Here is a 243,793-nt window from a genome sequence, read left to right on the forward strand (position 1 = left end):
CCGAGGTGGCTGCGCTCCTGGTGGAATGCGCTGTGATGTTCCTTGGAACTGAGAGGGAGGCCGACTCATAGGCCTTAGATATAGTCCCTCTGATCCAACGGCCTATTACTGTTGAAGACACTTTGGCCCCCATGACTCTGGGGTGATAGGCTATAAAAAGTGCTTCTGACCTCCGAAAGGGTCCTGTGCGTTGGATATAGATTCTCAGCGCTCTGATGAGATCCAGGGTGTGCCATCTAATTGCCAAGGGATGGTCTCGTTGGAGGCAGAAGGAAGGTAGGACAATATCCTGAGATCTGTGGAACATGGAACTGACCTTGGGTAAGAAGGTGGGGTCCAGTCGCAAGACTACCTTGTCCTGATGGAATTGACAAAGGTCCTGCCTGATTGAGAGGGCAGCCAGCTCCGAAATGCGTCGGGCAGAGGTAATAGCCACCAGGAATGCTACCTTAAAGGATAGGTACCTGAGGGACGCCGATTTTAGGGGTTCGTATGGTGCCTGCGTGAGGGAATGGAGAACCCGTGGCAAATCCCAGGATGGATACCTGTGGACCTTGGAAGGTCTGAGGTTGGCTATGCCCTTGAGGAATTCCTGAACTTCAGGGAAGGATCGGAGAGGCTGTCTGCGGGGACCCCCTAGGACAGATGAAATGGCTGCCAGATGACGCCGGAGGGTGCTGGTGGAAAGACCTTTATGGAAGCCTTGCATAAGGAAGGAAATAATTCTGTGTATGGGGATGCACAGAGGGGAGAGACCTTCCTGTAGACACCACTGGTGAAACTTGGACCACGTGTGGTCGTAGATTCGATTGGTCGAACCCCTTCTGGCCTTTAAAATGACCTCCACTGAATCGGGGTCATGACCACGCAGTTCTAAGTCTCTCCTGATAACAGCCAGGCGGTGAGGTGGAACCACTCCGGGTCTGGATGGAATGAGGCCCCCTGCCGCAGCATATCCCCCGAAACGGGGAGTCGCCAAGGGTCCTGGACGGACAGCTGTTGGAGATCCGCAAACCAGGGCCGGCGGGGCCAATGAGGGGCGATTAAGATTACTCGGGCCCTCTCGGTGAGGACCTTGTGAATCACGTCCGGGAGAATTGGAATTGGAGGAAATGCGTAGAGTAGGCCTGGGGGCCATGGACTCCGGAGGGCATTGATTGCTTCCGCTCCCGGGGATGGAAATCTGGAAAAGAAGCGAGGGAGTTGGGCGTTCGCATTGGTCGCGAAGAGATCCAGGACTGGTAGGCCGAATCTGAGGCTGATTTGATGGAACAGGTCCTGATGGAGGTTCCACTCTCCTGGGTCTATCGTTGCTCGAGATAGCCAGTCCGCCTGGACGTTGAGGCTCCCCGAGATGTGGTCGGCTAGGAGCGACCGAAGATGTTTTTCCGCCCAAAAGCCTAACTTGAGGGCCTCCCTCATGAGAGCCTTGGATCTCGTGCCCCCCTGTCTGCAGATATGGCTTTTTGTGGCAATGTTGTCGGTGAGAATGAGAATGTGCCGGTTGGGAATGCGAGGAGAGAAATGCTTCAGAGCCAGGGAAACGGCTCTTAACTCTAGCCAATTGATTGGCCTGGAAGCTTCCTCCGGGGACCACGTGCCCTGGGCTATCATCCCCTGGGCGTGGGCGCCCCATCCCGATAGACTGGCATCTGTGGTGATGACAAATTGATCCGGGCACCTGAACGGGGATCCTTTGTCCATGGCCGGAGACTTCCACCACTTGAAGGATCTGCGAACACTTGGCGGGATGACAATGCGCCGATTTGAGTTGCTGTGCCCCGATCTCTGAAAGGGTAATAGGAGCCACTGGAGTTCCCTAGCATGAAGGCGAGCCCAGGGAATAATGCCTATGCATGACACCATCTTTCCCAAAAGGAAAGACAGAGTTACTATGGATACTGAAGAATTAAATAAAATGTTAGAAATTAACTCCCCTATACTGAGTTTTCTCTCGGGAGAGAGAAAAACCTGGGAGGATTCTGAATCGATAATGGAACCCAGGTGAGAAATGGATGTGGAAGGTTGGAGGTGGCTTTTTTCAAAGTTGATAGAAAAGCCATGGTCCTGAAGGACTGACATGGTGATAGAAAGGTCTGTTTTCACTTTCTCTAGGGAGTTCCCATGAATCAAAATATCATCAAGATAACATAAAATGTGAATGGGAGACGCCCGGATATAGGCCGCCAGGGACCCCAAGAGCTTTGTAAAGACCCGAGGGGCCGAGGAAAGGCCAAATGGCATCGCCCTATACTGGAAGTGCCTGCCTTGAAAGGAAAAACGTAAAAATTTTCTGTGGCATTTGGCTATAGGAATGTGGAGGTAGGCCTCAGTGAGGTCTAAGGAGACCATGAAATCTCCCGTGTGAATGGCGGCCAGAATAGAAGATAAGGAGTGCATCTTAAACTTCCTATATTTGATGAATAGGTTTAGTTTCTTTAAATCCAAAATAGCTCTCCAACCTCCGGATGACTTTGGAACCATAAATAGGATGGAGTAAAAACCTTGGCCCTTCTGACCGGAAGGAACCGGTTGAATGGCTCTGATGGACAATAGATGAGAAATGGCCTCCTCCATACGGTTACAATCTGAGGAGGACCTGGGAGAAGGGCAGGAAATAAAACGTTTAGGGGGAGGAGAAATAAATTCTAAAAGAAGGCCTGTTTGAACAGTGTCAATGACCCAGGGGTCCTTGGAGGTGAGACGCCAATTAGAGGCGAAATGGGCTAGGCGACCCCCTATGGGAATAGAGGAGAGATTACCATCTAGGTTTTTTTGAAGCCCTGTTAGAGGAAGCTCCCCTTTGGAAGCGAAAACCTCTACCCCTGGAGTTCCTACCTTGGGAACGAAAGCGGGGGGAATACTGACCTGGAGATCTCTGATAGGAAGCCGTTTGATCTTGCTGGCGCCCTGGGCGACGAAAGGACTGCGTTTTGGTAGCCTTTTTTGTGGTTGGACCCAAAACCTTCTTCTTGTCCGTGGTTTCCGTGAGGAGTGGATCCAGAAGATCACCGAAGAGAAGGTCGCGCTTTAAGGGTCCCTGGGATAACTGCCACTTCTGGCGTACTCCCGCTTGCCAAGGGCGAATCCATAGGAGTCTTCTTGCCGTTGTAGAAGCTGCAATAGACTTAGCAGAAAATCTAGTAGATTGCAAGGTGGCATCAGCCACGTACTGGGCAGCTGCAAAGACCTTGTTAAAGTCTTGTTGACCTCTCAAGTCATCGGGAGGAATATGCTGTTGAAGTTGGCGAAGCCACAGCAGCATGGCTCTGGAGAAAAAGGAGGCCGCTGCAGAACTTTTAATGGCCCAGGAATCTGCGGTGAATCCTCTTTTGAGCATTTGTTCAATGCTCTTGTCCTCTGGGCGGAGGACTTCCTCCGCCTCGCCTGGCACAGCCGCTGCCGAGTGAAGGATCTTGACAGGTTCATCCGGTTTGGGAAAGGATAGAAGCTCTTCATAGGAAGAGGAAAGTTTGTACAACTTTCTGTCCTTGGTGGAGGGATTAAGGCCAGAGGCTGGGAAATCCCACTGTTTGAGTAAAGCATCTTTAAACAATTTTGGCATAGGAATTACCTCGTTATCCTCCTGTTCCTCTGTGAAGTAAGGTAAATTCTCCTCCGGGGGATCAGTGGAAGTGGAGGCTTGTTTCTCCTGGGCCGCTAATCCCGTAGAAATCCTAGCTTTGAGGAGGAGAGATTTGAATAATTGAGAAGGAAAAATGGTAATTGGAGAAGGAACCTTTATTTGGGATTCCTCATCATCTGATAGGCCCTGAAAGGGATCCTCATCATCCTCCATATCCTCATATTCGTCCTGAGAGGAATCTGAATCATCCTGAATAGGAGCTCTAACCGCTGGGGAAGAACCCAAGGGGCGGGAGGGACGAGAAGGAGGAGGAGGTAAGGGAAGCTCATTGATGGTGGAGAGTTTGGCATCAATGGCCTTGGACAACACAGCAAAAATAGATTGGAACTCAGGAGGTAAACTGGAAATATCAGCAGGGATGGCAGAAGAATCCCTAAAGGCCTGGGAGGATCCTGGCTGGGGGGAATCTTCAATAATATCTGGTTCCTCTGGACCTATGCCCCATAGGTTAGGTTGGGGTCTGTCTAGGTTAGGCTCATCCAGAGATAACACAGGGACCCCAGAAGGAGGTAGACTAGCAGCCTCTGGGGGGTCTTGACTACTGATTACTTGGGCCTGCACTTTCAAACGTTTAGCTGATTTGTCATGGATTCTTTGTAGGGCTAGGTCCCTTCTCTTCTCGGCCCTGGTGACCTTGGTCGAGGGGCGGGCCCCTGGAGAAGAGGAGGAAGAGGCCTGGGGGATACTAGTAATCTCATCGCCTGTAGGCCTGGCCTCTCTGGGACCTTTAGTTGTGCCTCTCTTGGGAAAGGTAGCCATAGTCTGACAATTAACAGAAGACAAGGCTGAGCCAATAACTGAATAAATAAGGAGAAGAATTTCAAGGACTTCCCAAGAGGAATGGATCCTGCTTCGAGGCCTCGAAGCTGCTGAGACTTGAGGACAATCTGGGCAAACCCAGAGTTCGTGTCCCCAGATCCAGCGGGGCCAGCCTCCCTAAACTTATTAATTAAGTAAACCAAGGCACTCTGGTTGGAGGCTTAGCCGGTGGAGAATTTAGCCTGGGACCCCCAAGGCCCGCTCCGGGATCCACGCGGTGGACTGAGGCCTACGCGGCTGGCAGGAGGCCAACACGAGAGGCCTAGATTTAAAAAGGGCGCGAAGGCCTTCGCGCCGAAAAATCGCTCCGTAAAATTCTCTTAAAGGGGAAGCGATCGACTAAGTCCAGGAGACTATAGAGGCGTCTCACTCCGCAGGAGGTATTCTTAAGCCCTTTAATATTTATATATACAATAAAGAATCAATAAATCAATAGATTAATACTTGCACCAGAACCTCCAGGCCAAAGGATTAAAAGAATCCACAAGCGGCCGCGGGGATCGTACACGGCAAAACCGCCGGGGGAAAACGAAACCGCAACTTCTCCAAAGGAAAAAAGCCGAGCCGCAAACGGCTGGCGCTATAGGTGCAAGTAAATAATAATGATAAAACAATTCTTACTACTTTTGAAGAAAAAGATCGAAGGGAAGGTGTTAGAATGTTGAACGAGCTATCACAATACAACCGCAGGATATGCGAACTGAGCGAATTCTGGGGAAGGGGCGGATCCGGCAAGCTTTTTTAACACTAGGCTCAGTTCCACCGGATTGGACATGAGCAACCCATGTGACTGCTGGACCCGCTCCTTCAGTACGGAGAACCTGCGATTTGATCACATTTCCTCCATATCTTTAAAACAATTTTAGGTCAGGATACATGTTTATGTGTTATATAATGGCAGTAAAAATTACGTCATAAGTGAATAATTTATTGTATTTTGTATCTGTCAGCTACTATGGGAAAAACAAATGAAATAAAAATAAAAATGTATATATAATTATGTATTGAGCTAAGCACTCTTAATATATTGCTGTTCAGTTATGCAACAAAATAGCCTGTAGAACCTTGCAGAGAGAGGTCAATTCTTACAGAACTTCAAACTTATTATTTTATACAATCAAAATTGAGCGCGCTTACATTATGAACCTGTCATTTTAGTCATGTGATCTTCAATATGTCACACAAAGCCTATTGCAATTCTTGAGCCAACATAATTTGAGCACCCATCTTAAATAGACTAACAGATTAACAGAATAACAGAACTGTTAATTCAGTAGATTTTTTAATCTTGATTGTTATTATATGTATATTGTTATTATATGTATTATATAATTTATACCTATACATAGGTATAAATTATATATTATATGTATAAAGAGGTAAGCTACCTAGATTTACATTGGATACTAAATTGTACCAATGCCACATAGAATTTCACTTTCCATCTTTTGAAATATAATATCTTTGGGGAATGACATTCAAAATGTACAAGTAATTCTATTTAGTTGCAATATAATCTAGCTGGCTCAGTCACCCCAGAAAAGTCAGCAGCATATGACAGTTAGTAGGATTATTCCTTCCAAAAACACTATGCAGTTGCTTTTTTTTTCTTGGTGACATTCTTTTTTGTTGTTTGGTTTCTTTGGATAGATGAAATAAAAGAAAAGTGGGTTACTAGTGAGAAATTGTGAAATATCTGGATTCGTCACTACAGAATTCCATAAAGAGATTAATACAGCTTCATCAAAAAGTACCCAACTTCTACAAATTATTTGCACTGATGTTTTCTTTTAATGAAGTAGAATAACATCATATAGGACTATATACTCCATAAACAGTGTAATGCAACAAACCTATTACTTCAAGTTATTAGAAAATGCATTCCAGGAGCAAAGGAACATCCCTTCATTTTACATTACTTTAAATGTAATGAGTGCCATTGAGGATAAACTTTCAAAAGAAAATAGTGCAAGGAAAATACTACTGTATGTCTTCCTTTTGTTGTGGTTCAGCCTGAGTCAGATGAAAGACCAGCTGCGTCTCTGCTGGCTCCATGCCCGGGGGAGGATGAGAGCGAAGAGGAGAGTTCTGGGCAGTCGTACAGGGGAGATTAGTCAGGAACGTGACGAGGAAGAACGGCCTGGGAGCCCTGGGTAGGGGCTCTCTCAAGCCAGTAGCTTGGAGTCTCTGGAGTCATTGGGTGACGAAGCACAAGCTATCATTAGTATGCGACAAAGACGCATAGATCAAAAGAGGAATCAATTGAAGAAATATTATCAGCATTGAATGAGGAACACCAGGGGGTTGGGTGTGGTCCTCATTAGCAGGGAAGGGTTTATAAGGCAGGCAAACTCTTTCGGCAGTGTGGAGTGTTATCAGAGTGGAGTTGCTGTAATCTGCATTGTCTCTCAGCGTTTCTGTTCCTGGCTCGTGGCCCAGCAGTCTTGAAGACCCGTGGGAGGTGTATGTCTGTTATCTACAGCCTCGTCTTGGCATCAAGGATCCTGTGTTTCTGTACGAACAATTGCCTTCATGTATCCATTTGGAGTTCCAGTGTTTTCCTGATTTGTAAGGACATTTTCTGTTGGCTTCTTTTCTCTTTACCATTATAAAACTGTGTTTGGATTCTACCGGTGTGTCTGGCTTATCTTTTGGGGTTGGTCATAGCTTCCGGAGTGACCCAGACAGAACACCTTTCTATAGTATGAATAACTGCCTCTCCATTTCAGTCTCCCTGACATGTACATAGTCCACTTTATCAAATCAATCAAGTGCCGAGCCAGTGACTGCGACAGGAATTGGGATACCGGCTTGTCACTTAAGCCTGATATTATGAGCTAAAAGACAGTGATGGATCCAAAGTCACCAAGTCAGCTAAGGCGTAGGACTAGGTTTCTCTTAGTCTCCTGGTTTCTGGCTTGGTGCCTTAATTACTAGACCGAACGGGCTCTCTAACAGCTCACCCACATACAGTACCTATTTTGTTCACCCTGATGAAAGTGACAAGATGGGAAGGGAGGACAAACCCAGGAGAAGTGTCTAGAAAACATGACTTGCTACTGGGCCTTATTATTATTATTATTATTATTAAAACCGTGCACAGATTCTGATTGCTATCAGGTTTTTATTTTGTTTGTTTGTTTTCAACCTAGAACATTATTTCATACAAAAGTGGGTGAAACACACCCTGGAAAATACCTTGCGGCCAACAGCACGATTGCCAGCCAGAGGTTCAAAGATATTATCTGGTAATAAAAGATATAGGGTGTAGTTTTATTTAATTATTTTAATGCAAAAGAATAAATGTTAATTTATGTGAGTGATTAAAGAAAAATAACTCTGCGCACCTGTATCGCCTCAGGGAAGAACAACTAATGCAATTCAGTCAGTCACACTCCAAAGTTAACAGCAACCAGGTTATTTTCATCTTTGCCCCTCCCGCCCTTTTCTCCTCATGTCCAAATTCTATGCTCAGTAATTCCAGAAATTATTCTAGCTAGAGACAGTGTTTACCAAATTCAAATACAAGCATGGCAATAATTGTCCACATTTCTCACATTAGGATTTTTTTTCTCCTCGCAATGGGAACACACACACACACACGCAGTTTAGCGGTGAGGGAGGGAGGAATATTTTGGCCTAGCTCAGTGGTTCTCCATCTTTCTAATGCTGCGATCCCTTAATACAGTTCCTCATGTTGTGGTGACCCCCAACTATAAGTCTAGCGCCAATTCTCCCAACAGAGCTTTAAGCTGATTGGCAGGAAGGTTAGAGGGATAAACGCCTGATTGGTCAGATTGTCAAAATATGTTCCAAGGCATCAGAATAGAAGCTTTAGTTCCTAATACCATGGGAAATTTGTCTTTTCCCAGGGTCTTAGGCACCCCCTGTGAAACGGTCATTCGACCCCCAAAAGGGTCCTGACCTCCAGGTTGAGAACCACTGGCCTAACTCTTTGCCTAAGTTCTGAGTTCTGAATATTAGTAAAAAACTGGGAGAGCCAGCTCCTTGGCTGTTGGCAAAATAGCCAGTAAACGGGACCCTTGACACATTCAGCATCCCAGGCTGGGGAACATAGCCATGTCTTTAGGATCTTAAGAAAGGCTAACAGGGTTGTGGACATTCTGATCTCTGAAGGAAAAATGTTCCATAAAGCAGGGGACACTGTGGGGGGAAAAAGCTTATCTTCTGGTCCTCACCAGCCAACCTTCTTTGGCAGACAGGATTCACAAGTATGCCCATTCTGCTCGACCTGGTTCGGCGAGTAGAGACTCTTCAAAAAAAGCAATCCCTCAGGTATCTATACAAGTATGCTACATATATAGCGTACTTGGCTTCTCAATAAAACCAGTGTGCCTCATGATAGTCTCTTTTACAAATGATAAAATATAAGCAAGATCAGGGATGGGTTCCAAGCGATCTTGCTGCCTGTTAGCTTCCTCCTGCACCTTGTTTTTTTTTAAAAAGCTGAAACCAAAATAGCGACGCATGCGCAGTGCCAGAGAAATTTAAAAAATCTCCACCACAAATATTGATAATAATCAAAAGAAAAGATGGTGGCGCCCATGAACCGGCACCAACCGATCTGATTCGGTGATGTCATTGTGATATCACCAGTGGGTCGCTACCGGTTCAGATGAACGGGTCCAAACAGGGAGGAACCTACCTCTGAGCTAGATGCTGTTGGATGCACTCAGAGTAGGTTTAGCAAAGGCACACAAATTGTGCTCATTAATGGCTCTACTTCGGGCATAGGGCTCTGTCTTGGGCCCTATGATTTTCAATATTTTAATTACATGGATGAGGGAATATTTACTGGGTTTGCAAATGACACAAAGTTGGGAGGGGTGGCTAATACTTTAAATGAAACACAGAAAATTTAGAAAGATCTAAAGCTTGAGTGGTGGGTTGATATGAATAGGATGGAATTTAGTAGAGAAAAATGTGAAAAATTGCTTCTGGCTGGGGGGAAAGGTACAAGTATAGGATGAAAGAGATTTGGCTTGGCAAAAATACTTTTAGTTCACAAGGACACCTAGCCTTTTTTCACAAGTTAAATGTGAATGAACAACATTAAGCAGCTGCTGAAAAGATAAAGGCTAACCTGAGATGCATTAACAGGACCAGAGAGTTTAAATTACAGAGAAGGAAGTGCTGGTAAATACATCCTTGAGGAAGGGACAATCCTGTCAACATTTATAGAAGTAGTGGTCTGACTCCTCCTGAAAAAGCCATCACTAGACCCCCACTTCCTAGACAATTTTTGTTCTGTCTCTACCTTTCCCATTTTAGGGAAGATTGTTGAATCTTCCCTAAGGAAAGTTGTCACAGTTCTGCTACATAAATAGAATAGAATAGAATAGAATTTTTATTGGCCAAGTGTGATTGGACACACAAGGAATTTGTCTTGGTGCACATGCTCTCAGCGTACATAAAATAAAATATACATTTGTCAAGAATCATGTGGTACAACACTTAATGATTGTCATAGGGGTCAAATAAGCAATGAAGAAGCAATCATTATTAATAAAAATCTTAGGATATAAGCAACAAGTTACAGTCATACAGTCAACATGGGAGGAAATGGGTGATAGGAATGATGAGAAAAACTAGTAGAATAGAAGTGCAGATTTAGTAGAAAGTCTGACAGTGTTGAGGGAATTATTTGTTTAGTAGAGTGACGGCGTTCGGAAAAAAACTGTTCTTGTGTCTAGTTGTCTTGGTTTGCAGTGCTCTGTAGCGAGGTTTTGAGGGTAGGAGTTGAAACAATTTGTGTCCAGGATGTGAGGGGTCAGTAAATATTTTCCTCGCCCTCTTTTTGACTCGTGCAATATACAGGTCCTCAATGGAAGGCAGGTTGACAGCAATTGTTTTTTCTGCAGTTCTGATTATCCTCCGAAGTCTGTGTCGGTCCTGTTGGGTTGCAGCACCAAACCAGACAGTTATAGAGGTGCAGATGACAGACTCAATGATTCCTCTGTAGAACTGAATCAGCAGCTCCTTGGGCAGTTTGAGCTTCCTGAGCTGGCGCAGAAAGAACATTCTTTGTTGTGCTTTTTTGATGATGTTTTTGATGTTAGGTGACCATTTTAGGTCTTGAGATATGATAGAACCTAGAAATTTGAAGTTCTCTACTGTTGATACTGTGTTGTCTAGTATTGTGAGAGATTGAAGGGTGGAAGGGTTTCTCCTAAAGTCTACCACCATTTCTACGGTTTTGAGTGTGTTCAGTTCTAGATTGTTCTGGTCACACCACAAGGATAGTTGTTCAACTTCCCGTCTGTATGCAGACGGGAAGTAAAACCTTGGAGGAAACAGATTATCTGAGCCCTTCACTCAAGTTTCAGACCTACTCATAGTACAGAAATGGTCCTGGTCACACTTGTGGGCGACCTCTAGCAAGAACAAAATAGAAGCAGTGTACCCATCCTTGCTCTTTTTGCCTTTTCAACAGGTTTCAATACCACAGATCATAGTATCCTTCTGGACTGGCTTCAGCAATTAGGTAGATGGAGCACAGTTTTCTGCTAATTCTTCTTCCTCCAGGTAGGTTCTAATCAGTGTTTTTGAAGGGAGAAATGTAACCAACACCTCCCACTTGTGGAATGGTAATAGCAATAGCACTTAGACTTGTATACCACTTCAATGTGCTTTACAGCCCTCTCTAAGCAAACAACAAAAAATCCTCAAAGGGCAGCCTTAATGGATCATCGGGTCATTTTCTGGCATCAATTTTCTGTTTTTCTCTTTCTATATTGTAGTTTAGTAATATAATTACCATATTTTTCAGATAATAAGATGCACCTTTTTCCTCCCCAAGGAGAGGCTAAAAATTTGTGTGCATCTTATACTCTGAATGTAGCTTTTACGAAGCTTTTTTTTCCAGCCTTAACTAGGTGCTAATGATATTCCCGGTTTCCTACTCCCTCCAAAGAAGGTTTTTTCCAGCCCTAAGTCTTTGCAGGCTTGTTTTCATTCCTACTCCTCCTAAAAAAGTTTTTTTTCAGCCCTAACCAGGGGATAAAACAAGTGAACAGACTAAGAATGCTAGAGAAATGAATACTGGGTAGGTAGATATTTTTCCCCTATTCCCTCCCCCCAATGTAAGGTGCATTTTATACTCCAATGCATCTTATACGCTGAAAAATACGGTAAATGGATTTCCATTAAGATGATGAGAAATCATTTCAAAGTTACCAAATAAATAGAGATAACTGTGTTAAAAATATTTTATTTTTAAAATTTAAACAGACAAATGTTTTACACATATTATTTGCACAAGATAGCCAATGAAATATATTTATAGTCCACCATAAATAAGAAAAGTGTACAGATGAGGAGAGTTATTGCAATGTCCATTCACTAACGAAAATGTAAGTGTATTTGTCTTTGATATCACTTAGGGACAAATTTAAAACACTTATTTCTCCTAATTTGTAGTCTTTCTTTTTCATTTATTTAATCAATTGTTACACTGCTCGCTCACCAGGCAACTCTGGGAAGTTAAAAAGGGCTAAAAATATCAAAGAATAGAAAATTGCAAAATAATTAAATGTAATACAGTAAAATATTCTTCAATGAGGACTAGATACATGAGTTGTGCCTTACAGCAAGGTTTCCTGATTCACCTTTGGGGAGAACTAGAGCTTCGGTGCCTTCTTAATGGCTGGCAGGAATGAGGCTCATTGAAATTTAGGAAGCAGATTGCTCCATATGGCCTTTTCTAGTCAAGTCAACATTATTTAATTTTTTTAAGTCTCTCTCAAACAGGAAACGCATTACTTGAAGAAAATCTGTGTTCTGCTGTAACTCAGTTCTATCATGCATGTTATGCTTTGCTTGATTACACTAAGAAAAATTGGAAACAGTTTGTAGAGATATGGAAAGCTGACAGAACTTAATTAATAAAATACATCAGTATTTGAAATAAACATAAGGGTTCACTATTCTAAGATAAATTAAAAATGAAGTATTCATTCTGTGTTCAATATGGTTAAACCATCAGAGAATCTATGAACGTATCATCTTAGCACACTCACTGTGAGATCTGCAACTATAAGATATTTTAATGTGCTAAATTTGTATACTACAAATAAAAACATACAATGGTTTGTTTCAAATGTTTGAAAGGGTACTTGTATAAGTTTACATAATTAATACAATATTCCACTGGCACAAATAAGAGCTATCTTTTTTCAGCTCCTTGGTTTTCCAACAGCATTAGCTCTAGATAAAAGTCTGAGATAATGATGTATGTGACTTGAAATATATTTGGTGTATATAGTTTATACATACATTTTATGGTAGTTGTTCCACTTCAAGTATTTCTCAGATACACAAAGTTTATGGCTGATAGTTTTCAGCCAGCAGAAATTGGTATCTATTTCCAGAATTGTTACTTCCTTGCAAGGGTATTGAGGCTAGGTTGTTGTTGTTTTTTCATTTTAAATCTCAATAAATTTATTATAGTTTTATCTTTCTAGATAATTCACACATCTATTTAATTATATTAAGCTTCTCAAACCATACTTAAATGGAAGGACTTTTAAATGAACAAATTAACTTTTGCATGCCTGATTCTACGTGAATACAAAGAAAAGCAATTTGTTTGCTTGTATACCACCTTTATTATTTTTACAAATACTTCAAGGCAGCTAGCATAACTGATATTCCTTTCTCCCATTTTCCCCAAAACAACCACCCTGTGAGGTGAGTTGGGCTGAGAGTAACTGGTCCAAGTTCAGTCAATTAGTTTTCATGGCTAAGAAATCCTGGTCTCCTACTTTTCAGATTGGTGCCTTAGCTACTAGACCAAATTGCCCCTAAAGTTGAAAGTTTTGTGGAAAACCAACTTTTGGGAATGGTGACAATAATCCCTATGGAAAAGTTAAGCAGCTTCTTACATTTAGCTATTCATATCTGCCTACCAAATAAGAATGCATTCCGTTTTGTAAGTAGCTGAAGAAGATAAGGAACAAGTTAATGAATCATAGAATTATTAAGGAATATTATTTATTTATTTATTGGATTTGTATGCTGCCCCTCTCCGTAGACTCGGGGCGGCTAACAACAAAAATAAAAAAACAGCATGTAAATCCAATACTAAAACAACTAAAAAACCCTTATTGTAAAACCAAACATACATACAAACAAACATACCATGCATAAATTGTAAAGGCCTAGGGGGAAAGAATATCTCAGTTCCCCCATGCCTGACGACAGAGGTGGGTTTTAAGGAGCTTACGAAAGGCAAGGAGGGTGGGGGCAATTCTAATCTCCAGGGGGAGTTGGTTCCAGAGGGCCGGGGCCACCACAGAGAAGGCTCTTCCCCTGGGCCCCACCAAACGACATTGTTTAGTTGACGGGACCCGGAGAAGGCCAACTTTGTGGGACCTAACTGGTCGCTGGGATTCGTGCAGCAGAAGGCGGTCCCTGAGATAATCTGGTCCGGTGCCATGAAGGGCTTTATAGGTCATAACCAACACTTTGAATTGTGACTGGAAACTGATCGGCAACCAATGCAGACTGCGGAGTGTTGGTGTTACATGGGCATTTTTGGGAAAGCCCATGATTGCTCTCTCAGCTGCATTCTGCACGATCTGAAGTTTCCGAACACTTTTCAAAGGTAGCCCCATGTAGAGAGCGTTACAGTAGTCGTGCCTCGAGGTGATGAGCGCATGAGTGACTGTGAGCAGTGACTCCCGGTCCAAATAGGACCGCAACTGGTGCACCAGGCGAACATGGGCAAACGCCCCCCTCGCCACAGCTGAAAGATGTTTCTCTAATGTGAGCTGTGGATCGAGGAGGACGCCCAAGTTGCGGACCCTCTCTGAGGGGGGCAATGACTCCCCCCACCCGGGTGATGGACGGACCGATAGAATTGTCCTTGGGAGGCAAAACCCACAGCCACTCCGTCTTATCAGGGTTGAGTTTGCTCAGAGAAAGGGTATACCCAATAGAAGTAATGTCAGAAAAAGGAAGCCTCCGAGTGAACTAAGGTTGGCAAGGATGTTAAAAACAAAAACAAAAGATCTGCACACAAACAAAATTAAAAGACAAAAAAAGGGATCAATGTAGCTGCTACAATATGATGACAAAATACTAAGAGGTCAACAGAGAAATGGTAAAACAACTCTTAGTTCATCTCAACTAAGGATAAGATTACATAATTATGGGGGAAAGGTTGAAGGGGCAGGAATGCATTTTGAAATTTCTGGAAAATATAACCAGGCCAAATATATTCATTCTGAGTGAGACCAGATATATCCTATGCCAAACATGTATGTATTTTTAAGAAATATTGTTGAATGATTGCAGAAGACCAAACGTTCTTTGTATTCTTCAGAAAAGTGAAAACGGATCTAAGCAACCATAATCCAGTCAGTCTGACATCAGTACCTTAGGTGAGTCTAGGGCAGGAGTTTTCAAATGTTTCCACTCTGGTGGACCTTGTCAGTTTAAAACAGTTTCTAGAGCTTCTGATGAAGGGTAAATTGGTTAGTGAAAGAAAACTGTCTTTGTTCATGTCTCTCTTTATTTGCCCTTAGTAACTTATGGAAGCCATCAAGTTCCCATGGAATTCTAGGAACACAATTTGAAAAGCTCTGTTCAACAATAGCAGATCATAAACTGCCCCCTTTCTCATCTATTTGCCTTTTATGTTACTGTTAATTTTATTTTGATCACAACCAAATAATGATGCTGAAACAGCATAGGTCAAAAATGCCTTGATTTTCATTCTAACCGGATGTTATTTCTAGATCCCAGTAATAGTACTTAAGAATATTAATTAATATTAAGAATATGCTTAATATTCTTATTAATTGCATACTGCACAAATATTTTTCTACACTCTTAATTTTGAGCAGCCGTTATGTCACTATGACCTTTAAAAAATAAAGAGCAGTTCATTTGGCAGGATTATAGCTTATCGGGAACATATTATCACAGTACTTTATTGCTTTTTCTTTGTGCATATTTGCCCTCTCCTTTTCATCTGTGACAATATCAAAGTTTGAGTCCAATCGCCATAGACAGAATATATGACTAATGTTCCAAAAATATGTCCCACCATGACAACTAGAACGCGTTGAATTAATCAGGGTATGAGCCAGTAGAGTAGTTTTGTCTTGGCAGCTAATATCCTTACTGGCAAAGTCAAAGTAATAATCAGGTAATGTAACCTGATTCTCCCATGCCTCCTGGAAGGAGAGTCCAGCATGGGTTTAGCTCAAGTCTTATTGGTAGGACTGAGTTTCAAATTAACATAAATAAATAATAATTAGGTACCGCCCCCTTGCTGCCCCAAGTAACCAGTTTTAAAAAACTCAGTCGAGGTTAAGGACATGAGTTTTTTCCTCTCACCTTTAGGTTGAGTATTTAAAGTAATGTAATGTAATTAAAATTGTTGTTGAACCTTGTAATTTTTCTCCCTTTTGTTTTTGTATAGGTTCGAATTCTTCTGATGGGGTCTCTGCCCTCCGCGGGCACCACCCCCACCTTTTCTCCTTTTGGGGCCTCTTCTCTTCGCGGGTACTGCCCACCGAGGAGCAACTGGGCTGTTTTTATTGTTAAAAATTGTGACTGAAAGTCCAATTAAAGCCCAATCACCCCAGATGGGGGGGGTCCGCCCCTCCCCATTATCGGGGGCGGCGGAAGCTTCAGACGCCGGAGTTGGCAACCGCGGCGGCCATTACGGCCGCCAAACAGCTGAGTGAGCCGGAGGGGGGCTTCTTAAGCCGCAGCGAGCAGACGGCGGCGAAATGAGCATTCCCGGCCGAAACGGAAGCCGCGGCGGCCATTACAGCCGCCGAACAGCTGTTTGGAGGCTTCGCAGCAGGGAGCAATGAAACGAGGCTTGGCGAGCCGCACGGGCTCGGTTACAAGCAAAGCTGCTGTTCCCGCCCTTTTCTAATTGGTGTGGTGCCCTATGAGGCAATTTCCCTGCGAAGCCCTGTAAACCGCCATGTTTGTCTGTTGGCTTTATGCCAGACATAAGGTGCCGTTTGAATTGGCGCGAACTGGGCAGCGGGCCAAGTTGTCAGGCTCTAAGATCTGCCCAGATACAGTTGACAAGGTCACGTGGGCGGCTAACAGCCAATCAAGAACCGTTTAGCTGTTCAGCCTGCCTGTCTGTCTTTTAATGCGAGTGAGAGCCTTTATTACTGTTCAACAGTCTTGATTGCCTTGTGTTTTGAAATTCAATCGTGAGTACGCTGCCCCATATCCAAATAAGATATGGCTGACCAACTTATCAGTGGGGAGGAGCAGGCCCAACCAGCTCAAACACCTGTTAAGGGGAAGGATAAGGCCAGCAAGCCTAGGAGTAAGTCCTCCCAATCAAGCTCCTCTCTTCGTGAGGCTGAGAGGAAGATCAAGGCCCTGGAGCAGCGTTTGGAGGCGGCCTTGTCCCCTCCCATCATAGGTGGACTGTCCATAGGCCCTTTCCAGCCTCTTCCTCCATCGCTTTCTGTGGGATCCCAGGGCACAGCAACCGAGAGGGACTGGTCCCCTGACAGGCAGGCCCCTCTTCCCTTGCCATCAACTGCTGCAAGGCCTGAGAGGCCTTCATCTTCGCATTCCCAGGCACTGCTTCAAGGGGAGCTACAGACACCATGTTATGGGCCTTCAGCTACTTTCACCCCCACAGCAGCCGGGCTTAGAGACAATGCAGATGCCTGGCAGGCCTTTGCCCCTGCTATACAGGACATTGTCGCCAATGCATATACGCAGGGCATAGCTGCAGCAACTCAACGAGCCAATACCTTTCCATCTCAGCCTACCCAGCCCAGGGATATCTGGTCAGTTCCACCGCCCCCTACTGGGTTGGGTTCTATGTCTATTGACCACACCGACTTTGAAGAAGACAGTGACCACGGAGATGGCCTGTCAGATGACGAATTCTCGGTTCCAGAGCAGCCAGCAGTGGCAGGTCTGTTTAAACCCTCTTTGTATAGGGTTTTGTTACGTAAGGCAAAGCAAGCCTTAGATGTACCAGGAGCAACACCACTGGTGGAATCATCAGACGGGCCACGCACTTCAGCTGCTCTATGTAAGGAACCCGCCAGAGAATCGGACAAGGTTCCTGCACTGGAGATCTTCCTCGAGAATGTCAAGCGCCCGTGGCAACATCCGGCGGCGGCGCAAGGGCCTTCAAACCTGGAACGCAGGTTTTATACCTTTGATGACAGCATGGAGACGCTACTCCAGTTTCCTCCTGTGGACAAACCAGTGGCCACATTGGTTTCCCGCACGGTTGTGCCTTCGGAGACGGCGGACAACTTGAAACCGGATGAAAGGAGAGCGGAAAATCTTCTCAAGAAGACCCACCAGATGGCCGCTTGGGCTCTGCGAGCAGCCTCCACCGCCTCCTTCTTCAGTCGGGCATCCATTATGTGGATTCAGGAGGTTCAGGCGAGACTGGCTCCTGAGGAGACTCGACTGCGGCAGGACTTGAATAAGCTCCTCGCGACGGCAGAATTTTCCACGGATGCCACCCTGCATGCCGCAAAATTTGCCTCCAGGGCTATGGCCTCCACCATTTCATCAAGGCGCCTGCTTTGGCTCAGAAATTGGCAGGTGGATGCCAAGTCCAAGTGGACTTTGTCTTCAGCTCCCTTTGAGGGCACTAAATTGTTCGGGGAGGCCCTAGATCCTGTCCTGGTGGAGGATAAGGATAAAAGAAAGGTCCTCCCAAGATCTTTCCGCCGCCAGGACCGCAGGGCTGGTCCGTACTCCCGTAGGCAGTCCTTTCGGTGGGACTCATGGTCCGCCCCTTCACAGCAGGCCAGACCTTACTCGCAGGGGGCCTTTTCCTCATCCTACAGGAATGACCGACAGTATTCCCAGGAACGAGGCAGAGGTTTCTCCCAGACGAGACGCCCATACCGGGGATACCAACAACGTAACGCCAGACGTGCCAAGTGACTGCCCGGACGACATTCCCTTGGGGGGCAGGCTACAAAAGTTCTGCGACAGATGGCGAGCTACCACCTCAGACCCTTGGGTCTTAGCCACTATCTCCCAAGGGCTAAAGATCGAGTTTCTACACGATCCTCCAAACCATTTTACTGCCTGTCCGGTCCCCAGAGATTTCGAAAGGAGGTCTCTGTTGGATCAGGAAATTCTCCACCTTTTACAAATCCAGGCGATCGAACCTGTTCAGGACAATTCCAAGGGTACGGGGTTCTATTCAAGGGTGTTCCTTGTACCCAAGGCCTCCGGGGGTTGCAGGCTCATCTTGAACCTCAAACGTCTCAACCAGTATATTCGGTATCGACGGTTCAAGATGGCCTCCCTCCGCTCCATCCTGGCCTCTGTTCGGGCAGGGGACCTGCTTACTTCAGTAGACCTGAAGGAGGCCTACCTGCACATTCCCATACACCCGTACCATCGACAATTCCTTCGATTCTGTCTACACAACGTCCATTACCAGTACAGGGCCATGCCCTTTGGCCTATCATCAGCCCCACGTACCTTTACGAAGGTACTGGATGCACTACTGGCCGATCTGCGGTCCCGCCCTATACGGATTCTCGCATATCTGGACGACATCTTACTTCTGTCTCCAACCCGCCAGAGGGCGCACAAGGACTTACGAACCACGATGTCTTGTCTACAGCGTCATGGTTTTACCATCAACACGCCAAAAAGCCATTTGACTCCTGCCACCAGACTCATTCATCTGGGTGCGGTGATCGATACGGTCTCTCAAAGAGTGTATCTATCTCCGGACAGACAGCACCGCATCTGTTCCCTCATAGCCGGCCTTCAACAGAGCCGAACGGTGCCGTTGTCTTTCCTGTCAAAGGTACTCGGGACCCTGGTATCCTGCGTGGACATTGTCCCTTGGGCCCGTTACCATTATCGACTTCTCCAGTGGACCTTGCTCCCGTTTCAGCGTCGCAGATTGAGTCATACACACCGTCTCACCGTCGTGGGATGCGAGTTACAACACTCCCTCCGCTGGTGGAGATCTGCAGCACTGCGGCAGGGCACTTCCTTCGGACCATGCCATCACACGATCCTCACCACAGACGCCAGTCTGCTGGGGTGGGGGGCTCACATCCAGTCCCAGGTGGCTCAGGGCTTCTGGAGCCCCCAGGAACTATGTCCAATAAACATCAATTTCTTGGAGTTGAGAGCTGTCCGCTTGGCCTTGCTGGCCTTCGCCACCTTACTGGAAGGTCACCACGTCCTTGTACGCACGGACAACGTAGCGACCAGGGCGCATTTAAATCACCAGGGCGGAACGCGCTCTCTCAGGTTAATGGAAGAGACGGTCCTCCTCTTCAACTGGGCGGAGACTCATCTTTCCTCCCTCCATGCAGAGCACATCGCGGGGGAGGACAACAAGCAGGCGGATTGGCTCAGTCGCCAGGAACTGGACCCGGCGGAGTGGCGGCTCGATCCGGACCTGTTCCAGGAAGTCTCGCGTCGGTTCGGGGAACCGGTGGTGGATCTCTTCGCTACCCCCCAGAATACCCAACTCCGGAGGTTCTACTCCCGTTTTCCAACTCCGGGAGCCGAAGGAGTCAATGCACTACATCTTCAGTGGCCAAAGGTCCTACTGTACGCCTTCCCCCCGATTCCACTCATCCCATCAGTGGTAAGGAAGATCCTGTCGGAGGAGGCGGAGGTGATCTTGCTAGCGCCTCATTGGCCTCGGAGACCGTGGTTTGCGGACCTCAGAGAACTGTCAATTTCTCCACCGTGGAGGATACCGGACGACCGGATATGCCTCAGCCAGGGGTTCGTGCACCACCCGGAACCTCAATGGTTTCACTTAACCGCATGGCATTTGAAGGGGACAGGTTGAGGAGCTGTCTCCTTCCCGAGAATGTTATCACGACTATTCAAGCGGCTCGACGCCCTTCCACAGTCCGTATTTATCAGGCAACATGGGCAGCCTTCCATTCCTTCTGCAGTGACAGGAACCTTCGACCACAGGATTCCACAGTCATCCCTGTCCTGGAATTCTTGCAGAAGGGTTTGGAGAAAGGTTTGGCGCCAAACACGCTAAAACGCCAGGTCGCAGCGCTTGCCACCATTATAACACGGGACGATGGGGGACCTTTAACTAGTCACCCTTGGATTAAGGATTTTCTTAGAGGGGCTACCAACACGCATCCCCCTCCTGTTCGTCGTTTTCCCACATGGGACTTGACCTTGGTCCTTCAGGCCCTCACGGGACCACCGTTTGAACCGTTGAGAACTGTTCCATTGCGTTACCTTTCCTTTAAGACGGCCTTTTTGGTAGCGGTCACCTCGGCTAGGCGGGTTTCCGAACTGTCCGCCCTGTCGGTCAGATCAGACTTGTGTCAATTTTATCCAGACAGAGTTTGTTTACGTCTGGACCCCACCTTTCTTCCAAAGATTAACTCTCACTTTCACAGGGCTCTAGAGCTGGTGTTACCGGATTTCTGTGCTCACGGTACTCACCCTTTAGAGCTTAAATGGCACAAGATAGACGTACGCAGAGCGCTGAAGCTTTACATCAGGCGTACCGGCAGTTCTCGCAAGACTGAGGCTTTGTTTGTTTCGTTTAGTGCTAGCAAACTGGGCCTCAAGGTATCATCGAATACTATCAGCCAGTGGGTGAGACTATGTATAGTTGAGGCATACAAAGCGAGCGCAAGGACTCCACCGAGTGGTATACAGGCTCATTCGACAAGGAGTGCGGCTTCTTCGGCAGCGTGGGCGTCACAAGCCCCCCTTGAAGATATCTGCAGAGCCGCGGCCTGGAGTTCACCCACAACTTTTATTCGCCATTACAAATTGGACACCTTCGCTTCAGCTGAAGCTGCTTTTGGCAGACGGGTACTCCAGAAGGTGTGCGGGGAGGTACCACCCATGGTTCACAATCTCCCTCCCTGAACCTTGGACCTTGGGTATATCCCATGCTGGACTCTCCTTCCAGGAGGCATGGGAGAAGAACCGTTGTACCTACCTGAACGGTCTTCTCGATGCCCTGGAAGGAGAGTCCATACCCTCCCGAAGAACCATGGGAGTTTGGTTTGATGAGACTGTTTCTTATGTTATTATGGTTGTTAATAAAGTTCATTATCTTTACATCTTTTCGTTTTTTAAAACTGGTTACTTGGGGCAGCAAGGGGGCGGTACCTAATTATTATTTATTTATGTTAATTTGAAACTCAGTCCTACCAATAAGACTTGAGCTAAACCCATGCTGGACTCTCCTTCCAGGGCATCGAGAAGACCGTTCAGGTAGGTACAACGGTTCTTTTCTCAGAAAATGAAAACAGTAAATTTAACCGTACATTGTTTGATATCCGTCGTGTGTTTATTTATAGTGTTAAGAGTTTATTTAGTATCTATTGGTTCAATGTGTGGATGTATAATTTTATTACTGCTTTATCCTATATGCTATAGGCTGCCTAGAAGTTACAATCCCATTACCCGAGACTAGTTTCTCTGAATTTAGTGGGATTTATTTGTATGCAAGACAGCTAGTATGGTCTGGTGGTTAAGGCATCAGACTAGAAAGAAGGAAAACATGAATTCTCGTCCCATTTTAGCCACAAAGCCAACTGGATGACCTTAGGTGAATTACTTTCTCTTGGTCCTAAGAATGAGGCAGTTGTAAACCCCATCTGAAAAATCCTGCCAAGGAAACGGCAAGACATGAGAATCTGAAAAAAAAATTGAATGCAAGTGCACTACAGAAAACTAAAAATCGAATTTTTTTGGCATAATAAAAGGTCATCCTGGCTACCATTTTAAGCCATTGGGATTTTTGTACTCTGTTTAAAGTTTTGGAAGCAGAATAGCAGTGTCTGATTTTTTTAAAAAAATCCTTAAAAAAAAGGAAAACATGCATTTAAAATAGCAATGATTTAAACAGTATAATTGTTTGTACTTCAGATTGCTTGCATTAAAATGCATCTTATTATTTCGACAACCATGGGAATCAGTTGAAGCATTCCTTATATACACAGTTTGTCAGAATACATGTAGAAATCAAAATAGTGCAATGCATTTTATCATTTCCTTCTCTTGTTCCAGCCGCTCATATTTTGTTTCAGATGCTCATGTCCACAATAAGAATGCTTAGTATCTTATTTAAGATACTATTTATAATCTAGTTTCTTAACTAGTTTCAGAACAGCTATTGTTTATGTTTATACTACATGTTTACTGTCAGTGCTAATTCGTGGCTAACTGAACCATTTTTCTCTCCAAGAATTCAACTGTCTGCATTCTCTATACAAACCGAACAATAAATTAAGTACACTACTTGTATTTTATACAACAAACAGTTTGGTCCTAGTCCTGCCTTAGGCACGAAACCAGCTGTGTGACTTTGGGCCAGTCATTCTCTCTCAGCCCTAGGAAGGAGGCAATGGCAAACTACTTCCAAAAAATGTTACCAAGAAAGCTGCATGGATTTGTCTATGAAGTCATCAGGAGTTCAGACTAACTTGAAGGGGTGCCTGCACACATACATACACATACATACTGTACATGTCATGCAAAAATATCCAAATACTGTACATGTCATGCAAGATAATATCCAACAGCCAACATGGGTTTTTCAGAAATAAATAATGCCAAACCAATCTCATATCATTTTTCAACACCATAACCAAATCAGTAGACCAATGCAACATAGTTGACCACATACACTTGGACTTCAGCAAAGCTTTTGATAAAGTAGATCACAATCTCCTAATCCGCAAATTAGAAAAAAACGGGGTAGACTACAACACATGCAGATGGATAAACAGTTGGCTGACCACCGCACCCAACGAGTAGTCCTCAACCGCTCCAAATCCACATGGAAGAAGGTAGTCAGTGGGGTAACACAGGATTCTGTCCTGGGCCCTATGCTCTTCAACATTTTCATCAATGACCTAGATGAGGGAATCGAGGGGGAACAATGTTCGATGTCGAGAAGAGTAAAGTCCTTCACCTAGGTAAAAAAAAAAACTAGACACGCATACAGTCTGGGAGGAACCCTACTTAACAGTAGTGACTGTGAAAGGGATCTCGGAATCTTGGTGGATAATCAACTAAATACGAGCCAGCAATGTGCAGCAGCAGCTAAAAAGGCCAACACAATCCTAAGTTGTATCCACAGGGGGATACACTCCAAGGCCAGAGAGATATTAATACCACTCTATAACGCCCTGGTCAAACCACATCTGGAGTACTGCATTCAGTTCTGGTCACCACACTTCAAATGAGACATAGAAACTCTGGAGAAGGTGCAGAAAAGAGCAACCAAAATGATTAGGGGACTAGAAACCAAAACTTATGAAGAGAGATTGCTGGAACTGGGCATGGATAGCCGAGAGAAAAGTAGGGCCAGGGGGGACATGATAGCAGTCTACAGGTACTTGAGGGGTTGCCACAGAGAGGAGGGGGTCACGTTGTTTTCCAGGGCACCAGCGGGCCAGACAAGGAACAACGGTTGGAAGCTGACCAAGGAGAGATTCAACCTCAAAATAAGGAAGAACTTCCTGATGGTCAGTTGGGGAGTTGTGAACTCCCCAACTTTGGACATTTTCAAGAGGAGATTGGCCTGTCATTTGGCTGGGGTGCTGTAGGATTTCCTGCTTAAGCAGGGGGGTGGATTTGATGACCTGCAAGGTCCCTTTCAACTCTAACAACCAAACAAACAAACAAATAAATCAGTATTTCAGAATAACTTGTTTTAGACTACAGCTTTTAAAAAATGCTTATTCTATTCAAGAATGCTGAATAGACCACAGACCAGATCTGGAATAAAAAATGGGAAATTATAACTTCTAAGCATCTCCTTAATAACTTTCAGACATCAGATTACAGAAAGAATGCTTAAGTGTTTTCAGTTGAACCAATACTTTTGGCCTTTTTATATTCATATTTAATATCATAATATAGCAACTGGGGTAAGGCAAACAGTCCAAAAAGAGAAATAGCAATTTGTGCCAATACCATTCTCTGCTTTGCAGGATTTTGTGCAACTCACCATTAATCCCATCATCACAACTATTCAGAGGAGGAGGGGGTCCTTTCCATTGCCTAGCAAAATGAGTTAGCTTGGCATGTCATTCCCTAGATAAAGTTACATTGCATGGTATATGTTGCTGATCTAGGACATGTGTTCTGAGTCTGTACAATCTGGGAGTATTTTACCACTAAGAACAACATGGTCAAACAGAATCTAAATTAAGAACAAAAGCATTTCTCAGTCTTAAACTCCACTGAAAACAAAACTTTTGTGTTTTGAGCTAGCATAGCAAAGACAACACATTGCTTCCTGAAGCTACCAAGCAACCTTGTTTATAGCCATTCTCTCATTTATTTTTGTATCAAACACAGATTGTTTTCATTCATGGCAGCCAGTCAGTAGTATCAAGCATAAGTTAATAGTTGGCATATTACTGATAAGTAAATGTATTATTGCAATGGAATAATTTTTCCCCTTTCCTATTCTAATTACTAATCGGATTCATAGCAGTAAGCTCTGATGTTGACTTTTACTTTGAATATTGTGTCATCTCTTTAAAATTCAGTCTGACTACAAATCTGGCTGGTGTGTTTAACAAATCATAGTTTCAAATCTCCTCAGTTAGTATAATGAATAGTTCAGCCAAAGGTTGGATTCGTAGTAAAGATCACTTAGTCCAATCCCTAACATGCAGATCTGCTGCTATAGTATCCCTGATGTTTGGATTCTAAATATCTTTAATCACCAAAATCTGCTTTAAAACCTAGTAACATACAGTCCGCTCTTTCCTATGGTACAAAAAATAGAACCAGAAAGTTCTAATATTTCCCTGAAATTCTTTTTGATGGTATCAGTTGGCTTTTAAATGTCATCTCTGTAGAACTTACATCCATTTCCTTTAACACTGCTACATAGAATTTGCTTGCCAAACTCAAAGTGTCAATTTTCTCTGAACATTTTCCTAATTGCCAAAAAGCATTGCTCAATTGTGCAGACTACTCCAAGTGAGGCTTGATCAAAGTGAAATAAAATTACAATATCATTTCTCATGATCAGGACATTATACTTTTGTTGATACAGCTAAGAGCTGCATCAGGCTTAACAGTTACTAAAATCCTGAGTTCTTTTTCTTACATGTTAGTAAAAAATATTAGTGTCTATAAGATTCTCAGTCATCCAGGTCATAGATGTCCCAAAGGTTTTTCTTTCAAAATGCAACTGGACTTTTTCTTTAAAGATGTTTCGGTTCCCATCCAAGAAGCTTCTTCAGTTCTGACTGAATGGTGGAGGATGGAAGGATTTATATATTAGATATTAGTGCTTTTCATGTAGCGCTATCATTTTTGCTTCCATTATTCCAGGTTATTATTCAAGATATTTATCTTTTAAGCTGGAATAGGAGATAGTGTCAAGCCCCATTGCATATACAAGAGCTGAACAGAATGACAGTTGAATTATTTTTGATATGGTAACAGAATGGCATTCTTCACTGTACCGATGATGACAGATTATGGGTTTTTGTATATTTTCCTTAGGACTATGAAAGAGCTAAGCAAATTGATTCGCTGAATATATACCACATTTGAAAATAATGGAAAAAATTAAAAGTACTTACGGTAGTTACAATGGTGACTGATTTAGTCTGGATCTAACCCAGTCTTTGGCTTTATGAAAATAATTGTGTAATTTTTTTGCTAACCATGGTTTATTAGATAGCAATGGCACTTATATACTGCTTCACAGCGCTTTTACCGCCCTCTCTAATCTGTTTATAGTGTCAGCATATTGCCCCAACAATCTGGTTCCTCATTTTACCAACCTCAGAAGGATGGAAGGATGGAACTGTACAACATCAGTCTGGTTTCATGGCTGCTATGCCATAAACAATTATTTAAAAATCATAACAATGGCATTCCCGTGACGCATTACAAAAACCGCCAACCCAAATGGGTTTACTGTGCTGCAGGAATCCAGATGGCAGATGTAACTAAATTAGCATATTACTAGTTTTATTTGACTGAGCTAAATAACATGCTAGCCTCATGGTGCGACCGGAACAATCTGAAATTGAACTCACTCAAAGAAATGGTGGTAGACTTTAGGAGAAACCCGCCCATACTTCCACCTGTTACAATACTAGACAACACAGTACCAACAGTAGAGACCTTCAAACTTCTCTATTCTCAAGATCCAAAATGGTCACCAAACATCAAAAATGTCATTCAAAAAGCAAAACAAAGAATGTTCTTTCTGTACCAACTCAGGAAGCTCAAACTGCCCAAGGAGCTGCTGATACAGTTCCACAGAGGAATTACTGAATCTGTTAACTGCACTTCTATAACTGAGCTATAACTATAGAGCAGTGATGGTGAACCTATGGCACGGGGGCCACAGGTGGCATATAGAGCCATATCTGCTGGTACATGATCTATTGCCCTAGCTCAGCTCCAATGTGCATGTGTGTGCAGGCCAGCTGATTTTTGCCTCATAGAGAGGCTCTGGGAAGGTGTTTTTGGCTTCCAGAGAGCCTCCAGGGGGATGTGGGGGGCATTTTTACCCTTCCCCAGCTCCAGGGAAGCCTACTGGAGCCACCATAAGTTGGGAAACAGCCATTTCCAGCCTCCAGAGGGTGGGGGAAGCTGTTTTCACCCTCCCCAGACATTGAATTATGGGTGTGGGCAGTCGTGCACGGGTGATAGCGTGTGCCCATGCTCTTTCGGTACCCGAGGGAAAAAAGATTTGCCATCACTGCTATAGAGCACTGCACACCAAAACTACTAGACACAAGAACAGGGTTTTTTCCCCAAACACCATCACTCTGCTAAACAAATATTCCCTCAACACTGTCAAACTATTTACTAAAGCTGCATTACTATTACTATTAATCTTCTTATCGTTCCTATCACCCATCATCTCCCACTTATGATTTATGACTGCATGACTGTAACTTTGTTGTTTGTATCCTTACAGTTCATATTGATTGTTTCCTAGTAGGATTTGATTCTTATTTGTACCCTATGACTACCATTAAGTGCTTATGCTTCTTGACGAATGTATCTTGTCTTTTTATGTATACTGAGAGCATATGCATCAAAGACAAATTCCTTGTGTGTCCAATCACACTTGGCTGAAAAAGAACTCTATTCTATTCCATTCCGTTCTTAATTACTTAATTATATGAAGATAGGTGGCAAACTAGAAAGGAAGGAAAACATGACCAGAAATCAACATGTATATAGACAGTGCTTCAGGAGCTGGTTTTCAAGTACTATATTAAAAGTCAAAGACTCTATAACTGGCAATGGCAGTAAAACATCAATTCTTCAGCATTTCTGATTTGTAAGAGAGCACAACATCTTTGGCACTGACTAGACCCAAGCTCTATAAAATGCAGAGCTTCTCTGGCAGGGATTCATGTTCTCACATGTCCACAGCTGGCACAAGATGAAAGAAAAAGGATTCTAGTAGAGAGAGGAAGGAAAGGAACTTAACTCAAGAGAGAAAATAATTAAAAGTTTCAAAATTGCTCTATGAAGAGTAAGCCCTCAATTAGAGATGGAATATATAAACGGCTTAACTGAAAAGGCCAAGTTTCATCAAAGGAACCAAAAATTCAAGGCTGAGAAACAGAATCAAACCTGGTGTAGCTAAGAATGTGAACTTTGAGTCAGAAAGTTCCCGGATGAACACGCCAAAAACATTCACAAAGAGGCCACAGGAAAATCATTATGCCTGAACTCTGGCATCTAAAATGTGATTATAATTGAAGATAATCTGTTAACACAGGGTTGAATAATTATCACATTTTCTGGAGTCCTTGGTGCTCTCTGAGTTTGGTACAGTTACCTAATTTATGATGTTATCTAGTCCAGTAATGAAATGTTTGCAAGCAAACAATCAAGCTCAGAGCACCAAAAACTCCAGATAATTATGTTGGCCTAATTTACAGTGCTGTTGTAAATAATACAGGTAGTCCTTGAATTATAGCCACAATTGAGACCAGAATATCCATTGCCAAGCAAGTTGAGTGTTAATTAACTCATGCCCAATTTTATAATTTTTTCCACATGCTCATTAGGTGATTCTCGCCTTCCCCCATCAGAAGCCAGCTGGAAAGGTTGTAAATGGTGTTCACATGCCTCCAAGACACTGCATCTGTTATAAATACATGCTGGTTGCCAAGTGCCCAAATTCTGATCATGTGACTGTGGAAATGCTGCAATGGTTAGAAGTGTGCGGACAAATTATAACTCACATTTTTGTGTTGTTATAACTTCGAACATTCACCAAAAGAATAGGTGTACATCAAATGGATATTCTTATACTTAAATTGTATTTTACAACAGCACAACTGCACCTGTACTTGAATTGCGTTTTACAAAAACTAAGTATATTTTGCAAAAACTGGGCAACATTTTAGAACTTATTTCACCGCCTAGTTTCCATATTGGTAACATCCTTAACTTCAGCAATTAGTTTTGACTCCCTCTTTGGACTACATATCAATACTTCCTGTTTAAATCATTGCAAATGAACTGTGTTCATTTCAAATAAACCTGATATTACTTCTGCAAGGCAGCTGATGGGGCAAGCAGTTCTGTTTGTGGAAACAGCAGCTGGGCAAGAAAGGTTGTTATATTATGCCTTATCAAACAAAGCAACTTGACATTGCAATTTCTGATTACCAATTATTTTTTGAAACATCAACTTCTACAAGTATGTTACATAGAAACATAGAAGACTGACGGCAGAAAAAGACCTCTTGGTCCATCTAGTCTGCCCTTTTACTATTTCCTGTATTTTATCTTAGGATGGATATATGTTTATCCCAGGCATGTTTAAATTCAGTTACTGTGGATTTCCCAACCACGTCTGCTGGAACATAAATGTTGTAAAGAGTAAAGAAAAAATAGGCACAGAAATATGTTTTGTTGTAATTAACTGCCATATAGAAAATATTGTGAGTATGGAATATTTAGTACAACATAGCAGAAGAGATTTTGGAAGCACCCACTTAATTTGCATTACTTTTGTGTGTACATGACAAAGAGTGTTTATAAGGTAGTTTACTCATCCCCAAAAGGAAGCTGAGTTAAGCATCTCTTCAAAGAACACCTGATATGATAGCCCTGGGCAACAAACAGTTTGAATAAGATTAACTTGATTTGGTTTCTCTTGTCACAATTACCTATAGTCTCACAGCCAAATAATACTATTAGCAAGACCTTGAGAAATACAATAAAGCACCTGGAGGAGGGTTGCTATTCTCTTCAAAGAATGCTGCTTGAACAACTGTAAGTCAATGCCAAAAAAGAATCAAAGGTGTTTTTCCAAACGTTGCTTACTTTCACTAGATTCATATTAAACAAAGAATTAACAACTTTTTAAAAGTATCCCCCCTCCAGCCCCCAAAATATAAAGTGCAATATTAACAATACAAGGCACTCTAAATGACATAGAGGCAATTTAATGACTAAGATTTTTCTTTCTCAACAGATTCAACTTTGGCATATTAGATTTTAAGTTCCACGCACAGCAGAAATGTAAGATTAAACTTTTTCTATTTGTTTCTTTTAATATTAGTCAACTGTGTAAGTTTTATAGTTGAAATTATTTGCAGAATATATTAATAAGGTAATCCTTATTTTATCGTTTTCTCACTGTTTACCTCTGAAGACTAAGGTGATATGTCAAATTTTGATTTGGCTTTAACTTTTTGTTGAGGCAGAGAACTCAAAATGATTTTGGTTCACTCAAAAACCCACTACTGTACTAGGTCACTGTTAACCTACAGGCAAAAAAAAAAAACCCCTAGTAAAAGGTATTAGGATGACTAATGGCCCAACCACCTATTTGACTGACAGCTAGATGGCTAGGGTGTAGAAAAAAGTTAGCCATCTTCACCCCAATTTCATTTCTAATGCAATCTCCAAAATTCAAGAAGAGAAGGAAATGGAATAATAATGATAGTGTCTAGCATTTCCTATTTTAACAGCTCCTCTTTAGGTTCACAACTCTATGTCCGAAGGCCAGAAGGGCATCTTAAGCTTGTTTCCATGATACAACCTGACTGCTACATCCTAATTCAGGCAGCATGCATAATTGCTAAGATAATTTTGAAACTTTTGTATATTTCTGAGACAAAATAACTATGGTTCACACAACACAATAATCCAATTAAATAAGTGCAATTACACAGAGTAGACATTAGGAAAGGAAGGTTAAATGAAAACTATAAAAAATTAGTTATTAAACATATATATATCATAGATAGGTAGGTAGGTAGGTAGGTAGATAGGTAGGTAGGTAGGTAGATAGGTAGGTAGGTAGGTAGATAGGTAGATAGATAGTTAGATAGAGGTAGATAGAGATATATCCTAGTCTCCCTTAATTTTCAAATTCAGCAAAAACATGTGACATATATATATATATATATATAAACAATCACTTGTTTAGGCTATTATTGTAACATAGCCTTTCTTTCTTTCTTTCTTTCTTTTCTTTCTTTTCCTTCCTTCCTTTTCTTTCACTGTATCTTTTTTCTCTCTCCTTTTCTCTCTCTCCCTTTTTCTCTCTGTCATTCTTTTTTCTCTCTGTGTCTTTCTTTTATCTCTCTCTCTTTATTTTCTTCCTCTTTCTTTTTTCTCCCCCCCCCCTCTCTCTTTTTCTTCCTCTCTCTGTCTTTCTCTTTTGTGTGCTAACCATCTCATCTAGAAGTGACTCTGGGCAGCTTACCAACATTAAAACCATGAATCATTAAAAGGATAAAGCAATAAATAATGAAAATTTATCATTAAAAGATGGGGAGTGAGAAGGGAGCACAAAATATATTAGGACAAGTGGGGGGGGGGGTCTTCTTTACTCCTATAGCCAAGAGTGATATTATTACAATATAAGTAATTGTTTACTACTTCAAATGATTCTATTCGAAATGGCTACATTGGTAATCATGTACAGTTTCCTCTTCCCAGCACCAATTTAGACCCAAGAGCGAGCAAAGTACTTCCACTGATACCCTTGCTATCAGTCCCGGTCCCCTAAAAAGGATCTGTAGTATCATCACCAAAACCCCAAAACTTTACCCTTTGACTATCCACTGTTGACCTCACTCAATTCCTAAGGGGTGTGCATAAGTGCACCAAAGTGCCTTCCATTCCCTGTCCTAATGTTTCTCTCTTGCTAATATCATGTATATAAACATTGTTATATCTTTGTACAGCGTGTTCCAAAAGTAATGCAATTTTTTAAAAAAGTAATTTATTGAACAGATTTGCACAAACACTTAAAATTCTTCAAAGTACTGTCCTTGGGCCTCTACACATTTTTTTTCAGCGACTCTGCCATGACCGGTACACGCCCTGGAAGGCGTTTTCGGGGACCTCTCGCACGGTCTTCGTCACGGCTGATTGGTTCTCTTCTATGGACAAAAAACACGCCTGGCCACAACGCGCTACGAGTCCGCAAGTTCCTGGCCAAACACCAGGTGCCAATGTTGCCCCCCGCCCCAATAGTCCTGACAATGCCCCAGCAGACTTCTTTTTGTTCCCAGCCCTGAAAGGAACCCGTTTTTCCTCCATAGAAGAGATCCAATCAGCCGTGACAAAGACCTTGCGAGAGGTCCCCAAAGACGCCTTCCAGGACGTGTACCGGTCATGGCAGAGTCGCTGGAAAAAAATGTGTAGAGGCCTAAGGACAGTACTTTGAAGAATTTTAAGTGTTTGTGCAAATCTGTTCAATAAATTACTTTTAAAAAATAATTGCATTACTTTTGGAACGCACCCTGTATACCAGTGTTTCCCAACCTTGGCAACTTGGAGATATCTGGACTTTAACTCCCAGAATTCCCCAGCCAGCATTTGCTGGCTGGGGAATTCTGGGAGTTGAACTCCAAATATCTTCAAGTTGCCAAGGTTGGGAAACACTGCTGTATACTACGTACCATTACGTACTTGACAAAATAAAATAAATAAAAATCAAATCAAATCTCCACCTACGACGAGGGGAGGGCAAGTGACCCCAAGGGATGGCAAGCCGGCAGCCCTAACCCCGCCCTTCCCAAGGCAGCAAACGGCGAGGTCATTGTACTCTGCGACGCGGGGGGAAGCGGCAGGCTCCGTAGTAGGCACATCATCCCGGGCAAGAAAGGACCGAGGGGGCCCAGAATGAATCAATCCTCCCCTCCACCCTCCTCGGGAAGGCAACCTCTTCGCCCCGCGGCGAGAAACGGAGAAGCTACTTGCATCTCCATCTCCTCCCTCCACCCTCCACACCCACCCCACCCGCATTTCTCCTCCTCCTCCTCTTCCCGCCGCGCCCGCTGGAGCCTCACCCAGATACTCGAGCCCTGGCTGAGAGAGGCGGTCCACGCTCAGCATCCTGTCAACCGTCTCCCGCTCTCGGCCGCCGGGCCGTTTCTAGGACACCAGACGCTGCCGCGAAGAAAATGACTTCCGGCCAGAAACAAGATCCCGGCTGTCGGAATCCCGGAGGAAGAAGATCGAGGTTGCACCGGGAATTGACCTCTCCTCCCCTCCCCTCCTCTTATCTATTTGTTTATTTATTTATATTTCATTTCATTTGTCAAGTACGTATTGGTGGTATACAAAGATGTAACGATATTTATGCTGCTCAAAAAAAATAAAAGGAACAGTCAAAGAACACATACTAGATCTGAACGAATGAAATAGTTTTTATTTATTTATTTTATTTATTTATTCATTTGTCCAATACACAATACATATGGAAGAGAATAGACATGAAGTCTCATTGAATACTTTGCTGTGTACAAAGTTGAATGTGCACAACAGCATGTGAAATTGATTGTCAATCAGTGTTGCTTCCTAAGTGGACAGTTTGATTTCACAGAAGTTTGATTTACTTGGAGTTATATTGTGTTGTGCAAGTGTCTCCTATATTATTTTTTTTTGAGCAGTGTATGTACATGATACTAGTAAAAGAGAAATTCCCACCCCAATCTGGGGCCAGCCAGAGATGATATTTCCAATCTACTCAAAATTTACGCTTCTCCAGAACCTGCTGGATTTCACCCTTGGTTCTGCAAGCACAGCCTAAAACTATACATTTTCCATATGGATAGCACCACAACAAGGGTGGGTTCTAACTTACCTCGCCTCCAATGCCATGTGGCCGTGCCTTGTGGGTGCGCGCATGCTTTGCGCACATGTGCATACGCAGTGCCAAAAAATCCAAAATATTTTTTTTAAAAAAACCTGAAAACTAGATGGTGATACATGCGCAGTACCGGGAACTTGGTTTCTGCGCATGCACAAAAGGAAAAAAAACTGGGGGAGAGGGGCGGCATACAAATCCAATAAATAAAATACGGTAAATAATAAAAAGAGATGGTGCCGTTCATGAACCGGCACTGACAAAACCGGTTCTATGATGTCATCATGACATCATCAGCGACTTGCTACTGGTTCGTGCAAACCAGTCTATACCAGGAGGAATTTGCCTCTGCACCACAGGACCAATGGGTGCTAGAACAGTCAATTCCTCTTCTAGATGCAAGAAAGTCAGAAATATAGATCAAGAATGGGGACATTTCCAGATTGTAGAGCAAGGCCTATCAATCGCCACAGCTTTTCACCCTTTAACATAAAAAGATGTTTCCCTTCTTGACTTTTTTAAAACCTTTCCTATATATGCCCCTATTCCCAGGTCCAAACTACAATAATAATGATAATAAATAATGATGATGATAGTAATAATAATAGTAATAATAATAGTAACAACAACAACAGAGCTGGAAGGGACCTTGGAGGTCTTCTAGTCCAACCCCCTGCTTCAGACAGATGGTTATTCAACATCTATTTAAAAACTTCCAGTGTTGGGGGCATTCGCAACTTCTGGATGGAAGCCTTTACACTGATTAATTGTTCTAACTGTCAAGAAATTTCTTAGTTCTATGTTGCTTCTCTCCTTGTTCAGTTTTCATCCATAGCTTCTTGACTCTATTTCCTTAGTCCACCATTTAATCTTCCCCCTACGCTGAGAGGTTTCTCAGCACTTCTCTGCTGTAGATTGGATTTAAGTCTTCCCTGTTGTTTAGACAGCTCAGCGAAGACTTTGTCTCTCAGTGCTGGAGCAGGTAGAGGCATTTTTTTTCCTCATGTGAAGCAAGAGATTGGAAGCAATTTCCCTCCCTGCTGCACATGAAAAAGCAATTCCTTTTTCCTTGTGAACAAAAGGAGTAGGAAATCTTGCTTCCATTCTGTCCCTGCGGGAGAAAAAGATATTTGGAGGATGAATAGAGATTTTTATTCTTAAAGGTATCAGGCCCATTAAGGCAAAAGAAAAGAACAATTTCCAATTAGGTGACTTCCTTCCAGATATTGCTGGAATATTAATACCTCAATATTAATTGAGCAAAGTAGGTCTGGACGAAGTTATAATTCAGTGAGATACAGAAGAATGTGTATTTTCCACCCCCAGAAAATATGACGCATATGAAGAGAAATGATTTTTGCCCCAAACATTTGATACAGGAAACATTTTAGTGGAGGGTACTAGAAGCAGGAAAAACAGAGAAACAGTGCCTAACTTTTCTTGTTCTGATCCTTAAATATAATTAGAGTTGCTAGATACTGTTATCTGGTTGTTTGCTTTTGCCATGAAATGGGCTACCTAGTTATGCTTGCTATGTTAGATCAAGGTTTAATAATTTCATTTTATATTTCACTGTGGATATTTTTTCTCCCCAAAGTTTTCTTTTTCTTTTATGGCAGTCTCCCCCTTCCTCTCTTCTAAGGCCAGCTAAAGGATGAAGTTTTCCTTCAGGGATCGAAGCCCATTTGTGGCTGTAATAATGATAAGTTTCAGCACTAGTGGCGCCTGACTGTTAATGACTCAAAAGCGAACTGAATAAAAACAAGATGTTGCTTCTGGAGTCCTTCATACACGTTTCTCTGCTTATCATCACTTCCCCAGTAGTCTGACAGAGTTGGACATCCTTACAAAATCCACTGCAGATCTCACCTGTTCTTCTTCAAGTGAGATGTTATCAGAGTTCATTTCATTTTCATTTGGTTGTTAGTTTTAGAGCTATGTCTCCCAGATATAGAGAAAACATCCATCCAGATAGATAACCCAAATCATATTTGTTTTGCTTTTGTGGGCATATGTCCTGACATATCAAGGAAAGGGTGGAATTACCTACATTGCCATTTTATATAATGAAGCAAATCAAATATAACACAAGATCACGCAACAGATTCAAACTTAATACGAACCGCTCCAAACTTGACTGTAAAAAATATGATTTCAACAATCGAGTTATCGAAGCGTGGAACTCATTACCGGACTCAACTGTGTCAACCCCTAACCCCCAACATTTCTCCCTTAGACTCTCCACGATTGACCTCTCCAGGTTCCTAAGAGGCCAGTAAGGGGCATACATAAGTGCACTGGTGTGCCTTTCGTCCCCTGTCCAATTGTCTTTCCTTTCTTTCACCTATCATATATATTCTCTTCCTTTCATATATCCTCTCCTCTAAGTTCACTTTTACCCTTATATATATTACCACATGTCTATTTTTCTTCCTATGTATTTGTGTATTGGACAAATGAATAAATAAAATAAAATAAAATAAAAAAACCAAGCTAAGCAATGATAAGTACTGCTTTGGGGTGCTTTGGATCTGATTCCAAAAAGATGCTTGACATTTCCCCTGCATACTCTGAAGCACCTTTTCAGATCAGAGTAAACTCATGAAATTCCTGTATTCGTTGGCTTTCTGCCCGCAACCAATCAATAATACACAGCTGCTGTCACACAGAAAATGAGGGTTTTTTCACACTATGATGCAGTCAGTTTGATACCCTATATCAGTGATGGCAAACCTTTTTTTGGTTCGTGTGCCAAAATGGTGTGTGTGCACACGCCAGTGCATGCACGCGTGCAGTGAAGGGCTACCCAAATTTTTACTACCACACTGTGAGCGTGGCTTATGCAAGACGCCCTGCATTTTCTTTCAACATCTTTCAGTGCAAATTGGGTGCTCTGGGGTGGAGCTCCATTTTTACTACCCCACTGCGTTTCCCCAGGTCATGGTTGTTCCAAAGGCTTTTTATTGATTGATTGATTGATTGATTGATTGTTAGAGTTGAAAGGGACCATGAAGGCCATCGAGTTCAACCCCCTGCTCAAGCAGAAACCCTATAGTACACCAGTCAAGTGGCAGTTCAATCTTCTCTTAAAAATGTCCAGGGTGTTGGAGTTCACAACGTCCACTGGTAGGTTGTTCCATTGGTTGATCGCTCTGACCGTCAGGAAGTTCCTCCTTATCTCCATGTTGAATCTCTCCTTGGTCAGCTTCCAGCTGTTGTTCCTTGTCCGGCCCTCTGGTGCCCTGAAGAATAAAGTGATTCCCTCCTCTCTGTGACATCCCCTCGTATACTTGTAGACTGCTATCATGTCCGTTCTGGCCCTCCTTTTCTCTAGGCTATCCATGTCCAGTTCCCTCAGTCTCTCTTCGTAAGTCTTGGTTTCCAATCCCTTAATCATCTTGGTTGCTCTTTTTTGCAGAGTTTCAATGTCTCTTTTGAAGTGTGGTGACCAGAACTGAATACAGTACTCCAGGTGTGGTCGGACCAGGGCGTAGTAGAATGGTATTAAGACTTCCCTGGTCTTGGAGTGTATTCCCCTGTTGATGCAGCTTAGGATTGTGTTGGCTTTTTTAGCTGCTGCTGCACATTGTTGGCTCATGTTTAGTTGATTGTCCACCAAGACTCCGAGGTCTCTTTCGCAGCTCTGACATTTCATTTCCCACTATCCTGTCAGAATTAAAGAAACTTCTTGGATGACAAGTAAAATGTCTTCAAAAGAAAAAAACAAAAAAATCCAGTTGTCTCCTGAAAAAGCACCTTTGGGACAATTTAACATCATGCAAGGGAAATGTTATTTGGACACCTCATCTGGCTCACAGCGCTTTTCAGAGAATTAAAGCATCTGATCTGCCTAATTATTTAGCAAAAAAAATACTGTATAGTAGCCATAAAAGCATGTTATAGGAAACAAGTCACAAACCACATGCATAAATGCTAAATATTTTTCAAAATCCCACTAAAGCCTTCAAAATTGTAAAAAAAATAGTTCAGAACACCATTTTTTATATATGAAGTGATGACTTGCATGTATTACCTCAAATATCAAAAGTTGTGAGTGGAGAAGACTGCTCTGACAGCTACTCATAACCAATTTTCATATTTGATATAAGTTTATTGGAAAACAAGGGCTATAAAATTTAATAATGCTCATTACATTGAAATTTTGCATAGCATTAAAATCCTAGAGCATAATTGTATACCTTGTGATATCTGTTGCCACAATGTCATATTAACATATCTCTTTTACTGGATAGATTTGTTGACATACTGTCAAAATGCTAAGGATAAAATAAGATGGGAGGTGTAGGGAAATATCAAATCCTGCATTTCAAGGATTGAGAACATAATATTCTCCGTATATTAGGGATACGCCTTTCAGTGTCTCTTGTAATTTTCCATGTTGGAAGCTCAAAACTGATGACAGCCAATATAAAGAGGATTCAGTGAAGCAGGAAAATAATAAATATATAAATGTAAAACTCTGAAACATTTTCAAAAAGGCAACTGAGAATAGGTTGAGAGTCTTTGAAATATAACTTTTAAAGATAACTTTGAGAATCACAGCAAAAAAGAGGAAAGCCTCCTTCGCACCAAGTCTAACCAAGCTCTCTATAACTTCATCAACAACAAACTCAATGACTCCAGACCTATTCCACCACTCGTAGGACCCAATAACAAAGAATACCATGATGACCCATCCAAAGCCAACCTCTTCAACTCTTTTTTTGGCTCTGTTTTTGTTAATAGCAATGGTTCTTCCCCCATCTTCGCAAATCGCACCTCAAACCCACTAAAAAACCTAACCCAAATCATCTTCACTGTAGACCATGTAGAAAAAGCAATCCGTGACCTCAAACCTTCCCTATCTGCCGGACCAGACGGTCTCTGTGCATACTTCCTAAGGAAACTTTCTTCTGCTCTTGCTGAACCCCTAAGTATTATCTTCCAAAAATCCTTCAGGACCAGCACGCTCCCCAAGCTGTGGTCAAAAGCAGTAGTCATCCCCATTTTCAAAAAAGGAGACCCTTCACTAGTGGACAACTACAGACCAATATCTCTCTGTTGCATGTTGTAAAATCATGGAATCAATTATAAATCGATCAATCACCCTCTACTTAGAATCTAATAACCTACTCTCAAACAAACAATTTGGATTCAGAAAGAAATTATCCTGCAACCTACAACTACTCCACTGCAAAAATATTTGGACTACCCACCTCGACCAAGGAAAATCCATTGATGCAATTTATATAGACTCAGTTTATATAGACTTCGACTCAGTGCTCCACCACAAACTACTCCTAAAAAACCTCAAATCCTATGGCATCTCAGGACTTCTCCACAACTGGATTACTGCATTCCTGTCAAACAGGCAACAAATTGTCAAAATTGGTAGCGCCATCTCCACCCCCGCCCCTGTCATAAGCGGCGTTCCCCAGGGAAGCGTACTAGGTCCTACTCTCTTCATTCTCTACATCAATGACCTCTGTGACCATATCGAAAGCAACTGTGTTCTTTATGCCAATGATGTGAAACTTTTCAACACCACTGATAACACACTCACTCTCGAAAAAGACCTGGACTTTGTCTCAGACTGGTCTAACACCTGGCAACTTCAATTCAACCAACAAATGCTCTACCCTCCACATTGGCAAAAAGAATCCAAACCGCACATACGAACTGAATAAACAATCTCTCACTGCTAACCCACACTCAGTAAAAGGCCTTGGAATACTAATATCGAATTACCTAAGTGCTAAAGCTCACTGCAACAATATTGCCAAAAAAGCTTCTAGAGTTGTTAACCTGATCCTACTCAGCTTCTGCTCAGGCAATCTCACACTACTCACAAGAGCCTAGACTTGCTCTTCTGTCTGGAACCCCTACCACATCTCAGACATCAACACCCTTGAAAATGTCCAAAGATATTTCACCAGAAGAGCACTTCACTCCTCCACTCGAAACAGAATATCCTACGAAAATAGACTAAGAATCCTGGGCCTAGAAAGCCTAGAACTATGGCGCCTAAAACATGATTTGAGTATTGCCCACAAGATCATATGCTGCAACGTCCTACCGGTCAATGACTACTTCAGCTTCAACCGCAACAACACAAGAGCACGCAACAGATTCAAACTTAATACAAACCGCTCCAAACTTGACTGTAAAAAATATGATTTCAACAATCGAGTTATCGAAGCATGGAACTCATTACCAGACTCAATTGTGTCAACCCCTAACCCCCAACATTTCTCCCTTGGACTCTCCACGATTGATCTCTCCAGGTTCCTAAGAGGCCAGTAAGGGGCATACGTAAGTGCACTGGTGTGCCTTTGGTCCCCTGTCCAATTGTCTTTCCTTTCTTTCACCTATCATATATATTCTCTTCCTTTCATATATCCTCTCCTCTAAGTTCACCTTCACCCTCTTTTTATATTATCACATGTCTATTTTTCTTCCTATGTATTTGTGTATTGGACAAATGAATAAAATAAATAAATCCTTGGAGTTGCAAAAATAAAATTTTGAAGCTCCTGAGATGTACAGGGGAAACAATAAAACTGGAATATTTGGGTCATGTATTAGAGGAAATTCTGTATCTTGGACCCTGCTAGAAGGGAAAAATGTGACAACAAAAATAACAAAAAATATTTTTTAAAAAGGAATAGTAGTGTGCAAACGGATAATGTTACCTAGTTGGGTAATGAAACATCAGCAAAACATAGCTAAGCTTAGACAGCATGAAGAACTCACTGTTCCACCCGAAGTTAAATTTCAGACATTCTCTTATATTACACTTTATACCAGTGTTTCCCAACCTTGGCCACTTGAAGATATTTGGACTTCAATTCCCAGAATTCCCCAGCCAGCGAATGCTGGCTGGGGAATTCTGGGAATTGAAGTCCAAATATCTTCAAGTGGCCAAGGTTGGGAAACACTGCTTTATACAATTGGGCTTATCTAAATTAGGAAGATTGTAAAGGAATGGCACAAAGGCAGATAGAAACAGAAGCCTCATGAATGAAACCATTGAATGATATTGAATTATTAAAGCAGATCTAGTCTGAATCATTGCTCTCCTTTGCTTTAAATGCAGGAACAATTTCTTCCTTAATCTTAGATTAAGTGGTTTGTAAAGCTTGAATGCATTGTTAGTATTACTGCATGCTCATCATATAAGAGGAAACTTTAAAATATACATAAATCTATACATAGATGATCACATGCCTCACTGCCTATCTATTTATGCTTCTGATAGTGTATTGTTTATTATGAACTTCATATTTTGATTCTGCCACTGATGCAAACTAATAAAATTATCTCATTTTTTATTTAGTTAAGGTAATGTGTCTATTTTGAATCATATTATCTTTGTCAGACTTCTACATAAGAGCTATGCTTTTGTTTTCTGTGTTATAAAGTCTTCTTTCGCTGACTTTTTTCCAGGTCTGTAAGCCAGAAACTGTACCAAGATAAGATACAAGAAAAAAACAAGCACTGGTATCACAATATCACAAACAAACTTAGCAATAATCAGAACCAATTTGCAGCAATGCTGGCCAAAAAAAATTGATCACTACAAAATTTATCATAAAGAAGAGTTTATTTTATTTTATTTTATTTTATTTTATTTTATTATTTTATTTTATTTATTTATTTATTTATTTATTTATTTATTTATTTATTTATTTATTTTATTTTATTTTATTTTATTTTATTTTATTTTATTTTATTTTATTTATTCATTTGTCCAATAGGAAATTGAAAGATAAAAAATAGAAAGTTTCATTTAATGTTATAACAGTCTATCTTGACTTCCATCATCTTTGATTTGCCAGCTTCCCACTAAGGCTTTTGACTGAAAAACCTGGGATATATAGCTTCAAAACATCTGGACAGACCAAATCACCATTTACAGCTTCCAAATCTGCAGTATGTTTGCAGTAAAATGAAACAATATGAAGGTTTCTAAATGCATGCCACCTAGACTGACAATTGCTGGAATTTGGATATTTTACCCTTTTGACCCTGCTCTGTCATGCTGTCTGAGAGTGAAATAATATTTCAGAAGAACCATAATTAAGGTTCTTGTCCCTTGAGCCAATTGAGCCATGGTATACCTAACAATTAATGTTTGTTATACCCATGCTAACCACAGTGATCTAAATTGGTCCTGTTTCTTGTTTTTGTTTTTTTTTAACTTTTGTGGCTCCTTAAGGAAATTTTGGTTAGTACATATTGTAGCCTTAGTGACTCAAAACAGAGAAAGTAAATAATATTGCAAATATATTTGAATACCCTGTAACAAAATAGATGAGGGATAACACGAAAAAGAAATCAGATGAGAAAAAAGCGGTTATGTGTATTTTTAAAATTATGTATTTTTATTGATGTATTCCACAACATCATAACTGCCACCAATCATTAAATCTTTCACCCACAAGTTTGCTACTACATTGCCATGGAGCTCATTGCCTTTTGGAAGGTTTTTTTCCCTTTACCTCTGATCTTCCTTCCTTCACTGCCATCTCTCATAAGGCAGCCATGAAAGGAATTTGAATTCCAAACTGTTAGTCAAATGTAGCGTAAATACATGGCTTGTAGAAGGGGACCAGCAAGTTATTTTTACTTTTGTGGATACATAGTAGGATTAGAGACCAACCCATAGCTACTGGTCAGCTTGGAGGCAGCTGCTGCAAACTATAGACTTGAAAAATATAGACACACCTATGATTATGATCAAGATTACAGTATTATTAATATCCACCAGTGTTTAAATATAGTAAAATAACTTGGAAGCATACTAAATTAATAAAATGTGTGTTAGCATAATCTAACTAGCATGTAACGGGAAACAAAAATGTTTTATATGTTTAAAAAGTGTGTCTTGATTTGAGGGAGAGGGATTAAATCTAGAATCCTTCCCAAAAATGTGTGCAGACAACTTTAAGACCCCAGTCTTTGAATGGCTTCTAAACTTAGCAAAAAAAAATTGTCAGGGGAGGGGAAGAAAAATAAACAGCTGGACTATGTTCACACATTAATCTGTATTCTATCTAAATCTGATGATGTTTGAAAATTACTGTCTTCAAAGATGACAGAATCTTGATTTATTTTCTAGGAACAGCAGCTAAGACAGATGGCTTGACAATTAATTGACTAGAAAACTTCTTGAAGATGTTTTTTGGTCAGATCTTGCCATAATGATCTGAATGAAGAACAATCCATTCTTTTTCTTTCAAAATCAAACAGAAGGTCTACCTTAGCTTATGCTTTTAGGCAACCATCCAATTGAGATTGAAAAATTAGACTCAGGACTGGAGAAACACCTTTATATGTAGAATTATTTGCTTTTACATTGATTCCTACGGAAAAATTGCTTCTAATTAAGAATGTTCCTACTTAAGAACCTGGTCACGGAATGAATTAAGTTCTTAAGTAGAGGTACCACTGTATTTTAATTAATTAACCATCAATTTACTAAAATAAAATCCATAAAATGGAAGGGATGAAAGATATGTTGGAGATTATACTTAGGTGGTTGCAATCTCCAATTAGTGCTACATCTATTTTGTCCACTATTTTAATTCATTCATTGTATTTATCTCTCACAAACACACCTTGCCCACATGATTTTCTATTATGTTTATTATGTTCTTGTAAATTTTCTTTACTTTTTGCTAACAAAATTATATCATCTGCATATCTCATACAGATATTGTTTAATTTCGAATTTTGGTTGTACTTTCATCTCCTCCATCCTATCATTCTTACATGTAATTATTCTGCCAGATATAGGGAGAACATACTGTACATCTTTGTTTCATTCCCCTTCATATTCTGTTCTCTGATTTTAATCCTTACCATAACTTCTTGTTTATCATAAAGATTCCTCAGAAGAATAATCAGGTGTTCTGGCACACCCATTCATTAATCTTAATATATTCCACATTCTGAGATGATCAACAAAATCAAAGGGCTTGTTGCAGTCAATGAAGCAAAAGGAAACTTTTTATGTTCTCTTGCTCTCTATTATCTGGTTCATATTAGTTCTCTGATCTTGTGTCCCTTGCTGTTTTTTTAAACAAGCCCACTCATTTTACATTTTTCTCCACATGTTTGGTTCTGTTCATGAAGCAAAACATTGCTTTTATGAAGAATTAATGGTTTGGTAACCTGCACATTCTTTTGTAATCTCCTCGGGTTTAGTATAAACACCAAATTATCCAATGTTTAGGTCACATTATCTTACCCATGCTTGTTGACATTAGGACTAATAAATACTTTAAAGAATTTTCTCAATTGCACAACTTTTAAAACAACAACTAATTTTTCTCAGGTTCACACAGAAGCTTCTTCTTCTGTATCTTCCATTTATTTTATTTATTTTATTTTATTATTTTATTTTATTTTATTTTATTTTGATTTATTTTATTTTATTTTATTTTATTTATTTTATTTATTTTATTTATTTTATTTATTTTATTTATTTTATTTATTTTATTTATTTTATTTATTTTATTTATTTTATTTATTTTATTTATTTTATTTATTTTATTTATTTTATTTATTTTATTTATTTTATTTATTTTATTTATTTTATTTATTTTATTTATTTTATTTATTTTATTTATTTTATTTATTTTATTTATTTATTTTATTTATTTTATTTATTTTATTTATTTTATTTTATTGTTTTATTTTATATTTTATTTTATATTTTATTTATTTTATTTTATTTTATTTTATTTTACTTTACTTTACTTTACTTTACCTTACCTTACCTTGCCTTACCTTGCTTTACTTTACTTTATTTATTTTATTTTATTTGTATGCTGCCTCTCTCCGAAGACTCAGGGCGGCTCACAACAACAATAATGCAATATACAGAATACAAATCCAATATTAGATAAAAAAGCTAAATTTAAAAGCCATAAATATAAAAAACAATCAGTACTACACAATCACACCATTCTCATGTATTACAGTCAGAAAAAAAGGTGGTGGTGGTGGAAGAGATAGTTAGTCCCCCCCATGCCTGGTGACATAGATAGGTCTTCAACATCTTGCGGAAGGCGGGAGTTGATTCCAGAGGGCTGGGGCTGCCACAGAGAAGGCTCTTCCCCTGGGTCTCACCAAATGGCATTGTTTAGTCGACAGGACTCAGAGAAGGCCAACTCTATGGGACCTGATTGGCCGCTGGGATTCGTGTGGCAGAAGGCGGTCCCGCAGGTATTCTGGTCCGTTGCCAGGTAGGGCTTTATAGGTCATTACCAACACTTTGAATTGTGACCGGAAACTGATTGGCAACCAGTGCAGGTCGCAGAGTGTTTGCGAAATGTGGGCAAATCTAGGAAGCCCCATGATAGCTCTCGCGGCCGCATTCTGCACGACCTGAAGTTTCCATACATGCATGTATCATTCTATCCAGCCAGCCAGCCAGCCAGCCAGTGAGGAACTGAATATACCAGGGGCACCTGTCACAGTGTGTACATGTTCTGGGCCAACAATAGAACATCTAGGTGATCTTTGAAGGTAGCCCAGGTATAATAATAATAATAATAATAATAATAATAATAATAATAATTATTATTATTATTATTATTATTATTATTATTATTTATTAGATTTGAATGAATTAAAGTAATAAAAACAGGAGGTGACCAAGGCACAAATGACCATGAGCAAGGCCCCCTAGCCCACACTATCTAACCTAGATCTGTTTCACTCCTACATGATGACTCTTTAGATGTATGAAATTGTTAATACATCTCCCCTCAAGTCTTCTCCTTTGCAAGCTAAACGTACCTTTTTCCTTTTACTGTTCCTGATACGGCTGTCTTTCCAGTCTCCTTGCTTGGCAGGCTTCCTCTGAAGTTACTTCAGTCTGTTGATGTCATTCTTGGATGTGATGCCCAGCAAGGGATAGGGTATTCCATGTGTCCCTGGCCAAAAAAAGAATAGAATGAGACGATAGCTTCCTATGATCTGGACTTCTTATGATCTGGATATTCCAAAACAGCATTTGCCTTCTTAGCATTACACTATTGGCTAATGTTTGCAACCTACTAGCACAACCCAATATAAACCCAACTTATATACTTTTGTCCTCAACCAAGCAGTGAAATCTACCAATTTAGAAGTGTGTGCTTTGCATATGCCACAATTGCATGTGCTTTTTCACCCTCTGCACATGCACAGAAGGCTTTGTGCATACACACAGGGTTAAAAACATGGAAATGATGATGTTAGGGTGGGCGAGCAGAGCCTTGCACTGTCACCGCTAACAGTTCTCTGAACCAATGGTGGCTGCCACTACCGGTATGTCTGAACTGGGCCAAACTGGTAGCAGTTCACCCCTGCCTCAACCTTTCCTCAATGCATATCTGCCCGTACATTTTGATCAAGCCTTCCAGAGAAAATTCAAAAAAGATTTACTCATGTTCTATTCCAAAGTGTTAACTACTACTTCTGGTTTTAAGTAATATGCATATCATTCTCTCAACCCTTTCATCCATGTTCAACAGCCCAAAGCCTAACAGAGGGCCCCATGATATTCTTTTCAATACTACTTTCCAATGTGAGAGGGAGCCTTTTACGAGTACACGCTGGGTGTGGTCATTCATTAATAGTTGTACCCTCTAACTCATTCATGAGAACATCATAAGAGAAATCATTGAATGCTTTGTTGAGGTCAGGGTATACTCTGTGTCTAATGCATTTTTCCAATTTATTTAGCTTGTAATTATGTTGAAAGAAGAGATCAGCTTAATCTGGTATAATTTGTTGTGAAAAAACTCATGTTGGTTCTTGTTAATTATTGCATTCCTATCCAAATGTTCACAAGCATACTTTTTAATACTCTGCTCCAGGATCATGCTCATATACAGCAGATGTCAAGCTGATAAGTCTATAATTTCCCAGTTATCTCCACCTTCTTTTTTATAGTTTTCAGTTTTCTATGATCTTACCAATTCAACAGACATTCTCAAAAAAATAGTATTTTCTTCTCTGCAAACTCTGCTCCCCTGTTGTAGTTCTTTCTGTATCCAAGGACGTGAGTCATTTGGCCCTGGAGACTTGAATTCATTAAAATCATCTAAGTGTTCTTTTATTCATTCTTTGTCTGCCCTAAGCTGTAGCTCATGCCTTTCTCTGGTGGAACAACAATGGTCAGGTACAGCATTATTAACTTTCCGAGAGAACAAATTAAGATATTTCTATATGATAACCCCTGTTATTGGTTCGGATTTGTCTCCTCCCAACAGATCCAGTTTCTTTTTCTGTACTTTGCTTTCTGGTGTGCCTAAAATGTATTTCTGGCTGTTTGGGGCATTTTTTGCAAGCCTCGGCATATTTTGAGTTTTAGGCTTTTTGATAACAATATCTGCAGTCTCTAGTGATTGCCTTGTATTTTTGTTTGGTTGTAAGCCATTTAAGGTCTCTTTTTTCGTTTCAGAGATTTGGAAGGAGGTATGTTTTACCTGCAGTTTTTCTTGGACGTGTCCCATTTTTCATTCTAATAAGACTTTTTTGCAGTATCATCTCTGGTAGGATTTTTAATCCTTTTACACCCAAGGCAATCATCCGATCTGCCAGCCTTTCCATCTGATTTCAACAGATTCAGCTATTCTGAGACCAAGTACACATGATGAAAGCCATGTTAGCATGGAGAGATGCAGTGAATGCCATTGTATAAACTAGCCTGATTGTAGTTATTTTCCACTTAGGCTACCATTTCAGATTTCATTCTGTTGTTGTTGTTGTTGTTGTTGTTGTTGCTTTAATGTAGTTATTTAATGTAGTTATTAGTGGTGGGCATCCTCAATTATGCAGGAATGGGGATTTAAAATAAACATTGTAGAGTATTTATCTTAGATTATTTATGGTTGACCTATCCAGATTCCTAAGAGGTCAGTAAGGGGCGAGTACAAGTGCACTAGAGTGCCTTCCGTCCCCTGTCCTATTGCTCTCCTATATCTCCTATACCTTTCTTCTATTCCTATATCTCTTCTTCTATTCTTTCATTCATATGTTCTATTACTATACCTTCTTTTCTATTATCTCTTAAATATATTTTACTATGAGTATCTCCTCTATAACCTTCATCATGTATTTTACTATGTGTATATAGATATATACCCACTAAGGGGTAGTGATTTCTGACAGTCTCAAAATGGGTGAGCAGTGTGGTCGGGCAGTAGGAAAAGCAAGTAGGATGCTTGGCTGCATAGCTAGAGGTATAACAAGCAGGAAGAGGGAGATTATGATCCCGCTATATAGAATGCTGGTGAGACCACATTTGGAATACTGTGTTCAGTTCTGGAGACTTCACCTACAAAAAGATATTGACAAAATTGAACGGGTCCAAAGACGGGCTACAAGAATGGTGGAAGGTCTTAAGCATAAAACGTATCAGGAAAGACTTAATGAACTCAATCTGTATAGTCTGGAGGACAGAAGGAAAAGGGGGGACATGATCGAAACATTTAAATATGTTAAAGGGTTAAATAAGGTTCAGGAGGGAAGTGTTTTTAATAGGAAAGTGAACACAAGAACAAGGGGACACAATCTGAAGTTAGTTGGGGGAAAGATCAAAGGCAACATGAGAAAATATTATTTTACTGAAAGAGTAGTAGATCCTTGGAACAAACTTCCAGCAGACGTGGTTGGTAAATCCACAGTAACTGAATTTAAACATGCCTGGGATAAACATATATCCATTGTAAGATAAAATACAGGAAATAGTATAAGGGCAGACTAGATGGACCATGAGGTCTTTTTCTGCCGTCAGTCTTCTATGTTTCTATGTTTCTAAAACCCTCATTGTCTATTGGACAAAATAAAATAAAATAAAATAAAATAAAATAAAATAAAATAAAATAAAATAAAATAAAATAAAATAAAATAAAATAAAATAAAATAAAATAAAATAAAATAAAATAAAATAAAATAAAATAAAATAAAATAAAATAAAATAAAATAAAATAAAATAAAATAAAATAAAATAAAATAAAATAAAATAAAATAAAATAAAATAAAATAAAATAAAATAAAATAAAATAAAATAAAATAAAATAAAATAAAATAAAATAAAATAAAATAAAATAAAATAAAATAAAATAAAATAAAATAAAATAAAATAAAATAAAATAAAATAAAATAAAATAAAATAAAATAAAATAAAATAAAATAAAATAAAATAAAATAAAATAAAATAAAATAAAATAAAATAAAATAAAATAAAATAAAATAAAATAAAATAAAATAAAATAAAATAAAATAAAATAAAATAAAATAAAATAAAATAAAATAAAATAAAATAAAATAAAATAAAATAAAATAAAATAAAATAAAAAGGCATGCAGTAAAAATGGCTGATGGCTATTCCAAGATAGCAGTGGATTGTCAGCTTCATTTCCTTTTTCCGTAGTCAGAGATCAAAGTGTAGTATATATGTACATGTTTTAGGGTGTGGGAGGAAACGCTGAAAAACAAATTATACAGCTTTAGTCTACTTTGATTGATCAGAGTTATAAGAGTTCTATTACTGGAATATATATGACTCAGTAGCACTAAAACAGCACTTATAACTTCATTTGGGGAGTGGGAGGAGGCAATGAATCCTGCCAGAGGAATGTGGGTTGTCTTGGATATTACATAAGTGAGCCAAATCTACAAGTAAGTAGTCTTACTACTCCTCAAAATCTTGGTAATGAGAGTTCCCAACTGCTGTACAGATTACAATAGATCCAGGAAATTATGGAATATCCAGGGAATGACAAAGTTGGAAGGGACCTTAGAGATCTTCTTCTCCAGCCTCCTGCAGGAGATCCTATACCAGTGATGGCAAACCATTTTTTCCTTGGCTGCCGAAAGAGCATGCGTGCAGGCTATTGTGCATGCGCAAGTGTCCACACCCATCATTCAGTGCCTGAGGAGGGCAAAAACAGCTTCCCCCATCCCCTGGAGGCTCTCTGGGGGCCGGAAACAACCTGTTTCCAAACTTCTGGTGGGCTCAGTAGGCTTCTGTTTCGCCCTTTCCAGGCTCCAAAGACTTCCATGGAGCCAGGGTAGGGTAAAAATGCTCTCCCCCCATCCCTCCAGAGGCTCTCTGGAAGTCTAAAACGCCCTCCCAGAGCCTCTGTGCAAGCCCAAAAATCAGCTGGCCAGCACACATATACACATTGGAGCTAAGCTAGGGCAACGGTTCATGTGCCAGTAGATATGGCTCTGCGTGTCATCTGTGGCACCCGTGCCATAGGTTCACAATCACTGTCCTATACCATTTCAGACAAATGGCTATCCAGGCCTCCTCTTAAAAGCCTCCACTGATGGAGCACCCACAACTTCTGAAGGCAAGCCATTCCACTGATTAATTGTTCTCACTACTAGGACATTTCTCCTTAGTTCTAGGTTGCTTCTCTACTTGATTAGTTTCCATCCGTTGTTTATTTATTTATTTTATTTATTTATTGGATTTGTATGCCGCCCCTCTCCATGGACTCGTTTCTTATCTTGCCTTCAGGTCCATCGGAAAATAGATTAACCCCACTTTTCTTTCTGGCAGCCCCTGAAATATTGGAACACTGCTATCATGTTGTTCCAGTCCTTCTTTTCACTAGATTAGACAAACCCAATTCCTGCAACCGTTCTTCATGTGCTTTAGCCTCCAGCCCCTTCGTCTGCTTTTCTCTGCCCTCTTTCCAGAGTCTCTACATCTTTTTATAATATAATGATCAAAACTGGATGCAGTGTTCAAATAGTAGTCTTACTAAGTTTTTATACAGTAATACTAATACTTCACATGACTTCTAGCCCTCTATTCTTTCAGGAATGATGAAAGTCTATTTTGAATTTTATGTTTCACTGATTTTCAGACAAATGCAAACATCTGTAAAACAGAGGAATTTTAAAAAATTTGCCCAAGACCAGTAATATTACAAGGCTCTAAAGTTGACTTTACTGTATTTTTCAATTATGATTAGGTGACTTAATATTACAAGGCTCTAAAGTTGACTTTACTGTATTTTTCAATTATGATTAGGTGACTTAATATATGGGTCCAATCGAGATCGAATCTCAGTAGGCTCAAGGTTGACTCAGCCTTCCAAGGTCAGTAAAATGAGGATCCAGATTGTTGGGGGCAATATGCTTACTCTTGTAAACAGCTTAGCGAGGGCTGTAAACCACTGTGAAACGGTAAGATACATGCTAAGATACTGGGACAAAGTAAAATTAGAAGTACCTTAAACTATGCCTACAGTTTAATAGTTTTGAGACAAGGTGGCGCAGTGGGTAGAGTGCAGTACGGCAGGCCCCTAAAACTGACTGCTAGATCTGCAGGTCAGCGGTTCAAATCTCATCACCAGCTCAAGGTTGACTCAGCCTTCCATCCTTCCGAGGTGGGTAAAATGAGGACCCGGATTGTGGGGGCAACATGCTGGCTCTGTTAAAAAGTGCTATTGCTAACATGTTGTAAGCCTCTCTGAGTCTAAGGAGAAGGGCAGCATTAAAAAATCGAATAAATAAAATAAATAGTAAAATAGAGCTTCAGTTTTAATGTTAAAGTAGTTATATATTGTTCATAGCAGAATTAATAAATAAACTCAATGGTACCAGAATTGTTTTGGTTTTGGGGTATATAGTATATAGTAATTTGAATAGGCATCATTTAGCCTCAGGACTAATGAACTTAGACACAAGTTAATTTTGAACACACTCAGGAATAGCCTAACTGTTCTGTACCAATGTAAATGTAAGTCTACGGAGTGGGGGCAGCATAGAAATCTAACAAATAAACAAATAAACAAATAAACAAATAAACAAATAAACAAATAAACAAATAAACAAATAAACAAATAAACAAATAAACAAATAAACAAATAAACAAATAAACAAATAAACAAATAAACAAATAAACAAATAAACAAATAAACAAATAAACAAATAAACAAATAAACAAATAAACAAATAAACAAATAAACAAATAAACAAATAAACAAACAAATAATGTAAATAAGTTATGTCAATCATTATTTGAAGTTGTACATTTGCATAGAACGGCCGCGATTGGCGGAGCTGTGAGCGGGAAAATACAAACGGCTGTCAAAGCCGCGCCAACAGCAAAGAAGCCCTTTAAAAAGAGAAACCTGAGCCGCAAGCCGCTTGTGTTAACCATGAAGCCAAATAGTTACATTGTTGCAAGCTGCTGATTCCTAATAAAGACGAATCAAGCGAGACAGTGTCATGTACTTTCCTCAGATCTAACAGTGGCAATGAGGAAATAAAGAACCCTAAGAAACCGAAGACATGGAACCATCAGCAGTCGCTCAAGCGCCGGAATTCTTTGACCCAGAACAAGAAACCTGGGACACATACATGGAGAAATTCGAGAAATTCTTGGAAGCGTCCGGCCATGAAGATGCTAGTGACAAAGTTAAGCGTGCAACCTTCCTCAATCGCTGCATCAAGCTCATGTACGAGCTAACGAACACTAACCTTGTAGATATCTCACAAAATAGAACCTACTTGCCACAGTTTTTTTAAATAATCATATTAAAAACAAATACTGTTCTTGTCCCCCAGACCAGATCATAGAACCATCTACTTTTCTGAGCCTATGTAATTCCTACAGAATTGTATTTTCAGAACAATTCTGAGGCGACTGCTGACTGCATTAGCCCTGAGGGAGGTCACGGTGGAGCAACGCGGCGTTCAAAGCAGTGACAAAGTAAAGCTGATTTCTCTCTCTCTCTTTTTTTTTTTTGAGGAAAGGCTAAAAGAAAGTCTTTGGAGAATTTCTGTTCAAATTATCTCTCCAGTTAGGAAAAGGAAACATCTTTAAAAGTACTTAAGTACCAAGTGAGTGACCCTTCACTGTTGGAAGGTTGCCTCACTAATGATGCAGGGAAGAAAAACAGCCGTTTCTGGCAGACTTGTTTCATGCCAGACAAAAAAAGTTCAAAAATGCCTGCTCAAAATAAATATAGCTTGGAAACCTGGCAGAAGAAGGCAATCTGACAGCCAAGACTTAGCGCATCCTGGGGGGCAACCCAGGAAGACTGCGGACTTCTCAGGCCCCATTTCAGACTGCAGAATTGCCTTGGAATTGCTTCTCATCCAGATGTGTGGGCATGGAATGTTTCCTTTCAGGGATGCAAACAAGAAACAGCATGAATCCAAGAGCTGCTGCATCCTTTCGGACTGTATTCCCGAGGGACAAATTTTCAAACAGAAGCACGTTTTCAAAATGCTACATAGGGAGAGTAAAAAAAGAATTGGCAGGTTTAAATTCAGTTGCTGTGGATTTACAAACCTACGTCAAACTTCCAGCAGACGTGGTTGGTAAATCCACGGTAACTGAATTTAAACATGCCTGGGATAAACATATATCCATCCTAAGATAAAATACAGGGAATAGCATAAGGGCAGACGAGATGGACCATGAGGTCTTTTTCTGCCGTCAATCTTCTATGTTTCTAAAGAAATAATAATAATTATTACCGGTATGTCCTCAGTTGGTCTGAGTTGCTGTGGTAATGTCAGAAGGAAACGCAGAATAAAAATAAAGGCATGGGAAATAGGGACATTTGAGAAACAATAAAATTGTTTGTGATGTTGGTGAATTGTGTTGTTCTAGGAAGGCTGCAAAAAGCATTTTGATCACCCTAACAATAGATCAGTATACCACAATTTTAAAATGTCACCGTCACCCGTTTTTGTCAATAAAAAATGCCCAAATTGTTACCACCACTTCATCCCCCCATGAATAATGTAAAATTAAATGATTTTACCCCTCTTGATTTTCTAAATACAGTGTTCCCTCAATTTTCGCGGGGGATGCGTTCCAAGACCGCCCGCGAAAGTCAAATTTCCGCGAAGTAGAGATGTGGAAGTAAATACACTATTTTTGGCTATGAACAGTATCACAAGCCTTCCCTTAACGCTTTAAAACCTAAATTACAATTTCCCATTCCCTTAGCAACCATTTAGATTATTACTCACCATGTTTGTTTATTAAGCTTTATTTAAAAAAATGTTTTTTAAAGGCAGACGAAAGTTTGGCAATGACATATGACGTCATCGGGCGGGAGAAACCGTGGTACTATAGGGAAAAAACCCGCAAAGTATTTTTTTTAATTAATATTTTCGAAAAACCGTGGTACTGTATAGACTTTTTACGAAGTTTGAAGCCACGAAAATCGAGGGAACACTGCAGATTGAAACACAGTTGGGTGTACCTTCAAAAAAGGTTTAGAGCATCATCTGGTCCAAAAAAACCCCAGCCACCACAATTTGAAGCATTATCTGAAAGTAGGAAAAATAAGGTGAGGAACTGAGGGGGAAAGTCAGAATGAAAATGAATTTCCAAGGAGGATAAAGAATGTTAAGACTAAATTGAATTGTGTATTCCACAAAGATTATATACAACAGTCAACATTCCTTCCTCCCTCCCCCTTCGCTGATCAATCCTTTGGTTTTTATAATATTTGAACCTTACATTTCAATATACCAAGCACACAAATTGCATGTGTCTACATGTACTTTACAGTTATTTAGGGATTTAATGATATTTCTGAAACCTGGTGCTCGCCAGTTTTGTCATATTACAGCTCTTCCCATTTCTGCAGTTAACAGAACTATGAAGCTAGGATAAGCTGCATTATGGCCACGAGCTTGGTTGTGGTCACTAAACCTGAATCATGCACATAAAATGAAAAGAAAAAAGCTCCCCAAAACTACATCCAAAAATTAAAAATCTCACAAATACCCCAATATAACAAAGCTATATAAGTATTGTTAATTAAGAGCCCTCAGTTTTGGAAAATGAAATAAAATATTCTAAACATTCTATGGTAACTTGAGATCATACTTATTGTTTGGTAGCTGTGAAATGCTCCTTACAAAATAAAGCAAAAATAATACAGTCTTTTGTTTAAGATCAGATAATCTGCATATTTAAAAGTGCAGCATATGTTGTTCTAGAGATTTATCAACTATCTTCGACTTGACAATAGGTTATTTTAGTCTCACACAATCTAATGTCCATCAGAGATTAATAAAAAATATTCTTTCTTTTTCTATTTTGTTTTATCTTCAGTTCCCTCAAAATTAACTACTAACTAACTACTAAGTTAGAAAAGCTGAAGCATGGTTAAGGGCTCCCCAAATTTGGCTTATTGCAATTATTAAATTTCTTATAGTTTGCAGCTGTTTTGCATTCAATTCTTCTTTCTCCTTTTTTGGTTCATCTGATAAACTTTACCTTAACTATATCAAAGAAGTAGCCATGCTTGAACTAACCCTCTAATGTGATTAACATAAGGAATTTCGTAAGGAACAAAATTCTTGAGCCACTTAAAAATGAACCAATTAATTATGGCGTCTACTTTAATGAACTTTAGTCCACTTCAAGAGCATAAAATATTATCCTGAGAATATTACTTTGTGCACTCTGGTCTGTACAGTTTACGTCACAACTACTCGGTTAGTTCTTAAATTATGATAAAACATTTTTTTGCCTTGATACAAACATCAATTTGTTTTGAAATTATTGCTAGAAAGTACTCAGAGCACTTTAATATTGAAATCACTATTATAAGTTTCCACTTGATGATGTTCGCTATATATTCCCTAAAGATTCGAGTATTTTAAAGCTCTCCACAGATGATCCTATAGGAAATAACTTTTGGTGCCCAGCAACATAAGTAGCACTTCAATTCAAGATCAAATTGGCTAAGCTCAAGATAAATACTGAGTCAAAATAGCCAATATGGATTCTGTAAAACGAGATCATGTTGAGCAAATATCCTAAGCTAGAAGAACTTCCATTAACATAGCACCAAAGTCATTTTGATTAATACCTTCTCAAAGGTTCTTGAAAAATTATGCTCCCAGGACATAAACAAGAAATTATTTTCACTAAGCGGGAGATAGTTAAACAAGATGTCGAAATATAAACAGTCATTTTTATAATGGAAAGAGGTGAAAAGTAATGTGACCTAAAGAATCTGCTCTCTGCAATATATTTAATGATCTGGAAACCAGTCAACAAAAGGCACTTTCACACCACCATCATTTCCATTCCCCAACCTCTCAACCTTTTCATTTCCATTGACCTCAAAAAGCTGAGGGGGAATGAGCAGAAACTTCATTCAGTCAACCACCTCTGAACTAACCAGTGATCCCGAAAGAGCAAAATTTCTCTCAGATCACTCCACAGAAAAATACATGTATAGTATCACTTCCCCTGTTGTGCTCTTAGTTTATACTGTGTGCATATGTTCAGTCATATCCTAAAAATAAAGATATCTCGGTGGTTGCTTGTATGTGGAATTGCACAAACACCAAGACATCTTCCTCTTCAATCACTTCTAGAAACTGCAATGAAACATGATCAGGCAATAGTATCTGTTCTGCATTTTCAGATAACCTGCATACATCTGCGAGGAAAATTGACTTACTCCAATATAGACAAATCAGGAATACAAAGATCCAGAATTGTTCTTGAACTGCTATAAATTTTCTGGAGGTAAAAAGTAGTATTCCAGCTCTCACTCTTCTCGAAAAATAAAAATGGAAGTGTTTTCCCATGATGCATAATTAATTAATGGAAGTCACATCATACATACATATGCAAACACACTGTACATATGTATTCATACTATTCTCTTCTGTAGCAAGCAATGTCATACAAAGTATAGTGTTCCCTCGATTTTCGCGGGTTCAAACTTTGCGAATAGCCTATACCACTGTTTTTCAAAAAATTGAAAAATACTTCGCAATTTTTTTCTATACCATGGTTTTTCCTGCCCAATGACATCATATGTCATCACCAAACTAATAATCTTTGCAAATAAATAAACAAAAAAAATATTATTGTTAATAAATAATTATGTTTATAAATATCAGGATCACTAAGTGTCTTATTCAATGGTGAGTACCAGTAATAATGATGAATAAATGGTAATTTAGGGGTTTAAAGTGTTAAGGGAAGGCTCGTGATACTGTCCACAGCCAAAAATGATGTATTTACTTCCGCATCTCTACTTCGCGGAAATTCGACTTTTGCGGGCGGTCTCGGAACGCATCCCCCGTGAAAATCGAGGGAACACTGTACAGTAAAGTATTACAATGGTACATCTACCTAAGAACTTTTCTAGATAAGAACCGGGTGTTCAAATATTTTTTTGCTTCTTCTCAAGAACCATTTTCCACTTACAAACCCGAGTCTTTGAAACTAACCAGAAAAGGCAGGGAAAAGCCTCCGTGGGGCCTCTCTAGGATTCTCCTGGGAGGAAACAGGGCCAGAAAAGGTGGAGAGAAGCCTCCATGGGGCCTCTCTAGGAATCTCTTAGGGGTTTCCCCAATCGCACCCATTATTTGCTTTTACATTGATTCGTATGGGAAAAATTGCTTCTTCTTACAAACGTTTCTACTTAAGAACCTGGTTACCGAACAAATTAAGTTTGTAAGTAGAGGTACCACTGTACTTTAATAATAATTCCCACTGTATTCAACACTGATTTTTTTTTTCACCTGGCTATACACTTCTCACTTCTGTATAATGAAGTGTGTTCTTAGACACATTTCATTTTCACTTTTGAAATTCATCCATTCCTGCAGCTAGCAGTATAGCTAGAATGTGAGTAGGCTAGATTCCACACCAGTAAATAAAAATAATGTATACAAAGTTGATTAAATAGAGACCTGAGACTTGAAGACAATGGAGGTAGAGGAAAGATAAATGTAATGAATCCTGGAAGTTTTAACACTGCAGAAATACTGGCATTTCCACTTGTACAAATACAAGTGGAATAAAATAGCACCAATAATACATAAAAGCAGCTCAGATCAATGTAAACATTAAAGTAGTGGTTATCCTAATGCTGCGACCCTTTAATACAGTTTCTCATGTCGTGATGACCCTCCAACCATAAAATCATAAAATTATTAGGAAACTTACGGATGGGTACTAACTTACCTTGTACCATTTCTCTTCCTCTTGCACCGCATGAGATAGATCAGTGTTTCCCAACCTTGGCAACTTGAAGAGAACTGGACTTCAACTCCCAGAATTCCCCAGCCAGCTTTCGCTGGCTGGGGAATTCTGGGAGTTGAAGTCCAGATCTCTTCAAGTTGCCAAGACACTGAGAGAGAGAGAGAGAGAGAGAGAGAGAGAGAGAGAGAGAGAGAGAGAGAGAGAGAGAGAGAGAGAGAGAGAGAGAGATAGATAGATAGATAGATAGATAGATAGATAGATAGATAGATAGGCAGGGCAGGCAGGCAGGCAGGCAGAGTGTCGAATATTTTAAAAAATTGCCAAAAAAAAGCTGTAAACAAAATGGCGATGCATGTGCAGTGTCAGGAATTCAGCTTCTGCGCATGCTCAGAAGCTCCTATGGTACAGATATTATTATTTTTATATCGTAGTCTATTTGCAAGTGGATGGACCTGCCTAGAGACAGATAGAGGAGTGATGTCTTGGTCCCTAAGACCATCAAAAATATGTGTTTTCCAATGGTCTTAGGTGACCTCTGTGAAAGGGGTCGTGACCCACAGGTTGAGAACCACTGCATTAAAGCAAAGGAATTTTAAATGTCCCTAGCTTCACATATCCTTACAAGGTGTGCGTGCGTGGGGGTGGGGCTGTCTTTTTCCCACTTATCAGGAGCAACATAGATAAGAGCCTGTCTCCTCTTGGAATGAAGAGCAGAATCAGAAAAGGCTTTTGTGGACCTCTTTTTAAATCTATTGAGAAGGAAAATTTCCTGGTCAATTCTTCAATGTTGGATTTTTCTGGGATTTGGTGGCCTCTATCTGGACTAGAGTCTAGAATGACAGACAGGTTCACATTTTCCCTTAACTTGCTTGGGTCTGAGAGTTTTGGGATTGGGGTTTCTTCTCCTATCCTACAATGTTTTGCGATTATTTCAGTACATTCAGGGTGCATTCCAAAAGTAATGCAATTATTTTTTTTTAAAGTAATTTATTGAACAGATTTGCACAAATACTTAAAATTCTTCAAAGTACAGCGACTCTGCCATGACTGGTACGCGCCCTGGAAGGCGTCTTCAGGGACCTCTCATAAGGTCTTCGTCACGGCTGATTAGATCTCTTCTATGGATGAAAAACGGGTTCCTTTCAGGGCTGCCTTAATCCGAGGGAACAAAAAGAAGTCTGCTGGGGCAACGTCAGCACTATGGGTGGGGCAGCGTTGGCACCTGGTGTTTGGCCAGGAACTCGCAGATTCGTAGCGCATTGTGGCAAGGTGCATTGTCGTGATGGAGTTGCCAGGTAGCGGAGATGTCTTTTCTCGTCCTGATGACCCTTTTTCGGAGTCTTTCCAGCACATCCACATAGTAGGCAGTGTTAACTGTCTGTCCTTGAGAACAAACTCCTTATGGACCACTCCTTTACTGTCGAAAAAGACAATGAGCATTGTTTTTACTTTTGATTTGCTCATTCTTGCCTTTTTGGGCTTGGGGGACTAGTCGGTGTGCCACTGAGAGCTTTGGCGTTTTGTTTCTGGGTTGTATTCAAAAACCCAGGTTTCATCGCCAGTGATGACGTTATCCAAATAATCATGTTCAATTTCTATGTTGCAAAAGTTCACTTGAAATTTCTGATTCCATTTTTTTCGTGACACAGTTGGTGCGCAGAGGTTTACAATAACTGACGCCCTGCCGCTTCCACAGCTTGGAGAGCACTGGGACCGGTTTCGCGGCAAAGCTTAGTGTCCCCCACACCTACTCCAAGTGCTTTGGTCCCACTCCGACCAATAGGAGTGGCGCGGGAAATTCAATTGCATTACTTTTGGAACGCACCCTGTATATTAATCTTTCAAGTATTTGCTCATTAGTTTCATCAACAATCATTCCATCACTTTTATTTTTAGTTTCATACAATCTGATAAACACTCATTTCCAAAACATGCTTTTATTTATTTCTCTCAAAACTGCTCTGCATTTTCTTTCCCTGTTTAAATGTTAACCTTACTACATTCTTTGCAACTCTCTCTCTCTTTCATAAAATTTTCTCATTTTTATTTTCTGAAGCAATCTGTCAACTCTTTGTAGTTGGACAGGTCCAGAAACAGAACCTGCAAAGATTCCAGATTTTTAAAGGGTATAGTAATAGAATCTTGAAAACCTGTCAAAAACATTCATTGCCCCTTTTAAAAAAAAATATAAGGTCAAGACAAAGCTGGTTTGAATTGTTTTCTCACACCTCCAACTTTCCTGAGGTTAACCAATCATTTCATGTTTCCCATTTCCATCGAGAACAAAATTCTTCTTCACAATCATTTCCTTCTTTTGCCTTCAACCAAAACTTCTTTCACTTCATTTTGCTATCAAGCATTATTTTTAAGTGTTCCCATTAGTATAACTTGTCATACTTCTGTGGTATTCTATGACATAGTTCTGTTCACGTTGTTCTAAATAACTTCTCATTCTAATTATTTATGTCTACTTTCTATTAATTTGGGTGGGAAATTGATACCTTCAACTAAGGTATACCTTCAATTAAAGAAAACTAAGGTATTTTCTGTATAGGATTCATTCTTTAGCATCCTGCAGTCATTTTACTTTAATTTTTAAAATTTCTTTTCTTCCATGTCCATTTTTTCTAAGATCCATCCAAACCTGCCAAAATGTTTTGTCTCGTATTTAGAAATTCTCATAAGCTTTGGGTCTTTTATTGATTATTTGTATTTATTTATTTCCCACCTCTATTACTTTTACAAATAACTGAAGCAGTGAACATATCCAATACACCTTTCTCCTCCTGTTTTCCTCACCACAGAACTCTATATAGTGGGTTGAGCTGAGAGAGAGTAACCGTACCGTAAAATCCCCCAGCTGGCTTTCATAGCTACGGCAGAACCAGAACTCCCAGTCTCCTGGTTTTTTAGCCTGGTACCTTAACCATTAGACCAAACTGGCTCTATCTCAGGCTTTCATTACAATCAATCATATCAATCATGCTTTTATATTTATATTCCTTCTTTTACCACAAAGAAAGTGGTTCATACCAATAACTCTCACAAAACAATTATCTTTTTTATTCAATTTTGACCATTTCATGATCTAATCACTTTTTTTTCCTGAATGCTCTCTCTTGTTCTCACCAACTTATTCCCACTGTTATTTAACAGAATAACTTTGCTCCCAAATAATATTCATTTAGAATTTTGCAGATTTTTACCAATCTCCGACTGTATCAATTCTACATCAGCTAAACTCATTTTTTTTACATAGAATCAGGCCTATTGTTTCATAAATAATTTTTTTATCTTTATATAGCAGCGAAACCCATGTATTTTGGTAAAATGTGCTGGCCATGACCCACACCCACACGTGGAACCATATCTGCTGGCACACAAACCATTGCCCTAGCTCAGCTCCAATGTGCATATATGTGCCAGCCAGCTGATTTTTCACTGGCAAGAAGCTCGGGGGGGGGCGTTTTTGGCTTCCAAAGAGCTTCAGGGGGAGGGTGTTTTTACCCTCCCCCGGCTTCGGGGAAGTCTTTGGAACCTGGGGAGGGTGAAAAAAAAGTCTATTGGGAAACAGGCCGTTTCCGGCCTCCAGAGGGCCTCCGGGGGGTGGGGGAAGCTGTTTTCACCCTCCCCAGGCATTGAATTATGGGTGTGGGCACTTGCACATGTGCGACAGAGCACGTACACACTTTTTTTGGCACCTGAGGAAAAAAAGGTTCGCCATCACTGGTATAGGCTGAATTGAATGAGGCCAGCTACAGACATTTACCACCAAAACCAATGTTTTCCTGCAGTCATTATTTATTAGTCCTTCCCCTTTATCAAGCTCCTGATTACTAGGTCACATGTAAGGCAGAAGGGTACATGAAGCATCTAAGCCACATGGCAGATTTAGTGTTCTGCCGTAACAATACCAGATACCAGATACGTAACAATACCAGATACCAGATACAAATTTCAAGAATTTCATTTTTCCTTGAAAAATGCAAGATCCCTAATCAGAAATAGCAATAGGTCACCAGGTCCTGTCACTCAGGAAAAGCCTCCATCCCAGGTAATTGCCTACATTTATCCAAAGTTGTCCCACCCCACGTTAAGGACCATTGGTTTCTTCTCTCCATCAGCAGATGATCTTGGGTAAAAGGAGGGGGGAAATGCAGCCATAAATCACTCTAATTATCACAGTTACTTCAAAATTTTAAGGGCAACACCAATCACCAGCTGGCTCAAGGAAGCAGAATACAGCCCGACTGACACCAGGGTATTTTTCTGCAAACTCAAGGATGGGAGGAATACAGTACATGTTAACAGAGCTGTGAGTAACAGCTTTAAGAATGGAACTGGCCTTTTGTACAGTTTTGAACTTTTGTACATGGGTGGGTGAATATTTTAATTGAGCCAGCCGACTGTGAATGCAAGTTCTCTTCCCATCAATTATTGCCATCTCTAATTCATTAGTGCAAATGTAACATACAATTTCTCTTCGGCCAATGTGCTTAATTCTGCACCTGCTCCTTTTGAATGGCCTTTACCATTTGGAAGGCTTTTTACCAAGTATGGGGAAGAGCCTTTCAGAGCTCTTCGCCATCTCTTTTTGATCTTGCCAAACATGGGATGATTGGTATGATCAGCAAAGTTGGCCACCTCACCACTCACCCAGATTCTAGACCAGTGATGGGCTACCAAAATTTTCACTACCACACTGTGGCCGTGGCTTATGCATTTTGTTTCAACGTCTTTCAGCGCAAATTGGGTGCTCTTGGGTGGAGCTCCATTTTCGCTACCCCTCTGCGTTCCCCCCTGTCCGGGCAGTAACTCACTCTCGATTATCTACTATATAAAGTATGTTAAATCAGAGGCAGAGGCAAGAGGGAAGTGACAACAGCTCTTTATTTGATCAGCAGGAGCATTCAGAGAGCCCAGCTCGCAGGCTGGAAGAGAATCTAGCGAGAGATTGAGAAACCCTGGCAAAAACCCACACTTATATACTTTGTTGCCAGCGCTGGGATTGGTGGCATTGTTTCCAGTCCTCGTGCTGAAGCTCCTGATTGGTCGTCTTTGCAGGCTTCCTATTGGTTAGCCTTCGGGATCCTATTGGCTGTGTCTGATCCAATCAGGGATCTGTGTCTGATCCAATCAGGGATCTGTGTCTGATCCAATCAGGGATCTGTGTCTGATCCAATCAGGGATCTGTGTCTGATCCAATCAGGGATCTGTGTCTGATCCAATCAGGGATCTGTGTCTGATCCAATCAGGGATCTGTGTCTGATCCAATCAGGGATCTGTGTCTGATCCAATCAGGGATCTGTGTCTGATCCAATCAGGGATCTGTGTCTGATCCAATCAGGGATCTCTCTTTCATAACAGCATGCAAACATAACATCCCTCCCCCCATAGTCCTTTTACAACTGTCAGTCATTTAGATAGGCTACGTAGTCCTGTTACCTGATTGGTGGTCTGGTCGCCCGGCCGGACCTGCGCAGTTCAGTTTGCTTTGAGTTGTCTTCCTGGGCGGCTGGCTCTTGTGCTGCTCCGTCCTGGCAAGGGTTGCCTTGGCCCGTGGACGATGGTGCGGTCTCACCTCCGCTGGCCACCAGGGCTCCCGGACAGCCATCGCTGGATGCCAGAAGATGGTGTGGTGAGTAGGATGGTTGTTCTATGCGATTTTCTGTGGGGAAAATGTGATCGTTATTTTGTGGGGACTCACCCGGGTGTCGCTTCCTGATTTGGTCGATGTGTCTTCGCCAGATTTTCCCATTTCGTAGCAGAACCGTGTACGACTTGTGGCCGGTTCTTTGATCTATGGTGCCCTCCCTCCAGCGGAGGTTTGAGTCAAAGTCTTTGGCATACACTGGGGCGCCCGATTCGAAGGTTCTTTCCGGCTCTGCTGTCGGTTTGTCTTTTTCCTTTGTGTATTCTGGGTGCATTCTGTCTAGAGGGGAGCGGAGCTTTCTTCCCATGAGGAGTTCCACCGGGCTTTTCTTGGTGCTGGCTGAAGGGGTGATGTGTTGGGCCAGTAGGAACTCATCTATTTGTTGTTGCCAGTCTCCGGTTGGTGCTCGGTAAAGGGCCTCTTTCGTGAACCTCACCATTCGTTCAACCCGGCCATTAGAGGCCGCGAAGTGGGGCACGGTTAGTGCATGCCGGATCCCTCGCTCGGCTAGGAAGATTTCCATTTGTCTAGATGTCAGCTGGGGGCCATTGTCGGAGACTAGGACATCTGGTAACCCATGTGTGGAGAAAATTCTCCGCAGTGCCTTTATTGTAGCTGCCGTTGTAGTTGAGGTCATTAGAATTACCTCAAGCCATTTTGAGTAGGCGTCTACTACGATTAGAAAGGATTGTCCTGCCACTGGTCCTGCGAAGTCTATGTGAATGCGAGACCAGGGCCCTTTTGGTGTTTCCCACTCCGTTGGCTTGGTTTTGGGTGGATCTGGGCGAGTTTGCTGGCACGGGTTACATGTTGCTACCCAGTTCTCAATGTCCTGATCCAGCCCGGGCCACCATAAATGACTCCGAGCCAGACTCTTCATTCGTACCATGCCCGGATGCCCTTGATGCAGTAATTTTAATGCTTTTTTCTGTAGCTGTTTTGGAACTATTACCCGGTCGCCCCACAATATGCAGTCCCTTAACACGCTCAGTTCCGTTTGTCTGTTTTTAAAAGTTTGAAATGCCTCTCCCTGGTTTTTCTCTGGCCACCCCCTCAGGACCCACTGCTTGACTTGAGACAATACTGAATCTTTATTTGTCTCCCGGGCAATTTCCTCTGCGCTTATTATCGGGTTCTCCTGCATTTCAATTAGCAATATGTCCGTGGCTGGGGCTGGGTCTATTACCAGGTCTGTCTGGGGGCATCTGCTAAGGGCATCTGCGTGGCCGATTTCCTTCTCCCCTCGGTGTATGAGAGTGTAGTTGTAGGCTGCTAGGAAGATTGTCCAGCGGGTCATTCTCGGGGAAAGGAATGCGGGCGTCTGTTCGTTTCCCGCTAAGATTCCTAATAGGGGTTTGTGGTCTGTAATCAAGGTGAATGGGCGGCCGAATAAATACCCGTGGAATTTTTTGATGCCCGCGACTAAAGCTAGCGCTTCCTTGTCCAGTTGAGAGTAGTTCCTTTCTGCCGGGGACAAGGTCTTTGAGTAGAAAGCGATGGGGGCATCCGTGCCATCTGGGAAAGTGTGGCTGAGGACGGCTCCTATGCCAAACGGTGAGGTGTCGCAGGTTAAGGTCACGGGCATAGTTATGTTGTATTGCATGAGGACACTGTCTGATGATAGCATTTCTTTGATGGCTTGGAACGCATCCTCCTCGGCCGGTCCCCATGTCCAGGCTGTTCCTTGCTTAAGTAGGTGATGAAGCGGCTCCGCTGTTGTGGCTTTCTGCTTGAGAAAGATGGAATAGAAGTTTAGTAAACCCAGAAATGATTGTAGTTCCGTTTTGTTCGTTGGGACAGGGGCGTTTTTTATTGCTGAGACTTTTTCTTCTGTTGGATGGATCCCCCTTTTATCTATGGAGAAACCTAGGAATTCGACGCTGGGGACTGCCCAAGAACACTTTTCCGGTTTTATGCGGAGGCCCACTTCCTAAAATTTAATGAGTACTTGTCGAATTCTTTCCCATAGCTGGGGGGCTGATGTTGCGGATATCAAAATATGGCACCACCCCTGGGATTTTGTTTAGCAAGCGTTCCATGAGGCTTTGAAAAATGCCTGGGGAGGTAGCTACCCCAAACTGTAACCTGGAACATTTGAATGCCCCCCGGTGAGTCACGAATGTCTGGACTTCTGCAGTTTCCTCTGAGACTGGTAATTGCTGATATCCTGGGCCAAATCGATCTTTGCAAAGACAGAGCCATTTCCCAGAGTATGTAATAGCTGCTGAACTACTGGAATCGGGTAAGCATTGTGTTGCAAAGCCCTGTTAATCGTTGCTTTGTAGTCAGCGCATATATGAATTGAGCCATCGGGTTTTAGGGGGAGGACAATTGGGGTCTCCCATTTGGCATGGTCAATTGGTATGAGGACTCCCTGGGCGATTAATTTATCTAGTTGCTGATCGACCTTTGGGAGTAATGGCAAAGGTACCCTCCGGGGTTTTAGGCGAATTGGGGGTATCGATGGGTTGAGGTTGAATGATATTGGAGTGCCCTTATATGTGCCCAGCCCTGGTTCAAATACGTCAGCAAAGTCCTTCATTATGTCCTTTGGGGGCATTCTTTGGTCAGTAACGGAGTGAATGCCTGTGATGCCCATGCCTAGCGGCTGGAACCAATCTAGCCCCAACAGGGCGTGTTTAGGGCCATCTACGACAATTAGTGGCAACAGTCCTTTGAAATGATCAGAGCATACAGGCACATCAATAGACCCCAATACCGGAATGGTATTCCCTTGAAAATCTGCCAGCCCAAAAGTCCAGGGGGTTAGTTGGTCTTTTAGTATATGTGGCAAATATAGGTGGAATTTGTGCCACGGCATTATGGAGTAGCGGGAGCCCGTGTCAATTTCCATCTTACAGGGCCGATTGTTAATTAGAAGGGAGGTGAAAAGTTTCCCCTGGGCCGGTGTAGAGTTGTGGTTAATTGAAAAAGGGGAATTACCTTTGCGGGATCCTGAGTGAAAGCCTGTGGACTGCTTGAAGTTCCCGCGGTTATAGGGAGCGTTGGAATTCCCGCCTGTGGCTGGCTGGCGCTGCCAGGGTTGGTTGAAGTCCCCTGGGGCGGGCGCTCGGCAAACTTCGGCGATGTACCCTTTTCTATGGCGGCGGCAGAGGGCATCTTTGAAAGGGCATCGGGATCGGGAATGGGAGCCATTGCAGCCAAAACATGGTGGGAAAGGTCGCCGAGGATTGCCATATTGTGAGGAGCGACGGATCTGAAGGCAGTAGTCTTCGTCAGTTGCTGCTTCGGGCGGTTGTTCGGCGGAGTCTCCCGTGTGTGATGGGGTGATTTCTGTCACCTTGTGCACGGGTGCAGCTGTGCGTTTGAGTTCGGCGGCAGATGCGTCGGAGATCTCAGCGGCTTTGACGGCTTTCATGATGTCTTGTAAAGACGTTTCTTCTTCAATGAGGTACTTTTTTTGTAAGGCTAGGTTGCTCATCCCGAAGATTAAACGGTCCACCAGGTGTTCCTCTGGCTCTTTGTACTTGCATTTCGTTAGCAGGGCGCGCAGTCGGGTGACAAAGTCATTTATGGATTCGCCTTCAGCCTGTTTTAGCAGAGAGAATTGGTGGCGTTGTTTCCAGTCCTCGTGCTGAAGCTCCTGATTGGTCGTCTTTGCAGGCTTCCTATTGGTTAGCCTGCGGGCTCCTATTGGCTGTGTTTGATCCAATCAGGGATCTGTGTCTGATCCAATCAGGGATCTGTGTCTGATCCAATCAGGGATCTCTCTTTCATAACAGCATGCAAACATAACAAAGTATATGTACGCACACGCACGCACAGCTCTTCTAAAATTATACACATTCAGTCTTCTTTACTGTGATAGGAAAAACATACCAGAACCCAGAAGGGAAAAAAAGAAAAAAAATTCAAAGTTTTACTACCGGTACTATGTACCTGACCAAAATTTTGCTACCAGTACGGAGTACCTGACCGTAGCCGTAGGAGCCCATCACTACTCTAGACCACTGATGGTGAACCTATGGCAGGATGCCACAGGTGGCACACAGAGCCATATCTGCTGGCACACGAGCCATTGCCCTAGCTCAGCGCCAACACGTATGTGTGTTCTGGCCAGCTGATTTTTGACTCGCACAGAGGCTCTGAAAGGGTGTTTCTGGCTTCTAGAGAGCTTCCGGGGAGATGGGGAGGATGATTTTATCACCACCCCCAGTTCCAGGGAAGCCTTTGGAGCCTGGGGAGGGTGAAACACGAACCTACTGGGCCCACCAGAAGTTGGTAAACAGGCCATTTCCAGCCTCCAGAGGGCCTCCAGGAAGTGGGGGAAGCTGTTTTTGCCCTCCGCAGACATTGAATTATGGGCGTTGGCACTAGCACATGCACGATAGTGCACACGAACGCTATTTTGGCACTCAAGGGGAAAAAAAGTTTCGCCATCACTGTAGACCAGGGGTCCCCAAACTTGGCAACTTGAAGACTGGTGGACTTCAACTCCCTATGCTGGCTCGAGAATTCTGGGAGTTGAAGTCCACAAGTCTTAAAGTTGCCAAGTTTGAAGATCTCTGCTCTAGACCATAGGTTACTAACTGGTGGTCCTTGGACCACTGGTGGCTCGTGAGAAAATTTGCATGGCCTGCAACACACCTGGAGGGAGGAGCTGCTCCAGGATGACTAATGGTCAGCCCTGTGACAAGAGTTCTGGAATATGAGACTGGCAAGGTAGCTCACAGTGGGGATGGAAATCTCCACTGTAGAGGGAGCTACACGAAACATGCAACTTTGCAGGAGAGACCTCACTGGCCAGAATGGTGCAAATGGGGGGACAATGGCACAAGTGTGTCGAAGCAACAGGTGTCACCAACTTGCGGCTCCTTCTTCCCTCTGCTGCGGCTTCCTGTTGGCTGAGCACACCAGGGGCTGGCCTACATCTTACCCTCCCTTCCCAGTCATTCCTTGCCTGGCTTGAGAAGGGAAGGGCAGGTGTGTGTGTATGGAGATTTGCTCCAAATTCCAAAGCAGGAGCAAAACTTTGTCCCTTGCTGGGTCTTTTGGGGATTTCTGCTGGGCCTTGTTGGTGCTCCACGAACCTTGGTCTCTCAGGGAGATGCTGGAGAATCAGAATGAGAGACAGACAGATGGAGGGGAGAGATGAGTGAGAGAGAGAAAGAGAAGGGTGGAGAGAAAGAGAGATGTCAGAGAGAGAGAGAGAGAGATGACAGATGGGGAGAGAGATGAGAAAGAGGGACAACAGAGGAGAGAGAAAGAGAGGGGAAGAGAGAGAAAGAGAGATGGGGAGAGAATGAAAGGGAGAGGGGGAAGAAAGAGAAAGAGAGAGGGGTAGAGAATGCCTGAAGGATCCCATCCCGTCCCTGGGAGTCCAGGTGCCTTAGCAAGCGGCACATAGGATTCGTATTAGTGGGTCCATGGGATTTAAAATTATGAATGTAATGGTCCCTGAAGTCCAAAAGGTTGGGGACCCCTGCTCTGGACTGTTTATAAACAAACTAAACCAGACAGGAATACTATACACCAGTGTTTCCCAACCTTGGCAACTTGAAGATATTTGGACTTCAACTCCCAGAATTAAAATATAAAAAACCGAATAGAAATGATTTCAAAATGACAAGGCCATTGGAGTTATGAGCTCCTCCATCTGTTTATTGGACCCGTGTCCCTCCTGGCTGGTTTCTACCAGCAGGGAGGTGACACAAGGCTGGATCCAGGCGGTTATCAACGCTTTGTTGATGGAAGGGTCCTTCCCGTCATCGCTGAAGTAGGTGGTGGTGCATCTCCTTCTCTGTGGTGGCTCCTGTCCTTTGGAACCAACTCCCCCTAGAGATTCACACAACCCTCACCTTCCAGGCCTTCCAAAAGGTTTTAGAAACACACCTGGGGATGTTGAACGCTGATACCTTGTTTTGGCCGAATACTATGCCTTGGATGAAATTAATGTTGGTTGAATGGTTTTAAATGCTTTGGGTTCTTAAAGAGTAGGATTTCATTATTTGGATGTTCAAATGTAGCTTGAATAGAATAGAATAGAATAGAATAGAATAGAGGAGAGGAGAGGAGAGAATTCTTTATTGGCCCAGTGTGATTGGACACACAGGGAATTTGTCTGGGTGCATATGCTCTCAGTGTACATAAAAGAAAACATAAATCCATAAGTGTAGGATTTTGTATTCTTTTTATGCTGTAAGCCGCCCTGAGTCCCCTGGAGAAGGGCGGCCTAGAAATCCAAATAAGAAATAAACAATAATAAAGTAACTGATTTCAAAATAACTTTTAAAATGTAGCCTATGCACGCTCCTTCAGAAATAAACTCAGTGAGATTTATTCTCAGGTGAACTTATTACATGGCCCATTATTTTGCGGTAGTGTTAAAACAGGTTATATAACTGGAAATACCGTTCTTTATACCCACACATTGCAAAACTTGCTTTTTTGGTTTCTGAATGCATTTGCGAATGGCTTAAAAAGCAATCGGAATTTGCAGGAAGAGTGAAGGGGTAGCGCGTTTGTGCATCATCCTCATTACATTTACTCTTACTGAATTGAGAAGTTGCAGGGAGGAACCTCTGCACCAAAGGATAAATTAAGATAAAGATGGTAAACTATGCCAAAAAGGGAGTTAGCGAACATTTAACTCTCTGCAGATTTTGCTGCTGACCTTCAAATCCCTGTGTTTCACAAAAGCAAAGTGAACTCCTTAATTAAAGCAACTGAAACTTGGATGGCATTATAAAAAGCTATCACGGAATTGGCTGCATGTTTTTTAACTTTCCATAGAACATAGAATAATAGGGCTGCAAGGGACTTTGGAGGTCTTCTAGTCCAACCTCCTGCCCATGAGAGGAGTTCATATAGCATTCCAGATGTATTTAAATTTGACAATTGAGAGCATTTGATTATTTTAGATCTACTCCATAACTGGAATAAAACTGGGAATTTTTGAGGTGGCATAACATTCTTGCATTCATAGCTGTTTTAAATGTGAACAGCAGTATTCTGGGCTAGCTATAATCCTTATGGCTTATAGAAATGCTAGCATCTCTGCTGATGGCAATCTTATTCTTATGAAAATTCAAAGTTGTCAATTGATCTGCCAATAGGCAGGTTGTAATTAATCCCTCTGGTAGAATCAACCTGGGATCTTCTAGTAAATATCGGACAAATTTCCTTTTGCCAAATAGCATAACAGAATAACCCCCCACCATTCAATTAAGAGACTATATGCCATTTCAAATAAGTTGCTATCCAGTTCTTCTTAAAACTCTCCAGTGATGGACCACCTACAACAGTAATGGGCTACCAAAATTTTTACTACCACACTGTGGGCGTGGCTTATGCATTTTGTTTCAACACATTTCAGTGCAAATTGGGTGCTCTTGGGTCGAGTTCCAAATTTTGCTACCGGTACTACCAGTTTGGCAGATCAAATCTCAGTAGGCTCAAGGTTGACTCAGCCTTCCATCCTACCAAGGTCGGTAAAATGAGGACTGCTTACTCTCTGTAAACTGCTTAGAGAGGGTTGTAAAGCGGCATATAAGTGTACAGTAAATGTTATTGCTATTGAAACAATTATTTATAGAAAATATCTATTTGCTTCAATATTTCAAATTTTATAATTCAGATCAATATTCTTATAAAGATTCCCATGAGTTTATAAATAAGAATGCTGTTCACATTATTTTATCCAGTGTTAATTCCTATTAGGTATTTTCAATAGATTGATAATTTATCGTTTTTTGAGTATGTATGAACTAAAGAAACATAGCAGAGGAGCCTGATGTAGCAAATAATAATTCAAAAAGTATGTGTGAAAAAGAAACTTGGTATTCTTCAATGCTGAATTTATCCACTCTTTCACCAATGTATTCACAGTAGATCAGAGTCTCTCTTCCCATTACACTTACAGCAATTTTGAGGAAGGTTACACTGAACAGGCCCAGAGTCCATAGTTCCCTCTAAGCTGAGCAGTGAGCAATCGCTCACTTAAAAATCATCATCAACTCAGAGTTTTCCAAACCTCCCAGAAGCCGAGAGGGAAAGAGTGAGAGGGAAGGAGAGACAGAGGAAGAGAGGAAGAGAAACAGATAGAAAAAAGAGAGGAAGGAAAAGAGAAAGAAAAAGAATGGGAGTAAGGAAGAGAGAAAGAAAATCAAAATCTAGTTTAAAACTAGCTCAACTATTTAAGTGGCATTTTGATATTGATAGAGTTGCCCTATTATGAGTTCACTGTTATAGACACACAGTACAGTATTTTATTTTGAAATTCTCTGAGGCAAAACAGGGTGGGTGTTTTATTTGTTTGTTTGTTTGTTTATTTATTTATTATTTCTGTGCTGCCCAGTCCCGAAGGGACTGCCGCTCACACACTATACTTTTCCGCCCACCCACCCACCCCAAAAAAATTAGAGGGAACACTGCCAGAGTCATCCATTAACCTTCACTAAAAAGACAATTCACTAAATAACAGGCAGCTAATAGGAGGAGTGCTGCATTTGCTGAGTTTCTGCTGTTTGGCTGATTTCTAAGAAAGTCTCAAACTCCTGAGATATTCTCTGCACGCTGACTTGTAGTAAACTTTTCCCTCCCTATCTTTTTTCCTGCAAGTGTAGAGTCTGTGCTTTTGAGTTTTTATTTTTATTTATTTATTTTGTCTAACACATATTGTAGGTTTCAGAGGATATAATCATAGTAAAATGCATCAATAGAAGAATAGAGGGAAAGATATTAGGAATAATATAGAAGAAATAATCATTGGGAATAATAGAATTCATGTACATGGAGCTAGTAGAAATATAAGAGAGACAATAGTACAGGGGACGGAAGGCACGCTGGTGCACTTATGCACGCCCCTTACTGACCTCTTAGGAATCTGGAGAGGTCAACCATGGATAGTTTAAGGGTAAAGTTTTGGGGGTTAGGGGATGACACTACAGAGCCTGGTAAAGAGTTCCACGTTTCGACAATTCGATTACTAAAGTCGTACTTTTTGCAGTCAAGTTTGGAGCAGTTAATATTAAGTTTGAATCTGTTGTGTGCTCGTGTGTTGTTGTGGCTGAAGCTGAAATAGTTGTTGACAGGGAGGACATTGTAGCAAATGATCTTGTGGGCTATGCTTAGGTCATGTTTGAGGTGTCCTAATTCTAAGCTTTCTAGACCCAGGATTGTAAGTCTAGTTTTGTAGGGTATTCTGTTTCGAGTGGAGGAGTGAAGGGCTCTTCTGGTGAAGTATCTTTGGACTCAAACTCAACCCAGACAAGACGGAGTGGCTGTGGGTCTTGCCTCCCAAGGGCAATTCCATCTGTCCGTCCATCACCCTGGGGTGGGAATTAATGACCCCCTCAGAGAGGGTACGCAACTTGGGCATCCTCCTTGATCCACAGCTGACATTGGAACATCATCTTTCGGCTGTGGCGAGGAGGGCGTTTGCCCAGGTTCGCCTGGTGCACCAGTTGCGGCCCTATTTGGACAGGGAGTCACTGCTCACAGTCACTCATGCCCTCATCACCTTGAGGTTTGATTACTGCAACACTCTCTACATGGGGCTACCTTTGAAAAGTGTTCAGAAACTTCAGATCGTGCAGAACGTGGCTGCGAGAGCTATCGTGGGGCTTCCCAGATTCGCCCATGTTTCTACAACACTCCGCGGCCTGCATTGGTTGCCAATCAGTTTCCGGTCACAATTCAAAGTGTTGGTTATGACCTTTAAAGTCCTACATGGCATTGGACCAGAGTACCTCTGGAACCGCCTGCTACTGCATGAATCCCAATGACCGATAAGGTCCCACAGAGTTGGCCTTCTCCGGGTCCCATTGATTAAACAATGTCGTCTGCCGGGTCCCAGGGGAAGAGCCTTCTCTGTGGCGGCCCCAGAGAGAGGCAGGCAGGCAGGCAAAGCAAGCAATAAGAAGCAGCATAAACTGAGAAATTAGAATTGAAAATGAAATAGGAAGAAACTATTTTCTGTTATAATAACTGGACAGTTTGAATTTTGAAAATTTCATGCTTGAATAAGCACATCAAATACATCTTGTCTGAATCAGACATTTTGCAAGTTAGGCAAATTATTCCTCTTAACTTTTAGCCAACTTCAACCCTCAATAACATGGTAATTCATAATTTAAGACCTCACAGAGGCTTCAAACACTCTTTTCTAAAAATCTGTGGATCAGAGAGCATTTAATATCCAAGTAAATGTATCTTTTAACTCTTCTAATCTCATTTGTTTAGTTCTGGTACATTGTGTTTAGCAAAATCTCCTAGACTGGATGAATTTAATACATAATTTCATATACAGATGATGCCTTGCCTATAGTGTTCATATATGGTAAATAAAAGCTAGTGTCAATATTAAGACCAAAGAAAAATTGTTTTAAAACCACCTAAAAATTCACTCTTACTGGGTTCTTTTGGATTCATCAGTCTCATTAGCCTGGACTAAAACACAATTTCCACACTTCCAAACTATCAGACTGAGTTACTTTATTGCTAAATATAACTAATGTGCCTTTACACACAACAAAAATATTCTGGGAGAAAAGCCATAAATCATATGTTCCATGCAAAGCTTTCCAAAAACCATACAAATGCCTGCAAGTGAGTGAAATCTTAAGTACACGCTAAACTAACTGAATTCTGTGATCTCTGCCATACTGAGTACAATGGGATTTGGAAAGTTTCCATATGTTTTGCAAAATAATGTTAGTTGGTTCATGGACTTTCTTTTATATTGATTATATTACATGGCATTATATATAGCATTCCCATGACAATCAATTCCTCTGGTTTGTAAATAATTCAAAGTTTTGAACTGTATTTTACACTGTTTATTCTAACGTTTATTGTAAATTGTAGCTGGCAGATTGAAAGCTTTAAAGATTATCTTCAGATTCAGAACTACAACATCTAAAATAGAAAGTAATTCCATTCTTTTGGATTGTTGGAGACTGCAATGTATGTTGCAGATTCATTATATACAAAGATTGTTTGTATATGACAGACTGTCTAGTCACAATGCTATTTTGGCATGCGTATGCGTTAGCTAAATGTGATGTGTGTGGACTTTTGGGGAAAGTGCATTTTTGGATTTACAGTATAACTTTAAGCTAAGGTACCTATATTATTCCTTTTCATCCTTAGCATTACAAATAAGAGTGCAGTGTACGTAATATTTAAAGTCAGCATATTCTTACGGTAAAAATTAGAAATTGCGAAGGAGCTGCAACTCATAAAAGCTTATGTCTTTACAGAAAATGTATTAGACAAAAAAGATGCTGCCAGACTATGTTAATAAACACTTGTTATCTTTCACTCTTCCCTTTTAACTATATGTTGCTAGATGCTCTTGCTAGATTTTCCTGCATTTGGTATGTCTCAATATATAGCCAGCTCCAATTAGGCAGCTGCAGTTGTATTTCTAATGCAAGTTAGCCCTGTTACTCTACCAATGCTGATCTCCATTGTGCAAATCCAGCTGTTCCTTTATTTAAGTGTCAAATCATTAATGGCTGTTTTGAGGTGAAGTAGCTCAGCAAGAGACATAGGCAATTGAAGAGAGTCCCCAGTTTGTTGAAAAGGTTCCCAAAAATTAGCTGGCATAAAAAAAATGACAAACAGAAAGAAGCGTTCATAAACATCTACCCTTCACGTACTCCTTTCGTCTTTCTCCTGATATCATTCATACCTCTTCTTTGCCAACCGGCAGATAGTTTGAACTATGTCATATATGTTCCATTACTCTGAGAATACTGCTTTGATGTCTGACTTTGATACATGGTCTATTAAGGGCAGGGAGATATAGCATTATTTACTATCTCCCTTTCCCTCTCTCCTTTAGAAAAAGAAAATAATTGGGCTGCTGTGTTACATGCAGTAATGTTTCATGGTTTTAAAAAAACAGTTCTTGCTCACACACAATGAAAAAGAAGCCAATGCAATGATGTGGCTGCTAAAAACAGCACTTCACCTGCTTTAAATAGCAGCATTGCATCCACATTGTGAAAGGCAGTCGTTCTGCCACATTACTGAACTGTATCTAAAATATGGTTCTTTAAGAAGCATGTTGACAAACAGGTATACAGTGATACCTCGTCTTAGGAACTTAATTGGTTCCAGGACGAAGTTTGTAAGGTGAAAAGTTTGTAAGATGAAACAATGTTTCCCATACTAATCAATGGAAAAGTGATTAATGCATGCAAGCCCAAAACTCACCCTTTTTGCCAGCCGAAGCGCCCGTTTTTGCGCTGCTGGGATTCTCCTGAGACTCCCCTCGCTGGGAAACCCCACCTCCAGACGTGTTTTTGCGATGCTGCAGGGGAATCTCAGCAGCACAAAAATGGACGCTTCGCTGGCAACAGAAGTCCGGAGGTGGGGTTTCCCAGCGAGGGGAGCCTCAGCGAAATTGCAGCATTGCAAAAACACGGAAGTCCTCGAAACCCCACCTCCGGACTTCCGTGTTTTTGCGATGCTGTGATTTTGCTGAGGCTCCCCTCGCTGGGAAACCCCACCTCCGGACTTCCGTTGCCAGCGAAGCGCCCGTTTTTGCGCTACTGAGATTCCCCTGCAGCATCGCAAAAACACGGAAGTCCAAGGTGGGGTTTCCCATGGAGGGGAGCCTCAGGGGAATCCCAGCAGCGCAAAAATGGGTGCTTCGCTGGCAACAGAAGTCTGGAGCCGTGGCATCCCAGTGGCAGCAGCTTGGGTTTGTAAGGTGAAAATAGTTTGGAAGAAGAGGCAAAAAAATTCTTAAACTCCAGGTTTGTATCTTGAAAAGTTTTTATGATGAGGGGTTTGTAAGATGAGGTATCACTGTATATCCTAAATCTTGGGTGGGCAGCATTTGGTGCACGGCTCTTGTAGGTTGTCTGTGCCCAGGTGTGCAGCTCTGGTAGGTCGCAGACTGTGCATGCACACAACTGGTGAGATACCAGCAATTTTTGCCTTTTTTTTGCTTTTGCGCATGCGTGGAAGCAAAGAAATAGGCGAAAATCCCCCAGATCTCATGTGTATCAGCATCCTTACACAACTGAGATTTAGGCAATTTTCACCTTCCCCCCCCCCACCGCGCATGACAAAAAATGCTAAAATTTCATGCGAGGACTCTTTCACCAAAAACTCGGGCAGCCACAATCGGAACCTTTCAGATGAAGATATTGTGGATTGCCTGGGTGATAACATCTAAGCGTTTGTGCTGGAGAGAGGTGAAGAAGTGCTGAAGCTGGGTAAGTGTTTGGCCAATTTAATTACAAAAGAAGAAATTTAAAATTCAAAAGGAGACAAAAGAGAGTTTAAAATAGAGTGAGAGGCTATCTAACAATTGGAAATATCATAGAGAGAATTAAAGGAATATTTATTTATTTATTTATTTATTGGATTTATATGCTGCCCCTCTCCAAGTTTAAAAGCCCAAATTTGATAATGTCTTTATGATTGGACTTGGTGGAAGAGACTGAAAAAGAATAAAAAAGTTGAAGAAAATATAAATGCTAAGTGGATTTAAATTGGAAACTTTTGTAAAACAGTTGTTTTTGTTTTATTGGGAAACTGGCACCGCCACCTGCTGGTTAAAAGAAAATATTGCAACAGACTGTGGAAAGCTTGAATTTGCTGACAGTAGGAGACTGACCTTGCTTATAAGAAGATAACTAGGAACTTGAAAGAACTTAAAAGCAATGTGTATTGTGCAATTGTATTCAATGGTGCACTCTTTTAGTGATAGAAAATAAGAGGATTTTATCTTGAATTGGATTGGACTGAAATATAAAGAGATTATATGAACTTAAACTGCAAGTAAAAAAATCTATTAACTTTGTGAATTGTGAACTTGACAAAATGGATGCGTGTATCTATGAATAATTGATGAGGATGTTAAAATATAGCTATGAAGTCATAAAAACTTACCTTTTGCAAATCAGGGAAACAGAAAATGAAGAAAATGACGAACAATGATGAAAAAGGGACTGAGAATAAAAAACAATGATTACACTGGGATTAACAGTGATAAGAAAAGAGTAAGAGGGGAGCATTGCTATCAGAAGAAGCAATTAAAAATAAGGGGGGATAATAGGGAGAAGAGATGAGCAGACCTTCACAAATAATAGACTTAAAAGGAAAGAAAGGAATGAGGAAAAACAGAAGTTATTGGCATAAAAATAAAAGAAAGAAAAACCTAAGAGAAGAGGTTGGAAGGGGAAAATCCACAAGAAGTGGAATTTTTGAGATCAAAAGAGAATGGATGAAAAGGGGAAGACCAATAGAAAAGAAAAGAGAATTACTATTTTACACTTAATCGTGTCAGCACTATTAGTTATGTATAAGTGTGTATAATAAGCATAATTATCTTGTTAAAAGGATTTTAATATAAATTAATAATTTTATATTAAAAAAGTACATAATGGTTTGAATTAAAATTTGATGATGAAAGGGAAAAAAGAATAAAGAAAAGAACGGAAATAAATTGGACTAGAGTAGATAAATTGTTGTAAGTTATAAAATTATAAAACTTCCAATAGAGAGAGAAAGAGAGAGAGAGAGAGAGAGAAAGAAAGAAAGAGGGAGGGACAAGAAAGACATAAAGGAGAGGAAAGGAAAGGAAAAAGGAAAGGAAAGGAAAAGAGGAAAAAGGAAAAGGAAAGGAAAGGAAAGAAGGAAAGAGAAAGAAAGAAGAAAGAAAGAAAGAAAGAAAGAAGAAAACTTATAACCACAATTGAACCCAAAATTTTGGTTGCTAAGCAAGAGTGTTGTCAAATGAGTTTCACCATATTTTACAAGTTGGCCATGCCCATCCGGTCACCTGACCACCAAGCCATGTCCACCTGAAGCCACACCCACCAAGCCATGCCCACCAAATACGACATCCCCATAGTAACGGTAGTAAAAAAAAAATTAGAATCCATCCCTGCCCTGACTTTCAGGCAGCCAATAGGTGCTGGGCTGATCCCACCCTCTAGAGGTCACCAAATAGTTTGAAAAGTGCTTTAGAACATACTACTGTCAAAACAACCATGGCTTGCTGCCTGATTAAAGTGCAAAACACTGGTATAGCTAAGCATACGCTGTCTCAGGAATAGTCTGGGGACAAGATGAACACAGCATCATGTCAGAAAAATAAATTGCTAGAGCTGTGGATAGGTCAAGTGGAAAAGAATCTTGGTCAATCACTACATAAGTTAAAAGTGGGAAAAAAGCCACAATTAAGGAGGAGGCACAAAGCTAATGTTTCCTAGTTGGTGGTTGAAGAAAATGCTGAATTATTTTTCATTTTCTTTGAGAATATTTTATTGTTTACAATTCATTTTCAATCCTACTTTAGTCTTGTCATATTGCTTACTTTATTCAGCTGATGATATGATTGATTGGAGGTATGTTGAATGAATGAATGAATGAATCTGGTCAATTGTGTTATTTATTTATTTGTTTGTTTATCTAATTAATTAATTAATTAATCAAACATGTACAAGATAGCACATATATCCATAAACATACGCAAAGTAGGAACAGGTGAATTAGGACAATTAGGACAGTAGGACAGGGATGGCAGGCACAATGGTGCACTTATGCACGCCCTGTCAGGCCGGAGCCATCGTTTGAGTTAAAGAATTTGGCCTGCCACAAGTAGAATAGTTCCATGGGAATTGGGAGGGGTGGTTGCATGAGGGGGGAAAGATACTAGCCACAACAAATTCCCTCCAGAAGATTCAAAGTCATCCTTTGTTCAGCATCAGCGGAAGTGTGGAGGACATCCATGGAACCTGACTGGTCCACATGATGAACTAGTGCAGTGATGGGGAACATATGGCACAGGCACCACAGCTGGCACACGGAGCCATATCTGCTGGCATGCGAGCCGTTGTCCCAACGTGCATGTTTGCTGGCCAGCTGATTTTTGGCTTACACAGAGGCTCTGGGAGGGCATTTTTGGCGTCCAGAGAGCCTCTAGGGGGGTGGGGGAGGGTGTTCCCACCTCCAGGGAAGCCTTTGGAACCTGGGAAGGATGAAACATGAGCCTATTGAGCCCACCAGAAGTTAGGAAACAGGCCATTTCTGGCCTCCAGGGGGCGGAGGAAGCTGTTTTCGCCCTCCCCATCCATTGAATTATGGGTGTGGGCACTTGCGCATGCGTAATAGTGCAAGTGAGCGCTCTTTTGGCACCCGAAGGAAAAAAGATTTCCCCCGCCCCCCAGAGGCCCTCTGGAGGCCGGAAATGGCCTTTTCCCCATGTTTTGCCCTCCCCAGGCCCCAAATGATTCCCTGGAGCTGGGGGAGGGTAAAACTCTGGAAGCCAAAAATGCCCTCCCAGAGTCTCTGTGCGAGCCAAAAATCAGCTGGTCGGCACACACATGCACTTTGGAGCGGACCTAGGGCAACGGCTCATGTGCCAGCAAATATGGCTCCACGTGGCACCTGTGGCACCCGTGCCATAGGTTCGCCATCACTTCCTTAGACTCTAATGTTAAAGGTTTGGGGGGGGGGGGTTGGGGAAGAAGCCATGGCGTCAGGTAGTGCATTCCAGACACTGACCTCATATTTTCTGCAATTGAGGGGTCCCTGTTCTCCAGGACAGAAGAAAAACCAAAGGGACCAGAGGCAGGAAGGAGAATACCTTCGGGACCGCCTTCTGCCGCACAAATCCCAGCGACTGATCAGGTCCCACAGAGTTGACCTTCTCCGGATCTTGTCAACAAAACAATGTCGTCTGGCGGGCCCCAGGGGAAGAGCCTTCTTTGTGGCGGCCCCAGCCCTCTGGAATCAACTCCCCATGGAGATTAGGACTGCCCCCCCTCCTTGCCTTTCGCAAATTACTGAAAACCTGCCTATGCCCCCAGGCTTGGGGGACATAACTGACCCTTAGCTGTTTCATGTTATGTATGGTTTAATTGGATGGTGTGACTGTTTTATAATGGTTTTTTATAATTGATTTTAATATTAGATTTGAGCTTTGTATTTTGTTGTGAGCCACTCCAAGTCTTCAGAGAGGGGCGGCATACAAATCTAATAAATTATTATTATTATTATTATTATTATTATTATGTTTAATTTCAGCTAATTGATTCTTAGGGACCAGCATAACTGAGCCGCTCCGAGGGGGTGGCATACAAATCTAAATAATAATAATAATAATAATAATAATAATAATAATAATAATAATAATAATAATAATAATAATAATAATAAGTGCACCGGCTGCCTTCCATCCCGTCCTAATGTTTCTTTTATTTTTTACTAGTACGTTGCCTACAAATATTATTATATCTAATGTTTCTTCTTATTTTTTTCTTGTTACTCCTATCCTGTATAAGAACATTATTATATCCTTACATATCCCCAATATGTACTTGGCAAAATAAATAAATAAATAAATAAAATAAATACGCGGTAGCGCGCCGGAAGCAAACTCGCCTTGAGAGTTTACCCGGAGACCGGCGACGCTGGAAGCGAAGCGGCCCCTTCTAACGAATTTGGGTTTGTTAAGCGGGGCAGGTTGGGGCTCATGGATGGCGAGAGGTTGGCTAGCCAGGGCAGAAGAATCCGGCCGAGGGTAGGAAGGCGAGGCGGGGCGAGGCGGAGGCCCTCGGGTGCCTACCCGCGTTTTTCGCCTCAGGGGAAAAGGTCGGGAAGCGCGCCAAGTTTTGAAGCGGCGGCGGCGGCCGCCGCTGTGGGCGAGAAGCGAGGGCGGAGGTTGCCCCGGCGGGACTCCTCCTCCGGGGGCAGGGCCGGGGGGCGGGCAGCTGGAGCGAGTCCCGATCTCGCCGTCGCTTCTTCGCAACGCGGGGAGGACGGAGCCCGAAAGCAGCGGCTGGAGCCGAGAGCAGCGCCGCCGCCGCCGAGGCTCGGAAAACCGGTCTCTTCGCGCCTAAGTGGCGGCCGGAGCCGAATCGGCGCGGCAGCCGCCACAACCCCTCAGCGCTCAACTTTCTTTCCCCCCCCCCCTCCTGCGGCTGGGAGACGGAGGGGGAAATAAAAGGCTCGCCGGGGCAAAAGGCGAGAGCTGCGGCAAGGGGTCGCTCGCCACCATGAGGCGCCTCGGGAGTCTCCGGTGGCCGCCGCTGTGGCTCCTACTGCCGCTTCTCCTGAGGTGGGGAGTCCCTTTCTACGTGCGAGGTAAGGCGACTCTTGAGAAGGGGGGGGGGGATACCCCTTTTCCCGCGCTCCCAACCGCGGGGGGATCTGCAGAGAATTTTGGGGGGGCGCACGTGTAAATTGGGGGATCGAGATGGAGAGGGGGGGCGATCGCCTGGGACGATCTTCTCTCCCCCCCGCTCCACCCCACACTCCTCTTCCCGGTGCGCGCAGGCGAGGGGAGGTTCCGGGAGTCGGGTCCGGGTTCTACGTTGGGCGTCGTACTATTCGGAGTCGGGAAAAGGGATGCTCGGAGTGTTTGTGTAATTGGGGGGGGGGGGGACGCACTCTGGATCTACCGGCCAGGTTTGGGGGTGAAGTCTGGCGTCCGATCGGTCATCTCCCAACGCGCGGTGCCTCCTTTTCCCCCGCCCCCCGGCCAAAAGGCTCGGTACTTCTTGCAGCTTGCCTTTGATCCGAGCTCAGCTTGCTCCGACTCCCGGATGAATTCGGCTACATAAGAGAGCCTACATGTGATGTACCTTAGAGGCGGAATAGCCGGCTGAGATGGAAAGTGGGAAGTGGAAGGGAGTAAATTGGGCGCGGATGAAATGTTAATAAAACAATACCTGGAATGCGATTCAGTTTATTGCATTTTGGCATGTGCGCGTTAAGCTGTATTGAAGGTATAGGAAGCTGTGCTTTGATTGTGGAGGAAAAAAAAAACTTTAAGGGGGGGGGAGAAATGTGATGTACCTTGTGGTGCTGCTGCTGCAGGGTGCCTGGTTTGATACAATCTTATGCCGCCCTTACGGTACCCTTTTTTCCACTAAGGTTTCGTTCTGAGCGATCTCGCTGAAAAGTAGCCAAGCTACTTGGTACCCCACCCTTCTCCCCCCACCCTCCGGCCACCGTCTGGTTAATCCCTCTATACCAGGGGTCTCCAAACTCCACAAGTTTTAAGACTTGTGGACTTCAACTCCCAGAATACCCCAGCATAGCATAGCTGGCTGGGGAATTCTGGGAGTTGAAGTCAGCAAGTCTTTGAAGTCCACAAGTCTTTGAGGTCCTTCAACTCCCAGAATTCCCCAGCATAGCATAGCTGCCTGGGGAATTCTGGGAGTTGAAGTCCGCAAGTCTCAAAAGTTGCCGAGTTTGGAGACCCCTGCTCTCTCTATACCTTCCTCCTTTTCCATTTCTACCCGTGTCTCGGAATCTACACGTAAAAGCCAGCGGCGAAGTGCTCCGTGGGAGGAGAACTGCGCGCCGTCCCAAAGGAATTGGAAGTTTTCAAGACTTTTGCAGGTGCTCGGATCCTCGGTTCTCTGGTCCAGCCAAGCCGGTTTCAATCAAGACTGGATTATGTACCTTTTCCCACCCGTCCCGTTTCGAAAATTTTGCTTCGTACAAATAGAGAGGGGTGGGCAGGCGCAGGGGAAAGGCAAAGCTTTGATGAACTTTAATATTTTTTTTTTGTACGAAGCATTTTTTTTAAAAAAAAAGTTAAGCCTCCTTCACGTGCGAGAGAGGGTGGAGCGGCGTCGGCGTTGTTAATTTGCAAGCGGTCGGTTGAACGTTTGTGGCGCCAGCGCGCAGGGCATCCCGCCCGCACTAACTACCTGCTGCTGTTGCTGCTGCTTTTCTTCCCTACTTGGCATTGTCTTTGTCCCACCGGCTATACGTGCGCCTCGTTCCTGATGTGTGTGTGGCTCCGCATGCCGGATCTGCTCGGGCCGTGGGTCCATTTCCCTCGCGCAGATCTTTCCAAGCTCCCTTTTTTTCTACAGCCGAGCCGGATTCTGACAAAGCTACAGCAAAGGATGGAAGGAATGGGGCGAGGGACGGGGGGGGGGTTGTTGTCTCTCCCCCCCTTCACGCGTCTTGAAGCCCCTTTTCCTCTCCTAAAAGGCAGCTTGATCCTTTGATGCCTTGGCACCCGCCTCCTTTGCGGATCTAATAAAGTTTTTTTTATTTATTTGTTCAATTTGTACGCCTGACCCCCATCTCCCTAGGGCAGAGATCTTCAAACTTGGCAACTTTAAGACTTGTGGACTTCAACTCCCAGAATTCCCCAGCATAGCATAGCTGGCTGGGGAATTCTGGGAGTTGAAGTTCGCAAGTCTTTGAACTCTGCAAATCTTTGAAATCCTTCAACTCCCAGAATCCCCCAGCATAGAATAGCTGGCTGGGGAATTCTGGGAGTTGAAGCCCGCAAGTCTTAACCCTGCTGTTTTGTTCATAAAAAATCACATTGGTACTCTTCCCGGGTCAATATGACCCGGACCGAAAATGGTTTGTTTTAGGTACTTAAATTTGGGTCCTTTTGAAAACCTTTTTTCACTGGGAAACTAGTTTGAACATTTCTGAACACAATGAAATGAAAATTGAAATGAAAAAAATTATGCTTATATTTTTATTTTGCTCATAAAAGCCGCCCCCCCATTTTTGTGATTTTTTTTTTCAATTTTTAGATAGTTTAGCCTGCAGAATGTATACAATTTTACAGTGCCAAGTTTGGGGACCCTTGCCCTAGGGACTCAAGGCGGCTCACAACCAAAATTAAAATGTAGTTAGTCCCTTCCTATCTCTTCTCTATCTGTCTCTGTCTCTCTTTCTCTCCCTCCCTTGCTTCCTTTCTTCCTTTCCTTTTTTTCTCTTCTGCGGATGAGTGAGAGAGACTGTTGGATTGGATGCTGGAAGGTTGTGTGCGTGCAGGTTATTTCTAGCCTCTGTTGCATGTTAGGACAGCAGCCCCTTCTCAACAGGAATGCAGCTGTTTTCTCTGCTAGATGAACTCCTTAAAGGTACAGCTCTTAATTTGCCAGATTTGGGCTCCCTCTCCTTAAAAAAAAAAAAAAAAAAGATTTTGGAGCACGTTTTATAAAAAAGGATTTACTGTGGAAAATATCTAGATGTTTATAATAATAATAATAATAATAACAACAACAAAACAACAACAACAATAATAATTATTATTATTATTTAGATTTGTATGCCGCCCCTCTCCGAAGACTCAAATAGAAATAGACTAGACTGGACTGGACTGGACTGGACTGGACTGGAATGGAATGGAATAGAATAGAATAGAATAGAATAGAATAGAATAGAATAGAAAAGAATATAATTTTTATTGGCCAAATGTGATTGGATACCCAAGGAATTTATCTTTGGTGCATATGCTCTCAGTGTACATAAAAGAAAAGTTGCATTTGTCAAGAATCATGCGGTACAACACTTAATGATTGTCATAGGATATAAATAAGCAATCAGAAAACAATCAGTATTAATATAAATCGTAAGGATACAAGCAACAGGTTACAGTCAGGCAGTCATAAGTGGGTGGAGAGGGGTGATAGGAACGATGAGAAGACTAATAGTAATAGTAATGCAGCCTTAGTGAATAGTTTGACAGTGGTGAGGGAATTATATATGTTTAGCAGAGTGATTGCATTCAGGAAAAAGAAACTGTCTTTGTGTCTAGTTGCCTTGATGTTTAGTTGTTTATGTTTACTTGGCTGCTCTGATTTTTTTTTTCAGGGCTGTATTGAATAATTAGATATGGGGGTGGGGGAGAGAAGCAATAGTTTATAGATTATTACTGAACATGTTTTTTGCGCTTGGTGCTAAAAGAGTGAATTAATTAATACTAGTGGGAAGCAAAATGTGCTAATTAAGAATAGGCTGACAATTTTCTACAAAGGATTCTCTGAAGAATGGTGCAACAGTCTCTTCTAAGGTTTCTTTTGGCTTCTGTGTAATTTCACCCACCTGTCTTTCCAGATGCTGATTTATAGTTACAGGAAGTTTCTACTTTCAAAAGCTGGGCTCCCACCATTCTCGTGGATTGCACTCCCCTGGAAAAAAAAATGAATTTAGACCGAACCTTTCTTTTCTTATCAGAATGTGAGGAAGATTAATAGTTGGGAAGTATTAATTCAAATGCCTAACTCTAACCTATGACTTTTCCAAAGGAAAAAGAAAAGAAACCTTCACAAGGAGTTTCAGTATTAAGGAAACTGAATCTGGGTGAAAAATTTAAAGGCCGGATCTTTCTCAAGCTAAGAGATTGGGTAGGATTTTGTTTTGGCTCTCATCCCAGGTGCTTCTATTTAATGTGTCCTGGCAGTTAATGACCCATCTGGGGATGTTTGCTATAAAGTAGAGGTCATTTGTCATGCTTGCTTGTAAGTGGCAGCAGGTTGATGTCTGCCAGAACACTCTATGCCAGGGTGACTTGAGACAAGTAACCTTTATGTCACGAGCCGTATTCTAGCATGATTTTTCTGAATCTCTCCTTGCTAGGAAATCTATCTACGGTATCTATCTATCTATCTATCTATCTATCTATCTATCTATCTATCTATCTATCTATCTATCTATCTACCTATCTACCTATCTACCTACCTACCTACCTACCTATCTATCCATCCATCCATTAATCTTATCTATCTATCTATCTATCTATCTATCTACCTACCTATCTACCTACCTACCTACCTATCTATCTATCCATCCATCCATTAATCTTATCTATCTATCTATCTATCTATCTATCTATCTATCTATCTATCTATCTATCTATCTACCTACCTACCTACCTACCTTCCTACCCACCCACCCACCTATCTTATCTTATCTATCTATCTATCTATCTATCTATCTATCTATCTATCTATCTATCTATCTATCTATCTCTATCCGTCTATATCTATCTATCTATCTATCTATCTATCTATCTATCTATCTATCTATCTATCTATCTATCTATCTATCTATCTATCTACCTACCTACCTATCTTTATCTACCTACCTACCTACCTACCCACCCACCCACCCACCTATCTTATCTATCTATCTATCTATCTATCTATCTATCTATCTACCTACCTACCTACCTACCTACCTACCTACCTATTTATCTCTATCTATCTATCTATCTATCTATCTATCTATCTATCTATCTTTATCTATCTACCTACCTACCTACCTTATCTATCTACCTACCTCTCTCTCTCTCTCTCTCTCTCTCTCTCTGTCTGTCCGTCCGTCCGTCCGTCCATCTATCTATCTTTATCTATCTATCTATCTATCTTTATCTATCTATCTATCTATCTATCTATCTATCTATCTATCTATCTATCTATCTATCTATCTTTATCTATCTATCTATCTTTATCTATCTATCTACCTACCTACCTTATCTATCTACCTACCTCTGTCTGTCTGTCTGTCTGTCTGTCTGTCTGTCTGTCTGTCTGTCTATCTATCTACCTACCTACCTACCTACCTACCTACCTATCTATCGGATTTGTATGCCGCCCCTCTCCAAACATAGCAAATCCAATTAACATGACTAAAAAGACTTTAAAAAACTCCAATATAGCTTAAAAACATTCATCACCATTCACTCCACAAAACATACTAAGACAACTCCTTGGTCAGGGGGCTACTGAAATCAAGGCTGAATATAGTTTGGACTACATTCAGACTGTGTATAAACCCCATATACAGTCTCTCACTTCTACCCTAGAGAAATCACCATGCTTTGCAGGTCTCTTAAATTGGGGTTTTTTAGATTACTTTTTAATATTAGATTTGTTACATTGTTTTTTATTGTTGTTAGCCGCCCCGAGTCTTCGGAGAGGGGCGGCATACAAATCTAAATAAACTAAACTAAACTAACTAAATTTGCTCACTTTTTCTAGTCAAGCAACTGCCAGGCACAGAGCGAAGATGATGCACAGTCTATCATTGACTAAGGGACCAGAAGAATCTGTATAAGAAAATTAGAAGGAAAAATAAAAGTTGAGTTTATACACTGCTCAAAAAAATAAAGGAAACACTTAAACAACACAATATAACTCCAAGTAAATCAAACTTCTGTGAAATCAAACTGTCCACTTAGGAAGCAACACTTATTGACAATCAATTTCACATGTTATTGCGCACATTCAACTTTGTACAGAACAAAATATTCAATGAGAATACAGTGGTACCTCTACTTATGAACTTAATTCGTTCCGTGACCAGGTTCTTAAGTAGAAATGTTTGTAAGAAGAGGCAATTTTCCCATAGGAATCAATGTAAAAGCAAATAATGTGTGTGATTGGAAAAACCACAGGGAGGGTGGAGGCCCTGTTTCCTCCCAGGAGATTCCTAGAGGGGCCCCACAGAGGCTTCACCCTGCCTTTTCCAGCACTGTTTCCTCCCAGGAGATTCCTAGAGAGGCTCCACGGAGGCTTCACCCCGCCCTTTCTGGCCCTGTTTCCTCCCAGGAGATTCCTAGAGAGGCCCCACAGAGGCTTCTCCCTGCCTTTTCCGGTTACAGTTTCGGAGGGTCGGGTTTGTAAGTGGAAATGGTTCTTGAGAAGAGGCAAAAAAAATCTTGGAACACCCAGTTCTTATCTAGAAAGGTTCGTAAGTAGAGGCATTTGTCGGTAGAGGTACCACAGTATTTCATTCATTCAGATCTAGGTTGTGTTATTTATTTTATTTTATTTATTTATTGGATTTGTATGCCGCCCCTCTCCGTAGACTCGGGGCGGCTAACAACAATGATAAAAACAGCATGTGACAATCCAATAATAAAACAACTAAAAACCCTTATTATAAAACCAAACATACACACAAACATACCATGCATAACTTTGAATGTTCCCTTTATTTTTTGAGCAGTATATAAAGTCTGGGTCCTTGTAGTGTTAAGCAATGACCCATCACCTCAAGGAGCCTTTTCTCCTGCAGCTTTATTATTATTATTATTTATTATTTATTAGATTTGTATGCCGCCCCTCTCCGAAGATTCGGAGCGGCTCTCTGGCCTAGCCTTATGTCCCTTGCAAGGAGGAAGGGAGGTTGCCAATTGGAATTTATATAATAGGGTACCAGGAAACAATTGTTAGAACCGTGTGGTTGGAAAGGGCTCTTCTAATTCCATGTCTTGCCAGGACAAGGATTTTCAGAGTACCCCACTCAGTCTATCCATCCGTTGTTTGAAAATCTCCAGTCATGGTACACCCATAATTTCAGGAGTCAGGGTGTTTCTAGTGCTCTCACAGTCAAGCAATTACCTCCTTTTTCGATTTCAATCTCTGCCAAGCTTCCATCTGTTGATTCCTGTCCCATTCTTTGTGACAGCACTTCAAGTGTTAGAGGACTACTATTATGTCTTCCTTTTGGCTTTCTCTTCTTTATTCCCAGCTCTTTCATCCGTCCTCCATAGGATTTAGCCTCTAAGCCCCTCGCCATGGTTATTTGCATTCTTTTCATTCCATAGCATCCTCCTTGTATTTTGACAACCAAAAGCTAGATATGGTTCCAGGTGCTATTTGATGTAACATAATGTAGTAGAACGAAACTACCTGTTCCTATTATCTTGACATTTAATTTAATTTATTAGACTTCTAAGCCGCCCAACTCCTTGCGAAATCTGGGCGGGCGTACAGTAATAAAAATAGTTTAATATAATAATAACAATATATACAATGATAAAAGACATAATAAAACAGTTTTAAAAACCCAAAATAAAACAATTATTCAGCAACATTCATTCTTCTTGGCCGGGGCTAGGTTTGCCTTGCTCAAAGGCCCCAGGCCTGCCGGCAGAGCCATGTTTTCACAGCCTTTCAGAAGGCTAGGAGAGTGGGGGGAAGTACGAGTCTCTGGGGTAGTTGATTCCACAGTCGGAGCCACCACAGAGAAGGCCCTGCAACGTGGTCCCACCAATCAGCATTGTTTGGCCAACGAGGCCTGGAGAAGTCCGACTGTGAGTTCTAGTCGGTCGCTGGGAGAATGTGGCAGAAGACGGTCCCATAGATACCTCTAGTGTTGATGCAACCCAAGATTGTATTGGCTTTTTTAGCAGCTACAGGATGGTCTGCATAGGACCCAATGTTCGAATCTATCAGGGACTTTTTGACATCTGTATCTAGAGGTACCAGAAACCTCTCCCCCAACTTTGTGTTGTCTGCAATGTGCTTCTATCCTTTCCTCTCAGTATTTATGAATATTATCAGAATTCTTTGCAAGCACTGATTGCATCATCAGCTGCCTTCCAGTTTTCTTTCTGTTTGCCGTTGTTTGTTTTGGGGCCTAAATTATCTCACTATTTATAATTATGCAACTCTCCTGAATGTTTTTTCCCCCTTCAGAATTTCCATCCATGCAGTACTTCTTATTTTTCCCCTTAGCAATAGCAATAGCATTTAGACTCACAGTGCTTTAAAATCCTCTAAGCCAGTGTTTCCCAACCTTGGCATATTTGGACTTCAACTCCCAGAATTCCCCAGCCAGCGAATGCTGGCTGGGGAATTCTGGGAGTTGAAGTCCAGATATCTTCAAGTTGCCAAGGTTGGGAAACACTGCTCCAAGCGGTTTACAGAGAGTCAGTATATTGCCCCCAACAATCTGGGTCCTCATTTTACTGAACTCAGAAGGATGGAAGGCTGAGTCAACCTTGAGCCTACTGAGATTCGATCTGCCAAACTGCTGGCATCTGGTGATCAGAGAAGTAGCTTGCAGTACTTCACTCTAACCACTCTGCCACCGAGGCCCTTAGCTTAGTTAGGTCAGCTCTTTTGAAATCTAGAACATTAATCTGGCCACCTTCAGTTCACTGTCTGCAGTATGGGAAATTCGAAGATCGCATGATCGCTCTCTCCCAAAGTTCGCACTTCCACTTTTCCAATCTGTTAATATCTTTCTTCCCTGATAGTAAGTATGAAATACCATATAACTGATCTCCTACTTCCTTTATTCATCACTCAGACAGTGAACTTGTCTGCAAAGCAGAGCAAGGACTTGTTGGATTTCCCATTTGTCATAAGACTTGATTCACAGTCGATATTGGAATAGTTGAAATCTCCCATTGGTGATTTCAATGTTGTGTTTCCTCGATATTTCAATCATCTGATTTGTGAAGATTTCATCTATATCATTGGATGTTGAGTTCACAACAATATTCACAACAACCTCTTTATTGTTTGTTTTCTCCTTAATGTCCTTCTAGACCAGTGGTTCTCAACCTTTCTAATGCTGCAACCCCTTAATAGTTCCTGATGTTGTGGTGACCCCCAACCATAAGTCTAGTGCCAATTCTCCCAACAGAGCTTTAAGCTGATTGGCAGGAAGGTCAGAGGGACATCCCCACGGTAAACGCCTGATTGGTCGGATTGTAAAAATATGTTCCAAGCTTTAGTTCCTAACACCAGGGGAAATTTGTCTTTTCCCATGGTCTTAGGCGACCTCTGTGAAATGGTCATTCGACCCCCAAAGGGGTCCTGACCCCCCAGGTTGAGAACCACTGTTCTAGATGCTTTTGACAGAGTTTTCATCCTTGATGTCATTAATTTTACAGAGAAGTACTTTTTCTATTTGTTTAAAAAAATATCACCTTCCAGTACTAAATTGCAGTCTTGAGATCCATCTCATGTATTTATCATGCTAGGGCTTACCTCTTGGTCTCTCTAAATCCACACAGTTTCTCCTCATTCCCTGAGGATGTATCCTCTGCAGAGGCCATGATAGGTAAGAATTGATGCCACTGGGTGAACACAACTGTGAAATCAACTCTATATTACATTGTGATTCCACAACCATCTATTGGGGCAGGTGTGTGTGTTAAAAAATCAATCTTGATTTTTTTTTGACTGAGCCTGCTCTGTGGGATACTGAGCATGCTTGCTTGGGGCTAAGTTACACTTGCATACAAATGGAAAGCTATGCTATGATTTCATGAACTAGGCGTCTAGATAAAAGAGTTGGATTTTAAGCATTTGCACTCTAATTTTCTGCTTTTAAGCATCACACTGAGCCACATTTTGCTTAAGAACAGTTTGTTGGAAAAGCGATGATTGGCTAGCGATGATTCACATAATATATTCAGCCAAAATTTGACATACAATCACACAATATGGATTAACATAACAATCATTTAGGAATTTAATTTGTCTACTATAGCATGCAAGAGTTTCTAGTCTCACTTGACGTTGAGCAATGCGTCTACAGCATTTTACTTCTCATAGGACTTAGCAGTTCATTTAAGGTGCAAGAAAGCAGGGAGATGATTTCGGAAATGTCTGTCCAATTTGTGGCTCCTCCTGGAGGATTTAAAATCTGCAAAATGGCAGGCATAATATTATAATCTAACCCTACTTCCTTGGTACAAGCATTAATGTCCCTGTCACTGTCTCTCTCTCTCTCTAGAGAGAGAGAGAGAGATTAATAATGCTTATTCCAAGGAAATAGGGTTTACCTATAATATTATGAGAGGGAGGGAGAGAGAAAGAGAGAGAGAGAGAGAGAGAGAGAGAGAGAGAAAGAGAGAGAGAGAGAGAATATACCGGTAGGTATGCAATATTTCTCTCGCAGTCTTGCTTTCATTGTGCAAATGTCTCTGAATCCATCACTGGTTTTAAATCTGTTTCCTTTCCAGAAACCAGGCTTGAACAAAAAATAGGGTTATGGCTAGGGCTAGTGTAGGTTTCAGTCTCATGTTGATATTTTGATCAATTGCAGTTTTCTTCGAACCAGACAGCTTTTAAAATGTGTGGACTTTAATTCTTAGAATTCTCGAAGTTGAGGTCCACACATCTTCGATTTAAAGCTCAGTTTGAAAAGCACTGTTCTATTGTATAGCATTCTCATTAATCTTCAACTTGGACAATGACTGGCAATAAGGTTGAGGTCAAAATGGGATCACTATATAACAGGAGGGACGTCCCTGTGTTTCCAAGCAAACTCAGATGTACTGAAATAAAAAAAAACATAAAAGAATTAAATCTACACAGCACCCTTTCCCTAATGAATCCCAAATACATATTGAGTCCAGTTAATCTACAAATTTATTCTTTTGTCAGTTACTCCAGAATGAATAATCTAAATTATTTTAAGGACAGGCAGTAATTGTGGGACTTTCCAGAACCAATTACGGTAATATGATGTACTCAGCTACCTGTTTTGGCTACTTACAAAAATTTATTCTGCATATACTTAGAGTCTATTTTCATATGCACTAGCACTAATGATATTTCACTGGGGAAGCTTAATGCAAATTACACCTTACCATGTTGTGTGAACGCAGCTGTTGTCTTGTTGCCAATTGTGTAATCTTTGAAAGTTTTTAAAAAAAAGAAAATCTGAGTCTCAAATTTCCCATTTATTTTCCTACAGGATTATTTTTATTTATAATACTTTAGACATTGAAGCTGTTGAATAGTTTGTTGGTTTGGGATGAATGTTATGGAAATATTTAGAAATTGCACTTATTATTATTATTATTATTATTATTATTATTATTATTATTATTATTATTTATTAGATTTGTATGCCGCCCCTCTCTGCAGACTTAAATTATAAGTAATTTACTGTGTCTAGGAACTTTATTTGCATTGTGTAAAGGAGCGCTTCGGATAAGTAAACCGTTGAAATCTTTTAAAGCACTTTTAGCCTTTCTCTACGTGGATGGGTTTAGGTCAGCATGATTTCAGTTACAGCTTTAAATGGCAAAATTTAGCAATTTCCAAGTCATATTTTTCTTGTCCTGGAAATTTTAAGGGTTTAAATATCCTGTTTTTGTGGCCAGTAAATCTCACTCAGAGACATCTGTAATACAATCAATACAACAACATTTATAAAACTCTCACATGTTTCTTTGTATTGGAAAATTGTTTGATATCTGGGAAGAAACAACAAGAGAGTTAGTAAATCCAGTGTCAAAAGCAATGCGCCTTTAAGTAGGGTAGTAGATTTAATTGGCTTCAACACATTAAAACTGCAGGTTAATTATATATGTTTTCTTTCTTTACGAAGTTGCATTCTTCCATAATAGTGCAGTTTAACCCCTCTGGAACTTTGTTGGTTTGTGCTGCCTGACTTTGCAGATGTAAGAAAGGGGGCAGAAATGATACAGAACCCAAAATTGCATAATTTGGAACTTTTAAAACATGCTAAGTTACTAAACTCCCAGGATCATCAGCCTATTCAGCTAAATGCCTTGGAGGCAGCAGCCTGATTAAAGCAGCAATGTAATGCATGCTCTGCTGTTTTTTTTTTCTTACAAGCATTGCATGTACTGTACACCCAAAGGGGCCGAACTTGCAATTTGCTGCTGGTGTCATTCTGTCCAAACACGCAAGATCCTGTGGTTGCTACTGTGCTAGGAATAGTGGGAATTAAAATTCGAAGTTATGCAGATTGTTTGAAAGGTTTGTTTGAAAGAACGGATCCAAAGACAGGCTACAAAAATGGTGGAAGGTCTTAAGCATAAAACTTATCAGGAAAGACTTAATGAACTAAATCTGTATAGTCTGGAGGACAGAAGGAAAAGGGGGGAATGTGATCGAAAAATTTAAATATGATAAAGGGTTAAATAAGGTTCAGGAGAGAAGTGTTTTTTTTAATAGGAAAGGGAACACAAGAACAAGGGGGCACAAGGGGGAAAGATCAGAAGTAACGTGAGAAAATATTATTTTATTGAAAGAGTAGTAGATGCTTGGAACAAACTTCCAGCAGACATGGTTGGTAAATCCACAGTAACTGAATTTCAACATGCCTGGGATAAACCTAGATCCATCCTAAGATAAAATACAGGAAATAGTATAAGGGCGGACTAGATGGCCCATGAGGTCTTTTTCTGCCGTCAATCTTCTATGTTTCTAGGTGTTTTGGGTTTTTTAAGCCAAATTGTTCTAGTGGTTAAGGCACCAGGCTAGAAACCAGGAGGCTGTGAGTTCTTCTCCCACCTGAATCATGAAAAACGGATGGGTGATATTATGTAGCGGGCTTCATATTATGTAGTGGGCTTCTGCCCAAGGAGCTGCTGATAGCGTTCTACAGAGGAATCATTGAGTCTGTCATCTGCACCTCTATAATTGTCTGCTTTGGTTCTGCAACCCAACAAGACTGACACAGACTTCAGAGGATAATCAGAACTGCCCACTTAGGACTGTATGACTGTAACTTGTTGCTTGTATCCTAAGATTTTTATTAATATTGATTGTTTCTTCATTGCTTATTTGACCCCTATGACAATCATTAAGTGTTGTAGCACATGATTCTTGACAAATGTATCTTTTTCTTTTATGTACACTGAGAGCATATGCACCAAAGACAAATTCCTTGTATGTCCAATCACACTTGGCCAATAAAGTATTCTATTCTATTCTACTCTGCTCTGCTCTGCTCTAGTCTGTTGGCAAGATTCAACAGCATTGACTAAACAGGAACTGAGGAGCAGCAGGCAATGCCTGTAATTTATACTCTGGGCCCACAGGACTTTAACCCAGTGGTTCCCAAGCTTTCTAATGCCGCGACCCCTTAATACAGTTCCTCGTGTTGTGGTGACCCCCAACCATAAGTCTAGCACCAGCTCTCCCAACAGAGCTTTAAGCTGATTGGCAGGAAGGTCAGAGGGACACTTCTTCTGTAAATGCCTGATTGGTCGCATTGTAAAAATATGTTCCAAGAAACCAGAATAGAAGCTTTAGTTCCTAACACCGTAAGAAATTTGTCTTTTCCCAGGGTCTTAGGCGACCCCTGTGAAACAGTCATTCGACCCACCCTCCCCAAATGGATCCCAACGTCCATTTTGAGAACCACTGCTTTAACAAATCATAATACTTGAAAGAGCCCACCCAAATATGAATGTTCAGAATGTTTCCTTCCCAATGTTTCCCTCCAAACTAGTTGGTGTTAACAGTTAGGGTCATCGAAAGGTTAGTTTCACTTTAACAGGGCTGAAAACAACAGGTGATTTGGCCAGTCTCTCTCAGCCCACAATGGTAGTGGCAAGCTAATCAGTCAATTCCTGTCAGTAACTAATGGATTGACACTTGGTTGATTCCTCCCCCCTAAAAAGCAGATTGTGCACTTGTGGGAAAATAACAGGAAGAAAATAAATAAAATAATGAAAACTTATTGTTAATATATTGTTAGTGATAGATGTGGAAAAGATGATACAGCAATGCAGGAAGTCTTCAACTTACAACAGTCCGTTCAATGACCAAAGTTACAAGGGCAATGAAAAATTGTGACTTGTAACCATTTTTCATAGTTACAACTTTTGCAGCATCCCCATGATCATGTGATCAAAATTCAGATGCTTGGAAACTATGGCCGTTTGCTATGTCCCAGGGTCATGGGATCCCCTTTTGCAAGCTTCTGACAAGCAAAGTCAATGGATAAACCCAATTCACTTAACAACTTGACAACTTCAATGAGTCACTTGTCAACTGTCATCAAATGAGGAAAACCTAGCTTAATAAAAGTCTCACTTAACAGAAATTTTGGGCTCAATTGTGGTCGTAAGTTGAGGCCTACCTGTAGTTTCCAAACTTTGAACATATATACACTGAAAGGTTTACAAATGTTTTAGTAATACAGTGCAATTAATTTAGTATATTTTGTTTATGAGAAAATGAAACCCCATCTGTAACTGGTTAGGGCACTCTTGGTCAACTTGTTCTCCAGATGTGGCTGAGTCCTATTATCCTCATACTCCTATCTGTTTTGTTGTTCTTGATGTGCATTACATATTAAGAGCAGCGGGTTGTGAAAATTATGCTACAGAAAGACAAAGATTATTTGAGTAGATAAGTACATTTGTTTTAATACTTTATGGGTACTGAACTGGGAAAAATACTCCTTAATTGACACAGGACTGAGATATAATCTGATAAGCCTTTCCCCCCTGAAATATAAACTTTAGGAAAACAAACTTACGGTAATGGAAATTATATAGCGGAGCTAAAATTGTGGTATTGTAAACTGGCACATTGTTCTGTTTTCAAAGTGAGTTAAAGTAGATTTTACCAATATATATACAGTTCTCTGAGATCCTATATCATTGTGTTATATTTATTATCATGGTGTTTTTAAAGTTCTTTTTTGTGCCACTGTGCAAATGTTTTATGCAGAGAAGCTTGACTGGTTGATGCTTTTCTTGAGGTTTGGAAGTGGTATTTTGGGTTGGCTGTTTGTTGTTTATAAAGTATAATTTACATTGCTTCAAGTCCCAACAAGCACTAGAAGTTTAAGAAACAGATTTGCAAAATTTATGTTTTATTGGAATTGTCAAAGCACCCAACATATAGTTAGTGTTCATAATAAACAGCACTTCCAGCATCGTGGGCTCAAATAGGGTGGAACTGTTTTAAAAGGCTGATTAATATATTTTTAAAATCTTTATTAAAGAATACACAATACAAAAAAGCAAATACAAATATATACACATGAAAAAATTAGAGAGATACCTTGCTCTCTCTTTCTTTCTTTATTATGTTTTATAAATAAACAATATAATATTCAGTTTGGGTTATTTTTTCTTTTTTTCTTTTTTGTGATGCCCTTTTGTTACAATTCTTGAATTGAAAGGTATATATTTTATATATTTGTATTCTTTTTAGCTCTTAAGAAATATAGAGTTAATTTAGGAGAACATGAAAAACACTGATATGGAAAACCGCAAACTGATTAATATTTTGTTTGGATTTAGTGAAGAAAAGATAGGGATAAATCCATCCTTACGTTTCTCAATCTTTTAGGAATCTCTTGTAGGAGAGAAATTAAGTTGCTTACGATGTTAATAGAATTGCGCTGACTACCAGAAACTGTAGTTAAGAACCCTTCTGTCTTTTTATTGTTTGTATTATAGCTACACAGATAGTTGACAAGGTAAAACAGGTAATTACAATGCTCCAGGTGAGAAAGAAGCTTTTGTAGTTTCAAAGAAATATTATCCAAAAAGAGTTTGATTAAAATATATATATATATTCATTTCTGGAATATGATTCTTTTTTTAACAGAAAGTACTCTCCTGTAAGGTCTCTTTAGAGTGGTATTATTTTGTCTTGACTATATTCACATTGCATTAAATGGTATACTGTATTTAATATCCATCTGTCTGCATTTTACATATATCCTGATGGAGAACACTAATAGTAGCTGTTGCCCATGAAGGTAACACGACTAAAAAGGTTCAGTTTTTAGCACTGGGTTTGTGGTATTTTTGACTCATTGACACAGTTGTTATGTTGGGTTTTGACCTTCAAAGGGTTTTCATTCACTATATTTCTCAAAGACCAAATAGGTAGTAATCATCCCCACATCTTCCTTTAGACCAATGTTTAGTAATATAAAAAGCAGTGTGGTATTTTCCTGTTGGCCTGTTTGAATGTAACTTTCCTATTTTTTTCCAGTGCTTTTGCACAGCATTTGCCATATTATGGTAAGCAAGCAGTCATTTTTGTAATTGCGACTGTGGTGGTGGATTGTATATCATTCTGTGATGATTAAATTGCATGTGACAAATGCAATTTTAGTTCCAGCCAACTGTTTTGAAATGAATGACTTTTGTTCTGTTGGACTGTCATATTTGTGAATTCAGCAAATACAAAAAAGGTGTTTTAGTTTTTCTAGTTTGTGATGGATTTGATTCAATTATCCTCACATATTTTGAGAGGGTACAGTTTAAGGAGGTGTCCTATTGATCCAGTCATATTGGATAACTTTTCTTTTAATCTCTTTCATTTGGAAGAAGACTTTGAAAAAGTCAATGGGTCTCCAGGTGCAGAGAATCCTATTTGAACATACTGCATTTGGTGTTGTTGGCCCTTTCAGAAGCATTTGATATTATCAAACATGATATTTATTTATTTATTTATTTATTCATTCATTCATTCATTCATTCATTCATTCATTCATTCATTCATTCATTGCATTTATATGCCGCGCACTCCGAAATGGACTCTGAGCAGCTAATAATGCTGATATGCTGATGAATTGATTGTAGGGGTTGAGAATAGGAGGCACAATTCTGCAATATTAGTCAGAGGGTGGAGGTAAGAGCAGTTGGCCTGGCTCCATCAATGTGGGGTAGCTCAGGGTTCAGTTCTCTCCCACATTCTCTTTTATATCTCCTTAAAACTTCTGGAAAAGATTATTTGTTGGTTTTGGAATTAGGTATTGTCAAGAGACTGATGACACGTAACTATATATCACCATGGCAGGAAGGGTTAGGAATTCTCCAGTGTCCTGAGGCTGCAAGTAGCTTGTTGGGTCAAACAAACAAACTCAGATAAAATCCTTAAGGATGGAGCTACTATGTGTAGGCAAACAATATAATTTGATCTTGATCCCTAGGTTGACTTTGGGTAAGACTTGCACTTTCTTTAATGAGAATACCAATGATTTGGGACTTCTTCTGTGCAACTACTGTTCAAGCAATAGGTAGAAACCTTGGCCCTGAGTCCTTTGCCCAATTGGGGTGCCAATTGTGGACATTTCGAATCAGATTGTCCACGCAACAGTGACTCACACCTTCCTCACCTTGAAGTAAGACTCTGCAATATAATTTACGTGAGATGACTCCTGAAGCCAGCTCGCAATCTTCAGCAAGTCTAAAATACAGTGACTCAACTGCTGACTAAAGGAGTAGTTTGGCATTTTGCAAAGCTATGGAAACCATTTTATTTTGACTGGCTTTGAGTACACCAAGTTGCTTGCACAGGGTATATGTTTATTTGCGGTTTATTTTCTTTGTAAACCATCATGAGTCATGAGCAGTTAGGGACCATAAGAATTTTATCGTTAAGTAAATACATAAAACCCATTGTTCTGTGAATGATGCTATGACAACAAAGTTTTGTTACCTGACTTGAAATTGAGTGCCCCATTGCAAAATAATTTACAGAGATAGTCATTGCTTTAAAGTGCTAATGAACAATGCCAGATGTCAGTCTTCGGAGAGGGGCGGCATACAAATCCAAATAATAAAATAAATAAATAAATAAATAAATATATTTTTTAAATTGGCAATTCTTTTGCAGCTTTATTTCAGCCTAGTAAAATACAAAATTTTAGGGGGTTTAATTATCTTTAGTTTTAATTTTTTTAAATTATAATTAGACAGATACAAAACAAGAACAAACATAAAACATACAAGGGCTTTTATCCGCCCTGCGGATAAAGTTGTTTAGAGCAGAAGTTGTTAAGAGCAGTGTTTCCCAACCTTGACAACTTGAAGATATCTGGACTTCAACTCCCAGAATTCCCCAGCCAGCAAATGCTGGCTGGGGAATTCTGGGAGTTGAAGTCCAGATATCTTCAAGTTGCCAAGGTTGGGAAACACTGGTTACATACATAAAATTTCTAGAAACAATATATACTCTTATTTACCAACTACTGTACCTCTTTAACAAATGTTCAATTTATTTAGATATTCTCTATAATTATCTACTGATTTACCATTATTTATTTTCCCTTAATCTTTTGTTCTAACCAATCGTAAACCTTGTCCCATACTTTATAATATTCTACTTCTTCTTGATCTTTTAACCTTCTCGTCATCATGTCCATTTTGGTGCATTCTACAATAGGCTTAATGATCTTTCATGCATATTTACTTTTCAGTTCAGAAGTTGTGGCTTTCCTGCTTATGTATCAAACTAGGTTCTTTCTTAGCTCGCTGATCCTGGATGCTAATTCATACTGTGCTAATAGTCCAACTTGTATACGATGCCATTCCAATGCAGTGGCAGTGATCTGTTCTTCCATTCATGCATCTTTTTCTTGCATGTGCAGCTGAAACTCATGTGGCCAAGCTAAAACCTTAGGTTTGTTTGAAACTTAATATTTTAACTTAAAATCATAAGATATATTATTTGGAAAGAAAAGGTGCATCTTTCCAGAAACAGCCATTAACACTTGAAATTGAAAGGTATTGTGAAGTCACTCTGTCTTTTTCCTCCATACATATATTTCCTGGTTATTAAAAAAAAAGTTACCCACAGTAGCAAGGAAACCTGGGAGTTTATAAAAGGAAAATGTTATGAGAACCCAATAATAATCACAATAAGGCAGGATGATTGAAAAACTTCACCCCTGAAGCACTTATTAGGAAGGCAAAAGGTAATGAAATTGTCAAGGATGATCAGCCCATGGATTAAATGCTCCTGGTTTACTCGTGCCTGTGGGTCATCGGAGAATTGGTCATAAAGGGAGCGTGAGACTCCACCCACCCACCCGGACACCACCATTTGGGCATACGTAAAGTGTTCTGTGCATCTACAGAGGGTAAAAGACCCCAAATGGCGGCATTGGGTGGGTGGAGCCTCACGCTCCCTTCACGACCGGCTCTCTGAGGATCCACAGGCAGCAGTGAACCGGAAGCATTTCACCCCTGGATCAGCCTTGTTGGCATTGTGTGACATTGGAGGGAACTACGGTTAATACTGTTGACCAAAGAAGCACTTCCACACATAGATCAAAGTTGAAGATGTAGAACAATCATATCCAAACAGCTCTGTGGGGAAGATATAGTGAGGTGATGGAGATTACACAGGTAGACTTTGATTTAGAACCTCAATTGGGACTGGAACTTGCATTGCTAAACCAATCTCATCTGATTTTACAACCTTTTTTTGAAGTGGCTCATGCAATCATTAATCAATTCCGGCTTTCCCCATTGATTTTCTTTATCTGAGCTGGCTGGGAAAGTCACAAATGGCAACGAGGCAACTTCACAACACTGCAATTGTCGTAAATTCATGCTGGTTTCCAAACACCTGAATTTTGATCAAGTGACACCAGGGCAACACTGCAGTAGCTGTAAGTGCAAAGACTTGTTGTAAATAACTTTCCCCCCAGCATCATTGTAACGTTCAATAGTCACTGAAGAAATGGTCTTAAATTGAGGACTACCTGTAAGATGGCTTCAACAGAGTTTAGTTGTCTCCTAGCATAGGAAATTTGAATTGTAATTGACAATGTAATATATAATATGATTGTGCCCAGCTGGGTGATTCCATTTAGCTGTTCTATTTCATCCTGTGTAAATTTTGATGACATGCATGACAATTTATTTGCACATTTTAATCCAGGAAGTACAGTATACCCCAAAATTGCATTTTGGTGTACACGCTTTTGTAAGAATTGAGAATCATATTGGTTCATAATACCTTTCAAGCCAAGGGAAGTTTTCCAACACGCCTAAAGATCAGGAATGAGGCTACAATCAAAATCCTTCTGTATTAATTATCAGCACACTGCTTTTTATCAAGCAAGGTTACCTTTTTAATCTTTTTTTCCTCCCAGCTTCTTCTTATTTATGATTTTTGCTGCATTTTGGCAGTATTTTTCTAAAAGCCCCATTAATGTTTGAGGCATCAGTGAAGCAGGGATTTGCAACCAATCTTTTTCTTCCTTTAAAAAAAATCCCCGCTCTTTTATGACCTCTGTTACCTCTGTTTCACCCTGTTAAATCTGTGCTGTTAACCATTAGAACAAACTCTATCATTTTCTCCTGTTTAAAGAGAACTCTCAAAATTCTCAAAGTAGCCATCAAAACAACATGCGTCAAAATACTGCACACAGCCATTCCAGTTAGATGTTTGATAGGACCTTTTCAGACTCATAGACACTTCTGAGTTGGAAGAGAGGTTAGTGCAGAAAGATAATAAGTTGGGTTCATAAATGTTCTGATTTGAACCCTTTATCTTTATTCTCTGGGATAGGTGTGAATTAAGCTAGCTGCAGAAAAACACTGGGAGAAATATTTTCTCTCCAACCAGGAGGCAAAGTACTGTTGATTTAGCACCTGACGTATATTTCTATACGCTTTTCCAGGAACATCAAAATAATGTCTTCTTCAACTTTTTGCTCTTTATATGCAGTGAACAAGACAGGGAGTAAAAGTGTGTGTGTGTTGGAGGGAGGGGATTTATGGTTGGGGAGGGAGAATAAACCCTTCATTGCTGAAAGACCCATCTATCTTCCACACTTCTTCTTATGCTTGTGCTCTCTCCTCTACTCCTCTTGAAAGGGCAAAATGCCTTTGGCAGGAAATCTACTTTTGCCCATTGGTCTGCCAAATCGTTCCGTTTCTTTTAAATCTTTGCCTCTTTCTGAGTTCTCCTCTTCAAAGTTAAATTGGCCAATTCCTGTCTGCTTAGTGTGTGTTTGAGGTCATGGGAACTTTGTTCTTCTTGGGGTAGATAAATCTGCTGTAGAGGGATATTTTTTTTAATGGGTGATATGCCCAAAATGTTTAAAAATTACGTGGAAGCAGCAATATTTCTACAAGTTCATCTTGATGTCTATAGCACAGGGCAGGCATTCTATCGGTTTGCAAGTCTTACATATTCAGCTGCTTGTGTCTTTCTGTCCTGGCATCAAAGTGACAAGTTTGAAAATCCATGTAGGAGAAAGGTTCAAAGGCGAAACAGTGCTAAAAAGAAGGTGTGGTTGTATGGATGGGAGGAGGAGGAGGAGGAAGAGGACAGGACCAAAAACCAAACTAGGAAGTGTGGTAATGCAAAGCCTCAAGAAGAAGATGAATATCTTTGGTTTGAATGACATCTGCAAATAGGCATCCTGAAGTGTTGATGTGGAACATAAAGCAGACATTGAGGAGAAAGATGGAGTTATTTTAGTTCTTGTAATGGAATTTTAATTTGGGGGTGTGAAATCTGGAAACTATCAACAGAGAAACTGTACATGCACTATTATTTGTATATTATTAATACTAGTATGATAATATATTATTATACTATCTAGAAAGTTTTCTTGCTTCAACAGGGGGTTGGACTAGAACAAGGGTAGGCAAAGTTGGCTCTTCTATGACATGTGGACTTCAACTCCCCAAATTCCTGAGTTAGCGTGATTGGCTCAGGAATTCTGGGAGTTGAAGTCCACAAGTCAAAGAAGATCCAACTTTGCCTACCCCTGGACTAGAAGATCTAGAAGAAGATCTAGAAGACTAGAAGAGCGCAGTGGTTAGAGTGCAGCACTGCAGGCTACTTCAGATAACTGCTAGCTGTACTTTAGCAGTTCAAATCTCACCACCAGCTCAAGGTTGACTCAGCCTTGCATCCTTCCGAGGTGGGTAAAATGGGGACCCAGATTGTTGGGGGCAATATACTGATGGTTGGGGGCAACCGCTTAGAGAGAGCTGTAAAGCACTGTGAAGCGGTATATAAGTCTAAATGATATTGCAATCTCCAAAGTCCTTTCCAACTCTGCTATTCTGTTACTGTATTATTTGCATGGTAACTGAGTAACAGAGTATTCTTTATAAGGGTTTCTTAATACTGACAGTATCTCTTGTCTTACAGAAAGCTGGGGAAATAGGAGAAAAGAGAAATTACAATGGGTTGCAGGGTACCTGAAGAGAGAAAGGAATTGTCATATTCAGTGTGCAAGAAAAGAATTGTTGCACTAGCTGAGTTGAACTTCCCTATAGGTCTATGGTAATTTTGCATTATGTTTTTCCAGGTATTTAAAATTGTTAGTAACATAAAATGTCACACCTGCCTATTTTAATTAGTGAGGCAGGGCAGGAGAATTACTGTTTCAACCAGATTATGTATTTAATTTTGGATACATGCTCACCTACATTTTCCGTTTGTTTGAAAAAAATATAAAACCACATTTAAGTGTTCTTCTTTTTCCACCAGTTTTCTGCCTGTAGGTAATTGTATTTAGCCTCAGAGAAAAATACATATGGAGAGGGAGAAAAACACCATTGCTCAAGATAGAGAAAAATAAACCTACAGCCAAAAAGTTACAAAGCAAAATGTAAAGGGTTGGAGCAGTTACTGTCAGATATGAAAAAATGTACATTGTGCATGAATTCATTTTATCCCTACTGCATATCTAAATTATTTCCTACAAAATATTAGATGGTATGCTTTAAGCATGTACAGTATATCCTTTGAAAGTAATCTGGAAGCATGCTTGCTTTGCCATTTTTATTTTTCTGGTTTTTCAGCTGAGCCTGAAGAAAGACATAGCTGATTTAATGAGTAGACTAATTAAAGAGGTTCATTAAAGAAGCCCTGTATTTTCAGGCTCAGACATTAGCTTCATAATTGACATGACTGTTTCAAAAAGAGACTGAACTCATGCTTCCTGAAGAAGTAATGCCCTCCTTTCAATAATTTCTAAAGAATGCAGAGCTCATATATATGAATTTGGAAACAATATGCCACACACTTATAGCCATATATTTGAATTAAGTTTGAGCTTTGTGCTAGAATATTATTTTTGTGAGTCTTCTGCTAAGGAATAAAGAGAAGCCACTTCAGGATAATGATCATATGTGAATATGCAATATTTTCACATTCCTAAGAATAGAATATTTGACAAGTATCTTGATCCATGTCTCATTATACTGAGATGTCTACTCATGGAGCTGAATATAAAATGTATGCCGTCTAATCTCAATACCAGCTTTGTAGTGTCAGTGTAAAATTTTTCCAAATACTAATTGGAAATGCATTATTCCAGAGATGTGCAAAATTTGTTGATCTTGGAGAATTTACTTCAGGAAACTACTTAAATAACCGTGCAATGGCATTGTCTGCGGGGGGGGGGGGGGATGATATTCTGATAACTTTGGTTTTTGGCACATAACTCTAGAATATCCCCAATCTGTTTATTTGTTTTATATACACTGCTCAAAAAAAATAAAGGGAACACTTAAACAACACAATATCTGCTGACCCCTGTCTTAAATATTAATAGGCACATTAGGAAAGAAATAATAAATAACATATACAGTACAGTAAGACCTCACCTATCGCGGGTGTTACATTCCAGACCCGGCCGCGATAGGTGAAATCCGCGATGGGGAATTTATCGACTGATAGTACTTATTTAAGTATTTATATTGTAATTGTTTGGTAAGTTTTCATTGTTTTAAGTGTTTATAAACCCTTCCCACACAGTATTTATTTTAGATACAGTATTTAAATACAGTATTTACAATTTTAGATATATTTTTTTTGAAAAACCTGCCGATCGAGTTCCGCGGGCTGTTTAAATCTGCCGATTGACTTCCTCAGAAACCCGCGAACCAGCGAAGATCCGTGAATGATTTTTCTCATTAATATTTCTTGAAAACCCGCGATGAAGTGAAGCCGCAGTAGGTGAAGCGCGATATAGCGAGGGAATACTGTATCTGTAAATAACAAGTATACCCAGACACATCTTCTTTGTACCTTGCTCTGGTATGCTGATATAAATTTTCACAAGCTATTGAGCTCTCTGATTCTCTTTTTGCCATTCAATGGATTGAATGAAAGGTATAAGGATAAGAATGGTAAGTTTGCACTGCCCAAGGATTTCTCTGAATTAATGAAATCAGTCTAAAGCTATAGATGAAATGCCATGCACTTTTGCAACTTGCCCTCCCGTGCATACTAAAACTCTTTTTGCGAATCATTTTCAAAGCATGCTCAGCTACTCCCAAAAGTGCAGTTCTGGAATTTCCAAGGGTACATTTGACATAATTAGCAAGCCATTGACCCAGAGGTATTCCCAAATGGTTTGGTTTTGTCTTAGCTGTGCACTTAAGTCTATTGGAGGGAATGTAGTATCTTGGATGATTGTTTAATTACTTTGTGTACTTGAAATGAAACATTCAACTCCACCCACATCTTACCTGTGGAAACTGCCGCACCAGAATTTCTCATCGTCCCTTACTACTAGACAAAACTTATTGCATGCTTCCTTATCTGCAGACGGTTGAGTTGTGGTTTGATCATGCAAACAGATTACAGTGAGTTAGAGCAACTGGGCTTGTTACATTACAGCACATTAATCATGTAAACAAGTTCCTTAGATAGATGGAAAGTCTGACAAATAGGACCAACTCAGCAAGTAATGGCGATGTTTATTTCAAGCCTGGATGTCCAGAACTCTTAAAGACTTTTTAGGAGCATTATTGTAGATTATTCAGACGTTGAAGTGGATTTCAGTGACCAATGGCTGCCACTCAGCCCGTTGATCTGCCTCACTAAATTGACAAAGAAGCACACTTTCCCCATCCCTTAATTTTTGCTGCCTTTGAGATTGATACTCTCTCTTTTTGTCCTGATTTGGGGTTTGTTGGTAATGGGCAATTGTTGTGAGGTAGTTTCTACGTAAGGAAGGAAACTCTTTGACTTGTCAGGGAACTAGTGGATACTTTTTTGTGACAAAGGGAGGTAGGATTGTACTTGATAGAGAATTCTCTCTGGGATAGAAAGACAGAGCATGAACTAAATGAATGAATAAACAATCTGATTAAGACCAGTCAGTAGGTTCTCAAATTCAAAAAAGCTCTTCCTCTTAGAGGAAAACATGGCAGCCATCTTATTAGAAAGATTGAAAGAGTAAAATTGAAAATTGCATTGAAACAAATTCTACTGAAAGAATTGATGATTGCAAACCTGCTTGAAACCAAGTACAGCAAAACAATACTAGAGCCAACCAGAAAGACATGGAAGTCCTCACAAGACCAGGTTTCATATCCTGAGAAAAAGAACCAGGGTATTCTGTCTTCAGGACTATGGAACATAAAACAAAGCTGTGCAAAAAGGAACTGAAGGAATGAATTGTTGATTCCATGCCTGATCCCTGCAACAGGTTTACATTCTTTCTTTTAGACAGTTGGTTCTTCTGAACTAGATCCTCATATTTCTTTGTGGGTTTATGAAGATAAGCTAGTTTTAGCTTTTAATGATCAAAGTCATATAAATCAGGAAAAGGATAAGAAAAAATATAATTTTTGTTTGTGCACTCGTTCCCTGAATATTATTTTGATGTTTTAATTACCTTTCTCCAATCCTTGCTATCTTCATAACATATATATATTGGTGTTTTTTTCTTCCTATCTACTGTTCTTCACTAACATCACATCACATTTTTAGGGTACACCTATCACTGGTTTATCTCTAGCAGTGAGTAGTTTTACTCACTCACTCAAATATTTTGCAAAGAGCATGACGATTTCCTAGAAAGGAGAGTCTTTCCTTCATAAAATATATTATATACCCAATTGGAGGTAGAGGAAGCAGGCTTCCTCAACATAATTTTGCTGAAATCTTAATGATTTGTCATGTGGGCAAATTCAGTTTAAAGTGAACCAAGCTACACCTGTTAAGATTCAATCTGTTGAACACTTTTGGGAAAAATATTCATAGATTATTAATGAAGAACCTAAGTTAAGAGCATCCGGGACGTTTATTAAAATACTGTAAATGATGGACTAAATGTGGCTGTAATTTTGCTATTCCAATTTTAGGACAGTTTCCCTTTTGTTAATTATCCAAATTTTAGATGACATGTTCCATTTTTTTTAGAATTACATTTATTTATAATTGTAATGAAATTGTGATCTACTGTTTTATGAGGTTATTATCAAGATGACTGAGAGACTAAGGCTAATGTCTATGGTGTGCTTTGATTGGTTGCATCTGTAGTGCTTCTGGAAAACCTATATTTATTCAAGAAAGTTTATGTCTCTTGTGAGCTGCAGAGGCCTTTCCTCTGAATTCCACTGTCTTTTTTCATAGTGACCAACTAACTGTTCAAGGAAACCTACTTACTACTCAATAGCCATTGATCCTCCTATATATTGGGATAGAATCTCCTTTATGTTTGTATAACATTTATAGACTATTCTGTGACACGTTTATGGTGCTTCCCACATGTACTGCAGTTATATGGGGTTAGCAATTTCCATGTCACTGTTAATTTAAAGGAAAGAATCCTGAGATAGCTGTAGCGGATGAAACTATCCAAAATACACTGCTCAAAAAAATAAAGGGAACACTCAAAGAACACATCCTAGAACTGAATGAATGAAATATTCTCATTGAATACTTTGTTCTGTACAAAGTTGAATGTGCTGACAACATATACAATTTATTGTCAAACAATGTTGCTTCCTAAGTGGGCAGTTTGATTTCACAGAAATTTGATTTATTTGGAGTTATATTGTGTTGTTTAAGTGTTCCCTTTATTTTTGTGAGCAGTGTATTTGGTTCAGCATCCTTCATTTCTAGGCCAAGTTGGGCTGCTTGCAGTTCTTGGTTTCTTGGCTTCATTTCATGCAGCCATCAGTTTAATTTCAAAATCCTTGCAAGCATTCTATTTTATACTTCTGGCAAGATTAATTTGTCCTTTCCTAGACAAAGAAGAGAGAAAGAAAGAAAGAAAGAAAGCACACAAAAAGAAAGGTAAATTTACTGATTTTATATATCTGGAATATTTACACCTTCAGTGGTGTTAGTCTTTTGACATTGGGTTCTTTCTTGGCATTTGGTTTTAAAGGTCTGCTTTTAAGGCAATGCTTCCTTAAGAGATTAGAGGAATGTGGGCCAAACATTATAGAATATGCTGTGGTTCATTCAATCTTGGCATTCAGGAAGACACTGAAAATCTTTTTTTGTTAAATGCCACATCTGGTTGGTGGCTTTTGGATAGCCATGATGGATTTAGGTATGGCTCCTGATTGCAGTTGTAACCTTTTTTTAAAAAGTACATTTGGAAGGAATGAAGGCACCAGAGAATGCCTGGTGCCCTGAGTGAAAGATATATATTTTTTGTAAGTCAACAATTTTCAAGTTTGGTGTGAAGGTCTGCAAGAGATAAACCATGTCAGGGTTTCACATTATTCAGAACCCCAATACTGCAAGATCATCTTTCTGGATGGAAGGAGAAGCTGAGAATATTGCCAAAATTCACACTACCTTGCCTGAAGCTCTTGACTCTCAAGATGCTAATTCAGAAATTGGCTTATTCAGCAGAAGGCGCACACACACAAACAGGGCTAGATTAGTTTCTTTACTGCAGACAAAAGTGAAGAAGCTATGTGTACTTGGCTGATCTCTTGTCCCCAAGAGAGGTTTGTCCTGTGTTGACATCATTTGTTCTCTGTTGACATAAACATTTCCTCTAGCCTGGGAATTGGTGCATCCTACCTACATTCAACTTCATTCCTTCCAAATATGGTTGCTCAGTTCTTAGTTTCCCCCGCCCTGGGTTCTCAGTTTTTTCCCTAATCCTTGAAAATCGGTGCCTTTTAATGGTCTGCTATTATTATTATTTTTATTATTATTTATTAATTTGTATGCCGCCCCTCTCCGCAGACTCGGGGCGGCTCACAACAGCGATAAAAACAATACATAATGACAAATCTAATAATTAGAATCTAAAATAACAATTACACATATAAAACTCTAAAAAGAAGAAGTAATAATAATAATAAGTAGTAATAATAAGGCCTTCCGTCCCCTGTCCAATTGTCTCTCCTTTATCTCATGTATCTTTTCTTCCTTTCATATATCTTCTCCCCTATTTTTATATATTTTCTTCTATCCTTTTCTTTATATATATTACTACTTGTCTATTCTCTTTGATGTATATTGTATATTGGACAAAACAAACAAAACAATTAAATAATAATAATAATAGTAATAATAATAATAATAATAATAATAATAATAATAATAATTTATTAGATTTGTATGCCGCCCCTCTCCACAGACTCCGTTATGCAGAAATCATGAATTAGAAGGGACATAGGGTGTTTTTTTCTCCCCGTAGAGAGGAATTTCTCATTTAAAAAGCTTTGTTCCTTTGTATCTGCTTTAAGGTTTTCTCAACTTATAAGTATTCTTTTATTTCCATGCCTTTCCCTGTCCCCCACACTCCCTATAACGAATCTTTCATTTAGAGAAAGAGAGAGCAAAAATAAACGTTTTGTTTACTTTGTGAGGAAAACAAAAATGAGCCCCTATCAACATCTACTCGTAGAGTGAAGATGCTCGTGTTAATAAGGGAGATTTTTTTTTAAATCTCCGTGTTGGCACCCACACAATGGCAAACTGGTGGAGGAATATTACCCTATTCATCTGGTGGTGCACAAAAGCTCCCTCAGCGCAAGCATATGAAAGAAATCCAGCATGGTGCTTTCTTTCTGACAGGGCCACATTAGCTGCAGTGTTGTCTTTTTATACACCACTGTCTCCTTTCTGCCTGATCGGCAAAATAAGCATTTCGGAGAAAAGAAACATTCCAGATTTTTTTTAAAAACTCCCAATTCTGTCTTCCTCTCTTTCTTTTTCTCTCAAAAAAAAGAAACACTTCTCTCCTTGAAGCCCTGTGGGAGAACCGTCCCCTCTGCAGGGGATTGTGGGAACCGTCCTGGCCTCACTTATCACCACTGACAAATCAATGGCAGGCTTCAGAAAACTAGGCCCCAGGCATCCAGCTCAGCCCAGCCTGGGAGCAGTGGGAGGCTTCCCTGGTGGATAAAAGCCCCTTGCCGCTCTGACTTGTTGCCTTAAATCTAATAGAGGAACCCTTTTCACTCTTTTTAAAAGCAACCCTCCCTCCTAGTTCAATTTGTCTTGAGGAGGGTGGTGGGTTGGGTTTTTTTTTTTTTGAGAGAGAGAGAGATGGGGAGGAAGAAGGCCCTAAAGAGGGAGAATGGGGATTGTGCGTGCAGGGGGGGAGACTAAGTTGGTAATGGTATTTCTTTTTCTGTTTCCTTTTCACAATGGCCCGGCCAACGCATGCAGAGCTCGGTTCACAAAGCTTTCCTGAAGGAGCTGGAATCCCGCAGGGTTCCTCACAGAGCATGTTTGCTGTGTATATTCCCATCTAACAATGCACCGAGACGTAGCAACAATCTCTGCTTTGGGCAAATATTTCTACAGCTTTTCCCTAATAGCTCTTTGTGGGGAGCAGGATAGTGATGGTAATTGGACAAGAAGAGTGTGTGTGTTGTGTGTGTGTGTAAAGAAGGCGCTGCACATGAGTTTGAAAAAGGAGCCTGTCACTTCCCTTGCTTCTTAATTTGGGCTTGGGAGCCGCCGTGCTTTACTTCTATCAGGGTAGAAAACTCTGCCCCTAATGTCAGAATTTTATAACTGAATAGATTCAGAAGGAAGAGACAAGAAATTTCACGCCAAGCCTAGAGGGATGCTTCTTTAGTATCCTTATTGGTTTTCTGAACTAAAAATTGATAGTATTTTATTTATTTTTATTTATTATATTTATTTGTTTTGTCAAGTACATACTGGTGGTATACAAAGATATAATAATATTTATGTACATGATACTAGTACAAGAGAAACATTAGGACAGGGGACAGAAGGCACGCTGGTGCACTTATGTACGCCCCTTACTGACCTCTTAGGAATCGGGAGAGGTCAACAGTGGATAGTCTAAGGCAGTGTTTCCCAACCGTGGCAACTTGAAGATATTTGGACTTCAACTCCCAGAATTCCCCAGCCAGTGAATGTTGGCTGGGGAATTCTGGGAGTTGAAGTCCAGATTTCTTCAAATTGCTAAGGTTGGGAAACACTAGTCTAAGGAATTCGAGACCGAGCCATATAGAACAAATTGGAATCCCTCTACATTTTGTAAATATGTTGATGTTCCTGGTTTTAAAATATTCTACTTCTACTTCTACTTAAGAACGTTTCTACTTAAGAACCTGGTCACAGAACGAATTGTGAGCCGCTCCGAGTCTTCGGAGAGGGGCGGCACACAAATCTAATAAATAATGATGATGATGATGGTGATGATGATGATGATAATAATAATCAATCATTTGGTGGAGAGACCGAACAATTGCTATTGGGTGGCAGGAGCACATACCACTGTGCACTGTTTTGTGTTGTGTGTATTTGTTTATATTATTAAAATCAATAAAATTTATTTTAAACAATGGATAGTCTAAGGTAAAGCTTTGGGGGTTAGGTGATGATACTACAGAGTCTGGTAGTGAGTTCCATGCATCAGCTACTCAGTTACTAAAGTCATATTTCCTGCATTTGAGTTTAGAGCGGTTTACTTTAAGTTTGCATCTGTTGTGTGCTCTTGTGTTGTTGTGGTGGAAGCTGAAGTAGTCATTGACAGGAGGGATGTTGTAGCAGATGATTTTATGGGCTTTGCTTAGTTTGTGCAGGTGTCCCTGGATGCAAAAGTTTGACACCAGTGGAGGCAGGGAACTCAAATGTTCATTTCTTTCTGCAGGGCTCTGTAAAGCTGCAGATTTCCAAAAGTCATAGCTGTTGAGCCAAGTACAAAATGAGATGAAAAATGGTCCTCTCTCTGTGAACCATTGAGCTGAATCATCTAGAAGAGAGTTAATATATCACATAAACTCCAAAACCCAGCTGGTTGACTTGCTCAATTAAGCCTGGAATGGATAGCTTTGGCCCCACACATCCTGTTAATTACCTGTGTATCATGCAAGCCACTAAAACCACTTACTGGTGGGGTTAACTGTTCCCCCCACCCCAACCCCTGTGATCAATTGGAGTTGAAGTCTCTCTGCAGCCATTTTAGTATGGACACTCTGAGCTATAAAAAGAGAGACTGGGGCTACGAGAAAGGATACCTTCCCACTCTGTTCAAGGTGGCACTTGATTATGCCACCATGAATTTATATTTTACCCCCTCACTGGAGAGAAAGGGGATGAAAATGAGACTTTTGACCATTTTTCACTCTTATGACCATTGCAACATTCACATGGTCATGTAATCAGGATTCAGATGTTTGGCAGTGTCCCGAGATCGTGCGATAAGCTTTTGGGACTTTATGACAAGCAAAGTGAATGAGGAAGCCAGATTCAATTAAAAACCATGTTACTAAATTAACAATGCAGTGATTCATTTAACAACTGTGGCAAGGACGTAAAATGGAGCAACATACACACTTAGCCACTGACATTTTGGGCTCAATTTGGTCATAATTTGTGGGAGCCAAAAACTGGGCCTAAATGAATTGATCCGACTTTGTATTTAAAATAAACCTTTTGGCATTAATTGGACTTAGTTAATTATGTCTATTGATATTCATCTAAGCAGAATTAATTCTGAATCTGTCTTGTAAATATTTCATTACAATTTTTGTCCAGGAGCTCAAAGTGCTATGTGAAGTTCTCCACTCCATGTTATGTTGATAGTTATTTTAAAAAGTGGATTAGAGGAGACAGGTGGAAGTGAGTTTAAAGTCAGGTGGCAATTTTAATAACTGATTGTAGTGCAGTGCCAAACCATTCTGTCTGTTCAAAACCAGTCTAAGTCAGGACACTATTAAGTGGGTTTAGGTCAGTCATTCTCTCAGTCCACCCTATCCCATGTGAATATTGTGAGGATAAAATTGAGAAGTTCTTTAACTACCTTTTGGTACTGAAAAAAGGCAGGATAGAAACCTATTGTATAAATATAAATATCACCATGTGTTTTGAACCTTGGCCTTCTTTTGACTGCATTATTCTTTGGGATTGACTACTGCTGCTGCTATTTGAACCCTGAGTAGAACTTCTGTTTGCCCAAATATGTTAGCATTGGTCATACTTCTGATCTTGGTTTAATAGATTACTGTATTTTATTTGCTTTCATTCTGACTCTCTGACAAATATTTTGTAATGATCAGAAGGAAGAGAAAGAGAAGGAAGAGCTGCAGCAGAGACAACAATCAGGTAAAAGAAATTTAAGTCCAAATAGAAGTGTAATTTGAGAAAACATTTTCAGACCCTTCCTAATTCTCTTGAAGATAAAGAAGGGGAGAAAGATACATTCAGATTGCAAGATTCTGTTACCATAGCCTTATTATAAAAGTGGCATTGGGCCTAGTGTGGTCTGCCTTAAAGGGTCAACATGTTTCTTGAAAAATATGTATTTATGCACATGCACACACAGAGTTTTTGGTCTTGGATCTTTCAGATTTATTGTTTGTTTGTTTCTTTGACTTCTATGCCGCCCAATCCCGTGGAACTCAGGGCGCCTTACAACAATCTAAAAATACAATACGTTAGTGGAAAAAAAGTCAAATGTTAAATCCTAAAAACAATTAAAAACCCCATTATAAAATCGACTGAGCAATCTAATCAAAACAAACAGGCCTACCAATCTGTCATAATTCAGCCATGAACGATGTTAGCGTTCATGACCCCCAGGCCTGTGCACGTGCTTACTGTCGCGCATGCACAAGTGCCCACACACCTAATACAATTCCCTTCCTGCACATTCTGTCCCCCTGCACATTTGCACGCGATCCACCGTGCATGCAAGCGCAACCACCGCCCCCGTTTTGGCCTCACATCCTAAAACAGCAGTGAGAGAGGGGAAAAGCGTCCCATCCCCAAACAGAGCTGGGGAGGGGAAGCCTTGTGTGCCCAAACGACACTGGGGTGGAATCTCCAGAGATGATGATGATGATGATGATGATGATGATGATGATGATGATAATAATAATAATAATTACTTCTGCCGCACGAATCCCAGCGACTGGTTAGGTCCCACAGAGTTGGCGTTCTCCGGGTCCCTTTGACTAAACAATGTCGTCCGGTGGGACCCAGGGGAAGAGCCTTCTCTGTGGCGGCCCCGACCCTCTGGAACCAACTCCCCCCGGAGATTAGAACTGCCCCCACCCTCTTGCCTTTCGTAAATTCCTTAAAAGCCACCTCTGCCGCCATGCATGGGGGAACTGAGACATTTCCCCATGCCCTATACAGTTTATGCATGGTATGTTTGTGTGTATGTTTCTTTTTAAATAAGGGGTTTATAATGACTTTTAATTATTAGATTTGTTATACATTGTACTATTATCGTTGTGAGCCGCTCCGAGTCTATGGAGAGGGGCAGCATACAAATCTAATTAATAATAATAATAATAATAATAATAATAATAATAATAATAATTTATTAGAGTTGTATGCCAACCCTCTCTGCAGACTCGTGGCGCTCACAATAACAATAGTAACAGTATAACAAATCTAATATTTAAAAAACATCTAAAACCCATTGTTAAAATCATACAACACAAGCATACCATACATAAACTATATAAGCCTGGGGGGGTTATCTCAATTCCCCCATGCCTGGTGATATAGGTGGGTCAATTTATTAAAGACAGGGTTAGGGCAGTTCTAATCTCTGGGGGGAGTTGATTCCAGAGGGTGGGGCCACCACAGAGAAGGCTCTTCCCCTGGGTCCCATCAGACAATATTGTTTAGTCTTGGAAGGCACAGGCTGCAGAAAGTGGGGAGAAAGCATGAGCTTTTCTGACTCGAAAATCAGCTGGCCAGTGGGAGGCACTCGCACATACGCAGTGGAGTTGAACTGGTCAATGGCTCTAGTGCCTGTGCAGAGAGGGCTTCGTTTGCCACTTGTGGCACATGTGCCACAGGTTCGCCGTCACTGATATAGGGTCTGCATGCTTTTCTGTTTATTAGAGTCCTTACTAGTCTGTACTGCAAGAAGCAAGGGCAGTAAAGGAACCAGAATGAGTTTGGCCACGTCTGTTTTGTGATAAAAATAATGATATAATGCTTTCAGCAGCCTCACTGTGTCAGGCTCTTTGTGGTATCTTTGGAGCTTTTAAAGCTTTGTTTGCCAGGTCCGAATATTAAGAAGAGAGAGAACGTTGACTTAGAAACATAGAAACATAGAAGTCTGACAGCAGAAAAAGACCTCATGGTCCATCTAGTCTGCCCTTATACTATTTTCTGTATTTTATCTTAGGATGGATATATGTTTATCCCAGGCATGTTTAAATTCAGTTACTGTGGATTTACCAACCAGGCTTGCTGGAAGTTTGTTCCAAGCATCTACTACGCTTTCAGTAAAATAATATTTTCTCACATTGCTTCTGATCTTTCCTCCAACTAACCTCAGATTATGCCCCCTTGTTCTTGTGTTCACTTTCTTATTAAAAACACTTCCCTCCTGAACCTTATTTAACCCTTTAACATATTTAAATGTTTCGATCATGTTCCCCCTTTTCCTTCAGTCCTGCAGACTATACAGATTGAGTTCACTGAGTCTTTGCTGATACGTTTTATGCTTAAGACCTTCCACCATTTTTGTAGCCCGTCTTTGGACCCGTTCAATTTTATCAATATCTTTTTGTAGGTGAGGTCTCCAGAACTGAACATGGTCTTCCAAATGTGGTCTCACCAGCGGGATCACAATCTCCCTCTTCCTGCTTGTTATATCTCTAGCTATGCAGCCAATCATTCTACTTGCTTTCCATTTAAGGCAGTGGATTCCCTAACACCTTGTCTAAAAGGGATGATAGAATGAATGAGAGCAAGTGAACTGAAACTCATTTTAGTCATGGTTGAGGTGCTGACCATGAATGTGAGAAGTGATTGGTCATCCTTTTTGCAATTAGGATTTTGTTACCAGGCTTCACGTTATAATAACTTGTCAAGTATTATGCATCAGGTTGCCTTAGAAAAAATGTTTTAAAACTACATCTGGTCCAAAACATCCTCTATAAGCCTGTCTATAGATAATTATTTTATTTGCTGTTAAATTAATCCCATGCTTTACTTGTTTTTGTATTGTCTCCTATGTTCCCTTTCATCTCTTAAGAAAGGTAGTACGACTGAAGGAGTTGAAGTCTTTCTTAGATACATTTACCCAGCCCACAATATTCCCTCTGAAGAAATATTTGTACAGTATAATGAAATAATCTCTGGGTTTTAAAAAAGTGGAAGAATATTTCCAATTTCAAAAGACCTTCAATGGTTTTCTGCAACATGCTTGGCTGTTTCTTTTTTCTGTGTTATCTATTTGTGATTACATTAACCATAATTAACATTATCAGAGTGAACCCAGATAAGCCTTTGGGATTCATGTCTTTAGTGAACAAGCTTGGATCTGAAGCTTATTTCAGTACTTTAAGCCAAGCGCATTTTATCTTGCATTAGAGTGACAAACCATGGTTCATTGGAAAAGAAAATTAAAAGAACATTTTGATGTCCTTGTGGCCACATTGCAGGAAGAGAGAATTCATGAATCTCAGGGCGACAGTGTTTTGCTAGCAGTAAGAGATTCTCAGAGGAGGAATGCAGAGAATGTGAATACACAATTAACAATCTGAAGGAGAATGAGTGAAGGAAGGCTAAAGTATCCCTACACAAAGGGGAGAACAGAAATCTGGGCAAAGGAAGTGAAATAGGGGGTTAGATACAATTTCTGTACAATCTCAGAGGTTGTGAACTGGTTATAATGGCTTCCAATTCTGAGTTACAATAAAATTTCGGTCACAATTCAAAGTGTTGATTATGACCTATAAAGCCCTTCATGGCACCAGACCAGATAATCTCAGGGACTGCCTTCTGCTGCACGAATCCCAGCGACCAGTTAGGTCCCACAGAGTGGGCCTTCTCTGGGTCCCGTCAACTAAACAATGTCGTTTGGCGGGACCCAGGGGAAGAGCCTTCTCTGTGGCGGCCCTGGCCCTCTGGAACCAACTCCCCCCAGAGATTAGAATTGCCCCCACCCTCCTCGCCTTTCGTAAGCTTCTTAAAACCCACCTCTGCCCTCAGGCATGGGGGAAGTGAGATATTCTTTCCCCCTAAGCCTTTACAATTTACGCATGGTATGTTTGTATGTATGTTTGGTTTTATAATAAGGGGTTTTTTTTTAGTTGTTTTAGTATTGGATTGTTACATGCTGTTTTTTATCACTGTTGTTAGCTGCCCCGAGTCTATGGAGAGGGGCGGCATACAAATCCAATAAATAGATAGATAGATAGATAGATAGATAGATAGATAGATAGATAGAAAGATAGATAAACAGATAGATAAACAGATAACCAACCAAACAAACAAACAAAAAAACAAACAAACAAATATTTAGTCCATAGTTTTGCTCATCCCAAATCCCTAGGTGTTATTGCTAATTCCTGATCCCCTTAGGGCAGCGGTTCACAGGAGTCGCCTAAGACCATTGGAAAAAACATATTTTCGATGGTCTTAGGAACCATGTACCGTTCCTCTATCGGTCTCCAGGCTGGTCCACCCACATGCAAATAGTCTACTGCCAAAAAAAATCCATACCATGGGAACTTCTGAGCATGTGCAGAAGCCGAAATTCCAGCATTGCCCATGCGTCGTCATCTTGGTTTTGGCTTTTTTTTTTTTTGCAGCACAGGAGGAAGCAAACTAGAAGCATCTATCCCTGAGTTTCCTAATAATTTTATTAGTATTATGGTTGGGGTCACAGCAATTATATTTAGACTTATATACCGCTTCATAGTGCTTTTACAGCCCTGGTTTACAGAATCAGCGTATTGCCCCCAGCAATCTGGGTCCTCATTTTACCCACCTTGGAAGGATGGAAGGCTGAGTCAACCTTGAGCCGATAGTGAGATTTGAACTGTTGAACTATAGCTAGCAGTTAGCTGAAGTAGCCTGCAGTGCTGCACTCTAACCATTGTGCCACCCCGGCTCTTAAAGGGTGAAGCATTAGGAAGGTTGAGAATCACTGCCTTAGGGGAATCTATCACATTTTCATTCCTGTAATACTAAATCAGCATGCTTAACAGTTATGTCTGAACAAAGTTTAAGAGTATATACCTATACCTTCTGCTTTTAAATGTTACATTACTTTTCTACTGAGAATTTGCACAGACAAAAATGTTCTTGGCTTTACAGAATCTTGTGCTGTTTGAGTCAGATGATTAATAATTTGAGGAAAATAAGGAATCGGTGGCAAATATATAAATAGGCCTTGCCACGACTCTTCCATTTTTCCAATTTTTGCTTCTCTTTGATATTCCCCAATGTATTGATTATCATGAGAAATATATACAATGGACAAAACTAGCCCATATGTGATGAGAATTTGTTACTATTAATCATAACTGACTGTATATATATATATATATATTCAATATTATAGAGGTCCACAATGCTAAAAGCCAGAGATGAGCCCAAATTTGATTTTCAGAACTTCCATTGAAAGCATTAGGTGGTGAATGATTCCAAAATTGTCCGCCTGGAACTCTAGGGAATTGTTGACTGTCAAAATAGATCAAAGAAATCGAACCCTGGCCCACAATTTCTCTCACTCCTGACTATTTGCCCTGCTGACTGGGGATGATGGGAATTGGAGTTCATAGGCAAACATAGCCACTAATAATTGTATTATTGAAGTGGGACAGAGCCATTTGTAAACAATCAATCAATCAACATAGAAGTATTTGAAAATTGCAGATGGTACAGGTCACTGCCAACTGGCTAACAAACACTGGCTAATTTGGAATATATTACGTCAGTTTTAAAACAATTAAATTGGTTCCCAGTGAGATTCTGAATTTACTTGCAAGTAATGGAGCTGACTTTTAAAACCCTAAAATGTTTACCCATAGGATGTTTGGATTTGTTTTTCTGATGTAAGCCAATTCATTCCTTAGACTCTTTTCTGGAGGTCTTGTTTCATACGATCCCCTCCTTCTGAAGGACTTTGGCAAACTTTGTGGTATGCAAGTAGTCCTGTTTACTGACTGCCTTGTTTAGAGGTTGTTTGATCATAGTGGTTGGGAAAACAACAGCTTTGTAATCAATCCTCACATTTATGGCCCTTGCAGCATTGGTGTGTGTGGCGGGGGACATGTGATAGCCATTCATGCGCATTGCAACCGATGTGCGTTTTAAGCTCCCATGGTCATGTGATCTTCATTTGCAAGCTTCCCAATAGGCCTCCAACAAGTAAAGTAATGGAGAAGGCACATGTGAAATCTTAAGCCGTGGTCCAGTGATGTCTCGGTTAAGGGCCACACTGATTCACTTAACAATGGAAGTGCAAGTGGTTGCTAAGTCTAGTGCGGTCAAGTGATTTGTCATTTCTTAACCTTAGAGGTGCTTAGAGATGGAATTGCCAGTTCTGGCTGTATCAATAGAGCCCTAACAGAAGGATGCTGCCAAAGTAATGAAGCCTCTTTCCTTGGGGTAGTTTCCTCAGTTCCCATCTCCTCTCTTCAGGTCATTGGCTGATCTGCTTTTATTTTATATTTTAATTTTTATCAAGTCAACGGTTGCCACAATGCCCTGTCCGTAAATTAAGGTGTTGGTTATTACCTATAAATCCCTACATGGCTCAGGGCCAGGCTATTTACGGGACCATCTCTTGCCGCATACCTTCCAGAGACCAATAAAATCACACAGAGTTGGCCTCCTCTGGGTCCCGTCGACTAAACAATGCAGGTTGGCAGGGCCTTCTCTGTTATCGCCCCCGGCTCTATGGAATCAACTCCCCACCCCAATGTCCGTACTGCTCCCACCCTATTGGCTTTCCATAAGGCCACAAAGACCTGGCTTTGCAGCAGGCCTGGGGACCATGAATTAACAACCACCATGCCCAAATTGTATGAATGCTACGCATGCATGTTGACTGTTTAGTTTATTATGGGTTTTAATCTGGGTTTTATAGTTAGAATTGTATATTTCATTTTTTTCCAATTGTTTTTTGTATTTTATATTCTTGTAAGCCGCCCTGAGTCCTTCGGGATTGGGCGGCACAGAAGCATGTATGTACAGTATGTATGCATGTATGTATCTATCTATGTATCTATGTGTGTGTGTGTGTGTGTGTGTATGCATGCATGCAAACACACACACACACACACACACACAAATAAATAAATAAATAGCAGTAGTAATGAACATGATGCAGTCAGAGAAATTTGAGAAGTTTGAGAAATTTGAGAAAAAAATAATAGAATAATATATATAAAAGGAGTGCAAATATCCTGGAGATAATCACCTGGAACACAAGCTGGGTCAATATTTATGGACTATTGAGAAATGTCGATTCTTTAGTTACAAAGCAACTCTTGGATGTTTGTGGTCTTTTTTTAAATGTAATTAGGGGCAAGGACAGCTTTAAATAAATTTGTATCCAAAAATATAGTATGTGTGGGGCTAAGATTATAATAGAAAGGGATCTGGGGAGAGAATTGCTGCTCAGGGTCAAGGAAAAGTATTAAGAAATGACTAAAAAGGACCTTTCTTTCCTCTTTCTTGAACAAGTATCACAAGAACTAATAGCCTTAACAAATTCCTGCAATTAAGTCATATGTCCCAGTTCGCATATCGGTATGATGTATAAAATATATGGAGCGTTTTTTATGGGTGCCCTAATTCTGACTGGGAAAACTTGATTTTCAACATCAGGTTAATCTTCTCTATATGCACATCCTATATTCTCTTTTTAGTTCTTGCTCATGTTTTTGCTGAATTTTTAAAATTAAGGGAGACTAGGATAGTGCTATTTCTGCCTTGTTTTGGCCTCATCAGCTAGCCATGGGGTTTGATCCTGGGGCTTCTGCCTTGTAAGGCAGAGAATTACATATATACATATACGTATACGTATACATATACATATGTACAGTATTCCTTTGCTTCTCTACTTAAAAAGGAAATACTGTACATACTGCTTTCTTGGCAACACCATGAAAGTGATTGACATTGTCTTCTTCTGGGGTGCTGTTTTGGCTTATCAGATTAGTATTCATCCTGCAAATACTAATGAGATCCACCTATGTTTGGCTAGATGCTGACACTTTCAGAGTGAAAGAACCATTACATTTGTACAAATTCTCATGCAGTATTCACATTCTAGAAAGGGGTATTCAACCCTCCATCTCTTTCTTGAGACAGCTAGCACAGTTCCCTAATGCAGTGATTTTCAACCTTTTTTGAGCCGCGGCACATTTTTTACATTTACAAAATCCTGGGGCACACCATCAACCAAAATGACACTCTAAGACAGTAACATCCCCTTATAAATACAGACCGGCCGGGCGGGGTGCTGTAGGTGCTTGAAAAAGTTGGAAGGCGCAAAGAAGGAAGCTCAGCTTCCGGTCTCGCAACTTTTTGCTCTTCATGCCCTCAGCAAAAAGTTGCGAGATCGGAAGCTGAGCTTCCTTCTTCGCGGCACACCTGACCATGTCTCGCAGCACACTAGTGTGCCACGGCACACTGGTCGAAAAACACTGCCTTAATGGGCAAGTCCATGCATCATGCTGAACTGTAAGGTGTTGTTTCTGGTTCAGTAGAAAGTATTGAACAGCTATCATGGTTTACAGCCTCAGAGGAATCCAACCCATGGGGATTTAGTAAACCATAGTTACACAAAAAAAAGTGATTTGGCATGATCTGTCAATTCAGCAAATGCTGTAACCAACCTAAAAAGCTTGTTTTGTTACTGCTATTCAACCTTGTAGTCTGCTGTTCTATTCGCATTTACTATACATTTGTACTGTTTCAGGTGTAACGACATGTAACAATCAGTGTGTAGCAAAAAAGGAAACAAAATGAAAAAAAAAACCCACACTCATAGTAAGAACCCCTCAAATGAGGAAAAGTCAATTCATCACAAGTTTCAGATCCACATGACAAATAATCTACAGGTCTCAAATTTCATTTCGGGTCATATTGATCCCAGCAGAACATCAGGGTTAAGTTGATTTTGCTAGGGGAAAGAATGGCGTTGGGTGACTAGAGAAACCTAAGAAGGGAGATAGTTTTTGACCTGGAAATTGTCAGTGTCCCTGAGCTAGGAAAATGCAGTTCTGGCTAAACAGTAACAAGACCCGATGCCTCCCATTCTTACGGCTCTTTGCAGAGGGTCAAGTTAGACTGTTTTTCCTCCAGCGGGTCCTGTTGGAATGCCCCTCCTGTTTAGTTTTGTGTTGTAGCAACCGCCTTTTCATTTGAGCCACTTGGTAGGGGTGGAGTGCCATTGAACTGTGGATGGCACGGTCCTTAGGTCCTGCTTCCCTCTCCATGATCTAAAATGAATGAGGAGGAGAGGATGAAAGGGCCACTCGCCGGCACTCGGAACAAAGCCGGAGCTATTCCCCATGTTGATTTCCACCAGGAAACTGCCTCTTAGTAATTATAGCCCCCCACTTCCTGAAGGAGAAGAAAAGTTTTGTTCTCCCATGACCCCCATTCTCCCGCAAACTCCGCGCTCCCTGGAAGAGACGGACCGGTGGTGGAATGGAACAGGTCAATTTGGGGCCTGAGAACTTTAGCAAGGCTCTGTCTTCCCTCTGCCATGCAGTGCTCATCTCCTAATCTTGCCTCCCTGCTAATAATAATAAAAACAAATGATGATACACTTTCCTTAAAAAAATATGTACTTCTTGCACTGCAGCCAAAACGGTTGGGCTCCTAAAGCCCCTCCCCGTAAGGTGAAAGGGTACCAGAAATAACAAAGCAGCTTGGCAGCAGAAGGAGATGAATGACACTGGCAGAGACAATGGTTCACTTTTAATGCTGCAGGGGGCTGTTCACACGCCATTTTGGGGCATCCTGCTGAGCAAGCAAGGAAAAGGGGCACCCCAGCTGGTCATGAGATTTGGCTAGCCAGATTGAGCTGCGCTGAATAGATTTTTCTCTCCGTTTAGCTCATTATTAGGGTATTATTTGATAGCAGCCCATTGATTAATTGCAACTTCGCTCGATCAAAGGAACGATCTGAAACTCCCCGTAGATTATTGCAGGCACAAAACTGGGAGAGTTACGGGCGCGCTACTGGTCTTACTTAACCCTTTGTAAGGAGTTGCGTTTATTATTTTTACATTTGCAAATCAAATGTGTATGGCCAATGAACGTCTGCGTGGTGAGTAGAGAAACAGGTAGGCTAATGTCATAGTTTGTTACAGTTTGTGAGTTATAATAGTTTGTTTAGTGACTGTTCGAAGTTATAACGGAACTGGAAAATGTGGCTTTTGACCTTTTTTCACACCTATGATTGTTGCTGCATCCGCATAGTCACATGAAATTCAAATACTTGGCAACTGGCCTATGTTTAGTTATAGCTTCAGTGGTGCAGTGGTTAGAGTGCAGAACCGCAAGCTACTTCTGATGACCACCAGCTGCCAGAAGTTTGGCAGATCGAATCTCAGTAGGCTCAAGGTTGATTCAGCCTTCCATTCTTCCAAGGTCGGTAAAATGAGGACCCAGATTGTTGGGGACAATATGCTTACTCTCTGTAAACAGTTTAGAGAGAGCTGTAAAGCAGTGTTTCCCAACCTTGGCAACCTGAAGATATCTGGACTTCAACTCCCAGAATTCCCCAGCCAGCGAATTCTGGCTGGGGAATTCTGGGAGTTGAAGTCCAGATATCTTCAAGTTGCCAAGGTTGGGAAATACTGCTGTAAAGCACTGTGAAGCGGTATATAAGTCTAAATGCTATTACTATTGCTATAGTCAGGGATGGGTTCTAACTTACCTTGCTGCTGGTTCGCTTTCTCCTGCACCGCATGGCCATGCCACATGGGCACATGAATGCTTTCCATGCGCATGCGCAATGTGAAAAAAGCCTCCCAAAAGCCAAAAACAAGATGGTGACGCATATGCAGTTCCATAAACCCGGTTTCTGCACATGTGTAGAAGAAAAATAAACTGGAACCCACCCACCCCCAATTCCATTTTTTTAAAAAGATGGTGGCACCCACCGACTGGTACCAATTGAACCGATTCTGTGATGTCATCATGATGTCATCAGCGGTTTGCTACCGGTTCTAGCAAACCAATCCGAAATGGGAGGACCCTACCTCTGGTTGTAGTGTCCTAGAGTCAGGCAATCACCTTTTGCGACCTTCTGACGTGCAGAGTCAATGGGGAAGCCAGATTCGCTTAACAACTGGGTTACTTATTTAACAACTACATGATTCACTTAACAACTACAGCAAGAAAGGTGGAAAAATGGGGCAAAACCCATTTGATAAACATCTCACTTAGCAACAAAAATGTTGCTCAGTACAAGTACGATTAGGGTTCAATTGTGGTCGTAACCCAAGGACTACCCGTAGGCTGTTTCATGGGGTGGGCACCCTGACAAAGAAGGCACCTTTTTAAAGACGCATGCTGCTGCTTCACCAAGAGAATGCTAGATCGAATGGGACAAATGGAAGCCCTTGTGTTGGTGGTCCTACAGCTAACCTGGCTCCATAACACATGAGTGACAGCCAGTGCCTTGAATTGTATCCGGAAGCCTGCTGAGAGTCCAAACCAGCAATGTTACATGAGCACACTGTGGTCACCCAATACGGCACATGCCTCTGCATTCTGGACCAGCTGGCCAGCAACTGTAGGAGTTGTGACTGTACTGTCATATGCTGTCATACCAGCACATGATGTGGGAGTGTCCAGGCAGATTTAAGATAGCCAGGAACAAAAGTATATTTAGAATAGGATGGCCCACTGGTCAGCTAACAGAATTTACATTTGTGGAATGTGTAGTCTCTACCAGATGATTTAGGAATATAATAGTGTAATTAGTGTAGTGATTCACAACCTGTGGTTTGCAAATCCCCGGGGAGGAAGGCACAAGGGGATTTATTTATTTTCATTCATTCATTCATTCGTACGCTTTGTTTCTATATTTATTCTGTGAGCCGCCCCGAGTTTTTGGAGAAGGGTGGCATACAAATCTAATAAATAATAATAATAAAAAACATTTATATTTATATGCCTCCCCACTCCCGGAGGTTTCTGGGCAGCTTACACCAAATACACATAAAATATAGTATAAAACCCCCCAAAACAGTACAAAACATTATAAACCCAACAATTTTCAGAGTAGAATAGAATAGAATTCTTTATTGGCCAAGTGTGATTGGACACACAAGGAATTTGTCTTGGGTGCATACGCTCTCAGTGTACATAAAAGAAAAAGATACATTTGTCAAGAATCATGAGGTACAACACTTAATGGTTGTCATAGGGGTCAAATAAGCAATGAGGAAACAATATTAATAAAAATCTTATGGATACAAGCAACAAGTTATGGTCATACAGTCATAAGTGGGAGGAAATGGGTGATACGAATGATGAGGGAAAAAAAACTAGTAGTAATTGTAGCGCAGACTTAGTATATATACTGCTCCAAAAAATAAAAGGAACACTTAAACAACAGAATATAACTCCAAGTAAATCAAACTTCTGTGAAATCAAACTGTCCACTTAGGAAGGAACACTGATTGACAATTTCATTTTGTTGTCAGCATGTTCAACTTTGTACAGAGCAAAGTATTCAGTGAGAATGTTTCATTCATTCGGATCTAGGATGTGTTCTTTGAGTGTTCCCTTTATTTTTTTGAGCAGTGTAGTTGACAGTGTCGAGAGAATTATTTGTTACAATTTACAATTTAAAACAGCTAAAAAACAGCCCTGCATATCCGTGGCCATAGCCTGTGGTCACAAAAGATATATGAAGGGGGAGTCCATGGCAAACAAAAAGGTTGAGAACCATTGTAATAATGTAATATTTTCACTTGTGCCCAGTGTGAAACATCGTGGAGGCTTTTCTATCAGCTTCTTCCTTCTATTGAGGTATCTAAGAAGGCAACAATGGACATGTCTATGAAGATTTTTAGTCATCCAGGTCATGGTTGTCCCAAAGGTGTTTTTTTTCAAGAGACAGCTGGACACCAAAAACTGGTGCAGGCTGTGGATTTTAAGAGAGAGCAATGGCTGGTTTGCATCAACAGCTGTTGGTCTTGGCAGCTGAATGGAAACTATATACACAGGAGGAATATATACATGGAATATACCTCCGTGCACGAAGTGTTAAAAGGAGGCATTAGTGGTCATGCCCTGCTGTAAGCACTTGTGAAGATACCTGATCGATCACTGTTTGGAATAGGATGGTGGATCAGTTAAACCTTGACCTCCTCCAGGAAGGGTTTTGCGATTATACGTAATACGAATTGCAGGGTTTCAGGATCTTGGCCTATTCCTGACAACTAAAAAATGCCATTATTACTCCCCTCTGCATAGGGAAAAATAGGAAGAGTTCAGTGCAGAAATGGGGGAGGGAGTAGAGTGGCACCTCTACTTACGAACTTAATTTGTTCCGCAACCGGGTTCTTAAGTAGAAAAGTTTGTAAGTAGAAGCAATTTTTCCCATAGGAATCAATGTAAAAGCAAATAATGCATGTAATTAGGGAAACCACAGGGAGGGTGGAGGCCTTGTTTCCTTCCAGGAGATTCCTAGAGAGGCCCCATGGAGGCTTCTCCCCACCTTTTCCAGCCCTGTTTCCTTCCAGGAGATTCCTAGAGAGGCCCCGCGGAGGCTTCTCCCCACCTTTTCCGGCCCTGTTTCCTTCCAGGAGATTTCTAGAGAGGCCCCGCGGAGGCTTCTCCCCCACATTTTCTGGCCCTGTTTCCTCCTAGAGAGGCCCCACAGAGATTTCTCCACACCTTTTCCATCTTTGTTTCCTCCCAAGAAATTCCTAGAGAGGCCCCATGGAGGCTTCTCCCTGCCTTTTCCGGTTACAGTTTCGGAGGCTCGGGTTTGTAAGTGGAAAATGGTTCTTGAGAAGAGGCAAAAAAATCTTGAACACCCGGTTCTTATCTAGAAAACTTCGTAAGTAGAGGCGTTTGTAGGTAGAGGTACCACTGTAATTTGTTAAGGTAGCCTACAAAAGGTTTGAGCTGATATTACACAAGAGGTAACAATGAACAGCTTCTGAGAAGTAGAGTGTATCCTTACGCTGCACGTGTTTTTGCTCTGAAATGTTTTAATTTTATTTAATAAGGAAGTACTGTATACTTATGCAGCTAGTCTTATATAAACACCTTAAATGAAAAGCCATGAGGCAACTCCTCCAACAAATGTTTGCTCTTGTCATGAAAGCATCTAAAACAGCCAGCTTGTATACATGCACGCAAACAGTAATATATACCCATCGTGCTCTTCCCTTTCAGGATAAACAATGTGTTTGGGGAAAAGAATAAGCCAAATAAGTGTATTTATTTATTTGAAGGAATTGAACTGCATTCAAATGGATTCACTTGGCACCCCTATAGTCTCCATTCTCTCTCTTGTTTCAGCACAGTTTTTATTTTAAGTACCCCAAACCCACTGAGTTCGATCTTTATTTTTGCTGTTGACACATTTAACTCTTTCACAGAACAAACTGGACAAACGTGTACTCTTATCACACACACTTTATCATCTTTCATCCGATTTTTCACAGCAGACCATAGCCTATCCAGCAACGTGCCTTAAAATTCCTCTCTCCTCGCCTCTGCTTTTAGGAAACATGAAAGTGCAAATTAATCTACTGTACCCGTTCTAGCTTTTCACCCAAAGGGATGTTTGCATGTTTATTTGCCAATCCTCAAAAAACGTGGGCTCGTAAAATGTTGCTTTCTTTTTTTCCCTTTTTAAAAAAAATAGTTTTTATTGAATTATTTACATTAAAAACAGAACATAGAAAAAAAACGCAGACAAAACAACAAACAAACGAACAAAAATCTAATGATTAATTATTTTCTACATATCCATCAAACACATTTTAGAGTAAGTCAATTCGACGGCTGATGCAAGCAATAATGTAAGAAAATTGGTTTTGGTTATTCACTTAATTTACGATTTTGTTGTGCTTTTGACCGCTTAGAATCCATCATAGGTATAATAATACATTTCTTATACTGTATATCAAATTATTCATAATTTGTCTCAAAGAGTTTAACGTTTATGTAAATTCATTCCTTTAAAAAAAATATGTATATAGTTTAGTCTACGGAGAGGGTGGCATACAAATCTAATAAATAATAATAATAATAATAGTAATAATAATAATAATAATAATAATAATAATAATAATAATAATAAGTGTTGGTTATGACCTATAAAGCCCTTCATGGCATCGGACCAGAATATCTCCGGGACCGCCTTCTGCCGCACGAATCCTAGCGACCGGTTAGGTCCCACAGAGTTGGCCTTCTCCGGGTCCCGTTGACTAAACAATGTCATTTGGTGGGACCCAGGGGAAGAGCCTTCTCTGTGGCGGCCCCGGCCCTCTGGAACCAACTCCCTCCAGAGATCAGAATTGCCCCCACCCTCCTTGCCTTTCATAAACTTCTCAAATCCCACCTCTGCCGTCAGGCATGGGGGAATTGAAATATCTTCCCCAGGCCTATATAATTTATGTATGGTGTGTTGTGTGCATGTATTTTAAATTATGGGTTTTTAACTTCGTATTATTAGATTTGTATTGTACAGTACATAGTTTCCATCACTGCTGTGAGCTGCCCCGAGTCTACGGAGAGGGGAGGCATACAAATTTAATAAATAAAATAAATAAATAATAATAATAATAATAATAATAATAATAATAATAATAATAATATATCTATTTCATATAAATATCTCATTTTTATTTATTTCTTATTTTTAACCATTCATAAAAATTGTTCCATGTTTTATAATATTCGGAGTCTTCTTTATTGTTTATTTTGAGTGTCATCCTGTCTGCTTCGGCACAGTCCATCATTTTTCTTAGTCATCTGGAGTCATCTGGTAGATCTTTCTGTTTCCAGAATTGTGCGATTGAAACTCTGGCCGCTGTCAAAATATGTAATACAGTATTAAATAATGTTGCTTTCTACTGTAAGTAAAAAAATAATAATAATGGGGGCATTTACAAATTCTTGGGCCCAGCAGGGTAGTTCTGCTTGAGAAGTCCACATTGTTTCCGTCTTCACCTGAATGAGAAAAGTGACAGCTAGAATAGGAATGAGAAGCTCTCTTGTCTATGTCTCTCCCCCGTTGCTCATTTTATTTGTCTTTCTGTTATGTCTGAGTAGTTTGTTAGAGAACTGCCAATGTGTCTGGAGGCTGCCTGATCTGATCTGCCCTCTTGCTCTGTCGCTTGTTTAATGTGTTAAAGCCACTAGAGAGCATTGTGAAAAGGGGGAGGGTGTGTGTATGTACTGTGAAGAAGGTTTGGGGAGAAGCCATGCTTGTCTTTCTCCCTTCCTCCCTCTTGGGAGTGTCCAGTTTTCAAAATGAAAATACAGATGGAGGTGAGCATGCTTTTCAATGGGTGGAAACATTTCTCCATCCTTTGACATTTCCTTAGGCCTTGCAAAGGACCGCTTCACACTTATATGGTGAGTGACCACTGGCTTGGAAATATTTCTGTAAGACACAATTGGGAGGAGGACAAAGGTCCTTTATATGTCTTCAGGAATATTCTTACTGGGTTTGCACATTGTCCAATGCACAGTGGAGAAGGATGGGAATTTATAGCTACAGGCAGCATGCTTTTCAGATAGGAGGTGTTGCATATTTCTATCAGGGAGAAGTTGGCTGCTGATTGCTATTCCCTGAGGTCATATAAATCAGTGTTTCCCAACCTTGGCAACTTAAAGATATTTGGACTTCAACTCCCAGAATTCCCCAGCCAGCGAACGCTGGCTGGGGAATTCTGGGAGTTGAAGTCCAAATATCTTCAAGTTGCCAAGGTTGGGAAACACTGAATAACAGGCCATTAATGATTCTTGGTTTCAAGAGTGAATGTTTAAGGGATGTTTTCATCACCAATAGGAGGTATATTTGGCTATTTAACATGGAATTTCAAATAAGAAGTAACATAGCAAGTGGACTAATGGTCCACGAACTCTGAATATTAATTTAAGAATAGAAATTTCTACCTCCGGTTTAGGTAAAAATTGTCCCTCCTAAAATGAGAAACCTTTTCACCCTGTGGGGGGAAAAATAAGACTACCGTAATCCCTCGCTACTTCGCGGTTCATCTTTTGCGGATTTGCTACTTCATGGGTTTTCAAAGGGGGCTTAAATCCATTAAATCCATTGAAAATTTTAAATCCATTAAAAATTCATAAAATTCTTCTACAGTACTACTGTATTCTATTAAAGAAGCTGGTAGGGTAACACATATAGTTCCAGCTGAGAAACATTATAGAATGACTGTTTAATACAAAGGGTGGGTTTTAAAAGTCCAAATACTCGTTAAATACATTAAAAAATATCTTTCCTCTATTTCACGGAAATTTGTTTTTCACGGGTGGTCTTGGAACCCATCGCCAGCGAAAAATGAGGGATTACTTTATTGCCTGTCATAATTCTGGGTGCCATTTGAAATCATGGTAATTGCCCTTAAAGTACTTCACGGCTTGAGTTACTCATGGGATCTCTTGTTGTTTCCATCCATCCCACCTGGTCTAGCCTTTTCGGTTGTGGCATCTGCTCTCTAGAACAGGGGTCTCCAACGTTGGCAACTTTAAGACTTGTGGACTTCAACTCCCAGAGTTCCTCAGCCAGCAAAGCTCTAGGTGTGAGACAGAGGCTGTTGCGTGGTTGAGTTTTTCAGTTGTGGTTTTTTAATTTTTTTTACAAATGCTATGGGATTTATTTAGTTCTGCATCTGTTTTTATCCTTTTAATGCCATTATCCACACATAGCCATGTATATTTTATGGGTGGCCATGTAAATCTACTAAATAAAGAACCAGGATTGTGGGGGCAATAGCCTAGCTCTGTTAAAAAAGCTAACATGTTGTAAGCCGCCCTGAGTCTAAGGAGAAGGGCGGCATAAAAATTGAGTAAATAAATAAATAAGTAAGAAACATAGAAACATAGAAGTCTGACGGCAGAAAAAGACCTCATGGTCCATGTAGTCTGCCCTTATACTATTTTCTGTATTTTATCTTAGGATGGATATATGTTTATCCCAGGCATGTTTAAATTCAGTTACTGTGGATTTATCTACCACGTCTGCTGGAAGTTTGTTCCAAGGATCTAAGTCCTCCAAATAATGCTATTATAGGAGGGTTCTAGCATGCAAGTTAAGAGGAGCTAAAAGTCTTCCAGATCTTTAATCTTTGCCATCATTTTATGATCAGGATACTCTACCTTCATGATTTTTTTGAGATTACTGTATGTAAAGGACTTTGAGCAATTTTGGAAGAATTCAATAAATAATGGTACTGTACTTCTTGGAAATATCAACATGCATTGCTATGATATTTCTGTGGGCTAGGTTTTTAAAAAAACTTTATTGAATATTTACATTTAAAAACAGAAACTAAAACAGAAAAACATACAAGCAAAAGAAAAAACATACAAAAACATATAGATTTATAATATATAGATTACTTTGGTATCAGAACTTAAGCATCTAACAGTTCAAATACATGCCAGTTCTCCTGGTCCTTATTCCTTACAGCCTATTTATATTTGTTCTATTTCATTTTCAAACTTTCTTAGAGTATACATTTCATAATTTACATAATTTACTTCTTATTGTATTTCTTTTTCTGGATTATAATGTTTCCAGTGACTGTGAATTGGTATTTCAGTAATTATCTTTTAACAGTGGGATCTGATAGTTCATATTCATTTTTATTTCCTAGAATCTTAGTTTATTCCATCTTTCTTCAACAGTACCTAGAGTTCCCAATTAGCATAGTTGTTGCTGACAATTCTGCCATACATCTGACTACTGTAATGCTCTCTACATGGGGCTACCTTTGAAAAGTGTTCGGAAACTTCAGATCGTGCAGAATGCAGCTGCGAGAGCAGTCATGGGCTTACCTAGGTATGCCCATGTTTCACCATCACTCCGCAGTCTGCATTGGCTGCCGATCAGTTTCCGGTCACAATTCAAAGTGTTGGTTATGACCTTTAAAGCCCTTCATGGCATCGGACCAGAATATCTCCGAGACCGCCTCCTGCCGCACGAATCCCAGCGACCGATTAGGTCCCACAGAGTGGGCCTTCTCCGGGTCCCGTCAACTAAACAATGCCGGTTGGCGGGTCCCAGGGGAAGAGCCTTCTCTGTGGCGGCACCGGCTCTCTGGAACCAACTCCCCCCGGAGATTAGAACTGCCCCTACTCTTCCTGCCTTCCGAAAACTCCTTAAGACCCACCTTTGCCGTCAGGCATGGGGAAACTAAACATCTCCCCTGGGCACGTTAATTTATATATGGTATGCTTGTGTGTGTGTTTGCTATTACATGGGGTTCTTCTTAAATCGTTAAATATTTTAATTAATTGGATTGTTGTGACTGTTTTCCTTGTTGTGAGCTGCCCCGAGTCTTCGGAGAGGGGCGGCATACAAGTCCAACTAATAAATAAATAATAAATAATAAACATGGGTGAAATTCAAAATTTTTCCCTGCCGGTTCTGTGTGTGTGGCTTGGTGGGCGTGGCAAAGGTGGAATACGGTGGTACCTCTATCTAAGAATGCCTCTACTTAGTAACTTTTCTAGATAAGAACCAGGTGTTCAATATTTTTTTGCCTCAAGAACCATTTTCTACTTACAAACCTGAGCCTCCGAAACTGTAACCGGAAAAGGCAGGGAAAAGCTTCCGTGGGGGCCTCTCTTGGAATCTCCTGGAAGGAAACAGGGCTGGAAAAGGTAGGGAGAAGCCTCTGTGGGGCCTCTCTAGGAATCTCCTGGGAGGAAACAGGGCTGCAAAAGGTGGGGAGAAGCTTCCGTGGGGGCCTCTCTAGGAATCTCCTGGGAGGAAACAGGGCCAGAAAAGATGGGGAGAAGCCTCTGTGGGGCCTCTCTAGGAATCTCCTGGGAGGAAACAGGGCCAGAAAAGGTGGGGAGAAGCCTCTGTGGGGCCTCTCTAGGAATCACCTGGGAGGAAACAGGGCGGGAAAAAGTGGGGAGAAGCCTCTGTGGGGCCTCTTTAGGAATCTCCTGGGAGGAAACAGGGCTGGAAAAGGTGGGGAGAAGCCTATGGGGAAAATTGCTTCTTCTTACAAACATTTCTACTTAAGAACCTGGTGACGGAACAAATTAAGTTTGCAAGTAGAGGTACCACTGTACTGCAAAATTCCCAGTCCCTCCCTACTCCTGGGGGAAGGATATTGCAAAATCTCCATTCCCACCCCATTCTGGGGCCAGCCAGAGGTGGTATTTGCCGGTTCTCCAAACTACTCAAAATTTCAGCTACCGGTTCTCCAGAACCGGTCAGAACCTGCTGAATTTCACCCCTGATCTAAAGAGTTCCCAGATTGGCTGAGACTGATTTTTACTGGAATGAATCTTTTTGCTCCAGTTTTGCCTATTAAAGCCAAATAGCTTGTGCTGAACATATACAAAAAAATAGAACCCTGGCTTTAAACTGCAGTAGGCTGAATCATAAATTATTTGCTCACCAGCTGGCATTAAAGCTTTGAAACTGCTATCATCCAACCATCATGCTATTGTACTCTTTCTCTCATTATTCTTGTTACCCAATTGCCACTGTAGCTTTTTCTTCCTAGATTTCACCAGTTGCAAAATTAGATTGCTGCAGGACTCCAGGAACAATGAAGTACAGAAAATCTCTACGTATTTCATAGATCTCCTGTGAAGATGTTTCATGTTTCTTTCTGTTCATTGTTTTCTCCAGCTAAGCAATGTATGTAGCTGCAGATGAGCATATTGAAAGATCAGCTGAATGTTGTACAATCGTATGTGCATAGAGATGTGGCAACTTGGCCTACGTACATCAGTGTGTGTCCATTTAATGGCCACTAATTCTTTGCTGGAAGTTAGAGTTTGTATCTTGGTGCTTTCATTAAATTAGTTCAAAGATGAGGGGGTTCTTTGGAGTCTAAGTCAATCCATCTAGTTAAAAATAATAATATCCGTACTGGGTATAATCTCTCTTTGAATACACAAACATTATTATGTAACCAAATGTTTTGACATCTGGTCAAAAAAATCTTGAATTCTTTATCTTCTACATATTCTCTTTATCTGGAATAAGCATTGTACAATTTTCTGCATATTTCCCACGCACACTTTTTAAAATGATATATTCTGCACAGAGAACCATATTCTAGCGCTGACTGCTGCAATGAGGTTGATATAGCATTCTGAGCTGTATCTGGTACTTTTTTTAATGAATCAAAAGCCATTTTCTCCCAAGTTCTCAGATGACACATGTGCATATTTGAATGAGGTTCAGTTGTCCCAGCCAACCTTTCCTAAATTGATACCTCGCAGGCAGGTTAGTTTGCAGCTAACTAGCATGGTCAATTACAGATAGACATAACTTCAGATTGGATAAAGTTGGCCTGGTGGGCCTTCCAAAATTGTCTCGTATGAAAGTGAAGTTTTCCTAAAGTTCTCTCTCTTCTGTTGTGCGTATTTTAAACTTCTTTGTATTTCTTGGTAGCATCCCTGAATTTTTCCTCCTATGGCTTTATCAACATTTGACAAATTTCTCTCCAGCCTTCTTGTTACCTTTGGCTGTTGATCAACACAAACTCCCCACATCCAAAGCTAATTCAAAACTCTGAATAACAGTAGCATTTAAGTTTTGGGATTCTGCTAGGAGACTGGCAATCTCATTCCAGTGTCAATAGTTGCTTTGGAGTTGCCTCTTCCTACTTGAGATTAGAATTTTTAGACAATCTTAAAAGTAGTACAGTACCTACATCAATGTCCCAAGAGTCTGACTGAGCTTTGTTTTTCAATAACACGGAATACCAATTGCCTTTCACTCAGGGAAGAGGTGGACGGGGTGGGGGAGAGTGAGAGAGAAGGACTGCCCTTTGATTGCTGAAGTGGAGCAGAAGGCTTCATTTTTACTTCCTAAGTTGAAGAACAGAAATCTTGGCACATAAGCGTAACACTAAATTGGCTTCTGCAGAGTTTGTTTAATGGTGTGTCTAATGCAGCCTTCCCCAACTTGGTGCCATGGACTGCGTTTGGGATACGGATTCCAGATGTCACATCTTGATCAGCCTGGTCAGTGGCCATCCTTTTTGGAAATTCTGGGAATTGTAATTTCCACACATTCGGTCAGTAGTTTGCTGGCGAAAGCTGGAAAAGAGACAGATGAGAATGGAGATAAGAAAAATTACATTTTCACATTTGGAACCAGCTGAACAAATGTCTTGTTTTAGAATAGAATAGAATAGAATTTTATTGGTCAAGTGTGATTGGACACACAAGGAATTTGACTGAGAGCATATGCCCCAAGACAAATTCCTTGTGTGTCCAATCACACTTGGCCAATAAAACTCTATTCTATTCTGTTCCACTCCACTCCATTCTGTTCCATTACATGCTAATTCTCTTCTCTTCTGTTCTGTTCTATTCTGTTCTCTTCTCTTCTATTCTCCAGTCATTGTTGTAGTCCACAGTCAGTGGGTTGACCTCCGTCCATCAACCAATCAGGACTACAACAAACACTGAGAATCACCGTTCAGGTAAAGGAACTCAACGGTTGATTCTATTCTATTCTGTTCTGTTCTGTTCTGTTCTGTTCCACTCCATTCCATTCCATTCCATTCCATTCCATGCTAATTCTGTTCTGTTCTATTCTATTCTATGTCTTGTTTTAATATCTAGCTCTATTCTGGAGTCAAGACTACATCAACAAGTGAAATGTATGCATTAGAGTTAAGCAATGAGTATTTAATACTCACTGATGTGTATCTGCCAGTTGGTGATTTATTGCCTCAGAAGTAATAAAACACAAAATAAACCTGAATAATTTCTGGTAGAGAGTTCCTAAAGTAATTTGTTTTCTCCCTGGTCTCTTATTTTGGCTTTCAGTTAAGATCATAGTCTTGTTAACTCCTACTTACAGATAAAATCTTAGTACTAAATATGGGAATTGATTACAAGCAGGGGAATTAATAGATCCAAAAAAACAGAATTAGGGCTGGTCTCTGTTCTTAAGAAACGGAGGAAATTCCTTTTCAGTAGAGAAGACTTGAAGCATAAGAGCAGCAAGACCGAAAACACAAGTTCATGAACCCCTCTGGAAATACCCAAGATGCGGGTGGGCTGTGCAGGGTCAAACTTCCCTGCTTGGATTGCTGCGCTCTTGTAACTTCACCGCTGAATGTCTTGTTCTGCTTCTGGCAACACTACTGGAAATGTCTAGCCCCATATGAACCCATAAAAAGTATTTACCCAACGGTTTCCCCTCATCCCGTAAAATAATGGGCAAGGCTCTTTTGACTTTCAAGTCTGGATTTCTTTCAGTTTCCTGGTAAGCAGAGGGGGTTGTGTGATGACATTGTGGTTGTGTGGTGCTCCTTACTTGATGAGTTTGGTTTGGGCTCTGACATAGTCAGTTCAGTCTGGCAGTTAATACATTTTCCTATTTTGCTCTTTCTTTGAGAGAAACTTAATATTATGTTTTGTTACATGTTTTTTTTTTAAACTGTCTTTCTCCCAAGATAGCTGCATTTATCTTGTGGTTTTGCTTCTGAAGCTTTTCTGTTTGGACATTTGCAGCATAGAGGTTTCTACCTCATTTTGCCACAAAGCCACATTTACCATCCTCGCTTTCTCCAGAAACCTTCTTTTGCAAAAAAAACATAAAAACATAGAAGACTGACGGCAGAAAAAGACCTCATGGTCTATCTAGTCTGCCCTTATACTATTTCCTGTATTTTATCTTAGGATGGATATATGTTTATCCCAGGCATGTTTAAATTCAGTTACTGTGGATTTACCAACCACGTCTGCTGGAACTTTGTTCCAAGGATCTACTACTCTTTCAGTGAAATAATATTTCCTCACGTTGCTTTTGATCTTTCCCGCAACTAACTTCAGATTGTGTCCCCTTGTTCTTGTGTTCACTTTCCTATTAAAAACACTTCCCTCCTGAACCTTATTTAACCCTTTAACATATTTTAATGTTTTGATCATGTCCCCCCTTTTCCTTCTGTCCTCCAGACTATACAGATTGAGTTCATTAAGTCTTTCCTGATATGTTTTATACTTAAGACCTTCCACCATTCTTGTAGCCCGTCTTTGGACCCGTTCAATTTTGTCAATATCTTTTTGTAGGTGAGGTCTCCAGAACTGAACACAGTATTCCAAATGTGGTCTCACCAGCGCTCTATATAAGGGGATCACAATCTCCCTCTTCCTGCTCTTCCTTAAAAAAGGTTAAGCTGCTGTGGCTTGCTTTTCCAGCCTCTGGTGGAGCATCAAATAGTGACCAGGAAGCTGTGTTGCATAGATGTTCCACTATTAACAAGGAAAAGATTACGCCAAAACAACTCATTTTGCTGACCCTTTCACAAAATGTTTCTTTTATTGGTGGCATTCTAATATGTTGGGCCACAACTGCTTCCCTCCTGAGTCATTAGCTGAGGAAGCTGGAGATGATGGGGTTGTGGTCCACAACATCTGGAATGTGTCACTTTGGGGAAATCTGCTTTAACAGAAGAGTTGTGGTTCTGCAAATCACAGTCCTGAAAAGAGTCGGATTGCAGCCCTCAAAAATCTGATATAGAAACAAGATCTTATTTCCTTCCCATGCTCTAGGGCTGGAAAATTATATCCCTATTAATGAATTGAATTCTTAGCCTAGTAACACAAAAAGGGGGTTGGTATAAATATATATATATAACAGGGAGCAGATCCTTTAGTATGAATTAATTCTAGACAGAGCTAATCAGATCTTAAGGAAACTGGTTACTAATGGTGAGAGACAGAAGGCTAAAATTTATAGAATGTTACCAAGCACAGGTGAGTGAATGAGATCAGTCATGAATTGCTTGGTTTAGACTCCCAGGAAAATGATAACGGTTTTCAAATCTTCAGCTTTTGAAGGGTCTTTGAATTGCCCAGATTTTGAAAAATACCATATTTTTTGGAGTATAAGATGCACCTTAGTTTTTAGGGAGGAAGATAGGGAAAAGAATCTGGTTACCAGGTATTCATCTGGCTAGCATCCTTAGTCTGGTCAGTTTCAGCACATTATTTTATCCCTTGGTTAGGGTTTTTTTTTTTTTTTAAACTTATTTGGAGAGAGTAACAATGAAAGAGCTTGCAAACCAGTAAGAGCTGGGAACATTGTTAGAACCTGGTTAGGGCTGGAAAGAAAAAAATCTGAGCAAGTAGAGCAATGAAAAAAAACTGCAAAGACTTAGGGCTTGGAAAACATTCTTAGGAGAGAGTAACAATGAAAGATCTTGCAAGCTGGTAAGATCTGGGAACATTGTTAGCACCTGGTTAGGGCTGGAAAGAAACATTTGAAGCAAGTAGAACAATAAAAAAATCTACAAAGAAAGGATTTGGAAAACATTATTCACAGAGAGTAACAATGAAAGAGCTTGCAAGCGGGTAAGAGCTGGGAATATCATTAGCACCTAGTTAGGGCTGGAAAGAAACTTACTTGGAGCAAGTTAGAGCAATGAAAAAAACCCTGCAAAGACTTAGGGCTTGGAAAACATTCTTTGCAGACAGTAACAATGAAAGAATCTGCAAGGCAAGAGCTGGGAAGATCTTTAGCACCTAGTTAGGGATGGGGGTAAAAGCTTCAAAAAAAAGCTGCATTCAGAGTTTAAGATGCACTTGAATTTTCAGCTTCTTTTAGGGAGGAAAAAGGTTCATCTTATACTCTGAAAAATGTGGTATGTACAAACCCATAATGTTCTTAATATCAATTTCACACAGGCAGGAAAATTGGAAGTGGGTGAATGGTTTTCCCTTGAATAGCAGATTGAAAGTTCTTTCTAACTAGCTGCCTCTTCTCAGATGGATTGTTGCTGCCTTACCTGCAGCACAATCTCTGCCCCATATATTTACAGTATGCGTGTTATGGTGCATATACAAAAGGGATGGAGCTTATGGTACACTACTGCTTTCGACATTTGCCCCAGTCCTAGGGACATCTTTGGCTCAATTTGTTTCCGGTTCTTAAGCAGCAGAACTTGTATGTGAATGAGACCAGACTTAATTCTAAATGCCAGTGATATGGATATGTCCATTCATTCAGTTGGAGACAAAATAATTTCTGGTTGATTTAAGGAAAGTACATTGCACATTTCCTGAAATTTCCAAGACAGAGACACACACCCTAAGAAAATTTGGGATTTTTAAACTCATTTAAACACGATGAAAATATATAAAATGATCAAAAATAGAAAAACCATTTCAGAATGCATTCTCATACATAGCTAAAAGATAAGCATAAAATACTATCTCAGGATCAAATGGATTGGCTTTTCCCCCCTACTTGGGAGTTACTGGGTAGCTTGCAATGTAATATTCTGAAGATGAAATTTTAGAACATACCCATATACATTCAGGAAATGAATTATCAAGAACAGGAAGCATAGCATCTGTGCCACCTGGAATTCTATATGCTGCCTGCAAAGTGAGCAGTGAGGATGAATTTGACCTCTGTGGATTAGGACAGATTTAGTAGTTATGATATATTAGACTAAGGAGATGGATTGCAGCTAATGCTTTGGAAATATCTAAGTATCAGAGTTTTGGCAGATTGTTGTGGCTTCAAATAAGGAGAGACTGAATACTATCAAGGACTCTTTTGGAATGTACAGGATGCTCAGTAGCTGTTAATTGAAATTGACACGAAGGTGTTGCCTGTTCAGTCATCACTATCAGAGTCAAACAGAAGGAAACAACAGAGAGAATAAGCCATGATATCTAGCTCCCTCTTATGGCAATCTGCAATACTACAGCCAATCAGAATATAGCATACATTTTAAAGCTATATTACATCAATCCATACAACCATATATTATTGGCTTGTTTATATTTATTTATTTATTTATTTATTTATTCGATTTTTATGCCGCCCTTCTCCTTAGACTCAGGGCGGCTTACAACATGTTAGCAATAGCACTTTTTAACAGAGCCAGCCTATTGCCCCCACAATTCGAGTCCTCATTTTACCCAACTCGGAAGGATGGAAGGCTGAGTCAACCTTGAACCGGTGATGAAATTTGAACCGCTGACCTACAGATCTACAGTCAGCTTCAGTGGCCTTCATTACAGCACTCTACCTGCTGCGCCACCCCGGCTCTTATATATTACCAACCCAACCGTTTGGACAGAGTATTAGCAGATACTTAATCCTTCACTCTAGATTGTCAACGGCAAGATCTTTTCTCTTGCTCCTAAAATATAGGTAGGCAAATCACTTCTGAAAGTTGGAAGTATAAATAGCAATGGTTTTGGTTCTTAGCTGCTTGTCTACATAACAACAAATTAGACACATGTAGCATACCAATGTAGCATATATGTTAGGATAGGATAATATTGTATCTGTAACTTTCAGAATTTTTCAACAGGGAAACAAGAAAAAAAATGATTTCATTGTTTGCAATATTTGCTTTCAAGGCACATTTCTACATTTGTCTGTTGCATTGTTCAAGGCTTCTTGAGAATGAAGAGGAAACTTTTCAATGTCAATTTTTTCTGTGGAAGGCTCAATATTTTCAGATGAACTAAAGTGTGTGGAAGGCTCTAGCAAATCACTTGGGAAGCAATTAATCTGTAGTCAGAATTAACTCAGTGTCGGGTCTACTTGGCTCAGAATTTAGGAAAGTAAAACTCAGAGTCCATTTTGAACTTTAAAGGTCACTTTTACTAAATCAGAAGTGAATGCAATGAAAGAAAAGTAAAATCTGAAGAAAAAGGCGCGTGAGATGCCTATTACAAATAACCCCAACACCCCACTTTGGCAGTCCACCAAATCCAGAATATCCATAAGCATCAGGTGGGTGCATCTTCGCTGGTGTGTCATGCTTTTGGAATGCACAGTTCGTTAACCTTGAGTTGGTGACAAGCAGGTCTGTTCTGTGCATCTGCCATGCTGCAATTCCCTTCTCTTTCCTCTTTCTCATGCAAAATCAAAACTCCTAAGGGCTCCTCCAGCTTGCTTCCCCCAAAAAAATCCCAAATGCCTCCCCCACCCCCATTTCCTTATGACAGCCGATGCAGTGAAAGTAGGAAGAAGAACAAGGCAGAGAGGCTGACACTCAATCTTTTCTTTTTTAGGATCACACATGCTAGTTAGATATCAATATACAGTGGTACCTCTACCTAAGAACGCCTCTACTTAAAATCTTTTCTAGATAAGAACCGGGTGTTCAAGACTTTTTTGCCTGTTCTCAAAAAACATTTCCCACTTAAGAACCCAAGCCTGGAAAAATTTCCCAGGAAATTTGAGAGCGGCACGAAGGCCTGACCAGTTTCCTGCCATTCCCCCTTTAGTCCTGGCCATCTTGGGCTTTTCTGGGCTGCCAGAGGAGCCTTTTGATGGCGCTTAAGGAGGCTTTGGCAGCCCAGAGCGAACAAAGCATTTTCCTTTCTCTGGGTGCTTGGAGAGGGAATAAACCTCTGCCAGCGCCCAGAGAAAACAAATGTTCCCTTCGCTCTGGGCAGCCCAAAGCAAACGGAGCGTTTTCCTTTCTCTGGGTGCCTCCTCAGAGTCCCTCTTTTTTATTTAAGCCTGAAAATTTTGCATTTTTTTGATTCCCCTCACCCCACCTTCTTCCTTCGGCAGTGACTGTCCTCCTCTTCTTCCTCCTCCTCCTCCCACTCAAATTCCGAGCTTTTATTTCTTTCCTAATGGGCTTGCATGCATTATTTGCTTTTACATTGATTCCTATGGGAAAAACTACTTCTACTTACAAACATTTCTACTTAAGAACCTGGTCACAGAACAAATTAAGTTCTTAAGTAGAGGTACCACTGTATCAGTATAAGGTTTTATAAATGACCCAATTGCTAAATTTGGAAGAAGCTTAACTTTTAACAACATTCAGCTCCAAAGGCCAGGACAAGAAACGATGGATGGAAACTAATTAAAGGAGAGAAGCAACCTGGAATTAAGGAGAAGCCTCCCAACAGTGAGGATAATTAAGCAGTGGAACAGCTTGCTTTCAGAAGTTGTGCATGCTCCATCACTGGAGGCTTTTAAGAAAAGACTGGACAATCACTTGTCTGAAATGGTATTAGATCTCCTGCTTGAGCAGTGGGCTGGGCTAGAAGACCTTCAAGGTCCCTTCCAGCTCTATTCTGATCAATTGACATTCATTTTGTCATCTCAGAAAGTGTAAGTTAAAACATTTAGCCCTTTTCCTCCGTATATATTTTAATAAGAGGCCATTTCCCAGAGCTATTATTATGAAACATAATAATATGGAGGCGTCTGTAATATGGTAAATGATTTAGCTTTACTAGATAAATGGTCAAAGCAATGGAAACTGCAGTTTAATGTTTCCAAATGTAAAATAATGCACTTCGGGAAAAGGAATCCTCAATCTGAGTATTGTATTGGCAGTTCTGTGTTAGCAAAAACTTCAGAAAGAGAAGGATTTAGGGGTAGTGATTTCTGACAGTCTCAAAATGGGTGAACAGTGCAGTCAGGCGGTAGGGAAAGCAAGTAGGATGCTTGGCTGCATAGCAAGAGGTATAACAAGCAGGAAGAGGGAGATTATGATACCGCTATATAGAGTGCTGGTGAGACCACATTTGGAATACTGTGTTCAGTTCTGGAGACCTCACCTACAAAAAGACATTGACAAAAGTGAACAGGTCCACAGACGGGCTACAAGAATGGTGGAAGGTCTTAAGCATAAAACGTATCAGGAAAGACAATGAACTCAATCTGTATAGTCTGGAGGACAGAAGGAAAAGGGGGGACATGATCGAAACATTTAAATATGTTAAAGGGTTAAATGAGGTCCAGGAGGGAAGTGTTTTTAATAGGAAAGTGAACACAAGAACAAGGGGACAAAATCTGAAGTTAGTTGCGGGAAAGATCAAAAGCAACATGAGAAAATATTATTTTATTGAAAGAGTAGTAGATCCTTGGAACAAACTTCCAGCAGACGTGGTAGATAAATCCACAGCAACTGAATTTAAACATGCCTGGGATAAACATAGATCCATCCTAAGATAAAATACAGAAAATAGTATAAGGGCAGACTAGATGGACCATGAGGTCTTTTTCTGCCGTCAGTCTTCTATGTTTCTATGTTTCTAAACACACAACATAGGTGTTGTGTTCCAGCTGTGTGTTGCGTTGCTCTGCAAAGTTTTTGCTCTGCTTGCAGCCAAAGGACTCGATTTGAAAATGAATTCTGCCCCTTCTACTCGATGGGCTCTTTACGTGAGAGCATTGTTTCTTCCCATAATAGTATCTCTGAATACGAAGTGACTTTCTCAGTTTCTGTCTGAAGAATTCTCTATTTAAACAAGGGGTCAACAAATCCCTCCATTAAAATGGGATTAACTGTACTTTCTTTCGGTGAAGAATTGCCACTTGAGGATCGAATCAGTTTCTTAAGAGGGAAGTGAAGAAATAGTTGCTACTTGGCAGTCCTCCAAAGCAAGTAGCACCCCCACTGCTTTGTAATCAATGTTTCTTCACTGTAGGGGCAATTGATTAATCATGCAATTGGAGACTCTGGCAAGGGGAGGGAGAAAGTTAAAAAAAACACAACAACCCTGGTCTTCCTATAAAACAATGCTTGGAATAAAATATGAGTGAGTAAGAAGATCATTCAAAGCAGATCTCTGGGTATTTGCATTCTATTGTAGGTGTTTCTGCCTCCTAATCAACTCATTTGTAGAACCAACTCGGCAGCTTTGCTGAAAAAGAATACTTGTGGGAAAAAGCAAGTATTTGTGTGTGAAAGGATTTGTGAGATTGGTTCTGGGGGTAAATCACACATTACAGGGCTGTGTGTGTGTGTTTGTGCAGCGCCTTGTTTTTAATGCTTAACATTGGCCTCGTCAATTTGAGCTCCTAGTTTTGCGGCCTGCTAAGGAGTTGGAAGGATTTGGGATTCCCTCTTTCTCTCTCATGCCTGCTAGCAAGGCATCTAAGTGCATCTTGAAAGCCTGACGTTTGGTGCCCACCGCTACTGTTAGAGAGGGAAATACAGTGGTACCTCTACTTAAGAACTTAATTCATTCCGTGACCAGGTTCTTAAGTAGAAAAGTTTGTAAATAGAATCAATTTTTCCCATAGGAATCAATGTAAAAGCAAATAATGCGTGCAAACCCATTAGGAAAGAAATAAAAGCTCGGAATTTGGATGGAAGGAGAAAGAGGAAGAAGAGGAGGAGGAGGACAGTCGCTGCCCAGAGTGAAGGGAGCGTTTCTTTTCTCTTGGTGCTGGCAGAGGTTTATTCCCTCTCCAAGCGCCTAGAGAAAGGAAAATGCTTTGTTTGCTCTGGACTGCCAAAGCCTCCTTAAGCGCCACCGAAAGGCTCCTCTGGCAGCCCAGAAAAGCACGAGATGGTCGGGATTAAAGGGAGAATGGCAGGAAACTGGCCGGGCCTTTGTGCCGCTCTCAAATTTCCTGGGAAATTTTTCCGGGCTCGGATTCTTAAGTAGAAAATGGTTCTTAAGAAGAGGCAAAAAAGTCTTGAACATCCGGTTCTTATCTAGAAAAGTTCTTAAGTAGAGGCGTTCTTAAGTAGAGGTACCACTGTAATTCATAACAATTCCTGTTTTTTTGCCAATTTACAAGCATACTGTTCAAAAAAATAAAGGGAACACTCAAAGAACATATCCTAGATCTGAATGAATGAAATATTCTCGTTGAATACTTCGTTCTGTACAAAGTTGAATGTGCACAACAGCATGTGAAATTGATTGTGGACAGTTTGATTTCACAGAAGCTTGATTTACTTGGAGTTATATTGTGTTGTTTAAGTGTTCCATTTATTCTTTTGAGCAGTGTAGAATAGAATAGAATAGAATTCTTTATTGGCCAAGTTTGATTGGACACATAAGGAATTTGTCTTTGGTGCATTTGCTCTCAATGTACATTAAAAAAAATACATTTGTTAAGAATCATGAAGAATAATTTTACCTCAGCAAAAAGAAAAGACCCCGCAGAGATTTCTGAATTAGAATCTGAAGCATCATTAATAGCACCAGGACCGTTCTGATACAACGGAGGCGGAAAGTATATTTTATTCCCTAAATAGCCTCTTTGCTTGCCAGTAGTAGTCAGGTGCCCTTGACTTCCAAAGCATTTCCGGATCTCTCGGCTGACTGGGGTTGGAATGCAAGGTGGAGAGAGACAAGAGTCATATTCATTAGGTATGAACCCTCTTCTGGATTTCTGAAACCCTTTGAACGGTGCCAAAACACATGTCCTGTTTTTAGAAGTAGGGATCATTTGAAAGGAATTTGGCTTTCCTCAAATTTGCTATCTTCTTCTTTCTCCCTTCGTATCTCCCATAATTTATTTATTTGTTTGTTCATTTATTTGTTTGTTTGTTTATTTGTTTATTTACTTATTTATTTACTTACTTACTTATTTATTTATTTACTTATTTACTTATTTATGTACTTATGTACTTATTTACTTACTTACTTACTTACTTACTTACTTACTTACTTACTTACTTACTTACTTACTTACTTACTTAGTTATTTTGTATGCCGCCCCTCTCCGCGGACTTAGGGCAGCTAACAACAGTGACAAAAACAGAATGTAAAAATCCAATACTAAAAACAGCTAAAAACCCTTGTTATAAAACCAATCATACATACAAACATACCATGCATAAATTGTAGAAGCCTAGGGGGAAAGATTATCTTAGTTCCCCCATGCCTGACGGCAGAGGTGGGTTTTGAGAAGCTTACGAAAGGCAAGGAGGGTGGGGGCTATTATAGTATGGTTAACATTATCATGAAATGCTATTTCATGCTATCTGCTACTACGGAGAGAATAATATTACGGTATATCTTTGTGAGGCACCATGAGATTATAAAAAAACCCAACACAAATGTAACAAAATGACACACACACTGAGCACTACTTATCTATGAGATAGAAATAAAGTGACATTACACATGAATTTGAAATTGAAAATGACACACACTGAGCATTACTTGTTTAGGAAACAGAATAAAAGTGACATTACACAATGAATTTGAACACATTGTCATCTGTCCTACTTTTGTGTGTATTCTTTCGATTTAGCTATTCTTATTAATAATTTTGTTTAATTGGCATTTTTGTTTCTGTTCCAAAGCTGTAAGGATAATCTAAAACATATTTTTAAGATGTCTTGTTAGAACACATATTATTACCATAGATTGCATACATTGCTATGCAACACAGCATAATTAAAGACGGAGTTTTTTCTTAGACATGGTAAAGTTAGCCAAATGATATATTGTATCATATTGAAATTCCTCATAAATTAAAAATAGTTGGCAAAATTACTTGGATCTTTTATGATTTTTCTATATTTCTCATTTGTTAAATTTTTACTACATTTGTCCCTGGTCTCCATCTTTTGAGACTGTTTTGGAAGAAACATTTTCAATGCCAATGCACACACATTTCTGTCTAACATGCATGTCTATGTATGGATGTAATTTTGCCAACTATTTGTACTTCTGCAACATATTTCCTGAAAAATGCATTTTTGCTTACTTTAAAAAATATACATATTTTTTCCACACGTCAGAGAATTAACACCACAAATAGTCAGAAAATACTATTATTATTATTATTATTATTATTATTATTATTATTATTATTATTATTATTATTATTATTTATTGGATTTGTATGTCGCCCCTCTCCATAGACTCGGGGCGGCTAACAACAGTAATACAAAACAGCATGTAAATCCAATACTAAAACAGCTAAAAAACCCTTACAAACATACATACAAACAAACATACCATGCATAAATTGTAAGGGCCTAGGGGGAAAGAATATCTCAGTTCCCCCATGTCTGATGGCAGAGGTGGGTTTTAAGGAGCTTACGAAAGGCGAGGTGGGTGGGGGCAATTCTAATCTCCGGGGGGAGTTGGTTCCAGAGGCCTGGGGCCACCACAGAGGAGGCTCTTCCCCTGGGTCCCGCCAAATGACATTGTTTTGTTGACGGGACCGGGAGAAAGCTCACTCTGTGGGACCTAACCGGTTGCTGGGATTCGTGCGGCAGAAGGCGGTATCATATATACCCTGGTCATGTTCATAGGATCACCCAGTTTTAATTCATTTATACATATGAAAGTAGAAAATTAATTATGCTATTTATTCGGTATAGTGGATAAATTTCCTGACAATAAGCACACAAAGCCTGCATTTGGTTGCATTTAGTACCCATTCCCAACGTGGGACCTACATCCCACAGGGAGGGCAATTTGATTTTTAATAGGGGCAATTGGAACCTTGTTTAAACCAAGTTAATGGCCTTTTAGGCTTCCTCCACATGAGTAGGAGTTCACTTTTTGAATAGTAAGAATTATATGTCACTGGTGGTGGTGGTGCATCAGAATTTTAGAGATGCTTAGGTGGCGCATGGGCAAAAAAAGGTTGGGAACCACTGATTTAGTAGTTGTATCCAGTTAGCTGTACAATACAATAGTAGTAGAATAGTAGTAGTAGTAGTAGTAGTAGTAGTAGTAGTAGTAGTAGAATAAAAATTGAACGGGTCCAATTGAACGGGTCCAAAGACGGGCTACAAGAATGGTGGAAGGTCTTAAGCATAAAACGTATCAGGAAAGACTTAATGAACTCAATCTGTATAGTCTGGAGGGCAGAAGGAAAAGGGGGGACATGATCGAAACATTTAAATATGTCAAAGGGTTAAATAAGTTTCAGGAGGGAAGTGTTTTTAATAGGAAAGTGAACACAAGAACAAGGGGGCACAATCTGAAGTTAGTTGGGGGAAAGATCAAAAGCAACGTGAGAAAATATTATTTTACTGAAAGAATAGTAGATCCTTGGAACAAACTTCCAGCAGACGTGGTTGGTAAATCCACAGTAACTGAATTAAAACATGCCTGGGATAAACATATATCCATCCTAAGATAAAATACAGAAAATAGTATAAGGGCAGACTAGATGGACCATGAGGTCTTTTTCTGCCGTCAGTCTTCTGTGTTTCTATGTTTCTATGTTTCTATATTGGCCAAGTGTGATTGGACACACAAGGAATTTGCCTTTGGTGCCTATGCTCTCATTGTACATAAAAGAAAATATACATTTATCAAGAATAATAGATTGTGTGACATAAATTGGAAACTGCTTTTCAAGGTGACCTGATACAAATGCTTTTTTGCATCATTATTTTTGTAGACTCTTCTCTAAGCTAATGCTGATTATTTCTTTTCCCACAGGTGCAACTAGCAGCAGCTCTGAATGTTCCTGTGGCCGCAACCATTTCACCTGTGCTGTTAGTGCTTTTGGAGAATGCACTTGTATCCCTGCTCAGTGGCAGTGTGATGGCGACAACGACTGTGGGGACCACAGCGATGAAGACGGTTGCAGTAAGAATCCAACAATCCATAATTAGGAGGGAGGGATTGAGGCTGACTTCCATGTGTTTTTTATGCTTTTGTATTTGGGTCTTTTCAAAAGGCATATGACTTATTTTTCCCCCCCTAAAGGGTTTCTTTAAGACTCTATTATTAGAGTCCGGAAGACCAACTGCATGTTGCTAAATTACGAAATGCTGAAATCTGATCTCTCTTCAACCACTGTCTTTGACCTTCTTGGAAACCAGTGGAGGCGGGGGTTTGTTACATAGAAAACATATAAGATGGACGGCAGAAAAAGACCTCATGGTCCATCTAGTCTTCCCTTATACTATTTTGTGTATTTTATCTTAGGATGGATCTATGTTTATCCCAGGCGTGTTTAAATTCAGTTACTGTGGATTTACCAACCACGTCTGCTGGACATTTGTTCCAAGCATCTACTACTCTTTCAGTAAAATAATATTTTCTCATGTTGCTCCTGATCTTTCCCCCAACTAACCTCAGATTGTGACCCCTTGACTTTGTTTATAAGGAGGTTGCAAAAGGAGATAACGTGACTCCAGGACACTGCAACCTTCATAAATATGAGTCAGTTGCCAAGCGGCTGAATTTTGATCATGTGACCCCAGGGACGCTACAACGGTTCTAAGTATGAAAAATGGTCCTAAACAGGGGTGGGCAGCAGGCAGGACGGGGTGGAGTGCAGTTCCATCAGTAGAAATGAAAATGCGTGCGCAGCTCTAGATGATCGGCGGCTGTCACTTCCTGGATTACTGGTCTCGGCTCGGCTGTCCTTTTTTTCCCTGCTGCTGATTCTGCGCTCTTTGCTTTTTTCCTCTTTCCTCCTTCCTGGCCTCGGACATGCTTCCCTCTCTCCTGCCCGGCTCCCCTCCAGCCTCAGGCGGCCACCTCCCGCCTGAAATGCAAGCAGAAGCCATGGTTGGAAGCGGCACTGGCAGCATTTATGCTTCTGGCAGCACCCGTTGGCCCAGCTACCCAGCCTGAGCCGGGGGGGGGACACGACCCAGGAAGGAGAGTGCAGGAAACGCAAAAACAAATTGTCACCCCTGTAAGCAACACTGGTAAGGTTGTAAGTCAAGGACTTAACAGTCCACTTAAACAATGATGATTGTTCAAACCACTCCCACCTGGTCACATGGTTGGTAAGCCACTCCTACCCACTCACATGACCATTAAGCCACACCCAGAAAATAAGCCACACCCACAATTTTGGCTGCCCATTACTGGTCATAAATCATTTTTTTCAGGGTCGTTGTAACTTTGAACAGCCACTACAGGAACTGTTGTAAGTCGAGGACTTCAAATGTACTGTCGTTGAGTATCCTTCCCTTCCCATCCCTTTCCTCATCAATAGTTTGTAAACCTGATGTAAACGAAGAGAGTTGTAAACTTCCGCTGTTTTGTATGTTTTTTTAGAGATCTTTTCTTTGGCCTAATTATTTTTAATAACTTGTGTGTGCAGTGCTTCGTATTTGATGTTGAAGGAATGTCAAGGGCAGCTGTTGGAGACAAAAGAATAATGTGATGTTTGTACCCAAATATTTTCTGAAGCTCCATCCTGGAATCAAATACGAATCATTGCAGAGCCCCGATACCTAAAAGAGGATATTTTATATTTGGAAAAATATTTTTTTGTTGTGCCAAAAGTGTTTTTTTAAAGAGGAAACTGGACTTTCTGGGTTTTTTTCTTTGAAGACGTTTCGTTTCTCTTCTCACCTTAGATGAGAACATATCCTGGATGGCTGAGAATCTCCATAGACAGTTTTTGTGATCCTTTTTTTTTAGAAAATTCAAATAATTGTATATAATGTTTGGGAGAATTTATTTATTTTATTTATTTATTGTTAGAGTTGAAAAGGACCATGCAGGTCATCAAGTCCAACCCCCTGCCTGAGCAGGAATCCTAAAGCAGCCCAGCCAAATTGAACATGTCTTGTTCTTACATAAGAAATGTGCATTCAGTTTTGGTCGCCAGAATGCAAAAGGGATGTTGAGGCTTTAGAAGTGTACAGAGAAGAGCAACAAATATGATTAGGTGACTGGAGGCTAAAACATATGAAGAAAGGTTGCAGGAATTGAGTATAGTCTAGGTTAATGAAAAGAAGGACCAGGGGAGACATGATTAGCAGTGTTCCAATATCTCAGGGATTGCCACAAAGAAGAGGAAGTCAACCTATTCTCCAAAGCACCTGGGGACAGGACAAGGAGCAATGGGTGGAAACTAAACAAGGAGAGAAGCAACTTAGAACTAAGGAGAAATTTCCTGACAGTTAGAACAATTAATCCGTGGAACAGCTTGCCTCCAGAAGCTGTGAACGCTCCAACGGTAGAAGATGTTGGATAACCATTTTTCTGAAGGTAGTGTATGGTTTCCTGCCTAAGCAGGGGGTTGGACTAGAAGACCTCCAAGGTCCCTTCTAACTCTGCTGTTGTTGTTGCTGTTGTTGTTATTGTTATTATTATTATTATTATTATTATTATTATTATTATTATTATTATTTGAACAGTTGAAGCAGTAGGGCTGTAACGCCACCTGTTTTGGTGATTTTATTCACCCCATAAGTAACTTCCAAAGAAAGTCTTACAGAATGGGCTTAGCCTTACCTGAATATTTTAGCTTTTTAAAAAGGATGTTGGACGAGGGACTTGTTGGAATTTAAGGAGCAAAATTTTGGGGCACTAGCAGTGCTTTCAGAGCATTGGGATATTTATTTCACTCCTGTACACGGATGCACACAAATTTAAGCTGCTCTTTTCCAGGGATTTTTTGGGGGTGCAGGGATTAATGTGCCAAGGTGGTGCAGTGGGTAGAGTGCAGTACTACAGGCCACTAAAGCTGACTGCTAGATCTGCAGGTCAGCGGTTCAAATCTCATCACCGGCTCAAGGTTGACTCAGCCTTCCATCCTTCCGAGGTAGGTAAAATGAGGACCCGGATTGTGGGGGCAATATGCTGGCTCTGTTAAAAAGTGCTACTGCTAACACATTGTAAGCCACCCTGAGTCTAAGGAGAAGGGCGGCATTAAAAAATAGAATAAATAAATAAAATAAAACAAATTAAGGAGGAAAAAAATGGGTTTAGCTTTAAAGGGTTTCTACTTGGTTCCTTTAAAGCCCTGAATATAACACACACACACACACACACAAATATCCATCTTTTCCCTCTACGCTAATATATTTATTTATTTTAAATATTTATATGGTTTTGCCCCTCTTATACAACTCTTCTGGGTGGCTCGCAAGAACAATAAAAATAGGTAACTATAAAACAATCATAAAAGAGTAACACAATAAAATAAAAGCGCCGTGCCTTCAGCATCCCCTTGGGATTCCCCTCCATAAGCACCAGCTGCTTAAAAATTGGGAAATTAAGACTGGCAGTTTTCAGAGCTCTGGCGAAGCTCTATGCAAACGGAGAAGACAAGACAAGCCGACAAGGAGCCTTTGCAGAGCAGACAATGCTTGAAATAGAAAAGGATACAGAACAGCTTGAGGGGGAATCACACGCTCAGATCAGATTGCAGCAATTGTACACGGGCAAAACAGAATTCTCTTGTCCCAGAAGGAATACAAACAAAGAAAAAAAAATAGAAACCAAAAGAAGAAATTAAAGTCAAGCAGGTTCCTTGTAACTTCTTCATAATATGTACCTCTGCATTTTGCCGACACTTCCCACTCCTGGATCAGCCTGATGGTGTTTTCTTTGCCGTTCTGCTTCAAGTTATAGCTCAAATTACTGACTGCTTTTTAAGACCGGGGATGGGTGAATGAGGGTCAGTGAAGAAACAAGCCCACTCGTCTATGTTAAAGATGTTAGGGGAAAGCAGCACTTTGAACTTGCGAGGAGCAAAAAGCGGGTAAAGAATTACATTGGAAAGAATATGCATAATTAGGTTTCCCAAGAGCTAACTTGATGGAAGGACCAGTGAAGATCTGCTACCCGAACAGTAAGGTACTCAGTTCCGGTAGCAATTTTGGGGATGTGTGTGCAGCTGCACACCCCTAATGAGATTCCGCTTCTGAGCATGTGCAGCAAGCGAAATCTCATGTGAAGAAGGAGGAAGCACCAGTAGCACTAAAGACGCCAGGCCTTCCCTGGAAGGACCATGTAGAAGGAAATGAGTGAAGAGGTTCCCAGGCATGGAGAAAGGAAGTATATTGCCGGGTATGGACTTATAGATTTGATGGGATCTCTTAATTTTTGTCTTTCGCAGCTCCCAACCAAGTTGCCTGCTGTGGTTTTAGTACTTTAAATGTTGCTATATAAGATCCACCTAAAAAAAATCTTTTGGTGATTTTTTTTTAAAGCCACAATCAAGCACCTAATTTGTGTTTCATTGTGGCTAGATCCTCTTGCCAGTTTTCTTAAAAATGCTACTTCTCACTACAGTAGAGCAGAGGTGTCAAATTCATATCGTCCTGGTGGTGTCATGTGACGTGTATCACGACCCCCCTCGCTAATCTAGGTGTGGGCGTGGCTAGTGCATGACGCATCTGGCCACAGGTTGTGAGATTGACAGCCTTCAATTATAGGGAAACAGTTCTGTATTGGTCTGTCTACTTTTCTGCAAGTAGTAGGAGGTGGAGTCCTTGATTTTGGTGGCATCCACCCTCGGTTTAGAAATTAAGATTAATCGTTGCTACACAGTGGATTAATGATAGTGAAAGCTCCTTGCATAACCTCTTCAAGTGGAAATGATAACATGACAAAGAACAATTAATTAGATACATCCATAGGTGAACCAGGAAACAAGAGTTCTATATATACTGCTCAAAAAAATAAAGGGAACACTCAAATAACACATCCTAGATCTGAATGGCTGAAATATTCTCATTGAATTCTTTGTACTGCACAAAGTTGAATGCGCACGACAGAATGTGAAATTGATTGTCAATCAGTGTTGCTTCCTAAGTGGACAGTTTGATTTCACAGAGGTTTGATTTACTTGGAGTTATATTGTGTTGTTTAAGTGTTCCCTTTATTTTTTTGAGCAGTGTATATAAAAGTAATAATAATAATAATAGTAATAGTAATAATAATAGTAGTAGTAGTAATAATAATAATAATAATTTATTAGATTTGTATGCCACCCCTCTCCAAGAACTCCGGCCGGCTTCCTAAATTTTAAACTACCACTCTGTGGGTGTGGCTTATTTTATGGGGTGGCTTACCAGTCATGTGACCGGGTAGGAGTGGCTTGCTGGTCATGTGACCGAGTGGGGATGGCTTATCAGTCATGTGACCAGGTGGCAAGAGATGAAGGGCCCATAGACTTTGAAAATATGTTAATATTAATAGAAAATGGTTTTTGAAAATTTCTACCTCCCCATTCTCTCTACCTCAAAAGTCACCAATCCAAAACAATATTTTATTTAATTGCTTCAATTCGGCTCCACTGTGCTGTTAACCCCCTCACCACCATTTTCATGCCTGCGAAGAGGAGGAGAGGCTCCCGGCTTCCCAATCTATACAAGCCCCAGTAATTGAGGAAAGAAAGGCCTCTGCCATTCCGGGGGCTCACGTAGTTTCCTCCTGCCCCCTACCATCCACAGTGACGTTACCAACGGACTGCCGCTACTGTTGTGAGCGCACCAGACCGCATCGATAGGAAGGAACCCACCCCTGGAGGTAGGAAATATTGATATACTTGGCAGCCTTTCCATGTGGGGACTTTTTCAGCAACCAGTCCTCAAAACATCTGAAGTGGCAGCAAACCCCTTTTAATAAATGGAGATTTTGTAAATACACTTTTGGAGTTTCCCCAACAGAAGAAGACAAGAACCATAGTAAACATGTAACAAGCTCAGTCTTGTATGTTGGGTGTTGCAATTAATTCTTTGATGGAATTTCAAGCATCAGTGTTTGCCTAAATTATGAGGAAACCTTGCCTACTAGACAGACAAGACCTTCCAGAAACTAAAAATTAGCACTAGATAGTTTATTAAAGGCAGATCCTCACTGATTGAAGGCATTTGTTATGTTCATGCCCCAATATAAATGGAAATTCAGTGTCCAGGATAGTACTTTCAAGTTAGAGAATAATAACGTTGGAATGAACAACTAACAGTATATAAAGATTATCTGAGAACAAGTCCCACTGAATAGGAATTTTAAGTATAAGATTTATTTATACAGATAATCCCCACTCGGTTAAAGACCTTGGTGTACTAATAACAAAAGATTTAAGTGCCAAAGCCCACTGCAACAACATAACCAAGAAGGCTTCAAGAGTTGTAAACCTAATCCTACGTAGCTTCTGCTCTGGCAATCTCACACTACTTACCAGAGCTTACAAAACTTTTGCCAGACCCATCCTCGAATACGGCTCATCTGTTTGGAACCCATATCGCATCTCAGACATTAACACCCTTGAAAATGTCCAAAGATACTTCACCAGAAGAGCCCTTCTTCACTCGAAATAGAATACCCTACGAGACTAGACTTTCAATCCTGAGCCTAGAAAGCCTAGAACTAAGACACCTTAAACAAGATCTAAGTATTGCCCACAAGATCATATGCTGCAACGTCCTGCCTGTCGGCGACTACTTCAGCTTCAACCACAACAACACAAGAGCACACAACAGATTTAAACTTAATATTAACCGCTCCAAACTTGACTGTAAAAAATATGACTTCAGTAACTGAGTTGTCGAAGTGTGGAACTCATTACCGGACTCTATAGTGTCATCCCCAAACCCCCAACACTTTACCCTTAGATTATCTACGGTTGGCCTATCCAGATTCCTAAGAGGTCAGTAAGGGACGAGTACAAGTGCACTAGAGTGCCTTCCATCCCCTGTCCTATTGCTCTCCTATATCTCCTATACCTTTCTTCTTATTCCTATATCTCTTCTTCTATTCTTTCATTGATATGTTCTATTACTATATCTTTTTTTCTATTACTTCTTAGATATATTTTACTATGAGTTTCTCCTTTATAACCTTCATCATGTATTTTACTATGTGTATATAGATATATACCCACTAAAATCCTCATTGTGTATTGGACAAAATCAATCAATCAATGAATAAAATAAAATAAATATTTTATTTTATTCATTATACTGTATGTTGCTTTTGATTGTTGAATGTCCTGATCAGCTCCCTAGTTTTCTTTACTCTTTGTCTTTGAATTTAGAAATTATTTTCTCCTGGCATTTTTCTTTTACTTACTTCCTTTCTTGTTCTCATTCCATTAACTTCTTTGCTTCAGAGTATTGGATTTTATAGATTTCACCTCATATCTTGAAGGAGAGTTATATTTATCACTGAAGTGAGAATACAGGTTCATTTAATTTGTTCGCAGTGGATATTTCAGTAGATAGCCAATGTAGCCTTCGCTCTCTGTGCTTGACCTCTCAACGAACTTCTTTGATTACTTTACAAACACAATTATTGCATTTCTAGCGGTCTTTCCGAGACCTATCAGTTTCAGATAGGTTTTTGGCAATCTCACACCCAAAGCAGCCTGCACCTCAGTTTCTTGTCTGTCTCCTAAGTCTCTCACTGCTTAAGAGCAGAAGAATATTGAATTGTTTTCTGCTTTCAAGAAATATGCCTCCTAATTTTTCATATGTATGGTTGTGAAAGTTGAAGCATGTGAGCTGCCCCGAGTCTTCGGAGAAGGGCGGCATACAAATCTAATTAATAATAATAATAATAATAATAATAATAACAACAACAACAACAATAATAATAGGAAGAAGAAGAGGAGGAGAAGAAGGAGAAGAAGGAGAAGAAGAAGAAGAAGAAGAAGAAGAAGAAGAAGAAGAAGAAGAAGAAGAAGAAGAAGAAGAAGAAGAAAGTCTGAGCGCCAAAAATTATGATGCTGGAGAATTATGATGCTGGAGAAGACTCCTGCGAGTCCCTTGGACTGCAAGGCAATCAAACTGCTCAGTCCTAGAGGAGATCAATCCAGACTCCTCTTTAGAAGGCCAGATCCTGAAGATGAAACTCAAATACTGTGGCCACCTAATGAGAAGGAAGAACTCACTGGAGAAGAGCCTAAATGCTGGGAATGATTGAGGGCAAAAGAAGAACGAGAGGGCAGACAATGAGGTGGCTGGATGGAGTCACTGAAGCAGTAGGCATGAGCTCAAATGGAGTCCAGGGGATGGTAGAGGACAGGAAGGCCTGAAGGAACATTGTCCATGGGGTCATGATGGGTCGGACATGACTTCGCAACTAATAACTTTTTTCATATTTCTCCTAAATCTCTTTTTTCCTCATCATTAATAATCCAAAAGTGGTATGTTTATTTATGAAGAATCGCTACCCATCTCCCACTTATGTGGTATTACACTTCATATGCACTTTTTTTTTTGCATTTCATTTTTATTTTATTTTCTGACAAGGGTGGCAATGTATACAGGACTTTTTAGAATTCCCAGTTAAAGCCTTATCAAGGCTGCTAAAATATGGATGACCACTAGATGACTGAACAGAAATAGAGATGACTTAATTTTTTTGATCCTATCAAGTGGTCATCTAGTTTCTTGCAAGCCAGGCAAGTTATGCCAATATGGTATCTTCCCTAACCAGTGGTGGGTTGCTGCCGATACGGACTGGTTTGCATGAACTGGTAGCGGTAATTTGCCCCCGCTCACTGAACCAGCAGTGGTGGACAGCTGGCCACTCCCCGAACTGCTCCTCCGATCGCCACTCCTTGAAAGCAGCTGGCATCGAACCCTCTGTGCATGCACAGAGGCTTCTGCACATGTGTAAAAGATCGTAAGAGCCTCGGTGGTGCAGTGGTTAGAGTAAAGTACTGCATAGAAACATAGAAGATTGACGACAGAAAAAGACCTCATAGTCCATCTACTCTGCCCTTATACTATTTCCTGTATTTTATCTTAGGATGGATATATGTTTATCCCAGGCATGTTTACATTCAGTTACTGTGGATTTACCAACCACGTCTGCTGGAAGTTTGTTCCAAACATCTACTACTCTTTCAGTAAAATAATATTTTCTCACGTTGTTTCTGATTCCCCCCCCCCAACTAACCTCAGATTGTTCTTGAGTTCACTTTCCTATTAAAAAAACCTTCCCTCCTGAATCTTATTTCAGTAGGCTCAAGGTTGACTCAGCCTTCCATCGTTCCAAGATCGGTAAAGTGAGGACCCAGGTTATTGGGGGCAATATGCTTACTCTCTGTAAACCAGTTAGAGAGGGCTGTAGAGCATTGTGAAGTGGTATATAAGTCTAGATGCTATTGCTATTTGCGCAATGTGACATAGACACGCACGCGGGTGAAGCGAGTGAGATTTCTGATTAAATGAGTGCTTTAATCACAGCTGTGGTGGCGCAGTGATTATGATGCAATTCTTCAGGCTATGTCTGCTGACTTCTGGCTGCCTGTAGTTCAGCAGTTCAATTCTCACCAGCTCAAAGGTTGACTCAGCCTTCCATCCTTCTAAGGTTGGTAAAATGAGAACCCAAATCGTTTGGGGAAATATGCTGACTCTATTAAACCACTTAGGTCTGTAAATCACTATGAAGCTAGATTGAAAAAGATTTTACATATTTGAGAGATCCTTACGTAGTCCTTTACATTAGCAGGGAGGCAATGCAGAGGAAAATTAACGAGACCGAAGTTTGCTCTTAGAGTTTCATCCAGTACAATCATATAGGGCCAAATAACAGCCGAATCTTCCCAGGATCATATGCATATTATGTACATGGGTGTGGTGTTTAATTTTCAGTGTTGGTCAGCAGGTTTATAAATTTGGTGAAGCTTTCTTAAGAGAAACATCAGGACAAGGACACATGTTCCAAAAGACTGTGACATTTGCAAAGGCTGTAAGAGACTCTTGATCTTAGTGAAGAAAGCCTTGGAAGCCTGTTTTTCCTGAATAATGGCTATTTAGGCACATGGCCAAGTTTCCTAGTGCTGTGATAAAATTTCTGAACATAGCTGAGTTGAGACATGTTCTCCATTAACTACGAGGGTCGCCCAGAAAGTAATGCACCACATTTTTTTCTTCAACCATTATTTATTGAACACAATTAAACTTACACACAAGAAAGAATGATGTTTCTTCTACACTCTCTATTTTTACACGTGATCTCTGCCCCGTTCTATGGCCTTCTTCCAGCGAGACACAAGGATGTGTATGCTCTGTCGGTTCCACTCCTTGTTCTGGTCACGAAGCCATTTCTGCACTGTGCAAATCACCTCTTTGTCATCCTCAAAATGTCTAACCATTTAACCAGCGACTAACCGTACTTCTGTTGACTGCAGATTCTCCATAAACAGTACGCAAACATTTATGAATGTTCCCAACAGTTTCTTTCTCCGCAGTGAAAAATTCAATGACGACATGCTGCTTGTAACGTACATCACTTACAGACGCCATTTTGAAACACTGCTGCATCTATGCGATCTGTCTGAAGAAACATAAAATGTACACACACACTCCTGACAATTCAAATAATGTATGTCTAAAGTTTCTCTTTGTACCATTACTATAAGCTGAGAAAAAAATGTGGTGTATTACTTTCTGTGGACCCTCCTAGGAAGGTCACTTATATGGTCCGCAAACACATGAAAAAAATATTTACTTGTCTGTTGACTGAATTGTGTCCTTCCCAGTAAGTGTGCATTCTCAGACTCTGCTTATCAGGAAGATAATTCTGTATGGAGATCTTGATATAAAATACAGATGTTTTTTTCTATTGTTTCGACCTCCTTTGCTGCCATGCACTTTCCAAATGTGTTAATGGCCAGGAATGATGGGAAATATAATCTAACACATTTGGACTTGTCAACAGAGGAGGGGGAGGAAGAGCAACGTTTTCACACCCATCATTTTTGTTTCAAGATTTGTTTGTCTAAGGTATTTGCAAAAGATAAGTGTGATTTTGATGACAGTCTAGGGGGGGAAGGAAATTGGTGTGAGATTTGCTTTTACTTCTAGACGTGTGTGTGTGTCAATTTTTTCTGACATATTTTCCTCCCTTTGGTTTTTTTAAATAATCATAACATATTATTTATTAAGGAAAAATAATCTATTCAGACTTTTATCATTAAAAGACTAGTATCCTAATTAAAGGCATTGTTTTGCACGATTAATAATGAAAGTTGATGTAAATTAGCTGGGTTGCTAAAATAGCTTTGCATACTTCATTTCTAAAGGAGAAATGTGTGAGTGGAACTTGAATTTGACGTTTTTGTGACTCAGGAAAGTAACAGTTGATAATATGTGAGCATGTCTTTACCGAGCTTTTCAAAAAGACTTCAGATTTGGTTCCTTGACTGTCTCTGAGCTGGGGGGAAAATATAGACACAAATGAATTATATCTACAGTTTTATTCCAGGGCTCAGGTTGTCAAGGTAGCCGGTACAAATGAATGCAATTTCTTCTCCAGTGAGAGTTTGGAAGTCAGTCTTAGGTTTGTGGAATCTTCATCATCCTATAAAGATTAGATTACCTAAATTGCAGGTGTAAATTTAATTTCTGGCAGCAGCCGGGAGCAGGCATTGAATACCACATTACCCCAGGGTTGACCATTCATTTCTTTCTATGGAGGGACAGCAAAAGAAAGTGTATAAAAGCATTTCAGATTTCTTGTATTCAAAAACCTTGTGATTCAAATTATCAAATTGGACAAACATTGATCTCGAGCTTCATCTACCTTCCCACACCTAGCATCTGTTTGGACTACATTTTTCATTAATCCAAAGCAGCATGGTCAGCTATCAGGGAATATGGGAGTTATGGTGAAAGTATCTTACCCAATCCTGATTGAGGAAGATTAGGTTACGGTGATAGCTTTGCAATAACCATAAACTTCAGACTATTTTAGTATCAAAAGATTTATGGGGGGAAATTAGAGGAAGGGAGTGCTACTGTGTTTCCCCCAAAATTAGACCTTGTCTTATTTTTTTTTTGAACCCTGGAATAAGCGCTTGGCCTTATTGCCATGCACTCAAAAAACCCAATTGGGCTTATTATCAGGGGATGTCTTATTTTGGGGAAAACAGGGTATGTTGCATAAAACTCCAGGTGGAAGGGGAGAATATAAATACTAGTACTGTATATCGAAACGTAACAATTTAGTTAAAAGGAAGGATCTATAATAGAAGACAATATATATATGTGTGTGTGTGTGTGTGTGTCACGTTTTTTTGCTGAATTTGAAAATTAAGGTAGACTAGGATAGATCTATTTCAGCCTTATTTTGGCCTCATCAGCAAGCCATACCCACTGGGATTTGAACCTGCAACCTTTGCCTTGTAAGGCAGATAATTATCCTCTAGGCTACAGTATCCAATCCCTTCAGCTCTGTATCAGGGAAGGGTTACATATTTTTATGTCGAATCACCCTGGTGTGTTGAAGGATTTATTTATTTAGCCTACCAGAAATTTGGAAACCAGCCCTAAACAAAAAAACATATCACAATCATCACCATGTCAATCCTTCAACTAAATGTGATTCCACCAACCAATCAAATCGAAGCGGCTCACAACAGCAAAAGCAATACAATAAAATACAAATCCAACTAAATGTGATTCCACCAACCAATCAAATCATTAAAACACAGCCACCCAATCTATTTGCTACATTCAAACCAAATCTCCATCCCCACCACTATTTATAAGGAACAAATGGCAGTTGCAAACAAACTATATTTACAACAGCACGAAGCTTACAACCTACAGCTTGATGATGGTGAATATGATTTCACCGAAACGTCGCATAGACATTCAAAATATTACGACTGGTCCTGCCTTCCCCACCCTTCACTCCCAGGAGTCTCCATATGGTCCATTTTGAATTATTGTTATTGTTATTGTTATTGTTATTTATTTATTTATTTATTTATTTATTTATTTATTTATTTATTTATTTATTTATTTGATTGATTGATTGATTGATTGATTGATTGATTTCTAAGCCGCCCCTCTCCGAGGACTCAAAGCGGCTCACAACAGCAAAAGCAATACAATAAAATACAAATCCAATGATAAGAAACTAAATTAAAACCCATACTTACTAAAAAACAGACAAGTCAGCACAATCACACCATTCACAAATGCTTGAATCAGAAGGTAGGGAGGAGGGAGTTAATCCCCCCATGCTTGGTGGCATAAATGGGTCTTAAGCATCTTGTGGAAGGCAAGGAGGGTGGGGGCAATTCGGATCTCTGAGGGGAGTTGATTCCAGAGGGCCGTGGCCGCCACAGAGAAGGCTCTCCCCCTAGGTCCCAGACAACATTGTTTAGTCGACAGGATCCGAAGAAGGCCAACTCTGTGGGACCTAATCGGTCGCTGGGATTCATGCGACAGAACGCGATCCCGTAGGTATTCTGGTCCAATGCCATGTAGGGCTTTATAAGTCATAACTAACACTTTGAATTGTGACTGGAAACTGATCGGCAGCCCACGCAAGCCAGGTAAGTGCAGGGCTGACACGGAAACTTGGGGTGAGCAAAAAACAGGCCTCCCAGAGCCTCCGGAAGGCTGGGCCTACTTCCAGCTTCCAGAGGGCATCTAGAGGTCCAGAGAGGCAGTTTCTGCCCTCTCGGAGACTCGAGAAAAATCTCCATAGCCTGAGGAGGGTTAAAATGGCCTAGTCCCTGCATGTCTTTACCGAGGCTGACTAGGCCAAACCCTCCATAGCCATGCCCACCCAGAAACCAGACAGAGACCCATTGCTAAAAATTTTGAAGCCCACCCCTGGTATTGTGATTGTGTATATATGCCATCTTTTACCTTTTCAATCCATTTTAGAAAAGAGTAGTTGATATTGGCACTACTTGGTTTTGCTGGGCAGGTTATGTGGGCATACACTCTTGAATTCTTTGCTCTGCAGTTGTGAAATCATCTGTTGTCTTCAAGACTTTCTTGTTGTTTGCAGCAAAGATTCAAAGCTAGCCAAACTGAGAATCCTGCCAAGAGTTTAACCAAAGGGTGATTTAAGGATTAAGTATCTGGAGATCTGTGATTACCGTCAAGGCCAATTGTGAGGTCACACAGGTTATAATGTAAAAATTTAAAGAAAAGAGAGCATCTACATAGCTAAATTGTAGGTTAAACCATTCTCACTGATGGCCAAGTTGACTGAAGATAGTAGAGACTGTGCCTGGATGGCACAGTATTGAGGAGAACTACTGCTGACAGCTCCTAAATTAAGTTGCCGCAAATACTAATCATTTGGTTGATTAGTACTTAACTACTTTGTGCTTCAAAGTATTGTACAATTTCAATCAGTATAATTAAAATGCAGCTGTAAGGTTAACCATGGCTAGTGTATTTATTTATGATTTTTAAAACCTGCTTTTCATAATCAAAGCAAATCCCAAAGTAGATTTTCAGAGCTAGTTCCTGGCTGCAATTTCACCGGAAAACTGGAAACACTAACTGTTCAAATGGCCATTTATTTGCAAAGAAACCACCTTTCTTCCTATCTATTGGGCTATGCTGCAGATGATGACAGCTGTAAGATAGCATCAGCAGACTGGGCAGAGATGAAAGGGTTTCTTCTTGTTGCTTGCTTGTCTAGTTGAAGGAAACCCTGTTCTTTTGAAAGACACAGCTACCAGGTATAAATCCTTTCTTCTTCTTCCTCTTCTTCTCCTCCTCCTCCTCCTCCACCTCCACCTCCTCCTCAGAATAGTTGGCAGCCCTTGAAAACACAATCCTCACAGGTGAAGAATTTATTGCAACCCAAGGAGGAAGCCTTTATGAATGGTGTTCTGAGAGAGGGAGAGAAGACGGGGGCTAATCTAATTCAATAGTTATATGGGCATACTCAGTTTAGAAAGTTAATTTATATAGCAACAAATGTGCACGTTGCTCGATACCTCTGCAAAATCCATACATCTTCCCTTGTTTAATCAAAAGGAAAAATGATTATCTTCTAACTCTATAAAATATACCGCATGGATTTTCCTCAGACCTATTTTAACTTCTCAGCACCACAAGGAGCCCAATAAAAACTGTTAAAGAAGAAGAAGAAATTAAATGAGATAAGATCTTCTACTCCATTGAAGACACATCTGGAGTAGGACCTCCACTTTGTTCAAGTGGCTCAGCATGTTACTTTTTCTTCCAGAAGTTTCTCCCAAAATGCTGAAAAGGAATGTTCAGAAGCATCCAGAAAGATTTTCATTTTCTAGCTTGGAGAGTGAAGGAGTGAGCCGGGGGAAAGAGATGTTATGCAAAAATCATTCTAGCCTGTCTTCAGTAAGAAAATGATTATCTTGATTTGCTTAATACCAGTAGCCCTCAACTTATTCCTATAACATGGACTAACCATTATGGTCATAAGTCATGATGATTGTACAATAGGACATCATGTACAAATGCGTAAAACAAGCCCGTTGTTTTGCTCTGGGCTGTTTTTGCCAAAAAAAGCTAAAGTAAAGGCCAGCTTTGAGCAAAAGTGGAGTCATGAGACCATGGGACATTTCAAATAGCCATAAATGCAGGCTGGTTGCCACAGCCGAAAATGCTGTCACGTGTGCGGCTATCAGAACTTTGGAATTGAGTCATAAGTACCTTTTGCGGTTCCTTGTAGCTTTGGCTAAGTTACTAAGCTACAGGTTATACGTCAAGGACCACCTGATTGAATGGGAATGATAACAGCTGTGAGGAAGACCTAAGAAAGAAAATCTGAAGCCAAATACTAACTTTGGTGCCTCATATGAATATTTAGAAGCGATGCCTCCTCATTTGGCATAGGCTGTAAGAGTTGGGAAATACTGGGGAATGAAAACCCATGGTGTGGATTTTGGAGGTTTCCAATGGTGGAGGATAGGAAAGGATAGGATGGGATGGGATGGAATAGAATATAGAATAGAATAGAATAGAATTCTTTATTGGCCAAGTGTGATTGGACACACAAGGCATTTGTCTTTGGTGCATATGCTCTCAGCGTACATAAAAGAAAAAGATACATTTGTCAAGAATCATGAGGTACAACACTTAATGATCATTATAGAAGCCAAATAAGCAATGAGGAAACAATCAATATTAATAAAAACTTAAAGATATTGGCTATCAAACAAAATTTAGGATAAACAGAAAGATAGCAGAAAGGTGGGTTGTTGTGTTTTGTTTTCTTTTCTTTTCTTTTTAGAATCTTGTCAAAGGCATTTAAAAATATCACAAGGCTTGGGACTGTCACCTGATAAATACGTCACTGAGCCCTGGTGACGCAGTGTAGTACTACTGCTGGCTGGCTGGCTGCAGTTTAGCAGTTCAAATCTCACCAAGGCCAAGGTTGACTCAGCCTTCCATCCTTCCGAGAGGACCCAGATAAAATGAGGACCCAGATTGTTGGGGGCAACATGCTGATTCTGTAAAAATAAGTTGAAGGGCTAGGCATTACTAATCCTGGAAAGTTGCTGCCAATATGAGAACATTGAATTGAGGTTCTCACTCTATAGGTAGCGAGACCCTATTTAAGACCAGCTCAGAATAAACTTTTAATATAGTTACACCTCCAAGCGGGGGTTGCAGAACACTGCAAAGCTGTACAAAATCTAAGCGCTATTGCTATTGTTTTGTTTCTCACTTCCACGTGTCAAGATTACATACGTTTTTCCTTTTGCTCATTGTCTTCAGAGAAAAAAAGGGAGCGCTACTGCACATGCGAAGTGGGAACTTTCAATGTTTTAAAAAAAATGAAGGGGAGGAACCTCCAAGGCAGCTTAGTGTGGCCTGTAGACATCCAAAGACCATGAAATCCTGCCAGTAGTCCTCAACATACGACCACAATTGAGTCCAACATGTTAAGTGAGACATTTGCTAAGTGAATTTTGCCTCATTTTACGACCTTTCTTGCCTCGGTTGTTAAGTGAATCACAGCAGTTGATAAGTTAGTACAGTAGTCCCTCACCTATCGCTGGTGTTACGTTCCAGACCCGGCCGCGATAGGTGAAATCCGCGATGGGGAATTTATCGACTGATAGTACTTATTTAAGTATTTATATTGTAATTGTTTGGTAAGTTTTCATTGTTTTAAGTGTTTATAAACCCTTCCCACACAGTATTTATTTTAGATACAGTATTTAAATACTGTATTTACAATTTTAGATATATATTTTTTTGAAAAACCTGCCAATCGAGTTCGGCGGGCTGTTTAAATCTGCCGATCAACTTCCTCAGAAACCCGCGATGAAGTGAAGCCGCAGTAGGTGAAGCGCGGTATAGCGAGGGACTACTGTAAATCTGGTTGCTAAGTGGATCTCGCTTCCCCAATGACTTTGCTTGTCAGAAGATCCCAAAAGGGATCCTGTGACACAACAATGATCATAAATATGAACCAGTTGCCAAGCGTCTCAGTTTTGATCACATGACCATGGGGGACACTGAAAAGGTAGTAACTGAAAAATGTTCATAAGTGTTCTGCCGGCGTGTTTCAACCGCCCGTAATTACAGGATAATTAGTCCAGGAAGACACACACCACATGATAAAAGGAAAACCCAAAAGTTTTTATAAACAGAAAAAGCTCCCTTTTTAAATGTCGAAGGGATTTTCTGGTACACACAAGGCACAGGTTAAATGCAATCCAATTGCTCACCCAATAACTGGGAAATTGAGTCCAATTCTAAAGTCCAGAGAGTCCACACGCAATCTTGAACAGCACAAAAACCACGATCTTGACGAAACAATGAATCAGATAAACTGCCATGAGGCTAAAACACCAGGCTGCTCTTTTATCTGTAGCACTAATTACAGCAGCCCCACCCAACCACAGGTGGCCTTATTTTCTCTTGTAATAATCCTTCAGTTGTTGTCTCCTATGCATCACTCTACGCATGCGTGGGTGTGTCATTAATTCTTGTTCAGAATCCAGGGATGATACAGATGATTGATCTCCTCCTGGGCTGTCTGCCAAACTCCCCTCTTCCCTGTCACTCACGCTTCCTTGGTCAGAGGAGGCTTCGTCGGCAGATTCCATCGGGAGCAAAACAGACCTGCGGCATGTGGATGTTTCCCCCACATCCACCTGCACATTCCTTGGGGCAGGAGCTGGGCCAGAGCTAACCACAACAATAAGTAATTTTTTTCTGTGCCTTTGTAACTTGGAACGGTCACTAAATGAACCGTTGCAAGTCGCGGGCTACCTTTATTAACTGATGGAGGAGGTCACTGGATGGAATCTCATGGGATGGGGCAGCATTTTGATGCCGACTTTTTTCGCCGGCTTTGAGTGAGGTGAGATTCTAAGAATTCAGATATAAGGCCTTTCTTTCATTCTGTGCATTGGACCACAGATCACTGGAAATTGGATTTATCTGTTCCCAAATATTCTGCGGCACTATTGTTTTGGAAGTGTGCAATGGAAAACCTGACAATTCTGCTTGGTGCTTTGGCGGGTGTTGAAGAACTCAGAAGTTGTTTTAATCTAACATGATAGGGGGAAATTAATGTTTCAGGTTTTCAGAAGAAGTGGATTAGTATTCACGGCAGAATGAAAGAGGGGCAGATTTTCAGGACTGAAGTAATTAACAGATACAGAGAAATTGTTCTTTTGTATTTCTGTTTGAAATAAAACGTAAGTGTAGAACGTTGGCCAGGGCTTATGTTCCTACTTTGAAAATTCATGTCTATTTTAATTCACCACAATTTCAAATAAGAACCATATTGAGAGCATCGACTGTTTCTTCCCCCACTTAATAGGCTAAATTGATCTGACTGCAACTACAGCTGACAGTTGGCATAACTTTCAGTAACCTCTTCAACAGTATTTTTTTTCTTTTTTTATTAGAAAATTTTATTAAATATATACATATTAAAACAAGACCATGAGTGTTTCATCATGTGTTTACATCTTCTATTGCATTATGTCTGATACAGAGACAGTACAACACATATCCCTAGCCCTCCCCCCTCCCGAACTGTAACTTAGACCAGTGTTTCCTAACCTTGGCAACTTGAAGATATCTGGACTTCAACTCCCAGAATTCCCCAGCCAGCAAATGCTGGCTGGGGAATTCTGGGACTTGAAGTCCAAATATCTTCAAGTTGCCAAAGTTGGGAAACACTGACTGAGACAGTTCATTCCTTGTGTGTTTCCACGGTCTATAGCAACAGCGATTCTTATTTATTTATCTATCTATCTATCTATCTATCTATCTATCTATCTATCTATCTATCTATCTATCTATCTATCTATTTATTGGATTTGTATGCCGCCCCTCTCCGCAGACTCGGTTTAACATTGGCATTGAAGCAATATTTATTATCCTAATCAATTATAGACTTAATTTTAGCTTATTTCTAGGTTCTAAAATCCAACAACTTAGTATATACATTATTTACAGCTATTCTTTTTCCTATTGTCAACTCAAGTGTAAAAATCATCCCACGTGTCATTATGGCAAGATTGATTATTGTTTTTAAGTTCTTGTCTTAGTTTGTCAGATTCTGCAAAGTCAAGAATTTTCCTAATCATGTCTCTTTCCGTTGGTGTGTCTTCTTTCTTCCAATTTTGTGCTATGCAAATCCTGATTGCAGTAATTACATGTTGTATCAAATAGTAATGCTTTTTTAAAAAGTTTTAGAATCTATTATGCCTAGAAGAAAGATCTCCGGTTTTAGTTGAAGTTTAACTTTGTTTATTGCGTAAATCCACGATCTAATTTTACTCCAAATTTTCCTAATTTCGGGACAAGTCCACCACATGTGGAAAAATGTTCCATTTTTGTTCCTGCACCTCCAGCAGTCCGGTTTTAATTTGGGGTAAATTTGGACTAGTCTTGATGGTGATATATGCCACCTATAAAACATCTTTAAAATGTTTTCCTTGTACGCAGTTGATTTCGTTAGTTTGTAATTTTTTGTCCAAATTGTCTCCCATTGATCAATATATATATATATACTGTGTACAATATTTTTTGCCCAACTAATCATGTTTCCTTTGACCATTTCTACTTCCATTTTATAATTTATCAGGAAGTTATATGTTTTTGATAACACTTCAACAGTATTATCTGGCACAGAAAAAGGGAACTTGGCTGTTCTTTTAGCACAATTTTAGCTCACTTTTAGTGATATCACCAAGTTGTTACTTGTTATTCTGAGTACAAACTGATCTTAAAAAGAATCAAACTGAACATTAAGTTTGGGAAGTTATTTATATGGCGGTATTTCCCATCCCTTCATGCTTTTTATTAGTAATACTAGTGGACTAATTATAATTATTACTACATTATACATTATAATTATTTTCTTCCATTCGGTTGGGTCCAATTCTCAGAGGCTGCCTTGCAGTTTTCTTGGCAATATTTTTGGAAATGGTTTGCCAGTGCCACTGTAGGGCTAAGAGAAAATGACTGGTCTGAGATCAGCTGGCTTTGTGCCTAGACGGGAATAGAACTCAAGGTCTCCTGGGTTCTAGCCTGGTGCCTTAATCATTACACCAAACTGGCTCTCATTACAATTACATAAGAAGAGCCATGCTGAATCAGGCCAAAGCCCATCGAGTCCAGCATTCTGTGTCACACAGTGGCCCACCAATTGTCCATGGGGATCTTGAGCAGAAAGAAAAGGCAAGACCCTCCCTTTCCCCTGACCCCCAACAAATGGTACTCAATGGAATCCTGCCTGCCTCAACCAACATAGAGGCAGCACATGGACATCCAATTCAATAACCACCGATTCACTTGGCATCCATGAATCTGTCCAATCCTGCCCTGAAGCTATCAAGGCTGACAGCTGTCATGTCCTCTTCTGGAAGTGAATTCCATAAACCAAAGACCCTCTGGTTGAAGAATAATTATAATTATTAGAACATTTTATATTTTAATTATAACTAAATATAATTAGCACTACTACTAGTAGTATTACTACTTTATGTCTTTGGCATGTGTGCATGACTTAAGAAGTAAATGTAGCCAAACTTATTAAATGTTCTTCATTGTTTCTTTTTCTCCTCCCTACTTTTCAGTGCTGCCTACTTGCTCATCCCTGGATTTTCACTGTGACAATGGCAAATGTATCCGTCGATCATGGGTCTGTGATGGAGACAATGATTGCGAGGATGATTCTGACGAGCAGGACTGCCGTACGTTAAACGCACAGTTCCTTTATGAGAACAAACAGAATGTCACTGTTGGACCTGCAGTCAGCTTTTGGAGTTGGTTAAGCAGTAGAGTAGCTGTTAAAATAGATCAGTGATGGCGAACCTATGGTACAGGTGCCACAGGTGGCACGCGGAGCCAAATCTGCTGGCATGTGAGCTGTTGCCCTAGTTCAGCTCCAAAGGGCATGTGTGTGCCAGTCAGCTGATTTTTGGCTTGCACAGAGGCTCTGGGAGGGCTTTTTTGGCTTCCAGAGAGCCTCCAGGGGGATGGAGGATGGCATTTGTACCCTCCCAAGGCTCCAGGGAAGCCCCTGGAGCCTGGGGAGAACGAAACACGAGCCTACTGGGCCCACCAGAAGTTGGGAAACAGACCACTTCCGGCCTCCAGACGGCCTCCAGAGGGCAGGGGAAGCTGTTTTTGCCCTCCCTAGGCATTGAAATATGGGTGCAGGCACTTACACATGCATGATAGTGCACACCCACGCTTTTTCGGCATCCGAGGGAAAAAAGGTTCGCCATAACTGGAATAGATGGTGTATGTTAAAAAAAAACCCTAGTTATGTGAGTTTGCTCTAACTTCAGTAATTAGATTTGTGATGTTCCTCAATATACTACAAAACTTGACTTTTGGCAGGTGGACACATTTGTGCAAACATTTTTAAGTTGTCTTATTCTGCTATCTTAATCCTAGTTGGTGAATTCCAGCTGAAGATGTGTATTGCTTATAAAATTATGCTTTGGAATTTGCATTACACTGAGATCAAGCTTTTATAAATATTACATGTTTCCTGGGCTATTTATTTAGTATGCTTTCCAACAGTTGTATTCACAATGACATGGGCTAATTGGGATATTATTTATTTTATTTATTTATTTTATTTATTGGATTTGTGTGCCACCCCTCTCCGTAGACTCGGGGCGGCTAACAACAATAATAAAAAACAACATGTAAATCCAATGCTAAAACAACTAAAAAACCCTTATTGTAAAACTAATCATACATACAAACAAACAAACATACCATGCATAAATTGTAAAGGCCTAGGGGGAAAGAGTATCTCAGTTCCCCCATGCCTGACGGCAGAGGTGGGTTTTAAGGAGCTTACAAAAGGCGAGGAGGGTAGGGGCAATTCTAATCTCCGGGGGGAGTTGGTTCCAGAGGGCCGGGGCCACCGCAGAGAAGGCTCTTCCCCTGGGCCCCACCAAACAACATTGTTTAGTTGACGGGACCTGGAGAAGACCCACTCTGTGGGACCTAACTGGTCGCTGGGATTCGTGCAGCAGAAGGCGGTCCCTGAGATTATTGTATTTTATTGTTTCATTTTATTTTAAAATAGTCTTGTAATAGGTTCAGAGAAATTAAATGAACAAAATAAATGTATAATAAGGAATTACATTAATAGGTGTTCCTAAACTTTTTTGGTATAGATAGGCTTCTGTTGATTGAGTAAACCACAGTGCTATGTTTGACGTGTATTTTTGTGGGTTGTGTTTTTGCAGCTCCCCGGGAATGTGAGGAAGACGAGTTCTCCTGTCAGAATGGATACTGCATACGCAGCCTATGGCACTGCGATGGGGACAACGACTGTGGCGACAACAGTGACGAACAGTGCGGTTAGTAACCTGGTTGTGGGTAGGAGCAAAATCTAGCATTTTGGAGGGCCAAACGACAGGAGAAAAATAATAATTATAAGCACGGATGATTGGAATAGAGCTTTTGCATAGGTTTCAGTCCTAACATCAAAGTCTTCATAAAGAACATATATTTTGTTCTTTATAAAGACTTTGATGTTGTCTGTGCCAGAAGCAAATGGGCCGTTCTCAAATCAAATGAAAACCAATTTGCAGCTGAAGCAACAAGGTGATAATGTCACTGTAGTAGCCAAGGTTTGGGGGAGAGTGATTTGTTCCAATATGCTTAAAGAAAGCCCATTCCCCTTTTCAGTTTATTGACCATTTGCAGCTGCAGTTTGGCAATTTACACCTTCTGGGGCTTTGAGGCCTGTGGAGGGAAAATGAGATTAGGATACATCTAAGCTTCAGGCTCCATGGAAAAAGTTAAGTTAGTTTGCTTGATGGGTTGGGAAATTGGGGTGTTTTTTGGGAGGGTTGTGCTATGTCTCTTCCATGCCACATCAAACTGTATTGTAGTACAGCTTCAGTTTATCTCTGTAAAAAAAATCGACACTCATCAAGAAGTCATTATTCTGTGCAATTGTAATATTGGAAGGTTTGGGGATGGGAAAGATTTTCAAAAACTTTCAATTGCAGCTGTGAGGGAAGGGAAGGGCTGTGGTGGCAGCATAGTGGTTAGAATGCAGTATTGCAGGATAACTCTGCCCACTGTCAGAGATTCAATTCCAGCTCAAGGTTCACTCAGCCTTTCATCCTTCCAAGATTGGTAAAATGAGGACAGTCCTGTTGTTGGAGGCAATATGCTAACTCTGTAAACCTCTTTTAGAGTGGGTTGCAAAGCACAACAACAACAACAACAATAATAATAATAATAATAATAATTTATTAGATTTGTATGCCGCCCTTCTCCCAAGACTCAAGGCGGCTCACAACAATAATAAAACAGTGTGACAATGTAAACAAATCTGATATTAAAAAAGCATCTAAAAAACCCATCATTTAAAAAACCATGCAACACATGCATGTCATACATATAACTATAAAAGCCTGGGAGAGATGTCCCAATTCCCCCATGCCTGGCAATACAGGTGGGTCTTAAGTAATTTGCGAAAGACAAGAAGGGTGGGGGCAGTTCTGATCTCTGGGGGGAGTTGATTCCAGAGGGCTGGGGCCGCCACAGAGAAGGCTCTTCCCCTGGGGCCCGCCAGACGACATTGTTTAGTCGACGGGACCTGGAGAAGGCCAACTCTGTGGGACCTTATCGGCTGCTGGGATTTGTGTAGCAGAAGACGGTTCCGGAGGTATTCTGGTCCAATGCCATGTAGGGGGCATGTATGAAGCAGTATAAGTCTAAGTGTTGTTGCTATTTTTCCCTAAGCCAGTGGTTCTCAACCTTTCTAATGCCGCGACCCCTTAATACAGTTTCTCATGTTGTGGTGATCTCCAACCATAAGCCTAGCACCAATTCAACCAACAGAGCTTTAAGCTGATTGGCAGGAAGGTCAGAGGGGCACCCCCACTGTAAACGCCTGATTGGTCGGATTGTAAAAATATGTTCCAAGGCCAGGATAGAAGCTTTAGTTCCTAACACCATGGGAAATTTGTCTTTTCCCCTGGTCTTAGGACAGTGTTTCCCAACCTTGGCAACTTGAAGATATCTGGACTTCAACTCCCAGAATTCCCCAGCCAGAATGCTGGCTGGGGAATTCTGGGAGTTGAAGTCCAGATATCTTCAAGTTGCCAAGGTTGGGAAACACTGTCTTAGGCAACCCTTGTGAAACAGTCATTCAACCCCCAAAGGGGCCTGACCCCAGGTTGAGGATCACTGCCCTAAGGTATTCTTTCTGTTGCAGATATGAGGAAGTGTTCAGACAAAGAGTTTCGCTGCACTGATGGTAGCTGCATAGCTGAGCACTGGTTCTGTGATGGTGATACTGATTGCAAGGATGGGTCGGATGAAGAGAACTGCCGTAAGTACCTTCTCTTTCTTGTTGCTTCTAGCATTTAAGCCCCACGTGTTCTGCTTCTGGGAATTTGTGCCAGGTTTTTCTTTTCCTTTTATGATGTAAGCACCTATTGGCCTTAGCCTTGCTGTGTAGGATTAAAAAAATATATTAACTGGTAGTGCAAATCTCTGCAGGCATTTTGCCATCAAAAGAGCTACTTGAAATGACATCACCCTTCCTTCATTTGATAAAAGCATCTGCTTCTAAGCTTTGAAAATGATCATGAGTATCGGTTACTACAGCTGTTGAGGCTGCTCTTTTATTTCTGTCCCGGAAGAACAACATCTTCTCTCAACAGTAATTTTTTTAATTGATTCTGATAAATGAAAAAGCCCCTACCAGATTTTTCATTGAAGAATCCCCCACCGAAAAGTTCAAGAATTTTAAATTCCATTTTTAAAAGAAACTGACCACATTTTAAATTGTGACTTTTTTCCTGGCCTGTTTATTTAAAGAAATTATATATTATGTACTCCAATTTGAATTAGGGTTGTTGAAATACATTTAATGTTGTATAATCCTTGTAAAATCAATTATTTTCTCATGAAACTCGATTAGGATGCAGTATTTTGAAATGAGAAGACAAATGGTGTTCTAACAGAAGACTGTTTTTACCCTACTTCAGTAACTTTGAACTTTAGTAAAGTATGTTTTGATTAATTTTACTGTGTATCAATGAGAAGTATATAGTATTTACTGTGTTTTTTGGACTATAAGATGCACCAAAATTTCAAAGAAGTAAGGAAGGAAAAAAAGGTTTTGTCCTCCCCGGACTCCAGAATCACTCCCAAATCCCCTGTGTGCCCCCTTTTTTGCAAAAACAGACATTTTTGCCTTCCCAAGCCCCATGAGCACTCTGCAGGCCTTCCAAACCCTCTGCACACCCCACAAAAACAAAACCCATTTTTCACCCCTTTTTTTTTTAAAGGGGGGGCACATAGAGGACCTGGGAAATCTGCCGAGTGCTCTTGGGACCTGAGGAAAGGCAAAAAATACTCTTATGTTTACAAAAAGGCCCATTTTTTACCCTTTCTTTGCAAAAATTGAGTGTGTAGGGTTTGGGAAGTCTGCAGAGTGCTCCTGCGGGCTGGGGAAAGGCCAAAACACCTCAATTTTTGGGAAAAAAAGAGCAGTTTTTCACAAAAATGGGATGCGGGGGCTGGGCTTTGGGAGGCCAAAAATGGCTGTATAAGGTGGACCTACATTTCCACCCTCTTTTAGGGGGGTAAAAGGTGCATCTTATACTCCAAAAAATACAGTAATTTTGCTTTGTTAGTATATTTTTATTAGAGTCCTCGGAGAGGGGCGGCATCCAAATCTAAATGAATGAATGAATGAATGAATGAATGAATGAATGAATGAAAGAAAGAAAGAAAGAAAGAAAGAATAAAAGAAAGAATGAATGAATGAATGAATGAATGAATGAATGAAAGAATGAATGAATGAATGAATGAATGAATGAATGAATGAATGATAAATAAATAAATATTACAGACTTTTTTTCTTTCTAAATTCTGCCTATGGGTAATCCTTGGCTTTCAGCCACAACTGGGATTGGAACTCCCATCACTAAGTGAGGCAGTGGTTAAGTGAGTCATGCCAGATTTTACAACTTGTTTTGCTGTAGTTATTAGGTGAATTCAGGGATGAAACCAAGCAAGTTCTGACAGGTTCTGGAGAACTAGTAGTGGAAATTTTGAGTAGTTCAGTGAATCAGCAAATACTATCTCTGGCTGGCCCCAGAGTGGGGTGGGAATGGAGATTTTGCAGTGTCCTTCCCCTGCCATGCCCACCAAACCACGCCCACCAAGCGACACCACGCCCACAGAACTGGTAGTAAAAAAAAATGGATTTCACCACTGGATGAATTGTATAGTCATTAAGTAAATCCCTTTCTCTCCCCCCCCCCCATCTTTGCTTTCAAGGAAGCCATTTGGGAAGGTACAAATGGAGGTCACAGCAACTGCGTTAAATACATGCTCATTGCCAAGTGCCCAAATTTTTGTCATGTGACCCTGGGGATGCAGCAACAATCATAGGACCAAATGACGCTAACTAACAAAGTGTAACTTTGAATGGTCACTAAATGAATAGTTTACATATAATAGTATACATAAGACCTTTGGTACTAAGGTGAGAATCACAACTTAATTATATACAGAATTATCAAGGAAGTGGAGGAATGGAGTGGGATGGGATCCAAAACCAGAAAATGAGGAGTTGGGGGATGTTATAACTTTGTTACTGATAGAAGAGTCCAGATATGTGAAAACTAATCAAGAGGCAAGGATGAAAGAAGCTTACAATGTTTTGACCTAACAATCCATCAAGTACAGTGTCACTTTTAATTGGTGGGCCTTAGGATGTAATAAACAACCAATGAAGGGAGGAGGCGAACAGGTGCACAGTAACCAATCAGGTCATGAGATGGCATGCCTTTGCCGCTAAGTGATAAAAGAGTGAATGAAAGTCATGTCACAGAATAAAGGTCATTTTTTTTGGATGATTAGGGACAGTTCCTGAATTCCTTCTAATTCTGACCTTGTAGCCCCCTTTCTAAGATGGCAAAACAGGCTATTTTATTCTGATGTTGCTTATATGAGGGGCTGGGGGGATCCTATTTGGATCTGAACTTTTCTAACTTTTGAAACTGAACATTTGGTATTTTTATTTGAATCTGAATGTGGTTCAAAGATGGATTGAGATTTTTGGGATTAAATATTTGAAGTGCAATGTAAATGTGCCTACATTGGAAGCTGAGTTAGTAAGGGTTGGACTTTCATACATACATTCCTACACACACACACACACACACACACACACACACACACACACACACACTGATTTGTACCAATATTCATTAAACCATTTATTATTATTTTTATGTAATGCTTATTATGAATTTATAGTTGCACTGCAATTGCTTCATTTGATCCATAATTTTATTATTCATATATTTGCTTTAATTTAGTATTTTTAAATGCTTCTGTTATATTTTTTTGCTAGTTTGCTCATTGTTTGCTCCAATTTGCCTATTCACATTTTAAATTTAGTTGGGGTGTGTGTGTCTAATTTGGTAAACATCCTTCCTCAGTTAGGATGGAATAGCCTAGGACGGGGTAGGCAAAGTTGGCTCTTCTATGGCATGTGGACTTCAACTGCCAGAATTCCTCAGCTAGCATAATTGGCTCAGGAATTCTGGGAGTTGAAGTCCACAAGTCATAGATGAGCCAACTTTGCCTACCCCTGGCCTAGGAGAAAAGATAAAAGAACCTAGGTTTCAAATGATAGCCCTGCAAGTAACTTGGGTGTACACACAAGATTCTATGTGATAATGAGTGTCTTAAATAAGGCATGGAAAGAAAATTGACCATATCACAACTTCCATTCATAATGTTAATTCAAAACCATGCAGAAACAGAGTTATGTTGGAAATAACATTTTGCTCAAAATAATATTTAGCATATGGCATATCATACATGGACTAGAAATATAAATTAACATTTCAACGTATCACTGTGCACTGTGTTTTATGTACTGTAGTGTGTATCTGTTATTATTATAAAAAAATAATAAAATTTATTATTAAAAAAATTAACATTTCAACTGGATTAGTAAAACCCAATTGGATACTGGACCGATATAAGCTCTCAGCTTACAGCCGGTTAATGTGATTACATTTCAACATGGGACCCCGTAGCCCCACTAAGGGAAGGATGCTGAGCCCCATTTATACAGAAAGTCCTAGCAGATGCCATATAAGGTGTGGATCCTATTCAGGATTATCCATTGTTGATGTGATGTAGTTCAAAACCTGGCATCTTTTTTGTGGGGTCATTTATATGTCTTCCTATGTCTAGGCCCACAACGTCGAACCTATGAAACGCAGTGCTCTTGTGGTTTCCGGCATGCCTATGTGCACCAGCTAGTTGATCTTTGTGCGTGCTGGAGCCCTGGATACCCAAAGGGCAGGCATGCACTAGCCACCTGGTGTTCACATTTCCAGTGCTTTGGCATGCAGCTGGCTGGTGTACATGCATGTGCCTGAAACCACAAGAGCAACTGGCAAACACGCGCATGCCCACAGAGAAGGCCCTGTGTGCTGCCTCTGGCACGTGTGCCATAGGTTCGCCCTCCTGGTACTAGCATGCATGAAGACCAGCTAGCCAGCGTGCATGCACACGCCAGAAACCAGGAGACAAGAGGGGCCATGTATGAATGCACACTGCCCAGCTGGTCAAGTTTCCAGGGCTGCAGCGTGCACGTTCCGGTTTGGGCACTTGATGCCGAAAAGATCACCATCACTGGTCTAGGCATTCTGCAGACCAGTTGGCTTTCCATTAGGAATTGATGTTAGTTGTTGGCCTGATACAGTGGTACCTCTACCTAAGAAGGCCTCTACTTATGAACTTTTCTAGATAAGAACCGGGTTTCAAGATTTTTTTGCCTCTTTTCAAGAACTGTTTTCCACTTACAAACCCAAGCCTCTGAAACTGTAAACGGAAAAGACAGGGCGAAGCCTCCGTGGGGCCTCTCTAGGAATCTCCCGGGAGGAAACAGGGCTGGAAAAGGTGGGGAGGAGCCTCCGTGGGGCCTCTCTAGGAATCTCCTGGGAAGAAGCAGGACAGGAAAAAGCGGGGAGAATCCTCCATGGGGCCTCTCTAGGAATCTCTTTGGAGGAAGCAGGACCGGAAAAGGCGGGGAGAAGCCTCTGTGTGGCTTCTCTAGGAATCTCCAGGGTGGAAACAGGGCCTTCACCCTCCCTGTGGTTTCCCCAATCGCACACATTATTTGCTTTTACATTGATTCCTATGGGAAAAATTGCTTCTTCTTACAAACTTTTCTACTTAAGAACCTGGTCACGGAACGAATTAAGTTCGTAAGCAGAGGTACCACTGTATTGTGCAAATGCCATTGGGGGCTTCCTGGATTAGAGTCTTCCTGCTGATAAACGATACATTCGAAACAGGAACAAAGTACTCTGCGAGTGGTTTCATCATTGGAGCTCCTTGTGAAGCCTAGTTTGTTTTGTAGCCTTGTACTGTGGTATCTTCAAGTAGACTGAAGGGGTTCTGTTTGTTTTCTAATTATTAGGACTTTGAACAAGGCTTAAGTGTCTACGTTAAAGTAAATGATCAGAGAGGAGATCGTTTGTTGTAGGCAACCCCCATCCCAACTTCAGAGGAAGTTATTTTGATGAACGATTTCCACCTCTCTTTGTTGCCTTTCTCCCAGTCTGGGTGCACTTGATCTATTGCAAACACACTTGTTATTGATATCAGGGAAACCGGCTCCAACCTTTGTGAATTGCTGCTCCCTTTCCAGATTAGCTCCCACTTTCATTCAGTTTTCCCTTTCGGCCCTTCCTCCCATATCTGAGGAGTTAACTGGATTCTCAGCAGACAGGCAAAGTCTCCCCCCTCCCTCCCCCCTGCCTCAAGGGCATTTCTCATAATATGCCTTCTAGACAGGAGGAAACTTCAAAAGGTTTGGAGGGAGAAGACAATAAAAGGCGTCCAGCTCCTGAAGGGCAAGGGTGGGGAATCCTGGGGGTGGTGCTGGAGTGGGGTGGGATTTGTCTTTTATCTTCAGAGATAATGAGAGCGGGCAAAAAGCCAGAGCTGTAAAGATTTCAGAGCCAGGAAAGTCTTGGAGAGGAAGCCAATTTCACTCTCCCCCTTTGCATTGGCTGTACTTTTCCTGTCGGTTATTAAAATACGTATTTTCTTCAGAAACCTAGCTGTGTTGGAGGCATGGGTTTGGTGAGCATATGCACCAAGACAAATTCCTGGTGTGTCCTATCACACTTATTTATTTATTTATTTATTTATTTATTTATTAGACTTGTATCCTGTCCTTCTCGAAGTGATTCATGGCGGTGTACAACATAATGAAAACAATATGTATGGGGGGGAAAATCTAATTACGGTATTGTTTAAAAAAGAATTATTAATAAAACCATAAAAAAATAAACACGTATGCAGTCATTCCCATTCATTCAATTCAATCATTCACAACAATCTCGTCTCTCATGGCCCCCATGCCCGCTGGCAGAGGTAGGTCTTTAGAGCTTTACGAAAGACCAGAAGGGAGGGAGCAGTACATATCTCCAGAGGGTTGGGGCCGCCACAGAGAAGGCTCTTCCCCTAGGCCCCGCCAGATGACATTGTCTGGCCAACAGGACCTGGAGAAAGTTGACTCTGTGGGACCTAACAAGTCACTGGCGTGCCTGAGGCAGAAGATGGTTCCCTAGGACCAATAAAGTCTCTGGAGAAGGGTGGCATATAAATCTAATAAATGATGATGATGATGATGATGATGATGATGATGATGATTATAAAGACTTGGTCAATAAAGAATTCTATTCTATTAACAAGCTCTCCTGTAAATTTGTAAAAGTCTAATGCTTTATTTTTTTAAAAACCACAGAAGCAAACTACAAATATTTAAACCAGTCTTTCCCAACTTGGTGCCCCCCAACCCAGGGGTCTCCAATCTTGGCAATTTTAAAACTCACAGAGTTGAAGTCTATAAGTCTTAATGTTGCTAAGGTTGGAGACCCCTGCTCTAACCTGTGCTGAGCCATTATTATAATTATTGTCAATGTGGTGTATATTTCCATATTTCTAATCAGAGGGCACTCAAGATAGCTAAGTACTTGTGGGTCTCCACTTTCAAATGTATTTTACCAACTTTTCTGCTCTTCTCTGTCTCCTGCTTCTTACTATTTGTAATTAATTGAAAAAAGGTACAGAGCCAGAAAGTGTCCTGAATATTTTTGCTGGGATCTTTCTACTTGAACAGCCTTCCAAAGCCTCCTTTCTGTTGCAGGAGTGATTTTTCAAAACCTTGAATTTTACAAGCTGCTGATGTTTTACTATCTAACATCAAGAATTCTGTTCTCTGGGCTTAATTGCATTGGTGAAAGGGCAGCATTGTACATCTTTTTGGCAGCTGCCAAAAAAGCCAACACAGTTCTAGGCTGCATTAACAGAGGGATAGAATCAAGATCATGTGAAGTGTTAATACCACTTTATAAGGCCTTGTTAAGGCCACACTTGAAATACCGCATTCTGTTTTGGTCGCCACGATGCAGAAAGGATGTTGAGACTCTAGAAAAAGTGCAGAGAAGAGCAACAAAGATGATTAGGGGACTAGAGGATAAAACATATGAAGAACGATTGCAGGAACTGGGCACGTCTAGTTTGATGAGAAGGATCAGGGGAGACATGATAGCAGACTTTCAGTATCTCAGGGGTTGCCACAAAGAAGAAGGAGTCAACCTATTCTCCAAAGCACCTGAGGGTAGAACAAGAAGCAATGGGTGGAAGCTGAACAAGGAGAGAAGCAACTTGGAACTAAGGATAAATTTTCTGACAGTCAGAACAATTAATCAGTGGAACAGCTTGCCTCCAGAAGTTGTGAATGCTCCAACACTGGAAGTTTTTAAGAAGATGTTGGATAACCATCTGTCTGAAGTGGTGTAGGATTTCCTGCATAAGCAGGGGGTTTGGCTAGAAGCCCTCCAAGGTCCCTTCCAACTCTGTTGTTGTTGTTGTTGTTGTTGTTATTTGTCTTCCGTCTTAAATTAAACTGAGTTCTGGACCAATGTTATATGAGCCTAGGAAGAATTTTATTTATTTATTTATTTATTTATTAATAGAGTTTCTTCCTAGGAGAGAAAGGGAGATCTTTGTCTTGGCATCATTTTGAGATATATTTTGGTACCCTTCAAAGTCTTGCCCCAGCAATTCATGGTGACTTCTGCTTAAGAGCTTGGTTGAACAAAATCCTCAAATGAACAATTCCTCTGTTCAATCATGCAGCTTGGCTAATTGCAAACCTTTGCATAGTCATCTCCAGAGATACAGAAAATTATAGCTTTGTATTTCCTGGAAACTATCTTGGAGGTTTACTTGCTGCTTAGGTTTTTGGAGAACAGCATGCCCTCGTTCTCTTGAACACAAGGAAAGCCATCGGAATGCTTGTGGTCAGTCACAAATGAGTCTTCACAATACAGCACATACATAACCATGGCAATCAACGTACGATAAAATCAGTGGTGGAATTGAATATGTAGTAAATCTACTAACATGTGCTATTTCTAGGTTTATTATGAAAGTGGATGGAAAGTCTTTGTGGATGTGCTTAGTGGATTTTGTTATTGTCTGCCTTCATAAAGTGTGCTTCATATTTATAAATGTGGCTTTTCACTTGCACAATCCTTGCTGCACTACATTGTGTAGAGAGAACCTTGTGCATGTCTCCATCAAACTTTCAATGTGCTAATACTTTGCATGATGATATCTTGTATGACTGTAACTTGTTGCTTATATCCTAAAGATACATGGTTTGCTGCCTAAGCAAGGGGTTGGACAAGAAGATCTCCAACATCCCTTCTAATTCTTCTTGTTCTTCTTCTTCTTCTTTTTCCTATTATTATTATTATTATTATTATTATTATTATTATTATTATTATTATTATTAAGATTTCTATTAATTGGAGAGAATTGCTGGAAATGTAAAAAAGAAATTGGTACATACTTCCATGCATGGTAGACCTGCCCTAAAGCTAAGATCTATTGGAACAAGGTAGAAAAAGGATTAAAGGAAATAATGAACAAGGAGATTAAAAAGACTCCAGAATTTTTCCTACTAGGCATTAGTGATACTAAATATAAAAAAGAAATATATTATTTAATAATTCATATATTAGTGTTCTGTCTGGGTCCCTCCAGAGGCAAACACCAACCCAAAAAGAGAAGCCAGACACACTGGTAAAAATCAAAGGCAGTTTATAGAATTCAAAGCAAACACAAGTAACAGAAAATGTCCTTACAAACAGGAACACGCTGAAACTTCAAAGATGTTTCACGAAGGCCATGAAGTAAAACAGGATTCTTGCTGTCAAAAACAACGCTGGAGATAACAAACATACGCTTCCCCCAAGTCTTCCAGTCTTCTAGGCCAGAGGTCCCCAACCTTTTTTGCACCAGGGACCGGCTTTAAGCTAGACCAGTTTTCCATGGCCCGGTGGGGGGGGGGGGCCTTTGGTCATATGGGGGTGGGGTTATGGAGGGGTGGAGCCAGGGCCGCCATCAGGAATTTTGGGGCCCCATACAGCCTAAGTGTCTGGGGGGCCCCTCCCCGCCATTTTAAAACTACTTTATTTTGCGACATACCAATTATGTATGAAATTTACCTTCTTTGGGGAGGGGTGAAAGGGGAGAGTAAGAGAAGAAGGAGTGAAAGAAGGGAATGAGGGAGGAAAGAAGGGAGGAAGGAAAAGGAAATCAAGAAATGGAGGGAGGAAAGGGAGGAAAGAAAGAAAGAAAGAAAGAAAGGGGGAAGGGACAGGAACAGAGGAAGGAAGCAAGGAAACTTATGAAAGGGGAGAGTAAGAGAGGAAAGACTGAAGGAAGGGAGGGAGGGAAGAAGGTAGGAAGGAGAAAGAAAAGAAGAAATAGAGGAAGGGAAGGTAAAAGAGAGAAAGAAAAAGAGCAAGAAAGAAAGAAAGAAAGAAAGAAAGAAAGAAAGAGAATGAAAGAGAAATAAAAATAGAGAGGGGGAATGAAAGAAATGGAAGGAGGGAAGGAAGGAGAGAAAGAAAGAGAAAGAAAGAAACCAAGAGAGAGAAAAAAGAATGAAACAGCAAGAGAGCAAGAGAGCAAAAGAAAAAGAGAAAGAAAGAAAGAAAGAAAGAAAGAAAGGCAACTTCAAAGAAAGGCTCACTGAGCATCTCTCACTCTCTTTCTATCCCTCTTTCTTTCTCTCTCTTCCTTTCTATCTCTCCTCTTCCTTTATCTCCTCTCTCTCTCTCCCTCTCTCTTTCTCTCCCCCCTCTCTCCCCCCTCTTTCCCTCTCTCCCTCTCTTGCTATCTCTCCCCCCTCTCCCTCTCTCTTTCTCTCTCTCCCTCTCTTGCTATCTCTTTCTCTCCCCCCTCTCTCCCTCTCTCTTTCTCTCTCTCCCTCTCTTGCTATCTCTTTCTCTCTCTTTCTCCCCCCCTCTCTCCCTCTCTCCTTCTCCCTCTCCCTCTCTTTCTCTCTCTCTCCCCCCTCTCTCCCTCTCTCTTTCTCTCTCTCCCTCTCTTGCTATCTCTTTCTCTCTCTTTCTCCCCCCTCTCTCCCTCTCTCTTTCTCCCTCTCCCTCCACTCACCCATCCCGGGGGTCTTTTTCGGACTTGCCAATCCAAGTCACGCAGCCTTGCGGAGCTCCTGGTGGTCTCTCATCCCCGAATCAGCCAGGTAAACACGGCCCCCTCTTCCCTGGCCCGAAACCAGCGAAGGTTGGGGGAATTTCTGCGCAACCCCGGCCACTTTCGGGGTTAAATTCCTCTCCCCGCCCTCTCCGCACCTCCGAAGGGAGCAGGGCAGCGTTGCTGGGCTGGCCAATTCTGGGCAGGGGGCGAATTCCTCCCGGGGGGGTGGAGGTGTGGATGTGTGCGTGCGCCCAGAAGGCGTCCGAACTTTGCCCGGCGGAGCTCTGCAAACACGAGGCAGGGAGGGAGGGAGGCCGTTGCCCGGCCAGCGGGCACCAAACAGGGCAGGGCTCCATGGGAGGGGAGGGGGCGCCCCGCATGGGACCCCCCCCGGCGGGCTCCGTCCGGTCGGGAAAAAGGAGGGCAGGGGTCTCTCGGCTGGGGCGGCGCTGGGGGCGCTCTGCACACGCTCAGGGGGCCCGAAGCTGCGTGTGAAAGGGAAGGGGAGGGGGCACCTCGCGGCTGGGGGCTGCCTGGCTTTGTGATTTTGGCTGGGGGGGGAGTTAGGAAGGTCCTACTTCTCCCCCCCCCCCAGCCAAAAATTCAAAGCCTATCTGCTGGATACAGGCGATGAGTGGGACAGAGCGGCGCGGAAGCCTCTTGCAGCAGCTGCCACAGCCACCGGCTTCGGTGCCGCTCGTCCCACTCATCGCCCGTATCCAGCAGATAGGCTTTGAGTTTTTGGCTGGGGGGGGAGAAGTAGGACCTTCCTAAGTCCCCCCCAGCCAAAAACTCAAAGCCAGGCAGCCCCCAGCCGCCAAAGGAGCCTCCTGATTCTCCCCGCCCTGCCTGACGCCCCACCCTGTCCTGCATAATGTCCTCTGCCGGGAGGGCAGCGGTGCCGCGGACCAGCTGGAAAACCCCAACGGCCCGGTCCCGGTCCGCGGACCGGCGGTTGGGGACCTCTGTTCTAGGCCACAAGCCAAGATCAGAGACGCCGAGAAGCAAAGCAGGGTCACAGAACTTCCAGTTGATAACGCTCCACATGGCTGAAAGGGCTTGCCTGCCTTTTAAACCCTGCTGAGGAGAACCACACCCAAACCCAGCTGTTGCCAATTCAGTGATGCCAATACCTTTCTAATTGGTCCCATCTCTGAGCTGCACGTCACTGTCTCATGTCAATTATAGCCTGTGCTTCCTCATCCAATGAGGCCAGGCTACTGGCTGGGGAGGGGGGCCCCCCGGGGCTCTCAGGCTGCTCCCCCTCATCCTCTTCCTGACTTTCCTCTCCCCCGTCTGCCTGGTCCTTCCCCTCCTGTTCACTGTCCTCCTCCTCCGGGCCTGGATCCAGCAGAGACACAGCCGGTCCCTGAGGAGCCTCAGGCTGAATCACAACAATTAGTAGCGGCAAGAATTACACTTGCGCAAAAATGGAAAGAAAAGGAAATCCCAAAAGACGAAGATGTTTTTAAGAAAATCATGGAATGTGCAGAATTAGATATGACGAGACGGTTAAATAATCAAATGGAAACAGAATTTTATAAAACTTGGGAGAAAGTGTATAATTGGTGGAATGTTAAAAAAGATTATTAACAATATATAAATGAACTCTAGAAAATTTAAATTTATTAAATTGAATAAATAACATATTGAAATTTTATGGATAAGTTTTTAACATTATTAATTGATTTCAATTATTTTAACCATAACGAAAATGTTGAAGTAGATGTTATAGTATAATAGTACATTAAGAAATTTTAAGTATAAGTTTTTTCTTTAATTAATTGATTCTAATTATCTTAATTATATTGTTAAAATGGAAATATAGAAGTAGATGTTATATTATAGTAGTATATTAGGAAATTTTATGGAAAAGTTTTTAGTATATTCGAACTGACTCCAATTATTTAAATTACAATGTTAAAATGGAAATACCGAAGTAGATGTTACATTATAGTAGTATATCATGAATTATCTTTCTGTATTGATCTAAATCACAATTAGACTTTTTTTCTGTATTAGTAAGACTTCTATGCTTAGCAGGGCAATGGCAGCTCCTTTAAATGTTAAATGTTGTTTGTCTTGTTTGTCTTAAAGAAAAACTAATTAAAATATTTTAAAAAAAAAGATTTCTATTAATATTGATTGCTAATTGATTGCTTATTTGCACCCTATGACAATCATTAAGTGTTGTACCTCATGATTCTTGACAAATGTATATTTCCTTTTATGTATGGAGCATATGCACCAAAGACAAATTCCTTGTGTGTCCAATCACAGCCAATAAAGAATTCTATTCTATTCTATTCCATTCCATCCCTATTCTTATTCTATCTTGGTAGAATATAAGACATAAGCTCTATGCTATTCAATATAAGCAGCTTGAATATGCAAGGGTTTCCTAGGCTGTGATATGAAATAATCTTAAAGAATGGTAGAAGATCTTACTGTGGATCTTTTTGTGGATTTTTACAAAGCAACGAACGCTCTGTTCAAAACAGGGATTTTGGGGGGCAGGAAACCAATTACTGCTAGTGTTTGATAATTTTCAGTGTAATGACAGCTTGTGCATCATGCTTGCCAGTGGTTAGAATGCAGTATTGTAGGCTGACCCTGCCCACTGCAAAGGAGTCCTTTCCTGTCTGGCTCAAGGTTGATTCTGTCTTTCATCCTTCTGAGGTCGGTAAAATGAGGAGCCAGATTGTTGGGGGAAATATGCTGCCTCAGTAAACCACTCAAAAAGTGCTGTGAAACACTATGGGGCTATTTATTTATTTACTTATTTACTTATTTACTTATTTACTTATTTACTTATTTACTTATTTACTTATTTACTTATTTACTTATTTATTTACTTACTTACTTACTTACTTACTTACTTACTTACTTACTTACTTACTTACTTACTTACTTACTTACTTACTTACTTACTTACTTACTTACTGGATTTCTATGCCATCCCTGTCCGAAGACTTGGTGTGGCTCACAACTTATGAAAAACAGTAAATTACAATAAAATGAATCCAATTAAATTAAAATTATATAGTTAACTAAAATCCCTAATTGTATTAAAAATCAATTTCAGTCATTCATACAGCAATCATACAATCATTCGTTGGCCAGGGGCTAAGATCTAATCGGCCCAAGGCTGATGACATAAATGAGTCTTAAAACTCTTATGAATGGCGAGGAGGGTGGGGACAGTACGGACCTCCGGGGGGGAGTTGATTCCAAAGGGCCAGGCCCCCCACAGAGAAGGTTCTTCCCCTAGGTCTCACCAAATGACACTGTCTAGTTGACAGGACTTGGAGAAGGCTGACTCTGTGGGACCTAACCGGTCGCTGGGATTAATGTGGCAGTAGGAGGTCCTGCAAGTAATCTGGTCCGATGCCATGTAGGGCTTTATAGGTCATAACCAACACTTTGTATTGAGTCTGTAAAGCAATTGGTAGCCAATGTAGACCGCAGAGTGTTGGAGAGATATGGGCATGTCTGGGTAGGCCCATGACTGCTTGCCCGGCTGCATTCTGCACAATTTGTAGTTTCCGAACACTTTTCAAAAGTAGTCCCATATAAGTCTAACTGCTACTGCTATTGTTTTCTATTTTGTGCATTACCAGAATCATAGAACAGTTTAAGGAATCTCTTGTTAAACTTTCTTTCTTTTTTCATTCACCTTTTAGCGTCAGATGTGCCAGCAGCAACATGTAACCTGGAGGAATTCCAGTGTGCCTATGGGCGTTGTATCCTGGACATTTACCACTGTGATGGAGATGATGACTGTGGGGACTGGTCCGACGAATCTGATTGCTGTAAGTTATGTGCAGAAGGGCCTACCGACTCAGATAAAATGGCACTCTGCATTGTTATCTAGTCAGGTGTGCTTCATGATAGGGGTAACGGAGAAAATTTGTGAAGGGGTGTCTGTCATTCCAATACAGTGGTACCTCGACATACGAGTTTAATTCGTTCCAGACCCGAGCTCGTAAGTAGATCAACTCATATCTCGAACGAATTTTCCCCATATGAATTAATGTAAATAATTCTAATTGGTTCCAGCCCTCAAAAAAGTCCCAAAGTTAGCCTAAATTATGAAAAAAGACATGTTTTTAATTAATAAATGTACATGCAACACGTATAAATAAACAATAAAGTAAATAATGAAAAGAGAAATGTACAAAATACAATAACAAAATGTATAAAACACGGTACAGTAACCGTACCTTGGCGACAGACGAGTGCGGCTGTGTACTGTAGGAGCACGGCTCAGGAGGAGGGAGAGAGGGGAGGGAGGACGAGTTGGCTGCGCGGAGTTAGGCTGCGTAAACAACACTTTCTTAAACTATCATAAACGTAAACAAAACAACAATTATCATCCTCTTCTTCTCAGCGGCCTTTCCACTTGCGGACCCATGATGCACACAAAAAGTTCAGTTTAAAATATACACTCGCTCTAAACACTGACACGACCAAGACGAGACTTTGTTTTGCACGCTAATACGTGCGAATGGCCAAGATAACCGGAAGCAAGGGGATTCTGGGTCAGAGAGGCGATGCACCAACTAGTGCTAGCATCCTGAAGCTCGGCTCGTATCCCGAATTTGAGCTCAGGTGTCGAACAGAAATTTTGCTCACGTCGCGGCTCGTAACTTGGAATACTCGCATGTGGAGCAGCTCGTATCTAGAGGTACCACTGTATTCAAAACAGAAGCTTTTCAGCTTTCCCTCCACATAACAAACTGAGTCTCTTGTGCTTATTTGGGCTGAATTAGAGTTTGAATGACCGTGTACTGTTTATTTCCGTAGCCTCTCACCAGCCTTGCCGCTCTGGAGAGTTCATGTGCAACAGCGGCTTGTGCATTAACGCTGGCTGGAGGTGTGATGGTGATTTTGATTGCGATGACCAGTCGGATGAGAAGAACTGCAGTGAGTACCCTGGGACTTGTAAATCAGGTCAGCCTAGGGCAGTGATGACAAACCTATCGTACGGGTGCCACAGGTGACATGCAGAGCCATATCTGCTGGCACGGAAGCTATTGCCCTAGTTAATTATTATTTATTATTATTATTTATTAGATTTGTATGCCGCCCCTCTCCGTAGACTCGGGGCGGCTCACAACAGTAATAAAAACAATACATAATGACAAATCTAATAATTAGAATCTAAAATAACAATAGTACGTTTAAAAAAGTCTAAAAGCAAGGAACCCCAATATATAAAAACATACATACAGTCATATCATGCACAAAAACTACATAGGCAGGGGGAGATGTCTCAGTTCCCCCACACTTGACGACAGAGGTGGGTTTTAAGGAGTTCACGAAAGGCAAGGAGGGTGGGGGCAATTCTAATCTTTTGAGCGAGCTCATTCCAGAGGGTCGGAGCCGCCACAGAGGAGGCTCTTCTCCTGGGTCCCGCCAAATGACTTTTTTTAGTTGATGGGACCTGGAGAAGACCAACTCTGTGGGACCTAACCGGCCGCTGGGATTCGTGCGGCAGAAGGCGGTCTCGCAGATACCCTGGTCCGGTGCCATGAAGGGCTTTATAGGTGATGACCAACACTTTGAATTGTGACCAGAAACTGATCGGCAACCAATGCAGACTAAGCTCCAACATGCATGTTTGTGCTAGCCAGCTGATTTTTGGCTCAGACAGAGGCTCTGGGAAGGTGTTTTTGGCTTCAAGAGAGCTTCCAGAAGGGATGAGAGAGGATGTTTTTACCCTCCCCTGGCTCCAGGAAAGCCTTTGGAGCCTGGGGAGGGCAAAACATCAGCCTATTAGGCCTACCAGAAGTTAGGAAAGAGTCTATTCCTGGCCTCCAGAGGGCCTCTGGGGGGCGAGAGAAGCAGTTTTTGCCCTCCTTAGGCATTGCATTAAGGATGTGGGCAGTCGCACATGCACAATAGTGCACCCCCGTGCTCTTTTAGCACCCGAGGGAAAAAAGGTTTGCCATCACTGGCCTAAGGGCAGGGAGTGAGAGAAATAGAAAAGAGTTTGGTGAAACCAGTTTGAAATCCTTGCTCATGTTTTATTTCTTCAGCTACCTCTATGTGCACAGCTGACCAGTTCCGATGTAAATCGGGCCGCTGCGTTCGGCTGTCTTGGCGCTGTGACGGAGAGGGAGACTGTTCCGATTACAGTGATGAGGAAGACTGTGAAGACTCGGGTAAAATTTGTTCAATTGAATGCCTTTTTATTTTTTGGAGCTGAAATCTGAACTGAGTTCAGCTGTCCCTTCTATAATTTTGAAAATTCTTCATTCAGGGCCCCCACAGTGTTCCCCTGACCAATTTTTGTGTGGAAATGGGCGTTGCATTGGCCAACGGAAGCTATGTAATGGTGCCAACGATTGTGGAGATGACAGTGACGAGAGCCCTGCCCAAAACTGCCGTAAGTTGATAGTCCTTGACTTAACCGTTGCGTGTACTCCCTGTCAGCCTTAGCAATGCTCAGATTCAGAGGGAGGGGATGTATTGGAACCTGTCAATTTACCTGATTGAGAAGCAGAAGAGAATTTTAGCGAGGAAGAACTTGAAATAGGGGAACAGGTTTCGTGTGAAAATATGCAGACAGATAGTTCTTCAGATAGCAGCTGTCAGGACTTGAGATGGATCGACCCAAAGTTCAGAAGGCAGCAAAAAAGATCAGAAGAGATGAGTGGGAGGAGGTTTTGAGATACATTTCAGAGCGTGAGTAATTAATTAATTAATTACCTCACATCCGGGATTCGACGGAAGCAGTACCTGCTTACGTCAATTCTGATACCTGCCAACATGGATCCTTTCACTTAAGCTCCGGAACGTAAGCTATTATCGTGTGATTTATTGCCTGTTTTATTACTTGTTTACCCAGCACAGACTAGCTTACTAATTACAGAATGACTCCTAGAAGCAGTGAAGCAATTATTTAGATAAATTGCCTAACTTATCACAAGGGGGAGGCCCCCCCCGAAAGTAATTCTGCTGTGTCGCAGAAGCTGATTGTAGTAAGAAATAGAAGAAATAAATAGAAGTGTTACTGTTTGAAATCAAGCATCCAAGAAGCAATTTATTTCAATTATTATCTGACTAGCCTGAATCAGAACAACCACCATAATTGCAACTTTGTGCATCCCCAGAATTGCTACTGGAGCGAAGCAGCTGACCATTCCAGTAGCAGCCCATCACTAGTGTGTGTGTGTGTGTGTATTTTGCAATGGCCAGAAGTGTTTTATAGGCTATAAAACAGTGTTTCCCAACCTTGGCAACTTGAAGTTATCTGGACTTCAACTCCCAGAATTCCCCAGCCAGCATTCGCTGGCTGGGGAATTCTGGGAGTTGAAGTCCAAATATCTTCAAGTTGCCAAGGTTGGGAAACACTGCTATAAAACACCCTTTCTAAGGCCATGATTAATTTGAACAATCACTAAGCAAGCAGTTGTAAATTGGTAGACTTACCTGTAAGAATATTCTGAATGTGGGGACGATGACCTAATCTGGTATTTTCACTCCTTCTTTCCTATATTGTCTTTTCTGGATTGTTTTTGTGGATGCAAGGCTCTTTGTGGAAGAATATGGCATTCCAGGTAGATATTGAACAGCCAAGCTAAGCTCAGTCAAGATATCGGAATTATTCCTTTCTTGACAATTTAGGAGCAATTGTTTGCATGAAATATAGAGTCTCTTTTTTTGCACTTGAGAACACAAACTATTCTTTCCCCTCCTGATTACTACTTTAGGCATTTTTCATAATTTGTCCTAAATAAGAGGAAAATTCTAAAAGAATGGTTGCGTTACAGTCATTTTCCGCCTCTGATCTTTTCACAGGTCCTCGAACCGGAGAGGAAAATTGTAATGTCAACAATGGGGACTGTGCCCAGAAATGTCAAATGACCCGCGGGATAGTGCAGTGTACCTGCCATACAGGTTACAGGCTTCTGGAGGATGGTAGATCGTGTCAGGGTAAGCAGCTTGAGCACTTAAGTAGATCTCTAGGTGCGACTAGGATTAAAATTGTCCTTGCTAAAGTCATGGCACTGACAGGCAGTGGCATCAACCAAGTTCAGCGGTATAAATATGTGACCTTTCTGATTTGCATTGGTGCTTCCAAACCACTGAGCCTAACACTACCAGTGAAAGATACTTTATCAACCCTCACTCAGGGGTGGGTTCCTCCTGGTTTGGACGGATTGTCCGTACTAGTAGCAACCCGCTGGTGATGTCAAGATGGCGTCATGGATCCGGTTTGTTCAGTGCTGATCCGTGGGCACTGCTCTCTTTTTTTACATTTTTCCCCCTGAATTTTTCACTGTTTGGAAATTTGTTTGTTTGTTTGTTTGTTTGTTTGTTTATTGGATTTGTAGGCCGCCCCTCTCCAGAGACTCAGGGCGGCTAACAGCAATAATAAAACAGCATATAATAATAATCCAATACTAAAAACAGTTAAAAACCCATTATTATAAAGACCAAACATACATACAGGCATACCATGCATAAAATTGTAAAGGCCTAAGGGGAAAGAGTATCTCAATTCCCCCATGCCTGGCGGCAGAGGTGGGTTTTAAGCAGCTTACAAAAGGCAAGGAGGGTGGGGGCAATTCTAATCACTGGGGAGAGTTGGTTCCAGAGGGCCGGGGCCGCCACAGAGAAGGCTCTTCCCCTGGGTCCCGCCAAGCGACATTGTTTAGTTGACGGGACCCGGAGAAGACCCACTCTGTGGGACCTAACTGGTCGCTGGGATTCGTGCAGCAGAAGGTGGTCCCTGAGATAATCTGGTCCGGTGCCATGAAGGGCTTTATAGGTCATAACCAACACTTTGAATTGTGACCGGAAACTGATTGGCAACCAATGCAGACTGCGGAGTGTTGGTGTATAACATGGGCATATTTGGGAAAGCACATGATTACTCTCGCAGCTGCATTCTGCACGATCTGAAGTTTCCGAACACTTTTCAAAGGTAGCCCCATGTAGAGAGCGTTACAATAGTCGAACCTCGAGGTGATGAGAGCATGAGTGACTGTGAGCAATGACTCCCGGTCCAAATAGGGCCGCAACTGGTGCACCAGGCGAACATGGGCAAACGCCCCCCTCGCCACAGCTGAAAGATGTTTCTCTAATGTGAGCTGTGGATCGAGGAGGACGCCCAAGTTGCTCTGCTGCTGATTGAAAAAAATACCCTCCTGCCCACCCTCGGGTTTGATGGTAAGGTGGGGATGCTCTTTAAAATTGTTCCACTTCATATGGAATGACTCAAATGCAAAAGGATTTGGAAAGATGGACTAAATTTAAAATACCATTAATTGGCTGAATTTCAATGATCAGAATGAATATACCTTCCAAACTATTATATTTATTTCAAACAATACTGGTAAAATGAGAGAAAAACTTTTTCAATCAATTGAACAAAATGGTAATTAAATTTAGATGGGCAGGGAAAAAAACAGGTATAAAACTAAAATTATTGCATGATAGTAGAGAGAAAGGAGGACTTGGTCTCCCAGATTGAGAGTTATACCATCAAGCTGCACCTATGACATATTATTTTAGAATGTCGTCTGGCGGGACCCAGGGGAAGAGCCTTCTCTGTGGCGGCCCCAGCCCTCTGGAATCAACTCCCCCCAGAGATTAGAACTGCCCCCACCCTCCTTGCATTTCGTAAACTTTTGAAAACCCATCTATGTCGCCAGACATGGAAGAATTGATATATCCTTAGCTGTCTTGACTTTATGTATGGTGTTTTTGGGTTGTATGATTGTTTTTTAATAGGGGGTTTTTAGAACTGTTTTAATATTGGATTTGTGCATGATGTTTTACTTGTTGTGAGCCACTCCGAGTCCTCGGAGAGGGGCGTCATACAAATCTAATAAATTATTATTATTATTATTTGCTGAAATGGATAGGACGATGATGAAATTAAAAGAAAACGAGGAATCGGACTACTATAGAATGTGGAATTGATTTTATGATTGGCTAGAAAAATAGGGACCACCTTGATGGGAAGGTAATAGTGTTCCATGCGCCTTCGGCATATAGTCATGCCGGCCACATGACCACGGAGACATCTTTGGACAACGCTGTCTCTTCGGCTTTGAAACGGAGATGAGCACTGCCCCCTAGAGTCAGGAACGACTAGCATGTGTGTCCGAGGGTTACCTTTACTTTTCTTGAATCCAAAACCAAACTATTTACCCTTTTCTATCTATCTATTTATTTATTTATTTATTTTATTTTATTTTATTTTATTTTATTTTATTTTATTTTATTTTATTTTATTTTATTTTATTTTATTTTATTTGATTTGATTTGATTTGAATGCCGTCCCTCTCCGTAGACTCGGGGCGGCTTTAGCTTCATACTCTTTATCCTTTTCTTATTCCAGATGTGAACGAATGTGCAGAGGAAGGATATTGCAGCCAGGGGTGCACCAACAGTGAGGGTGGGTTCCAGTGCTGGTGTGAACAAGGCTATGAGCTTCGGCCAGACAAGCGCAGCTGCAAAGCCCTGGGTAAGAAAGAGTCTTCAGCTCCAGGCATTGGGGATCTTTCAGTGCTGATGGATGACTGCTGGCTTGGTTCATGGCTTCAATTTCTCCACAGTATTTAATTATCAGTTGCTGCTTGCATAAGGAGGCTAACCTATTTTTCCACAGCCTGATTGTTCTGCCGGGCTCTATGGTAAGAGTCTCCCGAAAATTCAAGGGTACAAATTTCAGACACACACACGTTTGAAAATTCAAAACAATGTCCTTTATCACAGAATTCAAAAGAAACAAAGCCCTCTTTTTGTATTGCAAAGAGCACTCATCCCCAAAACAACCTTGTAGGCTGTACAATTCCCTTAATCAGTCCTTAAGTACTTAGCTAGCAGCTGTGAAGAAACGTCACAGCCCTCCTTCTTCCAACAAAGTGAGACACACACACTTTGCTCTGCTTTGGTTTCAAAGGCGTGAAAAATCAACAAAGTCCGGAAAACAGCAAAGCACGGTCCTGAAGAACTGCGATCAGATAATCTTCTACAACAGCCAAACCAACACGCTGCTATTTGTATCAGCAGCTCTAATTACTAGAGCCCCACCCAAACACAGGTGGCCTCTCTTATCTCCTGTAATATGTCCTCAATTGATCTCTTCTACACATAACTCTGCGCCTGCATGGGTCCAAGACTTCCGCATCCAAATCGACTGAAGATAATGGAGATTGGCTTCCTGGCCTGTGTGCCAAGCCCCCCTCTTCCAAGTCACTCCCACCTTCTTCTTCGTCCGAGGAAACTGCACTACCTGACACTGTCGGCAATAAAACAGGCCTATGACACATTGATGTTTCCCCTGCATCCACCTCCACATTCCTTGGGGCAGGAGCTGGGCCAGAGCCAACCACAACACTGATGACACTAGTCAGGCTGGAATATACAGTATGTAACAGAAGTGAGTACACCCCCTCACATTTTGTAAATATTTAAGTATATCTTTTCATGTGACAACATTGAAGAAATGTCATTTGGCTACATTGTAAAGTAGTGAATATACAGCTTGTATAACAGTGTAAATGTGCAGTCCCCTCAAAATAACGCAAAACAGCCATTAATATATAAATTGCTGGCACCAAAAGTGAGTAGTATACCCAAATAGCCATTTTCCTTCCCTTATGTCATGTGACCTATTAGTGGTACAAGGTCTCAGGTGTGAAGGGGAAGCAGGTGTGTTAAATTTGGTGTTATCCCTCCCACTCTCTCTTTCTGGTTATTGAAAGTTCAACATGGCACCTCATGGCAATGAACTCTTTGAGGATCGGAAAAAACAAATTGTTGCTCTACATAAAGATGGCCTAGGCTATAAGAAGATTGCCACTGAAACTGAGTACAGTACTCACTTTTGTTGCCAGAAGTTTAGACATTAATGGCTGTATGTTGCGTTATTTTGAGGGGACTGCACATTTACACTGTTATACAAGCTGTATACTCACTACTTTACATTGTAGCCAAGTGTCGTTTCTTCAATATTATCACATGAAAAGATATACTTAAATATTTACAAAATGTGAGTGGGGTGTACTCACTTCTGTGACATACTGTAGCTTCCATTTTTCCTGAACAATACATCTTGGAATGTGTTTACTAGATTTGATGGAAGTTATAGCCCTACACTTTTTTAGTTGGAAAAAGCTGGAGTAGTGGGGGGGGGGGGTTTCAGGGGGAGGGGGTTTTTCTATCCCTAGCTGCATGTTTCTTTTGGAAAATAGAACATGTGATAACAATAGTTCTGTAGGAGATGAGCAGGCTGAGCCTGAGAAGGGGGTCAAATGTGTCATCAATCACGAGTCCCTTTATTTGTTTGTTTGTTTGTTATTTAATTAATTCTACTTCTATGCCGCCCAGTCTCGAAGGATTCAGGAGTCCACAAGAGATTTAAGCATCCCACCTTGAAGCCCTTGTGTTCTTAACTCTTGCTAACTTCCCTCAAAGCTGACTGAGGAATTCTGGGAGTTGAAGTCCACAAGACTTAAAGTTGCCAAAGTTGGAGACCCCTGGTCCAGAGTGCTTAAACTTACAATAAATTAAGCTCCTTCTTGGTCAGATTCGATTTGAACTGAGCCAGTTGTTTTGCAAACCCTTTTACGTGGTGGCTGCTTAGCTCCAACAACTGCTTCCTTTTGGGGCCCTAAGGAGCCTGGGTGGGCAGGCGAGGGGAGGCTGGGAGGGAAGGGAGGCGTAGAGGCTGGTGAGGCATCCCTCGACGTGAGTGACATCAAGTTGGCCACGCCCACCCAGTCACATGCCCACCTAGCCACGCCCACCCAGCCAGTCATTAGGCAGATCATATTAATGGTCTTGTGGGTTAAAAGTTATGAATTTAGTGGTCCCTACGGTCCAAAAAGTTGGGGACCCCTAGTCCACACAATAGTCTTCTTCACATCTCTTTGCATGTATCCTTCAGGGCCAGAACCTGTGCTGCTTTTTGCCAATCGGATTGATATCCGCCAGGTCTTACCTCACCGCTCCGAGTACACTTTGCTTCTAAACAATCTCGAAAATGCTATTGCACTGGATTTCCACCATAATAAGGAATTAGTATTCTGGTCTGACGTCACACTGGATCGCATTATGAGGGCCAATCTGAATGGTAGCAATGTGGAAGAAGTGGTGTCTACAGGATTGGAAAGTCCAGGTAAATATCTTTAGTGGTTTCAGAAGTAAAAATGGCAGCTCTGTATGAAGCAAAATTTATTTCTTTGTTTATATCTACCTGTCAGACTTACATGTTGCCTATCGTTACGGAGCCAACTCTGATATTGGATAACCTGAATCTCCAGAGTAATATGTTAACCCCTAAAACCTTGCTGCAGCCCTTAGGGCGCCTTCATAGTAACCACCAATCATATGTTTTACTGGGGAAGAAGAGAAACATTATTAGACGCATAGGTTTAAATAAAATAAATTGTATTTAACTTGATTTTCAATTAAATTTAAATATAAATCAGGCCTATGTTACTCTTTCTCCAATCTGCACTTCGATTTCGGAGTGCACCATGCCATTAAAAATTAAATGTGGCGAATAGAATAGAATAGAATAGAATTTTATTGGCCAAGTGTGATTGGACACACAAGGAATTTGTCTTGGTGCATATGCTCTCAGCGTACATAAAAGAAAAAGATACATTTGTCAAGAATCATGTGGTTCAACACTTAATGATTGTCATAGGGGTCAAATAAGCAATGAAGAAACAATCAATATTAAAAATAAAAAAAAATAAAAAATAAAAAACTTAGGATATAAGCAACAAGTTAGTCATACAGTCCTAAGTGGGAGGAAAAGGATGATAGGAATTATGAAAAAAAACTAGTAGAAATAGAAGTGCAGATTTAGTAAAAAGTCTAACAGTGTTGAGGGAATTATTTGTTTAGTAGAGTAATGGCATTCGGTGAAAAACTGTTCTTGTGTCTAGTTGTCTTTGTGTGCAGTGCCCTGTAGCCTTGTGTGTGTGTGTGTATCTATCTCTACATCTAAATTTACATTTATATCTTCATCTATACGTATATCTGAGTCATAATGGACATTTCAAAGTTACCTAAATATGTTAGTGATTTATATGACTAGAGGAAAAAGACTTTATTTCCGTTTGTTTGTTTGTTTGTTTGTTTGTTTGTTTGTTTATTAATTCAATTTTTATGCCGCCCAACTCCCTAAGGACTTTAGGTGGCTTTTATAGAGCAGGACAGGCTTAGCCATGGCTCAATGGGACTATTCATGAACAACCATTACTTATCACAAACTTCCTTCCTTTGGGTCCTAGGTGGGCTAGCCATTGACTGGATCCATGACAAGTTATACTGGACAGACTCTGGGACATCTCGCATTGAAGTGGCAAATTTGGATGGAATGCATCGGAAGGTGCTTCTTTGGAAGAACCTAGAAAAACCTCGGGCAATTGCTCTTCACCCCATGGAAGGGTGAGTATGAGTTACTCACTGCTAGTTATCTTAATTTATGAAATGAAATTGCTGAGTGAAGACTCCACTTTGCCCGCCTGGAGCCAAATCTAGATTTGCCATTTTACAAGTGAATTAACACCTTCCATATGTAAAGTGCCATGAAAGCTAATGACAGCTTCCCCTAGAGGGGAAAAAGGGAGTTGGTGATTTTTTTTACAAAGGTGTTATTACTTATATTATTTTTTGCTTGTTGTGCCTGATAACACTTCGTCCCCCATACTTAAAAGATCTGCAGATAGAAGAAGGAATCTGTAAAAATCACCTTCTCTACAGGTTCAGCTTGAAATATCCTGTGATGTAATTCTATTTACTGGAACTTAATGTATTCTTTTGGTGGCCTTATTAAAAGAACATGTTTTCCTGTGTTATGTAATGAAAGCTATGTTAGGATAGATCAGTGGTGGATTGCTGCTGATTTGGACTGGTTTGTTTGAACTGGTAGTGGTAATTTGCCCCCGCTCACTGAACCGGCAGTGGTGGACAGTCCGCTGAACGCCACTCCTTGAAAGCAGCTGGCATTGAACCCTCTGTGCATGCACAGAGGCTTCTGCACATGTGTAGAAGATCGTAAGAGCCTCAGTGTGCAGTGGTTAGAGTAAAGTACTGCATAGAAACATAGAAGATTTGACGGCAGAAAAAGACCTCATGGTCCATCTAGTCTGCCCTTATGCTATTTTCTGTATTTTATCTTAGGATGGATATATGTCTATCCCAGGCATGTTTAAATATATTTACTTTGGATTTACTAACCATGTCTGCTGGAAGTTTGTTCCAAGCATCTACTACTCTTTCAGCAAAATAATATTTTTTCACATTGCTTCTGATCTTTCCCCCAACTAACCTCAGGTTGTGCCCCCTTGCTCTTGTGTTCACTTTCTTATTAAAAGCCTTCTTCAAATGTATTGTCCTCCAGTTGTGAGAAGTAACTTCCAGAATTCTGAGCAATTATCATGCTAGCTAAAATTCTGGGAAATTAACTTTGTTCGTCTGGAGTGTACTCAGTTTGAAGAAAGCCATTGTAAGTGCTTCATTTGTGAAGCCAAAAGATTCCGGTTAATAGTTTATTGACAAAGATTGTGGTCTTGTATAATCATAGCCTGGATCTGTTATCCTTGCTTGCTTTCATCAGCTCAATACAATCAGTAGCAGCTATTATGTCTTTAACTTTAGATTGCCAAACTAGTGGCTGTTTTGGTTAGCAATGTCTCCTGTCCTTTCAAGGAACTTCCACTGTTCACATTTTTTTCTCTTTTCCAATAGTACCATCTACTGGACAGATTGGGGGAATACTCCTCGCATTGAATACTCTAACATGGACGGCTCCAATCGGCGCATTATTGCTGACACTCATCTCTTTTGGCCAAATGGGCTAACTATTGACTATGCAGGGCATCGGATGTACTGGGTAGATGCCAAGCATCATGTTATTGAGAGGGCTGATTTGGATGGAAAGAACAGGAAGGCTGTTATTAGTCAAGGTGAGATGAGGAAATTGGGATTGCTGTCTACTATGCTGCTCGAAATAATTAAGGGAACACTTAAAAAAAACCCAGAATATAACTTCAAGTAAATCAAATTTCTGCGAACTTCTTAGGCAGCAATACTGATTGACAATCAATTTCACATGCTTTGTGCAAATGGAATAGTTGTGCAAATGAAATGTTCAATGAGAATATTTCATTCATTCAGATCTAGGATGTGTTATTTGAGTATTCCCTTTATTTTTTGAGCAGTATAGATAAGCATCTAAGGGATCCGCTGAGTAACTCAGATAATATTGTGTGGCAAATCAGATAATTGGGCAATCATGGGCTTCCCAAGGTATGCCCATGTTACACCAACACTCCGCAGTCTGCATTGGTTGCTGATCAATTTCTGATCACAATTCAAAGTGTTGGTTATGACCTATAAAGCCCTTCATGGCATCGGATCAGAATATCTCCGGGATCGCCTTCTGCCACACGAATCCCAGCGACCGGTTAGGTTCCACAGAGTTGGCCTTCTCCGGGTCCCGTCGACTAAGCAATGTCGTTTGGTGGGACCCAGGAGAAGAGCCTTCTCTGTGGTGGCCCCGGCCCTCTGGAACCATCTCCCCCCAGATATCAGAGTTGCCCCCACCCTCCTTGCCTTTCGCAAGCTCCTTAAAACCCACCTCTGTCGTCAGGCATGGGGGAATTGAAATTTCCCTTCCCCCTAGGCTTATAGAATTTATACATGGTATGCTTGTATGTATGAGTGGTTCTTTAAATTGGGGTTTTTTAGATTATTTTTAATATTAGATTTGTTCACATTGTCTTTTTATATTGTTGTTAGCCACCCCGAGTCTTCAGAGAGGGGCGGCATACAAATCTAATAAATACAAATACAAATAATTGATGCCAGGAGTTTGAGATCATCAGTCATTTACTTTCATCCCATATCTGATTTTTCACCATGCTAATGCCAGCAGTACTCTCAGAACTATATCTGATGGGTTGCTATCTACCAATTCATAAGCAAATTATAAAATCTCAATGGTTGGGACATACAATATGAGTAGCAAATTGCACTGTGATGTTAGCCTTTATCTCCAAGAGAACTGGCAATATAGAGTGCTAAGGCAGCAGGAACCAGCAGCAGGTTTGCTTAGTTTAGGAGGTATTATTAAAAGAAAGAGACCTTTTTTGTTTAAGAGATTGAAGTAACCTTTATAGAAACAGTAAAGAGTGACCATAACCTTTTCATCTGCTTTTACTGGATTCTTGCTGCAGGCCTTCCACATCCATTTGCGATCACTGTATTTGAAGACAGCCTGTACTGGACAGATTGGCATACCAAGAGTATAAACAGTGCCAACAAATTTACTGGAAAAAATCAAGAGATCATCCGTAACAAGCTTCATTTCCCCATGGATATCCATACTTTGCATCCTCAACGCCAACCAGCAGGTAACTAGAGGGAGAAAAGGCAAGGTATTATTGCTTAAAGAAAAGTGTTCTTTTATATTGACAAGCAAATACTGTCCTTAGTCTGGTCACTTTCAACACATTATTTTATCCCCTGGTTAAGGGCTTAATTTTTTTTAATTCTGAGATAGTAACAAGCAACAAGCTTGCAAGCCAGTAAGAACTGGGAACATCATTAGCACCTGGAAAGAAACAGTCTGAGCAAGCAAAGCAATGAAAAATACCCTACAAAGAGAGGGTTTGGAAAACATTCTTCTCTGCAGAGAGTAACAATGAAAGAGCTTGCAAGCTGTAAGAGCTGGGGACATCGTTAGCACCTGGTTAGGATTGGAAAGAAACTTACTCAGAGCAAGTTAGAGCAATGAAAAAAAACCCTGCAAAGACTTAGGGCTTGGAAAACGTTCTTTGCAGAGAGAAACAATGAAAGTGCCTGCAAGAGCTGGGAAGATAGTTAGCAGCTAGTTACGGCTGGGGGGGGGGGGAAGCTACATTCAGAGTATAAGATACAGCCAAACTATCAGCCTCTTTTAGGGAGGAAAAAGGTGCATCTTATACACTGAAAAATACCATATTTCTATTTTAGAATTACACCAGACAGATGCAAATGCACAATAAATTAAGCAGTTCCAAAACAGAACTGGCTTCATGGTATCTCTGGTTCTTTTCTCTGTATAGGATATGGTATTTGTGTTTATGTGTGCATATGTATATATAAAATATCTCTGTTTGGCTATTCGAGCAGGGAGAAATCGCTGCGGAACCAACAATGGTGGCTGTACTCATCTCTGTTTGCCAAATAACAAGGGCTATACCTGCGCATGTCCCACAGGTTTTCGGAAGACAAGCGGCCATACCTGTGCCCAGAGTAAGTGTGATAAGGAGTTTGTGTAACTTCATAACATGTCTGTGTTCACATCCATGATTAAAGAGTTTTAGCAAAAATTACGTTTAAATGATGCAGTAAATTTCATGTGAAGGGGTCGTGGAGAAAGCATTCACAATAGATTGCCAATATTACAACGTGGTTATGAAATTGAAGACAGGATGATATTTGGATTTTTTGTTGCTGCTTTTCCAAATTTCCATATAAAATCTAAAATAATTTTTTCCCAATTTTATAAACAAAACAAACAAACCTAAAGATCAGCTGCAGAAAAGCACTGGTGGCATAATGAAGGATTTGGGGTATTTTCTCTGCAAGGAAAGATGTAATTCTTGTCTTGGGGAAATAATAACTTATATTTCTTAGCTTGATACGGTTTCTTGCTTAAATGGAAAATACAGTATAAATACCTCAAACAACTAAAAAGTCTGCTTGAGTAGGAAAATTATGGAAGTTTATACAATGCTGAGAATGTAAATGGTAGAGAGAAGTTGGATAGAAATAATACTAGAACTGCAAGTCACTCCATGAAATAATTTGTCGGTTCACAACCAATTGCCTTTCCACACAATGCATAATTTGTAGAATAGTTTGCTTCTATATGCAGTGTCGTCTGGCGGGACCCAGGGGAAGAGCCTTGTCTGTGGCGGCTCCGCCCCTCTGGAATCAGCTCCCTCCAGAGATTAGAACTGCCCCCACCCTCCTTGCCTTTCGTAAACTCCTTAAAACCCACCTCTGTCGTCAAGCGTGGGGGAACTGAGACATCTCCCCCTGCCTATGTAGTTTTTGTGCATGATATGACTGTATATATGTTTTATATATTGGGGTTCCTTGCTTTTTAGACTTTTTAAAATGTACTACTTTTAGATTTTAATTATTAGATTTGTCATTATGTATTGTTTTTATCACTGTTGTGAGCCGCCCCAAGTCTACGGAGAGGGGCGGCATACAAATCAAATAAATAAATAAATAATAATAATAATAATAATAATAATAATGACATTTGACTCAACCAAATTTTAAAGTTATTTTATTAATGGAAAATGGGTTTGTCAGCACTTAATGCTATAAAAATTACATTGAACCTATGGGATCAGAGGCAGAAGAAAGTAAATTGCTAAAATTGCTAATGAAAGGCAGGGGTTTTTTTTTCTTGCTGGGCTTTCTAAAGGCACCTGACTAGCTAATGCTAACAGTGGCACTGATGGATCCTGAGCGAACAAGTTCATATTCCTAATATTAGAATAATGGAACCGCCAATTAATGTATCCTGTCATGTCCTTACATACAGCGACATTTTATTTAAGAATATGTTCTTTTTTCTTCTAATCCTAAAATCCCTCTTTCAACATTATATACTCACTTCCTTTTGCTTTGTACTTATTTGCTAGTTACTTAAGAGCCATGGTGGTTAGAGTGCAGGCTAAATCTGGTCACACTGCAAGGCCAGTTAGAATTGATTCTTTCTATCCTAACTGGTTCAAGGTTGACTCAGCCTTCCATCCTTCCAAAGTTGGTAAACTGGGGACCCAGATTGTTGGGGGCCATATGCTAATTCTGTAAGCTATTTAGAGAGTGCTTTAAAGCACCGTGAAGTGGTATATAAATCTAAGAGCTAGTGCTAGTCCACGTCTATAGATTGGACTTTTATATCCCTATAGAAAACATGGATATAATAGAACTTCATTGTGCGAAGATCACTTTTTTGTGTTTGTTACCGTAATTTTTCTGTTAGAGATATTAAAAGAAGACCTTTCGACCTTTGATCAGGTCTTGACAAGTTCCTGCTTTTTGCCCGAAGGATGGACATCCGTCGTATCAGCTTCGACACAGAAGACCTGTCTGATGTTGTCATCCCCTTGGCAGATGTGCGCAGTGCTGTGGCTCTGGACTGGAATGCACAGGGTGACTATGTCTACTGGACAGATGTTAGCACTGATTCCATTAGTCGGGCAAAATGGAATGGAACAGGCCAGGAGGTAATACCCTACAGAAGCTCAGTGGAAGCATATAAGTTGCTTGTCTTCTTGGTGTTTGTTTTGTTATGGGTCCTATTCTTTTTAACATGGGTCCTATTCTTTTTAATATGTTTGTGAGTGACATAGGGGAAGGTTTGGTAGGGAAGGTTTGCCTATTTGCCGATGACTCTAAAGTGTGCAATAGGGTTGATATTCCTGGAGGCGTCTGTAATATGGTAAAAGATTTAGCTTTACTAGATAAATGGTCAAAGCAACGGAAACTGCAGTTTAATGTTTCCAAATGTAAAATAATGCACTTGAGGAAAAGGAATCCTCAATCTGAGTATTGTATTGACAGTTCTGTGTTAGCAAAAACTTCAGAAGAGAAGGATTTAGGGGTAGTGATTTCTGACAGTCTTAAAATGGGTGATCAGTGTGGTTGGGCGGTAGGAAAAGCAAATAGGATGCTTGGCTGCATAGCTAGAGGTATAACAAGGAGGAAGAGGGAGATTGTGATCCCACTATATAGAGCGCTGGTGAGACCACATTTGGAATACTGTGTTCAGTTCTGGAGATCTTACCTACAAAAAGATATTGACAAAATTGAACGGGTCCAAAGACGGGCTATAAGAATGGTGGAAGGTCTTAAGCATAAAACATAACAGAATAGAGTTCATTAACTCAATCTGTATAGTCTGGAGGACAGAAGAAAAAGGGAGGACATGATCAAAACATTTAAATATGTTAAAGGGTTAAATAAGGTTCAGGAGAGAAGTGTTTTAATAGGAAAATGAACACAAGAACAAGGAGACACAATCTGAAGTTAATTGGTGGAAAGATCAAAAGCAACATGAGAAAATATTATTTTACTGAAAGAGTAGTAGATCCTTGGAACAAACTTCCAGCAGACATGGTTGGTAAATCCACAGCAACTGAATTTAAACATGCCTGGGATAAACATATATCCATCCTAAGATAAAATACAGGAAATAGTATAAAGGCAGACTAGATGGACCATGAGGTCTTTTTCTGCCGTCCATCTTCTATGTTTCTATGTTTCTATACCTATTTTGGCTCATTACAACTATCTAATCTTTCAATTCTGTTTTTTCAACTATTTGAGGAATGTATTCCATGCACATATCTTAAAGTGGATTAATCTGAGATCTCTATTTAAACAACTGAACATTCACATAGTCCAAGAAAGGTCAGTGTTTCTGGTTAGAGCAATATCGCCCTGAAAGTTTCATTGTGTTTGTTTTGTTGCTAGATTGTGGTGGAGAGCAGTCTTGAAAGCCCAGCCGGTCTTGCAGTTGATTGGGTTACTGACAAGTTGTACTGGACAGATGCAGGTACTGAAAACCACTGTCATATTGGCAAAAAGAGTTCATTTGTTACTCTAAAAGCTAACCACAGACTGAAAAATTCCCTTCCAAGTTCTAAGCAGGATTATTCCCAATGCATCTGTTGAGATGTTTGAATGAGACTCTTTCAAACTCAATGATCATGATGGCTTTAATAATATTTCATTTTCCTGTAAATAGTGGACAGGTTGCATAGAAATTCTGGGAGTAAGAACTCATGTAATTTTTAAAAAGAGTGTTCTGAAATAGAGGAATCTCTACCATATCAATTTATTCCTGCAGAAATATCTCTGCATGCCACTTTATTTGAAATGTTTCAGTTGCACATTTTAATCTTATACTGATGTACTTGGTTTGTCGATGTTATCAGCAGATGCAAATGTGAAAGGTTGATTTGTATTGTAGCATTGAAATGATAGAATAATTCAAATGGTGTTTCTGAATTTCCAAATTGAAATATTCCAGTAGACAGAATTTTCAGCCTATCTGAATAAATTTGTTTTTCTTATGGATAAAAAAGAACACGGGACAGGATTCAAACTTATGGTAAAGGAAAGGTTTTTGTAAAATTATCCTGTGTTTTACTTGCTTTAATATAACCAAATAATTTCTGAGTAAGAAATAACTAAATGTGATGATCAAATTAATTGAAAACAGTTTGTAGAGGTCAGGAGTTATTATTCTAGACCAGGGGTAGGCAAAGTTGGCTCTTCTATGATTTGTGGACTTCAACTACCATAATTCCTGAGCCAATCATGCTAGCTCAGGAATTCTGGGCAATGAAGTCCACATGTCATAGAAGAGCCAATTTTGCCTACCCCTGGTCTAGACTAAGGATACTTTGTAGGCCTGCTAAGGAAGTCATTTTGCTTTTCTTTGCCATGGTGTGTGAATGAAATTACGGTATGGATTATTTCCTTTTATGATTTTTCCCCTAATTCTGAAGGCTGATTTTTTTCCCTTTCCCTTTTCTATCAAATGCAGGAACAGACCGGATAGAGGTAGCTAACATAGACGGAACCATGAGAACTGTTCTGATATGGGAAAACCTAGACAGACCAAGGGATATTGTGGTGGATCCTGTTGGACGGTGAGAACTTTTCTCTTAAGACTGCATTGATGCAATTCCTGTATGTCATTTGTCATTACATTTTGATTCTGTGAAGAATCCCTGAAAGTTTGCTGTTATAATTTTATATATAATTTTTTAAAGTCTGTAGAGTTCATTCTTATATGCTGATACTTGTGGCCTTCATAAAACAAAGACCCAGCCCTAATTTTATTTATTTATTTATTTATTTATTAGATTTGTATGCCGCCCCTCTCCGCAGACTCGGGGCGGCTAACAACAATAGTGAAACAACATATAAGAAATCTAATATTTAAAATAATTTAAAAATAATTTCAAATATTAATATCCTGTATGCCCAATATCCTTAAAAGATTAATTCAGGGATAGACAATGTAGCATTCTCTATGTTGAGAATAAACAATACAACCCAGTGTTTCAATCTGCACCAAATCTGGCCATTGGTCATGATAGCTACAGCTAATAGGGGTGAATAAAAAAATCTTTGGAAGGGTATGGATCTGCCTGCTTATGCGTTAACTCTTACAAACAAACATTAATATGTCATAAGGAGGATGTCCATATTAAAATGATCTGCAGAAAAGGGATGAGTAACATGTAGCCGTTTGGACTATGATTGTAAGATATTGTAAATTACAATTCTGCATGCCTTACTTTTTGCTAATTTGGCTGGAACTACTGTAATTGATAATTCAACACCATATGAAAAGATGCTGGCATGTTTGGCAAATATAAGCAAATACCTAAATAGCCACTGCAAAAGTGGAAAGCCTTCACTGTTTAGGGTTTTCTTTTCTGTTCTCTTTCTTTCCTAATGCATTTAAATAAAAATTGTCAGATTAATAAGGTATACGTAGCAGTTTTACACACCATTTTCGGTTTTTGCAGGTTCATGTACTGGACTGACTGGGGAGCTAACCCAAAGATTGAACGTGCAGGAATGGATGCCTCTAATCGGTTGGTGATCATCTCTTCCAACCTGACCTGGCCCAATGGACTGGCTATTGACTATGAGTCTCAGCGCCTATACTGGGCAGATGCTGGCATGAAGACAATTGAGTATGCTGGTCTGGATGGCAGTGATAGGAAGGTAAAATAGCCACGTTGAATTGACTTCTGGGAAAGGGTAAATAGGAGATATACTGTACAATGTTTGTTTACAGAAAGCATACTTTATTTTTCGGAGTATAAGACGCACCTTTTTCCTCCCTAAAAGAGGCTGAAAATTTGGGTGCGTCTTATACTCTGAATGTAGCTTTTTTCTAAGCTTTTTTTCAGTTATAACTAGATGATAATGATCTACATTATAATAAAAAACCTGAATGAAATGATTTAGTGTGTGAAAAATTTGGAACTTGAATAATAATTATTTTTTGTTGAACATAATTGATGATAATAACCAATATTGATAATGAATAATAATAATAATAATAATAATAATAATAATAATAATAATAATTTATTAGATTTGTATGCCGCCCCTCTCCGAAGACTCGGGGCGGCTCACAACAAGCGATAAAACAATATTGTACAGGCACAAATCTAATATTAAGAAAAAACTAAAAACCCTATCAATTTAAAAAACCAAACAGCACATACAGTTTTAAATAAAAGATCTAAACATTTAAAAATAATTATTTATATAAACAGATGGAAAATTATTAATATATTACATATTGGTTTAAACTGGACTTGTTGAATTAGATTTAAAACTGGCAAACATATTTGTACCACTGGAGAGAAAATTTAATTATAATGAACAATGAATGCAATGAATTAATTAATGCCTGGAAATTTTTGAATTTGAATAATTACTATTTCCTTCTTCATTATATGGGATATTAATTTGAAACATTATACAAAGAATTTATTATGAATTGATATTGCACTGTTAATATAAGTAAATGCGGAATTTTTAATTGGGCATTTAGTTATGAGGAAAAAAAGGGATTAAGAAAAACAAATGATAAGTAAAGAAAATAATGAAGAAAATGAAGTACTACATCTTACGTTTGAGAAGTAAGAAATTTAACAATTAGCAGAGAAAGTAAGCAATAGAGGTAAACCTAAAATAATTGATGTAATTCAGGTGATAATATTAGACAAAGGAGACAGCACAAGATAAATAACATATACCAAAAGTAAAGATATAAATATAATAGATATGAAATTAAGAAATATCAATGATGACCATAAAGGGTGAGACTCAAAGAAGCTTTTCAATCTGCCATGTAGTAGGAGTAGAACTATCCACTTAGGGAAGGACTCTGAGCGCATAAAGAGAAGTAGGTAGGAAAGAAGGAGAAGTAGTGGAGGAGGAACTGGAGATGTAAGAAGGAAGGAGGAGGAAATAATAGTGGAAAGGGGGAAATAAGGTGCAAGGAAGTAGGACAGAGGCAGAATGACCGCCTGGGATAGAAAGAAGGTAGTGGTGAGAAGAACGATTGAGACAGACTGAATAAGGGAAAGCAAATTGGAATATAACCTAACCCAGTGTTTCCCAACCTTGACAACTTGAAGATATCTGGACTTCAACTCCCAGAAGTCCCCAGCCAGCATTCGCTGGCTGGGGAATTCTGGGAGTTGAAGTCCAAATATCTTCAAGTTGCCAAGGTTGGGAAACACTGACCTAACCTATTATATTCAGGAGATGATATACGAATATTAAGATGTATTGAAGGTATATATGTTTTTTTGTGGACAAAAATAAGAAAAAGTATCAGGAAAAAAAAAAGAAAAAATCCTGCAAGACTGAAAGATCATTAGCATCTCCTTAGAGCTAGAAAAAAGAAACTTCAAAAAAGCTACGTCAGATGCACTCAAATTTTCAGCCTCTTTTAGGGAGGGAAAGGTGCATCTTATACTCCGAAAAATACTGTATTTTTCAAAGAGAAGCAGTCAATTTTTTCAGGCGAAGAATAGCCCAGCCAAGAGAGCACCTTGGAGGATAAAGCTCTTTCCATGAGACACCAACAGGCTCTGAGGAGGCTGATAAAAATAATAATAATAATAATAATAATAATAATAATAATAATAATTATTATTATTATTATTATTATTATTATTAATTAGATTTGTATGCCGCCCCTCTCTGAAGACCTCGGGGCGTCTCACTACAATAATAAAAGCAATATTATAGTAGAACAAATATAATATTAAAAATCATATAAAACCCTATCATTATTTAAAAAACCAAACAACACATTCATACCAAACATAAAACAAAGTATAAAAGAGCCTGGGGAAAAGGTGTCTCAACTACCCCATGCCTGGCAGTATAAGTGAGTCTTGAGTAGTTTACGAAAGACAGGGAGGGTGGGGGCAATTCTAATCTCCGGGGGGAGTTGATTCCAGAGGGGTGGGTCCGCCACAGAGAAGGCTCTTCCCCTGGGGCCCACCAAATGACATTGTTTAGTCGACGGGACCCGGAGAAGGCAGGAGGGAAACACTCTGGTTTTGGCATGCTGCTGCAACTGATCCGGTGCCTGCTTTACATTCATCCTCATTGTCCTCATCTTCTTCCTCTTCACAATCCTCCTCCTTCTCACTGGCAGCCTCGCCATGCATTTCTTTTACAATCCGCCGTCTTGTCTAGCTGGATGCCCTCCATGCTTCAGTTGTAATGCATTTTCCTCTTCGTTTCAAAACCTGCCTCCAGGTATTGATCGGGAGCAATTTGCCTCACCCGTTCGGACTCACTCTTTACGGAGCTCGGATCTACTGGACAGACTGGCAGACGAAAAGCATCCAGAGTGCTGACAAACAGACAGGGCTGGATCGCGAGACTCTACAGGACAACCTTGAAAACCTTATGGACATCCATGTCTTTCATCGGCAGAGACCTGCAGGTACGGAGGTCTTCTGCATCAAGATAAGAAGGGGCACATCTTTGGGCTCCAGAAAGAAAGAGTTTCGGGATTTTCCTTCTGTGCCGACATTGCCATAATGGTTATGGCACCACTAGATCAGTATCAGGTTGCTACCGGTACGGATAAGGATGCCGCAGCAATAGTAAAAATTGAGCTGCACCTGCAGCTTTGCTTCTGAGGGCGAGCGCGTCCCAGCGAGTGCGTCCCAGTGTGATTTTGCTTCTGTGCATGCGCAGGAAGCAAAATCTCGCGAGGGGACCCGTGCACGAGAGTGATTGATTGATTGATTGATCGATCGATCGATCTATTTTATTTATTTATTTATTTATTTATTTATTTATTATTTATTTATTTATTTATTTATTTATTTATTTATTTATTTATTTATTTATTTATTTATTTATTTATTTATTTATTTATTTATTTATTTATTTATATGCCACCCCTCTCCGTAGATTCGGGGCGGCTCACAACAATAACAAGAACAATGTAAGAACAAATCTAATAATTTAAAAAACACTAAAAACCCCATTATTAAAAGCAAACACACACACAAACATTCCATGTATAAACTGTATAGGCCCGGGGGAGATGTGTCAGTTCCCCCATGCCTGATGGCAGAGATGGGTCTTAAGAACTTTACGAAAGGCAAGGAGGGTGGGGGCAGTTCTAATCTCCGGGGGGAGCTGGTTCCAGAGGGTTGGGGCCGCCACAGAGAAGGCTCTTCTCCTGGGTCCCGCCAAACGACATTGTTTAGTCGACAGGACCCGGAGAAGGCCAACTCTGTGGGATCTAACCGGTCGCTGGGATTCGTGCGGCACAAGGCGGTCCCGGAGGTATTCTGGTCCGATGCCATGAAGGGCTTTATAGGTCATAACCAACACTTTGAATTGTGACCGGAAACTGATCGGCAACCAATGCAGACTACAGAGTGTTGGTGTAACATGGGCATATTTAGGGAAGCCCATGATTGCTCTCGCAGCTGCATTCTGCATGATCTGAAGTTTCCAAACATTCTTCAAAGGTAGCCCCATGTAGAGAGCATTACAGTAGTCGAGCCTCGAGGTGATGAGTGCATCAGTGACTATGAGTAGTGAGTCCCGGTCCAGGTAGGCCTGCAACTAGTGCACCAGGCGAACCTGGGCAAATGCCCCCCTCACCAAATCTGAAAGATGTTTCTCTAATGTGAGCTGTGGATCGAGGAGGACGCCCAAGTTGCAGATCCTCTCTGAGGGGGTCAATAATTCTCCCCCCTAGGGTGATGGACGGACGGATGGAATTGTCCTTGGGATGCAAAACCCACAGCCACTCCATCTTATCCGGGTTGAGTTTGATATATTAATATCCACCAAGTCCCCTTTTTTAATTCAACAGGTAGTCCTCAACTTATGACCACAACAGGGACTGGAAAATTGGTTGTTAAATGGTGCAGTCATAAGTGAGGTATTATGTGACTACAGCCAATTTTGCAATCTTTTGTTTTTGCTGTGGTCTTTAAGCAAATCACTGCAGGCATTAAGTGAGGCATCACACGGGACTGTGACTTCCATTAACTTCCCCACCAACTTTCCCATTGAGTTTGCTTGTCAGAAGCTGGTTGCACATGGCAGTTGTGTGACTGCAGGACAAGAATGCCAAGTGCCCAAATCATGATCACATGACTGTGGGAAATGCCATAAATGCAAGGACCGGTTGTAAATTACTCTTTTTCAATGCGATCATAACTTCGAATGTTTGCTAAATGTGTGGTCGTAAATCAAGGACTACCTGTAATGTTATTATCTTTTTTTTTAATTAGGCAGGACCACATGTAAAAACAGTTGGAACCATGCTAGATTTTATTCTGTTTATACATTAAGCTACATTAGAGCCAAAATTACATTAATTTAATTCAGTTAACAGAAGAGATTGGCTAACTACCGGTATTTGTCTGAAATGGTATAGGATTTCCTGCCTAAGCAGGGGGTTGAACTAGAAGACCTCCAAGGTCCCTTCCAACTCTGTTACTCTAATCTACCTATCTTAGATTAAAAACTATAAATTGGTATGAACTTTTGATGAGCTGGGGATTTTACTGAAAGATTTGGAACCCTGAAGCATCAGTTTGTGCATCAGTTTGCTTTTTTGGAAAGTACTCCCTTACCCAATTCATATATATGTGTGTGTGTGTGTGTGTTTGTTTGTGTGTGTCACATGTTTTTGCTAAATTTGAAAATTAAGGGAGACTAGGATAGATCTATTTCAGCCTTGTTCTGGCCTCATCAGCTAGCCATACCCTCAACTGGGACTTGAACTTGCAGCCTTTGCCTTGTAGGGCGGAGAATTAACCTCTAGACTACAGTATCCAATCCCTTCAGCTCTGTACCAGGGAAGGGTTACATGTTTTTGTGTCGAATATATATATACACACACACATATACACACACGCATCAAGAATTGTCCTAAAAAATCTGAGTTCGGGTGTATTTATAAATGAAAAGGCAACAGCCATTGCGATCTCCAGAACGTTTAAAATTTATTAAAAACTACTAAAATTAACTAAGCTTTCGTTAGTCCTCTACTAACGTCGTCAGAGTGTTAAAATCCCCCTTGAAGACAGTTGATTTTATGTGATGCTGCTCACTTTGCTTATTGCCCGCGTCATAGGTTGCTAACTTAGTCATATACACAGGTAGAGTTGCTGTTCATTCTTTATCTTTTGCATATTGCTCTTTCTCTCCTATGCCAAGGGTGGGTTCCTCTTACCTTCCTACCACTGCGATGCGTGTGCATCACAATGTTTTCCCCACGCATGAGCTTGCTACGCTTGTGCGCATGTGCACCCCCTAGCACGGTTTTGCTTCCACACACGGGCAGAGGGATGATTTTCTTTCTGTGTATGCTCGGCAAAAATAGCACCGGAGCCGTCGCACCCAAATTGCGCAATTGGTGGCCTTCTACCAGAGCGGTGCACCAGGCTACATATGGGCGAACCAAACCCACACAATTCGGGTCCGTACCAAATTTTGCGGTGTTCGGTATGCCGAACACGAATGCGAAATTTTTTGAAACTTCGGGCAAAGTTCGGGGTCGCGTTTGGCGTTCAGAGCTTTGATGTCACCGGCAGGTTGCTAAGGATGCCAAGGTGATCACTTCCTGGATTCCATGGAATCCAGGAAGTGATCACCTTGGCATCCTTAGCAACCTGCCAGTATACATGACATCAAAGCTCCGCCCCCGGAATCTCTTGGTGGGATTCCCCGTTTGGGTTCGGTTCGGGTTCGACCGAATTTTGCGTAAAGTAATACCATTGGGTTTGCCCATCACTAGTAGGAACCCATCTCTGATTCATGCCTATAGAATTTTATAAACCGTAGTTATTCTTAATCTCTTTCTTTTGGTACACAGTTTTGTTACTGTCTCTTTCAGTTCATACATCGTGCCACATTAACAACGGCGGATGCAGTCATCTTTGTCTCTTGGCTCCACTTCCTAAAGGCTACAGCTGTTCTTGCCCTACCGGCATCAACCTACAACCAGATGGCAGAACATGTTTATCTGGTGGGTCTCTTATCTTCTGGGATTCTATTAGTCCCTGGAAAGAGAGTAAGGTCTCCTAAACCTCACGTTCCGACCTTAGAACAGTTATATTCTCAAATTACAAAAAGTATTTTACTTACATAGGTTCCTGTTCTATTTCAGGGAGAATTTGAAACATGTGTTGCAGTAACTATTACTAATTTTCAGACAAATGTAGGCATAGCTTTGATGAGGATGAAATGTCTACATAAAATATGTATATAAATTAGGTCTGACCACTTACTAAAGTAGAGGCACTATGCCTCTTGGAGGAGGCACTATGCTTTGTAGTATCAGACATAAATGCATGAACAGATATCTTGGTAAAGCGGAGGACTTATATTTGTGGAATCCTTTCTGCTTCTCAATATTATGCAATCTTTTTATTTATCAGATTTGTATGCTGCCCCTCTCCGTAGACTCGGGGCGGCTTTTGTTTTATTAATTTTAATAATATTAATTTAAACTGTAAACCTACATCAATTTACACATGAGAATGTCACTAGTTGGAAACCGGTAATATATCATCTGTTGAATATGATAAATACATAATTGCTGTATTGGTTTAATATATGCATAAAATGAATATTTAAATATGAATATTTTTATATATATACTGGATCTTACTTGTAGTGATTCCAATTATCACAAAATATTTTATTTGGCTTGCATATAGTAAAGTACAGTGGAACCCCGACATAAGAGCTGCTCGACTTAAGAGCTACTCGAGATAAGAGCTGGGAGAGGAGAGACATTTTTTAATTTTATTTTATTTATTACTTGGATTTGTATGCCGCCCCTCTCCGCGATACGAGCCTAGAAGAGCCGGGCTGGCTTACTTTCCTTCCTTCCCGCGCTGATGCAGAGCCACTCGAACAAAGCGTCGCGCCCCTCTGATGCTTTCGGCTGCTTCCGAAGCGACGCTGGGCTCTTTTGCCGCCAAAAGCGTCAGGGGGGTGTGATGCTTTGTTCGAGTGGCTCTGCATCAGCGCGGGAAGGAAGGAAAGTAAGCCAGCCCGGCTCTTCTCGGCTCGTATCCCGGCACTTGGTGAGTGGAGAGGCGGTCGCCTCCCCTGCCGCCCCACTCTGGGGGTCCTTGGCTTCTGCTGGGGGTGGGGGGATCCGAACGCTGTTTTGAATTTCACATTCCGAGTGGCCCAAACGCCAAAGGCGAACTTCCGCACCTCAGGAGTTAGCTCGCAAACGGCGCGGCTGTTTTAAAACATCGCTGCCGGCCTGGGGGGGAGAGGGAAAGGGGGGAGAGGGGGGAGAGAAAGAGAGAGGGAGAGAGAGAAAGAGAGAGGGAAAGGGGGGGAGAGAAAGAGAGAGGGATAGAAAGAGAGAGTGAGAGATGCTCAGTGAGCCTTTCTTTGAAGTTGCCTTTCTTTCTTTCTTTCTTTCTTTCTTTCTCTCTCTCTTTCTTTTTCTCTCTTGCTCTTTCATTCTTTTTTCTTTCTCTTTCTTTCTTTCTTTCTCTTTCTTTCTTTCTTTCTCTTGCTTTCTTTCTTTCTCTTGCTTTCTTTCTTTCTCTTGCTTTCTCTCCTTCCTTCCCTCCTTCCATTTCTTTCATTCTCCCTCTCTATTTTTATTTCTCTTTCATTTTCTTTCTTTCTCTCTTGCTTGCTTTCTTTCTTGCTCTTTTTCTTTCTCTCTTTTACCTTCCCTTCCTCTATTTCTTGCTTTCCTTTTCCTTCCTCCCTTCTTTCCTCCCTCTACAGGATTGGGTGGCAGTGAAGTTACTCTCCCCTTTCATAAGTTTCCTTGCTTCCTTCCTCTGTTCCTGTCCCTTCACCCTTTCTTTCTTCCTTTCTTTCTTCCTTCCTTTCTTTCTTTCCTTCCTTCCTTTCCTCCCTCCATTTCTTGTTTTCCTTTTCCTTCCTCCCTTCTTTCCTCCCTCTACAGGATTGGGTGGCAGTGAAGTTGAATAAATAACTACAGTTCAATGAATAAAAATAAAAGTTTGCCATGTTGATTGTTTTGGGTAAAAAGAGGAAGGGAACGAAAGCTCTCAGCTTATCATCTTATTAATAAGTAAAGTTACATTTATTCTTGCAATGTCTTTTTGCATAATTTAGACTAACTTTGTGAGTTTTTTGAGGGCTGGAACCAATTAAAACTATTTACATTAATTCCTATGGGGAAAAGTCGTTCGAGATAAGAGCTGCTCGACTTAAGAGCGCAGGTCCGGAACGAATTAAACTCGTATCTCGAGGTACCACTGTACTGTTGGTAAATTATATTGAACAATATTTTTCTTTAAGCATATGCTTATTACATAGTTGAAAAAACACATTCAGTATTCCTTATGATCTTTCATCACATTTATGACCCTACTTTTATGGTCTTGGATAAATTGGCGGCTTTATTCATCGCCAAGATCACCTTCGCCAGCTGAAATTTTTGTTGCAATAAGAAGGGACATTTGAGAAAAAGAATACCTGTAATTATGCACTGATCTCCATTTTCAAATTTGCAGGAATGAATACCTTCCTGATTTTTGCCAGAAGGTCGGATATTCGGCTGGTTTCACTTGATATTCCATATTTTGCTGATGTAGTGGTCTCAGTCAATGTCACTATGAAAAACACCATCGCCATTGGAGTTGATCCTGAAGAAGGTTGGCAACATGTAATTTAACCATTTTAGGTGGGGAATTGTTCAGGGCAGAGTAAATTTACCAGTAAATGAAAGACAATCTGTCCAATAAGTGGTGTGATTCATGTTAAACAATACATTCCCCTATGTTCATGAAATCATTGTAAAAGCTGTTTTTTTAATGTCCAAGTCTTATTAAAGCAACCTTTTCCAAACTAATATGACTCCAAATACCTTCAAATTCAGCTCCAAAATTCCTATAGATCATGTTGGCTGAAAATTTTGGGAGCTGTAGTTTCAATATATCTACAAGTCACCAGATTGAAGAAAATACCCAAATTTAAGGATAGCTGGAAAACAAATCCTGTTTTAATGCTCTTATTCATATTCAAAAAGCATTGAAAATAATTTTCAAGGCAATAGTGTTAAGATATTCATGAACTGGGACAGCCATGTTAACAAGGTCAGCCAATGAATAGGCATAGCAACCAATGGATGTTAAACACTTCTGAGTCTGTGCAGAGAATCAAAACTGAAAACTCAAGAAGCTTAAGGCTGGGCATGGCTCAGCCCACTCTGTGCTTGTCTGCTCTGCTAAAATGAAACTAATTCTCCTGCTTGTGTTTACTTGAAGAAATAATCTACTTGTGGTATTGTATATATATACTGTATATATATTACAGTACTATGTTTATAAAGAAGTTAATGAATTCAGCTGAATCAGTTATTTGTCTGTGCATCTGGTTTTGATTTTATGCAACAAACTCTGATAAATTGTATTCCACATAGGTTCTGACCTGGTGAAGTGTACCATTTTTCAACCTCGGAAACTTTTAAGGTGTGTGGACTGCACCACAGAACATTATTGTGGCACTCTACGAATTGAAGTCCACAAATCTTAAAACTGATAAAGACATGTATGTGGTGGTGGTGGTGTGTGTATGTGTGTTTGTATGTGTAATAAAAATATTTTATGTTAATATAGTGATGGTGTGTATCTTCATTAAATATTACATGGTACATTCATAAATAATTTGCTGCTGGTTTTCTTTTTCCTTACTTTTCTCCATCTTTGGACATTCCTTTTCTAGCAATAATAGAATAAATAGTAGATTGAAGACATAAAAGAACCTGAAGACACACTTTACATGTTGTTTTTCACCAATATAATCTTACCTATCTATGGACTAACAAGGGAATTTAATTTCAATAAATGAAACTAATATTCTTACGCTTTCTCAACAGGAAAGGTTTATTGGTCGGACAGCACACTGAGGAAGATAAGCAGAGCTTCACTGGATGGGACTCAGTATGAAGATATTATTAGTACAGGTAATAATGCTCTCTACATGGGGCTGCCTTTGAAAAGTGTTCGGAAACTTCAGATCGTGCAGAATGCAGCTGCGAGAGCTATCATGGGCTTCCCTAAATATGCCCATGTTACACCAACACTCCGCAGTCTGCATTGGTTGCCGATCAGTTTCCGGTCACAATTCAAAGTGTTGGTTATGACCTATAAAGCTCTTCATGGCATCGGACCAGAATATCTCTGGGAACGCCTCCTGCCGCACGAATACCAGCGACCGGTTAGGTCCCACAGAGTTGGCCTTCTCCGGGTCTCGTCGACTAAACAATGTTGTTTGGCGGGACCCAGGAAAAGAGCCTTCTCTGTGGCGGCCCCGACCCTCTGGAACCAGCTCCCTCCAGATATCAGAGTTGCCCCCACCCTCCTTGCCTTTCGCAAGCTCCTTAAAACCCACCTCTGTCGTCAGGCATGGGGGAATTGAAAATTTTTTCTCCCTTCCCCCTAGGCTTATAGAATTTATACATGGTATGTTTGTTGGTATGATTGGTCTCTTAAATTGGGGTTTTTTAGATTACTTTTTAATATTAGATTTGTTACATTGTTTTTTATTGTTGTTAGCCGCCCCGAGTCTTCGGAGAGGGGCGGCATACAAATCTATATAAACTAAACTAAACTAAACTAATAAATAGCTGGTTTGGTACAGAGTTGGATTCCAACCAGTTTGGCCTGGTTCTATTGAACAGGTAGTGGGAATTTCCCCCGCTTGCTGAACCAGCAGCGCTAGCTGGCTGGACACGCCCCAGAACTGGCAGTGCCATAGGCGGTAGCGTCTTGTTTTTTTGCTTCTGTGCACAGGCAGAAGCTGTTTTTTGCTTCTGTGCAGAAGCTGGGTTTTCAGCACTGCTTATGCCTATAGGGTGCAGCCACGCAGCATGGGAGGAAATGAACTGACAGTGAAGTAAGTGAGAACCCACCCCTGGTTTGGTAAATATTGAACATCTGTTCCAGGCTCTTTCAAAGATACAGATTCTTTTCAATGAAGTGAGCATATATATATATATTGCGTTATCTTCACATAATGCAAATTCTTAAGCTCTGTATGTATGTATGTCTGGTTTTATAATAAGGGTTTTTTAGTTGTTTTAGTATTGGATTGCTACATGCTGTTTTTATCACTGTCGTTAGCCGCCCCGAGACCACGGAGAGGGGCGGCATAGAAATCCAATAAATAAATAAATAAAATAAATATAAAGGTTGCCTTGAACATCCAGTGGATATTTTGAAGGAACAGGATATTATTTATTTTATTTATTTATTCAATTTTTTTATGCTGCCCTTCTCCTTAGACTCAGGGCGGCTTACAACATATTAGCAATAGCACTTTTTAACAGAGCCAGCGTTGCCCCCACAATCCGGGTCCTCATTTTACCCACCTCCGAAGGGTGGAAGGCTGAGTCAACCTTGAGCCGGTGATGAGATTTGAACCGCTGACCTACAGATCTACAGTCAGCTTCGGTGGCTTGCAGTACAGCACTCTACCTGCTGCGCCACCCCGGCTCCATATACAGTATATGTTACCGACGCTATAACAAAATAATATACGATACTTCTTTCGACGTAGGGTTGCAAACCACAGATGGATTAGCTGTGGATGCTATTGGCCGCAAAGTGTATTGGACTGATACAGGAACAAACAGAATTGAAGTGGCTAACCTGGATGGGACAATGAGAAAAGTTCTGATATGGGAAAATCTGGACAGCCCACGGGCAATTGCATTATATCATGAAATGGGGTGAGTGCTAGCAATGGCTTATCTTGTTTTCAAGGCAAAGTCTGCAGGGAAGAAGAGAACATGACAATATGTAATATGTTGATTGAGTATGTTTTTAATCGATAGTTTATTTGCCCCTTTCTTTTCCTTTAGGTACATGTATTGGACAGACTGGGGTGAAAATGCTAAACTGGAACGAGCAGGGATGGATGGCTCGAACCGCATGGTGCTTATTAGCAACAACCTGGGATGGCCTAATGGTCTGGCTGTGGATAAAGCGGGATCAAAACTATTTTGGGCTGATGCACATACTGAGGTTAGAATGACCTGAAGGGCAATCTACAATTTTAAATATTTGCTGTTGAAAGTTGCCTCTGAGTAAAGCAATGGAATGCAAGAATGAGTATGAGATCTTAGGGATTAAGAGTAAATTTGTACATACAGTAATACCTCGTCTTACGAACTTAATTGGTTCCCGGAGGAGGTTCATAAGGTGAAAAGTTCGTAAGACGAAACAATGTTTCCCATAAGAAACAATACAAAATCAATTCATGCATGCAAGAAAAAAACCCCTGCAAAAATGGTGCTCCGCTGGCTGCCGCTGCCCAGCTGTCGCCTTTTGAAACAGCCGGGGCCCTTCTCGGTGTCCTCCCGAACCCGAACGCCAAACCCGAACTTTTGCCAAACTTCTGGGTTCGGCATTTGGGAGGCCGCCGAGAAGCCCCACTGCCCGGCTGTTGCCTTTTGAAACAGCCAGGGGGCTTCTCGGCGTTCTCCCGAACACTGAACCCGGAAGTTCGGCAAAAGTTCGGCTTCGGCGTTCGGGTTCAGGAGAACGCCGAGAAGCCCTGCCGCCCTGAGGAACTCTGGGAGTTGAAGTGCACAAGTCTTAAAGTTGCCAAGGTTGGAAGCCTCTGATCTAGATCACACTATTCTTGGCTTCTTGGATCCTAGGAAGAGTTGCTACCTATTGGGGGCCTCTGAGCCCATAATCAGAAACATAGAAACATAGAAGACTGACGGCAGAAAAAGACCCCAAGGTCCATCTAGTCTGCCCTTTTACTATTTCCTGTATTTTATCTTACAATGGATCTATGTTTATCCCAGGCATGTTTAAATTCGGTTACTGTGGATTTACCAACCACGTCTGCTGGAAGTTTGTTCCAAGGATCTACTACTCTTTCAGTAAAATAATATTTTCTCATGTTGCCTTTGATCTTTCCCCCAACTAACTTCAGATTGTGTCCCCTTGTTCTTGTGTTCACTTTCCTGTTAAAAACACTTCCCTCCTGAACCCTATTTAACCCTTTAACATATTTAAATGTTTCGATCATGTCCCCCCTTTTCCTTCTGTCTTCCAGACTATACAGATTGAGTTCATTAAGTCTTTCCTGATACGTTTTATACTTAAGACCTTCCACCATTCTTGTAGCCCGTCTTTGGACCCGTTCAATTTTGTCAATATCTTTTTGTAGGTGAGGTCTCCAGAACTGAACACAGTACTCCAAATGTGGTCTCACCAGCGCTCTATATAAGGGGATCACAATCTCCCTCTTCCTGCTTGTTATACCTCTAGCTATGCAGCCAAGCATCCTGCTTGCCTTTCCTACCGCCCGACCACACTGCTCACCCATTTTAAGACTGTCAGAAATCACTACCCCTAAATCCTTCTCTTCTGAAGTTTTTGCTATCACAGAACTGCCAATGCAATACTCAGATTTAGGATTCCTTTTCCCCAAGTGCATTATTTTACATTTGGAAACATTAAACTGCAGTTTCCATTGCTTTGACCATTTATCTAGTAACGCTAAATCATTTACCATATTACAGACCCCTCCAGGAATATCAACCCTATTGCACACTTTAGAGTCATCAGCAAATAGGCAAACCTTCCCTACCAAACCTTCTCCTATGTCACTCACAAACATATTAAAAAGAAGTTTCTTGACATTCCGCCTTTCTGTTCATTTCAGCGTATTGAAGCTTCAGATCTAAATGGTGCAAACCGTCGCACCCTGCTCTCCCCAGTGCAGCACCCTTATGGCCTAACTTTATTAGATTCTTACATCTATTGGACTGATTGGCAAACACGAAGCATTCACCGAGCTGATAAGAACACTGGTGCTAATGTCATCTTGGTCAGAACAAATCTTCCTGGATTAATGGACATCCAGGGCATTGACAGAGGGAGACCTCTTGGTAAGTTTTCCTATTTTCTTTAAGCCAGATTTCCTGAATTTTCATGGACATGCAAATATACATACACTGTATATATACATACACTGTATATATATATTATATTATATATATTTAAGCAACCAGCATGCTTATCTGATCTTCAGACATTTTCTGTAGATTTAACTCCATTGTTTATTCTTAACCGTTCAAGCATAATTCAATACAATAGAATAGTATAGAATAGAATAGTATAATATAGAATAGAATAGAATTCTTTATTGGGTGTATGATTGGACACACAAGGAATTTGTCCTTGGTGCATATGCTCTCAGTGTACATAAAAGATACATTTGTCAAGAATCATGAGGTACAACACTTAATGATTGTCATAGGGTACAAACAAGCAATCAGGAAACAATCAATATTAATATAGATAGCAAGGATACAAGTAACAAGTTACAGTCATATAGTTGTAAGTAGGAGGAGATGGGTGATAGGAACAATGAGAAGACTAATAGCAATGCAGCCATAGTGAATAGTTTGACAGTGATGAGGGAATTATTTGTTTAGGAGCGTGATGCGGTTTGGAAAAAAAACTGTTCTTGTGTCTAGTTGTCTTGGTGCGCAGTGCTCTATAGCGTCGTTTTGAGGGTAGAAGTTGAAACAACTTATGTCCAGGATGCGAGGGGTCAGTAAATATTTTCACGGCCCTCTCTTTGATTCGTGCAGTATACAGGTCCTCAATGGAAGGCAGGTTGGCAGTAATTGCTTTTTTTCTGCAGTTTATTAGGCCTTGTTTGCCTGAGAGTTATATCTGGAGGGGATCAACCTGAGGAAAGCTATACTGAATTAATAATAGCCTTTTTGATGGTAATCTCAGATACTATTCATTTCTCCTAAGGTACTAACAAATGTGGCATGAAAAATGGAGGTTGCTCCGATCTCTGCCTCCCAAACGCTGAAGGCTTCTCGTGTGCCTGCCCTACTGGAATTCAACTGAAGATTGATGAAAGAACTTGTGACCCTTCCCCTGAAACCTACCTGCTCTTCTCTAGCCGGGGCTCCATCAGGAGAATCTCACTAGATACTAGTGACCACATTGATGTTTATGTTCCTGTCCCAGAGCTGAACAATGTCATCTCCTTGGACTATGACAGTGTAGATGGCAAGGTTTACTACACAGATGTCATATTAGATGTCATTAGGTAGGTATCTTCCAAATTCCTCATTGTATGTTGGTTAGCTACATAATCATACCTTTTTCTCCCCCCAAAACTGTTCTTTGTCAAAGTGATCTGCCCTTTGGAAAAATATTTAGATAGAATATTCTTCTTATTCTCTATGACAGTGTTTTTCAGCCAGTGTGCCGTGGCACACTAGTGTGCCGTGAGACATGGTCAGGTGTGCCGCGAAGCTCAGAGAAAGAAAACAAGAGAGAAAGAAAGAGAGAGAGAGAAAGAGAAAGCAAGCAAGAGAGAAAGAAAACAAGAGAGAAAGCAAGCAAGAGAGAGAAAGAAAGAAAAAGAGAGAGAGGGAGGGAAGGTGGGAGAGAGAAAGACATAGAGGGAGGTAGGGAGGTAGAGAGAAAGAGCAAAAAAGAGGAAAGAAGGAAGAGAGAAAGAAAGAGGGATGGAGAGAAAAAAGAGGAAGGGAGAGAAAGAGGGAGAGAGAAATAGAGCAAAAGGGAGGAATAGAGAGAATTTTTTTGTCCAATATTTTTTTAGCCGCCCCCCCCTCAATGTTCCCCATGGTTTTGTAAATGTAAAAAATGTGCCGCAGCTCAAAAAAGGTTGAAAATCACTGCTCTATAATATCTTCTTCCAGGCGAGCAGATCTAGATGGCAGTAATATGGAAACTGTTATTGGCCAAGGACTAAAGAGAACAGATGGTTTGTCTGTGGACTGGGTAGCTCGAAATCTGTATTGGACAGACACCGGCCGCAACACAATTGAAGTTGCAAGACTGGATGGAAGTTGCAGGAAAGTGCTGATAAATAACAGTCTAGATGAACCACGGGCAATTGCTGTCTTTCCTAGAAAAGGGTAAGTGACTGAAAGGTCAATATTATATAAATATATAATAAAAGTCCTAATAATGTTAAATAAATAAATAAATATTTGCAAAAATGCTCTCTACGTGGGGCTACCCTTGAAGAGTGTTCGGAAACTTCAGCTCGTCCAAAATGCATACTGTTTATGTATGGTATGTTGTGTGTGTGTTTTCTTAAATTATGGGTTTTTAGTTTTAATTATTAGATTTGTATTGTACATTGTTTTTCTATTACTGTTGTGAGCCGCCCCGAGTCTACGGAGAGGGGTGGCATACAAATTTAATAAATAATAAAATAATAATAATAATAATGCAGCCGCGCGAGCAGTCTTGGGCCTTCCAAGAAACTGCATTGGCTACCAATTTGTTTCCGGACACAATTCAAAGTGTTGGTTATGACCTATAAAGCCCTACATGGCATAGGACCAGATTATCTCTGAGACTGCCTTCTGCCGCACGAATCCCAGCGACCGGTGAGGTCTCACAGAGTTGGTCTCCTTAGGGTCCTCTCAACCAAATAATGTCGGCTGGTGGGACCTAGGGGAAGAGCCTTCTCTGTGGAGGGCCCGGCCCTCTGGAATCAGCTCCCCCCAAAGATTCGTACTGCCCCCACCCTCCTTGCCTTGTGAAAAAGTTTAAAAACTCATCTTTGCCGCCAGGCCTGGGGTTCCTTAGACCTTCCCCCCTGACCGATCAATGCTTAGTTTGACTGCTGAATCAATGATATTGATAGTTTTTAATTAGAATTTTAAGATTGTTTTTTAAGGTATAATTGGATTGTTATTATTGTTTCCTGTTTTTTCTGTACATGCTGTGAGCTGCCCCAAGTCCTCGGAGAGGGGCAGCATATAAATCCAATTAAATCTAAATCTAATTAAATAATTTATTGCATAGGCACAAATAGTCTCTTCTTTTGGTACATCAGCCAAAAAGGTAAGTGTAGAGCAACTTACTCAACCTGGTTGCTTCAAGATATTTTGAGTTATTGTTCTCACTAGTTATGTTATCACAACAGAGCAATTATATTATCACTAATCTTGTTATATTATCAGGAGAAGCAGTGAAGGGATGCAAAAAAATTTACTACCACACTATGAGTGTGACTTATTTTGTGGGTGTGGCTTGCTGGCCATGTAGCCAGGTGGGAGTGGCTTGACAATCGTGTGACGGGGGGGTTGCTTAAAAGTCATGTGACTGGCTTAAAGGTGGCCAACTTGAGGTCACTTACATCAAGGGTTTGGGCTTGAGTTAGGGTGCCTGGCCTCTCCTCGCCTCAAAGAGATACAATTTCCCTATTTACTATTACTGAACATCCAAAATATACTATTTAATTCTATGTATATATGCCATATGTGTACATACATATTACACATAGGCACAGAAAAATATACATTATCTACTATATAAACTTTATGGGTATGTACACACATGCACAGCTCTTATAAAATTGTATACATTCAACCTCATTTACTGCGATAGGAAAAACATACCCAGAGCCCAGAAGGCGAAAAAAAGAAAAAAAATCAAAAATTTTCTATTGGTTCTGCATACCTGACCGTACCCGTAGGAGCCCATCACTGAGAGGGAGTTATTACAATCGGAGGATACCAGGTTGATGAAGGAATAGAATGAGTAACAAAGAAAAAAAGCAAAGGATTTGCTAAAATAGAGGTTTGCCTTCAAACATCAGGCAAATGAATTTCTTTGGTAGACAGACCATCCTTTAGAGCTTTGCATTTGGTTAATTTTTTCCCCAGATACCTCTTCTGGACTGACTGGGGACATGTTCCTAAAATTGAGCGGGCAAACCTGGATGGTTCTGAACGGAAGATATTGATCAATACTGATTTAGGCTGGCCCAATGGACTGACTTTGGATTATGACATTAGAAGGTCTGTATAACCTTGCATTTCAAAATTGTTGACTGGAGAATTGTTGTGGGTTTCCCCCCCCCTTAATTCTTTTTCTTTTTAAGGCAAGTCCTTAGGTTGCTTTAGAATCAGAAATTGTAACTGAGAGAAAGAAAGTTTCAGAAGTGGGTATTTATTTATTTATTGATTGATTGATTGATTGTTAGAGTTGAAAGGGACCATGCAGGTCATCAAGTCCAACCCCCTGCCTGAGCAGGAATCCTAAAGCACCCCAGCCAAATGGCAGTCCAATCTCCTCTTGAAAGTATCCAGAGTTGGGGAGTTCACAACCTCCGCAGGCAGGTTGTTCCAGTGGTTGATCGCTCTGACCGTCAGGAAGTTCTTCCTTACTTCTAGGTTGAATCTCTCCTTGGTCAGCTTCCAGCCATTGTTCCTCGTCCGGCCCTCTGGTGCTCTGGAGAATGGAGTGGCTCCCTCCTCTCTGTGGCAACCCCTCATATACCTGTAGACTGCTATCATGTCCCCTCTGGCCCTCCTTTTCTCTAGGCTATCCATGCCCAGTTCCCACAATCTCTCTTCGTAAGTCTTGGTTTCAAGTCCCCTAATCATTTTGGTTGCTCTTTTCTGCACCTTCTCCAGAGTTTCAATGTCTCTTTTGAAGTGTGGTGACCAGAACTGGATGCAATACTCCAGATGTGGTCTGACCAGGGTGTAGTAGAGTGGTATTAATACTTCTCTGGTTTTGGAGTCTATCCCCCTGTTGATGCAGCTTAGGATAGTGTTGGCTTTTTTGGCCGCTGCTGCACATTGCTGGCTCATGTTTAGTTGATTATCCACCAAGACTCCAAGATCTCTTTAACTTTAACTTCCATTCTTTCTCTCCTTCTAGGATTTATTGGGTAGATGCTCATCTAGACCGCATAGAAAGTGCTGATCTTAATGGGAAATTGCGCCAAGTGTTGATCAGTCAAGTGTCACATCCCTTTGCCTTGACACAGGTACAAAGGAAGTTCATTTATTGTTTGTTTGCTTGTTTGTTTGTTTGTTTTGACAAGTACGTATTGGTGTATACAAAAATATAACAATATTTACCGTATATACATGATACTAGTAAAAGACAAACATTAGGACAGGGGACGGAAGGCACTCTGGTGCACTTAAGCACACTGAATGCTGTGCAAGCTGAACATTAGCTTATGCACACTGAACGTTATGAATGCCGAAATGAAACTAAGCAAATAGTTTGTTCACTTTGGGCACAAAAGACAAAGTTTGTACAGGGCTCTTTTTTTCTTTCTTCTGTATATAAGCCTGTTAAGCAATGCTATAATAATTAAAGCAGGGGTCCTCAAACCTGGTAACTTTAAGACTTGTGGACTTCAACTCCCAGAATTCTCCAGCTAGCTGGAGAATTCTGGGAGTTAGTCCACAAGTCTTAAAGTTGCCAAGTTTGAAGTAGTAGTAATATATAAATCTTTATAATATTACGGTATGCCTATTACTAAAACATTAACACAATATTTACAAAAATTGTATACCAACATAGAAGAAATTAAGTGAGAAAATGAAAAATTGGGCTTTAAAACATTTCAATATTGTATTGTGACTTGCAGCAGTAAAGAGGTAAATTCTTACAAGGCTTAAATTTTACTTCAATGCCTCCCAATGATTATTTATTTTATATTTATTATTTATTATTTTTTAAACTACCCATATCCCTTATACAAAGACATCTAGATGGTGTACAATAAAATATTATCAACATAAAAACTATGCATAAAAATTAAAGAGACAGGCAATGTTAAAAATTAATTAAAGCTTTTTCTTTTAATTTAATCAAAAGTAATTTCAGAAGAGACTTCACCACACTGACAAAAAATGAGAGTAAATAAAATAATTTATGTTAATGTAGTTACTTGATATTACTTGAAAAATGTAATATGTTGAAAAAAATAAAGACGGGAAAAAATTTTAAATTTACACCAGGGGTCCCCAAATTTGGCAATTTTTAAAACTTGTGGACTTCAACTCCCAGAATTCTCCAGCCAGCTGGGAGTTTAATTCTGGGAGTTGAAATCCACAAGTCTTAAAGTTGGCAAGTTTGAAGATCTCTGGTTTACACAATGGTTTACATAGTGTTTTAATCCTGTGTTTGCCTGTTTTCTGAGCAGCAGGATAGGTGGCTGTATTGGACAGACTGGCAAACAAAATCTATTCAATGTGTGGACAAATACTCTGGTCGTAATAAGGAGACTGTGTTAGCCAACGTAGAAGGACTTATGGATATTATTGTGATTTCTCCTCAAAGGCAAACAGGTATATGCAATCACCGGTTTCTTCATTAATTCATTGTATCAGATTAACAAGTGATGTATTGTCTAAACCAGTCTTCTGCAATCCAGACGGCTGATTAGAACTCTCATCAACTGATCTGGCATGGCTATGAGAGGTGGCTGGAGAATTTGGGAGCTGTACTAATCAAAATATAGTGATACCTCATCTTACAAACCCCTCATCATACAAACCCGGGGTTTAAGATTTTTTTGCCTCTTCTTCCAAACTATTTTCATCTTACAAACCCAAGCCGCCGCCACTGGGATGCCCCACCTCCAGACTTCTGTTGCCAGCGAAGCGCCCGTTTTTGTGCTGCTGGGATTCCCCTAAGGCTCCCCTGGACTTCCATGTTTTTGCGATGCTGCAGGGGAATCCCAGCAGCGCAAAAACGGGCGCTTTGTTGACAACGGAAGTCCGGAGGTGGGGTTTCCCAGCGAGGGGAACCTCAGCGAAATCGCAGCATCACAAAAACACGGAAGTCTGGAGGTGGGGTTTTGAAGACTTCTGTGTTTTTGCAATGCTGCAATTTCGCTGAGGTTCCACTCGCTGGGAAACCCCACCTCCGGACTTCTGTTGCCAGCGAAGCACCCGTTTTTGTGCTGCTGGGATTCCCCTGCTGGGATTCTCCTGCAGCATCACAAAAACATGGAAGTCTGGATGTGGGGTTTCCCATGGAGGGGAGCCTCAGGGGAATCCCAGCAGCACAAAAGCGGGCGCTTCGGCTGGCAAAAGGGGTGAGTTTTGGACTTGCATGCATTAATCGCTTTTCCATTAATTCCTATGGGAAACATTGTTTCGGCTTACAAACTTTTCACCTTACAAACCTCGTCCCAGAACCAATTAAGTTCGTAAGACGAGGTATCACTGTATAGAGAATCTCTTTTTCGTTTTCCCTCTTGATGAACGATTCTGAATGGTCTCTATTGCGTTTGTATGGATTCAGGTCAGGGGTGGGCTACTGCCCGGGTGGGGAGGAACGCAGTGGGGTAGCGAAAATGGAGCTCCACCCCAGAGCACCCAATTTGCACTGAAAGATGTTGAAAGAAATGCAGGGAGTACTGCATAAGCCACGCCCACAGTGTGGTAGTAAAATTTTTGATAGCCCTTCACTGATTCAGGTGCAGAAAATAAAGCATATCATTATGGAAAGCTATTTTGGATTTAGGATCATACTGGTGAAATTACCTGCATTCCCTTCAGACACAAAGGCTGGAAATAATGGTTATACCATACAAAGTATAGAAATACACCTGCATTTCAGTTCTGGCTGTTAGCTACTCTTGGCCCACATTGGTTAAACAAAACTCAGGCTGGTAGAATTAATGAATTAGGCAAGAAGTATGTAAGAAAACCTACACCTCCCTTGTTGGTTATGTCCCAACCCACTCCAAGGAAAACAGATATCAGATGTTGAAAAGTACTGGATCTTGATCCAAAGCACTAAGGAAGTGGTCCCTGGATAGTAGCAATGGTGATTACACCCAACCACAATTTCTGGTATGCCTTATGAACTTTTTCTGAGTATGGCTATCTACTGTGGGCACCCAGAAGAGCAAAGCTTGGTGAAGAAGTAATCTCAGGTATAGCATACATGTCAGATTGGCAAAACAAAGGAAAAACCTACTTCTCATTCTGAATTATTGCTGCCATGTTCCAATTCATTTCCTTTTTTAACACCCATAGTAGCAAATTACACTAAGTACACCCACATAACTCCATCACTCTGTGGGCTGCACTGACTACCAATTGGTCTCCGAATGCAATTTAAGATGTTGGTCATTACCTATAAAGCCCTACATGGCATCGGACCAGACTATTTACAGGACTGTCTTCTGCCATGTGACTCCCAGAGACTAACTAGAGACCACAGGGTTCGCCTTCTTCTGGTCCCATTGGTGAAACAATGCCGCCTGGCAGGACCAAGGGGGAGGGCCTTCTCTGTGGCAGCTCTGGCTCTATGGAACCAACTGCCCCCAGAGACACGTACTGCCCTCACCCTCCTGGTCTTCCGAAAGGCTGTGAAAACAGGGCTCTGCGGGCAGGCCTGGGGGCTATTAACAACTAGCTGCCCCTAGCGATATGAATGTCTGTTGAGTGAATGTGATATTTGGGGGGGGGGGGGTGTTTAAATTGGTTATTTGGTTATTTTACTATTGTTGTTATATTGCTACTGTCTTTTATTCTGTATTTACTATTTTATTATGATTGTGTGCTGCTCAGAGTCCGCAATGGAGTTGGGCACCTTAAAAGTCAAATCAATTAATTAATGTAATTGATCTTATTCATTTCAATGGGATTTAGAGTAAACTGCTGCACTTGAAAATGAAGCCACAGGTTTGTCAGTTATTCCTCTTGTTCAGCATCCCAGCTTCTGCTAAAAGGACTCCAAGTAGAGTTAATTTAAAAAAAACAAAAACCTATCTGCAAAGCTGGAAGAGAGACATTCATATATTTTTAGGCAGCCAGCAAAATAGAGGCCCCATCCCCTTTGTATATTGTCATGACGAGCATTTGACTTTTTAAAAGTTTTAAAAGTTTCTGCGTGGTTTTTGCTCTTAAGTGTTTATTCCTTTGGCCTTGGAGAAAGTATGGTGTTTCAGATTCTGTGATGTACTGTAGGTAACTTTGGTCAGGAGAATATTCATTTAAGATACAGTGATACCTCGTCTTACAAACGCCTCGTCATACAAACTTTTCGAGATACAAACCTGGGGTTTAAGATTTTTTTGCCTCTTCTTACAAACTATTTTCACCTTTCAAACCTACCACCACCATTGGGATGCCCCACTTCCGGACTTCCGTGGCCAGCAAAGCACTCGTTTTTGCACTGCTGGGATTCTCCTGAGGCTCCCCTCCATGGGAAACCCCACCTTCGGACTTCCGTTGCCAGCGAAGCACTCGTTTTTGTGATGCTGGGATTCCGCTGCTGGGATTCCCCTGCAGCATCGCAAAAACACAAAAGTCCAGAGGTGGGCTTTCCCATGGAGGGGAGCCTCAGGGGAATCGCAGCAGCACAAAAACGGGTGCTTCAGCTGGCAAAAGGGTTGAATTTTGGGCTTCCATGCATTAATCGCTTTTCCATTGATTCCTATGGAAAACATTGTTTCGTCTTACAAACTTTTCACCTTAACAACCTCGTCCCAGAACCAATTTAGTTTGTAAGACAAGGTATCACTGTATTGGCATTTCGGTCAGAAGAGATATTTCTCACTATACCTTAATATATTTTAGGTAAGGGAACATGATGCTGGTGAGAAAAAAACTATATCTTTTGTGAAACGTCTGGTCTGTATCTTCTAGGCACAAACATTTGTGGAGTGAATAATGGAGGCTGTACCCATCTCTGCTTTGCCAGGGCTTCCGACTTTGTTTGTGCATGTCCCGATGAACCAGATGGACGGCCTTGTTTTAATGGTAAGTTGTCTGTATACTACACCACCCAGCATGAATCATAGCCCATGTTTTCTTATTGAAAGCTGCTTGAGAAAAATGGTTTCGTTCCCTTAAATAAGGGACAGCTATAAAGTACCTCTTTGGTAAAGCATTCAATGCCTAGGGACAAGAGAGTACTTTTTTGTCTTTTTTGCACTATTTTATTAAAAAATGTTAAGCATTTTTTCCTTGAGAGGATTCTTCTGTCTTTCAGGTGTTACTTATATACCTTGTTCAGTTCTTTAATTGTTGAATACAGTACAGTTCAGAACATTTTCCTACATATAATATTAGATGTAATTTAGGAATCATTCATTGATAGATAAAATAAGGCCCTCCTGATATACAATATGTCACAGTATTGTACACACCCACACATTTTGAAAATATTTATCTTTTGATGTGACAACACTGAAGAAATGACACTTGGCTACAATGTAAAGTAGTGAGTATACATAGCTTATATAACAGTGTAAATGTTATACACAGCCATTATTGTCTAAACAGCTGGCAACAAAACTGAGTACACCTCTAAGTGACAGTGTCCAAATGAGGCCCAAAGTATCAATATTTTGTGTGGTCACCATTATTTTCCAGCACTGCCTTAGCCCTCTTGGGCATAGAGTTCACCAGAGTTTCAAAGGTTGCCACTAGAGTCCTTTTCTACTTTTCTACTCTTCCATGACAACATCATGGAGCTGGTGGATGTTAGAGACCTTGCACATTATTATTATTTATTAGATTTGTATGCCGCCCTTCTCTGAAGACTCCAAAGACATCTCCACCTTCCGTTTCAGGATGCCCCATAGATGCTCAATAAGGTTCATCACCTTAACCCTCAGCTTCTTTAGCAAGGCAGTGGTCATTTTGGAGGTGTATTTGGGGTCATTTTCATGTTGGAATACTGTCCTGCGACCCAGTCTCCAAAGGGAGGGGATTATGCTCTGCTTTGGTATGTCATACAAATCTAATAAATAATAATAATGTGCAATGTCTCTAACATCCACCATTTTTGTTGTCATGGTTCAACACTACATATTGCATTACAAGAAAAATGTTGTACACTTCTGCTATATCTTGAATAATGAAAAACTTTCCAGACAAGACGGAGTGGCTGTGGGTTTTACCTCCCAAGGACAATTCCATTTGTCCGTCCATTACCCTGGGGGGGGGGAAATTATTGACCCCCTCAGAGAGGGTTCGCAACTTGGGCGTTCTCTTCGATCCACAGCTAACATTGGAACAACATCTCTCGGCTGTGGCGAGGAGGGCGTTTGCCCAGGTTCGCCTGGTGCACCAGTTGCGGCCCTACTTGGACAGGGTGTCATTGCTCACAGTCACTCATGCCCTCATCACCTTGAGGTTCGAATACTGCAACGCTCTCTACATGGGGCTACCTTTGAAAAGTGTTCGGAAACTTCAGATCGTGCAGAATGCGTCTGCGAGAGCTATCGTGGGGCTTCCAAGATTCGCCCACGTTTCTACAACACTCCGTGGCCTGTACTGGCTGCCGATCAGTTTCCGGTCACAATTCAAAGTGTTGGTAATGACCTTTAAAGCCCTACACGGCATTGGACCAGAATACCTCCGGAACTGCCTTCTACTGCATGAATCCCAGCGGCTGATAAGGTCCCACAGAGCTGGCCTTCTCCAGGTCCAGTCGACCAAACAATGTCGTTTGGCGGGCCCCAGGGGAAGAGCCTTCTCTGTGACGGCCCCGGCCCTCTGGAATCAACTTCCCCCAGAGATTAGAACGGCCCCCACCCTCCTTGTCTTTCGCAAGTTACTTAAGACCCACCTATATCGCCAGGCATGGGGGAACTAAGACATCTCCCCCAGGCTTTCTTATATTTTATGTTTGATGTGTATGTGCTGTATGGTTTTTTTTAATTGTTGAGGTTTTTTATATATTTTATTATTAGATTTGTTCCATTGTTATACTGTTTTTATTACTGTTGTGAGCCGCCCCGAGTCTTCGGAGAGGGGCGGCATACAAATCTAATAAATTGAATTGAATTGAATTTATATTTCCATAAATAAAAAGATCAGGCTTCATCGTCTCCTTTGTCTGATGTTATTTTCCTTTCTCTTCTGTCTAGTTCCTAGTATGGGGCCTCCAAATCCTGAGACAACTCATGTAAGCAAAAGGAGCCAGACTTCTACGGACAGATTTAAAATTCCAACAACCAAGCCCCATATTTCTGTGGAAACAATAGAAGGAAAGTGAGTGATTCTGTTTATTGAAAGTGATTGACGGGAAAATGTGGGGTCCAATCTCTTTTTAAAAATAGGCTCCTCTCACTCTCTCTATTTTTTTTTAAACTGCCAGATTTTGGACATCATAAAGTTGTATAGTTTAATATTAGATTTGTTTCACTGTTGTATTGTCTTTATTATTGTTGTGAGCCACCCCGAGTCTTCGGAGATGGGCGGCATACAAATCTAATAAATTATTATTATTATTATTATTATTATTATTATTATTATTATTATTATTATTATTGTATACCTCTTTATCAGATGATAAGGGATCATAGCTAATCTGTCAATTCCAACCGTTCAGATATAGCACTGCATTCTTCTTCCCTTATAGTGACAGTTCATTGTGCTATAGTAAACAAAGGTTTTTCTAATAATAACAGCAGCAATAACTTTGGGCTAGAAAGGTTATTCTTTTTACCTAGTTTTCTGCTTTATCCTGATTCAATTTAATACAGCTTATAATAGAAAAATGGCTTCATTTGAAGTTCAGCACCTGCTTTTTCTTGTTGTTGTTTAGCTGCTCTGACAAGAAAGTTGGTCAAGGTTTGTGCAACCGAGCAAATGAAGCAATATTGGCAACTGCAGGTGAGTTTTTCATGTTTGTCTTCACTTCATCGCAGAGATTCAAGAATAGAAATGACCACCTATTCCTATAATTAAGATGGAGCCATTGAATGAAATTATGACAAAAGCGTAATCTGTTTAGTTCGCTATCTTGCACCTCACCTATTTTATTTTGCAACGTTTCTTTTTTTCTCTTGCTCAATAAAACTTAGTGGGCACTAAGTTGCTAATACTGAATGAAACCACTGCAGATCACCTAGTGTAGTGACGGCGAATCTATGGCATGGGCACCAGAAGTGGCACGCAGAGCCATATCTGCTAGCATGCTTCTGCCGCACGAATCCCAGCGACCAGTTAGGTCCCACAAAGTTGGCCTTCTCCGTCAACTAAACAATGTTGTTTGGCAGGACCCAGGGGAAGAGCCTTCTCTGTGGCGGCCCCGACCCTTTGGAACCAACTCCCCCCAGATATCAGAGTTGCCCCAACCCTCCTTGCCTTTCGTAAGCCCCTTAAAACCCACCTCTGTTGTCAGGCATGGGGGAATTGAGACTTTCCCTCCCCCTAGGCTTATAAAATTTATGCGTGGTATGTCAGTATGTATGATTGGTTTCTAAATTGGGGTTTTAAATTAACTTAAATATTAGATTTGTTTACATTGTATTATTGTTGTTGTTAGCCGCCCCGAGTCTGCGGAGAGGGGCAGCATACAAATCTGATGGATGAATGAATGAATGAATGAATGAATAAATAAATAAATAAATAAATGCGAGCCGTTGCCCTAGCTCAGCTCCAATATGCATGTGTGTGCCAGCCAGCTGATTTTTAGCTCACACAGAGGCTCTGGGAGGGTGGTTTTTGTTTCCAGAAAGCCTCCAGGCAGATGGGGAAGGGTATTTTTACCCTCCCCCAGCTCCAGGGAAGCCTTTGGAGCCTGGGGAGGGAGAAACACGAGCCTACTGGGTCTATCAGAAGTTGGGAAACAGGCCATTTACAGCCTACAAATGGCCTCCAGGGGGTGGGGGAAGCTGTTTTCGCCCTCCCCAGGCATGTGAGCACTCGCGCATATGCGATAGTATGCGCACAGGCTCTTTCGGCACCCGAAGGAAAAAAAGATTCACCATCATTGACCTAGTGATTTCAGATACTTATATTACTCTGGTTCTCTTCATGATAATCTAATAGGTTATAAAATGTAAATAAATACTTAACTGTCTAGGACAGGGGTGTCAAACTGGCGGCCCATAGGTCATGTGCAGGTCACGCCCACCTTGGCTCCACAAAGTGAAAAACTTCATGATACACTGCGATACATCACATGACGCGATCAAGTTTGATACCCATGATCTAGAACACACAGGTGTTTACTACCCCACATATATAGTTGTAAAATGACAGCATCAGGCTTTATCTGTTTATCTTCTTTCAGGAGAAGGGCTACATGTCAGTTACATCACTGGAGGTCTTCTCAGCATTCTCAGTATTCTGCTGCTAATTGGTGCTGTGATTATATACAGGTAGTTCCATATCTTCCGTCAGTCTTTCTGAATTAATGTATCAGAATACTTTAAGCACATGCTAGGATTTCTTTTGACTCAGTATTATAATTGTAAGATTGTAAAATTTATCATTTTACCTTGCAAAACTAATAGATGTGAGAATGTAGTATTCTTACAGGCTAACGGGAGTTTAGAAGCAAGATAATGCTTGACAATAAAGGTCAGGTGCTTGCTTATTTACGTAACTTAATTTGTAAGAAAACCTTCCTTTTCATATACTTCTATAAAATTCAAGATAGGTAGGATAAGTGATAACAGAATTTCACATTCAAAAGATTGGACTTCTATTAGCTATGTATGCTGCATCTGTGTATGCTGCCTGATAATTGTAAGTAGGCATATAATGGAATATTGAACATATTTTAGTTTAAATCTTTCATTTAATACCAAAAAAGGAATCCTCAATCTGAGTATTGTATTGGCAGTTCTGTGTTAGCAAGATCTTCAGAAGAGAAGGGTTTAGGGGTAGTGATTTCTAACAGCGGCCCCAGCAACGCGCGCGCGCTTGGGGAAACCCCAGCTCCGCTCCCCAGCTGGGAAGCGGCCCCAGCAACGCGCGCGCGCTTGGGGACACCCCAGTTCCGCTCTCCAGCTGGGAAGCGGCCCCAGCAACAGCGTGGGCAGGCGGGCGGCACGCGCGCGGGGAAACCCCAGGCGCGAGCAACGGGGTGGGCGGGCAAAGGGTGGGCTGCGGTGGAAGTAAAAACACCATCTGCGCATGCGCAGATGGTGTTTTTACTTCCGCACCGCTACTTCGCGAAAAATCGATCATCGCTTGGGGTCCTGGAACGGAACCCTCGCGATGATCGAGGGACCACTGTATATCTATCCTAAGATAAAATACAGGAAATAATATAAGGGCAGACTAGATGGGCCATGAGGTCTTTTTCTGCCACCAATCTTCTATGTTTCTATGCTTCCATTTTTGATTAGATATTTACCTTGTTTGTGAATGGTACTGTTTATTACTTTGCCAGGATGAAACAAAATATACTTTCTCTCTTTAAACAGATGTACCAATGACTATACAATTAAGTGAAGAGATCTGATGAAGTGTACATTATTTTGCCATGAATTTCACTAGGGGGTTTTGATATAGGGATGAGGTTTTGTCTGTAGAACCATTGTAAGAGCTAATGTTTTTAAGGAAATGCATTGAGATGCAGAGTGGCCTTGAATTAGTCACACTTTCTCACTCTGAACTGTCTACTGCATTGTTGACATGGAAATAAAAGGGAGATCTCCATGGTAGCAGTAAATGTGTAGATCAGAATCTAATAAATAGGGGAAAAATTCTCTTTATTATATTGTTCCTGCAGGCATAAGAAATCCAAATTCACAGATCCTAATCTAAGTAATCTGACCTACAGTAATCCCTCTTATCGGACATCTACCCAAGAAGTGAAGATTGAAACAATTCCCAAGCCAGCCATATATAACCAGCTCTGCTTTAAGAAGGAGGTAAAGAGCACTTATCAGAACTTGATGTTAATCTGCTGTGGCTTTAAAAACAAAATTGCAGTAGCGTGATTTATTTGCATGATTGGAATCCTTAGCTGCCTTAGGCAGTCGGAAAATGGGAACGTCTTGTTTTAGTTATATTAATTTAGTCTTTGCTGCTTTAGTTTTAGGATTTCATAATCTGTATCTTCCATTTAGAGTTAGTCCAGCTGATCTGATGTGCCTTGCGTCTATTGGTGCTTTATGGTTATAGTATGGTTGAAGGAAACCAATAATAGTTTTAAGAGTTTAGCCATGATTTCTTTTGGTGCTGAAGTTTCCTCTGTTTCTTCCTCAGCATCTTTCTCACCCCTCTGATAGCCTTTCACCATTCCTCTTTTGACCACCCGCAGCCTCATATCAGGTATCAGAGCTTGCTTTGTGCAACTTCCACCTCCCTTGTGTCTGTTAAGTCAGTGATTTTCAACCTTTTTTGAGCCACGGCACATTTTTTACATTTACAAAACCCTGGAGCACATTGAGTGTGGGGGGGGGGCAGGTGTTGGCTAAAAAAACTTTGGACAAATTTTTTTTCTCTCTCTTCCTCCCTTTCGCTCTATTTCTCTCTCTCTCCCTCTTTCTCTCCCTTCTTTTTTCTCTCTCTCTCCATCCTTTCTTTCTCTCCCTTCCTTCCTCTCTTTTTTGCTCTCTTTCTCCCTACCTCCCTCTATGTCTTTCTCTCTCCCACCTTCCCTCTCTTTCTCTCTCTCTTTCTTTCTTTCCTTCTCTCTCTTTCTTTCTCTCTCTCTCTCTTGTTCTCTTTCTCTCTCTTGTTCTCTTTCTCTCTTGCTTTCTTTCTTTCTTTCTCTCTCTCTCTTGCTTTATTTCTCTCTCTCTCTTTCTCTCTCTCTTGTTTTCTTTTTCTCTTTCTTTCTTTCTTTCTTTCTTTCTCTCTTTCTTTCTCTCTCTCTCTTTCTTTCTTTCTCTCTCTCTTTCTTTCTCTCTCTTTCTCTCTCTCTTTTTCTTTCTTTCTCTCTCTCTTGTTTTCTTTCTCTCTCTGAGCTTCGCGGCACACCTGACCATGTCTCGCGGCACACTAGTGTGCCGCGGCACACTGGTTGAAAAACACTGTGTTAAGTGACCTAATGCTCTCTGATATAACTTCTCCTTGGCTAACTTTCTGCTTTGTGTTGTTGAACTACTATTGTTTCTGCCCTTTGTTTTTACACTTGCATCTAGCATGCAATCAAAAAGTGATCAGCCAAAAGAGGCCTTTTGAAAGAGGTGAAGCTTAATCTAGAGAAAAACTACTTTACCTTGAATAGTTCTCCTCTTTCCTATGCATCTTGCTCAGTTTGGAGACATATTACCTTGTGCTATTTGTTTTTATACTAAAATTAATTATGGATTGCTTGGTGTAGTACTTCTCATTCTCAAAAAAGATTTTTCCTTGGACATTTTTAATATTGCATAAATCAGATAGTGGCAATATTTCTAATATTTACTATACTACCTCTACTGAAGTTTAGACGCAAATTCTCAGAACTGTGGACAGGGAGGGGTCTCCATAAGATGTATGTAATGGGAAACTTCTGCACTTGTTATTTTGGTATTGATTCCTAGTTTAATAATTGCTTATATTAATAGGATTTTGCTATGTTATTGTTTCTAGTAGTTCCTCATTCATAGTTTCTTCTAATTTTGCAATTGCAAGATTGTTGCTTGTACTTTTTACTATTGTTCCTCAATATATTTATTGCATCTTTTACTAACTTAAGTAAACTGAATGTGCTAAGGCATTTCTCAGAGACTGGATTGTATTTCATACTTGCAGAATGTTACAAATTAAAGAAATTTACAACAATGCATTACTATTTCATATTGAGCTCTAAAATGCTCAAAAACCATGTGTGCTTCTTTTTTTCAGATTTGTCAAGTAAGAATATTTTGCATATCTTAATAACATTTTGTTTTTGTGAGTTTGTTTCATTCTTTGCTTCCTCATCATTTACATTTTAAGAATCAAAGGAAAGTTTTTCTATCTGTTGTTAATCTATCTAAGACAGGGGTAGGCAAAGTTGGCTCTTCTATGACTTGTGGACTTCAACTCCCAGAATTCCTGAGTTAGCATGATTGGCTCATTAATTCTGGGAGTTGGAGTCCACATGTCACAAAAGAGCCAACTTTGCCTACCCCTGGTCTAAGAGATTCTATTTGTTTGCATTTAATTCAGGTCTGTCCAAGCTTTTGATTTGCCTGGGCTACATTTGGGTGAAGAGCAATTATCTTGGGCAGCATATAAATATATATAATACAGTTTGCATATATAAATTACAAGCTTTCTCTATTTTAAAATATGTTTTATTATATATTGTGGGGCTGCATTATTAACTGTCAAGAGGGCCCCATAGTTTTCAGATTGGAGATGCTGATTTAACTTATCTCACAGTGATTCTAGATATGGTTTATAGGATTAAAATTCTTTCTCTCTTTCTCCCCTCCCTCTCCCCCCAAAAATCTACCCAAGGAATCTTAACTCATCACCACCACCTACAAAGCATGTCCAGTCTATCCCAGATGTCTGTGGGAACAGTCAAGTCTTGCAGAAAGCTAACAGTTTCAGAGTGTCTGGGAGGTGGGGATGCTGTTCCATAGGACCTGTGCTGCTACTGAAAAGGCCAACCTGGTCCAATAAGTTTACATTGTTTAATGGAAGGGATCCAGAATATGTCCTCTCTAGTTCTCGTGGGATGAGCAGAAACAATGGGAGATAGCCTGGTCCTATGTTACAGTGCGCTTTCTGGGTGATGACTGTTACTTTGAATTGCACTTGAGAGCCTACTACCAAGATTGTTTAGAATCCATCTTTAGATCCACTTTCCCCCTATAGGTTATTTTGTTTGCAGCACACTGTTAAATCTGAATTAATTCAAATCGGTCTTCAATATTTGAAACTATATTTCTCGACTCCACTAGTCTTCATATTTGGAGGGCACCAAGCTGGGAATGTGTGATTTAGATGGGACTATGATGATTTGTTGGGAAGATTATCTGCTCCATGAGCTGGAGGATATAGCCCATTGTTTGTTTATTCAAGTGACAAGAATTGGTCTTTAAAAAGTACTCAGCTTTTTATACTTGACTGTACATATTATCTTGGTATTATTTGTTTGCAGACTGGTCCTGATCATAGTTACACCAAGGACAAGATCAAGATTGTGGAAGGAATATGCCTCTTATCCAGTGATGAATCTGAATGGGATGATCTTAAACAGATAAGAAGCTCTCGGGGATGTATTCTCCGCGACCATGTATGCATGAAGACTGACACAGTCTCTATCCAAGCCAGCTCTGGCTCACTGGGCGACACTGAAACTGAGCAATTGTTGAAAGAAGAGCAGTCGGAATGCAGCAGCATCACCGCAGCCTCCACTCCTGAATGTCATGGCTCCCTTCCAGACACAGGCTGGAAGCACCAGCGCAAACCCTCAACAGAAAGTGAAGTCTAAAGAACATGCAGAGACTTGTCCCTCCTACTGTCATCCTTCACATTGACGAAAGAGGATCCTGCCTTCTGTTCAGTGAAAAAGTTTGGAGTCCAGAGACTTCCTTTGCAGAAGCATTTGAGCTGGACTGTGCCTTTGAGGCAGATGGAACACCCTTTTCACTCACTGCTAGATCATGTTTATTTATACGTCCTTTTACCCTAGAAGCTGTGGTGTTGAATCTAGTAGCAGTTTCTTTGTCACTTGAATCTGACACAGCTTTCATCTGGGCTTGTGCGTAAGCTGGTCAAAAGTTCCGAATCTTCAGTGGCCAGTTTTATGAACTTAGCCATAATCGATACCTGTTTACCTTTTCTCAGTGGGTATTGGCACTAACTGGATTTTGCACTGTACTCCTTCTGTTTTAAGAGGAAAGGGTTAGGTCCAATTCAACTGCCCGAAGTGAGCAAGGGAATACAAGAACAGGTCACTTTCACAGGTTCTGTACAGGGAGAGCAAATACATCTGAAACTTTATTGCAAGGGACAATAAAATATCACCACCGTTTTTACAAACTGGGGAACCACTGCTGCGTCTAATCTAGGATGTGAGGAATTTAAGAGGGTAAAGTCTTAGTCTGTTGCTGGCAACAGTCATTGGTCCCGTGACATCCATCATAATACATTTTTTAAAAATATAGATAGAACTTATAAATCTGTTGCCTGGATAGACTGTTTTTTATCCCCATTTTCACTGCGCTTCAATTTAGTTTTGACCTGCAAAGGAAATTTTGGTGCAGTTATTTAATCATTCTTATTACCTGGTTCACAGGGCCAATTGCTGAAAAACTGTGCTGCTAAAATATGTGTGGAACACAAAAGCAGTGTATTTGGTTTAAGTATTTGAAACAAAATTGGTGTAGCAAAAATCCCATTTTCTGTTGAAATCTCCTTCTAACTTATTTTTTGCCAGTTTTTTTTCTGGAAGGAATAACTTAGCTGCACCTTTTTTCTCATATTTGCTGTAATAGTTGAGCAGACAAAATGTGGTGTCAAAAAGTGGGTGTGTGTAATTGAAAAATAATGTATGTGGCTAGGAAATAATGCAGTTAGGGTGACAGATGGCACACTACACATAATTTGTTTATATAAAAATCCTTCCCTTCTAACTATGATACTATTATTCATTCTACACTATAACAAAAAGCTGAGAAACTGCCATTTCACAATATGCACTGTGGGTGATGACCTGCACATCAAATAGTGTTTTGCACAGTATCCAAACCTTATTTGACCACACAGAAGTTCTACGGAAGTCCTGTCTAGGACTATTAACCATGTGAGGTATTCTCTGGGAAAATGTGATTGTCTCATTCTAGTCCTGCAGCTGCTCCCCCATGGTCAGTGAAAGATGTATGGACAATGGTTGTGTCCCTGTGACATCGGTCTTGGTGAAGAGCACAAATTTCCTGTGCCCAAACTAGTCATCCATCTGCTTTCTGTATTGTTCAAGCAGGAAGGCAGGAAAAATTCAAATGGATTCATGGACCACTGCAAGATTATTTTTTACCTCTGTTCAAAATCATCACATTGTAACTTTATTACATATTTTCTTCCACTGAAAGAAATATTGCTTTCTGGTCTTTTCCAAACAGATACTGTTATCAGTAAATTGACTTAACAATTTCCACACATGAGCATTGGATAAATCATCTAGAAGAATAATACATGCAGAAAAATGTTTCCCTGAGCATGTTCAAAAGGTTCCTTTCAGTACAGAGCTTGGTCATAGCAGCTATATAATGGCCACAAGGATGGCTGATATTATGTATGCATTCAGCTGTTTTAAGTAGTATATCCTTCCATTTTATTTGCCAATTCTAAGCAGCAAGATCAGATGAGAATTTATGGAATCCAATATTTTGGGGGGGCATGAAATTGGGGAAAGTTGTCGAATTGAACTGTCTTTTCAGCTTCAGGCTCTTATCTGTTCAGATTTGACTGTTTATTGACCATTGCTTTAGTGTACTATAAATTAGTCTTTAAACTCTAGAGATGGAGTTCCATGGGTAGACATGCATTGTCTATTTTATGCTATATTTCATAACTGACTGTTCCTATGCTGATACTTAATAAGTGCTATATACTCTGTACTTTCATCTCTTTGAAGTCTGAGCATCGTAGAAGGCAGAAGGGGAAACATAGCCCTTCCTAAAACATTATTTTCCATAAGTATCTAAGACTATTTTCTTCAGAAAGAAATCTTACTAAAAATCAGATAAGTAAACATTTATTTAAATTTTATGAGCATGTGAATCCTAGACTGTGGAATTAAGTGGCTACTAGCACTTAAATATGGATTATTCTGTAGAACAGTTAACATTGCTTCTATTTTTGTATTACAATCTTTCTGAAAAAGAAAGTTGACTGACTTAGGTAATCCGGTCAAAGGTTTCAATGTATTGAACTGTACTTTACAGATTTATCACTCTAGAGGTAGACTTTGCTTAATGACTGCCCAGTTTAGCAACTGTTTGAAGTTACAATGCCAAAATCAGATTTTAGGGGGGGAAATTTTATGATCAATTCTTATGCTTACAACTGTTGTAGCATCTCCATGCTACCAGGATCACCATTTGAGCACTTCACAACCAGGCATTTACAGCCATCACACCATTTCATGATCACTCTTTGCACTCTTCACAATCAACTTCCAATAAGTGAAAATTGCAATTGGTGATACTGACTTCCCATGGGGTTAAGTCTGTTCCCTAATGACCGCATGGCTTAGCAATAGAGCTGCCATTCCCAATTGTGGTTACCAAGCAAGGACTACCTTTATCTGATATACATCAGTTCAATTTGGATTTGAAAGTCTTGTTTGGTGGCACAATAGGTTTACATTGGAATAGAATAATACATCTTCCTTGTGCAGTTCTTTTTTTGAAAACAAAATGTATTATGATTATTTTCTAATTTCATAAAGTAAATCAACGTATGAAACTTTCCAGGCCAACTGGCATTTTAGTGATACACAAAAAATGCAATCTAAAGAAGAATGGATAGGTCAGAAAGAGCTAAATTTGATCTCTTTTAATTGATCTGTGGTTAATATTAGTCTCCAACTTTGTATCTAAGAATGTAATTCTTTGACAGAAATGTTTCACATATTTCTGACATGTCTACTTTCAGTTTTCAAGTTTCCCCCCCTTTCTTGCAGAAATCGTCTGGCTCAGAAACATTCTTGAATTATCTTACATATACTGCACATTTGAGATCTTCCTACAGATTTTTCAATTGTATT

At 40.6% G+C, this 243,793-nt stretch overlaps 2 protein-coding genes across 5 annotated transcripts in view; one reads left to right on the forward strand and one right to left on the reverse strand.

The window, feature by feature from the left end:
• Positions 1–32,955, reverse strand: part of CSTPP1 (centriolar satellite-associated tubulin polyglutamylase complex regulator 1) — a 147,650-nt gene extending 114,695 nt beyond the window's left edge. The window contains exon 1 of one of the 3 annotated variants that reach the window (XM_070759928.1): positions 32,749–32,955. In XM_070759928.1, the coding sequence (XP_070616029.1) occupies positions 32,749–32,794 (46 nt within the window). In that variant the 5' untranslated portion in view covers positions 32,795–32,955. The remainder of the gene's footprint in view (positions 1–32,748) is intronic. The other 2 variants (XM_070759936.1, XM_070759944.1) reach the window with 2 other exon arrangements.
• A 47,951-nt stretch (positions 32,956–80,906) lies between these two features.
• LRP4 (LDL receptor related protein 4) lies at positions 80,907–242,117 on the forward strand. 2 transcript variants are annotated; one of them, XM_070760026.1, is made up of 38 exons: positions 80,907–81,277; positions 148,471–148,620; positions 169,538–169,654; positions 171,173–171,286; positions 173,161–173,277; positions 187,196–187,324; positions 188,319–188,438; positions 189,554–189,679; positions 189,778–189,903; positions 191,319–191,453; positions 193,870–193,995; positions 196,423–196,653; positions 197,780–197,936; positions 199,239–199,456; positions 200,729–200,905; positions 201,663–201,788; positions 203,577–203,785; positions 205,035–205,116; positions 206,113–206,218; positions 207,107–207,308; positions 209,877–210,066; positions 213,496–213,627; positions 216,122–216,262; positions 217,486–217,572; positions 219,168–219,339; positions 219,472–219,634; positions 221,292–221,517; positions 222,398–222,701; positions 223,321–223,539; positions 225,304–225,438; positions 226,307–226,415; positions 227,589–227,733; positions 231,052–231,165; positions 233,283–233,406; positions 233,963–234,030; positions 235,436–235,523; positions 236,885–237,026; positions 240,182–242,117. In XM_070760026.1, exons 1-38 carry the CDS (start codon positions 81,190–81,192, stop codon positions 240,512–240,514), a joined length of 5,748 nt encoding a protein of 1,915 aa, XP_070616127.1. In that variant the 5' UTR covers positions 80,907–81,189; the 3' UTR covers positions 240,515–242,117. The 2 variants fall into 2 exon arrangements, with proteins under 2 accessions (XP_070616127.1, XP_070616135.1); XM_070760034.1 differs by having other exon boundaries at positions 201,666–201,788.
• The last annotated feature ends 1,676 nt before the right edge of the window (positions 242,118–243,793 follow it).

The sequence above is a fragment of the Erythrolamprus reginae genome, chromosome 1, assembly GCF_031021105.1.
Source record: "Erythrolamprus reginae isolate rEryReg1 chromosome 1, rEryReg1.hap1, whole genome shotgun sequence".
Lineage (NCBI taxonomy): Eukaryota > Metazoa > Chordata > Lepidosauria > Squamata > Dipsadidae > Erythrolamprus > Erythrolamprus reginae.

Bases quoted from the DNA above. Each gene is read 5' to 3' on its own strand.
- LRP4 (XM_070760026.1), top strand. From the start codon at position 81,190: ATGAGGCGCCTCGGGAGTCTCCGGTGGCCGCCGCTGTGGCTCCTACTG. The intron at 148,621-169,537 runs GTAAGAATCCAA...CCTACTTTTCAG, and splicing joins CAGCGATGAAGACGGTTGCA to TGCTGCCTACTTGCTCATCC. The intron at 200,906-201,662 runs GTAACTAGAGGG...TGGCTATTCGAG, and splicing joins TCCTCAACGCCAACCAGCAG to CAGGGAGAAATCGCTGCGGA.